Source organism: Marasmius oreades, chromosome 8, assembly GCF_018924745.1.
Source record: "Marasmius oreades isolate 03SP1 chromosome 8, whole genome shotgun sequence".
Classification (NCBI taxonomy): Eukaryota; Fungi; Basidiomycota; class Agaricomycetes; order Agaricales; family Marasmiaceae; genus Marasmius; species Marasmius oreades.
This window is the reverse complement of record NC_057330.1, coordinates 2116577-2360369: the sequence shown is the minus strand read 5'-3', so window position 1 is coordinate 2360369 and position 243793 is coordinate 2116577. Positions and strand designations below refer to the sequence as shown.

Below are 243793 nucleotides of genomic sequence, written 5' to 3'. Positions count from 1 at the left end.
GTCGGCTCCTTTGGGTCTAGCCCTTTCGGAAATTTCCACCCTGGTGGGGCTTGTCCCTCCAAGCCTCCCCCTTTAGCCCAGCATCTAGATTTCATGTGACCTTTCCTATGGCATATGTCACACACTGGTTTATTCATAGGAGATTTCACAGTGGATGCTAACATTGTGAGGGCCTTGACCTTAGCTGTGTCATTGTGGCGTTCATGGCAGTGTTCGTCTCGTTTGACCCAAACGGCTTCGAGATGGTTGATGGCATCAGTACTAGAGGTCCCACTAACGTTTGTAGTGACATCGTCCCAATTCTCTGGGAATGAGTCGAGAATAATAGACCAAAATTGTGTGTCAGTAATGGCTGCTCCGACATCTCAGGCATCCTTCCAGAGCTTGCGCATGGTCTTGATATGGTCCTCAAAGCTTTCCGTATCGTCCATTCTCTTGGTGTGTAGTCGTTTCTCTCAAGTTCTTGCCATATGAACTAGTGATGTGTGGGCTCGGGCTTGGCCTGAAGCCCAGGCTTGGGCTTGGCTTGAGAGGGCTTGGGCCTGTAAATTCTCAAGCCCGAGCCCTGAGCCCAAGCTCTGGGCACTAAGCCCACGGCTTGGGCCTGGGCCCAGGCTTACTGTACAAAATTTTAAAAGAAGTATGGCTGTAAAAATATCAAATTTTTAGTACATTCTATGAACCCAGAGCCACCTTCCTTTGTGTCTGTTGAACTTAGTGTCAGAATTTGGCAAAGAAAGCCATTTGGAAGTAATCGGCAACAGTGGGGGCCAGCAGCCAGCATATATTTACGGCAAATTTACGGTCATGTGAATTATTTATATTAAATTCAGAGCTGGCCATTAATACTTCGGTGTAATGGACCATTTTGGTAACCTGCCAGTCCCAAAAAAGATGTACATTGATTACATATTAGAAGCCCGGGCTCAGGCCCAAGGCTTGGGCTTTCCAAACTGCAAGCCTGAGCCTTGAGCCCTTCAAAGCCTTATCCCAGGCTCGGCTTGGCTCGGGCTGGCCTAGGGCCTGAGCCCAAGCCCGCACAACACTAATATGAACCATGCGTCCCGATGTTCGTCAATCCCTACTCCGACTGGATCGAGTGTGTTTAATATAATACCTGATGCAACATATCGATCTCTCGCATCCCATTCCTCAGGTGAAGGTTTCATGCTCCATAAAGGTGTGATAACAGGTTGTTGTTGGCCTAGTGCGTTCTCGGGGGCTGATTGTGTATCTGTGTCAGTGACGACAATGACGGGGGAAGTACTGGGTCTGGGCATTGGTCGTTGGATGTCGTTATGTAGGTATCCAAGGAGGCCTTTTGCTCTGACTTGAAGCAAAACTTCTTGTTTGAATGCTGGCCAGTTCTTCCGGCCATCGAGTCGTTTCTCTTCTGTAAAGTTAGGTATGGCGAGGGCATTCATTGACATTTCGGGGTTCAGGATTCGGGGTTGGGGGTTTGCTGAGTATTGTTGTTGGCTATTCACAAGGCAGGTCTCATAATCTGTTACGAAAAGAGCTCAGCGTATATAACGACGACTAGTGTATTGTAATACCTGTTACGAAAAGAGCTAAATAGTATAAAGTAAGTAAACTGAAAAGATAGTGAAATGTGGGGCTCACCTCAGCGTATATAACGATGACTGAGGTGGCCCCTGAAACGACATGCTGTATATAAGGTAAGAGAAATAGGGGTGTGTAGGCCATAGGCCTGGCCCGTGCTACTGGTGCTACGGATATTCTCAACAGCATGTAGTCCTCCAACAGCATTTACTTGAGCGACTTCGGGAGAGCACTGCCATGATTGAAAGATGGGCTGCTCGTATTTGACATCGAAGGGTACGGGGGTATCTACATTTGGGAATTGGATTCGTTTTGGAACTATCTCGGAGGAAGTGGTGGGGAAGAATCAGAGCTCTCCATATCAAGACAATAGTTTACAGTTCCGAGTTGAATCCGAGTCATGATCTCCTGTCCTCATGTATCATTTCTTGTAACGGCGGTAGTGCATAACAATAGTAAGCCCGCTCGTATTATTATTTGAAGACCATAGTCAGGTTCTCCAGAGCAGCGTTCTTTACATCCACGGAGACGTCTACAAGCCAGAAATGTCGAGAGGACTGTATACTCTTGAGTCTTGAGTAGGCCTTCAGCAATGGCTTCAGTGAGTAGCTGAGTCTACCGCCTGGCATACATTGACGCCGACACAGAATATGTTCACTAGTGTGAATATCTGACGTTATCGTTTACTTCCTATCAAGCACTTCCAGGAACTCGTCCAGTCCAAATGACCTGGAGTCAAGTTTGCAAAGGTCGCCATAACCCTGATCTACCTCATCCCACCAGGTTTCTCGTCTGTCGGGGAGTACATTTACGCACCAGACATGTGCGCTTTGCGTTCTTTGCCTTTCATTCCATGATATCTTGGTGTGCTTGGGTACTTCAAAGAGAATATCCTATACTGGACCAGATGGCAATTTGACTCGTTGAGAGACGAGAGAGACAAGATTTTTTGTTCCACGTGACATATACAAGCAGCTCGTACGGATTCAATTTTCTTCCATCTTGTATCCTCACTGATTCACTCTTCAACACTTGATTCTACAATTTCACCACTCGTGAATATGAACACAGACCTCACCACGAGCGTGTTATAATTGGCACAAATCCATCTAATGTTACCTGCCACATGGCGGTGTGCGAAGCCATCTGTTCTCATCCAATTTCCCACCCCATCTTTACATATAGGACCAACAATAGAGAGCTGGTAGGCAGGACTTTCATGCAGGTTGTCTGCGAACAAAATGTCTCGCTAGGGCGAGAGAGCAGTATACAGAAGCGATCGGTTACAACAACCAGAGCAGGCTTGAGTAAGCGGGATCTTGAAGGGGAAGGGTCATTGTGAGTAGCCTTCATTATTCATCGTATTCAAAGAGGCTGATCAGTGAACACAAAGCTGGCCACAGAACTCAAACCTGATTCTTGGAAACCCGAATCAGTTGTTAGTACATCTCGCCGGGCAGGGTCATGCAGCAGAAAAGGTTGCCAACTCGTTTTGCGCGGAAGATGCACCATCTGTAATGGACATGCTTCAATTTGTGCGTTCCTTGTGTCTTTGATCTAGCAGAGAGCTCAAGGTCGACTTGACCAGCATCTGGATGAAGAAAGCAGCCGTCAAGATCCCTACCTGCGAAAAACCTGCATCCAATGCCTATTACATCTCAACAAGCGACATGGTACACTTCCTACATCAATGTGGCTTTCCAAGGTTGCCAAAGAAGGGTCACATCCAGTATCTGGTGGAGGTTTTGCTGTGAGGATCGATTTGAGGGTCACGCCTGAACCGAGACTCAGACAATTCCCTGTTTCAGGATATATGGAAGGGACACATGGAAGACACGCAAACAGCAGTCTGTCTCAAGGTGTTACGAGTGTTTACTGCTACGTATAATGAGAAAAAGCTTCTGAAGGTCTGTTACCCATCGTTTCCCGTCCTGGGTTGTTTACTTACTTTGTCCAGCAATTCAGTAACGAAGTTCTCCTCTGGCGGCAACCTAGACACCCAAATATACTTCAATTTCTTGGAAACCGAAGAATTTTTCCGGCCTAGCTACTGCATTGTTTCTCCATGGATGGCGAATGGTGATGCCGTGACGTACTCTTTGGTTTACAGGAGTACTTTGGATGAGAAAATCAAGATGGTACGTCAATTGTACTCTATTCAAATCTGTCAATGAATCTTTATACTCAGATGTCTGAAATAAGTGAGGGTATACGGTACCTTCACGAACACCATCCGCCTATCGTACACAGCGACATCAAAGGTGTACGTGATTCACCCATCGTAACAATCTTCGCTTTGAACCTTTTCTCGATGTCAGTTGAATATCCTCGTATCTGATGATGGGGAATGCTGCCTTGCCGACTTCGGGCTCGCTACGATCGAAAATGAATCCTTAGAGGGGCAGGTTCATTTGAGCATGAGCCAAGTGGTGGTTCATGGTTCTGTACCATGGCTTGCACCCAAGTTGATGAACCCAAGTCATATCGGCGTACCTAGCCGGACTGCGAGGGATATCTATGCACTCGGCTGTACAATTTTTGAGGTATGTTTTATTCAAGAGACTCCTACTTGGTCTGATGCACGTACAGCTTCTCACAGGCAATGCACCGTTCTTTGAGAAGAAGATGGATATTCAAGTTATGACAGAGGTTCTGAAGGGGTCGAGACCGGGTCAACCATCCGATTGTCCAGATTGGCTGTGGGCGGTTGTGGAGAGTTGTTGGAGGGAAGAATTTGAACTGCGCCCAGCTGCTGCTGAGGTGGCCAGTCGGTTTGTTTGGATGTCACGCCAACGCGAGCCGTCTGGGGATGTTTCCGTGTCAACAGGAATGTCCAGAGACTCCAAAGTATACGGCCCGACTGGACAATCTGGGTCCGGAGACCATGTCGACGAGAGATGTCTCCGGTTGACCACGGCCGGGTTGCCCGTTTTGTCCATTCCATATGCAGAAACGATGTGGACATCCATTCAGGTTTCTCACAAGGACGTGCCAGGAAGGCACTCTGCGACTGCTCAGCCCGATTACATGACACAGCGTAGCAACTCTCAAAGTCCGACCTCCTGGGCATCTTCAAGCCGCTTATCGACTTCTCCTACAGGTCCTGAGCAACAGGCGGCAATAGTATTCTCAGATTCGAGAGAAGAAGCCAAAGTAGGCAAATTCTTATTACACCGTCTGTTTCAGTGAAGTACTCAATGCTTGCGAATCACTAGTTGCCGCCAAGGATAACGCGATTCAAGGACTCGGTAAAAATGACCCTTTCACGAACACGAAATGGCCTCGTTCGAAGACTACCATGGAGGTTGTTTAGTAAACGTTTACCTCACCAAGATGACTATGCCATTGGCTACTGTCCCACCATCGGTACGATTGGAGAGGTAGAATCATTCGATTCTAGTAGGTTGGGTGATAATGACCCTTATCGTCGCGATCCTCAACTTCAATGTGCCTACGAGAGGGAGGATATGTGGGATGATGTCTCTCTTCAAGATGCCTGGAAAAACTTTCAAGCGAGAGTCTTTAGCCTATCCATGTAGCGTGATCCCAATGTTACAGCTATTTGTGTGAACAGTGCTGTGAAGCGTCGGGCGACCGGATCTTATTATTACTGATAGCTTGTTGTAACCTACTGTACTTGACTCCAAACACTCATGAGCCACGAAACTCTCCAAAACTCACAAAACTCACATTTAGCGGCATGCACCATCGGTCATCAATATCACTTTTTTTTTGTTTCTATAGTTTACCGTGATACAAGTAGTCTAGTACTAAGACGCACAGGCACATTCTGCGCCAGTTGACTTCTGTTCGAGTTCTGGATGGTGCCTGTTATGGCACTGTCAATGTTTTGTGTAGCTTGTGTGTGGAGGTTTTCTGTTCTAAGTGCTCTTTTGTCGTGTTTCGTGCCTTTCGTTCAGGGCATCTGCTATCTCTTCGCACCGAGGTGCTTGAATTTCATAAACCATATCTCAAACCATAAACCATATATCCATAACCGTACGTCCATATCTTTTTGTGGGGGATAGTTGTGGCAGTTCGACGTTAACCGCCGTCATCCCATACCATGTCTTCTTCATCTCCCCACTCGACTTCTTCTAGTATCGGTGTTTCTTCGTCCTGTCTGGGCTTTCCCGAGAATGTGAAAGCTCCTAATTCCTCGAGGAACTTTGTTAGACTGTGAATTCCTTTTTCGTGCTCAGAATTTCTGCAAGTGAGATATCTCGCAATACTTCGTGTAGGGCATCGCGGTGGCCTTCGTATAGTTCGCATTCCCTGATGATATGTTCCCTAGTTTGTAATGGTACGCCACACTGGCAGTCAACACTCTTATCTTTGTGGAATCGTTTCCGGTACTCGCCTGTGAACGCGTGTCCTGTCCGACACTGTACGAGTCTCCCGAAAATCTCACGTTGTGTCGTTTGGAACCGTTTTGTTTTTTTTTTTTTTTTTTTTTTTTTTTTTTGTGGAGCGTTTCGGGGTGGATGTCGGTCGACACATTCACGAAGCTCTCCAGATTCCAGGGGAATCGGAGACCCCAGGCTCGTGAATATTTGTGTCAACTGGTTGAACAGAACCGACACAGCCAGGACCTTCATCTTATGCATGAGGGGCGAGGACAGAGACCTCACACATGTTATATGGGATATTGTAGCCACCTGGAGGAACGCGTTACCACATACACCTTTTTTCAGTGCTTTCGTGTGGGGCTCAGATAGATACCTCCGGGATCCGAAGAACCCTTCATCAGTACTACCCGTTACCCACTAAACCCCCAGTCTCCATAGCCCCTTCGGCGCGGAGATCATCCCAATTCTCCAAGCCTCTCCAAGTGCTTTGGACAGAGGCTGTAGATAGGGATTTCTTCTCATATCTCTTTCGGTTTGTAAGGAGAATAGGGCTGTTCAATTCTAAATTTTCAAACGTTGCAAACCATGTAATTCAAACTCCGCCCCATCGTCAGTTTGATCGGGCACCCTGGCCTGTAAGCGCCCAGTCTTTTTCTGCCCACATCGTCCCCGCCGTCTCGTTCGACGTCCAGCCTCACAGTGCAGCTGTCACTCATAAGGACCAAAATTTGGTATGCCTATTTTATCATATGTTCTCTATGATTTCTGAACTTTTCCCCCATTCAATTTCCCTCTAGCTTCATCAACACCTGTTCCTTTATATCCAACTTCTTTTTCTGCTATCTCATGCCAACTGTGACCATAACTCAACGCGTGAATGCTCTTCTCACGGATGCACAACATCTTCTTGTGGCGGCCGATATCCTTGAAGAGGAATCTGACGAAGATGTGGAGGACTTGGAGGACAACGAAGAAGTGGCAGTTTTGTTACGGGCACTTGGTGCAAGATGGTTGGAGATGGCATGTAGACTTCGTGGTGATGGTAGAAGGGGTCCATATTTCCAGTTTCCAAAGTAAAAAGACTTTTTTGAGTGCTTGCTGCAACTTCCTGACCGCCAGTTCCACTCTGTTTTCCGGTATCGTACTAGTTATACTTTTTTCTTATCTCACTTTGATTTTTGATTACAGAGCCAGCCGTGATATGTTCGACACTCTTGTCAAGCTTCTCGCTCCGAACCCATTGTTCCAGTTGAAGGGCCGAAAACCTCAGCACCATCTCAAGCACCAACTTGGCACATTCCTAATACGTTACGGTCAACTGGCTTCACCAATACAAGGTACGGCACTGAAGGTCGGAATCGGTACAGGCACCGTTGTTTTATTGTAAGGGGTCTCTTACTGCCTAAGGCCTCAGACGTGAACTAGACAGGGCTTTATAATTGCTCCTGGGCTGTCTACGACAAGGCTATAAGGCTAGGTAAGAGTAAGGTTAAGAAAAAGAAAGGAAACGACGAGAGGAGGATTATATAGCTACTATGTGGCAGTCAGGTGTGCGTGAGAATATACTAAAATAGAAAATGGCGTGTTACATCCTCCCCCACAAGAACGGAGCATAGCGGAGAATTCATAAGGAAGATAGAGGAAGTCATAAAATGATTTACGTGCAGAAGTCAAGGACTTGTAATGAGACCCATTGAACCGTTTGTCTAGCCAACGCGGTGACAGAGTCGACTGGTTCAAGTCTTGACCCAACCCTTAGCAATCAATGAACCGTTTGTCCGGATCTAATTAGACCCTTGAGTGGACTGGTCCGAAGGCTGAACCGTTTGTCCGGATCTAATTAGACCCTTGAGTGGACTGGTCCGAAGGCTGAACAGGTGCACCGTCAATGGACATAGCAGCAACACCAGTAATAGTGGAATCCGGGCCAGGGTTGGTGTCTTGACGAATGATGGGCATGGTGTAATCGTTCAGAAATAAAGAGTCCGATGAGTCCTTGACCTTGCGAAGTACAGCACATCGGCGGCGGTATTCTCGGATATGATCAAGCTTCCAATGAGGAGGAAGAATATACGTGGCTGTTGATGGCATCGGAATTGGGAAGAACATGAGGCGATGTTGTGCCAAAATGAATATGTATGCATATTTTCGGCGAAGCTTCTCTTGAAAGTAAGTCAAATGCCAGATATCGAGGCAATATTTCATTGCCCAAAACACATAGGAGTCAATCTCAACAGGGGTAATACCACACCTGGCGAGAAGGGCGGCAAGAGTTACCAGGTCCCGAACATCAGTTTTAGTGCAACGCACAATGTTATGGTTAGGGGCGACTGTCAGATGGTTCTTGGCGATTATGTCACGATATAGACCAATGTTAGCAACCAAAGTGACAATGAGTAGGCGATACCGGGATACAGTTTCATTTGTATCTCGATCACTGCCCACTTTAGGTGGTGACAAGGCTAAGTGGAAACGATATGCAGTGACACTGGGCAGGTATACAAAGCCTGAGTCGCTCATAAGGATACCATAGTGTCTCGTATGAGAATAGTGTACGAAAGCACCTTGTGCAAATTCCTGATCGGACGCGTTGGCATTAGGGTCAGAGCCTACAGCGGGGACCTCGGTCGGTGTTTGTGTCCACAATTCTGGACTATCATCAGGCCGATAGAACTGAATTGGTTTGATGTAGACCGAAAATTGGGTCCAGTTAGGATGAATGGGCACAGATAGACAGTTAAGAGCGACGCCAGCGAGAGACGCGACACTCTGTGGAGATTTGGAGTGAATATAATTAAGGAGCTCCGCTAGACTCCGGATATAGCAAAGTCGGAGTGTGGTGAACCAGTTACCAGGTGTTTGAGATTCGTTGACAAGCTGGGACAATTCATCTGATGTCATGGGGAAAATTTGAGCGCCACTTGCATTACCAGTGACAAAGATCACGTTGGGGACGGTATTGCGTTTGTGGTGTTCGATAATATCGGGTGTTGCATCAAGGGCACCATTACGTAGGTTCCAGTGTACGGTGGCAAGATGTAGCGGGAAACCCAGTAGAAAATTCGAGTGCTCGATCAGCGTAAGGTCCACGTAGGGGTCAGGTCGGGCCTTAATGTCGATGGTGTCGAAGCCAATGAGGGGGACAACAGTGGAAAAGTGGGATGAGTTTGTGCGTGGTGTAGGTGTAACTCGTTTAGCAGGAGGCGGAGCCTGGTCAATGTCCATACGATCCTGTGAGTCAGTGGTTTTGCGCTTCATGCCAACGGATTTAATGTTTCCCGGGCGTCTGCTGCTATCGTTAAGTTCCTTCTCAAGCTCTGCGATGCGTGCGTTAAGTGCATCGATGGTACTCTGAAGGGGGCGTTGGAAGTGAGCAGATAGGTCTTCGTATGCCTTGATATAGGATGGGGTTCGGAGTCCGGCATCGAGGCATAGATGCTGGAAGTGGTTGGAACATTTGGATCCATCACCGTGTTCGTGGGTGATGGTTCCAAGGTGAGCATGGGCAACCCATTTGTTTTCTGTAGGTGCATTGAATTTTTTAGTACGGTCCTCCCCCTCAAAAGACGAGGGTATGGTACTCGTACCTTGACCCAAGTTTCCAACCGAGGCGTCAATGTTGCTTCGAGTGGAAGGTGAGTCGTTCATGTTGTAACGTATGAATTGGAACGGTAGAGTAGGTAGATTAGCTTAGAGGACTTCGGACGTAGTCCACCACTGTTAGGGTGTAATTTTTATATATGGATTAATGGTCTAGAAGGTTCGCCAGTTATTGTGACGGCCGCTAGACGACGGTGTAGCCTATTGGGTGTAACTGTATATAGGGTACAACAGTTAAACCTTATTCCCACAAGTTCCACGGGGCAGATCCTGCCAACGAGACACACCATACAACAGGTAGTACTCATCAAGGGCCTTCAATTTAGACACAGTGGAGTATGGTTCCCAGGTAATGTCCCCTAGGCTCCAGTGAACTTCGAATAAACACTTATTCTTTTCCCATTTATGTTTCTTTATTGAGTCCACAAACTCCTCGACGTCGTCGGGTGCACCAAAGTCGTAAGGCTCAACTTTGGAGCGATTCGGGAACAAATAATCATCGTTTGGATGATGAGGTTTCAAGAGACTGACATGGAACCTGTCATGAAGTCGGTTTCCATGCAATTCCTGGGGTAGGTCCAACTGATATGTTGAACTATCAGGGATAGCTGCCAAAATAGTGTATGGACCCACAAATTTAGGTAATAGTTTAGATGCTCTACCACGAGGCAGCCGTAAATTCTTGGTAGAGAGGTATACACGGTCACCCTCCTTCAATTTCGGATCAGAGGTACGCCATTTATTTGCATTATGAGTTTGGAATACACGCGACTCAATAATAGCATCATGTGCATCAAATAAATTTTGCATAGCCTGGATCCCGTATGCACGAATTCCAGGGAGCAAGTTTGTCTCGGGACGCACGTCGAATAACATTGAGGGTATGTACCCATAGTTAAGTTCGAATGGTGCATACCCAGTCGAATTACTAATACTAGAATTTATAGCAAATTCAACAATTGGGGCCTTAACAAACCAGTCGTGTTGGTCTGGGCGTACCGAAGAGCGAAAGATCTGTGTGACTGAGCGATTTGCTCGTTCAGTCGCCCCATCCGTCTGCGGGTGGAACGATGTGGACATCAATAACCGTGCACCGAGGATCCGGTGAATTTCCTTCCACCAAATAGAGGTGAATTTGGGGTCATGGTCAGAGACGATTGACGATGGTAAGCCGTGCAATCGTACAATCTCTTGTATGTATTTAAGCGAAAGATCAGTAGCTGTGTTGCTCGTGTGGCATGGAATAAGGTGTACCATGCCAGTGAGACGACATATCACTACCCATAGGTAATTATAACCTTTGATTTCTGGGAAGGGGCCAATGAAGTCCATTCCGATAGATTGCCATGGGCGAGTGGGAATCGGCAGTGGGTGTAGTTTCCCTGCCGGTGCCTGGTTGCTTGTCTTAGAGTGGTTACAAGGTTCACAAGACCGGCAAAATTTCTCCGTCATTGAGTAAATTCCCGGCCACCAGTACCACCGCCATATGTAATCGGCAGTACATTGGGGTCCGAAATGGCCAACAATGTTATGTCCAGTCTCGAGTATAAGAGTGCATAGAGACTTTTGGTTGTTTGATGGGTGTTTAGGTACACACAAAACATGTTCGCCGGCCAAATTGGCGGTCCAGATTAATCCTGAGTCCTTGTTTACTCGGAATTTCGGATGATCAGTAGGTTTTTTTAATATCTTCTTGAATATCGGGTCTAATTTGTAATAGGATTTTAACTCGTCCATGAAGGACGGATCAGCGTCAAAGTCCGTTCGCAAATTCGGACCTTTGGCGCGTGAATCCATAATAGTAGGATTTATTTTGGCTGGAACACTGTATTCTGGTAGATTGGGTTCACGGGCTTTCTCAAGTTCTTCAGCCTCGAGGTCCCGGGGCTCCTGTGAATCACGGACTTCACGGGAAGCCTTAAATTGTTCCAACATTTCAGTAACTTCTTCCTTCCGACCAATTGGTAGGTCTTCACAGAGCTTATCAAGGCATATATCTGCACTAACATAGTCGTTGGGTGCATGTTTTTCACCGTGTGTATCTGACTCATAATATCGAGACAGAATGTCGGCAACTTTATTAGTAACACCTTTGACATATGTGATGTCAAAGTCAAAGCGTGATAGGTATTCCATCCAGCGCATTTGACGGCTGGATAATCGTTTCTGAGTCTTGAAAAACTCGAGGGCTTGATGGTCAGTGACCACGTGGATTTTGTTTTTATATCCTATTAACTTATCTTCCCATTTTAATAGGGCCTCGAGTATTGCGAGTGTTTCAGTCTCAAATACTCGGTAATTACGTTGGGTGTCCGTGAATTTCTTGGACATAAATCCGGCAGGTTGGCACATTTGCCAGGTAGGTCCCTGGCCGTAAACTGCACCTACTCCTGATACTGAGGCATTGCAGATGACCCATACTGAGGCATTGCAGATGACCCATACTGGTTCATCGCTATTCGGGTCAATTGGCTTCAATACCGGCAGCTGACAGCATAAATCCTTTATATGTTGAAAACAGATGTCATGAATAGGTCTCCAGAAGAACGGTTGATTGTTCTTTGACATTTCGGACATTGGCGTAGTCCAAGCGGATACATCAGGTAAAAAGTGCTGTAAGTAATTCACAAGGCCTAGAAACTTTTGGACATCGTTATAATTTCTAGGTGTTCGCCAGTTGCAGATCCGTTCGGCTTTATCAGAATCAGTGTGTAGACCATGGTCATCAATCCGGTGGCCTAAGCAGTCCAGTACGTCGGCGTAGAGTTCGACCTTACTGGCCTTTAGGTAAAGGTGTTGTTCCTTGAGTTTCTCGAAGACTAACCCAAGGTGTCTTTCATGTTCCTCAATGGAATCACTGAATACAAAGATGTCGTCAAGGTATACGTGCATAAAGACGCCAATATACTCTCGGAATATGTGGTTCATAAGCCTCTGGAACGTGGACGGTGCGTTGGTATCGCCTTGTTGCATGACCCAACTCACAAAGGTTCCATAGGGTGTCGAGAATGCAGATTTTTCGACATCCTCATCTACGATCCGAACCTGTTCATAAGCATCAGAAAGGTCGATTTTAGAGCGGTATTTCGCTCCAGCGACTTGCATCCTAACCCGGTCTTGATCAGGTAAGGGTGTTACGTCTTTTATAGTGTTGTCATTACGTTCACGGCAATCGACAGTGGTGCGTAATTTACCATCTGTCTTCGGAATGCACAACATCGGAGCTGCCTGCGCGACTGGTTTAGGTTCCCACCAGCCAGCACGAATATAACGATAAATTTTTTCAGAAAGTAATCCACATAGGGAGTCTGGACACCGAGGCATGTAATGTCGATACCGTTTATTTGGGTCAATTACTGGTATTGTATGGTTGACATCCCGTAATGGGGGCAGATACTCAGGTACACCATTCATGATATTAGCATACATGTCTAACCACTGCTGATGGAGTCTCGGAATATCCGCCGCAGTGAGTTTGGTCGATGACTCAACTTCATTTTCGTCTATAGAGTTGAGTTGTTCGAGAACCAGTCTGGTTTTTGGTTTCTCAAAATTTCGGTCTCGAAATTGAGTCCGTTTGAATTCTTGGACTAACTCGTCTATAGGAATAGGATCTCGTTGGGAAACGGCGCTATCAATCATTGAGTATAGGTCATCAGCATCGAGATTATCATTAGGACTTAATAAAATTGGTAAGTGGCAGTTTAATGTTTGTTTTTGAGTTTGATCTTCATAATCAATAGCAGATTCTACAGTGGCTTTAGTCCATGAAGGTTCTGCTATTTTAGATGTCTGAGAATGACCTTCATATAGTCATTTCTCTCTGGCTGTCTTATTTGGATTGTTCTTGGTGAGTTTGTCTTTTAATTTTGACAATTCAACACCTGGTTTTTTCGGTCTAGACTTCACCTCAATTTCTTTGTTGTCATTGAGGTGAATATTGTCCGACTGAGCACGTTTTGATGCTCGACGAATCAATTCAGCCGATTCCTCCCCCTCAGTAAGAGTAGGAACTACTGAATTATTTATTTTTACAGTGTTGTCCTTGAAGTCCAGCACTATTCCGTGGCGGCGCATGAATACAGTGCCTACCACAGCATCATAAGCGATCAACATTCGCTATGTCAAAGTAGTCCCTGTCTTTTATGGAATTCTGGGCTGACAAAAACGAATATTTCGTCACACAACCATAGGTGACACGGGATCTACTCCCTTTGGTACCGAGCTGGAAAGTAACAGGATTCTCCAGTCGGAATATTTTGATTTTAGCTGCCCGTGTAAAGTCAGGGCTAATAACATCAGCGGTACTACCACTATCGAATAGAGTAAACGCTTTAACACCGTTCAACTCAATCCATGCAGCCAGGCAGCGTTTATCAGCTGTTGTACGCTTTGGGCGTTTTCCGACGTTTGGGGAGCGTGTTGGAATTGGCTTAACAGTAGCTATAGGACTACTGCCATCTTTCACGTTAATTGATCGAAAGTATTCACCAAAATCAAGAGTTAGGTGAGTCTCATCATTTTCCGAGACACAAGACTGATATTGAGACTCGCTATCCGAATTATGCTCCCAGGCTCCCGCAAAACGTTCACCCGGGATTACATTAGAATAGTCATCATTTTCTGAGTCAGCATCATTCGGATCATTGTACATAAAACCTGTACGTTCATCCGCTTCATTTTCAGATGAATATTGGGACCCACCATATGAATCCGGTGAATGTCCCGATTTTTCGGATTTGTTATCAGAATCGGGGGACCCATCATCATATCGGGCCCATATTTTTTCATCACTATCATCACTATCATTGTGCGACACATTTTCCTCAGACTCGCTGAGTTCTTGTTCTGCCAGTCTGAAGAGGCGTACATTGCCATCCTCATCAGTCATTTTAAAGACTTGTCCTTTGGCATTGGACTGGTCCTTAGACTGTGAGTTTGGTTTGTATGAGGTTGAAAAGTTTGGCTTAATAAAAGGCTTGTTGTCTTTTCTGTCGAACTTTGGCTTATTTTGTTCATTATATTTATCCCGTCTAGGCAACAATTCGGGTTTATCGTTCCTAGGTGGGGAGTGAGGTTTAACATAATAACGTCGACCATCCACCCTTTGCAAGCGCTTGGGTGATTGGTTCCATTTGTTATTCTTTTCAGAATGTTGGCGGTGTATGCGGGAACGGGACCGAGAGCGCTTCCTTTGGTTGCGTTCCAGCTTGCGCCTAGCTTCGTGGTAGTAATCACGAGCCTTTTCACCTTGCTCTAGTGCAATGGCAGTTTCCATAATCTCGGATAAACTAGAACGTTCAGCCGTGACTTTGTGGATCGTAGTCATTACATCTGTAATACTTTCAGGAAGAAGTAATACCAGACGTTTCCGGAAGTTATAGGCATCCGGAGGTGTAGGTAACCGTTGAGCAAATTTCTTGAGGGTGTTGAATAATCCTTCAACACCTCGAGATCTAGAGTAATAAACAGCTTCATACTGATCAGCTACTTTACTTAGGGAGGCTTCATGTATGAATCGTCGGTATAGTCCAGCAATAATTTGAAGAAATGTCCAGCGACCATTTAAAGGTTCACTTTTCTCAGCTCGATCAGGGACCCGTTCAACAATGTCAGTCAACCATTGTTGAGCGGAGTCCTTCAAGAACATGGATACTGCATTTGTCCGTTGAATATCCATGGAGGTGAGTACGTAGGAATTTTTGGTATGACTCCAACGTACTTCCTTTCCACACAAATCAGCAATGTTCAGCCAACGGACAATACCACGGACAAATTGATCAAATTTGGTAAGATCATCGCCGTGATATGTACCGGGCTTTGGCAATGACTGAATGAGGGTTTTTTGAATACCTCCATTCCCTTTGATAGGGTCACAGTGAAGGTTTGTTACTATCAAGTCTTCCAACGGTTTAAAGGCAGCCTTTAGCATTTCTTCTTCAGACTGTGGTGTTGGGTCATATACCCACTCTCGTTTTTGAGTGAGAGTTGGGTCGGCAGATGTGTACCATACCTTTTCGTATCGGCGGTTACCATCTGACTCACTGTCTTTCCCCGAATCCTCTGAGTCACTAGGATTCGGGTCATCTGGGTCACTAGGAGGACCTTTGTTACCTCCAGGGCCCCTATGATTGTTGTTACGATGAGGTAAATCCCTCCTTGGACGATCAGATCTGTTATCATTGTGGTTTCCACCAGGTCCACCATGACCCCCGGGTGATCCATCACCACTAGAAGGACCACCCCCGAGACCACCGTCAGGGACGCTAGGTGGGTTATTACGATTGGTGGGTCTGTCGGGACCAGCATTACCACTATTTGGTTCAGTTGCCCTGAGCCCAATAGGGTTGTGTTGTGGTGGGCGACGAATAGTACTGGGGTCATCCTTTGAGAATGGTTCTGGGTACATCATTCGGAGTTTATTAATCTCTGAGTCCTCAATTGGATAGGCAGGCTGGTATAAATCAGGGCGACGAATATGATAGACTCTATTATTATGTTCATCGATATGTACATCTTGATCCTCTATAAATGAGGTACTGTAAGACATAAGGTCATGCTGACGTAGAGTCTGCAGGACGTAACGCCGACAAAGCTCAGAAAAATAACCACGGACCCGAGATTCAATCTCTCGGGAGGTATGGGACTGAATGGTGGGCAAACGATGAGAACCCATCTGTGACCACCCATTCATGTATGAGGACTGACCGTCAGTATGCGAGACAGAGTCACTAGGAGCCAGTCCATCATCAGAAGTAGGGACTGATCCCAGGCGTAAGGTACGAAGGGGTTCTTTACCCCGTCGCATAGTGGTACGGTTTGTTTCAGCAAAAATTTCGCTAGCAGTTACAGAGGGTTCCCCATTGAAGAGGCTGCCGGTGCCTTGCGACGATGGAGTACGACGAGTCTCAGCTCTCGCTGTATGGTCAGATAATCTCTCCCTAGATGAAGGACTCGACGAACCTGATTTATCTTCAGGTATCATCCGAGTTGTACTAGGAGTATTGGAAGGGGTATGAGAGCCGGGAGATTCGCTTCGATTGGTACCAGAGATAGGTTTCGGGATACCACTTGCAGAATTGGACCTCCAAGACGAAGTAGGGTGTTGAATACTTGAAACAGTTTGCGTTGCCATAAGTCTAGTGTAAAGATTCGAGACAGGCGACAGAGTGTTTAAGTGATAGGGTAATTCTCCGAAGGTGAGCGAAGTCTTGACAGAGAATTGTCGGGTATGTTTTGGCGGAAAAGTCTTCTGAGAGCGTTTCCGAGGCGTAGTGAAAGTCGAGGAAAGGGTAGATGCGAGAGTGAGGGTTTTTTCAAGGTGGAGAAAGATTTTTCGGGTGCGAGAGGAGCGAGTAGAGAGACAAGAGCAATATACTGCAGTTCAAAAAATGTGTAAGGGGTCTCTTACTGCCTAAGGCCTCAGACATGAACTAGACAGGGCTTTATAATTGCTCCTGGGCTGTCTACGACAAGGCTATAAGGCTAGGTAAGAGTAAGGTTAAGAAAAAGAAAGGAAACGACGAGAGGAGGATTATATAGCTACTACGTGGCAGTCAGGTGTGCGTGAGAATATACTAAAATAGGAAATGGCGTGTTACATTTATACTGCAGGCGCGTAACACGAGCAATCAGAGAGTTACGTTCGAAGTTCGGTGGCTGGGTTGAGTGAGGAGGAGGTTTATTACCTGCTGCTGCAAGTAGATCAAGTGGATTCTTCTAGGTGTCAATTAGTCTTATTTATATCACATTATAAACGGGGGAATACTATAGTGATATAGAGACTTAAAGACTTATAGATTATGTTTTCTAAGGAGCGCAATTGGGGACCAGCCGGAACGATGAAAATGGGCTTGTATGAGGCACCTGATTGGACGGGCGGAGTTTGAATTGCAGGATTTGCAACATTTGAAAATTTAGAATTGAACAGCCCTAATGTCGGTCTTTTGCCTGGTTTTCATCGTATATAGCCATTTATTCACAATTTCTTGTTTTGAGAATGACCCTGATTCGTTTATCACTCTCTGGTTCCTTAATTTCCAGATGAGGTGCGCCGATTCTGAAATCAGTATTTGGAAGATTCTCGAGTCGCCTGAATTAAAGGTGGCCTCTTCCATCTCATTACTCATTCCGTCGTTGAACATTGGTATTCCACACGCTAGGATTGTCCCCATACCGATTTTCGGCCATGTTGTTGGTTTATGCTTTGGCTCAAGCCTGTTTGCTATGGCAAAGTGCCCTTCCTTCACTTCCTTTCTCCATTCTCTGACCCAACTCCTTAGTGTATTGGCTTTTGCTCTGCGTAGTGCGTTTGATCGGGATACTGCCACCAGGGCTGAGGAGGTAGGCAGTGTTGCCTCTTTTGCCAGTTCATCTGCCCTGTCGTTTCCTTGAATGTCTTGGTGTCCTGGACACCACTCAATGGAGACATGGTTCGCTTTTCGTCTGTCCAAGAATCCCGTGATGTCCTTGTAGAAGTCCTTGGCATATAACTGTCCAGCTTGTGCTCGTAAGAAGATGGATTGTGTGGCTGCGCTGTTGTCTGCAAAGAAGAGGATGTTGGTTATCCACGGCCTACTGGTACATAAGTCAATTGCCATTTTTGCACCCATGCTGAGAGCTGCCATTTTGCCATCGTAAACTTCCGCTCTTCTCCCTAGTCCCCATCAATAGCGTTTGATAGCTGTTCATGATCAACATGGCAGTGCGAGCAGCAACTACTGGCACCATCTCAGACTCTATAGAAAAGGCTTAGAGAGAAAGTCACCACTCAGGTCATCAATGGATGTTCTCTGCGCACAAAGGACATCGTTGGAGCAGGACAACAGCACGCGAACGCGTTTGATTTCTGCGCCACCACCAGTTCCTCGTCAACTAGAGGAGTGTAGTCAAGAATTCGAAGGGAAATTGTAAGTGTCTTTCAGTGCTGTACACGCTTGCCTATAAATCTCTTTACAACAAGGTCGTCGCCGAATCCGAGTCTGACCTTCGGTAATTTGAATGAACTATTGGGACATCTGGCCGGGCAGGGATATGCAGCAGAAAAGGTCGCGGAGTCGTTATGCGCAGAAGATGCACCCTCTGTAATGGACATGATTCAAGTGGTGCGTTTCCCGTGCCATCTTCAACTCTTCTCAGCCGGCTTAGAATTTATTCGTATAGCATCTGGATGAAGAAACCAGCCATAACGACCGCTACCTACGAAAAAGCTGTATTCAATGCCTATTACATCTCAACAAGCGACATGGTACACTTCCTACTTCGATCCACCTTTCCAAGGTTGCCAAAGATGGGTTGCATCCGGTATCTGGCGGAGGATTTGCCGTGAGGATCGATTCGAAGATCAAGTCTACACCAAGGCTCAAAAAATCCCCTTTTTCAGGATATATGGAAGGGCCGCCTAGAAGACACGCGAACAGTTTGTCTCAAGGTGCTACGAGTGTATACTGCGACCTATGATGAGAAGAGGCTTCTAAAGGTCTGTCAGCTGTCTTTTTCTGTCCCGAAGCTTTCACTGACCTTGTACAGCAATTAAGTAAAGAGGTCCTCCTCTGGCGGCAACTTAGACACCCAAACATCCTTCAATTTCTCGGAATCACCAAAGAACTTTTCCGGCCTAGCTATTGCATCGTTTCCCCATGGATGGCGAATGGTGATGTGATTTCATATTCTCGGGCTCGCAAGAGCACGCTGGATGACAAGGTCAAGATGGTACGAGATCGAATTCACGTCCAACCGTTCCACAACCGAACCTTTACTTTTGTAGATGCGTGAGATAAGTGAGGGTATTCAATATCTCCATGAACACCATCCACCTATCGTACACAGCGACATCAAAGGCGTAGGTGATCCAGCTATCATTGCATCTCCTCCAGTCTGAACCCCTTCTCAATGTAGTTGAACATTCTTGTATCAGATCACGGAAGCTGTTGCCTCGCCGACTTCGGACTCGCTACGATCGAAAATGAATCGTCAGATGGGCATGTTCATCTGAACACCAGTGAAGCAGTAGTTCGCGGTTCGTTGCCATGGCTCGCACCTGAACTGATGAACCCGCAACATATCAGCATCCCTAGTCGAACTGCTAGGGACATCTATGCATTTGGGTGTACGATTTTTGAGGTTCGTCCACTTAAGAAACCTTACTACGTGTGTTGATACGCGTGCGATGCGTAGCTTCTCACCGGAAAGGGGCCGTTTTCAGAGAAGAAGATGGATGTTCAAATCATCATGGCGGTTTTGAACGGCTCGAGGCCAGCTAGACCATTCAATTGTCCAGACTGGCTCTGGGCCATCGTGGAGAGTTGTTGGAAGGAAAATTTTCAAGTGCGCCCGACTGCTACTGAGGTGGCGTGTCGACTAACTGAATCCACAACCCAACGTGAGCCAAAGAGTGACTCTGCGATTTCTCGGCATACTATACACATTGACGATGCGTATGTCATCTTCAACCCTTTCGCTCTTCCTCAAGCCCTCTAACATGTATCTTCTTCCAATCAGATTGACTGTACTACCTCCTTCATGGACCGTTTCGCTCGCGAAGGCTGGTTTTACAGAAGAAGAGATTGCCGCTATCTATAAACGTCCTCGTGTTCAACAGACGGAGATTTCGGCTTCTCCTCCCCCACCTAATCCCTCTTCCGTCAAACGGACTTCATATTCGCACTCTACTTCTACCCCGTTCAACGACACGGACCCTTCTGTCCGTTATGGTTACTCTATTGCTTCTACCCCATCCCCCCCTTCTATCCATCATCCCCATCTGCCCGACGAAGCCACGGATCGGAAGCACAAGGGATCCGGAACACCAGAGGCTGAAGTCGGAGCCCTTGAGGACATCTCTAAGGGCAAAACTACTTCTCTTCGCACCACCTCTGTAAACGATTCCTCAAACTCGGGGAGCGACAACATCACGACAGATGCTTTCGATAGATATAACAATGCATCTGAATTTCCCACTTCTCCCCTTGATCAACCAGAACTATTCACACAACTTTCTCCACGAGAGGCAAATCAAACAGGCAATTCGCTACATCACGCAGATCTCAAGACCGGTTCCTCTTCACTAGCATCTCGGCAGAAGCGCTCGGGTTCACCGTCTGTGGAACACGAGCATGAGGTCCGGGTGAAAAGGGGAAGGGGGGGTTTCTGGCGGAAACCGGCACGCTCTACTATTGGCCCTATTCCGATGCCTATAAGTGTTCCGACGCAGACATCAGGTGTCTCTAACAGTATAACTAAAGTACGTGATGCTTTCAACCTCATTTGTGTCGTGAATTCTGTGTGGTACTGATGGGTGATTGATCTATAGACTCCTTCACCCTCAATCCGTGCTTCAACGTTGCTTCTTTCTTCAGCGCCTCCCACAGGTCTTTTTATTCCTTGCGTCTCCAGTCCTTCCTGCTCGACCTCAACAGCTCCCCGCGATGCTGCAACCTCTGAAGGGTTCAGTCACAGAATGATGACCATGTGTGCTGGTATGAAATGGCCCACGGCTGATGAAGAAAGGGCGCTTGACAAAGATTTCCAAGCTGCCAGAGAGACCAATGTTCCATTACATGTCCCTTATGTTCATGATACCCATAGGATGTGGGATGATGTTTCTCTTCGAGATGCCTGGCAAAGGTTCCGAGCGAGGGTTGGGATCCATTAGCCCTGTAGTGTCAACCCTTCATATACCACCTGTCTGTATTTACAGCCAAATCCAGTTCACTGTGGTCTTTACATTTACTGAACTGGTCAAGGAACCTCAGGAAGAAGGAAGCGAGAACTGAGGCTTGGGGTTTGGGGTCTACAGCTAACATGTGCTCTTCTTTGACTTACTTTCGACCGCCAGCGAGTCCAAGTCTCAACCACTCGATTAGCTGGATGTCGACGTGGTTATAATACACCGACGAGAAGAAATCCTGTCTTGATCCATGCAAGAAAAGCATGCCTTGTGTGCGAGTAACGTCACGGACTGGTGGTGCGTGAATTTGCGAGATGGCTTTTCTGGCTAGAGTCATAGTTTTCCCATCTTGAATATTAATTTAGGTATTGACGGGGGGAAACAGCCAATCTGTTCGCTCGGAACTCAGGACGAATCAATGTATCGCGGAAGTAATGGACTCAAGTCGATGTTGAAGGTTTGAATCAACTTGGGGACTGATGAATGGTCAGAGTCAGAGCCTCATGACCTGTGGACCGACTCGGATTTCCATGACGTCTGGCGGGCCCAGTCCATGGAGAGACCTCGCGAGCAACTTAACCCTTCTCCGATGTCGATTTCATGATCTTGAACTGTGTATTCCGAACCTATCGTAGAAAACGGATAATCGGTTTCAAATATCGCACCATCAAAAGAATGATAGGCGTACTCTTTGGAAGTAAGTGCTCAAACTTACTCTCCTTCTGGAAAGCTTCTGGAGAAAATTGTCGGATTGCAAGGAATGAGTTCGTGTCAATTACAAGGCGGTTGTAAGGGGGTGGGTGAAGAGAGCACGGTTTTATCGTTATCGATGAGATCGTCATACCCCCGGCAACAGAGCATGCTAGTTACAGCGGGCTTCAAGTTCTTGTCGACGGAATCAGCGGTACGACATCCGTTTTCTTTCAACACCCCTCGTAGATAGTCAGTTCTGTGGTTGACTGGTCCGTGCAATGACGAGCTAACAATATTAATCGTGTTTGGTATATCTGGAAATTGGTATCTCCAGCTGAATATATGTATCAACTCAAAAGGATATATACATGACATTCGTTGCTCATCCAAATATCGGTCGGTCCCATTGCGTCCGACGAACCCGATACAGTATGCCTCCTGGGGATTTTGTGATCCATCAACCTAGGGTCGCATAAACTCAGTGACCTCTGCAACAAGCTTTCGTCCACCCCACCTCCAACGCTCTCCAAAGCCCAGTAACTTGAATCTATTTTTTCCGTTCATCGCTCTATACCACTTAATCCTGCAGACGTTACAGCTATGTCTGCGCGATCGAGCCCTACTCCCACATAGAAACTTCATCCTCAGACACCTCCTTTTCATACCAGTGCCGCTCACCCCACCTCGCATCCTCACTATCATAAAAGGCATCATTTTTCCTCTTCCTGGTCCTAGCTTCGTAAAGGTCCTCCACTAAGTGTTTCCTCGTCTTGTTTAACTTGAGTTTTTCCGGCATTTCATGCTCCAAATTGGCTGCACGATTGAAACGGTCTAGAATCCAGTTATGGTCTTCCAGGTACTTGGTGTGCTTGGTGTACTGCCACGCAGCATACGCCTGTCGTAATATTTTCCAGCCTTCTCCCTCTGTATTAGCCAATTCCTGCTCAAGCCGCCTAATGTCGTTCAGGTCTATCTTGACCTCAACCACTGGTTCTATTTCATAGCGAACTCGCAGCACCTCCTCCAGGTCAGCCAAAAAAGTATGAAGTACCTTATTGGGAACCGCCAGAAGTCGCATGCTTTGGACAATCAACGCCCAACTCTTGGACTTGCCACCTTCTGGGGGATGGTGGGAATCAACGCCCACTTCGACTTCCTCGACTTCCTCGTACACTTTTTGGATGTGATTCGCCAAATGAGATGAAGTCATGGAGTGCTGAGTGTACTCCAAAATCTGTAATGAGAGGACGTGAAAGAAGGATTCGAGGTCGTCCGCAAGCACATGTAGTGTTGGTTTTTTTGCCATAAGTAGCTTTGCGGATATGAATTGTCATGTGCCCTTGATTTGGATAATGAAAGAAAGCGACGAAAAAAAGCTGAACACTCACATTCCTCTCAATTTGACAAGGGGGTGGATCATCGAGGGACTTGGCTAGGTCCCAATCAATGAGAACCCCTTTTCCATCCCACAACATGATGATGTTCCCGTAACTGACGTCGCGATGCAAGATTTTTGCCTTCTCATACGCATCCTTGTGAGCTATGGGGCTGTTTGAGAACAAACGGAATGGATACGAAGGATGACAACGCACCAATAATAGCGTCCCGCATCACACATATCATGTCTCCGACGGTTTCGCATCTTCGGAGGCTCTTCCCACACTCCTCGAAAACCAGACGACAATGGCGGAGACTTTCCAGCCGATTGTTACGCTGCTTAGCATGGTCCTGAGTTTTCGTGTTCTGCATGTTTTGCGATCCTCTGTGACGGACGTCCCCGGCTGCGACGAGCCTCAAGATGTTGCGTACTCCGGCATCCCTCAATTTTGAGTATACAGTGGCCTCCTCCAAGACACCTTCTGCAGCGACCCCCCACGTATCCTTCATGAATTGGACATCTTTACTTTGGGGGTTGTACACTTTGTAACAGCGAGTGCATCGTCCAGTCAGATATCCGGTCTTCCTGGTACAAGGTCTGGACCCAATAAATCTCGCAGTGTTGCCTGTGGTATTGTCGTAGATCTCAAAGACGTATAGCGGCTCGGTGTTGGGGATTTCAAGCATTTCTCGTGCCACCTGTTTTAAACTCTGAATCAGCTTGTCGTCAAAATTATCGAGCCTGTACACAGAAGTGTCGATGCCGCGAACTTCTGCATTCGCGTAGTTGTACCTGTGGAGGAATGTTGCCAACCATGGCGTCCTCGTATAGCTGAATTTGGAAGTGACAACAGCACCCGCTCTATCCCACCGAACGAGTCGAGCGTAGGTACCGACGACCAGGACAGAGAAGCAATGGGTACGGTGTTGGTCAGCGAGTTGCGCAATCGCGTACATTGTGATTTGTCCACGAGTGTCTCGCCCTTGAGTTGAAGTCACTTCAAATGGCCGACCATCTTCGTCCGCGAAGGCATCGTCTCCAGGTTTGATCTTGACCTCGACGATGATTTCCACTTCTTCAAGGTTGACTGCCGCTAGTTTCTGATTCTCAGCTGGTTCTTCAGGAGCAGCGGAGCTTGAGTCTCGGTGATACCTTGAAATGTCGGGTTTGATCTCCACATACCCTGCGTATGCAGGATCGCAATGGGTATCACAGAATTTTAATGCAGGACAGTACGCTTGAAAAGCTTTCACCTGTGTTAGGTATTCGTAAACCTTGGTCAGCTTAAGTTGCATAGACGAAAGTAAGATCTCACAAGGTCTGGGTACATGTCCACTTCACGATCACGAGATCCCGCCAAATTTAACGCTACCTCTGCTGATTCCAACGATTCAAAAGCCGGGATATCTTGGGGTGCGGGCAGACTTCAAGAAATGTTCCGGCTCCATTCGAACGAACTTTCTCGCGTTTTCATGCTGGGCTTGGCAGTAGTGATTATCGTGCTCGTAATGCAAGGAGGTGCAAGGAGCACGACTAGATGCAGAGGATTTGCAACGTGAGAGCATTGGAAGACATGTATAATGTATTGGTGGCGTTGTGCCGATCGGATTAGGAAAAGGCAGCTGGAACACGGGTCAATTTATCGCGTACTTCCTGACAGTTGAACCTTGCGTGAATCTTTAGCACGTGACCGATATACAGTATGTCAAGAGATTCCGTCGTTGTATCTGCTTTAACAGGGTCTTCTCCCATTCAAACCTACACGCATGGGAATCCACCTAACGACATGCTGATTTCCGACCTATAATACATAGAAAATAGAGAGAAAGGTTTATCCTATGGCTGTTATTGACGTTGCCGAGGTGGATTGTCAGCGAATTCCGACGGCGACAGAGAGAACGCATATTCCGTCAAGTTAATCCTCGTACTTGACGGTAGCTTGGTGGAAGTTCCGATGGCCCAACCGACAGCTGGACCCGACTCTGGTTTTGAAGGGAATCAATCTGCGCTTGTATGTGTCGAATCTCACGCAACGCAGGCGGAGAGTCAGAATCATTGTAAGCGAGTCCATCAATGTTCCTGCGCTTTTGGGTTTGTAAACTGCGCAACTGCTCCCTCGTCTCCTTAATTTGATTCATTTCGGGCGGCGGGTTGCCCGGATAAGGCTTTGGTATTTGGTCGTGAGGGTGAGATGATCGCCTTTTTCTGCGAAGGATAAGGAGCAAGGTGACGGCCACAATGCAGAGAAGGCCAACTCCACCGACAACGGCGCCGACGATAACTCCAACACTGATCCTCTTCTTCAACTCGACCACGGTGGTATTGCTAGGACTCGGACTGGGGCTGATGTTGGTACTGTTGGGGTCATCGGAAATTTCGGTGCTGGAAAATTGAGAGCTCCTTAGTTCTTGAAGAACACAAGATAAACTATTGCCAAACATACGTATATCTCGCATAATCAAAGCTGATATACACTTGGTGGTCCAGTATACCTGTTGCTATGTCCAACGTATGCTGTTTGTTGGCCAAAGCAGTCGCTCTGTATGCTTCATAATTGTAGTCGAATCCCCTCTCAGAGGTTGGTTCATGTACAAATTGATAACTGAGAGTTCCATCCAAAGTGAAGTTGCATTCCGTGATTCTGGTATTATTTTTGCCGATATCGTTCGTCTGTATGAAGTACACCGAAATGGCAGTTCCTATAGATAGAAAAGAGCGTCATATTATAAAGCACAAATGCGACGCGGAGGGAAGTGCAAGACATACCTTCAAATTGTAGTGTCAACCCCATGGCTGTCATATTCGTTCGGTAGGTAGCAGCCGTCCACGTCTTATTCTGAATTTTGTTCTCATCGTCAGGCACTATCTCACACCCCTGTTCAGAGTTGCAGTTACGCCTCCAGACCCAGCTGTCGTGAGGGTAATAGACTGGTAAATACCCAGTCGCCTCATCGCCGTAGGTATCATCGATGATCCGAGAGACGGTCTTTGCGTGAGCGAGAGCGAGGAGATGGTATGAAAAGAAAGAGAAGATAAGGACGATTCCTAGTGAAGTTCGGAAAGGTGGCGAATATGGCATTTAGGATTTGAAGTTTCTAGACGTTGGAAACCCATTTTATGAAATGCTAAGGCTGTTATACCCCTTGATCCACCCGCGAAACCAGTGATGATCTGATCTGATCCGAGAGTTTGTGTTCGTTGAGTCGTTTTCAGGAACTCCAGTGACGAACAAGAACAGTTTTGGGTTACTATAACTATTGCCAACTAGCACAACAGGATGATGATGAACAGAAAGCAAACATGGATCCCGACTCGCTGCAGCCGAGTCTGTGCAGAAAGGTGCGTATTCTTCACGATGGTAGAGGCGATGCAATCGCAATTTGCTGTGTCCTGAACATTGTCCACCGCCTCATAAGACTTACCGAATCCTGGAATCACAGGAAACTGCGGCCTAAGGGTTAAGGACGCATTTGCAAGTCTTGAAGGCATTTTAAGTGGAACGTTTACTGCACTCGAAGAAAATCGAAACGAACGAGAACGACCGGTGTCACCTCTCGTGTCTTGGCAGGCAACCGGCGCGACCGCACTCGTGGAAAGGCACCGCAAGTTCTCTTCAGTAACACGATAGCAATATCAACTCTTTCGACTATTCCCTTTGAGAAATGGCACAATCACGGTTGTTGCCAAATCTACTGGTCTTCGAAAACGGAGGGATGAATGGATGGGGGCAACTTTCACCACGATTTCAATGGAATCCAATTTTTGCTCTGATGCTCCATCCTGCCCGTCACGCGTAGATATGGCATACTGAAGAGTAGAGATGACAATGCCATCCACTATGGCATCTACTTTCGGTTAGCCTAGGTAGCCCACCCCACTCAATGGGGAACCAACATGACAAGAGCTAGAGTAGGTGGTGAACAAATGGGAAGGCAAGTTCGCGAGCAAAGGGAGTGAGCTCCTGTGGTCGTAGGTATTGATGGTGATGAAGAAGGGAGGATGGTGCTGGGGGAAATTTTCAAGTGCAAAGCTTGATGATGGGGGTTGGAAACAGAACGACAACAGCAGCGTGGCATTTCGGGTCTCGAGACAGAGTTTCAGGTCGTCGAAGAACGGGAAAAGACGCTTCACAGATCGAGGCCATTCATGGGCTGGTCGTGGGGCAGAGAAGCGCTGCGTTTGAGGTTGAGCTCGAGCCCGACCCCCGCCAGTCGCCACTAGTCAACTTCGATAACGAGTCTATTCACTGCTGTATTACCGCAAGTAAACCCCGAGGCACCTAGAGGAGGTATAGTCCCATCTGGGTCGAAGTCAGATTAGCAATCGTCACGGTACGAATGCAGGTGGCAACAGTCCCAGTCAAGGTTCGCATGAGAATCACAACAGACTAGGCCGTGAACGACACCATCAAGCCTCCAACACCACATCTGAGTCTGGTATGATTATTTATAATCATACGACACGCCTGGAAGTGTGAGGAGTGACTCTTAATAGGATCTGTTCAAGGAGCCAGCATTACCTGTCGGCAGTATTTCATCTAGCTATTGCATAAATGCTCTCAGACGGTCATTTCGACCTAACATTGGCAATTCTCTCACCGATATAATCCGGTCTCACAAACACGTTGAGTCTGTGGAGCAGGAGAAGCAACACTTGATTGATCTTCAATGGGGAACATCAAGATGTCAAAGTTTTACGGCGCGTTTTTCGCGAAAAACGCTGGTGGGACACGTGATATATTCATCATTTGATACAGTGTCCTGCCCTTCTTCCCTTCTAGTTTGACCGCCTCGTAGTCTGCGCTGCTCGCTTTTTGCCCCACTGCTGCAATCAGTAAACGTCTCAAGATCTCGACAATCATACAACTGTCAACAAATGATTCGTCAACAGAGTCTTTGAGGCGCTTGCTTGTTTCGGTATGGTGATTGATTGGAGCGTAATATTAGAAGTAAGAGCAGTGGGAGAGACTGTCGAACATCTTTTCAGCTTACACGGCATGGGATCTTCCCAACGACGTACAGAAATAGAAAGAACATGGTGCTATGGCTAGGGAAAGTAACCCGAATCGGGTGAGTATAAACTTCTATCTACCTATCCTAGGTTGTTGATGTATATCATTAGCGTATTCCGACAGCGACGGATCCTCATAGCTAGTAAATATATTGTAGCTTGGTGGAGGCTCCGACGGCTGAACCCGGCTCTGAGTTTGAAGGGAATTAAGTTGTGCTTGCATCTGCCCCATCTGCTCACCGAATCCACCAACATTAACGTTGTCACGCTTTCGGGTTCGCAACGGCTTCCTCATCTCCTCAATTTGATTCATTTCCGGTGGCTGGTTGAGTGGATAAGGCTCTGGTATTGTGTCGTGAGGCCGAGACGGAGAGCGCGTCTTTCTTCGAAGGATAAGGAGCGAGGTGAAGACCTCAATGCAAAGAAGGCCGACTCCACCAACAACGGCCCCAACAATAACTCCAACGCTAGCGCTGGTCTTCTTCTTCGACTCGGCCGCGGTGGTACTGTTAGGGTCATCGGGAATTTCAGTCCTGAAAAATAGTCTTCCTTGGAGAACACAAGAGAAAAGATGACCGAAACATACGTATATCTCGCATAATCAAAGCTGATATATGCTTCGTGGCCCAGTTCACCTGTCGTTATTTCCAACATATGATGTTTATTGTCCAAAGCGATCGCTCTGTATGCTTCATAATTGTAGTTGAACCCTTTCTCAGAGGTATTTTACTCATGCTCGTTCGGTAGGTAGCAGCCGTCCACGTCCCGTTCCGAAGCATAGTCTCATCAGGCGCGATCCCACACCCTTGTGCAGCGTTGCAGTTGGGTTGCCAGACCGTCCCGCCTTGAGGGCTATACACCGGCAGGTACCCAGTCGCCTCGTCGCCGTGGGTATCATCAATGATCCGAGAGACAGTCTTTGCATGAGCGAGAAGACGGTATGGAGAGTTTAAGAAGACGAGGAAAAGGGATATTAATGGAGTTCGGAGGTGAGGAGAATATGGCATTTAGAATTTGTAGTTTCTGGACTCGAGAGATTCAAGAAAACTTCATAATATATGAGATGAGCTTGAACCCATTTAACAACCAATTAAACCTTCTTGATCAAGGACGATGGTAGGTAACCTAAAATAAAGATATTGGCGCAACGAAATAATGTGAATAAAGACACGCACAGAAAGATACATAGATAAAAATCTTCAACCACAGTTGACTCCAGCTACAGTCAATATATTCGTCTTTGCTAGGTCTGGGAACGTTCTCTTCCTCCCCCCTCTTATGTGTGTCCATGAACTCGCAAGAAACGGTGCCCTACGGGCTGGAGACGCGTTTGAAAATTGCTAGTGTTGAAGCTTGAAGTTTGAAGGTTTGAAGGCGTTCTATCGGGAACCCAAACTTCCACTTGAAGGTTATCGCATTCGAAAACATCGAAACGAAGATGACCAGTGTCCGCGGACGCTGTTGGCAAGCAACGCGATAGATCCCGCACTGTAAGTTCTATTCAACACCACGATAGCGACAACCGTTCGACGAACTCGAGTCGCGACGTTGAAGGAAGAAAAAGGGACGGATTGATTACATACGCAGTAGCTACGTGCTACGCTTGTCCCGAGATTGGGTCGAAACCACAGATTTCAAGTTTTCTTTCACGATTCCTTTTTTTTTTGAGAATTACATAGCGACGGACAATCATGCACATGCCTTAGAGCGATTGAAAAAAAAATGACGATTCTTTCAGCAAGTACAACTTCAATACTCTTCATCCGAATCCCCATAATCCGAAAAATCGTCTTCTACCATCCCACCGTTACCACCCAACGGTTTCTGTTGGATATCGTTCGGGTCTCTCTCCTCGTCACTATCGTCTTCTCCCGCACCAACATCATTACTACCACTAGCGCTCGGGATTGCTCGGGAAGGCAGCTTGGGAAGAGGCAAAGCCTGTAATACCTCGTGTTCTTCGTCGATAGACGTACCATGAATCATTTTGTTGAAAATTTCAATGAGTATTCTTAATCAATGGGAGTGAGTGATCGCATCGGATAACTAGAAAGCACAGCAAAAAAAAAACGACTGACTCTGCATCCAGCCCAGCACTCCATCCGCCTCTACCCCCATCGAAATCCCCGCCGCCCGAGATCGACAGCCCCATCTTCATAGCCATGATCCTTGTATTTAGGCTCTCGTCCTTTGGCCTAAGCTTCGTTTTCAAAAGTCTCTCGTAGATGCCTTTGATATCGACCATATATATTTGGTTTGGGCGTCTTTGAGGCTGAGAATGAGAGGCGTAGTCTCGTTCCCGTCCGCGATAGTGTGACCTTGAAGGAGATCGTGATCGAGGTCTTCGATACTGGCCATTTGAAGAAGGCTGGCAGAAAGCGGAAAAGAACGAAGGGTCGAGAACACATTTAAAAAAAGAACGAAAGCGACAAATACAACTTGACCCACCTCGCCTGCACCAAACGCAAATAGCTCCTTCAAACCGCGTTTCCATCCGAGTTCACCTACATCTATACCAAAGACAATGTTCAACACGTCTTTCGTCCGTTCTTCGTCATTCAGCAGTAGAATAGCCGAATTCTCTGCAACTGATTGGCTAAAACAGCCCTTGAGCCGTTCTCTGAGTGCCGAGATCTCTAGCGTTTGTACTTGAGTAGGATTTCCTGGATAATCCTGTCGTCGACTTAGCAAAAAGCAGTATGAGGCACTGAAAGTAAAGCCGAGCCAACTCACGACTTCAGGCCGGTGTGGCCGCAGCTTCAAAGTTGGGTTTTGTCCATTCTTGATCCGCACCGTATCTTCCCTTGCGGGGATTAGAGCTCGTTCTGCATGCGACACACGCGCGTATGCGATGCCGACATCTAAAATAGTGTCCCTGGCGACTTTTGACCAGTCGCTGTCCCATGGAGTAAAAGAGAACGCAATGATTTTCGTCGAGGATAAAATTGGTATCGAAGATGAGGGTATCTTGAGTTCTGTACAGTTGAGTCCATCAAATAATATCCTTTTATACAATCTGCCAGTCAAGAGTTGTTTAAAAGGAGTAGGAAAGTAGACAATGAAACGCACCGTCCATATTCGTACAGACACCTGCAAAACCCATCCTCTAAATCCTTCCGAGAATTCCCTTGCTTCGCCAGCTTTTCCATTTTCTTTTGAAGGTCGCGCTTTGCACTGTCACCTTTGAACACGATGGGTGACAATACTTTGTAATCGACCTCTGGGTTTGTGATTTCCGAGCCTCGTCTGAGGTTGATTCGTCGTTGGTCGTTGGAGGTGACATGAGCAAGTAGGTGAGTCGTGCCGTACTCATCGAGTGCTGAGATGCGAAAACAATTAGGAGTTAATTGATCAGTTTGCCTGTCCAGTGCTCACCTTGAATCAGCTCGAGCTCGTCGTTCGCATTTCGATGAAGGGTTTTGCATATCGATTCTGCGAGTTTATAGGGCAAGGGAAGACCACGATTGCGAACGTTTGGGCCGGCTACCTCATGGTAAGATTGAAAGAGCATTATCTGTCCGCCATGAGGCAGTCCTCTTGCTTCTTTAAATTTATTCCCCGGACTCCGCTTTGTCAAGGAAGAGATGAAACGTGACAAAGCGAAATGAAATGATGCGGCGCGGGGCTGAAATGAAATGAAAACATGAAACAAACGTGAAACGAACTGACTCGCATCATTTTATGAAAGATTTGTGTTGGTAACTTTAATCTCTATCGCGTAGCCGTACTATGGGATGGCCTTATCTAGTGTAAGTTCAAGGTTCAAGATCAGGAGAATCCTTATATTATGGGAGAAGTGTCGCGATTATCTTGAAAAAATGATCTATGCGACAGGACCGGGGTAAATTAAAGCGGAGATTGAAATTTGCCATGTGCACGAGTCCCCTGTCTGAGGTACAGTAGACGACCAACCCCACGTGGCATCCGTCACGCGTCACCGTTTCACCAAATCGGGTAATCGGGGTGCCCACTCAATGCCCTTTCATCTTTCTACTTCACTACACATTGTTTTTCACTAAAGTTCTTCTGGAGAATCATGCTAAATAGTACTATATAGCTGCTTCCAAAGTGGTATGACATTGCAATTTAATCTCAAGTCTCTGATATACTTTTAATGAATTTAGCCATGGTTTCTAAGGCTTATGAAAGTTTACCAGTGCCCCAATTCCTCGAAATCCTCCAAATAGTCATTGGAGATCTCCAAGACACATTCATCTCTTCTCTGAACCACTTCTCCAGGTCCTCCAAGGTTGGCATGATGTGTAAGGTGTGCTTTTGTTGTGGCTGGCATCAGAAATCACCATGCTGGGCTAAAAACTGTATCAGGAGGCCAAGATCAGAACCTTTAATTGATTTTTTTGACACAACTTACTGTTCTGACTCAACTCTATAGATCTCCAGAAGCAAATTTAACATTTTGTATCTGGTCGACGAACAATAGTGGTGGAAGAGGTAAAAGTACGGGACTTGGATATAAAAGGGTCGTCACACTTGATCACGTGGATTGGTGAATTATTAATGTCGTCTACCTTACCATAGTACTTTTTATGTTTCTGTTGATTCCTACTGTGACTGACATCTATATTCAGCTGTTATTAGGTAATTTCTATGTTCCCACACTCCTTTTTTATAATAATTGTCATCTCTCACTGTTCAGTTCTGTTTCTGTGGCCCTTCCCCTTCCCTTCTTGAACTGTACCAACTTGGTAGGTTTTCCCACAGGTTGCAGGTTTTTCTGTGCATGGGACAGGGGTGGAATGGGGTCAGCCACCTGTACAAAGTCCTGTACCAGTTCTACCTGCTATTCATGCCATCCAACATGTACTGATTTGGTGCAGAATACATTTATACTTTTTCAGGTCAAAACCTGTAACTCACACCTGTGACATAGAATAGAGCAGGGCCATACCCACAGATAGGAAAGTTAGGTTGGTGGGATGGAGCTGGAATGGGGTCAGCCACCCTGTACAAGTCCATCCCTACTATACTTTTTCCTATGGGTAATAACAGGCTTGCAGAATGGGTTATACCTCTGACACAAGATATAGTGGTTTTTCCACAGGTTCACAGAACAGGTCACACCTGTGACATGGATAGGGACACAAACTTTTCCCCCATGGGTGATTCTTGCTGTTCCCTACCTGCAGACCCCCTATAAGCTGAAGGCTGAGTGCAAGTCAAGCAGGTGTATAAATATGCAAAAACTCGGCACAAAGGGCCGGGTCATAAGCTTGTGTCTGTTATTATCGAATTGCCGTGGCATACCCGGGCCCGGGAACCCATTGAATACCGGTATAGAACACCGTAACCCACCGTACCACCGTACCTGCCGCAATGATACGGGCACCAGATGAAGAATGAATTTTATGAAGTCCTTGACCTCCCATCCGGATAAATTGGGACAGAGTTATGCCAGTCTCTGGGCCACTTCTAAAACAGGGGGGCCGCGAGGGGGGCCGCGAGATCTGTGGCGGATAATTAACCATTGCCACAGTCCTACTCCTGCCCCTTCAAGCCACTTACATGGGGCTCTATAGTGCAAGTTGAAACAAGAGTCAAGGTGTCTATCATGAAGTCGTCTCCTCTTCCTCCTCCTTTTTTGACTCATTCGCGTCTGCTTCACACCCTTCCGCCTTCATATCGTTCAGAGTCAACTCAGGCTCGTTCTGCTCCCAACTTCTCTCACACGACCCAATCGCCATCGCTGGATCCGGGTCGGGAGCGTAGAGATTTTGGATATAAGAATTCGCCAAAGGATCATCGAGAATGACTGTGAATGGACGGACACACGATTTGACCTAAAAACACTTTCACAGAAAACCGATACCTCTTTAAGCTTTCCTAGGAATCCCACGAACTTGTCTCGTTCGCTTGCTTCTGACCACCTTTTCGGACAACTCCTCGTACACCGACCACCTGATCGACACCTTGATGGCTAATGATCAATATGTACTGTAGGTGCTGGATAGAGCGTGATACCGCCATTCATCGCGACAGTTACAGCATTGAAGAGTTCGACAGTGCGTTGAGGAGGCGACTACAGGAAGGCCATAAAGCATGTAACAGTTGTGACTATGGCTCAAGGGTCAAAAAACAGAAATTTCCGAGTATATCGAACCGCTACGTCTCTGGTAATCTATACGATTGTCACTAATTGTTGAGGTGCTGCTACCCACTTTTCTCTACACCCAGGCCAGGCCTTGAACTCCCCGACCCGTCGATAAACGGTCCGAACGGTGCTACCGCAATGGTTGTCAGTGGTATCCGGTACTAATACGAGCCCTCGAACACTTGGTTTGTCTTGCAGTACAGCGACAACCGCTTTGTTCAAGGTGTCTTTGGACAAGTCCCCCACACTATCTTCAGTCATACTCGCACACGGCACCACAAACCTGAGAGGCTCCTCTTCTTGAAGCTCGAAACGGCCAATCAGATCCCAATCCCAAATTACCGTCCTGACTATTGCTCGGATAGTCAAGCTACCACCCCTTACTTCACCGTAGGGATGGGACATGTCTACCGATACCACTTGACATGACTCTACAGTGCAAACATAACTTCTGTTGGACGACTTGACCCCATGTCCATCAGGATCTACATCAATCTCTCCGTCAACAGCTGCCCAGCTCCAAGAAGGCGCTCTGTACATTTCTGGTCTTGGAGCAGACCTCACTGTCTTCCACAACAAGCACCTAGGGAGCTGATATAGCCAAAGGCCTGCCTTGTAACCACCGGTCGGCCAGCAGCGGTCAAACTGCTCAGCGACACCAGCAATGGCGACTAGCCGATCCTTTGGACTGGTGAGGTAACACCTCGTATAATCAGCGAGAACGCCGCGCCAGGACCTCCACATCTCAGATTCCTCAAGGTCTCCTTGAACGACTCTCGCATCGGCCGCAAATACAAAGTCAGATAACCTTCGGTTGACCTCGCCCGCAAATGGGCGATACTCTGCAGAGTTTGTACCGCTGCCAAACGGTCGAGGTGACACAAAATGCGGCGTTCCGTCAACATTGATGTGTACGGTTTGGCATCGGTATTGAAGGGTGTGAGTGCAATAGACCAGGCTGCGCGGGGATAAAACTCGCTCTTCTACACACCAGGCACGCTCGTATGTCGCCTCGTCGGGGGCATTCCCATCTGTGCACAAAGTTATCGTTCCCATGATGCCATCGGGACAGAGGAAGGGAACCGTAGCTCGAGATTCGGGACGGGGATAGACGTCCCTTATGTGGAGGAAACCAGCACTGACGCGTCTCGCACATGCTGCCACAATGGTAACGTATGCGTTGTGGTAGATCCGACGCATGTTGGGGATTTCACGACGCTTGTCTTCCTTCGAGTCCTGTATAATACAGAATGAATCAACCCATAGAAAACGCAAGCCCAGTTTATGCGTGACCGTGATCGCGTCGCGAATCGTCCTTGGTATAAGCTGCAAGTCGATGGCCTTCACATATGCTTCGAGATTGTTGGAAGTCGTCATGTTTGGTTGTTCTTCACCCCAGACGTAACTGAGTGCGGCATAATACTCCTTCTCCGTCCCAGTGCTAATGAAAAGTCGCGGCTGGCTGGGGTCGGTACAATCCAGAAGTCGTGTCGGGAGATTTGCAGGCTTAGGATGTTGGCAGCGTTCGTGTTTCGAACAATTCTCAACGCATTTTAGTACCTGCGTGTAAGTAGAGGTTTGATCGATCTCCCGAAGGATATCATGACCAGTGATGAAACGAGCAGCATGATCGTCTATCCATGAAGTGAACAGCTTGTGGAATTATTGCAACTAAATGAGCTTACTATCTTCAGTGTATACCAGTAATTCAGAGCCAAACCGACGAGTGCCCGTGCTAGAGTCGACAAAGATAGCAACAGTGATCTTAACGCGTAGAGATTGGGGAAACTGATCCACATCCTGGTAATCGTCGACACGTTGAAGATATACGGAGAGATTTTGTGCTGGATCTGCCTTGGAGTCTCCCCATTGCTACTTACTTGGATGTCAAGAAGAATACTTTAATCAAAGATAGCACATACCTTTTCAAATGCCTTTTGGGCTTCTCTCACTAATCGATAGACAAAGCTGCACCAGTTGCAGGTGTCTTTGAGCTGCTGCACCTGTTCCCATGGAGGCACCCATTCCCTACGACTTTGAAGGGCATCGAAGGAGAAAGGATTATTCCGACAGTATTCGCAAAGGCGTCGGTGCATATCTCTCGAAGAATCATCAACATGAGGGTCAGGGCAAGACTCCCCCGTGCCGGCGGTCGGCGGTCAGGATCCGACCTAGGACCGGCTCCGGCATCTGGCGTTTCCGGACTTACAATGAGACCCTCACCTGCCAGGTTGCTCAATATTCTCGTTCCCGTCAAAAGGTATATCTCGCCGACAACTCAGTATCTATACTCTCTTACGAACAAACTCATAGGGCCGTTGACTATGCGGTCAAAATTCGCGTCAACGCCCAACAGACTGGTGTCGACCTGAACGTGAAACATTCCATGGTATGTCGCAGCAAACGCTACTAGAGGATCTAACTAAACTCGACCAGAACCCTTTTGATGAGATTGGTAGGCAACGTCTCGGTCTTTCAGAAGCAAACCCCCTTCTCACTCACGACCTTTTTGATCCTTGATTCACCTCAAAAAATCGCAGCTGTCGAAGAAGCCGTCCGACTACGAGAACGTTTCAAGGATGAAATCAAGACCATCAAAGCAATTACTATAGGTCCTTCTAAATCAGCAGAAACACTTCGGACAGCACTCGCTATGGGTGCAGATTCTGCCATCCACGTCGAAATTCCTGAAAACGCCCCTGCACCGGAACCACTCGGAGTCGCTAAAACTCTTCGAGCGATCATTGAAAAGCAGAAAGATAGTGGAGGAATTGACATCGTTATTCTTGGGAAACAGTCTATCGATGATGACTTGGGTCAGACAGGGCAGATGTTGGCTGGCTTGATGGGATGGTCTCAGGCTACTTACGCGAGTAAAGTGGATTTGGACATCCCGAAGAGGGAGGCAACGGTAGTGAGAGAGATTGACGGCGGTTCTGAAGAGATAAGGTGCAAGCTGCCGCTGGTGGTCACCACGGATCTTCGATTAAACGGTGCGTTTCCCATCGTTTGACCCCGAGACTTCGTCTCCCGCTAATTCACGCGTTTTTAGAGCCCCGATACGCCTCTCTGCCAAACATCATGAAGGCAAAGAAGAAGCCGTTTGAAAAACTCAAGCCAGAAGATCTCGGCGTGGACCTTACACCGCAGATGGAGACTGTTAAGGTTACTGAACCACTGAAACGAGTAGGTGGTGTCAAGGTTGCAAACGTAGACGAATTGGTGGCCAAACTCAAAGAGGCAGGGTTCACCGCAGTCAAGAATTAGATTTACACATCCTCATTGTAATTGTACGCTCATCACGACACATATTATATTCACAACTCGCGTGCCTCTATTTCAGACCTGTCTCGAAACCCTTTCAAACGATGTATTATACAACCTCGCCTTCCCTGCTGCAACGGTCGTCTCTAATTTATGGGTTTGTACGAGATGTGCAGCACACGATGCAGAAAATGAGGAGTGTCGAGATGCCATGATTATTGAAGGCGAACAAGAATGTCCATAGAGTCCGTGGAGAGTAATATTAAGAGAACGGCAAGTACAAGTAGAGTGTCCAGAACAGATTGACATAAAAATTGTCCATCGATCGCGCATATAGCCGGCAAGATACTGTCCAAGAGTTTACAGATTACAGATCAGGCAAGAGAAACAGTCCATGAACCGATAGACGTGTTGAGGCAAGAATTTAGAAATGATTGGTCCGGGGAAGCTGTGAGAAATTAACCCTCGCCCTAGACGCAAAACATCAATTTTGGTGGAGGTGGTTGAGAAACATACTTAGCTGCTTACCTTCCGATGGCCAATCAAACTTGGTGACGAGCCGGTAGATGGCTTGTTCACTGCCCTGAGCGCAGCTCAACATCGGTTTGAAAAAAGGTGTACTTGCCAGAACTGCGGATTCCGTGGGGTTATACCGCAGATCTAAAAAAGATGTAAGCAACTTGCCAGTGAGAATGATAGAAACGTAGTCCAGAGAGAAGATAAATCTCGTGAAAAGGGGTGATAAAAAACGTACCGTCCGATGGCCAATACAAAGCTGATAATCAGCTACGAGCCAACTACCAAATAGTTGTCAAGCTGCAAAGGTGGCCAGCCAAGTACAACTTGACAACTAGTCGGCAGGTGGCTCTAAGTGAACCAAAAGTGAACTATATCAGCCGAAGAGTGGGCGACCAGAGATGATGAAACGTCAAAACCTAGAAGAAATCAGGTCCAGGTTGGTCAGTGGAGGTACAGAGACAGAAGGGAGAAGACAGGCATCCCAATAACCAGACCACACACCCTGATGTTAACGACAAGCCACTGGCGGACTAGTTGTCGAGCTACAAAGTCACGGTGGCCAGCCGGATTCGCATCTCGACAATCAATCCGCCATCGATTTGTAGTCGGTACCAGGGGTGTGACTGGCATATCGCAACGCCGGCATCGAAGGAAGAGGTAGTACTTATCTTCTGGGGGCATGAGCGAGCCGAGGAGGGGCAATGTGTGCGGCGAAGTTGAAGAGTCTGACAAGCAAATAATCAGCGCTCCGGCAAACAGAAAGCTGAGAAATAAATAATGGTACTGGGGTCTCTTCGAGTCGCAGGAGACGGCGTCGTCGCCCAACTTGAAGGTAGGGAAATCCGTGGGGGCAATACAGCAGATCTACAAAGATGCAAGTAAATTATAAGCGACAGTGCAGAAATAGTCGATGGTGCATGCATGCATAAAGTATACTAGTCCAATAGTCACCGGTATCAACCAAACGCAATGGTACGACATCGCCCTACACAAATGATAAATTTAGTGAGAAGTGATGATGAACTTAACGTACCTTCCGATGGCCCAACCGAACCTAGCAATCGGCGGCTACGAGCCACATACCGAATAATTGTCAAGCTGTAAAGGTGGCCAGCCAAGTACAACTTGCCAACTAGTCGGCAGGTGACTCATCGGCTAGAGTTGCATCTTGACATTCCACCAGTGGTTTGTGGTCAGCTACCAGGGTCTGACTGAGTTATTACAACGCCGGCGAGTCGAAGGAAGAGGTACTTACCTTCTGGCCAACGCGTAACAGAGTGTCGACGAGGGCATTGTGTATGACGAATAAGAGCACTTTGGATGTGATCCTCAACACTCAAACTTGCCTTGTCGAGGCTTAGGATGGTAGTTGACGAGATAGAGGTATGGGTGGTACGTTGGCGTTGAATGCTGAAGAAAAGCTCAGTATGGGAGAAGATCCGAAGTTGGGAAGATGGAGGTCAGCGTCAAGTCCGGTATGGTGCTGGCAGAAGAACGTCAGTTAAGTGCGACATGTGAGACGTTCGTGAGTTAGCGGCAGGGCGTTGGATAATTCTAATCCGTCGACGATAAACTGTGATGGGAACTGGTATGTTGGTACAAGCGTCGGCAGACATCCGAACCTTATTACGCAAAAGATAAATTTCGTGGGAAGCCACGGTGATAAGAAAACTTACCTTCCGATAGCCGAACCAAACCTACTAATAATTGGCTACGAGCCACCGGCCGCATAGTTGTCAAGCTGCAAAGGTGGCCAGCCAAATACAACTTGGCAACTAGTCGGCAGGTGATTCTCCAGCCAGATTTGCGCCTCGACATTCCACCAGTGTTTTGTGGTCAGCCACCAGGATGTGTGACTGAGTTATCATAACGCCGGCATCGAAGGAAGAGGTACTTACCTTCTGTCCAACGCATAATTTGAGAGCCGACGACGGGCATTACGTGACGAAGAAGAGTCTGAAAAGCAAATAATAAGCACTCAGACGAAGAGAAAGCAGAAAAATAAGGAATGCTCCCGGGAGAACGTGTCGACGTCCAAGGTAGGGAAATCTGTGGGGCTACACGGCAGATCTACAAAGATGTAAGCGGTGAGAGCGACAGGGATATAGTTCAGAGTCTAGAAAATAGTGCATGCATATGCAAAGGCATAGTCGCCAAAATCAAATAAAGACAATAGTACGAGCGTCGGCAGACATCCGAACCCTACACAAAAAATAAATTTCGTGTGAAGTGATGATAAAAAAACTTACCTTCCGATGGCCAAACCACACCTAATAATTGGCTACGAGCCACCAACCGCACAGTTGTCAAGCTGCAAAGGTGGCCAGCCAAATACAACTTGACAACTTATTGGCAGGTGGCTCGTGAGTCAGATTTGCGCCTCGGCGTTCCGCCAATGGTTTATGGTCAGCTACGGTCAGCTACCTGGGTGTGCGACTGAGTTATCACAATGCCGGCATCAAAGGAAGCGGTACATACCTTCTGTCCAACGCATACTATAAGCGAGCCGACGAGGGGCATTGTGTGTGACATAGAAGAGTCCTAAAAGCAAATAATAAGCGCTCGGGTGAAGAGAAAGCTAAGAAATAAAGAATGCTCCTGAGGGACTCGCGGGAGAAGGTGTCGACGTCCAAGATAGGAAAATCTGTGGGGCTGTACCGCAGATCTACAAAGATGTAAGCAAGGTGAGAGCGACAGTAATGCAGTCCACAGATGGTGATAGTGTATGCATACGCAGAAGAAATATTCACTGAAATCAAGTAAAAGCAATGGTACGAGCATCGGGGAACATCCGAACGCTATACAAAAAGATAAATTTCATGGACATTGTCACAGTGGTGATGAAAAAACTTACCTTCCGATGGTCAAACCAGACCTAATAATCAGTTACGAGCCATCTACCAAACAGTTGTCAAGCTGCAAAGGTGGCCAGCCGAGTACAACTTGGCAACTAGTCGGCAGGTGGCTCGAAAAAATGGCTGATTTCCGGAACTTAAACTTCTAGCCAAAGGAGGAGTGAGCGACCACGGATGATGAAACGTCGAAACCTAGAGGTAATCGAGTCCAGATTGGTCAGTGGAGGTACAGAGACGGAGAGAGAAGACAAACATTCCAATACCCAGACCACACCCCTGATAGCTGACCACAAGCCAAACGGTGGAATGATTGTCGAGGTGCAAATCGGCCCAGATTTGCACCTCGACATTCATCTCACCATCTGTTTGTAGTTAGCTATCAGGGGATGTGGCTGGAATATCGCAACGCCGGCATCGAAGGGAGAGGTACTTATCTTCTCAAGGGAGTCGATGAGGAATGTGTGCAACGAAGAAGATTCTGATAAACGAACAATCAGCACTCAAGCGAAGAAAAAGTCGAAAGATAAAGAATGCCCCGAGGAACTCTCATGGGAGAAGGCGTCGTGGTCGTATGTACTTCGGTGGGGCTATACCGCAGATCTGCAAAGATATAAGTAAGTCAATCGCAGAGCAAACTAGTCCAATAGTCGCCATAATCAACCGGAGGCAACCATCGGCGGACATGAAAACGTACCTTCAGATAGCCAAACCAAACCAATAATCAGCTACGAGCCACCGACCGCATAGTTGTCAAATTGCAAAGGTGGCCAACCAAATACAACTAGGCAACTAGTCGGCAGATGGCTCGCCAACCAGGTTGACCTCAGGTTCCTGCCGTGGTTTGTGGTCAGTTGCCAGGTCTGTGGCTGGGATATCACAACGCCACGAAGAGGTACTTGCCTTCTGGCCAAGCTATAAGCGAGTCGACGACGGGAAATGTGTGCGACGAAGAAGACTCTGACAATCAATCCATCAACACTCGGCGAAGGGAAAGTTGAATGCTCCGGAGGGACCCTCGTGGGAGAAGGCGTCGTCCAAAATAGGAGCTTAAAACTGGGGAGGGGTGTCAAAAATGACTCCGTGGCGTCTCGATCGCTTGTCAGTAGGCGCTGATAGTTGACTTTCGATGGAATGGAGGATGAAGGGGGGAGGGCTGTCGTATATTACGCCATACCGCTTCATTTTTTTATCCGACTTTGATGGTACGTCCTCCGTCACGTTGATCTCCTTTGAGTCTCGGATGACCTGCAACCGTTTTGTCAGTAATGGTGAAAGTCGAAAAGATAGGGGAACTTACATTATCGACGTAACTGAAAAGGAGCTCTAGATGCGCCTCCTCGTCAATAGTCTGCCGATAGGGGTAAGCTGGTGCTCGGGCTCAAAACAACAACGCGAGCTTACCTCGTCGTCGGCAGATCTTGGGACGTATTCCATCTCAGCTCGTTGGCCTTCAGGGAGTCTATCAAATGTAACAGTGGTCAGCACGGCATTCTGAGCGACGGGTCCAGAATTGAGACGAGGTTTCCTGCTCCTCTTCTTCCTAGACGTCTCGAATTCCATCCCAGCGGTCTTAACCTCCTGATGGAAGGTCTTCCACAACTCCATCTTTGAACAATATTCATGGGCCAAAGCCAGTCTGAGGTAACGACTATGAGCGACAAGGTGAGACAAAACAACGACGAGGCTTACTTTGACCGCTCAGGGTAGAACATAGGATGCCTACGAACGAATGGAGTAGTCCATTGTATGCCTGAAATAGGAAGGTTAGAGAAATAAGAGGGTATAATAGGGCTGGTGGGCGCAGACATGGTTCAAATGTAGAACAGATGATGGGGGTAGACAGTTGAGCCTGAAGAAAATAGGGTGTAGCTTGTACACAGGTTATATATCCCCAAGAGCTGCCAAATCACGTGCAATTACTGACACGCCCCTAAAAAGTATCTTCCAGCAGAGGGAATCGCAAAGAAAACGGTGGAAGAGACGCGACGCGTCTGTTGAAGGTGTAGGTGCCAGTGGAAGAGCTTCGCGGATGTAAGCGGCCGAAGATCAAAATGCGATGACCTTACCCATTTGGAATCATCGCCGAGAAATGAGACAGGACATCATGGTGTCTTACATGTGAGGAAGAAGTTTATCGTCGAACACCTCGTTCATAACGTTGCCAATTCTTTCCTACGTATGAATAATGTTTGGAACAAAATTAGAAATAGATCAAAACTCCAGGGTATCGTGAGCGCCATGAAATAAGAGGTGCATAATGAGTTAGAGCCGCTGCACAAACGGTCTTGAACTGACGACACCCAGGCTGGTCGCTGGGATGACCCAACTCAATGACTCAGGACTTGCTATGTTTCTTTTGCTTCTCCTTGTCCTTGTCCTTGTCTTTCGATTTCGTAAGGACACTCCGCCCTTCTTTACTTTTATGATGTTTACCATCCTTCTCCTTGTGACTGTGGTGCTTCTTAGTTGGCGGCATTTGTATGAGAAATATAGGCGTTCCACTTTGGTAGCCTGCAAGAAAAAGTATGAGTGGATTGCGCCTTAGATATCAAGTGAAGCATTAGCTTACCTCCTGCAGCAGGTATGGTGGGGTATCGACTACGGGGCTCGTGTTCCAGATCAAGAAACGGACCTGTCGAAGACGAGGATGCTCCAGGGGACATAGGATTCGGAATAAATCGCGGTAGATTGAATCGGTCAGTCACTGGAGGTCCTCCTCTAGGCACTCGTTGTCTGTCCGCCGGCGTAGCACTACCGACTGTGGCAGACGCTAAGCAGTCAAAGTCAGATTGTTTTAAATAAATTGAGCAAGCATTAGCCACTCACTCGACCACGACCGACGAAACGTGTGTTTGGCGGTGTCCGGTGTAATTGGTGAAACGGGTGCGAAATTTCGAGGGCTCAGAGACTCCTCGGACGGCGTCCTGCTCGAGCCGTTTTTAAGAATACCTTTGAGAGGTTTTCCGGTAGTCCCGTCGAGGGAATGTCGACTTGAAGTACGGTGGAGCATCGGCGGCGGCCTTGACTCGCCTTCGAATGGTACTGGTTCGTATTGGGTAGGGGAGGTATTGATAGACTGTCGACTGAATGTACGATGGAGGCTCGTCGTCGCTATCGGCCTATCGGAGAAATATGTAGCAGGATGCTGAGGAGGTTGTTGAGAGCTATTGGCAACTGATAATGACGGTCGCGTCTGGTATGCATTCATGGACTGGTGGCTAGTATCTGGATAGTTGTGGAAGGGTATTGAGTTCGTCTGAGATGATGAACTGGTGTTCGAATAGTTGTAAACGGGTGGTTGCGCCCCCGGAGGTGATACGGACTGGAAAGTTGGGCTTGAATCTTGATGAGCATAGATGGGAATAATGTTCCGAGAAAGGTGTTGTTGGGTGTGATTCGAACGTCCTGACCCGCTCACAGAGGGATTTGTTTGATTGTATGGATTCTCGTGGATAGACATGTCCGAAAATCCCCGTGAGACTGATGCCACAGCATCACCAGGCTCTTGGTGAGAGAATGCGACACCGGACCCTGCATTCCACGTAGTATTCCTGCCGCTGCCAATCTGGTTGACGTTCGGTTGAGGATATGTTTTGTTACGCGTCTGAGGATGATGTCCAGGCGGAACCATTGATTGAGCCGTGTTAACTGATAATTCAAGATGAACGGGTCCGTTGTAAGTTTTCAGCATTAGTTCAAACAAACTCCAGCTTACCTGAGGGAAAACCACTGAAAGAATGTCGAACTGGAATTTCAGCAATAAGATAAGCGCAGAAAACGCTGGGAAGGGGAATCACTTACCAGGTGCTCTCGGTCTGTTGGCTGGTGCAACTGACAATCAGTGTCTTCAGCGAAAGTCATAGGGATACTCCGCTCGGAGGCGTTACGTGGACAATGGACTTACGGCTGGACAAAGGGGGTGAGCGCTTCGCCCGCTTCTTTAGATAGACGGGCGTCATTAAGGATCAATCTGTCGGTTTCTAGACGTGACATACCGAAATGCCTTGCTTCAAGCGAGGCAACCATTCGAGGAGATTGTTATATTCTCTCGACACCTTACGCCAAAGTTCGAACTCCGGGGACGCTGTTCCGGGATCAGACATGTTTGACATGTTCAGGTCCTGAAGATACCTGTTGGAGCTATATACACGGTGTCCAAAGTTAGGACTCGGTGCGTGGAAATTATAATATTGAGGTATACGTACGCTTCGAAATTGTCCATAGTCTCCTCCCAGAAGTCTTCCCATCGATCCTCAATCTGTTCCAGGTCCCGATCCTGTAGTAGCTGCAGGAAAACGGTACATTCCCGTTGTATGGTCTCTGCACGCATGCGCCTGAATTCGTTCCTTGAATGTGTTCCAGAAAGAGCAGTCGCGATTAGGACACTAAGGATCTCAATAGTTGAGTTGATGTCATTCTCAAGCGTATCGCTGGTGTTCATCTTGAAGAGCAGAGGGTATGAGAACGCAAAACATGGAATGAAGCTAGAAGGCTCACGTTGTTATTACTAACTAGGTGCAAAGACCAGAGGGCGGCCGTGAAGGAGGTTGGTTGAAACGTTGCCTGTCATGAGTATGTGTTGATTTATAGTATTTCCGGCGTTAACCTTCTGTCTGAAGAATTGTCCAGTTCCACCCGTTTGAGGGGGGATAAGACAAGACGGGATGAAACACATGACGTGGGTCACAATTCTGTTTAAGATAGCGGACTGTTCAGCCATCAATACGTGCACTCTGGAACGACCGATGGATCTCAAACTCGTGATGTACATATCTCTGTGACGCCGGAGAGCAAGGGGCGCTGGGAAAGTCATAAAGAGTTCATGAGGGTCAGCCGGTGCAGCGTAGCCACGTTGTGGAACCATTTTGCCTTATAACGGTTGGTGGCCTTGCAAAGCAGACATGAGGATGGGAGCCAATTTTTTGGCTCTGCCTCTGTGGTACGTGAAGCCTGCGCGAACACGGAGCACCTGGATCATGTAACTCGCGGCCTTGTTCGATGTGCTCGAATGCGCCATAGAGTTTGACGGGAATGATCAAATGGACCAGCAAACAATCGAAACAACGGCACTCGTCGATTATAGGGTCTTGAATATATAGCTTCGGGTCGCAGTGAGTTCATGAATCTAGGTGGCGGGATGATGATCAGGAATTTTGACGGATCCCGCGTAAAGATCCCGACGTTAATATGCAATTTGAACAAACGAAGCTCGACATGGGTTGACACGAGGGGATCTGAACCATTTCGAGGAGCATCTGTGTACATCCTAGTATTGAGAAAGCTTACGCACTCGGTAACATACGGCGCTTCCGACCATTTCAACGCCGTTAGCTGGAAGCCTCATGTATTGGAGATTTGAATGAAGGGGCTTAAGGCGTGACCAACAATCTAACCCTGTAGGAGTGCTTGGGTAGTCTAGAACCATCAAACCATACAAAATGCTACAGTCAACGAGGTCACTTAGGAACATGCTTCACCTTAATCAATCTTTCGAAGTTGAGCATAGGGAGAGGCGGTGTGAGCCACATTAATCAATAAACCTCAACGGTTCGAACTCCACAGATTCCGAGGTCACCTTGATCTGCAATCCCCATTCGAATTCCTGAGACAGAGCGATCAGGCTCGGGTATGTAATCCGAGCGAGACTCACAACGTGGGGAGAAGCCTCGGGTGTATTCACAGAAGTTCTTGCGCAAATACGATCGCTGTTGGTGGAGTGGGACAATATGCGGGCTTCTCGAAACTGTCCTAAAGCTTCTAATTTGTGTACATTGGATGCTTAAGTTAGAATGCTCAATACATATTCAGCACCACTGCAACATGTTAGTGGCATGTCAGTGTTAGAATAACCATGGCCCCACTGACAAGAAAGTGATCAACGTCCCAGGTTCAAAATAAAGTTCGGGGTTGACTTGCCTCTACTCGGCGGTGGTATCTGTAAGCAGCTCTGATGTATCAGATTCAACGCCTTAACTGCATCCCTTCTCTCTATGACACACGAAATATTGATTTCACTAGCACCCTGGCTGATCATCTCAATATTGACGTTCCCTTGACCGAGAGTCGTGAACATGCGTCCAGCAACGCCGACAAGATGACGCATTTGCTTGCCAACCAACGACAGGATCGCCATGTTCGAATGCACGGTGACCTGAGAAAATCACAAACACATGAGACTTTGGCCCACAAACAATAGGACTTGACGTACCATTCCACTTTTCTTCAACTCCGAAACAAGTCGAGCAAGTATTTTTGGGGCTACCGAATCCTCGATAGCCATACTGACATGCACTTCACTCGTGCTAATCAAATCCACCACTACCCCAAATCTATCCAGCGTTTCAAAAATGCCGGCGAAGAACCCATGAGATACGCTTTTCCTGTTCGAGTTGATATTGATGACGAGAATGTTTTCCTTGATAGTAACGGCTGTAGGAAGCTTTTTCAATTCGTCTTGCAGGAAAAGTGATATCATCGCTGCGTCATGTAAAACTTTGGATGAAATAGGTTCTGGGACGCCATTGGCGAGAGCCCCAGCTTCTTGAGATGCGTCCACCACGTCAGGGTCAGGATATATAACAGTACCTGCTCCCGGGGGGTTTTCAACATTCTTGATACGGATAGGTATTTTGCGGCGAATAACCTTTCATCATAATTTGATCGGTGAGTTGACGCAACACCAGTATCAAGGAAAAGCATACCTGTTCCATGGTGAATGGGTGTACGACTTCGCTCCCGTAATAAGTTAGTTCTGCGGCTTCGTCCGGGGTGATGATAGGCAGGACTCGAGCAGTGGGAACCTTACGTGGATCGGCTGTGAAGATGCCGTCCACTTCTTTCCATATCTGCAATTCAGCGGCTTGCAGACCAACGGCGAGCAGTGCTGATAATAAGTCTGTATACCCACGACCGACTTGAGTGAGAAGTGAGCCGGGAACGGGTCCAAAGAAGCCTGAGGTTTGTCAGCAGTACATCGAAAATAAAGGGTGAATCTAAAAGCTCGCCAGTTACTACAGGAACTCGTCGACCACACTGCCTGACTCGCTCTCCGACAGCAGCTGCGACACGATCATAGAAACCTTGTCCCAATTGCGTGTCGGTTTCGTCACATTCAGGAACGATGTCTTCTAAAGAGACGTATTCGGCATCGATACCCTACAGCGTCTCTTAACGTAGTTCGAGATGCGAGTGAAGGGGCGTACCTGGTCCCGTAGCACAGCTGTCATGAGCTTGCAAGCCAATCGTTCTCCCACGCCGATAATACTGTCTTTCGATCGAGGCGAAATTTCATCGATAACTTGTGAGGCAAAAAGAAAGCTCCGCAGCCAATCACAGTCCCTATCGACCTCCTCTTCCAGTTCTTTACGAATGTCTTCGTCCTCGATAGATTCTTTGGCAGCCTTGTAATGTTCTTCTCGGATGAGATCAACGGTAACGTTAAAGGTCACCGTCGTTTGGCCGGCACTGGGAACAGTCAAAGGGGATAGCGACAAAGGATTTGTTTCATGACCGGACGAAGACCTGCTCCGCGGTGAACTGGGAAGCGATGGAGATGAAGGCATCTCCTTAACTTGCCCGAACAGACCAAGCCCATGAGGTGTGGATGCACCTGGTGCAGCAGATTTCGGACCTCTTGGTGGACGTTTCAGAGCTTCTGAGGCTGCTCTCAGGAGCAAGTTGGTCGTCCCAAGTGTTTTCGTTGATCCCGAACGTGCAGAGCATACTATTGCGACCTTGTTCGAATCAATATAGTTCCTACGAAATTGTCATGATTTAGAAAGACTTAAAAAATGCATGAATACGTACGAAACAACGTCTCTAGCTATGCGCACTGGGTACTTCCCAACACTCGTTCCCCCAAATTTTTGCACGAGCCATCTAGACCCGGGATCGATACTGTTCTGATGCAAGTTGGGAGGCGTTTTTGGAGGAGAAGAGGGCGGAGTAGACGCTGAAGAATGGGTATCACTCGACATTACTGTGATGCTCTTAGCAAGGACTTGATGAAGAAGTTTGAGTATTGCGTGCTATGTACATGGGGAGAGGGGGAAAGTAATGGAAATCGCTTAAATTTCTTGACTCATCGCCTGTGCCCGCGTTTTTTCCGAAAGCATTTCATATCAGACAGCAACCACCATCCACAGCAAATTTATTCTTCCCAGTTATCACTCTCAATTGCGTGTAATACGCAAAGCAGGCGTTAGCAGTATCTAGTTACGCTCTCAATCACCGAACACAACTCAGGCCGTCTTCAATGGGTTCCAGATCGGACCATCCTGAGCTCTCCTACCACTGTACTACAGACCGCCAACAGACCGCAGGACTTTCTCTCGCTTCGCAATGTTAGCAAAACAGTCGGTCCTCGAGCCTAGGACCTATCGGTATCCCTATCCAGTTAGATCCATCTACGCTCGAGATAGATCCAGAGTGGCCAATTCAATGGATCAAGGAGTATACAGAGGTTGCTGAGTCCTTGCAGGAAGCACAACCAGGTTGATTTGGGACTCTTGGCTCCACAGAATTTGAGGCGATTGTGGGCAAGATCAACGCGAAGGATCTCCTTCTCTGTCTCGTTATTGGAAGCACGAGACGTTGACGCTACGAAATGTTGGGGAAATAAAGGAAGGGGATTAACACCGTACGACGGTGGAAGTTGCGAAATTTTCGAGTGTACTAGCTCTTTCGTAGAGCTATGTAAAGTTGGATTATAGGGGCTTCGTTCAAGGTACGCTAACCCTTCGTAAACTAGTGAGGCTGATTTTCTAAAAGCACTTTTGCCGTTTATCTTACCTTACCATCTACAAAGAATAGGGCTACACCGACAATTTCAGTCTGACTTTCGTGTAAGTTACGATATTAGATGAGGATTCTGCGGCGATCTAATTCTGTATGTGTCCTACGAGCTGTAGCAAGGCTGTACGAGATCTATTCAAATCAGCATTGCACCAAGCTCATCATATCATTCCGTTCGCGAACCGGGACTCGGGTATCAGTTGTCAATGCCAACTACTGCCTTCATCAAGCCCCGCTACTACCGACAACTTATAGTCCGTACGTGTGGCACTTGCCAGAATCGACTACTGGAGGTGTCGAGGAACCGGTACCCTCATGGTGAACGTTTATGCGGTGTTCCTTGTACCGATGAAATCATCTCCAACGCTCTTTATTGAATGATGAAGTTCATTCAAGTGCACAGCTCACTTTGCACCTTGCTGAGCACTGTCCTTTCTTTGAAATTTAGGAGACTGAGGAATCATTGATTTTCCAGAGAAAGTAGGGATGGCATCTTTAGTCTTTGGTCTTTCGGGATAATAATACCAGCAACATATTGAGCATTATTATTGAATGGCAATTATGTATGTGATGAACAAGAACAATCGGACCTGGCACCCTGTTCCGATTGTTCAGTGCCTATGGAAAGCGGTGCCTATTCTGGCGCGTGACAGTCACGTCTGAGGTAACTCCAGTCCTTACCGTCACCATCGACGGCGGAGTCAACAGCTTCCATTCCCTTTGCTCACCCTACGAACCCCTTTAATCTCTAAATTTTCTTTCTCATATCGACGCTGGACGTGCTCTTTCAGCGAATCCTGTCATAATGGGCCAAACCTCGTCCACGACTCGTGCCGTCGAAAAGAGGAACTCTCACCCGGAAAGAGGCAACAGTCAAGAATCTGGCTCTTCGCCTATACCATCTACCAGAAGAAGACAGCCTACAAAAAGGCGATCCGCCGTTCGCAGAAGTATCGCTAATTTTGTTAAACCTGCATCCCGGGACAATAGCCCTGCTGGCACGAGTGGAATTACTGCCGGGAAACGGAGGTCATGGTTAAAGTCGAGGAGATGGTCAAAGGCCCCTGCGGAACACGTAGTTCAGCCAGAAGTAGAGGAAATGGTAGCCGGGCAATCCGAAGCCGCAGCAGGTAGTGCAACTAGCGGTGCACTGATTCCTGCCATAGGCCCCAAAGAGACGGATACGACGACCGCGGCCACATCTCTGGCTATACCAATACCTTCACCTCTCGAAGTGCAACAGCATCAGGAACAAAATTCCTCTGTCTCAAACTCGACTGAGCCGCTACAGCATTCTGATTCGATAACACCAGGTGCAGGTGACCCTTCATCGATATCTCAAAATAGAGAAGTCATGGAATCTTCTAACGCTGAACATCGTTCTGACTCGGGGCTAACTGAAAGCCAATCATCTTCCACTGCAAACACCGACTCACCCCAGAATCGTGCTTATGAGGATGTATCGCTTTTGGCTAGCCCGGCTGACTCAGAATCCGCCCGGGAAATTCCACATACAGAAGAGAGATTTCTTACGCCTCAAGAATTTGTAAACGAACCCGAGAGCACCCATTCCTTACAGCCATTACCATCTTCTCCTCAAGTCCCCCGCGCCCACACTCCCACTCCCACTCCCACTCCCACTGCCAACCCCAATTCACTTCCCCAAAATCGACCATTTCCACCTCCCGGTACACTGGTCGTGGTGCAAGGTGTTGTCCATACCACAGATGTACCTCGACCAATCTCGACCTCTCCATCCTTTTCACCACTTTCGAACTCCTTCCCATCAAACTCAGATCATGATCATGATCCACAACAAACACAATCTCAGTCAGGATCCCAACTTCAGTCACGTTCAAGTGAGTTCGGCCTCGGATCTCGAATTCGAAGGTCTGTTTCAAGTGCCTCGCGGCCCAGGTCCGAAATCGGATCCTCTGCACGGAATAGACTCTCCGCTTTGTTTAGCGGCTCTAGACCTGGAGCTATTGTTAGTGGGAGTCCCTCTTCGCCGACGAGCACTATGGAATTGGACGAAGCGACATCGACGGATACACCTACTACATCGTCTTCCGCGGACGCATCCGTATCAAGAGTAGCCGCTGACACTTCTGACACCGATCCTAGTGTTGACGTAAGTTCTTCGTCCGCTAGTTCTTCTGCTGTTGGGAGCTCGGAACGGGCAGATCCCGAGTCTGATACCACTACTGTTGTGTCACAACCTTCAGAGGGTGTATCTGGTTCGAACGCGGGTCAGCAGACCTCACGAACAGATCAATCTCAACCTTCTTCGCCATCATCGGGAATGATTTCATCTAGTAGTATCGATGTTCTGGGTACGCTGTTGAGGTGTGTATATATTCATACAACCCCTTGTTTTGGCACCGTGAAACTCACATCATTGTATCTCATTCAGTGTCGCGGCGGCGGCTACAGCAGCATCTTTGCTCACAGGTTCATCCGACCCAATACTTACACCGCCAATCTCATCTCCTGATGCACCTCGAGCAACATCACCCTCCGGTACTGGCTTTGGAGCAGATCCCTTCAACGGTGCCGTTGGAAGTTTAGGTAGTTTGAGCGGCTTCGGTACAGGCAGTCCTGGCATTGGTGCCAGCGGACCAGCTGATCGAATGCGGCAAGCTTGGGGAAACATAAGAGAAAGGTTGGGGTTGAGGTCTAATTCATCGTCTGTGTCTTTAGGAAGCGACCTTTCTGCTGACCCTAGTGGTGATTTTATTGGTGGCCGAGATGAAGATGTTCCCTTGCTGTCCGATATCGATGGTCGACGCTCAGAAGTTGAAAACGCTACGCAACGGCCAGAGCCGCGAGCGCCCCGAGATAGGATGTTAGCAGAGATGGCTCGGGCGTTCCAGTTGGGCCTTGGGTTGAATGGACCTCCGATTGGGGGAGAACATACCAATGGACCTGGATCCAGAACGGAGACTTCCCTTGGAGATCCTGACCCAGTTGGGTTCGGAGTAGGACGAACAGGGATCGGTGAGTTGCCTCCTGAAGGTAGCTTCGAAAGGTTCTTGGTGGACTTGCAAACGGATCTGAGGGCCGCTCTAGGAGGTGGGCCTCAGCAGCAGCAGCAGCAAGGACCTGATGAGCAGGAGCAAGGACCTGAGAATGATGAACAAGCGGTTATTCGCAGACAAGGGAATAGGGAGAATGATATTGATGAGCTATTTAGGCTAATCGCGGAGGCAGAAGCCGAGGTCAGGCAACGACAACGAATGATAGCGGAGAGACAGGCCGCGCTTCGTGCGTTGGTGTCGGGAGCCTCAGCTGCGCTAGCGGAAAACGCTTCGAACAATACGCAATCATCATCGTCATCCCCACCGTCAGCAGCAGATCGTCGTGCAGGAGTGGAGACATTCCCAGACAGTGACGAGGAGACCTGTGCCTCGTTACCGATGCTTGAAGATGTCACAGATGATTCTGATTCCGAAGACGAGGCTCCTGTAAGAACTCCAGTGGCCAGCACGAGTGGCAGTCGCGAGACGGAGAGAACTGAAGCAAGTCTGTCCCGATTGTCGTCTATGTTTGATCACCAACCTTCGAGTGCACGGGGTGTCAATAGTATAAGTGAGGCCCTCAATCGAAGAAGGGCCATGGGAATTGGACGAACGCCTCCTACTTTGCATGTTGCAGAGACTGCAGGTCCCGCCGTCTTACCCCCACTCGAACCTCCCAGGGAAGTGTCCATCCCTTTACCAATGCCATCTGAACAGGCCTCAACTTCGAATACAATACAACTACCAAACTCGCCAAGGGTTGAGGTATCGTTACCCGAACCTGATCTCACCTCGTTAACATCCGCGAATGATGTAGCGTCCGGTACAAATGCCGCTGGAGATACCACAAGAGCTGCTCCAACAACCTTACCTACTTCTGAACCCTCAAATAACACCACGCGTTCCCAGGCTGGTAGTCGAAATGCGATCGATGATGGGACTGGACGAATCAATTGGTGGAGATTGTATCGGTTCCCACCGATTGCTACTCCTCCGCCCAGAGTGACTGGACAAGCACGGGGAACCAATACAGCAACACCGATGCATGTTCCTACGTCATCAAATCCTTCTCCTTCCCCTCTCCAAGACTCGGCCTCTCTTCAACCCAATGTGACTTCAGTCGCTCAATCGTCGACCTCGTCACCCACAGTTCCTGTCACTTCCTCTGATTCCCCACAGCCCTCAACACCTGAGAATGGAAATCAACCTCAGCAAGCTGCTTCGAACACCGTTGTTCCAGTCATTGTTGTCGGTTTACAGTCCGTCAATCTAGCTTTTTTCGGTCCCAGTGCTGGACCGCAACAGCACGTCGGCAATGATACGCAGGCTACCACCGCCACCGCTCCGCCTCTTCCTGTTCCTACCCAAAATGAGGAAGAGGTGCTGTCCGGACCTGGTGGAGAGCAAGACGACCCCACTAGGGAGAACCGCCAAAGACGATGGCAATCTCGTGCTGCTGAAGCTCTTCGAACCTTGAGACATGGACGAAATACCTCCCCGAGACCTCCAAGTGGACTGCTCCCAGATATGTTGGATGGTCCCGGATCTAGGACGTTCTTGATATACGTCATTGGCGGTATGTTTTTTCGGTGCTCTTCGATAACTATGGCTGACTTGTGTGGTTCAGGATATTATCCTCCAGACCATAACATCGTCACTGGCGACCCTGATACTCTCGATTCCTTTGAGGCACTTCTGTACGTTTCTTTGGTTACTCTTTCTTCGATATCTTTAAACAATTGCCACCCTCCAGAGACCTCGCAGACCTTCTAGGTCAAGTGAGGCCACCAACAGCTTCCAAAGAAGATATCGAACGGTCGGGATTGGAAGTGATCAAAGCACCTCAAGTACCAAAATATGAGCAGGAAGGAAAGATTTCATCTAATTGTACTGAACGGGTAAGTGAATCTGTCCGTGCCGAGTAATCGCTTCACCTCAATCTGTGTCTCCTAGTGTCTGATCTGTCTGGACGAGTACCAAGCAGAGGATGACGTCCGCGTCTTGACATGCAAACACGCTTTCCACATGAACTGTGTTGACAAGTGGTTGCAGGAAGGCAAAAACAATTGCCCAGCTTGTCGTGGCACAGGTGTTGTTACTAGCCCATAGCACCGCATCACCCAAACTTTCGTACTATCAACCTCAACTCCCAAGGACTGACTGGAACAAACTGTCGTTTTACCTAGACGTCTTCAGCCGCGATATAATTTTTTCCCAACACTTTACTCTAACCTACGAACTCTGCAATTTCACATCTGTCCATCTGATGCACTGCACTTTCCTTCTCTTTCTTTTTCTTACAGTATTTCTGAGCTATCTTGTCGTTCCGTTTCCGTGTTCCCCATACTGCGCTTTCCATCATGTCTGCTGTACCGTACGTTGAGTTATCTACGAGAACGAGTAAAGTTACTATTTCTCTCTTCTTCATCCCATTCGGCACGTCACACCTTTAAGCACACATATCCGGGGTAAGGGTGTCACCCCTCGAGAGTCGAAACTGTTGCACATGTTCATTTCCTCCTGCAGGCTATCATATCCATCCTCATCCATGTTGTCTTCAGACCATATAAACCCGCTCCGTTCCCGCTCCTTCCAAAGTAATGCTATATCGTGAACAAGCCTCGCTGTGCGTTGAATGAAATTCCACGAAAAAACACAAAGTTTTCGAGAATACCAATGTGTCTTGTTCACTTTGAAGTGTAACGGCGCAGTAGGTTCCGGATCCGTTCTAGTTCCTGATACTCCGAACAAACGCAAACCTGAACAGTCCAATACATTCCCACAATCAATGGCCGTTGGAATATAATCTTGTATTCGACTAAGCGTGAAGCGTACGGTATACACAAGTACAAATTACCGTGAATCGATTGTGGGGGAATGGGAGAGAAGGAAAGGAAAACATCACCCGCACTGGTCAATACATATCTATGTCCCGGTCATCCTCATTGTGGCTATCGTCAGGCTCCACATCAGCCAGTGTACCATCTATTTAGAGGCTTCTGTTACAGGACATCTACGTTCGTAGATTTCCCTTCCAGCTGCTCAATGTCGCATCCATAGCCTGTGTCTTTCATATACCGTTGCCAAGCTGGGCTAAGAATGTCAAATAGGTTTTCCTCCTCTTCACCAATGTCGTTTCCCTCTTTTTCAACAAACACATCTTCTCATCACTCTGGAACACCTCATTGTCAATCTAAGTTTCTCTTCATCACGTTTCCGCCGCCGTATGCTGTTTTCTGAATCACCTGGAGCATCCAACACCCAGCTTTCTTCTAGTATGTACATTATGCGTTCCTTTGTATCTGTGTTGATGTGTCGGTAGACCATGACATTTACGAGGGTTTGCAAGTGAAAAAAGTGTGTATTATAGAGTGGAAGAGAGCTACATTGAATTTACAGAGTTTTCGGCCTTTCTTTGACTTTTCTTGAATTGTTTGAGTTTTTCGCACACGCAAATGACGCGCCGCAAGGTTTTTGAGAACGACTGTATGGCAGGAAAATAGTGTGCTCGGAAATTTGAAGCCAAACTGTAAGTGTTTTTCAGTGTACATTCTCGTCTATTATAAATCTCTTTACAACAAGATCGTCGCCGATTCCGAGTCAAACCTTCGGTAATTTGAATGAACTATTGGGACATCTAGCCAGGCATGGATATGCAGCAGAAAAAGTCGTGGCTTCGTTAATCGCAGAAGATGCACTTGTAATGGACATGATTCCATCTGGAAAATCCAGATTTATTAATTAGTATGAATTAGTACTAATTAATAATAATCGATACTAATTGGCACTAATTCAATTAGTATGAATTCGCTAGGTTATCAAATTAATTCGTACTAATTAGTATGAATTCATACTAATTCATACTAATTAGTAGGCATTAGTAGGTAAATAAATTGTACATACTTCTGTATAGTGTACTATTTTATTACTATACTATATACTACATAGTGTAGTGTTTTATTAGTATACTATACTGTGATATTTTGAAGTAGAACCTAACTAATTTTACTTACTTACTTACATTTATTAGTATTAGAACTACACTTGTCCGAAATTTTTCAAGTCCGAAATTTTTTCTAAGTCCACTATGCATATAAATACAAATATAATAGATATACTTATATATATCCTATTAAAGAGTTACAATAAGGTTATAGTAGTAACGGTGCTTATACTTATAATTTTCCTTAGACCGGGATTGAACCTGGTGCTAGCAGTTATGATTGTGTTACACCGGCGGGTACCCCATATAAGCGGTAACTTGTATTTCATCAGTTCCTGGTCAATTTAGATGATTCTGGGGTGGTTTTGGGGGTTTTTCTACCCCCTGAATTCGATTTTGAGCTTATCTAATTGTTCCCATCACTCCTTGAAGAGATGGTGCTTGTACTGTGTTGCAAAACAGTGTATATTATGTATTTTAATGAGAACTGATTCAATCCATGTTCATCTGGGATGTTTTCTAGGGTTCTTTGACCCTCTGAATCTGATTCTGGCCTTAGTTATTTTTTCCCACCACTCCCTGAATTGATATCATTGTTTGGCCAGAATTTTAACCATTTCAGCACTGTATAACCATGGTTGATGATAAAAATATTGGAGGTGGGTAGAACTATGTATTTTTGGGTGCTGAACTCGAATTTCCAATCAGCTTGATGATAGGATGTCTCCCTACTGCACTATAAATAAATAAAATTTATTCCAAAATATCGGAAATAATATCCATTTATTTCAATGAAAACTGATCCATTTTGTGTAATCCTGGGCTGGTTTCTAGGGTTTCCTGACCCTCTGAATTTGACTATGAGGTTAGCTAAGCTCTCCCACCCCTCCCAGAATTGATACTCTGGTGTGATTCAATTTCTGATCAATCCAGCACTGTCTGAGTAAGGTAGGTGATAGAAATGGGTGAGATGGGTGGTAGTATGTGTTTTTGGGTGCAGAATCCAAATCCACAATCAGATTGATGATAGGATGTTTCCCTGTGACAATATAAATGAAAATATTTTATGCCCAAATATTGGAAATAATAGATATTCAATAAAGAAGGCAAATCAAATATCGAATCACAGGGAATTTGGGGGAATGTTCTGGATATATGTAACAGCCTGCCTACCAATTTTTGGACCTTAGAAGTGACAGCTGACCCCCCTAGGCAAAAAAATGCTAAAAAAGCGAAAAATAATAGTTTGGCCTAGTAGTACCATCAGAATGGACTTCAAGTACTGTTTTAGACCAGTGTTCTGCTTTCTTTGTAAATGTCTTCAGTGATAGAAACTCTTACTACACTGTCTTCTAATATAAATCTAATTTACCCCTGCAATTCTGTGTAATAACCTATGCAAACCTTTTGCCCCAATTGCCCCAATTAGTGATTAGTATATAAAGTGTGGTTTTCTCTACCATTTTGGGTGATTATTTATGGAAAAACTCATATAACTTTTTGCCCAATTAGTGCCAATTAGTGTCAATTAGTGATTAGTATCAATTAATAGAAATTAGTTTTGGATTAGTATCAATTAGTTTTGGATTAGTACAGATTATTACTAATTATTACTAATTACTACTAATATATAAAGTATGATTTTCTGGGTGATTACTTATGGAAAAACTCATATAACTTTTTGCCCAATTAGTGCCAATTAGTGCCAATTAGTGTCAATTAGTGATTAGTATGAATTAATAGAAATTAGTTTTGGATTAGTACAGATTATTACTAATTATTACTAATTAGTACTAATTAGTAAAGTAGGTTTTCTCTGATGTCAAGTTGTGCGTTTTCCCTATCTTCGACTCTTCTCAACCAGCTCAGAATTTATTTGTATAGCATCTGGATGAAGACACCACAAAACCCAGCCATAACGACCTCTACCTACGAAAAGCCTGTATTCAATACCTACTACATCTCAACAAGCGATATGGTACACTTCCTACTTCAATCCACCTTTCTAAGGTTTCCAAAGACGGGTTGCATCCAGTATCCGGTGGAGGTTTTGCTGTGAGGATCGATTTGAAGGCCAAGTCTACACCGAGACTCAGACAATTCCCTGTTTCAGGGCATATAGAAGGGACGCCTGGAAGACTCGCAAGCAGTCTGTCTCAAGGTGCTACGAGTGTATGCTGCGACATATGATGAGAAGAGGCTTCTGAAGGTCTGCTCTGTTATTCTGCTCCGAAGCTTTCACTGACCTCGTACAGCAATTAAGTAACGAAGTTCTCCTTTGGCGGCAACATAAACACCCAAACGTCCTTCAATTTCCGGAATTACCAAAGAACTTTTCCAGCCTGGCTACTGCATCGTTTCCCCATGGATGGCGAATGGTGGTGTGGTGACATACTCTGGTTCACAGGAGTACTTTGGATGAGAAACTCAAGGTGGTACTCTATTCGAGTCCGTTAATGAATCCATATTCTCAGTGTCCGTAACATGTATGCCACGCACACCACTATGAAGACCACCACGCATTGAAGAAGCCGACCAACGCCAACCAGTACTAGTAGCAATACTGTTTAGTGTTGCAGTGAATTACCGACGTCAATCCCATCGGTCAACCGTATTGATGATGCTGGTGGAAGGACAACAGCCCGAAGCTTTGACCCATGCTCACCACGTCGCTGGACACAAACGGCGTCCCTCTTTGACAGAGGAATATAGTAGCCCTTCTGTCGAATTGACCACGCAGTCCTGCTCCGCTTCTGCCGCGTCAGACCTTTCTATCTATCGTCCCATTCACCAAACGAGGCCACAGATCAGAAGCACAAGGGATCCGGATGGGCTGAACTCAGAGTCCTTGAGGACATCTCTAAGGGCAAGATTGCATCTCCTCGCACTGCTTCTGTGAACCATTCGTCATACTCAGGGAGCAACAACTCAACGGATACTTTCGATAGAGATGACAATGTATCTGAATTTGAATTTCCCACTTCTCCCCTTGATCGATCCGATCTATTCACACAACTTTCCGCACGAGAGGCATATCAACCAGGCGGTTCGTTACACCATTCAATGGAAGCAATGGTTCCGTCACCTCCCGCCGTCTCAAAACCCACTCCACGTATACTTCCTCCCTAGAAAGTAATAAAGGCGACCACCGAGTATCGCTCACAGGCTCCCCCAGGTATTATCATTCAAAAAGGGCTATTTTTTCTATGTTATAAAGGATATTGACGACCAGGGATCTTGGTATGAAGCGCCCAATTTTGTTTCCGGGGCACGGGGACTTGTTCCGAAGGCGTTGTTTGTAGAATTCAACAAATCATCTGCGTGCGTTCCACTTCGTACAGGTTTACAGCTGCGATTGACTTTCTCGACTTTCTCGACTTTCTCAGCACTAGGAACCCACAAGCTATTCCTTTTGGCCTGAATGCTCGTGCTACTCTACCAATTCAACCACAGCAAGCTGCTATCTCACTGCAGTCAAAGGTACCAAGTCTTCCATGCGACAGTACTCCACGATTTTGATGCTGAGTGCGTGAACGAGTTGGAGGCCAAACGGCTGATGCTATCACTGTCTAATCATGAATGGTTCGTCGCAAAGCCTATTGGACGGCTCGGACGACTTGGCCTAATCCCCGTTTCCTTTGTTGAACTTCACGACCCAACAACTGGCGAAGCCATTCAAGATGTTGAAAGTCTGATGGATACTGTCATCGACCCTGAAGTCGGAAAAACGGGGAAGTCGGAAAAGTGTAATATAGTGAGTGCTAGACTAGATTTTTGAGCAAATATACTATCAAAAAAGAAGGAGCGGGGTCTTATATGCATGCCTGACAATTTTCATGACGGGGGATGGGTTCTTCACTGAGTTGTGGCAGTAGCACAATGAGGGGTCAGTTTTCCGACCAAAAATCGAAGCGTGAGAATATTTCCTAATCAGGAGATCGGCCACTGCAGCACAAGTACTCATCAACCTCTCGCCGTTCTTGGTATGTTATGACCACAACATACTTCTCCATCTCACAGACACCCAGGACCACACCTATAACTATCTCACAAGTCCCTGGAGTCAGGTTTATATAATACACTCAGTTTTTTTTCTATCATTCTGACCCTAGATTGCAGTGACTACTTCAAGTTCAGCTGGACATGCCATGGGCAGGGCTCTCAGCACAGTTATATATACCTATCAGGCTACCAGAATCTATTATCCTTGGATTTTTATGATTTTTTTTGAGTCTACACAGCCCATACCTGCAAATATCCCAGATTTTTATGTTTTACACCCAGAAATTGTTTCTAGAGGGGAGGAAACATTCCTGTCAGATGTCAGATTATCTTCATTTGCTCCCCTTAGGACCCAACAATGAATTGTAATAGATTTTGGTGCCACCAGTGCACTCTGACTGTACCTAAATGAGGAAAAACTACCAAATTAAGGTCATCCTCCCACAAGGACAGCCTCTATCAATGCATCTTGCAACAAGAGCATTTAAAATGAATTTATAGGTCCCAGGTGCTCAAACAAACCTCTTATATATGAGATATTGACGATTCTTGGACGATTCATCAATGTGTATGATTGTGTCACATGTAATCGCGTTGCCGGCCCGCGATTTCCGACTTCGCCGTGGGCCACGTTTTCGACACCCCCTCATTAAAAAATTCATATCTCAACAGCATTACACCCTACCCTCACGAAAATTGGCAGGCACATACCTCAAAAGGTTTTTTATGCAACTGTACTTTATTTACAGGTTCTGGTATGCATTTTCTTAATTATATAAATATTTCTCCTTGGATTGCCGACTTCGGGGGCAATGACAGTAGAGGCGACCTTCCCAGAGTAGAGGAGTGGAAGCGGGTGATGATGAGTTATAAGGGGAACAGCATAACCTTAGAAGTGCTGGATGCCCCAGGCTCCTCTTCACAAGCATCTCGGAAGAGTCGTTCAGTGTCACCCTCTGTGGAATATGAGCATGAACCCCGGGTGAACAGGGCTAGTATGGTATTTCGATTACTCTTCTGTCCCTCATGTGTCCGTCAGTACAACTAAAGTACACGATACTTTTGACCTCATTTTGTGTCGTGAATTCTGTGTGGTATTGATGGATGATCAATGGTTAATCTATAGCCGGGTGTTCATTTGAACAGTGCATGTAGGAACTTCCCACCCCAAGCAGCAACGATACCACAGTGGATGCAAGATCCTGTGATACATCTTGTAGAGGAACCGAAGGTTTGCGAGCTGCCAGAGAGATGAACGTGCCGTGTTTGGATGATAATCGATAATGCCCCTTACGTTCGTGGTAATAGGATGTGGGATGATGCTTCTGTCAGAGCGAGGGTTGGGATCCATTACTAATTAGCCCTAGTATGTAGCGTGAACGCTTCTTGTACCAACTATCTACCTGTCTATATCTACAGCCAATTCGAGTTCATCGCTGTCTTTACCAGAAGAATACATGCTCTTCTTCGGCTTAATTTCGACCGCCAGAGCCCGGTGGCAACAAGTGAACTTCCACTGGCTGCATAGTAGCTTGCCATCGATGTGGCTACAAAACACCAACACTGGATGTAGTACTACGGGATACTCTGCAAGGAAGGCGGAGACAGTGCACACATCTGGGGTCCAGAACCAACTTGAAGGAATGGCAGTTTCTCCTTGATGATATTGCAGACAGGCTCTGAGCCTCTTCTCGTCTCATAAAGAAGGATAGAAGAAACAGGAACACAAACTCCCCTGCTACGTAGAGTGATCAGAGACGTACGGACCGATAGGAAGGTAGCGCACACTGGTGGCAGGCATGCCAGTGGTGAGAATACCGCTTTGAATGCTCGATGATTGTGAGATAGATCTTCACCCTGTACCCTTATCCAATACCATCACGATCGCCGAATAAAAGATTAACCCCCCCGCATTCATTCATCGTTTTCCCATAGAGCTCACTTGCGTCTTGGCCTGAACAACGCTACAACCTACCGAGGCCAGAAACTGAGCCTTTCCGAGTCTTGACATATTGCATTTATTCATGGGACTTGGTGGCTGCAACTGCGATCAAGTGATCGTTTTGTGGCAGCAAGAGGTGCCAGAAGGTTTCCACTGTTGACGATGGGGATGATACGGAGGAAGACTTTGCTCGCCATGAAACTCCGGTACACCGCCAATAACTGAATAGATAGCCGACATATGTGCTACTTTATATAATCACCATCTGTCTCCAGATATGTTCACGATATGTAGAGTCACATGACAATGCCCTAATTACTTAGCACAAATGTTTCTAGTGGTCCTCCTGCCCTACTCTTGCATACATTGACCTTTGGTAGGTAAAATATCTCATTTGGACCCATTTCCATCGTGGGAGGAACAAGGGACGCCAGAATTCCCTTTGCTGGATTGTGTTACGGCATGGTTACGGCATGGTCAATATATGTTCACGATATATTGAGTTTATGGGATATATATAAAGTAGCACATGTACGACATGGGCCAGTTTTGGTGGTGTAGTCAAAATCACGTGACAGATTAAGGGTAGGTCTTTGCGCGATGCTCAGGCGCGCTTGTCTGTTTGTACTCCCAGCTTCACACCACCACCTTTCCTGCTAATTTTGAGTCTTCTCGGTGTCTACACCTTTATCTGGAAAATGTCCTCGGACGTAGGATCCTCGCCACCGCCTGTTTTCGACGCAATGTCAGAACCTCCAAATAGTACTGCTCCGTCGAGCCCACCCGCCGACAACGTTGTAGGCCTCGACCAGGAAGAGGGTAATGTGAGTTATAACGTTCGATTGTTACGTGGATTATTTTGTCTCACCAAATACTCAAGTCCTCGCCGCTGTTTGGATTAGACGATGTGAGTAGAATTTCAACTTGTCTTACTTCTGGCCATAAGTGTACTCAACTTCAATAGGATGTGGAAAAGCGTTATGCGCGGCTAAATTGTGTATTGGAGAAATCGAAGACCTACTCGAATATACTGAAGGAAGCCATGGAAAGTCAACGCGCACAGCGTGCTCAGGCGTCAAATCAGGACACGATTTCATCCCCTAAACCAACCCCCAAATCCAAAGGCACGAGATCAAGGAAAACAAGGAAACGTGTTATTGTAGAAGATAGCGATGAGGAAGAAGGCGAACATGTTGCGAAGCGCTCAAAAGCGTCGCACCAGGTTTCAGAAGCTCCTCCCACCGCTGAAGGAACAACAATATTCACTCAACCTGATTCGATTACTGGTGCTACACTGAAGGATTACCAGCTGGAAGGATTGCAGTGGATGGTATCCTTACACCAAAGTGGAGTCTCTGGTATACTAGGTGCAATTTTTTAAAACATGTTTCTTTTCAATATGCACACGACTGACAGCGTTCTTTAGCTGACGAAATGGGACTTGGAAAGGTATACTTTTACTTTTTTTTTTTACGCTCATACCACCGGTAATCAATGGAATGTGTAGACTCTCCAAACCATAGCGTTTACAGCCTATCTCCGCGAAATAAACCCTCATCCCGACCCCATTCTCATCGTATGCCCGTTGAGTGTACTCCACAGCTGGAACGAAGAGTACAGAAAATTCGCTCCTAGCGTATGTCGTTCTTTTGAGGTTTATTCCAAACTCATCTTCAACATCCATATTTTCTGTTAGATCCCTGTGTTGATGTATCATGGGACTCCCGAAGAGCGTGCTGAGTCTCGCAAAACCCGTATGAGACGTCTACCTCCGAAACACAGACCAGTCAAAGACCAAATACCACCGTCCGCAGTCACAAGAACTAAAGGTAAAGGTAAAGGTCAGACCTCACGCAAACAGGGAGGAAATCGCCGAACTGGGCGAGGTAAGGGCAAGAGAAAAGGAAGAGAGTTCGAAGAAGAATCGATAGTTGATGAAGAAGACGAGAAAGCGGTTCTAGAAGCATACAGGAACTTTCCCATTGTGGTCACTACGTATGAAATGATCATTCGGGATCGTGCTCATCTAGCGGATCATAATTGGGGATACATCGTTGTGGACGAGGGACATCGGCTCAAGAACCTTGATTGTAGATTGATGCAAGAGATTAAGAAGTATCAGTCCGCTTGCCGGATGATCTTGACAGGCACTCCGTTGCATGTAAAGTCACAAATCCTTCGTATCGTCTTTCAAGGAAGTTACTGACTGCATTTCATAGAACAATCTTGCTGAACTATGGGCCTTGATGAACTTTGTACTTCCCGACATCTTCGACGATCTCAATTCATTTCAGGACTGGTACGGTTGGGATCCCAAGATTCAAGTAATTAACCCCAATTCTCATATTTCCTTTTTTACACAGGTTCAATCTCCCTGAAATGCGCTTGACATTGGGCACCAAACGAACCGACGAACTCGTCTATTCTCTCCATGCGATTTTGAAACCCTTCATTCTTCGACGTCTCAAAGCTGACGTTGAATCGAACCTCCCTCCAAAGAAGGAGTACGTTTTGTATGCTCCTCTTAGTGTTGCTCAGCGAGATGCGTATGATAAGGTGCTTGATGGGACGCTTCGTTCTTACCTGATGAAGGGGGCTCAGGAAAAGGCCTCTGCACCTCCCGAGGAAAAGATGGCAGTCGACAACGATGCACCTCGAAGGTTGAGGAAACGAAATATTTCACAAGCGAAACGAGCCTATGCAGTTGACGGGGACGATGATGAATACTTTGAGAAGTTGGCAAAGGGGGAGCTGGACTCAGTAGTTGACAGGAGCCTTGACACAAAGTCCGAGTCGTATCAGCAACAGGTTGTTCGTAAGTTTTTCGCGGTAGTTCTCCTGGGTTGACTTGCTCTAACAAGATCACAGGCAAGAAAGTCAACAACATGAAATTGCAAAACACCGTGATGCAGCTCCGCAAAGTATGCTCACACCCGTTCCTTTTCGACTGGCCTGTCGATGCAAAGTCCAGTCAACCCATTTTGAACGATGAGCTCGTCGCAGCCAGTGGGAAAATGATGGTGCTAGACCGGCTGTTGAGCGAATTGTTCCGTCGGAAACACAAGGTTTTGCTGTTTAGTCAATTTACTACGATGCTTGATATCATAGAGGTGTGTGTTCAAATTCTCAGACACGTCTTCTACTCCTTTGCTCATATTTTCACGAATTGAAGGACTGGGCTGTCGAACTGAAGGGCTGGAGAATATGCCGTATAGATGGTTCGACGTCAGTTATAGACCGTAGGAATCAGATGGACGAGTTCCAGAATGGCGGCGACAATCCCGATGCTCCTCAGCTATTCTTGTTGAGCACAAGAGCTGGTGGTCTAGGCATTACTCTGACTGCGGCAGATACTGTTGTGTTCTACGACCAGGATTGGGTGAGGTTTCATATATATATCCTCCGTGATGTTCTTGTAACGCTTACAACTCATCTTAGAACCCTCAAATGGACGCCCAAGCACAAGACCGAGCCCACCGAATCGGTCAAACCAAACCCGTCTTGATCTTCCGACTCGTGAGCGCACACACTATCGAGACGAAAATCATGCAACGAGCGACAGAGAAACGACAATTAGAAGCCCTCGTCATCGCCAAGGGTAAATTCAAAATGCCTACTGCCGCTCCCACGCGGGGCAAAGAAACGATGGCGGAGATGGCTGCGGCGTTACTTCGACTCGAGGGCGAAAAGATTGATGTCGTACCCAACACGTCGGAGGGGAAAGCGAATGTGATTAGCAACCAGGACTTGGATATGTTGTTGGATCGGAGTCCTGAGGTGTTCGTTGACAGAGTCAAAGGGTGGACGTCGGCTGTCAGTGGAGAAATTGTTAATGACGACTCTGAGGCGGGTCCGAAGGCTGCGTTTGCGGTCTATGAAGCTCCTACGGACCAAGGCAACGATGCGTTAGCGAGGATGTTGGGCGAGAGTGATGATGATTGAAGATGTACGGCTGTCATACATGACATCCTGGCGGGGGTTACTTGGAGAGTCTGGTTTTGATATTACACGTAATCTACTAGTAGTATTCCATAGTCCATACACTGTACAGCAGTCGACTCCATAGGAGAGGCTAGTTTTCGGAAGATGATACGTAGGGCGGCAGTGTACAGAGTTCAGAGCGAGTTGACATAAGAATTAGGAGACCTATGTTAAAACCTCGCAACACAGGCTCCGGGAGCAAGTAGGGGAAACAATTTAAGCACAAGTGGACTTTTTACCTTTGTATTGCAATGACATCAGGTATAACTTAAATACTAATGGCAGCAGGCAGTGTATGGGCATCATGGACACAGTGAGCTTCCGTGACCTCGAATCCCTCAAGCACTCACTGACGTCGAAGGGAGGAAATTTCATATATTGAAGACTTGATTACGACTTTGCTTGTGCCCAGTACATATCATGCTATCTGCTTAGAAGAATGACTACGGACTACAAGTGTTTGCGTCTCTGAGATTAAAGTGAGGTTGTAACAACTTGTTCAAATATCTCGTCGAGCTTGTACCGGCGGCATGCGACATGGAAGCGGACGTATCCTCTCTTGAAACTCTACCAATTGTCCAAAGCCAGCTGATCACCAGCCAGCCCTCTCAAGACGCCCTTGTCTGCCCCAGCGACGTCGTCGGCTAGGCGTTGGATAGCCTCATACTTGGTGATCGAAGATTCCATCGCGAGCATGCTAGCAAAGTTCTCCTCCCCCGCGGTTTCCTCTTTGTAGAACGAAAGCACTTCGCTGTACAATGGTAATGATTAGTCGGATGAAATAGAAATCAAATGGGACCATACTCCATGCAATCGATAAAAACTCGGATTTGGGGTAGGTATTGAATATACGCTTCGACGTCGACTTCCGTCGGGAATACGAACATCGCATACGACGTGGAGATACCAGACATGTTTCGACCGTAAGTCGCGAAAGGGGTGAGTCCAAGGTCTAGAAAGGGGCTGTGGATAAGAACAAGCACACGCGTTCGAGATAGACCTTGGACAACTCACGGCCATTTTGTGGATTTTCATGTCCATCATCAAAGAAGTTATGAAATCCATTGTCGCTGTGATGATTAAGTTGGACTGTATGCGACCGAATAACTTGGGAGTATCCAGAAGGGTCTTGGCCAGAACATCGAGTATGGGATCGTCCTGTGAAACCCCCATGACAAGACGTTCGTTGAAACCCTCCATTTTTTGAAATAATTACAGAACTTCCGAGCTGGTGCTTGGCCTAGCCACAGGCCCTGGCGTGGGTGGAAACCTCCTCTTCCTAGACGTTTCTAATTCTATCGGAACGCTCTCAACTTCCTGACGGAAGGTTTTGTCTCCCATCACTCGAACAATACTCATTCCAGCCTGAGTTGATGACGATGTATGGATGAGTGACAGTGGTGAGACCAAAAACGACGAGACTTACTTTGCCTGCTCAAGCGCTCAAGATTATACGGACGGATGGAGCGGTCCATTGGATGCCTTAGGCAGGAAGGTGAGAAAGAATGGGCTAGTGGGCATAGACAGGACGAAAGTATAAAAGGAAAGGTCGAGCTCAAGAGTTACTGTGCTAAGCCTGGAGAGAACAGGTCTAGCTTGTACAGTTTATATACCCTCGGAAGAGATGCGAGGCGTTCGTTGGATTAAGCGTTTAAACCCCTCCATACCTTAATTTATTTTTACTCTTCATGTCTTCTCATAGATTCGGAGGTACGTCGTCGTCGTGCATGATTCCACCAGTAGGTGGTGGAACTTTAAAACCCATGTCTATGGACCAATGAATCGTCGATGCAGGATTCTGAAAAGTATCTGGTGGCCGCCCTTCCTTTCATCATCATGTGGTGAGAAAGGAGCACGTTTGATTGTAACGTCATAGTATGTTGTTTGCGATCATTGGGGGTACATTCAAATTGGAGAATTAATGACTGTAATCATACCTAGTTTTCGTATGAAAAACTTAGTCCTCATCAACGACATTTACTTCAAAAACCAACACTTACTTCTTGTAAAATGATTCAGAATCAGTGGGATTGACCTGGAAACGATCGAGATGAGGCCATCAAAGACAAGATATAGGACCACGAACCTGTTTCCTAGCTCCTCTGAGGACAGGTCTCTTTCCCTCTTTTTCTTCCTTGATTCTATGCGATCTGTCCTCCGCGAGCCATGTGAGCGCAACAGAATGAAGTAAGGATCCTGTCTTGAGAAGTTGGCCGTCCGGTGGCATCAAGGAAGCTTCTAGAGGCCAAGGGGTTGGGTTCAACGCGAATGCGCCATCCCGCATATGCGCCACATGGGTAGGAAAATCATCAAGTCCTAAGTAAGAAAACATGAGGAACATGGCGATGGCTGGCTCAAGAAATGAGTGCGTACCGTCAAAGATATGTGTCGCATCTGTGGGAGGACAATTAGTGTTTACCGCTTACGAAGAGGGGAGATGCTGACAGATGATTGTTGCACCGCGAGATTCAGACTCCTCTCGGAGGAATTTCAAAAGTTCACTGCGAACGAGAACGTCGAGGTCGACTGTTACCTGTCATTTTTTGTTTCAATGTGACCTGCTGTGAATCGCCGGCATCTTCTTCTAACTGACCTCGTCGAGTAGAAGTAAATCCCATTGACCCATGAGACCCATTACGAGTTGAACGCGTCTTCGTTCCCCGTCCGATATAGCATGCATGTGCCTATCGATTATGGGATTGTGAATATCAGACCAAACTTCCGACTTAACGCAATCATTGACACACACCAGTCTAGATTCACGTCAAGAACGTTCAACAAATGATCTCTTCGCTCCTTGTGTCTATATCCCCCTACACTGTCGAGGAAATTGGAAACGACGATATCCCCTCTGACACGAGCATTCATCGCCCTGGATTTACGATGATATCGATCTCTAAGTGCTGGAATATTGATTTTCAAACGGACCATTCGGTTCCAAGGTATGTGACGCCCTAAGAAAGGACTGGTTTGTAACTCAGTTGACCTTGATACATACAACTTACCTCTGGAAGATCTCTAAAAACATCTCGACCAAAAATCGTCATATCTCCTTTCTGAATCATACGTTTTCCGGACAAAAGCGTTAGCAAAGTACTCTTTCCAGCACCATTCCCACCAATCAAGAGCGTTCGCGACCCTTTTAGGAGATTGAAGTTGACGTCGAGAAGGGTAGGTTCCGGGGTAACTGGAAGACGTGTTCCGGGAAGAATGTGGTGGAAAGTGAGGTTTCGGATATTGACAGCGATGTCTGGAGTGCTCATCGACATCGCTTGCAAAGAGTTAAGTCGTGAAAGATTGACACAGCCACACCGGAGCGAACCTCGGACAGAATGGATCAAATAATTTTGAATCTACGAGATAATTTATTTAATCATAGACCGGTTTATAACAACGGATGCTCCATAAGCACCCTCGTAGCGACTTGTAGAGCTTCCTTCCTGTATGTATCCTGTGTAATTACCAATCTCTGCAGAGCATCATCCTGGAAGGTCAACATATTAGGCGTCGCTGTGGTGTACTTTGGCCAATCAATCCCAGTGTTTCCATTAGGATCCAGATTCGCAGCAAAGCGTATGAGGTAGTCGGCCATATCACCACCTCCGTAGACGTTCAAAAGGTCTGTTCCGTGGCCCTAAAGCGGTCGTTCAAAGTGTCAACGGAGGAGAGAATGTGCCAGTGAAAAAGGAAGCTTACAGATCCAATGAACGCAGTGGATTTCAGGCGCTTACTCACTGGAATTGGGATGCTTCAATCAAATCAAGGGTGACACAAGAACGGAAGATAACTCACCGAATGACCATGTGTCTTGTTTTCCGCCGAGCGACTGGACGAGGAACCGACGGGGAGCTTGGAAAACTAAATCGCCTTGAATTGATGCGAGGCGTTTGAATTGGGGTGTTAGGGCGTTGAAATATCCGGTGTCGTAGGGAGAGCCTTCAGTGACATTTGCTGAATACACTCGCATGAGGTTGTCAATTTCTGCTTCAGGGACGTCGGAGGGTAGGAGAACGGTTCTCAGATATTCCCGGACTGCATCGTCAGTGCTGCGTTGGATTGAAATGAGTCGAAAGAATTAACTGAAACGGAAGAAACACGTACGTCACGTTCAAACTTGTAAAGGAGAACAAGGTTCCTTCGTCGTCACAATTACCTGGATGCAGTCAGCACTGGAATTTTGACCGGAAGATAAGCGTCCAGGTCGTACCAGACACAAATGGAATATTCGCAACTTTGCCTTGTTGCACTAGATGTGCTGGGACATCGGTGATGAAGTCACCATCAACCCGTGGCAACCACGTCAGATGGAGGGACTAGTAGAACCTGAGATTCTGCAGGCGAGAAGGGGAAGGTATAACACCATACCTGATAACTGAAAATCGGGGGAGTATTGTTAATTGCATCCGACAGATTTTGGTACGGAACAGTTCGCAAGCATGCAAGTGTGTCAACTGCTTCTGAACAGCCTGTCTCAGACACGACCTGGTTGTAATCTAGAACATATCAGGTCTGGCTGATTTTAAGTACGGGAGGAAGTACGTACAGACTTGACCATGAGATATGTCTCCCACTGAAATGGGAGCCCCAGACTGCAAGAACGCAGCGCGGAAAAGATCCTCGGTGTCACCACCGTTGGTGACCATCTGAAGTGCTGCAGAGATGGCTCCAGAGGATTGACCCCAACTAAGAAGGATGAGAATAAGCGAATCACGATGAGAGTGGACATATCCAAACCTACATTGTGACCTTCGTAGGGTCTCCACCAAATGCACCGATATATCTTTGCACCCATCGCAATGCTTCTCTTTCTGCAAAACAATGAGTTTAATGACACAAAAACGCTGAATGAGAAACTCACGATCACGAAGGCCAAGGTTGCCAACACCCGCAGCTTTGATTTCTTGACTGGCCATAAAGCCGAAGCCTAGTTTGGATGTCAGTAAACTGTTGCAGAGCGAAAAGGGAGTTGAGATGCACCATTCGAACGATAATCCATGGAGACATGAATAACCGGCTGGCCCAGGTTGATAGACTTCTCGACTACGGTACTGCCGTCCAATCTGGTCACCTTCCATATAAGCGGTTGAAGTTGGTTAGAAGAGAATAGAAATTTACTGAGTGGAGAATCCAGCCTGGAATCCGCCTAAAGATGAAATCTTTCAGTAAACCTTACAGAGAGATATTAGACGAGTGTCAGTACCGCCAAAGATCCACTGTGGAAAGCGCCGAACAAACGTCAGAGGGAATCTTAGTTCTGAGGATGCACAAACCTACCACAACGACAGGAAGTTTGGACTCGGGAGTCGCGTTCACAGGTTTAAGCACATTGAGATTGAGACCTGTCTTATGGAACGGTCAGAAAGTGTAGATGTGGACGCTTTTACGGGATTTTACAGTCTTCAGACTCGGGAACGTTAGCCGCTTCAAGTTTCCCGGTAACAAAGTCATAGACCTTTTCATCAACCCCGTTGGGTTTACTAGGAAGCTCAGATTTTTGCTGTGGGCAGACGGGTTTTATGGAGGTGGCATTGATCGATCCAGTGTAAGGTGTTACGGGCTCTGGTGCACGGAATCGTCGATCTCCAGTTCTAATAGATACGTGAGGTCTGAGGGTAGGAAAATTCGACGGTTGTGTTGTAACTCACGGAGGCTGAGCATACGGTATGCTGAAGAACTTCGACACTTGTCCTTCAGTTATCCCGGTTACAGTTGCCGAGTCCAGGGAAACAGTTGGATTGGCGAGAGGGATGGCGAGGGCTATACTAGCCTGAACGGCGACGACCAAGGAGTAGAAGAACATCCTCGACTTGAAGTGATGAAGTATATTGTCTCCGTCCTTTTTAAGGAGCAGTAACTCCGATTTTCTTGGAGTTCCAAACTACGATTGACTTCTTTGTATGGGCATGAGCATACCGTACCAGTCAGGATGCGACGTGCTCTCATGGTTTTTTTCTCTCCGGCGTTGAATCTGACAGATGGAACGGTTCTAATCAATGATTCACCGTAATAGTTTCATTCTGCTTCTGACGTTGCCTAAAGTCCGAACAAGCAGAAACCGAACAAGATGGACATATACATTCCGTACAAGGCATTGATAGTCTTGTGAATCCAAACAACTTGAGAGACTTCGGCTTAAAACTGCTTTAGGTGGGAACCTTCCAGGTCGCGATCAATGGAAAGGGGGTGCATCCTTGTGAGCTTTAGGAATGATTCCAATTGATGAGCAGAGGCCCTTACGTTTTAGCCGTTCCGCATAGAAAGACTTGTCACCAGCTGCTCTCGTGTCTTGATTTGCCCGAACATGATACCTGCCAGAGTCAAGTATATGGCCGTCTCGTCACCAGTAGCGTACTCATAATCTAGAAGGGAGTCATACAGGTTGCCGCTCATTCTACAGGTTTAGTTTCTCCAAGGCACCTGAAGCGAAAGACCTATGTAAAATTGGGCCCATATTGCAGTAAGAATAAATACCTGAGCTGCGGTGAGCGGATCGACGTCCAACAGTAGTGCCCAACGATTCAACGCCTTCCATCGGGTCCGAAACGATAGTTCAACGAGAGGTATAGACTCGTCTGTCGTATTTCGGTAGTCTGTTTTCCCTGTTTACAAGGTGAATGATGGCGTAATAATTACGCCCATATCTTCGGAGCCCTTTTGACCTTAACTCTTCGTGCCGAGGGTATGCCGGTTTTGCATGGGTGTACTGCAGATGCCGTCGAAGCATGAGTCGGCATCGAGGTTCCAACGGAGCGAGAGTGGTGACTAAGCTCATCGCTCCTGCCTTGTCACAGTACTCCACGTTCGACGCTCGCTCAGCGTTCGAACCTTTCACTCGTTTTTACACCCACCAACCCACCTCACATAACAATAAACTTTACATCTCGTTTTCTTCTTGAATGCACAGAAACTACCAATACCCACATAGTTTACATCCCAGTTGATTCAGAACTAGTCAATCGAATTATTTCTTGTCAAGTTGTATTTCCACAGCCAACAACATATTAACAAGTGAAGAAACAGCTACTATTGCGAGAGAGTAAATAATCGTCGGAAAATCCCGCCCACCCAGCAGCGTGATCTTCCTGCGTTCCTGGCCAAGCTAACGCTTGCCCTCAGCCCAACCTACAGCTCCCTCGTACATAGCTCAGACCACGAAAGACGACGTTGGACCCACAAATGCGACGTTTGAGTCACCGACAGATAGTTCGAGCCTTGAGTAAATTGTCATCGATGAACAAACAAGCCTCACTAATACTGCCACTGGTCTACTGAGTATCAGGACGAATCGTTTTCAAAATTTGCCAGTGGCAGCGGTACGACAAAACGGAGACGAATTGCTCACCCATGAGGCTCTCAGAATAGGCTAATACACTATTCTATACGCATTTCTTGTTGAGATTGAAGAGGTAACGGAAAGACAGGATCGTCTGGAAAATTGTCTTGCTCGCCATTTGACACAGCCACGCAGATGATGACCGAGATTTACTCCCACGTTATGTTACTGTACGTGAGAGCGGCCGTGACTGATCCGCTGTAAGTACTATCATTGTGCCTGAGTTTAAAAGTGGGTAGGTGTTTAAAAATCCACTTTCCCCCTTTCCTCTCGCTTTCCTCGCAGTTCTTGTGATCTCGGACTTAAGCGGAATACATTCCTAGGCTATTTTTCGATAGATCTATGTAGTTGCTAGCTTTTTACTTTAGTTTTTTCATCTTGGAAAATGATGATATTTCAGGTGGAGTACATAAAATCATTGCCAACAAGGTCATTTCCTGGGCGCAGGACACAGATTTCTTCCCGGTACTAAGTATATCTTTTCCCTATGATAATACAAGCTGAATGCACTATTTTGGAGCTATACCGCCCATGTATAGATGTGGAGGAAAGCATTCAAAACAAGATCGACTGAGGCGTGACAAAACCGCAATCAGTCGGAGTTACAATTCAGTGCCGACCGCTGCCAAACGACATCGCGTCGCGTGTCCTATCGTACCTGGCCGTGCGGCCGCTTTTCGCCAATGTGACATTGCGTGACTGATATTTTCAAACACCTACCTTTTCAGAGCCCTCTCTCCGGCACCTCTCTCCCTCCCTGTCCACTCAATAAAATCACTATAAATTTGGGATTTAGCTATTACAGATAGTACTCATCTGCTGTACCAGAGCCGAGAGGGAAATAATTATAGGAAGTATGAGTCCGATGCTCATCTTTAAAAATTTTTAAACTCAGGCACAATGATAGTAGAGCGAGCTTCAGCGTGGGCAAAAAGACGTCGATGAGGAATAATAAATATACAGTTTTGAGTTGAGTCTGAAACCGACAAGTCTTGCGGAATCAACACCCACAATGTCGTTGTTACGAACCCAAAATCCAAGTTCCAGTTCAAGGAAAGGCTCTTACTCTGCTCTAAGCACTCACAATTACCTCAGTGATTCAGACGACAATAGTGCCACCCCACGAGGAGCCTCACCCTCTCACCAAGACCCCGAGCTCGGCACAAGTTCTTCGCCGGACAGCAAAAGGTCGCTTAGATTTTCAATCCCGTCATCGCCGCCTCGACCCGGTATGTCGCATCTATTGGACAAGCAGTCACCAGCGCCGGCGCAAGTTCAGAAGAAGGGAGACTTTGTTGAGTCGCCTATAGAAGAAGAGCCACAGGAGCGGCATGAACAAGAACACAGTGACCAGGATGAGTCGGAATCGGACAGAAGTGCCAATGAGAGTAGGTCGGACACTAGGCAAACCAAGTCATGGAGGTTTAGGCCTAGCTTGGTATTGGAGAACTCTGGCAGCGTTGCGAGGGATCATCTAGCTTCTGAAAGGACATTTTTGGCGTATGTGAGGACGAGCTTGGCAATTGCTTCTACTGGTGTTGGTGCGTTTTTCACTGGTCTTTCTTGCACCTGTTTATTTGACGGGATCGTTGTACTTGGTAGCACTGGTTCAGTTGTTCACCATCGCCTCCAAAGCCGTTTCGAATCATCCTACCCAATTAACGTTTTCGCCAGCCACAAAGCGTGTTCAGGTGTGGGCAAGACCGCTTGGAGTTGTCACTGTAGGTTTGGGGATCGCTGTCTTATCCATAGGTGCGTAATGTGGAAGTTTTCTTTTCGTGCTCAATGCATAACCGCATCCCTATTGCAGGCGTCGTGCGGTATTTCACTGTCCAAAACGCTTTGGTTAAAGGAAAGTTTCCTGTTGCGCGTTTCCTGTTGGGGGGTATCGCTTTCGTACTTGGGGTTTTGGTTTTAATCGTGTTTGGTGTGTTAGTCTCGGGAGCTGGACCGCGAGGTTGAACAGTGCATACATACTGACTTATGGCTTTGCCCCTCGAGAGTGGATGACATTTCATAGACTTGACCTTCCCTTGCCCTTTACTCATATAAGGGATGACTTTTTATATTTGTATAATAGCGCAACCTTTTATGTAAGATGTCGGGTATAATGTAACAATAGGTATGGCTTCGATTCATTGATATTCACTGTTAAGACTCGATGAATATATCTTACAGTGAATAGGAATTTCGCAAGTGTGGGCTTTTTGTCAATAAGTAATAACGAAAGTATACCTCACGCTAGTCGTTCAGCCGACATCGGATCCTGATGTCCGTTTCCTTTTGGTCGACGGCCCTGATGTCGAAGGAAAGATATAGTGGAGATTTGATTACGACTCTACTCTTGTGCCCTTTACAATGATATCACTATCTTTGAAGAATGATTATGGGCTACAAGTCTTCAACTCCTCCTTCGGTCTCCTTGACAGTGAGGCCGTAAGGGAGTTCAAATAGCTCGTCGAGCTTGTACCGGGGGGATGAGGTATGGAAGCGGACGTATCCTCTCTTGAAACTCTGCCAACCGTCCAAGGCCAGCTTATTACCCGCCAACCTTGTCGAGATGTCCTTCTCGGCTTCAGCGACATCGTCAGCTATGCGTTGGATGGCCTCATACTTCGTGATCGAAGATTCCTTCGCGAGCATACTCACCAAGTTTTCCTCCTCTCCCGCGACTTCCTCTTTGTAGAACGAAAGTACGTCACTGAAAAATGGTAATAATCAGTAGGATGAAGTGAAGTGAAGTTCAGATGGATTCGTACTTCATATAATTGATATACATTCCGATTTGAGGAGTACATTGAATATACGTTGCGGGGTCGATTCCTTTCGGGAATATGAACATCGCAAACGCTATGGAAACACCAGACATGTCCCGATAGTAAGCCGCGAAACTGGGTGAGTCGAAGCTCTAGAGAGGGACGAAGGTTAGAACCAATACATGCATTCGAGCTAAAGGATAAATCTTGGACGACTCACTTCCATCTTTTTAATTTTCACCTCCATTATCAAAGAAGTCATGAAATCCAAAGTGGATGTCACGATCAAGTTGGACTGTATGGGGCTATAATATTTGGATGTATTCAAAAGGGCTTTGGCCAGACCATCGAGGATGAGATCATCCTGTGAGACCCCCTTGAGAAATGATTCATTGAAACTTTCCATTCGTTGATGGTGGTGAGAGAAGATATCGTCGAGCGCCGTAGCAAAAGACGTATGAACAGCAATCTGCACTCGGTGGTGCCTCGGAAGATGGGCATAGGACGTGAAAGCAATGACGACCCCGACGGAGAGGTATTTCTCGAACCAGGGATAACGAGGCGATGGTAGATGGTATTCGGACGCCATGATCTTCTTGCATTCGTCGTAGAGGTCCTGGTCAAAAGAAAGTTTGTCGAGTGTGACGTCGCATTTCCCAAGAAGCTCATGAACCATGCGCTGGAGGGAAGACTTCGCAGTGAAAGATAATGATTCCGTCTAAAGGGAGGACCAGTCTACACGTCGGCTTTCGACGATGGTTCTTTGACTCACTGTTTTGTTTTCGCCTTGTGTATCGTTCATGTTGAGAAGGTGTGAAAGCAGACTGTAGTAGTCCAATGAGCTTGGTGCTGTAGTAGGTCCACTTCAACATGCAGTTTATATAGCCTTGGGACAATCAGCTTTCAAGGCTCAACCTACGTCGGATCATGGATTTGCGCGAACATATCTTGTGCCGGCTTGTTGATGGCACAGAGGAAAACGACCAAGCGTTTGAGAAATCAAAGGAATCGAAATGGTCCGGATAATTTCCTCTCTTTTCGGACCCACAATTTCGTGTTGAATGTATTTTTGGCTATGCTATCCCTTGTGATTGTTCATGATCGCCCATCTGATGCTTTGGCCTTCCTTGTGCTCTTTGTTCCTTTCCGAGGAGCAAAAACCGATCAACGGTCGCGTCGAACCCTTTTTGAAAGGCATTAATATTGAGCAGCTCAATGCCGGTCCTTCCCCGTCGCCCTTCAAGTGAATTTCAACGACGGGTAAAAAAGCCTTCTGTGAACACGGTACCAAACAGGGAGCTTCCAAGCGAATTTTATCGTGTCTACATCCGGTCTTTTCACTTGCAACAGGTGCTAGGCGGGCAGTATCAATATTAATGTACGCCAAGATGAATTTGCAACAGACCGTTTCGCCAACTTGTTAGCTGTAAACAGCTCTGATAACCCTGACCAGTAGTCGAGTACGTTCAGACACAATGTTCGGAACAGTGAGACTCGCCGGGATGTCGGCATCGAAGTCCAAGGCTGATCAAGAGCTGGTAATAACACACAGGACGCTAGAAAAAAGCTAAATGCGAAACATTCCACGTCTCAACCACAGATCTAGATATTTGCAAACTCAAAATGAAGGAACATGTAATTTCCGTCTTTCCATTAGGGTCCAAAGTCCCAGTGAAGCGCATGAAAGTCCGCCGTATCGTCACCTTCGTAGACGTTCAGGAGGTCTGTTCCGCTGATCAGAACGTCGTTCGAAGAATGGATCAGTAAGGGATAAGAAGACTTACTTACAGATTCAACGACTGGGAAAGTCCGCAAAGGCGTTTGCTCATTGGAGCCGATAGTTTCAAGTCAAATCGGCGGACGCAAGGAACGAGAAAACGTTTTATTTTGAAATTTACAGAAGACCACATCTTGTTTTCCATCGAGTCACTGTAGGATGATCAAAGTCCCGGTGTTGGAGGGGGAACCCTTGAGTTGTTTCGCTAATGTCTGCATCGGGGACGTGATCGAATACCGGATGTCATCGTCAGTGCTGTGTACGACTGAAGTTGGTCGAAAGGATGAATTGGAGAAGGGACAGTACATACGTAATATTCAGACTGAAAACTTCGAACTTCTCGCAAACATGCAAGTGTGTCGGCAGATTCCGAACAACCTATGTCCGACAAGATCAAGACTTCTGATATGTGGATGCTCTCGAGAACAGGGCAGTTGCGTACAGATTTGAAATGAGATATGTCTCCTACTCCGGAAATCGTCGCCCCAGGTTGCATGAACGAAAAAGACCTTCGTTATGATTGCCATTGTTGCCATTGAAGTACTACAGGTGTGTCTTTCGCGAATTCACTCCAACAGAGAATGAGAATAAGCACCTGATGATAATGGATATAGCTGACTTACATTGTTACATTCGTAGGATCGCCCCGGCCAAATGTACCGACGTATCTTTGCAACCACCTTACAGCTTTTCTTTCCAAAGAGCGCTGAGTTCGATGGCGCCAGATGGTACAAAAGCGTTAGATGGAAAACTCGGTTCCTTACGCCAATATCTTTGGCTTTTTGACTGGCCAAGAAGCCTTGCCTAGTCTGTCAGTTGATCATAGAACACTAGCAAATCCGACCGCACGATACTCCAGTGAAAGATGGATGGCCGCCGGCTCATACAGGTCACGAAACGCTTGAGAGACGTCAATGTCGTTTCTGGCTCCTTCAACATGAAACGGGAAAGTCCGAGGGTCTTATCCATCTGTGTCATAATGAATCGATTCAGGATATCCGGAGGAAGAGGCGAGGGGAAAGTTACTGTCAAAGATCCACTGTGGAAAGTGAAAAAGCGGAATGTCAGAGGAGATCTTATCACAAGAACAAGTATTCTGGAGTTAGGTGTCGCGTCCCCAGATTTCAGTACGTTGATATTGAGGCCTGCCAGATGTCAGGGAGTCAACAAGTATAGCTGAGAGGTTTTACGGGAATCTTACAGCCTTCACTATCCAGAAAATGGAATGAGTCCTGATGTCACATCTATAACTTTTTTTGATAAGGTCCTCGGGAAAGTAAATATGAGGATTTTGTTTATCCAAAGAATGAGCCGTAGTCTCGCAGTCTGAGTAAGAAGTAAAGTAATCCACGTTGAGAGCATCAAGGTAATTACTGTAAACGTGCATTCTTGGGATGGATGGAGGTCACAAATGTCACAGACACGTGATGTTCCCACTTGTGCAACCTTAATTCTACAGCGGATGTTCCAACAGGATTTTCGTAGCGACTTCCATCGCTTCCTTCCTGTATGTGTCCTGTGTAATTACCAAACTCGGCAGACCATCCTGGAAGGTCAACATATTTGGCGATTCCGTGGTATACTTGGGCCAGGGAATCCCAGTACTTCCGTTAGGATCTAAAATTGCAGCGAAGCGTATGAGATAGTCGGCCATGTCACCACCTCCGAAGACGTTCTGGATGTCTGTTCCGTGTGTCTGAAGGTCGCTCGAGCAGTTAGCAGGTGATAAAAGATGATATAAAAGTAGGCAACATACGGCTCCAACGAATGGCAAGTATTTCAGGCGCTTACTCACTAGAATCGAATGTATCAAGTCAAACCAATGGCCACAAGGAATGACAGGAAGTTTGAATCACATACGGAATGACCACATATCTTGTTTTCCACTGACCGATTGGAGCAGGAATCGGCGAGGACCTTGAAAAACTGCATCGCCTTGTACCGACGAGAGACGTTTGAACTGAGGTGTTAGGGCATTAAAAGGTCCGGTGTCGTAGGGAGAACCCTGAGTGATATCTGCTGGATACACCCGCATGAGCTCGTCAAGGTCTGAATCAGGGACGTCCGGGGGTAGGAGAACAGTTTTCAGATATTCCCGGACTGCATCGTCAGTGCTATGTGGGTTGAAAATATGACTCGGAAAAATGAACTGAGGAGGGGAAAAAGACGTACGTCACGTTGAGACTAGTCAGGGAGAAGGCAGTTCCCTCGTCATCACAATTACCTGGATACAGTCAGTCTGGAAGGATATGTGCTCAGGTGCGACTTACCAGACACAAACGGAACATCAGCAACTTTGCCTTGCTGTGCAAGCCGTTGTGGAGAATCACCGAGGAAGTCTCCATCTACTCGCGGTAACCACGCCAAATGGAGGGACTAAGTGAATTTTGAGGGACTGATAATGACAGTGAGAAGGTAGAGGAACAAATACTTGGTAACTGAAAATTCCGGGGGTGTCGGAGATCGCGTCATACAGTTTCTCGTACGGAACTTGGCGCAAGCAAGCAAGCGTGTCAGGGGACCCCGAACAACCTGTTGTCGATACAAGCTGGTCATAATCTAGGACTTGATGAGATGTGGTTTGCTTGTAAGGCAAGAACACTACGTACAGACTTGACCATGAGATATGTCTCCCACTGGAATCGTCGCCCCAGACTGCATGAACGCGGCGCGGAAAAGCCCCTCGGTCTCACCACCGTTAGCGACCATTTGCAGCCCCACAGAGATGGCTCCGGCAGATTCACCCCAGCTAAGAAGAACGGGGATAAGTACTCTAAAGACAATAGCCAACACAGCTGACTTACATTGTGACTTTCGTAGGGTCGCCACCAAAGGCACCGATATACTTTTGGACCCATCGCAAGGCTTCTCTTTCTGTAGAGCAGTGAGTCATCATGCCCGCTCGTGAAAAGAGGCTGAACGAGAAACTCACGATCACGAAGACCAAGGTTCGCTACGCCGGCTTCCTTTACCTCCTTACTGGCCAGGAAGCCGAATCCTAACCTAGAACATCAATTAATTGCATAACAAAAATGGACTTGAACGCACCATTGACACGATAATCCATTGAGACAAAGATAAGTGAATCATTCAGGTCGATTGAACGCTCGACAATGCCATGGCCCCCCTCTCTGATGTACTGTGGCGTAAGCAGACATAGGCTAGAAGAAAATGAGAAGGTACCCGTTGGCTGATCCAGCCTCGAATCCACCTGATAAAGGATTGATTCAGTACGTCCAACAGAAAGGAATGAGAGGAACTGTCATCACCTCCAAAGATCCACTGTGGCAAGCGAGAGTACGTGTATCAGGGGAAACGAATTTGGAGATGAGCAAACCTACCACCAAGACCGGAAGTTTGGAGTCGGTAGTCGCGTTAACAGGTTTCAGCACATTGATATTGAGGCCTGTCCCGAATTCATATATGTGTGAACGGAGGGTATTTTACGGGAATCTCACAGTCTTCACTATCGGGAGTGGTATTCGTCTCATAGGTCTTGATGAGATAATCGATGACCTCTTTAAGAAGCCCGTCAGAAACATAAGGAACTTTATCTCGTTGTTGTGGACAGGCTGGTTTTGCGGAGGTGGCATCGACAGATCCGGTGTAGGATGACAGCAGCTCTGGTGGACGGAATCGGCGGTCTCCGGTTCTGAAGAAAACATTAAGACCGTGAATATGATGTATCACTGCACGTAAAATTTGCGTCGAAACTCACGGAGGCTGAGCATATGGTATACCAAGAAACCTAGACACACGTCCTTCAGTTACTCCAGTCACAGTTGCTGAGTCCAGGGAAACAGTTGGACCGGCGAGAGGGACGGCGAAGACAACGCTGACCTGAACGGCGAAGAGAAGAGGAGCGAAGAACTTCATCAGCTTATGGCAGAAGCATGCTTTCGTTGCTTTTAAAGGCACAAGCTCGGCATTTTCAGTTGGAAATCCCGAGTACAATCAACTATTTTTCTCGACGGGCACGGGAAAAACATTTTTGAAAATGATGAACTGTGTCTTGTCATTGTCAGTTTGAATCGTAGTGAGACTCATGGTCGATAGCTTCATTTTGCCTGACACGGTGCCAATAGAGTTGAACGGGATTTCCGATATTGCGGCAGCAGGTGAAATGACGAACGAGCTCGAATCGTATCTGTAGGCACTCTGACTGAACTCGAACTGTTGTATTGTCGTCGACATGGGCGAGAGATGAGAGGAATGCTTAAGTTGGGCAAAGACCTTGACATGTCGTGATCATAGACAGATGGGAATTTGAGAGGAAGGAAACGGGCGCTTGGTGTTACTCATCTGTGTGTAAGCCGCTAACAGTTTGGCTTTCACAACCATCGCTATATCGAAGAAATGAATTTGCGGTACATCAGTGTTGAGATTCAAATATTCATCAATCAATGTGTCTGTTTATTGTTCGCCATGCGGATTGATAGATATCGTGGTATATTCAAGTTGGTGTCACCGTTTCAAAAGCTACAATTTACAATTCACGCCGGGCGCAATTTCCAGTTGCACTATGTAGGAACACGTAGGACTTACGCACCCACAACTGCCACTATTACACCCTTCTCGTGGCCCAACCATCTCGCACGTATCTCGGCTTTAGTGTCTGGCAACACACTCACACTAAGGACTCTATTCTCTCCTGGAACCAAATCAACCCCGTTATCGCTCCAATTAACTTTCGAATAGGTATCACTATCCTTCAGATCAGGTTCCACCTCAAAGAAAACACCTTTGACAGGTCTCTTCACCTCCACCTTCAGTTGATTTTTCCCGTAAACGACTGTCAACCCAGGATCCTGAGGCAACTCTAGATACCGGTAAGGCTGTGGCCAATCGGTCTCTCTCGCTATTTCCTTTCCCCCAGCCAACAATCTAGCGAGCACGATAACGTTACAGCCCGAGTGATTTCCGGGAACAATGAAGCCTTTGAGTACCTCCGTCGTCTGATTTGGTTTGACCTCTTGAACGGTATGACGCTCCTGGTGTTTCCAAGACGGGTCTCCCAGATCGAAAAACGTCAACATGAGTTCCACTTCCCCTTGAAGAGGAGAAGGAAGGGAAGAAGAAACCCAAACATCTATCGTCGCAGAAACGGTTTGGTATGCTCCGTATTCATAAAACTGTTTGGGCCGGTCATTGGCTCGGTTTTTATGCACCTAAAGAAAGAGGCGCTAAGCTGGTGATCACAGCGAGAGACGCAAACCTCAAACTTACAGTTCGATAAATTCCCAGTGCTACAGGTGCACCGGCGCGTTTAATAGCGTAGTATACCGGTTTGGGTCGGAGCTATGCACAAACGTTAGATGAGAAAAGGGTTGGTATGAAAGTAAAGAAAGGGAACAAACGAAATAATCAACCAAGGCCCAACTCGTTCCTGGCCAACAATCATTTAATTGCCAGACTAACACCCCTCCGCAATACTCTTTCCCTTTTCCCCTCCACTCTCGACGCCAAGTGGAATAAGCGTAGCCGATAGCGCACGATTGCATAAGTTGCGTGCGATAGGAGTATCTGGCATCAACTAGCGTTTGGGGGGGCGAAAAGAGAGAAGAAATCAAGAAAACTTACATCTCGAGATCCTCCGTTATCCGGAAATTGTCATTCATGGCAATAGCAAATCGCCTCTCAAACACGCCCGCTTTGGTATGTTGAGCCACGAGCTTTGATTGTGGATGCCAATTTCTCTTCCTCGAATCCTCTGTTTCTCCCTGGAAGTAGTATTCGATTGTTTTAATACTCGGAAGGCCTGGCATTCCAAATTCCCTGCAATCCGGAAACCCGTTAATTGAAAGCAAAGAAGCAGAAGAGAGGTGGATGGACGTACGAAACGAATCTCCCTCCAAGTACATCATAGCTCTGCCAGGGATGTTCTTTTCCTCCCCATACATTCCATTGATGTACATCCCCAATAGTGGGATCTGCTGTGTCCCAGCCTACCCCACCATATGGACTTCCAGGATGGTAAGGTATCGGGGGATCGGTCAGCGATTTAACGATAGAAGGCAATATGTCTTCGTAGAACAATGTTGCTGGGAGGCTTGGTACGTCTAAGGGAAAGAAAGCGGTCAATCAAATAGTGGCGGTACAAACGAGCATCGAGGAATTATGATTATACGCACCACCCCACTGCAATACCATTTGATAATCCTCGTTATTCCCGCACCATAACGTCATACACGGGTGATTCCTCAACCTTTTCACATTATCCTCCGCCTCTTTCTTCACGCTCTCTACAAACTCTGGGAACTGAGCCCCCGGATAGACACCACAGGCGAATTGGAAATCGTGCCAGAGGAGAAGGCCAAATTCTAACGAGACGATTTAACACAAGCTGGACAATGAAGAACGGAAGAAGGTAATTACCATCGCAGGCATCGACCAGCGCCTCGTCCTCATAGACTCCTCCACCCCAAACCCGAACCATGTTTTGACCCCCATCCCTTGCTAACTTCATCCAGTCACGATACCGATCTTTACTGACCGTCGTAAGGAAATTATCCGCTGGGATCCAGTTACTTCCAACAGCGAAGATGGGAGTGTTATTTACGCGGAAGAAGAAGGTGGAACCCTGACCGTATTGGTCTGGTTCACTCAGAGGACGTTGGATAAGCTCAACAGTGCGGAAGCCGATACGCTTTGTTAGAGTTGAGAGTAGGTTGTCCTGAAATGAAAGGTAAGGGACTCGATAAAGAACGATAGAAAGACACGATGCGTACGGTATCATCAAGCATATCGACTTTCAACTCATACAATGCCTGATCCCCGTATCCGACAGGCCACCACAGAGAGATCTCTTCCGTAGTGAACTCCCATTTTACCGCATCTCTCACTTCTTCGGTGGTAAGCGAAAGAGGTGCCACTTCTTCCCGGATAATTGAGCTGTTGCCCCACCTTGACAGAGTAACTCTGGCCTTCTTGGCAAGTGATTTCGTGCCTTTAATCGTGAGATCTAGGTCAAGGGATCTCTGAGACGTCGCAAGATTAACCGAGGTACGGGCATACAAGTCGGAGAGCTGAGCGTCGTAGGTGTTGAGCTCGATAGTACGATATGGACCCGTCGTGTGAAGTTCGGGGCCCCAATCCCATCTATGGAAGTGAATTTGACATTAGGGTAAAAGAGACGGATAATGGACAACGAACCTCCAGTCATACTGCGCTTTCCTCACATAGACTCTACTCGGATCGCCTAAATTCGTAGATCCTCCTCTGACCCTCCCAAACTTGCCTTCGAGCTCTTTTGCGAGTAGTTTCGCGGATTTGAAATGGAAAAATAAGGTGTTATCTCCCTCTTCCCCCGTCAAAGATACTGGAACGGTATGGATCTGGAACTGGTTGTTCGATGAGAGGATCAGGTTTCCGTTGAGGTACACGTCGACAATGGCGTCTAGTCCGTGGAATACAAGTTCTGTGTGAGCTTTTGGAGATGAAGGAGTAGGAAACTTCGTTGAGTAAAGCCATTCGACGTCGGCAATCCACTGAACCTTGTGTTCATTGAAACCCAGGTAAGGATCTGGTATGAGATTTGCTTTGAGAAGCTCTACGTGAACTTCGGATGGAAATGTTTGGGCTTTCTGCCATGAAGGTTCTGCGAGTTCATCGAGGACGCTGGAGATAGTTTTGTTGCGCTGTTTCCAGTACCAGGGGAAGGCATCGAGAGTTATCGTTGCAAACATGGGTGCCAGAAGTAAGGAGGGTGAGCCAAATGACCAACAAATGAAGGGTCCACCGGACCGGCTACAGTACCCGCGCGTCCTGGCAAATTGTAAATAGGGGATGAATAGAAAGGAAATAATCGTAATTCCGTTAAGTACGATACAAACACTAGGACACTACCATACGTCAATGAAGGTGTTAAACAGGCGTGCTTGCGACACACCTATTACAGAGCAGATCCGACCTCCTTACTGCCTTCACCCAGACAGCCAAGTCTACCATCCACCAGCGCCACCACCACCTTGAGGGCTTCCAGGAGTCGGGCTGGGTATCGTCTGAGGCATAACTGTGCTCCGGGGTGCTCCTCCAACTGAATCTGCTTCCTTCCTATACTCGACCTTTTCAACCCGAACTTCACCTTCAACAAGTTGGTAGACATATGTCACCACAACAGGTCCTTGGATGTCCATTAATGCGAAAGACGGAGTTGGATCGCTGTAGTTGTTGGCGGTGAGCATTTCTCGCCACGAGAAGGTAATTTCGACAACATTTACCCATTGTAAAGTCCTGTCCAAGCCCCTGTTGCTGAGCCTGGATTGACGAAGAATTTGTTATCGTATTCGATAGCTTGTACGCTGTGGACAGGATGTCAGTCTTGGGTGAGGCCGCAAGATACTTGGCGAAGGGCTCACTTGTGCGTATGCCCACTAACCAACACGTCTACGTCCATCTGTCTCGCTATAGCACTAAGTCCATCCAAGTCTCCAATTGGCACACACTGGTGCCCATGTATAATTCCAATACTGATTGGTTGATGAGTAACGTTCACTGACAACGGGAAATTCGAGCTCTAAATGGTTCGTGCTACCCATACATCAGCTTGTGTTCCACACGAAAAGAATATGAACGACTCGCACCTCATCGTAATCTCCTTTAACTACATGCACGTCGGGTGATATTGTCCGTAGATATTCGTAGGTTTCCTTGTCGCATACGTTGCCTGTGCAAAGGATTTGCTGAATTTTTCCTGGGACCAGAAGTTTCTTGAACTTTACGGGGAGGTCGTGAACTCTATGTGGTATGTGAAGGTCACCGATGAGAAGAACCAAGACCATAGCAAGGGGGGACCGCGGGAGTGGTTGCAGTGCAAGGAAGAGTTGTTGAGCGCGTCGCGTAGCTTACTCAAGCTTTATCCTTTACCACCACCAACACCACCAGACAGCCTCTTTACGACCTTTTAGGCCTAGCTGCAAGCCACTTATGTCGAGACTTGTAAAAGACGTCGCATCCTTCAAGTCAGTCCTCCAGAGACAAGATTATACCTCATGGCACTCCCAACCGCCTCCACTAGCCTCAACAAGCCAAGGAGCAGACCAATCCTCAAATGAAGCCGAGTCCTCACCGTCTGGAGCCAAGAAGAAGAGGCCCAAAAGCAGTGTGTTTGGATTTCATCTTTCTTTTCAATGCTAGTGGATTGGACATCATGTTCCGCTAGACATTGTGTATTCGCAGCCTGCCGATACTGGTTCGGGCAAGGAAATGAGTACACAACTGGTCTATGCCGTTGACCATTTGAAGGCAGGTATTTCTGCGTCATGATAGTTGGAACGCTGTATCGAATTACCCGACTTTTTTATGGACAGTCTACACATAACCCGATGCGTCTGCAAGATATCGCAATATATACAGATACAGACGTTGATACCAACCCTATACTGCAGGAAAAGTTTCGGAATCATGATCGAGTTCATTGGGATCCCAAGACGGACCTGTACTCCTACAAGGTACGAGTTACCCTCTTGTTGAAGCATCACTTACCGTTTCCCAGCACGAATTCAATTTCCGCAATAAAGCTTCTCTACTCACCGAAATCGAGCGGCAGACGAAAAAAGGTGGCGGTATACCTGTTCGGGCACTCAAAGAGTCATGGAAGGAAGCACCACAGGCGATAGAGGAGTTGGAGCAAGAGGGTGATGTTTTGGTGACTCGGACGCAGAAAGACGGGCAGCTGAAGATGGTATTTTGGAATGAGCTTAAGCCGTCTGAAGAGAAAGGCGGATTACCGGTCGAAAAAGGTCTAGCACATTATCTTCGTTTCACTCGTCACTCACGGGTATTCTTCTAGAATTCAATGACCTCTGGCATGGACTCAAAGTACCGAATGAAGTTGATCTACTCAAACAGCTACAAAATGGTTCGTGTTACGGATCCCAATCCCTCGGTTTTTACTAATGTCCATCCGCAGAGGGCCTTCAAGCAACCACCGCAGCTCAAGGCCCTACAACCAAGGCACCAACTGGTAAGAAGAAAGGGAAGAAGGGAGGTGCACCTCGGCAACGGCAGGTCCGCATCACTAACACGCATCTGAAAGGCGAGATCGACCTTTCGAAGGATTATTCTGGACCGGGGAAGTGACCGCGTTATTAGCATCTTAGATCTTTCCATACATGTACCTTCTAGATCTGTAGTGTAATATATCACTCATGACTTCAGATGCGGCATTGTTCGGCGTGGTGTGACTCGGCGATGACCTGGCGCGATCTTGGCGCCATCCTCGCACTTTGCTAGCACTCTTCGCAGGTAAGTTCGCTCTTGACCAGCATTTATCACCCACTGAACAGAGTCTGAACGTCAGTTATCGTCTCGGAATCCTGTTAGGCTACATAACAAACAGCTTACTTTTCCTCTGTTTCGTCCTGATGATAGGCCGGTTACGAGCACTTCTCTTCCCGCAACCAATTGATCCTTTGGCCTTTCGATATCAAATGTCTACCGGTGCGTCAATGGTTTGGAACCGGAAACATGAAGCTCATGGAAAATAAAAGCATCGGGTGTTGAACCAGAAATCGCAACCTTCGCCGCTGGTTGTTTTTGGGGTGTTGAGCATATTTTCTTGAAGCATTATCCTCCTGCGGAAGAGAAGGGTGTCTTGAAAACCTCCGTGGGGTATACTGGAGGAAAAGAGAGCTCCACGAATCCTGATTATAGAAATGTCTGTTCGGGATCGACGGGTCATGCTGAAGCGTTAAGGATTGAGTTTGATCCTAGCATTGTTTCGTATGGAGAACTCGTTGGTGCGTCATTTATTTACTTTCGTTATCGATTAGTTCGACTGGCTGACAGGCTTTCGGTCTTGTAGAATTCTTCTACCGGACTCATGACCCTACGACTGCCAACAGACAAGGACCTGATACTGGAACTCGTGCGTTCTCTTGATTATTGCCAAGTTTAGCCTATGATTTACCAGGGAATAATAGAATACCGTTCCGCCATTTTCACTCACACCCCCGACCAAGTACAAATTGCGAAGAAGATTACTGCTAAAGTTCAAGAGAAGCATTTCACGCCGAAAGGACAGAAGATTGTTACAGACATTGTCGAAGCTGGGCCATGGTGGGATGCTGAAGAGTATCATCAGTTGTATTTGTTCAAAAATCCGTCTGGGTACCAATGCCCGACTCATCGCTTGCATTGGTGAAAATGGGCTCCTGGAAATGTGGATAGATCTTGTATTGGAATCGTTACATTTATGATTATTTGAACTTTATTGACGAAAAATGTACATGGATAATCATATAGGAATTCTGATGATTCTTCCCAGAACCAAAATCTCTTTCTTGAAGAGAGAACGCCATCAGATGTGTATCCAGCCCGTCCCTATTAAAGTAACAAGGTAATGGTGCCGAACGAGCGATATCAAAGCAACCCCCGCGAAGGGGAGGCTCATTGAACTGCACCTGCAATTATCGTCATAGGCATTTTTGATTGTGGAAGAATCGAAGAAAATAAAAAGTTGCGTGCAGGGCTTATAAAAGGTACTTTGTCTCACGGTCACGTGCACCCCTCAAATCAGTGTCAATATTAATATCGTTGCCGACTTTCCGCCTATATCTCCTGTCATCTCTCATTGATCATGAGTTGCGACTGCGGATTATTTTTCGTCGAGGTAATCTATCTGCTGCCCCTTCCAAGTGCTCCTAATCTCAGTACAGACCTTGTTACGCGTCGTCATGGCAGGGAGCAATGGCCAAGTCAATTCAGATGTCTGTACGGCCAGGTTATAAGGAACATGAACAATACCCACGCCAATTCAAATCCGTGCATCACAGCCTCCTTTGATGAACGAGGTTGCTGTGAAACGCCGCACTGACCAAGGAACCACGGGCTTTTAGTTTTTCTTGCTTGAACCATTATCATGATTATACTCAATCAGGAAGCCGGCACCGATAAAAGTCTTCCTCCACCTCCCCCAGAGTCGAAGGAAGAAGAAGCTGCAAGGGCGCGGAAGGCTGAAAGAGAACGGACAACGCTGAGAAGAGGGCAGTCGAGTCGATCCTATATGGAACCGCCACCGCCCTCGTATGAAGCGGTCGAAAGCGTAGCACTTGAATCTCAGTCAGCCTTCACACCCACTTCATCCAGTTTTGCTCGACCATCCCCTTCGCGATCTCCACCATCTCCTGGTCCTCAATTTCCGCAATTCGGAACATCTAGTCACGGACTGCCTCTTCCACCTGCTCGTAGGACGCTCGCACATTCTTCATCATACTCCAACTTGCGACCTCATCTGAATGCCAATCGTTCGGGTACATCCCTCAACCGCCCTTCATCAGCATATCTTAGCACACCTACGCTGGTCCCTCGTTCTCTTGATTTCTTTCCGACCGTTTCGCCTATCCCTCTGGCTTCCTATTCTACTACAACGCTCAGCACTGTCCCCTATGCTTCCACGCTATCTGTGAACACCATTTCACCTGACATTCCGACTACCACTTCTTCATCACCTTCCAATTCGCCACCAATACCGGTTCCGACATTCACACCGTCAGCCAAAAAGTCGTTCTTTTCTACGCAAGCCGGAAATAAAAAACGTAACGCAAAGGAAGCGAAATTATTCGTTCTATCCCAGATCACCACACTCCTTCAGAACCAGACTACACCGCAATACAATGTTGATGCTCATAAAAGCATACTCAGGAGTTGCGCTGACGCGTGTTCGACGCACAAATTGTACTTGCCAGCTATCCTTCAAGAAAAGTTTGTTGAAGATCATACACCGTTTTATTGGTCGATCGTTCAAAGACCGTTTTCAACTTCGTCGAAGATACCTGATCTCTTACAGGCGTTGTTGATATTCGGTTCTCCGTTGGCAGAAGAGACGAGAATGGATGTGGGAAGGGCGTGTTTGATGGTTAACGACCCCAAGTTGCACCAGGCATTGAGGGTGAACAGGTATTTCATGGTCCGTAAATTTGGTCATCCCGTTTTGTTCCCCAGATCTGATGGAATCCTATATACATTTAGGGTTCAGGAACTGCGGAGGGTGCATTAAGTCCGCAGCCTATATATAAGGATCGGGTAGTCATCGAAGATAAAGGTGGTGGCACAAGCGGAGGTAACGGAGAATTTGCTGCTACGTTGGAGATAGAAAAATACAAGGAAAGGCCGGTGATCCATGTCGAGTTTATCGCACAACGTGGGTGTTACCAGACTGACCAAGGATTTCGATTTTCTAATACATATGACCTTGTATAGGTCGATTATGGCGTCTCTCCATCCGTAAACCTTCAAATACGAAAAAATGGAAGCTCGCGATATCTCTACTAGAACAAAGTCCGGCTACATATGTTGATTCCCGGTTCATCCTGCAGTCTGTGAACGAACCACCTGCACCCTCACGTTCGAATTCGTTTCCGTCAGGTCCACCACAACCAGTATCACCCTCGCGGACCGTTTCAGACGTGGACGACGCCATGTCAGTTTCTACAGGTTCAGGTTCAGGTTCAGGTTCGAGTTCGTCTGGGTCTACCATGGTACCGCCTTCATACGGATACGGTGTGCCGAGTGCATTTGTTGCTGCTGCTTATTCGGGTTATTCGCCTGAAAAAATAGAGATGGCGCAGAACCACCACCAACGTTCGAGGTCCATGGCGTCCCCGAGTATGAACGCGTTGTCGTTTTATCCAGATGTTGTGAAGGGGAGTACGAGTGCGATTAGAGATAGGCAGGAGAGCTTCCATTCTCTTCCGAATGTCAGTCCTCGGAAGGCGTCGACGTCGACGTTAATGTCGTCTTCGAACTGGAGTGTGGATGACGAAAATCTTCGTAATGGGAGTGGGAGTGGGAGTGGTGGTGACGGGCCTGAAGGCGAAGGAGATGAGTTCTTGATTTCTACGCACGATTTACCACCTCTTCCTGCGAACTCGGTCTTGAAGGAAGTGAGATTGAAGTCGAATTCCATGATCTCGCCGGGAAAGAAGGAGATTGAGGTTGAGGTTGAGATCGATACTGGTATTGATAAAAGTCAGGACGGGAGAGAAAAGACTATGAGAGCGCGGTTTGAGGCGAGGTTGGCGAAACCAGAGAGTGAGTGCGTGATTTGTTGATACGTTATGTCCGCGTTCGTTGGGATACTTGTGTTTATGACTTAACATATTTTGTATCTTCATGGACCTGCATTCACGGACACGCTACATAAGCATCCCGTCATCTACTTGATCGAGTGCAATCTAATGTACTTCCTCATGAATTTGATGGATAATTACAGTTCGAAGAAATTCTGTAAGTTAAACTGTCTGTTGGTTGGCTGGAATCTAAGTAACGCCGGGGTTGTAAAGAGATCCACAGATATCGTTGCTAGGATAAATTTACTGTCGCCTTCAGACATTCTTTTTCTCCTGAGCTTTGTGCTGAGTAGCCCCCGACTTCTTCCACCACTGTAGTCGAGAAAAAAATAATAGAGTACCGTCAATAGGAGGTGGCGAGTGTATTAGGAGGCTGCTGACCTGGGCAGTACGTTGTACTCCTTCTTCAAGAGAAACTTGGGGTTCGTAATTCAGAATCTTACGTGCCTAGGTTGGAATGAATATCACAGACACCGTAGAGAGAGAAAAGAGAAAGAGACACACCTTCTCAATATTGAACCACTGAACATTGGTCACAGACGCAATACTGAACCGGGTGAAGGTGGTTTGTTGCCCCGTTATCTTCGCCCAAATCTCTGCTATGACCGCCATGACCATAGCAATAGAACGTGGAATCACTACAACCTTCTTGGTACCATCATCCCCAAGTGCTTTGAACACCATTCGAGCAAAGTTCCAATGCGTCATCGGGGTCCCGTTCGTAATGAAGAAAACTTGACCAGTGACAGTATCTGGTTCTGTGAGCAATTTGTCTGCAGCGAGTACATGGGCGTGGGCGACGTTTCCTACGTAGGCGTAGTCGACAAGACTGGTGTTGGAACCGATTTGGACATTTTGTTGGCCTTTTTCTAAGACTTCGGCCATTCTCCAGAACATTTGTTTATCTCTTTCACTGAAATCGACACGGTCAATTGGGAAAGAGAGGGGCTGGAAGAGTTGGGCTTACCCGAAGATTCCACAAGGTCGCAAGACGACGACACGCATGCCATCGACACCGTTTTCGTCGAGAGAAATAAGCTCAGCTGCAGCTTTTGTGTGGTGATACGCGTCGTAGCCGTGTTTTGGAATAGATACTTGATCCTCCGAAACACCATCCAACTCGGCTCCAGTCCATATTACGCCCATGGAGGATGTGTATATGACGTTTTTAACGGACGCTGCACGACAACTAGAGAAAACGGTACGTGTCCCCTCTACATTGACGCGATAGTAAACGGCAGGTGGTAGCCCGTGTAGGGGTGATGCAGTGTGGAAGACCAGATTTGGCTGGAACTATTTCGAATGAAATCACAGTACGGATGAGGAAATGGTCAAGGAAAAAGCAGAATCTGAACGTACTTCCTTCATGACCTCCGTCAATTTGGCCTCGTTGACAATATCGCCCACATAGTACGTGACTGCGTCAATTGTTTCTTCGGGAAGCGGCTTCACGATGTCATAGACCGCAATCGATATCGGTTGTTTATAATCGACTCGACGGGCTCTAAGAGCTTCGATGATGTGAGAGCCTAAGAAACCACTACCACCAATGACGAGAAAGCGCATCCCGGCAGCACTGCGAAACAAGGGGTGGGCAGTTGTAGCGCACTATTTACCTTAGCTTATTTGCCTGTTCCCGGTTTAGACCTTAGCTAAATCCAGTGTGAGTCTGAGTTTCTTTCCATCATACTTCTGTTCTACGTAGATGCACCGATGAACAGCGCTGAATGTAATCAACACAGTTGTAATGGAACATTCTGTCAATGAATGATACTGCCAGGGCGTGCCGGGCGGGATGGAAAAAAGTAACCGGGCAGATGGTGGTTACAAACTTGGTACATTTTTGAGACAGACACTGATCATTGCTCTTCGTACACATGTTCCAATGATCATCAAGACTAGGTTGTATAGATATCATAGGGACAGGACAGATAATTTAAAAAATTGTACACATACTTGACAGATTCTACTATTGGCAGAATACATACTAGACGATGTGAGTGAAACAAATGATTCCATAAAGCCACGTTTAGTACTCCTCCATAGGTTGAGAGATACGTTCGCCGAAGGCCATTGGTTCCAGGCTTCGTCCATCAAGATTGATATTGAGATCCGTCTGCCTGCTGAGATTCCCTAATGTGACGTTTGGTTTCAAAATAATTTTCCGCAAGTTGAGAACGATGCGGGACGTGATAATGACCGATAGTGACTTTGAAGGAGCCACAAGCAATGAGCGTAGCGTCGGAGTCACGGACGTGTATAAAACGAGGGTCATGATATTTGTACTATATCGAAACGGTTAATTTAAACCTGGCAGCCTCGGCCGTCACTCACCAAGAAAGTACTGCCGTGTAAATCAGCCCATCTCGCAATATTACGCTGGTAATTCTTCGGTTTCCCTCCTTAACTGTTAGAATACACATTAGCCGGAATGTATTGGAAGGAAGAATTGGGACTCACAATAGGTGATTGCGCGATAACTTGTAAGGAGGAAGAGAGAAACGTCGAGAATCATAGACCCCGCGAATTGAATCAGGCCTGCGGTGTAAGGAGCTGATTCGAAACTGAAAGAGCACGGTAAATCCGGGATCGGGAACGCGTTCACGACTAACCCTTCATGTCAGACCTGTCATGAAGATAATAAATGGGGGGAAGACTAACATCGTATGTCTCTTGTTGCTAGGCCGAGCGAAGTAAACATAACAATATTGCAACCCTAAAGAACACAGCGTCGAGTGAGCAACGGTGTAAAAAAAAACATAGTGCGGGGAATCGTACAACAACTAAAGATGTAATCAACCATTTGTAGAAGAGTGGGGCTGCCTGTCCACGATACAACGCGTATGTGCGTAGCCCTAAGAAGACTGTTTCCACGAGTATTTCAGAGGACCGCTACCAGCAATATGAGGGACGGCCTTACCTGTAGTGGGAATGAACAACCCATACGCCACCCATTCGTCGATGTAGAACCAAATCTTGCAAAACTAGCGTAATCGATCAGGGATCGTTCGGTACCATGAAGACCATCTCGAACTCGTACCGATATTGGAGGACCACGCCAAAGATAAACTAAACGGTTGTCAGAAAACACCATAGGAAATTTACGAGAATCTTCCTTACATGCCAAGGTAATCCCCTGTTCCACGATGTTTCCATATCTCATGATAATGTACATCGCGGGGCCGGTGTTAAGCTTGGTTTTCTGTGAATTGACGTTAAGCTTCTACTTGGTTCGAGGTGATTAGTATAGCTTACCCAGATGAACTCGTACTATTGGAAGTGGGTAGGATGGGTTAGCGGCGACGTGGTTGACGGTCATGCGACTAACCTCACTATAGTCAAGAAACACGGTGATTATTGGCAATATAGAAGAGAAAGGACGTGGACGACTTACACCGGAAATGTTAAGACCACATCATAAAGGAGGAGCACGAAGCTCGACACTATCGAGCGTTCCTGTCAGTTAAATCCGGATGAATGAGAACGGAAGCTTGTCACCAAGGAAATACTAGGAGTGAGGACGTCCACGATTAGACGCGTTCAGACACAGGCCAAGTAGGAGACACATACATTGATAATCTGAACGTTGGTTAAAGCTTGGATGAACTGCTCAAGCAGTTTCTGTACAGCTGCGGGATCAGGTGCTGCCGTTGAGCTCGTTGGGTCCATGGCGTAGTTAGTTTAGGAGTAGGATGATTCTGAAGTGTCTGGGACTCTGTCTTAAGGAACCCCATTCGTAAAAATTTGACGTTAGCTTTTAAAAATGGCAATATCCTGAAAGAGAACGACCGGGACCGGAAAAACCTGAAAGTACTGCCTACGACTTACCATCATCGGCCACTGTCAAACACCTGACGACGTCTAGCCTTCCTTGACTGATGCAGGTATCATCAAAGTTGCCATCATCTCCAAAGCTAGTAGTTGAACGAAAACTTGGAAAGCATACATACCCCGAACATCCCGCTGTCGCGTCTATCTGATTCGATCTGTACGTACTCGGGCGCCCTATCCAGTAACCAGGGCAGGGTATAGAAAAAAGATGATCAGAAGGATGTTGAACTCAGGGCCCTGGAGAAGGAGTAGAACTAAGAACAGCCTCCGAGCGCGACTCCAGCAGTTTCACAAAATCCTGGAATAGCAGGGAGGATGATGAGCGGTCGCCATCACACTAAATTAGGGTGTTGAACTTACAGAGACATAGAAATAGATAGATAAGACGGCATACCGCCTAGAGCAAACAACGGTGATACGTGGAGAGCAGATGATGCTCTGGCAATATAATAAGTTACCGGTCACAAGTCACATCGTGACTGGTTTTTTGGATTAAGCTCGTATCTCCGAGCTACCTCCGAAGCTGGAAAAAGCGGCGTCGAGGGAATAGAAATGATGCAAAACCCAGTGGTAGCGCGTCTAGTGCAAAGGTACTACATAAGGATCATATTCGCATCGTTCCTTCTACTGATCAGCCCCTCGCTGGTCCCAGAAGATGCTCATGGAACTTCGTGGTGATAACTGATTTGATTTGAGGGTTTACTATTTCTTAGGGGTCAATGGTTAGTTATTGGGTTGTTGGACAGATCCTTCGATGTCTGATTGTCGATTGTTCTAGGTTTTATGTCGCAGGCCAGAACCCGAAAATCAAATCATTTGCCAACGTGTTGATGTCAAAATGTACAATCAAGTTCTATTATTGCAAACTGGTATCTACGGTACTCTCTAGTCTACTCCACTATTCCAATCCAGTGCAGAGCTGAACAAATAGCTCGGGACTCGCTCAGTGCTTTGAATACAGAACATCATTCTACGATTTTAATTTGCCTTCATTTGTCCATGAGCAATGACGCTGTTTCCTCTGAACGAAACGTAATCGAACATTGAAACGGTGCAGGTCGACTGAAACGATGCTCATGAATTGGTCTTCTTTCCAGAAAAAAAAAGAAAAGAAGCTCACGAAAAGAGCCCACGATTGAGGTACTCCTCCCTAACATTGACATCTTTTCCATCTGATGCTTTGGCCTTGCTAATTTTGTATACCGAAAGGATAGATGCAACAGTAAGCCAGATGGTAGACTCTGCGAATAGACGACCTGGGCACGATCTGTACATGTAGAACTTCGGTAAGTGGACATGAACCAAGCTCAGAAAAACTACTGACCGTCTCCCAAACCCCCAAACGACATCCCCGCTGGTATTATGAGCGTCCAAGGTACCATCGTCGTTCAGAAAACGTTCAGGATAAAATTTGTCGGCGTCCTCAAAGTCATCTTGATCGCGCGCCATCGCCCTACATGCACAGGAATCAGGAGTCCGTCACACTGAATGGACCGCAAAAACTTACCATATGTTCGCGATGAAAGTAGTTCCTGTACCAAGCACAATCAGAATTGTACTGGGGTATTCGCGAGGACCGTCCAACGTACCTTTGAGGATCTTTTGCCCTTGGTACTCGTCTGTTTCAGAAGCGGTATGGAAGGCTTTACGGGGGGTCGTTGGAAATTGTGATCTGAATTTGTTTGTGGATAACTGAACTCACCTAATGGTACGGGTGTATGCCACCTGACAGCCTCTTTACATATCGCTGTAATGTAAGGCAGTAGCTCACGGTCGTTAAAGCTGGGAAGACGACCACGCCCGATAACATGATCGATTTCCTCGTGGGCCCTGTCTTGAACGGTCGGGTTCATGACCAACGCTAAAAATACGGTCTGAAGCACCGAAGTAGTCTGCCAAATGGTCAGTATCCGTCGACCGCTCAGAGAAATGTGGGATCTTACCGTGTGGAAGCCACCTGTGACTGCTGTTGCTGCGATATCCATGATATTATCTTTTGAGAGGGCGTTGGGAGAAGCACGATTCGACTCGCTCTCCTGAAGCATATTCATAGCCCACGACGACTGTGAGTTCTGACGGGAGGGTCAACTCCATGTCCAAGGGAACGAACATATCATGTCTCACCTCGGGCTCTTGGTTTTCAATCATTTTGAGGGGCAATTCCCTCAACTCGGTCACTAACGATAATTGTTTAGTGGCGACTTTCATGAACCCGGTCCCAGGGAACCAGGAAGGTAGACGGGCCACTAAGACAGTGAGTTGGTTTGCTTTTCTAGTGTAGGGGGAAAATAATCTGCTTACAAAAGGGAAAGGCGAAAAGAACTTGTGCGTCGAAAAACGAGGACTCGGATAGTCCTTCAATCGCAGGAATTGCAATATCACGAATGAAAGATCGATGGCCTTCATGATCTGTGAATCCGTAGGTGTGCTGCAAGATTACCGAACCCGTATAACTACATAATCGGAGTCAATAAGCAAAAGCAGACCACCTCGACAAGAGACTTACTATAAAAGGTGGTCTAAGAAGGCATCCGGTGTCTGGCTAAGGTCGAGGAGAAGTTGATCGCGTCGCTGACTGACGATGTGTTGAGCATTGTTTAAGGCAGATCGGCCTACTCCGCGACGCATCTCCTCACGATACTGGCGCCTCCGACGGTCATGGTATCCGATGAAGGCAAGGTTGAACGTCCATCCCATGAGGTCTAACATTTTCATTGAGGGCCGGTCGGAATAAACCTGTCCACGCTTGATGAACAGTTCTTGGCAAGATTGGAGCTTGTTGACGACAACAAGGGAGGAACTGAATATATTGATGTGGGTGAGTGCTCCTAGTAGACAGTTCAAGTAATCAGTAACGGAGCAGGCGGCTTAAGCAAAGTCCACCGACCATAAATTTTTCCCCATCGTTGATAGATTAACCAAGGAGCGTGGATGTCAAGATACAAAAGATGACCGATAAAAGGGAGAGGACGAGGACCGGGTGGTCGTTTGGTTTTCAAGTTATCCTTGAATGAAAATCGCAGGACCCATATGACTATCGCTACCAGAGCAAAGATAGAGAGGCAAGCGATTTTTGCAGGGGCTGAGCTTAGATACATAAGTGGGTAGTAGTGTTAGGGAGTGGATGTACATTCTTTCTTGAATAAGTAGTACTAGCATCGCCCGAACTCGAGCGCTGGAAACCAAATGTGAGATTCGTCCTGAGGAAATCCAAAAGATCATTTCCTTGATGATTGACATTGGTATAAGGCGTGGGCAGCATCGGCTTGGAGTCGTCGCACCCAATAATCCATCTGAATGGGGTAGAAACAAATGAACACCAACTAGTTATCGGGATCAAGATCGTACCTGTGTGCCAATGGAGAGATAATTCCGACGGAGACTAGGGATTATCAGCGCACGTCGGTATTTGACTGGCAGATGCAGCAGAAACCGATGGCGTTGATACGTCATGTCCTCCGAAAGATTAAGTCTGTTGCCAAAGAGTTTCATAGCACAGAAGCTGATCAACTTTTCCTGAGTTAACTCCCAATTTTGTGAAGCAGACATGATGGGATTCCGATTTAGCTCTCTCTTCTTCAGCGATGGAAGGTAAGTCGCGTTGGACATAGAGAAGGGTGCGAACTTCCATTGTGGTGGCGAGTCGGCCTCGCGCTTGTTGGATTGACATGCGACGGAGGCTTCTCACTCCTAGAAATGAGAATGGGCGCCAGTGCGAAGTACAAGTGTGTTAAGTTGGTGGTGCCAGGGATCATTGCTACGAGGTCGGCATGTACAAACTTGAAAAAATTTTCATTCACTATGGTCTGGAGCAGATCTCCGTTCTGGCGGTCCACGATCGTGCTTCATAGGACTGTTTTATGTCTTGTATTAGTATGCTGTCCAGCGAAGAAAACTGGTACGCATGATGAGAATGCTGCGATGATCAAGATCGCGCAGCTGTTACTAAACTACCTCAGTGCTCCTCGTGCCTAATATCGCAGAACGCCTCATCGAGTCCATCGTACCGGAAGGCTCAAAACTGCGGGAGCCTGTCACAGACTGCCACGGTTAAACGAAGTCTCCGAAAATAAAAATGACACTCACCGCCTCTGATCTACCGTATCAGGCTCCACAGACCTGGAAGTGAGTTGATTGCGTATAGATCGTGCAGTAAAGATTGGTTGCCGTCGAAGGTGAGAAAACGAACTGGAAATTGGACTCACAGTCTCACGTGACATGACTCTCGAACTTCGAATTGCCTCGCGATCGGAAGCGATCTGCCCTATTTCACATACCTCGTGGAGCTGTGGGATTGTTGATCTCACATCCTTCGGTGTTTCTATTGTTATAATTCCTGTTCCCGTCAGTGTTTTGCTATATTGATACCAACTGTCAGGCTCATGATTTTGATGAAAGGAAGAAGCTTCGTGTAGCTGACTTCCATTTGGCGCTGGGAAACTCACCTCCTTTAAACTTACTCAACCGTAACATGGTCTGATCCAGTGTCACACTAGACGTTACTTTGTACCCTCATCCTAATCGCCTCTCGACGACAACGAAATGTTCGAGGTATTGCAAGCCCAAGATACCATCTGGTCATTGACGTATGCTCTTTGCCTCGCGGTGGGGATCTCTCGCGTTTCCATTCTGTTACAGTCGTACCAGGCGCGAAGAGCATTGGTATGTGGCATGTCTTCCGCACTTTCACACTCCCGGGAGCTCACAGACTCTCTAGAGCCATATACCGAACGTGGGTCATGGAGGGATCTTCACGTCATACATTACATTCATGCAATACATGAAAAATGCGCGCTCAGTCCTGTGGAAAGGCTTTGATCAAGTAGGCTTCCCAACTTGTCTCTACTGACACTACCACTGACGGAGGCTTCCATCCATAGTACAAAGAAACAGGCCTTTTCAAGATCCCACAAGCCGACAGATGGATTGTCATCGCGACTGGTGATAGTGTTGAAGATATTCGCGCAGCTCCGGACACGAGTTTATCTCTTGAAGCTGCTATGATAGATGTATGAATATCGTTTCCTGGACGCAAGATCTCAGCTCAACTTCACCCCTCTCCTTTATCTCTAGCTCTTGCAGTCGGATTACACCCTAGGAAAGGAGATTCGAATGGACATGTATCACCTAGGTATCTTTCGTGGCATTTTAACCAAAAAACTTCCGGTGACTTGCACTGCGATGAACGACGAAATTCCGCTCTGCTTCAAGGACATGATAGACTCTCAACTATCCTCTGGTATGAATACGAACGTCTTCTTCGATCAAAGCGCTGACGCAGTTGAGTTAGACAACGATTGGGCTTCCATACCCGCGAATGATGTTTTCACCAAATTCATCTGTCGTGTCATGAACCGGACTTTTGTTGGAGCTCCTCTTTGTAAGTTATCTTTTTGAAACACACCGCGAATGTTAACTTATTATCTTGGATACAGGCAGAGACGAGGACTATACCAACATCAATATATATTTTGCTCACCACGTTATGTTTGGGTCGACCATCATCAACATATTTCCAGATTTCTTGAAACCGTGAGTTTTCTTGATCGCCTGTCTATTGTTGAGAAGGCATCTTTCCTATCACTACAGGATCGTTGGAGCGCTCTTTAATAAAATATCCGGTCTCCAAAAACGGATAGTTGCTCATGTCGGACCCCTTATCCGTGAGCGACGTGCAGTTGAGGCGGCGGGCAAAGAAAAACCTGTCGGTACTTCGTTTTTGTATTTGGTTTTCTCACTTATAAAAAGTCCGTAGGACGATATGTTGAGCTGGTTGATGGACGCTGCCCCGGCGGGCCATCAGTCGGTCGAGTCGCTTTCACTACGTCTTCTGAATGTGAACTTTATGGCGTTGCACACCACCGCTATGGTGAGTGTCCGGGAAATATGTCACGAAACCCAAATCATGACTTTTCGCTCTATGTAGACCTTCACCCACGCCGTATTTCACCTCGCTTCCAAAACAGAATACATTGGATTACTGCGTACCGAGCTTGAACAAGAATTGGGAACCAACGATCCACAAAGGTGGGACAAGGAAAAGATTGAGCGATGCTGGAAACTCGATTCGTTCTTGAAAGAAAGTCAACGTCTTAACGGACTCGGTGCTTGTACGCTTTCTTTCCTGATTTATCCTTAGTTGACGAGCGCTGATTTGTGCGTAAGTTTCTTTGCCACGGAAGTCTCTTACTCCCTATAGATTCTCGAATGGATGTGAGATTCCTGCGGGAACGACTATCGCGGCATCTCCGGTCATTGCTCATCTAGATCCAACCATCTACGACGACCCAAGCACTTTTGATGGTCTTCGATTCTATAAACTTCGAGAAAGTGCGGTCACACAGTCGGGGATGGATACTCCTGATGAGATCAAGTATCGATTGACAAGCACTGGTGCAGGATATCTTGGCTACGGCGGCGGCCGCCATGCATGGTCAGAGAATGTTTATTGCGGTCCTTTCAACCCACACTCACGTTCGCTCGTTTCAAAGTCCCGGTCGATTCTTTGCAGCATTGGAGATCAAGTTGATATTCGCCTATTTGATCCTTAATTACGATGTTCGTACTGAGGTAGAAGGGGTTCGGCCGGACGACTTGTGGTTTGGACCAGTTTGTACCCCTTCCCGCTCTGGAAAAGTTCTTTTTAGACGTAGAGTCACGGTTTAGAATTAGCCGACAAGATTTATTTTTACAGAGTGTTCTTGCTAATTTGTGTCTTATGGATGCATACAGTGTTTTGCGTGGGCGGTGTTCCTTAGAATGAGGTGTATACTTCCGAGTTCAAAACCGAAATTACCATTACTTCGTGAATCTGTAAGCCGGCCGAGCTGTAAGTCCAAGCATTTGCCGCGCGATTGAGATGTACCCTCCACCTCCACTGATTGTTGGGACTGCGGGAGCATTGCTTCTGGCTTTATTTGACCAGCTTGGGTCATTTAGCCTGACGTATTGAATTGGGTGGCTAGCCGCTTCAATTTGAAAATGCTATACGCCCAGGGCGCGCCGCCCGGTGATAGAAAAAGAAACCGAGCGGAAGAAAACAACACCGATCATTCATCATATTCATATTCCAATGATCATCAGGTCTCAACAATTCATATTCGCGAGCAATCATGAGGAAATTGAAATCCTTCCCAGGAACCCGACGGACATGCGTAGGATGTGCCTAAAATATAGAAACCTTTAAAATTGTGTACATACTTGACAAATTCTATTGGTAGCGTAGACGAGGTGAGTGGAGGCTCTGACTGAATCCACATAGCCCTGTCAGATCAGCATCTTTGACTTCTGTATGCTTAGTACTCCTCCACACCTTGAGAGACACGCCGCTCGCCGAAGGCGATTGGTTCCAGGCTTCGGATTCCATCAAGGTTGAGATCCGTCTGCCTGCTGAGATTCCCTAAGGTGATGCCTGGTTTCAAAACAATTTTCCGCAAGTTGAGAACGATGCGGGACGTGATAATGACCGCTAATGACTTTGTAGGTGCCACGAGCAATGCGCGAAGCGTCGGAGTCATGGACGTGTATAAAATGATCGTCATGACATTTGTACTATTATCGAAAAAACGGTTAATCTAAACCCTGGCAGTAGCCCTAGCTGGTCACTCACCAGCAAAGCACTGCCGTGTAAAATAGCCCATCTCGTAATATTACGCTGGTAATTCTTCGGTTTCCCTCCTTAACTGTGAGAATACACATTAGCCGGAATGTATTGGAAGTAAGGGCTGGGACTCACAATAGGTGATTGCGCGATAACCTGTAAGGAGGAAGAGAGAAATGTTGAAAATCACAGACCCCACGAATTGAATTAGGCCTGCGGTGTAAGGACTCGATTTGAAACTGAATGAGCACGGTAAGTTCGGGAAAGGGAAGGTGTTCGCGACTAATCCTTCATGTCAGACAGGCTGGCATGAAGATAACAAACGGGAGGAAGACTAACATCGTATGTCTCTTGTTACTAGGCCGAGCGAAATGAACAGTACGATGGTGTGAGCCTAGAGAACACAATACCGAGTGAGCTACGGAGTGAAAAAAAAAGTACAGAGTAATCGTACAATGACTAAAGACGCAATAAGCCATTTGTAGAAGAGTGGGGCTGCCTGTCCACGATACAACGCGTATGTGCGCAGTCCTAAGAAGACTGTTTTCAAAGAAATTTCAGAGGATTTTTACCAGTAATATGAGGGACGTCCTTACTTTTAGTGGGAATGAACAGCCCATACGCCACCCATTCGTCGATGTAAAACCAGGTCTTGCAAAACTTACGTGACCGGTCAAGGACTGTTCGGTACTATGAAGAGTTAATTTGAAGTCGTACCGATATCGGAGGACCACGCCAAAGATAGACTAAACGGATGTTAGAAAACGCCGTAGGAACTTTACGAGAATCTTCCTTACATGCCAAGGTAATCCCCTGTTCCATGATGTTTCCATACCTCATGATGATATACATCGCCGAGCCGATGGTAAGCTTGGTTTTCTGCAAATTGCCGTAAGCGTCCTCAATTGTATTCGATGTGATTAGTATAGTTTACCCAGATGAAGTCGTACTATTTCAAGTGGGTAGGATGAGTTACCAGTGACGTGTTGAAGGGGCATGCGACTAACCTCACTACAAGCCAAGGACAAACTGTGATTATTGGACTTATAGGAGAGGGACGTGAACGACTTACATCGGAAATGTCAAGACAACATCATAAAGAAGGAGCATAAAGCTCGACACTGTAATGGATTGTTGTCAGTTAGTACTAGTACCGCAGAAATAATGAATGGAAGCTTGTCACCAAGGAAATACTGACGTCCACAATTAGACGCGTTCAGACACAAGCCAAGTAGGAGACACATACATTGATAATCTGAACGTTGGTTAAAGCTTGGATGAATTGCTCAACCAGTTTCTGGACAGTTGCGGGGTCAGGTGCTGCCGTTGAGCTCGTTGGGTCCATGGCGTAATTGGGAGTAGGAAGGATGGTTCTGAAGAGTTTTTGACTCTGTTGTAAAGAACCCCATCGATAAAAATTTCCACGTTAGCCCGAGAAAGATGACCGGTCCCGGAAAGACCTGTCTAAAGTAGCCGTCCTTGACTAGTGACTGATGTATCATCAAAGTTGCGATCATCAGCCGTTCCAAAGTTGGTGAAACGAAAGGGAAGCATACCTACCACGAACATTCCAATGTCGTGTCTATCTGAGATTTGACCTGTACGTGCTTGGACGCTGTGGTAGTCAGAAAGAACTAAGTTGGACTCGTGCGATAGAGTCAGACTCACAGACACGATAGGCCTGTAAAAACGGAGTTTGAATTTGGCTAAGGGTTATCATCGTCATACCTTCCCAATATGGCAGTCGCCATATTTGGAGACAGTGCAAACGCGCAGGCAACGCAGCGCATCTCGCGTTTGCTTCGATTTCCCGGATGTATCCTGGAAATTCAGATGAAGTCGACTGCACTATACAGTTTTCAGAGTAATTTTAGTCCCTCTGCTCTTCTTTTGACACTATTTAGTTCATTTTTTCCCAACTCACTTCTGATTTGGTCGTTGAATGGGAGTCATCGGTTCACACAAGGGGTAGACTGGCCATGGGAGTTTGAGGTGACCTGGAATCTTAATTGCATCAACGGAGCTATAGAGAGGCTACAATGATCAAAAGAAACATAATAATCGTATGGATAATTACTTACTGCCAACCTCTACAAGCGCTCTCCCAATATGGCAGTCACCTTATTGGGAACGGATAAAGTCGGACCGTGCGTTTTCCCTCCCTCCGTTTTACCGGTCTCCAAACGAGGAACGGCCAGCTTTGAGGCTGCGGCTGGGCGACTACGTCTTTTGAAGTGGCATTGCACACCACCGTTACGGTGAGTGTTCAGATCTGTCATGAAACCCAAATTATAACTTTTTGCTCTTTGTAGACCTTCACCCACGCAGTATTTCACCTCGCTTCCAAAAGCAATGCCTGCGTACCAAGCTTGAAGCTTGAAGCCTTGAATAAGATGGGGAACACATGGGACAGGGAAAAGATCGAGTGATGTTCGTTCTTGAAGGAAAGTCAACATCTAAACAGACACGCTTTCTTTTCTATTTACCCATAGTTGACGGGCGCTGATCTGTGTGCACTGTGCAAGTTTCCTTGCCATGGAAGTCTCTTGCTCTATAGATTCTCGAATGGATGCGAGATTCTTGCAGGAACAACTATCGCAGCATCTCCGGTCACCGATCACTTCCATCCATCCATCTACGACGATCCGAGCACCTTTGATGGCTTTTCGGTTATATAACTCCGAGAGAGTGCGATTACACCATGTACAGTCGGGGTTGGATGCTCCTGATGAAATCAAGTATCGATTGACAAGCACTGATGCGGGATGGCTTGATTACGGTGGCGGTCGCCATGCATGGTGAGAGAATGTTTATTGCGGTTCCTCCTATTCGCTCGTTTCAAAGTCCTGGTCGATTCTTTGCAGCATTGGAGATAACATACAGAGATGGAAAGGGTTCGACCAGAGACCTATTGTTTGTGCCCCCTCCCGCTCTGGAAAAGTTCTATTCACGATCTTTAGAATGTTCGTTGAAAATGCTCAGCTAGCCCACATGTACAGCAGGCCTGTACCTCATGTGGCCTGCATTCCTGCTCAGAACGATCGCTATTCAAAAGCGGCTGGAATCCACTAAATATTAAATAGTTAACTGTCAAGCCGTAAAATCGCAAGTTAGATAATTGTGTCTTTACTATTGACGCTTTATAGTGTGCAAAACAACAGTCCGCGAACAGCAGGCTTTCAAAGAAAACATGAGCGGGCCAGTTCGCAATGCGACAGATTTTCCTTAATAGGTAACCATAGATGACGAACCAACGCCTACCAGCGCCTACTCGCTGTGTCATCGACTTCCACGTCCACGGTATCGGGAACATGCAAGATGTCCTTCCAAATCTTGAAATAGGGTGTTTCCGATGTGTTTTCTCGTTATCTAGGCACCGTTTATCATGTTCGAAACTTGGGAGCCTACTGATTCGTTTCTACACTTCTGTCACGGTCATATCAGGAGACGAGAGATCACTTCAAGGATAATCATCCGAAATCTCCTGGTTAAACAAATCATGGCCGAAAAAGTTGTGCGGGAGGCGAGTCTAACTCAGAGATTTCAGGACGCGATCTAATTGTTCGGCAGCTACATGAAGAATTTATCTGCTACCCGCTCACATGACGTTGGCATGACTTGCCGACCCTTTCGAATCGAGGATTAGTGCATAGCGAAGGCGCCACCATTATTCATTTGGACCTAGTTGGACCGTCTAGTTCGTCTACCCTGCAACAGACTCCCGTCTACGGCAACGGTGGATGATCTATGCGAAGAGGAACCAGAATCTATGGTGCTGTGTGATACTTCACAACGGGATTCAGCCTTATCGTGTTTTTATTCTTGTTTCGGGGTTTCCGTCAACTATCGAGACAGTTCGAGACGGAGGATCCTGCGGGTAAGTTTCCATGCTTGTCAAACATACGAGCAGCTCCGATGCGATCTCTCACAGCTAATGAATTCACTGTCAACACTTTCCCCAATGAGCTGAAGACGGCCTGACACAGCACTTATTCTGTCAACCTCCTCAATCACCCCACGTTACAGTACTTAAACCCCGACGGTTGACTAGTGCCGTTTGCTCATAACGATACAGTCGCACTATGGTCAGGATATCCCCCATTGCTCTCTTCCAGCTGCTCTTAGTGTCAACCTCGCTCGGAAATTCCTGCATTCGCCGTGGACGAGGCTCTATCATCCTCGAAGAGCATTGGGTATCGACAGAAGAAAGCAAGTCTATCACGTAGGTCCCAAACGACCTCCGAAACGGTCCTCTTACTCATCCCTGCTCCTCACAGTTCAGCCACCATTCCGTATGGTGCGTCCCTCTATTTCACATTTTTTTAGATCCTGGTTTTCTTATGCTTTCATAGGACAAACAATCGAAGAGTTTCAATTGAACATAGCTGACATTCACAATCAACGTCTTCAAACGATGGATGATAATCACATTGACTATGTCTGTTTTCACCATAATCACCTCTGCGCATATAACTCACAAGCCGATGTTCCTAGATGGTTCTATCCTATGGAAGTCCTGGTATTCAAGGTATATCCGATCCTGAGAAGGCTTTAGCGACTGCGACCGAGATCAACAACCGAATGGCTGGCCTCATATCAAACAATACACAACGATTTGGTGTCTTTGCTGCCTTACCGATGCACAATGCCTCACTCGCTTCGCAAGAACTCCGTCGCGCTGTGACTGAACTAGGTTTCGTCGGAGCAATGATACATGATTACCAGCAATCTGGTCCCGACAACGGTATGTCAACGCTGTGCCGTGTACCGTCTATGTAGTCCTGACCATGTATTGCATCACTAGGAACTTTGTACTATGATCGCGCAGGATATGACGAATTCTGGAAGACAGTGTCAGAACTCGACATTCCGGTTTATTTTCATCCACGCCTGAACACTCCAGCCCTTTCGGGTCCTATATACAAGGATGCACCATGGTTGAGAGGCGCCATTCAGGAGTTTGCTGTCACCCTTTCGAATCATATCCTTCGACTTTGTGTGAATGGAGTTTTCGAGTGAGTTTTTGCCGTCTCGAACTGCCTTGATGTTATCCTAAACCTCTTGGAAACCCAATAGTCGTTTTCCGGATGTTAAAATCATCGTAGGGCACATGGGAGAACGCTTGTCTTCTGATTTATATCGCATAGAAAGAAGTCAGTCGAGTTTTCGCTCGTCGTCTCGTCGTCTCGTCCCGGGTTTTCTGACTTTTTCTTCCGCAGCGCTACGAGCTCAGTTAACTCCTGGACTTCCTATGCAGCAAAAGCTTTCCTGGTACTGGCAAAGGAATATCTACGAAACAACTTCCGGAGATTTCACCACACCGCTCTTCCGTTTCCACCGACAGCAATTGGGAATCTCACGGATGTTGTTTTCGGTCGATTATCCATTTGAGCCGATCGGTGAGGCTAGCGAATGGCTTGAGAGCTTGTCGGAAATATTGAGTGTGGGCGAGTTGTATGCGTTGAGGAGGGGGAATGCTATGAAGCTGCTTAAATTGAAGGAGTGTTAGGGTGAAATAGGCTTGTGCTGTGACTCTCGCGCGTTATAATGCCATGAATGCTGATCTCGTTAGCTATTCAAAGCCAGACTTTTTCTGTTTGAGAGCTGGAACACAACTTCAACGACATCGTTTGACCAACATCATCCTCGATTTCTCGTTGGTCATCCATCTTGAAGAGCTTCTCACAACATTGGATTTCCGAACAGACCAAAAGCTATGTAGGTACCGAGACGAGAAGAATAAACGATCGATATGTGGTCTATCGAGGACGGAACGATGCGCTGCGGCCACTTTTCTTATCGTGTGGTACTAATGTTCTTACTTTGAGTCTTGACGGCCTCTGGGACTCACGCCATTCTCTTCGGCTCGGGGCTCGTAGGAAAGAGCAGTGAAGGTCGCCCCCCTCGAGTACTACATAATGCTCCATGTACTCTACTAACTCTCTTTCCGGGACTGACCCCTCTTTCATTGATGGGAGGTTCCTTTTTCAAGGACGAAAAATGTAGGAAGGAACGATGCATGTCCCGATACAAACCTCTAGAGTTATTATGGTATATGCGAGTTTACTTAAGCTCTGAAATCCGTGGGGTTATACCGCAGATCTACAAAGATGTAAGCAAGGTGAGGGCGGCAGAAAATGGTCCATAGATAGTCCATAGTAGTACACGCATACGCAAGGAAAAATAGTCCGTTGAGAGCGGCAGAAATATAGTCCATAGATAGTCCATAGTACACGCATAGTATAAGGCAAGATAGTCCAATAGTCACCCGAATCAACCAAAAGTAACGGTACGAGCATCGACAGACATCGCCCTGCGCAAAAGATAAATTTTGTGGAAAGCGGTGATAAGAAGTGGTGATGAAAACCGTACCTTCCGATGGCCAGACCAAGCCTAATGATCAGCTACGAGCCATCTACCGAATAGTTGTCAAGCTGCAAAGGTGGCCAGCCAAAAACAACGTGACAACTAGTCGGCAGGTGGCTCGAAGTTCACTACATCCGTCGACTCAGGAAGGGGTACCAACTGGCAGAACTTAAACCCCTAGCCAAAGCGGAAGTGGGCGACCAGGGATGATGGAGCGTCGAAACCTGGAAGTAATTTGGATCTGGGTTTTGTCAGTAGAGGTACAGCTGAGACAGAGAGAACACAAACATTTCAATAGCCGGGCGAAACCCCAGTGGTAGCTGACCACAAGCCACTGACGGAACGTCGAGCTGCAAAGTGGCCAGCCAGATTTGCACCTCGACATTCCGCCACTGACTGCCAGTGATTTGTGGTCAGCATCACAAGTTACAACGCCGGCGGCATCGGAGGAAGATGAGCTTACCTTCTGGTCAAGGTATGAGCTAGTCGACGAGGGGCAATGTGTGCAACGAAGAGTCTGACAAGCAAACAATATCAATCAGCACTCGGGCGAAGAAACTTGAAGCTGAGAAAAAAAGAATGCTCCCGGGAGACTCCCGCAGGAGAAGGTGTCGGAGTCGTCCAAGATAGAAAAACTCGTCGGGCTATATCGCAGAACTACAAAAATGCAAGCAAATTGTAAGTGACAGAAATATGAATATGTTCAGAGATAGTCGATACTGCACGCATACGCAAAGCGGGTTAGTCCGAGTCTGGCAATATTTACCAGACTCGACCAAAAGCAACCATCGGCACATCGCCCTAAATAAAAGATAAGTTTCGAGCGAAGTGACGGTGATGAAAAACGTAGTACCTTCAGATGGCCAAGCCAAACCTAGTAATCGACAACGAGCCATCTACCAAATAGTTGTCAAGCTGCAAAGGTGGCCAGCCGAGTACAACTTTCCAACTAGTCGGCAAGTGGCTCGAAGTTCACGACATCAGTCGAAGAAATGGTTAATTACCGGAACTTAAACTTCTAGCCAAAGGTGGAGTGGGCGATGGAACGTCGAAACCTAGGGTCCAGATTGGTCAGTGAAGGTACAGAGACGGAGAGAAGACAAACATACCAATACCCAGACCACACCCTGATAGCTGACCACAAGCCAATGGTGAGATCATTGTCGAGGTACAAATCGGCCCAGATCTGCACCTCGACAATCATTCCACCATCAATTTGCCATAGTCAGCTATCAGGGAATGTGGCCGAGATATCGCAACGCAAGCATCGAAGGGAGAGGTACTTATCTTCTCAAGGCATAAGGGAGTCGACGAGGAATGTGTGCAATAAAGAAGAGTCTGACAAATGAACAGTCAGCGCTCAGGCGAAGAGAAAGCCGAGAAATGAAGAATGCCCCAAGGAACTCTCGTGGGAGATAGCGTCGTCATCGTAGGGACTACTGTGGAGCTCTACCCAGATCTGCAAAGAAATAAGTAAGTCATACACAAAGCAAACTGGTCCAACCGTCGCCAGAATCAACCAGAAGCAACCATCCTAGGCGTTGTCCCATGCAAAAAAATAGGTTTCGTGAGAAGTGGTGTTGAAAACGTACCTTCCGAATCCCGATAGCCAAATCAAACCTAGTAATCGGCTACTAGCCGATTCAACTTGCCACCGACCACATAGTTGCCAAACTGCAAAGGTGGCCAGCCAAATACAACCTGACAACTAGTTGACAAGTGGCTCGCGAGTCAGATTTGCCTCAACATTCCGCTCATGGTTTATGGTCAGCTGCCAGAGTGTACGACTGAGTTATCACAATGCCGACATTAAAGGAAGAGGTACTTACCTTCTGTCCAACGCATGATAAGCGAGCCGACAAGGGGTATTGTATGCCAGTGTGACGAAGAAGAGTCTGAAAAGCAAATAATGAGCAGTCGGGCGAAGAGAAAGCTGAAAGTAAAGAATGCTCCTGAGGGACTCGCCGGAGAAGGTGTCGACATCCAAGGGAAATCCGTGGGGTATACCGCAGATCTGCCAAGATGTAAACAAGGTGAGAGCGACGGTAATGTAGTCCAGAGATGGTGATAGACGCAAAGAAATAGTCACCGAAATCAAGTAAAAGCAATGGTACGAGCATCGGGGGACATCCGAATTCTACACAAAAAGATAAATTTCATGGGAAGTGGTGTAACAAAACTTACCTTCCGATGGCCAAACCGGACGTAATAATCAGTTACGAGCCATCTACCGAATAGTTGTCAAGCTGCAAAGGTGGCCAGCCGAGTACGACTTGGCAGCTAGTCGGCAGGTGGCTCGAAGTTCACTACATCAGTCGAAGAAATGGTTAATTACCGGAACTTAAACTTCTAGCCAAAGGTGGAGTGGGCGATGGAACGTCGAAATCTAGGGTCCAGATTGGTCAGTGAAGGTACAGAGACGGAGAGAGAAGACAAACATTCCAATACCCAGACCACATCCCCTGATAGCTGACCACAAGCCAATGGTGAGATCATTGTCGAGGTACAAATCGGCCCAGATCTGCACCTCGACAATCATTCCACCATCAATTTGCCATAGTCAGCTATCAGGGAATGTGGCCGAGATATCGCAACGCAAGCATCGAAGGGAGAGGTACTTATCTTCTCAAGGCATAAGGGAGTCGACGAGGAATGTGTGCAATAAAGAAGAGTCTGACAAACGAACAATCAGCACCCGAGCAAAGCCGAAAAATAAAGAATGCCCCGAGGAACTCTGGTAGAAGTCTCATGGTCATAGGGACTTCTGTGGTGCTATATCACAGATCTACAAAGAAATAAGCGAGTCATAAATTAAATTTCGTGAGAAGCGATGATGAACACGTACCTTCCAATAGCCAAACCAAATCTAGTAATCAGCTACAAGCCACCGACCGCATAATTGTCAAGCTGCAAAGGTGGCCAGCCAAGTACAACTTGCCAACTAGTCGGTAGGTGGCTCGCAAGATTTGCGCCTCGACATTCCGCTCGCGGTTTATGGTCAGCTACCGGGGTGTGCGACTGAGTTATCGCAGCGCCGACATCAAAGGAAGGGGTACATACCTTCTGTCCAACGCATAATTAGAGAGCCGGCGATAGGCATTGTGCATGACGAAGAAGAGTCTGAAAAGCAAATAATAAGCACTCGGGCGAAGACAAAGGTGAAAAATAAAGAATGCTCCTGAGGGACTCGCAAGAGAAGGCGTCGACGTCCAACTTGATAGGAAAATTCGTGGGGGTATACCGCAGATCTACAAAGATGTAAGCAAGGTGAGAGCGACAGTAATGTAGTCCAGAGATGGTGTTAGTGCATGTATACGCAAAGAAATAGTCATCTAAATCAAGTAAAAGCAATGGTACGAGTATCGGGGGACATCCGAACCCTGCACAAAAAAATAAACTTCATGGGAAGTGGTGATGAAAAAACTCACCTTCCGATGGCCAAACCAGACGTAATAATCAGTTACGAGCCATCTACCGAATAGTTGTCAAGCGGCAAAGGTGGCCAGCCGAGTACAACTTGCCAACTAGTCGGCAGGTGGCTCGAGGTGAACTACATCAGTCGAAGAAATCCTTAATCACCGGAGCGGGGGGGAGTGGGCGATCACGGATGATGGAACGTCAAAACCTAGAAGGTTGGTCAGTGAAGGTACAGAGACGGAGAGAGAAGACAAACGCTCCAATACCCAGACCACATCCACTGATAGATGACCACAAGCCAATGGTGAGATGATTGTCGAGGTACAAATCGGCCCAGATCTGCACCTCGACAATCATTCCACCATCAATCTGTAGTCAGCTATCAGGGGATGTGGCTGAGATATCGCAACGCAGGCATCGAGGGGGGAGGTACTTATCTTCTCAAGGCATAAGGGAGTCGACGAGGAATGTGTGCAATGAAGAAGAGTCTGAAAAACGAACAATCAGCGCTCTGGCAAAGAGAAAGCCGAAAAATAAAGAATGCCCCGAAGAACTCTCGTGGGAGACGGCGTCATAGTCATAGGGTCTTCTGTGGTGCTATACTGCAAATCTGCAAAGAAATAAGTAAGTCATAAATTAAATTTCGCATGAAGCGATGACGAAATCCGATAGCCAAACCAAACCTAATAATCGGCTATGAGCCACCGACCGCACAGTTGTCAAGCTGTAAAGGTGGCCAGCCAAATACAACTTGCCAACTAGTCGGCAGGTGGCTTGCCAGCCAGATTTGTACTTCGACATTCCTGCAGTAATTTGTGGTCAGTTGCTGGGATAGCACAACGGCACAAAGACGTACTTGCCTTTTGGCCAAACTATAAGCGAGTCGACAGCGGGCAATGTGTGCGACAAAGACTCTGACAATCAATCAATCGACACTCGCGCGAAGGGAAAGTTGAGAATGCTCCCGAAGGGCCCCTTGTGGGAGAAGGCGTCGTCCAAGATAGGAGCTTAAAACTGGGGAGGGGTGTCAAAAATGACTCCGTGGCGTCTCGATCGCTTGTCAGTAGGCGCTGTTAGTTGATTTTCGATGGAATGGAGGACGAATGGGGGAGGGCTGTCGTATATGACGCCCTGCCGCATCATTTTTTTGTCCGACTTTGATGGTACGTCCTCCGTCGCATCGATCACCTTTGAGTCCTTTGAATCTCGGATGACCTGCGGCCAATTTGTTAGTCCTAGTGAAAGGCGAGAAGATAGGGGAGCTTACGATATAATTGAAAAGGTGCTCTAGTTGCGTCTCGTCTTCGTCAGTCTGCCGATAGGGGTAAGTTGGTGTTCGAGCTCAACAGCGACAACGCAAGCTTACCTCGTCGTCAGTAAATCCTGGAGCGTATCCCATCTCAGCTCGTTGGCCTTCATGGAGTCTATCAGGTGTAACAGTGGTCAGTACGGCATTCTGAGCGACAGGTCCAGAATTAAGACGAGGTTTCCTGTTCCTCTTCCTCCTAGACGTCTCGAATTCCATCCCAGCAGTCTTAACCTCCTGATGGAAGGTCTTCCACATCTCCATCTTTGAACAATATTCATGAGCCAAAGCCAGTCTGAGGTAACGACGATGAGTGACAAGGTTGAGAGGAAACGACGACGAGACTTACTTTGACCGCTCAGGGTTGAACATAGGATGTCTACGAACGAATGGAGTAGTCCATTGTATACCTGAAACGGGAAGGTTAGAGAAATAAGAGGGTATAATAGGGCTGGTAGGCGCAGACATGGTTCAAATGTAGAACAGATGATGGGGGTAGACAGTTAAGCCTGGAGAAAATAGGGTGTAGCTTGTACACAGGTTATATACGCCCAGGAGCTGCCAAATCACGCGCAAATACTGACACGCCCCTAACAAAGCATCTTCCAGCAGAGGGAATCGCAAAGAAAAACGGTGGAAGAGACGCGACGATTGTTGAAGGTGTAGTAGGATGGAAGTAGGATGGATGGAACAAGAGTTCACGGATGTAAGCGGCCAGAGATCAAAATTTGATCGCTCCTGACCCATATGGAATGCATCGCCAAGAAATCGAGCGTAGTATTGTTACCGCAGTCTGACTGTCACTACAAGCCAGGCCTACCTTCTTTTCCAACAGCTGAGCTCTGAACTCACTGTATGAAACTCGTCTCAATCAGAGAGAAAAACAAAGAACAGTTTTCGTGCATGCACCTACGTTCAAATTACATACATCGTACTTTGTTCTTAGAACAATCAAGACGGTAATCCTCCATACCCTTCCCCATGATCCAGCCAATCCAATGCCTGTTTTGCAAGGTCCAACACCACCTTATCTGCGTCCGAAGAATGAGAATATGAATGTAAATGCACCGGTGTCGCCGGTGAAGTCGAAGGAACCGAAGAGTGAGAATGTCCGAGACTTCCTCTGTGATGAACTCCAATGCCGACCCCAACAACGCCTCCTTGACTTTCACATATCCTCTTCAATGTGCCCACCACGCCGGCATCGATCATCTCTTGTCGACATTTTACACTACTGATCACGATCGGTACTCCAACTTCGCCTATAGAACCTACAACCCCAGCACAACCTTTAGCCAGAGCTAGGACAACACCTATAGCCGGCTTCCTCGCATCTCGACCTTCAAAACCCCGACCGCTCTCTGCTATTACGTCCCTGACGGCTCTGAGTATCGGAGGATGGTTCAGAATCAATGCTTGTTGGAGAGGAGAACCGTTAGCTAGATTAGCCAGTGTGTATGTGGCTTGGAGAGTAACTTCGGGGAGGGAAGTAGGAGGTGCCGATAGAATTCGTGTCAGAATTGCAACGATGGGATGCGGCTGCGGTTGCGATGAGGTAGCGTGAGTCGAATCAGAGAGTTCTGGAGACAATAGTGAAGGGAAGGGCGTTCTAGACGGAGAAACGGATGTTGAAACAGGTATCGATAGACCGGTCGTTTTCGTTGAATCAAAAGAGATTTCCGCAAGATCGAGTTTTCCAAACTCTTCAAATATCATGTCTATCCCATTTTCGTCTTCCGAAAGATTCCTGACAATATTGATGGCCTGTTCTTGGACAGCAGCGGTGTCTTGTTGCGCCTTCCTTGTCTGATCCTCAGCCTCAGCCTCAGCCTCGGTCTCTGTATCATCACTGAACTCCTCCGAGCGCAGGTTGACATCAATATCCATAAAGCCCATAATCCCCCCGCTGACACTCTCCCGTCTAGTCTTCCCTCTCGGCGATTTTCGTCGCCGTCCTCTATGTCGTCCGTGACTTTCAAGTTTTCCGCTAGCCATTAGTTGAGCCAAATTTTTCCACCCCAATTGAGTCATCACATCGGTCTTAACTTGATCGCTCGATTTCCTCACAAGATTCTTGATTGCCCACAAGGCAATAGGACGAAGACTCGTGTCTACCAAGCCTTCCGACATTCCTCCCTCATCTCCATTACCCGGGCGATGTGTTTCGACGCCTCGGATGAACTCGACTAGTCTCCCGATCAAACCTCTGTTAACATAATCGGAACGAAGAGGGCTGAATTCGCACACGCCATTACAGACAGCTTTCAGTGCAGACCCAATAACTCTTCGATCCTCTTGTTTGTCCATGACACGTTCAAGGATGAGAGTACCTAACAAGCCAGTTCAACAAGATAATCAAAGACAGAATATCAGCTGTTGTTCCTCACCTAGACCGCTATCGACGACGCTCGTCCTGAGGACAGCAACGGAACGGGTCAAGGCTCGAATTAGCTCCGCTGTGGCGTATCGCACCCCAGTGTGCGGCGATAAAAGTGTCCATCTCAGTAATGGAAGAAGCTGTTTGTGTTGCTTCGTTGGTTGACTTGGTTCAAGCACACACGCATTAACTAAGGCCGGATGTAAAGTAACATCCCCCAGGTCCAGTTCTGTTAGAGACATCCGAATGTCATGTGCTAGTAATGCAAGTGCGGTAAGAGCGATTAACGCCGCTTCTCTCAACGCGGACAATGTTGGAGGTTCATCGGTCAGATCTTCGGGTATATCAGATGACGATGACGGGGATGAGCCTTTCGTGTCGTTGGATATGCTCGATCGTGTTTGTGGTTCTCTAACCGGAACGACGGTTAATGAGGATAAGAGCCCCGCCAAGTTCAACAAACAGCCTCGGGAGAAGGCGAGCTTGCATAACGCAACATCGTCTATCACAAGGTGGTAAAGGATATAGCAGGATTTGAGTTGTTGTTGAGGCGATATGGCGGGTATTGTCGAAGGTGGAGAGATGAATCGGTTGACAACGCTGATGATGGTGCTCGCGGTAGCATCGGAGGATAGCGGACAAGCACGGATTATATGGGTAGCACTACGTGAAGGAAATCTTCAGTTTTATGAAGTAGAGTCGTCGAAAGGCCGCTACACACCATAGACATCCCGCCAGCTGAACATCCGCGATCCTTGATCTTGCAAATGCATTGATTACAGACGTTAGAATTTCGGTTTCCGTGAGCGCCGAAGCTACCGGTGGATTATCCTTTGCCAACGCTGCAAGCGCCAATAATGCTGCTTCTTGTACCTATGAAAAAACACAGTGAGAAGTTCCATCGAACAAAAGACACCAAGTCCCCAATGCCACCTTGTGTGCACGACTCTCCAATAAACCGACCAGACTTCTAGCCACCCATCCACCCTGTCTTCCTGGTGCGTTAACCCCATGTGCAGACGCCTTCTCCCATCCCCTCTTTGATTTGGTCTCCTTCATTCTATCCTCCGGCGGTATCCACTCCGTCACACTCGTTCGATGTTGTACGACTCTCAATGACTGAGCCAATAGCTGAGCAATTGAAACAGCAATGTCTATGTGCGGTTGGGCGAGTAAAGGAAGTATAATGTCCAATGAGTTGACCCGGAAGATAACGTCGAGTGTAGCTTGAGCTTCATTTCGTATTGCCGACGCATCCGGTCGTAGACCCCATAACGATGGTCCAACGATGTCGGCGGTCGAAACTGTCAATGATCTGAGAGCACGAACGAGCGCTGACTGGAGAGTTGAAATTGACTTCCGCTGCGGAGTGGTCGTAAGGGTCGTGGTCGTTTCCTTTAACGCTCGGAGCAATGCTCCCAGTGCATCGACACGGAGAAGACTGGCAAGAGCGTCGTCCGAACCGAGAGAAATAGAGCTGACAATATGTGCTGCTTCAATTTGAACATCAATGGAAGGATTTGAAAGGCATTTGACTAGTCTGCCTGCGGGTCAAAAACGTTTTTGATGATGAGTTTAGCGACGTACGCCTGCAGAAACCCTGGGTCTTGTGAGAGTTGAGCTTTTACGGATAGATTTCCGATGACTTTGTTCTTGTAGCCTTTTAATCTTTCCACTGTATCTATGGTCACCGCCGTCATGGATGCGGAAGAGGGGAAAGCGAGAGTGATGAGTGAAAGTATCGTGAGATTTTTTGTTGGTCGTCGCGATTCTTCGCGATTGACGGTCCGCAGTGACTAATTCCAACTACATCGAAGAAATTTCGCGGCACTAGTAGAAACTACACCAGTTTGAAATCTGAGAGAAATTCTAGCTAGGAAGGTGGTATAAGGAGCTCAAGTCAAGGAACAAAGGCCAGTCGTATAATTCGGGCACGGCACAATTTGATATTCTCTTCACCATGTAAGTAACAAGCACAATCAATTTCAAGTCACGCAGCAATAAACACAGAATGATAATAAAAAAGGACTATCGTGTACTGATTCACCCTACATATATACATATACCGTATTCTTATTCTTCGACTCAACCCTTAGGGCCTCGTCTGCGCCGTCAACCCAACCAAAACTTCAATCAACCTCAACACCTCCTCCTTCGCAGCATCTGCATTCTTATCGATCGTAATCGCCTCCGTTAACGCAGGGAAAGTCGTAGCACCGTACCCAAGCCATTTCCCGGGCGCAACACCCAAATGCCTGTACCACTCCCGGTCTTTACTAATCCCATCCGGGTGAAGGAATCCTCGTTCGAATCCGAAAACCTTCTTATTCACTTTAACTAGTCGTCTTGCGGCTCTGAGAAAGTCCAACCATGGGTTCTTAGGGAACGGTAACCGGGAAAGTCTCGCAAAGGAATCTCCATCCTCGAGGGGTAGAGATAAAAAGTCCTTCCAGTCGTCGATGTGGTCGTAAACAGTTTCGGATTCGTTGGGACCAAAAATGGAGTGATACCAAGCCGAAAGACGCCCAGTCACTCCTCCACAACGATGCGAGTGGGAGCGGGAACTTGCTGGTCTAGGGAATGAAGGCAATCTATCAAGAGCTTTCCTGAAATTCTCCTCAGCAGCTACTTTCTCCTCGTCCAATTCCAGACTCGCATCTTGAAGCCGTTCAATTTGATCGCGGAGAAGGGAGAGGTGTGGTGTGATGTCGTCGTCCTCGCCGTCACCGAAAATGTCAGCAGCGAGGTCTTCAACTCTGTAAGATAAATGCTGTCAAGGGCTGAGAAAGATGAGACAAGGTGGGGGTACTTTACTTGTCCAGATAGTCATCCAACTCAAACGCGTACTGGGTTGTGTTGAGGGGAATGATGACTGTATCTGTGAGTCGCATGACCGTCAATCCCAAGTGTCGTGCGACAGCGACCTAGGGAGACTCAATGAGAATACACTGCTGGACGTCGTCCGTGGATCTACTTACATGTTTGTTATATCCCGGATCCGCATATTCCTCCTGCCATCGAACAGTATCATAAATCGAGTGATCGTGCCAGACTGCGTCGTAAGGTGTTGGTGCGAAGTTTTGATCCATACTGGCAATCTGAGGGAGAGAAAAAGTCGAACAACAAAGGATAAACGTCAGGTTAACGACCGGACTCACACCAAGCCTCTGCAAAAACACTGTAAAATCACTTCCACTTCCCAAAGGGCCCACACCGGTCGACAAACTAGCTTCCTCTTCTACCTTTTTCTCATAATCCTGAATGTATTCCGGATCAGCCCACGCCGACGTACTCTGAGTCCCGTTCAAACCAGAGAAGGGCCCCTTATCGTCACGCGCATCCCAAAGGGTTTTCCCTTCTTCAGTTGGATGAGGAATGTCTAGGGCCGCTCGTTTGATGAGATGAGCAAGCGAAGGTGACCCCAACGCAGTCCATCTCGAGCCTGCGGAAGATACGTCGACGTTCACGTACGTGATCGCGTGTTCCGAGAGCCAGTCGGCGAAGTCTTCGCCGTACTCTGTGCTACCGATCAAACCATGCTGTGGAATTGTGAGAATGTTTAGTGGGATTAAACGGACTACGCCTATTACATACCTCCTCCGCATCCCAACTTGCAATCAAGATCGTTCGAAGCGGTTTCCATCCTTGCCTTAGCAGTTCCCCAAACCCTCGTACGATCTCGTGGAGAGATGCGGTTCCGCTGATAGGGTCACCAGCGCCTAGTACCCAAGCTAGTCGGAGGTTGATAATTAGCCTGCAAAGAAGGTATTAATTCGAGAAACCATACCATCTCGATGATTGCCCACGATACCCACCTCATCCTTAATATGACCAGGAATAGCCGCCATCGTATTCCATATGGGAGTGATGTTATAGTCAACTGTTCATGCTTCCGTCAGAAAAAAACAAACAAACGAAAGCTGAGAATGAAGGCTGCATACCATGGTTGACCATTCTAACTTTCGAGATCGAACTCTTCCCACTTAGCTTCTTCTTTCTAATGTCAGAATCCTGTGTATATATTTCCCCGACCTCCTCCAAAATTCGTTGAGCATTATGCCACGAAATCGGAAGACTGGGAATCTTCACGAGGTTCACAGGCTCCTGTCGTTCGGCGCGTTCATAAGCGGGGTACCCTGGTGTGGTTGGATCTCCGGGGTGTTTTGTGAAATACAGGACGCTTCCACGTTGAATGGAAGTAGGGTTTCGAGCTGGTCCTCGTGGGTAAGGCTCGTACCCGTTTTCGACGGTGACGTAGCCGTCATCGCGGATGTCGGAATAGATGAGAACACCGGCTGCGCCTAGTTCTTCTGCACCTTTAACCTGGAAATCGTTTGGGTTACGACGACGCTCACTGAAATTTACAGCAGGGAAACGAAACCTTGAGTCCACGGGCTGTGTCACCGTAACGTACTAAAACGATTTTGCCAGTGAGGTTGGTACCTGCTTCGACGAGTTCATCGTAATCCTGAAGTGGTGTGCTGGTGAAGTCTCATTCGAAAAGAAAGTTATGGTGATGCTTGCCTCTTTGGTTCCGTAATTCGCGTATATAATCTGGAGACAAATGCATGAAACAAAAACTGAAGGTATGTAAGAATTTGGGGGCGCACTCACCTGGCCTTCAGCTTCTCCGTGGCTACTGAATCCGTGCCAGGCAGGTACGAAATCCCGATAGGCGTGTGCGTCTTCGTCTAATGGATCACCATCCTCGTTCAGATCGGCGCTCCACATCGAGTTTCCTTTGGTATCCAGTAGTTCCAGGCTCCTGCCAAGCGGTGCGTCGAGAATCGGGTAATAGACATCGATCCATGCGGTGGGTCCATGAGGGCGCAGTAGTTCAGTGAGCCCGATGGTAGCTGCGCGGGACTTTGGGGTTCCTGCGGGGAAGATGGGTGGCTTTCGGGGTGGTTTGATGCCTAGTTCGGTTTGGAAGAAGGAAAGCATCTTTTGCGCGTCTTCGTAATCTTGGGGTGAGCCTGCAACGTGTGGATGACTGGCAAAGGTCTTTGCGGCAGCATGAGCACTTTTACCGTTTGGAACCGAGCTGAAAAGAACTGAATTGACGATCATTGAGAGGGCTTTAGCATGGCTAGTACGGCTTACAGGAAGAGTTTCTCTCTTTCATGCACGTCTAATGGAGGTGGTTTGACATGTAGTACATCCCTATGAACCGTCGCGACTCGGCTCCAGATGTGGGTGAGGGAGTATAATCCATATAATGTAGTGGAAAGACAGATAAAGGAAACGATGCGCCGCTTGAAGTTGCTGGATTGTACTGGTTGAGCTGTCGGTAAGGATTGTTTCTCAGGATCTGGTGCTTTCTTCGACATGGTGCACGGGTGGAGAAGGTTGTTAACGAATAATAGAATTTGTGTTTGTGGGGGCGCCTAATACTGCCTTTCCTGTTACCGACACCTGGTCCTTAGAAGAGGTTAACTTACAACCCATACACGACGACGGGAGAACGGATTTCATATGCTGGAGAATCGGGACGGGAGAAACTGGGTCAATGTTTCGATTATTATGCATGTTTACTCTTGGTTTCTTCAAGCACTCTTCGATCTCTTACACACTGTTATTTTTGATCGTCTTTGCCCAAACTACATGTTCGTGCGAGATGTATTCCCAGCTTCCCGTTTTACATTCGATCTAATGTGGTGTTGGTAGATGTCTGGACACCGGCCAGCGCGGATTAATTGGGGTTCTTGTCATTTCATATTATCGCGTTATAGACTGCCATCAGAGTCGGAATCCGGATGATAAGGCACTGTCTCGTTGAAGAACTTTTGTCGGACAATATCAACAATATAGCTCAAAACCATGCATATCACCACAGTGATCATCCTCTTCGTGAATCAACTTGTTCAACCTCGCCCAGATTCTGGTGAGTTCCAGTTGCTGGTATGGCGACCACTGATACTGATCTCTTTGTTGTTATCACGATACAGTTATCTACGGTCCGTCCTAAGTTATTGTACATTCCCGTAAATCAAGATATAAAGACGACGATTTCGTTGGAGCTACGAACGGTCTACCCCGAAGGAATGATCTGTAGGATCAGTTGGTTTACCCTGTTCAGTTTCGCTCACTGAACTTAGTGGCAAGTCCTCCGGGGTCGGGTGTCGGGCGCGCACAGGCGGTTTTCACGGTTATTTGCACTTCACCTCCTCAAGGGCGGGACTTACAAATGACCTTGGACGGCATCAGATTCAAGAACTCCAACTCTGTCAGATCCGTATTATGCAAAAGGCGTCATATCCGCCATACGTATAAGTTATCAGACGGATGTCATTAAGTGCAGCTAATGATTCGTATACAACAAGAAAAACGTAGCGGGACATCACAAGAAAAAAGACAATATTTATGTATATGAAGCATCTCGAAAGCAAAACATCTAAATTATCATTAATCCGTTTTTTTCTCCGCCTTCTCCTCCTCCGATTCTACACCCCAACACCCCCACCCCCTTCCTTTCCAAATGCATCACCCCACCCTCATGTCATTTTAAGTTCTACTCCCTCTGCTCGGGTGCCTCGCCAAAGTCTGCGAAACGTTGTGAGCTTGGTGACTGCTGAACCTCGTCAACTCTTCTGGCTTAATAGATACCCGTCCTCCAAGACCAACTCTCCTAGCCGCCCTCCTGAGGAAGCCAACACGATTCGAATACAAAGACTCGTGAATCGACGCAACACGTGATTGAGTTCTCGTAATCGGGACGCCATCTTCATTCTTAGGAGTGGAACGAACTGCTCTTTCATGACGGTTGCGAAGGTACTTGATGATAGTCGCTTTCATGGCAAACTTGATCCAATCGAGTGGCCAGAACCAAATAATGTTCTAAGAGAGCCATCAGATTGATATTATGAATGCAGGAAGAAAAAAGTGGTAACATACCCAAACCCAAACGATACCGATCCATCCTCCAGAGATACCTCTAACTTTTGTGAATCCCCAGTCTCCGTAGGCAGCGATGATACTTGAGATTAACTGTGCGACACAGAACGCCAACATCAAAGCAAGCGATGGTCTCTCCATAAAGAAGAATCCGTGTGAACGGGTGACGAAGATGAGAGCTTGGGAGATGATAGCGACTTGGAGGTAGATAATCATATGTAACTGTGGGTCGTTGGGATTGATAGGGAAGGGAGTTTCGAGGGAGACGCCAAACTTGTCTTGGAAGAAGGTAGTTTCCATGATGATGATAACGAGAGCGATGCTGTGAAAAGGAAGCGGGACAAGTTAGTTTTCGAAGGAGGGAAACACGTAAGGAAAAACTCACGTAGACATCGTCAAGTAGATTCCATAGGCAACCGCATACGCAAAGATCTCTGCAAGATCCCAACTATCTGGTGTATTCGATGGTAACACCCTGTCCACCGAAAGTGTCATGATCGTCCCATCATTCAACAACGCGATAATCAGAATCATGAAAGGCGGGAAGTCAAAGTTGTACGCGAACGTAAGCAAAGCGAAGCAGACGACGATACGAATCGTAACCGCACACGCGTAAATCGAGTAGTTCCTCATTCGCTGGAAAATGATTCGGGACCCACGAATAGCATGAACGATTGTTGAAAGACCTGGTTCCGTCAACACAATATCAGCTGCACCACGAGCGGCATCTGTAGCACCTTCCACAGCAATACCGACGTTGGCACGAGACAAGGCAGGCGCGTCATTGGCACCATCACCCGTCATGGCGCAGAGATGTCCAAGACCCTGTAACCTCTTCACGATCTCATACTTGTGTTCAGGGAACACACCCGCAAATCCATCAGCATCAAGAATCATCTCATCCAAAGAAGCGTGTTTACTGCCAGGTGCAGGTCCGTCTTTAAGAACCTTGGCCGGGTACATGTGATCACCAAGACCAAGACGGCGGCCAGTCTCCTTTGCGATGGCAAGCTGGTCACCGGTAACCATTTTGACTTTGACACCGAGGGCGATGGCATCGTCGATGGTCTTCTTTGTATCCTCGCGAGGAGGATCAAAGATGGCCAATAATCCAATAAGTTCGAATCCGTTACCCTCAGCCTCGTGATCATCACCTTCGAGTTCCTCATACGCGACAGCGAGTGCTCTCAATCCTCTCGATGCATACTCTTCTACATCAGCTTCTAGGCGGTTCTCCAAATCATCCGTCTTGTTCCGTTTGCAGAGCTCGATGATGATACCCGTCATACCCTTGGTGACACGTTTAAGTTTTCCAGTCGATTCCTCACGATAGGTAATCTCTGTACGCTTATCAACCGGGTTGAAAGGCTTGAAATCAACCAATTTGATCCCAGCACGAGCCCTCGAGGTGTCTCCGATGGCAGAAACGACAGAAGCATCGATAGCGTCCTGGTTCTCTGTACGGGAAGCGTAGGCAGCGAGGAGCATGACATCGTCCGCAGAGAAAGGACCATAGGTCTTGATAGTGGCTTTGTCGATGGTGAGTTTGTTCGTAGTGAGTGTACCGGTTTTGTCAGAACACAAGATAGTGACACCTGCCAACTCTTCGATAGCCGTGATCCTAGTAACGATTGCTTTGTGCTTCGCGAGCTGCTGAGCACCAACGGCAAGTGTGACGGAGAGGACGGTGGGCATGGCAATAGGGATACCACCGATCAAAATGACAAGGATGTTGTCCAAGCCTCGACGGTAGGTGTAGTGGAATTTGGGGTAGAGGATGACGATTTCGAGCACGATGAAGAGACCGATAGCGATCAAACAGAAAGATCCAATCTGAGCTAGAATCTTCTGCAAGTGACCGGTAGTGTCGTCATCCTGACCGACGAGAGAGGCGGCACGACCGAAGAAGGTATTGGCACCAGTGGAAATAACGACACCTTCAGCTTCACCTTGTTTGCAAGTGGAGCCACTGGAAGATTTGTTAGATGTGAAATCCGTTGATGAGCTGGAAACATCGGAAACTCACGAGAAACATTCGTCCCCGGTTTTCTTGGCCTGAGGGAGAGATTCACCAGTAAGGGCAGCTTGATCAATGGAAACGTTGATTGCCTCGGTAAGTCGACAATCGGCAGGAACGATGTCACCAATCTTGAATGAAACCATGTCACCGGGGACTAACTCCGCAGACTCGATCTCGGACCACTGGCCGTCACGCTTGACCTTGGCCTTGGGAGCAAGAGAGTCCATGAGGGCTTTGACGGCATTACCGGCGTTATGTTCCTCGTAGAAACCAATAGCGGAGTTAACGAAGAGAAGAAGGATGATTCCGACGAAATCAGGCCAATCGGGAGCTCTGTGTTCACCGTTTGAAAGAACAATAGCAACAAGAGAAGCTGCTTCCATGACCCATGAAAGAGGATTCCACATGAATCCCAGGAACTGTTCGAGAAGTAAACTACTTGAGTGTCGATGCCAAGAATTTTTTTTTACCAGTGACGAACCTGTAAGAAAGGATTCTGTTCCTCAGATTCGAGCTTGTTGGGTCCAAAGAGCTCAAGACGATGTGCTGCTTCATCCTTGGTTAGACCGTTTTCATCGCATTGCAACAGCTTGAAAACGTCTTCTACGACAATAGTCTCCAAGTCGACCTTTTCTTTGTCGTACAGGTCCTCAGCGCGAAGTTGAATCTACAGGCGGGTCAATGACGAACAAAGTGAAAAAAAAGGTCATATTGAGAAACGAACAGTGGACATGTCGACTTTGGCATGAGAAGGCCCCTCATTTTCGTGTTCAAAATCCCTGTACTCTCTCTTCCTTCTTTCTGGCTCATCAGTGCCATTACCATTGCCATTGCTAGCTGGTGGTGTTTCAGAGGGACCGGGTTCCTTCTCGGGGTTGGACGCCATAGTTCAATCGAGTAACAAAAGGCTGCCGCCTATAAAAGTAACCGTGTTGAAGGGAGGAAGAATTCTCAAGTGACAGTGAGAACCCGAGAAGTGATATAGGGAGAATGAGAGGGATTGGAAACCGGGGCAACATCAGTGGACGGCCGTGTGTTTATATATGTCACCAACCTCGCTATTTTTATTCTGGGGCTGGGAATTTCGGAAGGATTCGACCCCAGGCCTGTCCGTCGCCGATGGCAGGACAAAGATCAAATCATTCGATTGTATTCAGCACCGAGCACTGGCTTTAATCCCTCCATTTTCCCTCCATAAAGCATGTGTCGTGCGCCGATGGATTGAAAAAGCGGAAGGAACCGGGTGATTCTGGTGTGTGTTTCATGACACTAGATATGAAGTAAACAGTGATGAGACGAGTGAACAGTCTATCCTTTTCTGTGTGGTTGGCGAGGAAAACGGAGAGCATGAGCGCGTTGGACAGGATGGATGACCAACCATATCCGATGCCGCTACCAGTGTTCGACTTCCATCTCGCCTGGATATTCTGTACGTTCTCTGCAGCTTACGAGCCATCGCCAGGAGATTTATTACGAGAAAACGTACTGTACATTGTTGTCGACGAGTTCCCGCGTTCCCGTACTACATATATGTATAACTATCATCAACCAATCAAGCGTGGCCGAGAAAGATCAATCTCGCAAAGCTCCTCACTAGTACCAGTGGTCGGCCGTGGTGGGGTCTACGAACCGACGGAACTCCTCCCCAGCTATTGCATTGAAAGGTATTGCATATAGTGTACATACACGGGTTCTACAAAACCTGTTTTTTACTTCACGAGTTCACGGTAGACCTCGGTTTGAATTTGAATTTTGTCAATGGTTTATCGAGAACTAATGCACCCTGGTCTAATCGAGCGTACTTAGTTCGGACGTGCCTCGAGAAGTCACAATCGAAAGAATGCATGGAAGAAACCGTCGCACACATAAGCAGAAAGCTCGTCGCAGCAGTTCGTGTTTCAGGTGAGGTTGGCAAAGTCTTGAGCCAGCCAGTAAAGTATCTCGCAAAGGAGAACGTTCGTCGGGAAGAATTTTCGTCTGGTCAGAAGGATGTCACACGGAGCGGACATAATAGAACACACCATCCTTCATCCTGCAAGTGGCCTTGCACGCTGACACGACTTTCACAAAGTATATCGGTCTCGACTCTCTTCGGTGACAAACAAGGTTGATCTTCCATCGATATAAGGAATTCCGGTCCAATGGCCATTGAGGTCGAACATACCAAACCCAAGAAAATGCGGAAGTTTGAATTTGCTCGAACAAAGCCTCATCAACCCGCGTCCGACTGCCAGCGCTTGGGAGTCGAGCTTGCCACCGGTGATAGTAATGATGATTTTCGTTGATGCGGAAATAAACCGCCGTGAGCAACCTCGCAAGTCTTGTTTTAGGATAACTCCCCGCTGTTCAGGTAAGGATATCCGCAGCTCGACGTCGTGGCACCTTCTTGGCTCGGTAGTACCGGCGGTCCCCATCCATGGCCGTGTGATCTATGGGAGCGCTAGCGCTGATGATGCCATGGGATGCAAGGAATAAGTCGGCGTCGGTGACAGATGTCAATCCGACCTTTCCCTTCAAGGGGGTTGTGTTTTCCTTATGCTCTTATGTGGTCAGCTTCTCTTTTATGGACAGCTTCATACCGCGGTACGGGACTCGGAACGAAGATCATGGTATCCAACCTGTGCGATGGACGTATTACTCTCGAATAAGCAGGGCTCTGTATGGGTGTAGACGATATCGCGAGTTGACGTGAGCCATGACTTGGTAACGGAACACAATGATGAGAAGTGATAACAATACAGACATTACCACTCACTATGATTTACTTCTGTTGACGTTCTGCGTTGACGTCGTTCCATATTACATTCCCGGGTTCCCTGGTTACCCGCATCTTGCTGCCAATCAAACATTGTAGACACCAAGTATGCGAGGATAGAAAGTGTAAGAGCCCAATCACAGAGGGAGTGATCGTGAACTTACCAGTATTGCAACTCTATAGGAATTATATACCCAACTTAATGCACTAGGCTCGACTTGGCGCGAAAAGTTCAGAATCGAAGTGGCGTAATACTCCAGCAGGCGCCACCTCTTATTCTTGACTTTGATGGCATCTTCTGAGCAGCGACAGAGCTCTCCTTCTCATCATCAAGGCAAGCTTGCCCCATCAACCCTGAACACCTCACTTGGGTCGATCTCCGTCGAGATTGGGGTAAAGAGTAGTCGAGTTCATCCGAGGCGTCGAAACACGTCGTCCGGGTAGTGGAGATGAGGGAAAAATGTCGCAAGGGCTTGGTAGACACGAGTCTTCGTCCTATTACCTGGGTGGAAAAGTTTGGCTCAACTAATGGCTAGCGGAAAACTTGAAAGTCACGGACAACATAGAGGACGACGACGAAAATCGGCGAGAGGGAAGACTAGACGGGAGAGTGTCAGCGGGGGCATTATGGGCTCTATGGATGTTGATGTCAACCTGCGCTCGGAGGAGTTCAGTGATGATACAGAGACCGAGGCTGAGGCTGAGGCTGAGGATCAGACAAGGAAGGCGCAACAAGACACCGCTGCTGTCCAAGAACAGGCCATCAATATTGTCAGGAATCTTTCGGAAGACGAAAATGGAATAGACATGATATTTGAAGAGTTTGGAAAACTCGATCTTGCGGACATCTCTTTTGATTCAACGAAAACGACCGGTCTATCGATACCTATTTCAACATCCGTTTCTCCGTCTAGGATGCCCTTCCCTTCACTATTGTCTCCAGAACTCTCTGATTCGACTCACGCTACCTCATCGCAACCGCAGCCGCATCCCATCGTTGCAATTCTGACACGAATTCTATCGGCACCTCCTACTTCCCTCCCCGAAGTTACTCTCCAAGCCACATACACACTGGCTAATCTAGCTAACGGTTCTCCTCTCCAACAAGCATTGATTCTGAACCATCCTCCGATACTCAGAGCCGTCAGGGACGTAATAGCAGAGAGCGGTCGGGGTTTTGAAGGTCGAGATGCGAGGAAGCCGGCTATAGGTGTTGTCCTAGCTCTGGCTAAAGGTTGTGCTGGGGTCGTAGGTTCTATAGGCGAAGTTGGAGTACCGATCGTGATCAGTAGTGTAAAATGTCGACAAGAGATGATCGATGCCGGCGTGGTGGGCACATTGAAGAGGATATGTGAAAGTCAAGGAGGCGTTGTTGGGGTCGGCATTGGAGTTCATCACAGAGGAAGTCTCGGACATTCTCACTCTTCGGTTCCCTCGACTTCACCGGCGACACCGGTGCATTTACATTCATATTCTCATTCTTCGGACGCAGATAAGGTGGTGTTGGACCTTGCAAAACAGGCTTTGGATTGGCTGGATCATGGGGAAGGGTATGGAGGATTACCGTCTTGATTGTTCTAAGAACAAAGTACGATGTATGTAATTTGAACGTAGGTGCATGCACGAAAACTGTTCTTTGTTTTTCTCTCTGATTGAGACGAGTTTCATACAGTGAGTTCAGAGCTCAGCTGTTGGAAAAGAAGGTAGGCCTGGCTTGTAGTGACAGTCAGACTGCGGTAACAATACTACGCTCGATTTCTTGGCGATGCATTCCATATGGGTCAGGAGCGATCAAATTTTGATCTCTGGCCGCTTACATCCGTGAACTCTTGTTCCATCCATCCTACTTCCATCCTACTACACCTTCAACAATCGTCGCGTCTCTTCCACCGTTTTTCTTTGCGATTCCCTCTGCTGGAAGATGCTTTGTTAGGGGCGTGTCAGTATTTGCGCGTGATTTGGCAGCTCCTGGGCGTATATAACCTGTGTACAAGCTACACCCTATTTTCTCCAGGCTTAACTGTCTACCCCCATCATCTGTTCTACATTTGAACCATGTCTGCGCCTACCAGCCCTATTATACCCTCTTATTTCTCTAACCTTCCCGTTTCAGGTATACAATGGACTACTCCATTCGTTCGTAGACATCCTATGTTCAACCCTGAGCGGTCAAAGTAAGTCTCGTCGTCGTTTCCTCTAAACCTTCAAGTCACTCATCATCGTTACCTCAGACTGGCTTTGGCTCATGAATATTGCTCAAAGATGGAGATGTGGAAGACCTTCCATCAGGAGGTTAAGAGTGCCGGGATGGAATTCGAGACGTCTAGGAGGAAGAGGAGCAGGAAACCTCGTCTTAATTCTGGACCTGTCGCTCAGAATGCCGTACTGACCACTGTTACACTTGATAGACTCCATGAAGGCCAACGAGCTGAGATGGGATATGCTCCAGGATCTACTGACGACGAGGTAAGCTTGCGTTGTCGCTGTTGAGCTCGAGCACCAACTTACCCCTATCGGCAGACTGACGAAGACGAGACGCAACTAGAGCACCTTTTCAATTATATCGTAAGCTCCCCTATCTTCTCGCTTTTCACTATCACTGACAAATTTGCTGCAGGTCATCCGAGACTCAAAGGACCCAAAGGTGATCGATGCGACGGAGGACGTACCATCAAAGTCGGACAAAAAAATGAAGCGGCAGGGCGTCATATACGACAGCCCTCCCCCATTCGTCCTCCACTCCATTGAAAATCAACTAACAGCGCCCACTGACAAGCGATCGAGACGCCACGGAGTCATTTTTGACACCCCTCCCCAGTTCTAAGCTCCTATCTTGGACGACGCCTTCTCCCACGAGGGGTCCTTCGGGAGCATTCTCAACTTTCCCTTCGCCCGAGTTTCGATTGATTGATTGTCAGAGTCTTCTTTGTCGCACACATTGCCCGTTGTCGACTCGCTCATAGCTTGGCCAGAAGGCAAGTACCTCTTTGCGGCGTTGTGATATCCCAGCCACAGACCTGGCAACTGACCACAAACGACTGCAGGAGTGTCGATGTACAAATCTGGCTGGCAAGCCACCTGCCGACTAGTTGGCAAGTTGTATTTGGCTGGCCACCTTCACAACTTGACAACTATGCGGTCGGTGGCTCATAGCCGATTATTAGGTTTGGTTTGGCTATCGGAAGGTACGTTTTCGTCATCGCTTCTCACGAGATTTAATTTATGACTTACTTATTTCTTTGCAGATCTGCAGTATAGCACCACAGAAGACCCTATGACTATGGCGCCGTCTCCCACGAGAGTTCTTCGGGGCATTCTCTATTTTTCGGCTTTCTCTTTGCCAGAGCGCTGATTGTTCGTTTTTCAGACTCTTCTTCGTTGCACACATTCTTCGTCGACTCCCTTATGCCTTGAGAAGATAAGTACCTCTCCCTTCGATGCCTGCGTTGCGATATCTCAGCCACATCCCCTGATAGCTGACTACAGATTGATGGTGGAATGATTGTCGAGGTGCAGATCTGGGCCGATTTGTACCTCGACAATCATCTCACCATTGGCTTGTGGTCAGCTATCAGGGGATGTGGTCTGGGTATTGGAGCGTTTGTCTTCTCTCTCCGTCTCTGTACCTTCACTGACCAACCTTCTAGGTTTTGACGTTCCATCATCCGTGATTGCCCACTCCTCCTCGTTCCGGTAATTAACGATTTCTTCGACTGATGTGGTTCACTTCGAGCCACCTGCCGACTAGTTGGCAAGTTGTACTCGGCTGGCCACCTTTGCAGCTTGACAACTATTCGGTAGAAGGCTCGTAACTGATTATTAGGTCTGGTATCACCACTTCCCATGAAATTTATCCCCCGATGCCCGTAGCATTGCTTTAATTGATCGGTGACTATTTCTTTGCGTATACATGCACTATCACCATCTCTGGACTACATCACTGTCGCTCTCACCTTGCTTACATCTTTGTAGATCTGGTATAGCCCCACGGATTTTCCTATCTTGGACATCCACTCGGAAATCTTCTCCTTCGAGTCCCTCAGGAACATTCTTTATTTTTCAACTTTCTCTTCGCCCCAATGCTTATTATTTGCTTTTCACACTCTGCTTCGCCACACACAATACCCCTCGTCGGCTCCCTTATCATGCGTTCGACAGAAGGCAAGTACCTCTTCCTTTGATACCGGCGTTGTGATAACTCAGTCGCACACCCTGGTAGCTGACCATAAACCATTGGCGGAATGCCGTGGCGCAAATCTGACTCGCGGGCCACGTGCCAACTAGTTGGCACGTTGTACTTGGCTGGCCACCTTTGCAACTTGACAACTATGCGGTCAGTGGCTCGTAGTCGATTACTAGGTTCGCTTTGGCTATCGGAAGGTAAGTTTTTTTATCACTACTTCCCACGAAATTTATCTTTTGTGTAGGGTTCGGATGTCTGGTCTGCTGACGCGAGTCGTACCATTGCTCTTACTGAATTTTGGTGATTATCTCTTTGCGTATGCATGCACTATCGACATCTCTGGACTGTATCCCTGTCGCTCTCACCTTTGGTAGATCTGCGTTATCTTGGACGACGATTTCTTCCGATGCGAGAGTCCCTCAGGAGCACTCGAGTCTTCGTTTTGCAGTTTTCCTTTCGCCCGAGTGCTTGTTCTTTACTTTTTCAGACTCTTCTTCGTCACGCACAATGCCTATCGCCGGCTCTCTAATTATGCGTTGGACAGAAGTTAAGTGCCTCCTCCTACGATGCCGGCGTCGTGATAACCCAGTCACACATTCTGGTAGCTGACCTCAAACCGCTGGCGGAATGTCGAGGCGCAAATCTGGCTGGCGTACCACCTACCGACTAGTTGGCAAGTTGTACTTGGCTGGCCACCTTTGCAGCTTGAACAACTATGCGGTCGGTGGCTCGTAGCCGATTACTAGGTTTGATTTGTCTATCGGAAGGTACGTTTTCACGTAGGACGATGCCTGCCGATGGTTGCGTCTGTTTGATTCTGGCGACGATTGGATTAGTTTGCTTTGCGTACGACTTGCTTACATATTTGCAGAAGTCACGACACTTCTCCCACAAGAGTTCTTCGGGGGCTTTTTTTTCTCAGCTTTCTCTTTGTCCGAGCGCTGATTGTTCGTTTGTCAGACCCTTCTTCGTTGCACATATTCTTCATCGAATCCCTGAGAAGATAAGTACCTCTCCCTTCGATGCCTGCGTTGCGATATCTTCAGCCACATCCCCTGATAGCTGACTACAGATTGATGATGGCATGAATATCGAGGTGCAGATCTGGGCCGATTTGCATCTCGACAATCATTCCACCATTGGCTTGTGGACAATTATCAGGGGATGTGGTCTGGGTATTGGAACATTTGTCTTCTTTCTCCGTCTCTGTACCTTCATTGACCAGCCTTCTAGGTTTTGACGTTCCATCATCCGTGGTCGCCCACTCACCCTTTGGCTAGAAGTTTAAGTTCCGGTAATCAACCATTTCTTCGACTGATTCGTGAACTTCGGGCCACCTGCCGACTAGCTTCCAAGTTGTACTCGGCTGGCCACCTTTGCAGCTTGACAACTATTCGGTAGATGGCTCGTAACTGATTATTAGGTCTGGTTTGGCCATCGGAAGGTAAGCTTTTTTATAACCACTTCCCATGAAATTTATCCCCCGATGCCCGTAGCATTGCTTTTACTTGATCGGTGACTATTTCTTTGCGTATACATGCACTATCACCATTTCTGGGCTACATTACTGTCGCTCTCACCTTGCTTACGTCTTTGTAGATCTGCCGTTTAGCCCCCCGGATTTTCCTATCTTGGACGCCGACACCTTCTCCTGCGAGTCCCTCAGGAGCATTCTTTATTTTTGAGCTTTCTCTTCGCCCGAGTGCTTATTATTTGCTTTTCAGACTCTTCTTCGTCACACACAATGCCCCTCGTCGGCTTGCTTATATTATGCGTTGGACAGAAGGTATGTACCCCTTCCTTTGATGTCGGCACTGCGATAACTCAGTCGCACACCCGGGTAGCTGACCATAAACCGCGAGCGGAATGTCGAGGCGCAAATCTTGCGAGCCACCTACCAACTAGTTGGCAAGTTGTACTTGGCTGGCCACCTTTGCAGCTTGACAACTATGCGGCTGGGGGCTCGTAGCCAATTATTAGGTTTGATTCGGCCATCGGAAGGTAAGTTTTTTTATCACCACTTCCCACGAAATTTATCTTTTGTAGGTTCGGATGTCTGCCGATGCTCGCACCATTGTTTTTTACTCAATTTTGGTGACTATTTATTTGTGTAGCATGCATTAACGACCATCTCTGGACCATATTTTTGTCACTTACGGCTTGCTTACATCTTTGCAGATCTGCGCCGGTATAGCCCCACAGAAAGCCCTACGACGATGACGCCTTCTCCCACGAGAGAGAGTTCCTCAGGAGTATTCTTTCTTTATTTCTCAACTTTCTCTTCGTCTGAATGTTGGTTGTTTGCCTATCAGACACTCTTCGTCGCACACCGTACCCCTCGTCGACTCGCTTATTATGCCTTGGCCAGATGGCAACTACCTCTTCCTTCGATGCGGGCGTTGCGATATCCCAGTCACACACCCTGGTAGCTGCAGCGTGCGTGGTCTGGCTACTTAAACCTTTGTGTTCTCTCTCCGTCTCTGTACCTCTACTGACAAACCCGGGTAGTAAACCCAGATCCCAATTACTTCTCGGTTTCGACGCTCCATCATCCTGGTCGCCCACTTCTGCTTTGGCTGGACATTTATTATTTAAGTTCCGGTAAATAGACAGAAGTAGTGAACTTCGAGCCACCTACCGACTAGTTGCCAAGTTGTATTTGGCTGGCCACCTTTGCAGCTTGACAAACATTCGGTAGATGGCTCGTTGCCCCATTACTAGGTTTGGATCGGCCATCTGAAGGTACTACGTTTTTCATCGTCGTCACTTCCCACAAAGCTTATCTTTTATTTGTTTAGGGCGATGTGCCGATGGTTGCTTTTGGTCGATTCTGGTAACTATTGGACTCAGTCTAGCCTTGCGTATGCGTGCAGTATCGACTATCTCTGAACCATATTTCTGTCACTTACAATTTGCTTGCGTTTTTGTAGTTTTGCGAGATAGCCTGACTCGGACGAATCTTCCGATCTTGAACAACGACACCTTCTCCCGCGAGAGTCTCTCGGGAGCATTCTTTTTTTCTCAGGTTCAAGTTCCTTCGCCCGAGTGCTGATTGTTTGCTTGTCAGACTCTTCGTTGCACACATTACCCCTCGTCAACTAGCTTATACCTTGGCCAGAAGCAGCTAAGTCCCTCTTCCTTTGATGCCGCCGGCGTTGTGATAACTCAGTCGCACACCCTGGTAGCTGACCATAACCATTAGCGAAATGTCGAGGCACAAATCTGGCTGGCGAACTACCTGCCGACTAGTTGTAACGTTGTACTTGGCTGGCCACCTTTGCAGCTTGACAACTATTCGGTAGGTGGCTCGTAGCTGATCATTAGGCTTGGTTTGGTCATCGTAAGGTATGGTTTTCATCACCACTTCTTATCACCGCTTTCCACAAATTTTATCTTTTGCGCAGGGCGATGTCTGCAGATGCTCTTACCGTTACTTTTGGTTGATTCTGGAGACTATTGGACTATTTTGCCTTGCGCATGCGTGTACTTTGGACTATCTATGGACTATATTTCTGCCGCTCTCAGGGAATCCAGGTCATTATCAAACTTGGCAATATCGAGTTACGTCCTGAGGATGGTAAGCTGAAGGGCAGAAGGCGGGACATGGCACATCGAGGGTCAACTTAACAAACATACTTGTGCCAGCGCGATTTCAAATTACTGCTGCCAGGAAAACGTCAAGAATTCGCGTTTAGCACAACAGGGGATGATTTGGATGAACTTGAAAAAGCTTATGGACAGGACGATTACGAGGGTGTGGCAAGAAAACACTTTTCTACAAGAAATGGGGGAACGTGCTTACCAGAGAAGGGTCCACTCCTTGCGTTTCCGAATGCTGGGTACGACCCTTGAAACTCGTCGACCCCACGAAATCGGGACATTTCCCGCTTTCCAGGCTGCTCCCGCCACCACCACACCAAAACTGTAAACACGAATAGCCATGGAAGCAAGCCTAGCATGTCGTCCTTTGAAGAGTTTGCGGAGGTTGCGAAAGATGGGAATGAGAGGAGTAGAAGGGAATTCTGGATGAGATTGAGAGGATTTCTTTGCTTTCGAGTTGAACGAGTGTTAGGGACGACGCGAATTCGAGTGAGGAAAAGGGCACTGGCAGTGCCGTCGAGATTGGTGTTGTTGGTAGTACGGTTGAAAACAGTCGTGTTCACGAAGATTCGGATGGATGAGGACCCCCCAGAATTAACTCAGTCTCGACCACGACTTCTTTTGTGCACGAGACCGGAATCACAGACGCGCGAAGACTGTTGCGAGACATCCGCCTGTTCCTATCCATCCACGTCCTTCAATTCCTTCAGGATCTCATGTTTTTGGTTGTTCCCATCTACGTGTTTTATCGACTGCGACTCAATGCACCACCCCAACAGTGGGTCGGTGGGTCGAAGTGATTTGCCAGGATTCCACCACGAGGTTGGGCAAGTTGCCTGCGGAGCCGATGAATAAAGTGATAGATACGGTGGATGAATGTCCTCTCTCAATTGAGGAGGCTAAGGAAGTGGGATAGGATTGATGCGAGAGAGAACAGGACTGGGTGACAAGGTCAATGTACTATCAATAGCGGGGCTTTCCTTTCCGGAGCATATTGCAGGTTCTATCGTTGTTCCCAATTCTTCGCAATGACCCTGGAGCGCGTTGTACTCGAATAGTGATGGCTGTGTGTATTAGTAAGCCTGAGGTCGCCTGGTACTCGGAGTCCCAAACGCCATTGCAACCGGCAATCTTCTTCCCAAGCAGAATCGGGCCGGTTAACCCCAGCCTCAGCAGGAGTGTTCTCCCACTTTCTCAACTTGCAGGCCGTCAACGAACGTGCGGATTCAAAGGGACAAACCTTGAGAAAGTCTTGTTAAACACCCTGGAGCAAATTTCCGATCTTTCTTCGTCTAGCATGGTCACCCAAGTCGTTTGACTATCAATTTGGTTGGTACTTGGAGGATGTTCTCTTGGTAAGTCACCATCGATCGAACGATCTGACACTTTACGCGACGGATTTTGGCAGTACTAATAACCTCAATGTTCTCACCCCGAATATCCTAAACCGCTCCGGTACGACGCAGGTCGATTCGAACTTGGATCAGCCACTCGGCGTTGGTGTTCTATGGTACTTAAACACGTCAAAAAATCAAGTGAATTTTTTGTGCGGATTTTTTCCCCGCAGAGTCAAAACATTGTCACGCAGTTGGAGACATTCGTCGCAAAGTCAGCTTTGTGAGATTTTGTGCGGATTTTTTCCCCGCAGAGTCAAAATGGTGTCGTACAGTTGGGGATGTTCGTCGCAAAGTCGGCTTTGTGAGATCCGCACAATCACAATTTCCGATTTCAATCGCACAATCGAAAAAAATCTCACCGCACAGTCCAGATTGTGCGTTTTCTCCGCAAAGTTGCGATTATTTTCGTCGCACATTGAAATTCATATTTTGACGGTCCGGCTATTATTACCCGGTCAAGCCGGTCAGCTTTTCTGCTTCGGCACTCTCCTCGGCAGTCACGAGTAGCAGTGACGTACCCAGAACAACGTGTCTGGCAGACCGACGATCGGCGAGCGGCAGACCACTACGTGCTGTAAATAGCTGACAACAACACTGGTCCTAACACATTTCTTCATCCCCTTCATTGTATTGTACATTGTACTGATTATCTTTGGTTATCTTCTTTGTTTACCAGTTGTTTATTTGTTTACCTACAGCTTTAGTTTATTTGGTTACCTTGGGTTACATTCTTTTAGTAGATCGTCGCTTGTTCTCATACTTTAGTCTATCTTGAAATACCAGTGGTCATCTCAGTTCTCTCAAGTAGTTCTTTCTTTCTTGTGTGTGGTCAGCATTTCATGATGCTGCCCCCACAGTAGTGATAAAGATCAAGGATAGTAAGATATAATGGCCATGAAGTTTAATATGAGCTTTTCACACATTCCAACCAAGCAACCTGCTTTGGAATAAGACTAGATGAAGGATAAGCACATTGTTTCACTGGGGTCTTCACCCAGCTTAACCTCCCTATAATCAACCCCCCTTCTGAGTCCTTACTTATTTCTGCCTTAATTTTATCAGTACCAGTCCCTTTTACATATACCCCAGTCACAATCTTCCTCAAGCCTGTCACACTGCATTGAGGAACACTTGTTAATATTTGGCTGATTTATGTCAGGAGATAGTAGAATAATCAGTAAGTACTCAAATTATTGCTATTCATTAGAAGACATTAACTGACAGCACCCAGAAATTACAAGCCTATACCTGAGGCAAGATTAATTTTTGAAGCAATCAGTCACAGGGAGATATGTGAGTGTGGAGGAAAATTGCTACTAAATATTCTAACTATGGTATTCTGTAGAAGGTAACTGTTTCTCTCTCCCTCTTCTCTTTCTTTCTTGTTTCTTTCAAAGGGTGTATCTATAAGTATGTAAGGCTAAGTAAGAATACAGCAATTGTCAGTATGTAGCTTGAAAATACCATTATCGTGTACCCCAAAGAGAATTTTACCTGTACTTGAATATCCTCTCTCTCGGAAACTCAGGTGAGTGTTATGTCATCACAGAAAACTTGACCAGGTAATAATAGCCGGCAAATAGCCGGATCGTCAAAACCTGAATTTCAATGTGCGACGAAAATAATCGCAACTTTGCGGAGAAAACGCACAATCTGGACTGTGCGGTGAGATATTTTTCGATTGTGCGATTGAAATCGGAAATTGTGATTGTGCGCATCTCACAAAGTTGACTTTGCGACAAATATCCCCAACTGCGCGATACCATTTTGACTCTGCGGGGAAAAAATCCGCACAAAAAATTCACTTGATTTTTTGACGCGTTTAAGTACCATAGTGTTCAAATGGTGCGCTCGAATTCGCCAGTTCTAAAAACGACTGACGAACTACGCCAGGTTTCGGCTTCTCGTCAAAGATGCCGGCGTACTATGTATGGACTGGCATTTCCTGAGACTAATGTTGTGGCACTCCAACACATTGTGCAGCTGGCTACCAGTGCGCATCGGACGTCACTTGTAAATCAGTCGACAGGGCTTATTGAAGATCTCCGAGAATAAATTCAAAACGTTTTCCATTGACCCGGCACCACGCAGAATCATATGGGTGTACCCGGCAGATATTACTCCAGGTTCACCTATAACACCGGAACTTTGATCCTCCTCCAGTCGCTCAGTGGAGGACAAGGTATGTGGTAAGTGTTCAAACAAAACCTCTTGTCGTTCCTGTCGGTGGCCGATTTGACTCGAAGCATTCCACTCCAGTGCGTAAATGCCTGAAAAATCGTCCCGATCGTTGGATCTGTAATTCTAGTAACACCTCGGAAACTTCGATTTATCCCTTACTGAGCCATTGACCTGCCCACTTCTCGAACGACCTTCAGACACACGGAACAGACCCTCTGAACATTTGCAGAGGTGCGATATGGCCCACTATCTCGCACGTTTCGCTGCGACCATGGACTGTAATGGAAAGACAGGGATTTGCACGGCCCGAGTATACCACAGCCTCCCTCGATAGATTGACTTCAGAGGATGGCCTTTTGAGCCTACAAATCACACAGGGCACGTACAGAAATGAAACGAAGCAAGTCTCTGCGAATAGTGTTCGCTGTAAGAAAACACCTTGCTATGTAACATGGTCCTGGACTCCGGAAAAGCGTAAGGCCATCCAGGACAGCCGCAATACACAGTACGTGTTCTATCAAGTCGTGTGTGTTTTGACCTTGAACTTGTAAAGGTATTGGTTAGACCTCATGTGGAATTTGCTACGTCCGTGGACTTCGACTGAAGCGATACCGACTCTCTCGGTGTGACTCAGTTGTGTGGGAACTCAACTTATCTGAGTTCCTCACAGCTACAGGGCTTTGCTTAGTTCCGCGAACATGCGATTATCGTGTACAGGGTTTGGCATAATTCCGTAACGTGGGTTGAAGTCGGTGTATATCTCAATCAGAATACCACCTGTAACCCCCAGGCGCCCATTACCCGAAGGCGCTTGGTACACGCGAAATGGTCGGTTGCAAATTTTAGCCTCTGACAGATGCTTTCGGATGTTCCTACCGACAAGTGAGCTTATGGCTTCAATAAATTTTCTCGAAATAACCCTTGCGGTACAGGTTCACGAAGGCTTTGATCTGAAATCGTCGTTGAGATTCAAGGAGAAGAAGCGTTTTCACGGACGACCCGGAGATTGATTCATATTCTCACGCCTTTCAAGGTTCGACATCGAAGTTGATCGGTTTTTCCTCGGAAACGAACACTTCCACGTTTTCCGGGCAAAGCGAAGAGGGTCGTCTTCAGGGGACGAGATGACCGGATCAAAAAAGGACAAAGAGAGCACTGCCAAAGTACAAGGTCAGAGATAATTGCTAAATCCAACTCTCCTAACGGTCCCTGAGGCTATATAACCTGCACATTAAAGCAGACATACTGCAGTTCCAAGCTCATCCAACCACTATTGTCTGCTTTCACATCTACAGCTCAACATGAACAGTTCACAAGGCAAAAACAAAACAGTGGGTCAAAGAACCGTTGTCGAGAGCCGACGTGTAGACTGATCCTCCCTTTTAGACATCTTTATCTTACACTGCAAGGTCTTTCATCCAGCGCATGGTCACTGAGCTTCTCGAGAAATGCGGCATTACACTCGACCAATTACCATTTGACCAGGACCTCTACGACGAATGCAAGGAGATCATGGCGTCCGAATACCATATACCATCGTCTCTCTATCCCTGGTTTGAGAGATACTTATCCGTAGGGGTCATCATTGCCTCTACATCCTACTCCCATCTTCCAAAGAGCCACCGAGTGTATGTTGCCGTTTATACGGCTTCTGCTACGGCACTGGACGATATCTTCTCTCAACACCATCAACAAATGGAAGCTTTTAATGAACGTTTTGTCATGGGGGTTTCACAGGACGATCCCATCCTGGATGCTCTGGCTAAAACCCTTATGAGTACATCCGATCTTTATGGTCGCATACAGTCCAACTTGATCGTGACATCCACGTTGGATTTCATAACTTCTTTGATGATGGACATGGAAATTAAACAAATGACAGTGAGTTGTTCAAGACTTGTCTCGAAACGCGTGTGGTTGTTCTAACTCTTCACCGCCTAGAACTTGAACTCGCCCAGTTTCGCGGCTTTCTGTCGGGATATGTCTGGTATCTCTAAATCATATGCGATGTTCATATTCCCGCAGGAAGTCAGCCTCGCAGCGTATGTCCAATGTTTACCTCAACTCGGAAATTTTATCAATGGCATGAAGTGCGAATCCCATTTAAACTTCTCTTCATCCTACTAATCATTACCATTGTACAGTGACGTACTTTCGTTTTACAAAGAGGAAATCGCGGGAGAGGAGGAGAACTTTGCGAGTATGCTCGCGAAGGAATCCTCGATCACGAAGTATGAGGCTATCCAACGCATAGCTGACGATGTCGCCGAGGCCGATAAGAACATCTCGAAAGGGTTGGCTGGTAATCGGTTGGCCTTGGATAGTTGGAAGAGTTTCAAGAGAGGATACGTCCGCTTCCATACCTCGTGCTGCCGGTACAAGCTCGACGAGCTATTTAAGCCACTGCCAGTCGTTACGACCTCACTTCCAAGGAGAGCCAGAGGAGTTGATGATTTATAGGCCATGATCATTCAGATAAGTAGTGATATGTACAGTATACGAGAACATATATCAGTAGAGTCGTAATCAAGTCCCCACTGTTTGATCTTTCCTCCTGGTGCCCGGAGTCAACCAGATGGGTCGGTCGATGAGTCATTTGACAAAAGCCCACGAGAAGATACTCGAGTTGCCGATCTCTGACTCACAGTGGATGTCTTGAATGCCTTCAAGCCATATGGCAGGCTCGCGGGCCACACCGAACACGATTAAAACGAAACTTGAAAACTACGAAAGCAAGCTCCTCTTTGAACAGGCAGCGTGCGGACGGGAAAGATATTCCCTTTTACCAGTAGTAGTAAAATAATGGTAACATCCAAAACCTACAACGGACCAAGGAGTCCCGAATCTCTCCTTCCTTTCCGCAACCGGCGGCGGGACACTCGCTGAACGAAGTCTGGCGGCAAGACAAGTTTGACAGGGGGATATACAAAGCGAGCCGAGTCACTCTAGGGGGTCACCTTGAACGATTTACTTTTGGGACATGCCGTGGGCCATAGTCACTTATGGGCAGTGAGGTCTGTGTTTATTGGATCTCACATCAGTTCGAAAATGACATATATATACTAACAAGCGGTTCGGCTAGCATTTGAAAGCATCAGCAAGAAATGGATGTTCTGGAGTTCTTTAGCGGTGGCTCGCTGTTTATAATCGAAGCGAAGACAGGCCCTTATGAAGTCCGCCGCCTTCTTGATCTCTTCCTCCGACAAGCCCTCGATCTTGTAGACTGCCAAGGCATCTTCAAGACGGGTTGGAATGAGTTCTTGAACCCGCAACAAGTTGCCTGAAGGTATAATGTTCAGATCGACAGCCCACGCATTCAAGTGAGTTTCAAGAAGGCATACCATCATCGTCAAAATATTGTTTCCTGCGATTCGCACGTTCAAGCATTGAGCGCGGAAAACGTTCGCCAGTCACCTCCATCATCTTAGCGAGGTGGTCGTCTTCAAAGGTCCATGTTTCCCTTCCTCAGGTTGGAATAACCAACGGCCGACTAGGAGCTCAGATGTCTGAGGGAGGTTACTGAGGATAAACGAGGAAGGGGAAAAAATAAACGCGAACACTAACGAGACAGCCGACAGCCCAGATATCGATGCCTGGTCCAAAATCTGAATGAAGAATGATTTCAGGCGCGCGTAAAGGTAGAGCACCGAAGCAGTTAGTCGTGGGCTGCTCCCCAGCCCGCTGAGCTGAATGAAGGTGGTGAGCAGAAAACGATAGGGGATCCAAGAGGTCCAATAACCTACCATGACCAAAATCTATGAGGTAGACTATAAACTTCTCGGCTTCGAAAGCACTGGTTTCCCAGGTATATTGATGCGGAATGGGTTGCTCCTTGACAATCGGATAGCGCTTACCCTCGAGCTCAAAGTCGCCTAGCGTTTCCGGTGGATGTGTTTCAAGATAAGCCTCAAGAGCTTTGTTATCAGAGTATAGAAAGTTCCCAAAAAGCAAGTTGCTGAGCTTGAGATCTACCCTTACGTGAGTAGAGAAAACATACCATTCGTGAGCCCAACACTTACCAGTGTGCACTATCAGTCGATCATGGAGCTGTTCCAAGGCCTCGACTAACATGGATAGGATATTCCTCGTCATGTGAAGTGGCAGAGACTTTGTGGGCGATGAGCGACGCAGGCCTGAGACGGAAGTACTGTAAAGGGGCTGGACAATGCAGAGGTGGAGGCCGCGGGGACTGCGCTCAACAAAGTGATCAAACATCATCGTTAGTGATTCCCGGTCAGAGCCTATGTCTGTGAGCTCTTTCAAGAATTCTAGTTCCCTCGAAACGCCGGTTTCGTGCATCTGGGTCGCTTCAACCGTAAGAATCTTTGTAGCGAGGTAAGTTTCATAGGGTCTAAAATGGCAGTTAGATTCAAGTCTATCGATGATGCGAAGTGTCATACTGGCTGCTCTGAGAGTCACGAACCAGCCAGGTGGTCGCAGAGACGCCTTCGCCTAGTTTGCGCAAGATCGTGTAACGTTGGTCTTTGAGCGTAAGATTAGGATACGCAGGGAAATGGTCGGAAGCTTGACTGGCGATTGCTGTAGACATGGAGGAACGAGTCAATAGTGAAGAATTATAGGGGCGACTTTTTTTTTGTACTTACCTTGTCACGGCGTGACGATCACGACCGTTTGAAGTTAGGAAGACCTTGACGACGTCTGACTCATGACGTTATCCGGAATGAAAGCAATCTAGCAGGTAATGCAAACATTCAGAAAGAAAGTTGTTCGTGGCCATGACTCAAGTACATGGCCCGATAAAATTATAAACCGCTCACCTGCACTGCCACACTAGCGACTGTCTCACTAAAGTGAACGTAAGCGCTCGAGTAGCAGTGCAACTCCACTAGCCCTCGGTGAGTGAATCTGAATGTAACGAATCGCTTTGCGCGAAACAGGCTGGAAGGTGGACAGACAGATTGGACGTCGGCGATTGCGAAGGAAGAGATTCAAGGCAAGCCATGCGTATCCATAAGCACCAAGGTCATTTAGACTGATCATGAAGATTAAAGAGTATCAGTACACGCCATAGATAGAAGTCCAGTCCTAACTAAGTGTCATCTCACGCAGCTGGGGCCAAGGAGTCCCAACCTTCCCTTTTATTTCCGCCACTGATGGCGGGACGCCCTCTAAACTCGATAAGAGCCCTTTCCAGATAAAATCTCGTGGATTACCCGCAGATTCCGTATATTTGGAAAGGAGAAGTTCGTCGGTGGGATCTACAAAATGACAGTTAGGGGGCTGGATCACTTGCATTGAAGAGCAACGACTTACTTCCCAACACACTACCATCCTTCATCCATACTTCAAACGCTGCTGCTGCTTCGGGCAACGTAAAACCCTTCGGCAATTGAAGCGATCTCAATCCCTTCGCGTATTCCACAAAAACCTTGTTCCTCTTCTCCAAAGGCCCAGAGATACCCGACTTGACACCCTCTCCCCTGGATTTTGAACTCCCACACAAGTCCCACAAATCCGGCCCAAGTTTCAATGCATCCCTCAATTCTACTGATGTTCTGTATTCGGGGTCGCTGGCGGTAATGGCACCAACGACTGCACCTCGATAAAACGTCCTTTTACCTGAAGCATACTCGAGGAGGAGACGGGGAACCGAGAGATGGTAGGGTCGTATACGGCTAAAGTGCGGGTCCCGATACTCAGACATCGGAGTATAGATACACTGGAAATCGTCTACTGCAAGAAGGACGGGATTTCTGTGGGGTGACCGGTACCAGTAAGAGGGGTGTTAGGATCCATGTCGGACTGCGCGTACCTCTTTTGCTTTCCGAGTTCTAACAAAAGTCTCTCAAGTATGACGGGAGCTAGTACACCCTGTGCGGTCGTCCCAAGGCCTTCCTTCACTCCAACTTCAGCCAATCCGGCTAAAGTCGTGCCCGAGGGGATCTCCCGCTTTTCCAAAGCCAAAGATCCGGTCATTCTCATTTCCGAAAGGATCTTTTCGTTGACCGCTAGGGTGCGACGAAGAGTCTCGTGAGCAAAGTGGGGTTGGAGGTAAGTTTGCGTTCTGATGTCGTAGGTATATGTACTTGTGGAATTTATTGTCTGCCTGGCTGGGTTCGGGAAATAGGTAAACGCATGTTTAGGCATATAAAGTCAATAGCCTCACCTCTAGGAATGTAAATCACGACCCAATCCTTGGCCAACGTATATCTAACCGCTTGTAATAACAACGAGCTTTTACCGCATCCGGGCCTTCCTGTTAAAACAATACGAGTGCGTTCACTTGAAGTTTCTGAGGCTTCATCCAATATGCGGGCAGCACTGACAGTGACGTCCCGGATGATAGAAGCTCGTTGAGAGAGTAGACGATGCTGTGAGTACAGGAGTCTTGTAAGGACCAGAAAAACTGACGGAACTGGAAAGTTGGTCATCACCTCAAGTAGAAGATTCTTGGGAGTCCCGAACCATTTGATAGGGTCATTGTTTAATGGAGCGTATTGGACCGCCTTTCCGATGTTTGGTTCGGTAATTAGGTTCTGCAAAAATAGGACCGTCAGATCCACATGCGACTCTTCGAAAAGTAAAGGACTCACCGGAGAGAAAGTAGGAAGATCGAGCGGTGGTAACTTTCCAAACTGAAAGATATCGAGAGACAGCGAAGCTGGGTTCATGGAACGAAACGTCTGCAAGAATTAAACTTCAGCAAGTACGAATGGGCTTAAAACTAGCAGTACACACTCCGACCCGGCTTTTCCGACTGAAGGCTTTCGGGTTCTTCGAGACCTTGCCTCCTCTGTTCTTGAATGCATTGGTCTCTACAGCAGAGAAAACGTCAGTTCTGGGACATTGAGGCAGAAAGAAACTACACACGACGAGAGGCTGGGGTGGCAGGTTTGGCGTAGTGGCGTTCAGATTTACACTTTTGAGATGGAAGAGGGAGAATAGTAGCCCGGACGGGATATGAACGCGTAGATGCGCGAACCAGCATCACCTCTGAGTCTGGCACTGGCAGTGGGGAAAAATGGCTGACCTTCAGATAACTAGGTCATGTGACTATAATTCCCGATTCAGATTATCAGTACATGTTGCCGTCTTTTTCTAAAGACTCTCTCAGTTCAAGTTGCCCTCTTGATTTTGTCAACTGCCCTTCATCATGTCGACCAGTGGGCTAAAAGCCATCGCGCCTGTTCCCACGGCGACTGATTTTCTTGATATCATCTTGTCCAGGACTCAACGCAAGACACCGACGGTAAGAGGATCATGAAAAAAGATACGGAATAGTCGTGCTGAAGGAATGGACGAAGGTCATCCACAAAAACTTTAAAATCAGTCGGATACGAAACTTTTATATGCGAAAAGTAAAGTTCACTCAAGACTCGTTCGATGAAAAGCTTGGGGCGATATTACAGGAATTTCCAATCCTTGATGTACGTCCTAGAATTTTTTGAACACTCGATCTCTTGAATGTCATGGTTTTTTTTCTAGGACCTCCATCCCTTCCTTTCTTCCCTTATGAATGTACTATACGACAAGAACCATTACAAGCTCGCTCTCGGTCAGCTCAGAACTGCCAGACATCTAATTGATCACGTCGCAAAAGACTACGTTCGATTACTCAAATTTGGAGACAGTCTCTACCGGTGCAAACAACTAAAACGGGCCGCTCTTGGTCGGTGAGTTGTAACATGATATACAACAAATCCGAGGAGTGACATTTTTTTCCACTTCAGAATGGCGACTATAATGCGCCGACAAAAAGATCCTCTTGCATACCTTGAACAGGTCCGACAACATATATCACGTCTGCCTGCCATAGATCCAAACACCAGAACACTCCTTATATGTGGATACCCTAATGTTGGAAAGTCTTCGTTCATTAATAAGGTGACTCGCGCCGATGTCGATGTACAACCGTACGCTTTTACGACAAAGTCCCTCTTCGTGGGGCATTTGGACTACAAATATCTCCGATGGCAAGTGATCGATACACCTGGAATCCTGGATCATCCATTGGAAGAGATGAATACGATTGAAATGCAGAGCATCACTGCATTGGCGCATTTGAAAAGCTGTGTGTTGTATTTCATGGATCTGAGCGAACAGTGTGGATACACGGTTGAAGCTCAGGTAAGGAAGGTTCCCAATTTCCTGACGCCACCTCTAACTGTTTTTTGTGCTAGTGTAAACTATTCCACTCCATCAAACCCCTCTTCGGCGGCAAGCCCACCCTGCTCGTAATCAACAAAGTCGATGTCACCCGGCTAGAGGACCTCGCCCCCGAACCTCGGGCATTGGTACAAGAGATCATCGATTCGGAAAATGTGCAATGTATTCAAGTGTCGTGTTACTCCGAAGAAGGAGTAATGGAGCTCAAAAACAAAGCGTGTGACGCTCTCCTTGCCGCGCGTGTTGACAGCAAGCTCAAGGGTAGCAAAATCAACACTGTCATCAACCGGATACATGTCGCTCAGCCCAAGGCTAGAGACGGTGTCGTCCGGGCGCCGTTTATTCCTGATGCTATCAAGGAAAGGAAGAAGTACGACAAGGAGGATCCTGAAAGGAGAAAATTACTGAAAGATACTGAGGCAGAGGAGGGTGGCGCAGGAGTGTTTAACATCAACCTCAAACGTGAGTGTTTAATGTCTGCTTATTAAAGGAAACAACCTATCACAGTTCACAGAGGACTACATGCTCAAGGATCCTGAATGGAAAATGGATATCATACCAGAGATCATGGACGGAAAAAACATTGCCGACTTTATTGATCCTGATATCGCCGAGAAACTTGAAGCACTTGAGCGGGAGGAGGAACGGTTAGAAGGTGACGGGTTCTACGATAGCGATGAAGATATTGTGAGCCACTTTCCATACATATCAAACATCTCCTTGACTGATATTCTTTCTTCCAGCCTGATTCCGACGAGGAACGGGAAGCCGGAGCGGCCGAAATTGCCCTTCGGCGTAAAATCAGATCGCAAGCTATGAAGAAAGCACAAAAGAACACAGCCCGGTTACCTCGAACTGCTGGTCTCCGTACGCTTACTGAACTCACAACTGAACTCACCGCGGCTGGTTTGGATCCGAGTAGAATACAAGAACGTGCTGAATTGTTGGCAAAGGTACAAGGTCAGAAGAGGAAGCGGGCGATGGAGGAGGAAGAAATGGATGTTGATTTAGATGGCGAGGAAGGAGGGGAAGAGGATGAAGGGTGGATGGACGTTGACGGTGAGGTCCCACCGACGCTGAAGAGGGCGAAAGGCAACTCTGGTGCTGTGGTCGCAGTTACTTCAAAGAGGGAACCAAGGTCAAATCGCCAATTTGCTGGTTTACGGGATCAAGCGGTAGGTGTTTTTTTTTTCACGCGGAGACCGCGATCAGCTAAAGACAAACCCGTTCTGTAGCAAGCCACGAAAGCTGTCAAGTTACGAAATTTTGGACAACGGCCTCGCAACATGCTCGCCAAAGCAGGCGAGAGCGACCGTGCTATCAAGGTCAAGATGGTCAGTGGTTTTCCGTTCTCCGATATTTCTAACCCTGGTTGCTGAGATCTGTGCCTTCTAGCCCAAACATCTGTTTTCAGGAAAGCGCAAAGGAGGCAAGACTCAAAGACGGTGAATGCCCGGAATATTACTTTATGCACTTTTCAGATGGCTTCACTGTTGTATTTACTGTTCTCGTCTACCGGTACCCGTAGTTGTGTTTGGAATACATATGAGGAAGTCCCGTGACTTGAAAAAGTTTTTCTGTACGAAATTCCTGACTCGATCAAGCAGATCGATGAAGGACTAATTTTACGCGTTTTCTCTTCAAGATTCCCTTCCTTTTACGTTCCATCCGACTGTCAAGTCATTGTACATCAGTTTCCATCCTTCTTCCATATCGCCGAATGTCCCAGACCATAGAACTCGCGCAGGTATGGGTTTGCACTTCGTTCATTGTTCACCCCGAAATGATATTTGCTAGACTGGAAAACGGGATCACTTGAAAAAGCTAGAGAAGAAGTATCAAGGACGGTGGGCCGCTGAACGTCTGTTTGAAGTTGCTGCACCGTCTCCAGAAGAACTCAAGGGGCTTTCCAAGGCGGAAATCAAGGAAAATTTTCCTAAATGGTTTGGAAACTTTCCCTATCCCTACATGAATGGGAGTCTCCATCTGGGACACGCGTTCACAATCTCTAAAATCGAGTTCACTGCTGGCTACCAGCGGATGCTGGGTAAAAGAGTCCTCTTCCCCCACGGATTCCACGTTACCGGTATGCCAATCAAGGTGCGTTATACGCTTACCTCTCGAAGTTTCTTTGGAGCTAAGAAGTTGTGTTCCAGGCATCGGCAGACAAAATTATCAGAGAAATGGAACTCTTCGGTCCTGATTTCGAGGACTACGAAGCCGTCCAAGCGGAAATTGTCGCCAAGGCAGAGGCAGAGGAGAACGCTGTTGATGATGTAGCTTCAGCAGACAAATCCAAAGCCAAGAAGGGAAAGCTCGTCGCGAAGTCGACCGGTCATACTTATCAATTCCAGATAATGGAATCCATCGGCGTACCGCGGAGCGATATCAAAAAGTTTGCTGACCCGCTTCATTGGTTGGACTACTTCCCTCCCATTGCGATTGTGACTATTCTCTCATTGCCGAAAGTATCGCGTAACTGTCTAAAATTTTCACTTGTAACAGGCCGACCATACCTCATTTGGATCCCGTATTGACTGGCGCCGGAAATTTCTCACAACGAATGCAAATCCCTATTATGACTCCTTCGTACGATGGCAGACCAACAAGCTCTATAACCTCAAAAAAATCAAATTCGGTGAACGGTACACGATCTACAGTCCCAAAGATGGTCAACCCTGTATGGATCACGATCGACAGGATGGTGAGGGTGTCGGACCCCAAGAATACACCGCCATCAAAGCAGATGTCCTCGAGTGGAGTTCAGCCGCAAAAGCTGAGATTGAAGGAAAAGTAGGCAATCGAAAGGTCTATTTCGTTGCAGCTACCCTTAGGCCAGAAACCATGTACGTGGGCGTATCATTTTCCCGTCTAGTCGCGTTTTATCTCACGACAGGCGCTAGGTATGGTCAAACCAACTGTTTTGTCGGAACCGCTATCAAGTATGGTGTGTTCGGTATCAATGACAAAGAGGCCTATGTGTGCACCTACAGAGCTGCACGAAATATGGCCTTCCAGGGAATTACCAGCGTTCGAGGAGAAATCAATCAACTTTTGACAATTGACGGGACTAAACTTGTCGGCACGAAGATCAAACCTCCTTTTGCAATTCATCCCGAAGTCTATGTTCTTCCTATGGATAATGTTCTGGCTACGAAGGTCGGTATGATACATTTCGGTGATGTCTCTTGTACGACTCATTGACAAATCTCGCAGGGAACTGGTGTCGTTACTTCCGTCCCCTCCGACTCGCCCGACGATTTCCAAACCCTCACTGACCTGAGAAAGAAGCCCGAGTTCTACAAGATTGATTCTGCCTGGGTCGCTTATGACCCAGTTCCCGTTCTCTCAACGCCAACTTACGGTGAAATGACTGCACCTGCTGTCGTTAAGCAACTGAAAATCCAATCGCAGAAGGATACGAAGCAGTTGGCTGAAGCCAAAGAGATTGCATATAAGGAGGGTTTCTATAACGGTATCATGCTTGTTGGCGAATTCAAGGGAGAGTCCGTCCAAGATGCGAAGCCAAAGGTTCGGAGTAGTATGATCGAACAAGGCGTTGCTTTTGCCTACGCGGAACCGGAAGGTTTGGTCATCTCCCGAAGTGCTGATGAGTGTGTGGTCGCTCTCATGGATCAATGGTACTTGGACTATGGTGAGCCAACCTGGAGGGCTGAAGTAGAGAGGTCAGACAAGTTTCTCATTTAAAGTCGCGACTTTTCCCTCATTTGTCCTTGAACGCAGGCACTTGAAGAGTATGGAGCTCTATGGAAACGAGACTCGAAACGCCTTTGAGAAAACGCTTGCGTGGTTGAACAAGTGGGCATGCGCAAGGACTTATGGACTTGGTTCAAAACTACCTTGGGATCCCCATTTCCTTGTGGAGTCTTTGAGTGATTCTACGATTTACATGGCGTATTACACCGTGGCTCAACTACTTCATGGTACGTATTCCCACTTATTCATATTGTCCTTTTGGAGATGGAGGCCGACTCCCTTATAGAAAACAGTATCGATGGTTCCAACCCCGGGCCTTTGGGAATCACGCCAGACCAAATGACTGACGAAGTCTGGGAATATGTCTTCGCGACTGGACCTTGGCCAGCTTCTGCGCCATTACCTAAGGAAAAAGCAGATGCCTTGAAGCACGAGTTCGAGTACTTCTACCCTTTCGATATTCGTTCTTCAGGTAAAGACCTTATCAACAATCACTTGACATTTGCGTTGTACAATCACATCGCGCTCTTCCCCGAGGACAAGTGGCCGATCAGTATGCGTACGAACGGGCATCTCTTGTTGAATGGTGCGAAAATGTCCAAGAGTACCGGTAACTCTCTGACCTTACGGGATGCGGTGGAAAAGTTTGGCGCCGATGCGACTAGGTTGGCTTTAGCTGACGCTGGAGATGGTATTGAAGATGCCAATTTCGATGAGAAGACGGCAAATGCCAACATTCTGCGTGTCCATACCCTTCTTGCGTGGTGCGAGGTGAGATTTCCTCATACATTAGTCCTTTCGCAGACCAAACCTGTCTTTATTTTTCTTTATTTAGGACATGCTCAAAGACCATAGTCTACGCAACGGCCCTCGAAACTCTTACCATGATAAAGTCTTTGAGCATGAGGTTAATGAATTGATCAACATCACCAAAGGTCATTACGATTCGTAAGTACTCTAACCGCGCAAAAAGTGGTGACCGTAACTTATCCACCCCTAGACTGAACTTCAAGGACGCTCTCAAATACGGTTTCTACGAATTACAAAGTGCTCGGGATTGGTACCGAGAGGTTACCTCCGATATTGGAATGCATGCAGACCTTGTGACATACTGGATAAGAACGGCGGCGTTATTGGTCTCACCTATTGCACCTCACTTTGCGGAGCATATCTGGACAGAATTGTTGAAAGAACCGCAATCGATTCAACTAGCTCGCTGGCCTGTCCCATCTCAGTCTGTGGATACCACCGTCCTCGAAACCGGACAGTACATGCGTGGTACTATCAAGATGATTCGTGATTCCGAGGCACATCTCTTGAAGATGCTTAGCAAGAACAAAGGCAAAGGCAAGAAAGACGGAGACGCACCCTTCGATCCCAAGAAACCGAAAGCTGTTCGTATTTACGTCGCCACTAAATTCCCGGAGTGGCAGGATGTATGTGTTCAGGTGGTGAAAGAGTGTTATGATGAAGCCTCAGACAAGGTTGACGATGTCAAAGTCCGAACTCTGTTGACGGAGAAGGGTTTGATCAAGGATAAACATGCTATGCCTTTCATACAGCTGTTCAAGGTATGATATTTTCGTTTCTTTTCTAGCTGGATGACACATCTCAAATCTCAATTCGCTTGCTCAGAAACGTATGGCACAATTCGGTGCACAAACCGCTTTCCGTCGAGCGTTGCCGTTCTCGGAACGGGACATTTTGTCAGAGGTTTCGCTCTATTTGAAGAAATCATTGAATCTTGAAGATGCCGAAGTGATGTTGACTGACGAGGCTCGCGCCAAAAATGGGGAAGCGGGTTATACTAAGAGCATCATTGATACTTCAGAACCTGGTAATCCTGCTTTTGAATATCGCAATGTTTAGTTTAGAGAGGCTCGTGTACTTAGATATCTCGATTGATCTTTCAAAAGTCTGGTTTTCGTGAGCTTGAGGGTGGAAGTTTCCATTCGACGGCACTATGTGCAAGCAAAGAAGAAAAACATAGTATCAGTGAAAATTACAGACAATTATCGTACTTCGACCCTCATCCGTTCCGTCTTTCTTATCAAACGCACGGTCCTAGATACAATCTAGTACTACTACCGGTCGACTTCCCTATATGAGGAAAGTAGTCAGAACGCAGGCGTCGAAGGGACGAAAAGAAATCAACCCACCCAAACACGAGATCCTAGTGAGTGGGATGAAACCCATTAGAGACAGTGAAAAGTGAAAGCGAGAAGGGTCTCACCATAGTACCAATAATAGCCACTACATCCGCAATCATGTGCTGAATAATTCAGGTCAACGACCGACGACTACAACTTACATTGTCGATCACTTACATTTCTCATCATGAAATCAGCAGCAGCCAAGTGAGCGAACCCAGGAGCACGGATAGAACAGCGGTAAGGGCGGTTTGTGCCATCGGAAACGAGGTAAACACCCATCTCTCCTTTCGGCGCTTCGATTGCAGAGTAGGTTTCACCTTCGAACAGGGATGAGTTGAGAAGTTTGAAAAAAAGGATATAATGTTTGACACCCACCAGGTGGAACCGAGTACCCTTCACTGAAGATTTTGAAATGGTGTATAAGCGACTCCATGGATTCTTTCATTGAGGCACGAGGGGGCGGGACAAGTTTATGGTCGTCAACCTTGATGGCGCCAGGAGTGATTTTGTTCAGACACTGAGAGAACATAAGACATTGACAAATGTTAGCGGAAGGGAGATTGACGCACTTGAGAAATGATTCTTAACGATTCTCGCATCTCTTGCACACGACACATATACCGGTCATAACAGTCCCCAAATTGACCGACGGGGACGTCAAATTCGACCTATAGGTGGATGTCGATCACACTGAGCAGCTGAGCAGATGTCGATTTATCTCTCACCTGGTCGTACATATCATAAGGCGCCACCTTCCTTAAATCCCATTTGATCCCGCTCCCTCTCAACATGACGCCGCTAAAGCTGTAATTCAGAGCGTCGTCCTTGCTTACGACCCCTACACCGACTGTTCGTTCTTTCCATATTCTGTTCCCAGTTACAACCTCCTCAATTTCGTCGACACGTGAGCCGAATTGGGTTGCCCAATTGAAGATGTCATCCAGCAGCCCATGAGGGAGATCGAACGCGACACCACCGGGACGAACGTAGGCGGCATGCAGGCGGGCACCAGAGACGCGTTCGTAGAACTCCATGAGTTTTTCACGTTCTTCGAAACCCCAAAGGAAAGGTGTAAGAGCACCAACGTCCATGGCATGAGTCAGAACAGCCATGAGGTCTATATTTTCGCATTTAGACAATAAGTAACTCGAAAAAAGAGTGCTGGCGTACGGTTGAGGATACGGGTTATTTCACCGAAGAGGGTTCGAATCCATTTCGCGCGGTCGGGGACTTCGATATTGAGCAGCTTTTCGACGGCACGACTGTAGCATAATTCATTTGTCACTAAAAGAAGTGCCATTGTTAGGAAGCAAGATAGGAAAACACGAAAACCTGCCAACTCACTCATGGAGACATAATCCAAACGGTCAAAGTAGGGTAAAGCTTGCAGATAAGTCTTGTATTCTATCAGCTTCTCTGTGCCTCTATGTAAGAGGCCAACATGAGGATCAGCGCGAAGAATTTCCTCTCCGTTCAATTCGAGGATGAGACGAAGCACTCCATGTGCAGCCGGATGTTGAGGACCGAAATTGACCGTGAAATGACGCATCTTCGTGTCGTGCCGTGTACCGGTTTCTGCAAGGATTTCAGTTGTTGTCAAGCCATGAAGGTCTTCGACGGTGTGGTACTCGAAGACGTTTTTGGCGCCTCGGGTTTGAGCGGAATCGGCTGGTTCAGATGCTGAGGCATAGCGAGTGGTCGACGTAGAGAGAGAGCGAAATAGACATCTAGAGAGTTTCGAAGAGCGGGTTGCTGAGCGCAGCAGCATTGAGGCCATCCTTGGAGGACGGCGACGACGACGAGAACGACGAGGAGAGAATAGGAAATCTCTGAGAAACGTGATTGGTTCCCACGTGCCCCTCTTGTGGGCGCCTGAAGCCGTGTACTTGCGTACGTCTCTAGTACGTTGTAAGTACAACCTATATGTATATCCAGTCAACGTGCAAGTATTCGCCTCCTGCAGTATCAAAGAATACAATTCAAGTTGTGCACGACTCCTTACAACTAAACTACCCAATCACGACCACGCAGCTCGATGTGCGTTCAACGCTACCGGGGCACTGGGCTCCCCTTCCCGTCCTTCTCTGACCGGAGTGTTCGACATCACTGCGGGATGCTTCAAAGCCGTCATTGTCCCTCCATTCTGCGTCTTCCAGGTAGTAGTCAACGCCCGGATTTCTTCAGCAGAGGAGCTTTGCGGGAGCGGTGCACCATCCCCGAACGCATCCTGCGGTTTGATTCTGCCCAGAGAACGCACCCATTGTCCGACGGCTGCTAATGATACACGAACTTCCCATGATCCTCCTTCCTGTAATCGATAAAATGAGTCCTGTCCCATCTCGACTGAAAAGAAAATTTCTACGAACCGTTATCGTCCGACAAAGGGCGGCGGTGATCCCAAATGCAAGCAGATATCCGGAGGCAAAATCCAGTGCTTGTACAGGGAAGGGCTTACAGTCGTTCTCAAAAACCTTGCGCCGCGTCTTTTGCGCGTGTGAAAAATTAAAAAATTCAAAGAAATTCACAGAAATTCAAAAAACTCTGTAAATTCAGTGTAGCTCTATTCCACTCTATATGCATTCCTTTTTCAGTCGCAAACGCCCGGAAATGTCATGGTCTACCGTCACATCAACACAGATATGAAGAAACATGCATCGTACTACCTCCTAGAAGAAGGCTCTCGATGTCGTGTTGGATGCTCTGGGTGTTTCAGATGACAGTGTACAGCAGTGGAGATGGAGTAAAGAGAAACATAGGGCTGTCAGAGCACTCACACTACCTCAAGGACATCCAAGATTTCTCGAAACCGCTGTATCCGTCGAGTTGAATCAGCTGGTGTGCAAGACACCCTCAGTTTTCGCTTCACGAAATCTGGACTACCTGGCAATCATGCACGGCGGCCAGTCAATATCGATACCAACAATCCAACGAAAGCTTGTTGAGCTTGGACTCCATCAGAAGTACTTAGGAGAAATTGCCTTGCAGCATTATGAAGCTCTTCACACTGACAGTGCGTGGTTGGATCACATCATTCAAAACTACATGGCTGAACAGATTATATTTGTTGACAGTGAATCTTCGAAGTATGGTCGTCCAATTGCAGGGCAGTATGAGCACAACATAGGGAAATTCCAGAAGATTTCAACAGAGACGAGACGAGAGCGAAGGTCCTCAATCACTCCCTATTCTAAGGCTTCGGCTGTGTAGCTTCGTAGACTTCCCTTCCAGCTGCTTAATATCATACCCATAGCCTGTTTATGCTGTTGTCAAGCTGGTTGCAAGCTGGGCTAAGAAATTTCAATGTCAAACAGGTTTTTCCTCTTCAGTCTTCACTCATGCCATTTCCCTCTTTTTCAATAAACACATCTTCTCAATCACTCTGGAACCCCTTGTTGCCATCGACCTAAATCCTATTTTCCAGAATCCCAACCCAGAATTGATGTTTCCGAGGGGCTGTGGTTACCACGTTGTACCTCAGCGGAAGAGTGCCCCGTAAAAATAGCTTTTCCTTGCCGCCATCCTCTATAAAATCCTCAGGATGATATAGGAATGTCAGTCTATACTGATCATATGAATCTTAGTACCTTTTCACCAAGCTGAAGTGTCGTTGGGCCCGCACACCGTCGTCGCTGACATGGTCGGATTCAGTAGCGTTGTTCATTTCTTTGACTTATTTCCGGACTTGTTTCTGGACGTATGTTGTAGCACTTGATATTCTGATGCAGTCCCAGCAGTAAAAGATGTGAATTGAGACGTAGAGCGAATTAAAATAATTTACAGGCATTTTTTTGAATTTTTTTGAATTTTTTAATTTTTCGCACGCGCGAAAGACGCGGCGCAAGGTTTTTGAGAACGACTGTAGGTGATAGTGGAATATCCTCCGTTCCAGTATATTTGGCGTAAGCCTCTGCTTCAGCGATGTTGAGACCACTCGCAGTTTGAACCAAGGAGTCGAACTAACGGTATCTCGCGTTTCACTTCCCGCTCCGCAAAGTGAGGACAAACGAAAAACTCACCCCTCTCCTATCCTTCCATGGCCCCTCCCAACCCCAGGCACAGAGGTTCGCACAGATAACGCCTCGCCCGCGATTTTTGGTCAGCTGTACAATGTCTTGCACCCCAAACCCCTTATTCTCAAGTGCACCAGGCCTGTATGCCTGCAGAAAGACATCTGCTTCTCCGGCCAACTCTCTAAGCTTCTCTAAACCATCCTTACTAGTTAAATCGAGCTGCGTCGTCCTCTTCCCCCTAGACGTATCCGCATCCAATGCAGGTAGAGGGGGAAGGTTCGGAGAAGTAACAAGGAGAACATCAGCGCCGTGTGCAGCCAATATTCGACCTCCAACCGGACCTGCCAACACCCTGCTGAGATCCAATACCTTGATACCCTCCAATGGGTGCTTGAAGTCGCTCGTCATCCTCTCGGGAACCGGAACATCAGCTATTTTTCGAATATACAAGGGGGGCGTATTCAGTAAAGCCTTTGCCTGAGGTGTAGAATCCCATTCCTGGAACGATCGCATAGCGAAGGCACATATGCCTTTCTCCTGAGCCGCGTTTTCGAAATCGAGCGCGGTCCATTGGAGTAATGCCTCTTGGACTTGGTCTCTGGTAACTGCTGGAGTATCTTCAATCTTGAGAATGTCGAGCAGGCCTTTTCGATGGCTAAAAATTGGTCGAAAATTAATACAAGAATCGCGAAGGACGTCAACGACGCACTGAGGAAAATTGGTATGTAATCGTACGTATCCGTCTCCCTTTGTTCTGTAAATACCCATTATAGGATCAGATGGCGGACCAGGAGGCTTGCCATCGATGGTGTAGAATGCGTGGCTCTCTGCGTATTTTTCGGTGGGTCGGACGGTCGAGAATGAGTATACGTACGAAACTCCAATATTGCGTGTCGGGCATCAACAGTAACATCCTGCTCTACTCCCGTTCGGAGATAATGAAGATATGCAGCAGCAAGTGCTGAAAGGCCTACTGTTGTCTGTCGATAGAAATTTGAATGTTATTCATGATAGCCAGTTATTTGAGAACTGCAACACCTGAGCAGCATCGGCAATCTTGAAGGACGAGTTGACCGCTTTGTCAGGGTTCCCGAGAAGCTTCAGATGTTTTCCGAGATATTCTTCAGGGAGAACGAGTGAAGACCAAAGGTCAGAGGCTAATAGAGGTGAGTCCATGTGATTGTAACGCAATCAAAAGAGTTAACTCGGCTACGAAAACCCAACAGTACAATAATAGCGGCAGAGCAACCTACAAACCAACAATCCCCTCGCCTTTTACTAGGGGATTCCGTGGAGGTTGCTCAATCTTAAGCTGCGTTTCCAATCTTTGGGCTTATTCTCCTTGTGAGATTCGTTTCTTTCATTTTTCTCTGTTTATTTTTTTTTCTTGTCTGTTCCACGTGTTGTTGTGACTTGTTTGTACACTGAAGGCATGCCAGGACCAGGCACTCGTTATTTGTCTATGCTTGGCAGCCGGGACAGCCGGATTGGGCCGGACGGTGAAACAAAAGGACAATTGATGTGGCTGTGCTGATGTGCTGACATAAGACAATGAGCCAGTGCCCAATTAGGCAACTTGCCGCTTTTTCTTTTTGTTAGAGCAAAAGACAATAGCATGAGTGGCAGAAGACAAAAGAATGTCCTCCAAGCACAGAGGGCGAAGCCACTTTCGTTCCTTTCACTTCTACCTTCACGATTCCGTCTACGACGCCTTCTCAACGTCGTTCTAAACGAGTTCGACGACTTAAACGATGACACACGCGACACCCTCCACCATTACACAACTTTTCCATCTATTTCCCCGCCGACATGTCTTCATTTTGCTCCTACCTGCCATCTTTTCCTCAATCGTATCAGGTGGAGTTGCTCCCTTCATGACCATCGTCGTTGGTCAAGTCACCCAGTCTTTCTCGATCTTCCCATTACCCCCCGCGATACCTTCCCCAGAAGACAAGAGAAAACTCCTTCATGATGTTGGCATATCAGCGATATCACTCATTGGACTTGCCATCGGTAGTGTCGTACTGAGCTCAATAACCAGTGCGCTATGGATCAGCGTCGGAGAGCATAATGTTCTCGCGTTGAGACGGCGGCTATTCAAGTTCCTCTCGACGCGTCCATTGAGCTGGTACGACATCAACATAGGCCAGAACGGTCCAGCAGGTTTAGTGGCACAATTTACAAAGGATACTGACAACGTGCGGGGTGCCACTTCACTCGCCTCTGGCCTACTCATCCAGCACATCACCACGACAATCACTGCATTGGCTCTCGCGTTCAGCCGGTCACCATATCTTACCCTTCTCACCCTCAGCGCCATCCCCCTTCTTACATTGACCCAAGTCGTGTCCCAATTTCTTTGTTCTCGGACACTTGGTTTAGAACGGAACCATACCGCACAACTAGGCTCTCTACTTTCGACGACTCTCAACCTCCTTCCCACTGTCCAACTCTTCTCCCTGCAATCAGGTACTCTTACGCACCTCACACGACTCCTCTCAAACATCACCCAGAACGACAAGCGTCTCAACACAATTTGGGGCTTCTCTTCCGGAATCAGTCAGTTCCTTGCTATGGCCATGTTCGTACAATCCTTTTGGTTCGGGAGCAAGTTGATTAGAGAGGGGAAATTAGACGCCGGAGGTGTCAGCGCCGTGTTCTGGGCGTGTTTGATCGCTTCTAACAACTTGCAGATGTGCATGCCTCAACTGATTGCTGTGGGCAGAGGAAGGACTGCGATGGGAGGGTGCCTTGGACTGTTGTCTCAGGAACAAGAGGAGCTTGCAGAGGTTCATTCAGACAGAGAATCCGTTTCTACAGATTGTTCCTCCATCACCTTCGCTAAACGACCTTCCTTACCCAATCCCCATTCCATGCGCAAGATCCATCCCACTTCCGCACCCAAGGGTGAACTTACTCTCCACAATATAACCTTTTCATATCCCTCACAACAAATATCTCAATACGTCGTTCAAAACGTGGAGATGTTCCTTCCTTCGGGTGACATGACCTTCATTGTGGGTGGCAGTGGATCCGGAAAGTCAACGCTAGTGTCTTTGCTTGCTGGTCTGTATCACGTTCCGGAGGGCCAAGGTCAAGTTCTGTTGGATAACCAAGATATTCGATATCTGGATGAATCCTGGATCAGAGAACATATCGGTGTTGTATGGCAAGGTTGGTCTCTTTTATGACACGTACCCTTTTACGATATTTATCAATTGCTTCGCAGGCACGCCGCCCCTTCTTCCCAATGCTTCTATACATACCAACATTGCCATTGCTCTCTGTTCGTCATACACCAACGTTGCTTCACCCCGGACATTGGAAAGCGTCACCAGGGCTGAAGTCATCAACGCATGCCGAGCAGTGTTGTTACACGATTTCATCAGAGATTTGCCTGAAGGATACGACACCATCCTTGGCGTACCTTCTCCGTCAATCACTCAGGAAACTGATCGAAATTATACGCCTCAGGACCAGTCCTCCTCTGGTAAGCTCTTCAGACGTCGCTTTTTTACCTTCCAAAAGCTTACACTTGTTTTAGGTATTCATCTTTCTCCGGGACAGCTTCAGAGATTGTCTTTAGCCCGAGCGTATCTGAGAAATCCGCCTATCTTAATCTTGGACGAACCTACGAGTGCTCTAGATCCTGTCAGTCGAGAGTTGGTCATGGCTGCTGTACGCAGATGGCGTGGTGACAAGACCACAATTGTTGTCGGACACGAACTTGGAGGCGTAAGTGTCTTCCTCCGTTCTTGAAAGAAGGTTATTGACTGTCGCTTACAGGGAGCCGAAGGCGACTCTAACATTGGTGGAACGATCCTCCCTACCGATTTTGTCTATGTCATGAAAGACGGAGTGGTAGCAGAGTGTGGTTTCCGTGCTGACCTTGAGCGCATTGAGGGCGGCGAGTTCCAGCGTGTCGTTAGGATCCAACGAGGTGATAGTGCCTCTGAGGCCTCCTCCCAGGATGATGACATCGAGGATGATGACTCAGACGATCATTCACTTCCAACCTACAGAAAATCCCAATTTCTCGCGACGGAACATCGTCTACCCATTGGACGACTTACTCTTGCAGCATCGGGCGGTGTTGCACAGTGGATGTTGGACGTTGTCGGAGATCTCACTTCCGTTCCTTCTGCGAACAACCGATTGTCAGTGACAGTTGGTTCTGGGAGGAACACGATGGCGTTTCCCCGTCTTGCCCATCTTGACACGTCTGTCACGCGGACAGTCCCCACTCGCTTACGAAGAACTTCGAGTTTTGAGTTGTCCCCCATTGCTGCTTCCCCCACTACTCCCATCGACAGACGGAGGAGCCTTCAATTTACCCCGAGTTCGCCAACGTTCCCCACTATTCCCAAGAAGGTCGCCATTGAGGATGATACCGACTTTGATCAAGAAAAGGCGGCGTTGGAGTCCAGTGGACGCTGGGCCCAACAACGAAAAACTCGTCGCACTATTCATGACAACAAAAAGGCCGACAAGCTCGATATCCAGGTATCCATGCAAGAACAGCAGCCCGAAAACAAAGTTCAAGGCTTGGGTTTGTTTGCTTTGCTTTGGAGGATGTATCCCACCGTTCCTGTAAAACCGCTACTCTTCCTTGGGTTGTTATTTTCCCTCATTTCAGGTGCTATGACACCCATCTTGTCCTTCTATCTCTCAAAACTCCTCGTCCTCGTATCCTCTGGCACTATTGACAATGAGAAGCAGAAATTGATCAACTTTTCGGGTGGCATTGTTCTAGGCATCGTAGCCGCCAATGGCCTCATGTTCGGTCTGAAGTTCTACGTCATGGAACGACTTTCGTGTCGATGGATTAATTCTCTCCGATTGCGTGTCATGACAAGTCTTGTCAATAAGCCTCGTGCTTTCTTCCAATCTCCTGGACAAACTCACAACACGCCTATGCATCTGACACACACCCTCACTTCCTCCACCGACGATGCTCGGCTCTTACTCTCGACGGTGATCACACAGCTGCTCGTTGTCATTGCGATGTTTTCTGTCGGGATAATCTGGGCTTTAATTCGTGGCTGGGAGCTGACATTGGCCGGTGTAGCTGTCGCCCCGGTATTCGCTGGAGTCATGGCCCTTCAAGCAAAAGCCGTAGCAGAATGTGTGAGAAGGGCCCGGGAACAAAGTGAGAACGTTGAAGGCGGTGTTTGGGTGGTAAGTCTTTTCTCCGGCTTTCCCGTACGACAAAGGTCATTAATTTCGTTCTTTAGATTGTCACGAACCCGCACACACTTCACTCCTCATCTCTTCTGCCCTTCTTCGCTGAGCGTTTCAACACCCTCTGCAATAACGCACTCTCCTCTGGTGTCCGCAGAGCTTTCATTGAGGGATCTACGAATGGTATCGCATCAGGCTTGATTTACCTCGCCGAGGCTCTCCTTTTCTTCGTCGGTGCCGTTCTCGTCAGCAATGGTAGATACAGCTACTCACGGATGATGGACACTCTGACATTGGTGGTGTTCACTGTTAGCATCGGCAGTCAGTTGATGGCATTCACAAACCGGATCGCCAGGGGCGTGGACGGTGGCAAGAACGTTTTGGCCACGTTGGAGGCCGTGGAAGGCGACCTCCAGGACAATGAACCCAGATACAAGCTAAATACCCCTACTTCCCTCTTCTCGAAATCTCAAGACCTTCATATCCGTAACCTCACGTTCGCATATCCTTCGCAGCCTCAGTGCACCGTTTTCCGTGATGTTTCATTTTCTGTGCACCCGAACGAGTTGGTCGCCATCGTGGGACCATCCGGATGCGGGAAGAGCACACTTGGGCTCTTGTTAGAAAAGGAGTACGATGTGGATGCTGGGTGCATCACGATCGCCAGCAGGTCAGAGAAAGGAGAGTCGATAGACTCCAAGCACATCGATGCTGAGTACTGGCGAAAGCACCTGGCTGTTGTGGAGCAAGGGAACACTCTGTTCGACTTGAGCATCAAGGAGAATATCGCAATTGGATCGGGCGAGGAGGATTTTGAGTCCGAGGAAACACACTGGAGACGAGCGGCTCGCGACGCCTGCGTGGATGCTTTCATTCCCCACCTGGAACATAAATACGATACCAAAGTCGGAAAGTTGAGCGGCGGACAGAGTCAGAGAGTCATGATTGCTCGTGGTCTTGCTAAACTCTATGCTCAGCGAGACGAAAAATTGATGATACTGGATGAATGTACTTCTGCGCTGGACGCAGAGAATCAACAGTGTGTTATGGAAGCACTCGTTGATGCATGCCACTCTTCCTCTTCGACTCGCGGTATCCTGATTACTCACAGACTTCCTGCAATGCGTATGTGCGATCGTATTGTCTGCCTTGGTGAAGGTGGTCGTGGAGTTGTTGAGCAAGGAACTTTCCGGGAGCTGATGGAGCGCAAGGGGTGGTTTGCGCGATTGGCAAGTGGAGGAGAATGGCTTGATTAAAGTATCTCCCCCATCTATATCCTTCTTTTTATCTCTTGTTTATTCTTACCTTTCATATCGCTCCTCTCTCTCTCTCTCTCTCTCGACGCCCGTTTCCTTGATGATCTATATTATCCACACCACTCCCGGTCTTACTGCATTTCGACTTAACCCTATACTGCGGCAGGTCCGATTACGACAATCGAACCATTCTTATTCCAAGGAACGGCAATGGCGTCTTTTTTCTTATCCTCATTTCAATTGTACTTTTACCATCACGTTCTATCCGACCAATATTTGTAGCTCAATCTTAACGATTACTTCTTTTGCATGCTTATATACCGTACGATACAGAACGTACGTAGTGTAGATGACTTGAATGAAAATTGAACGATTTATAATTGACCCTGCTGGGATTGTTGGGAGCTGGCGCCGCCTATGTTCTCACACCTTGTCCTGATATTGATAAGTTCCTACTTTCCTAGGATGTCCATTCGTATCGATCGCTCACAATGTCCCCTCAAGCTGCTGCATATGGAACCTGGGTCTCCCCGATAACTGCCAAGTGTCATTACTCAGGTTTGGGCTCCGTGAACCATCATTTGTTGTAAGTTAGCATCGACTTGTAGACCGTTTCGGCAGGTATTGAAGGCATTCTCATCGATCCTGTTAGCTCGGATGTGTATTTCGCGCAAAAGCGTCCACAGGAAGGTGCAGTACTTTAAGCTTATGTTGTTTATGGGCAATCTTTGCTCAAGATAGTTTATTTCACAAGGTGGTCCGCCATCGTCAGGGCTATTGATTGTAAAGACCTACTTGGCCTGTCATGGGATGCGCGAACGCAAGTGCACGAGTATGGAGGAGCTGCAGCCTTCGTTCATGACTCTATGCTGTATTTCTCTAATTTCAATGACAAAAGAGTTTACAGATGTGAGCTCCTACCCCAGTTACGCCCGGTGCGTTCTGACTTTCTTTCACTACGCTGTTGTCATCTCATTTTGTGTCGACAGAGAACAAGGCTCATCGATTCGCGGACTTTACTGCCCATCCCAAATGCCCTGAGCTCATTGTTTCTATCCTGGAAGACCACACAGATCCTCATCCGATCCGCGTGAAGACTTGTCTTGCTCTTATTGATACCCTTCTACTGTTACAAGACTGTTGAGGATCGGCCGAATGTTGTTGGCTGCGGTCACTCCGGCATCGCCGTCCATCCCGAGATAGACATACAGATGAATCCCCTATAATGCATATGTCCGATAATGCATACTTTCCAAAAATGCATTGATTTTCGGCTTCACCGACTCGGTTTGCGGGTGAAATTGCATACCTTTCTGATTTCGCATAATGCATACATTTTTGGCTCAAAAACCGATCCTTATGGGCTAAATTCACCTCTAAAAATGCATACCCCCCTTAGTGTGTATAGTTACCATAGAGTAGATCATTCGTAAATTTGTCTCTACAGTACTATTTACACCCAACATGCCCCCAAAAATCAGAGTTTTGGATTACTTTCATCTTTTGGCCATAAAACACGTCCGGAGGCTTTCCAATCTCAGACTGCACAGAGACCACACATTATTTTGTTCAAAAATAGTCTTTTTCTACTAATAGAAGGTCTACAATACAGTTTGAGCTCTTTTGAACCCATTACAGTGACCCTGAAAGTGATATAAAAAATATTCTAGAAATGCATACTCTCTAAAAATGCATACGTTTTGGACCCAACCAAGGGGTATGCATTATAGGAGATTCATCTGTATTTCATATTCCGTATTTCCTTATATAGTACTAGTTATGTACGAATACCAGGAGCCTTTCTGTCTTTCCCCCCCGTCGTCTCCCTTTGTCGACGCCGTCCCTTCTACAAAGACTACTCGAAGGGGCCGACTTTTATGCGGCTCCTCGATCCAGTTCCAGCGGTGATTATTTAGTTTGGGAGCAATGGTTCGTCGTAGTGAAGCATCTCGTCGGGACTCCGGGTTTAATTGACCGTCTAGGTACCATCCAGACCTGCCATTCCAAAGCGCCGAAATCAAAGTTGCAAAGGTCGTTCTAACTGTTGATGGCAAAGGCCTCGCCGTCGAATCTCAGATTCACGTAGCTGGGCAGAAGGAGGCGGTCTCTGTTCAAGATCCAAACTGGGCCGCGAATGACTGCATAATCTTTACTTCTGATATCAGTGGTTATCAGAATCCCTGGGCGTACAAGTTCGAAAACGGCGATGTTGCTACCAGCCATGCCTCGCCCATTCTTCAAAGTCCAATCGAGGAAGAATGCGGGCTTCCTCGCTGGTGGCTCTCTCGACACGGTCTAAGTGGTCTCTCAGAATACCTCGTTTAATTCACGACAATACGGAAGGGGCGATCCGCTTTACATATGTGACCTTCGCAGCGCGAAATGCGCTGAGGTTCCTACTCCCTACGCATTAATCGAGTACATGCATGGAGATGGAAGAGGGAATATGGTCATGTTGGGACAACCTTCGGACGCGGGTGAACAACTCGTCTCACTGAGCCTTGAGCCCAGCAGAGAGCCCAATCTCACACCGCTCCTTCCAACAGACAAAGCCGATGACACTCTTATTGGACTACATATCTACCGGTGAATACCGTGCTCCAAAACTTGAGCCCGATAATCGCACTTGCCATATCACCTACCATGCACCAAGAATCCCAACTACTCCGGTGGTCTCCCCGATGGGAACCCACCTATCGTTGTGCATATTCATGGTGGCCCTTGTTATATGGAGACTGCTCAGTTTGGCTGGACCAAACAGTTTTATACTTCTTGTGGATGGGCATTGTACGTTCTATTTGACTTGTCCCAGCTGTTCGTACTCAAGAACGCTTTCCAGTGTTGATATAACTTGAAACTACGGCGGTTTAACTGGCTTCGGACGTGCTTTCCGAGAGACACTTGTTGGGAAGTAGGGTGTTCTGGAGATAAACGATGCCATCAGACGGTCCTGCAGTTAGATGCATTAGGACTAGCTGACACCAAACGAGCGGTCGTTTACGGGGGTTCGGCTGCTGGCTTTTCTGTGCTTCAGATTGCTACCAGTCTACCGAACTCTTTTGCAGCGGGCTCGCCTCGTTACGGGATTGGAGATATGAGAAAGCTCGATGAGGTGCTGCACAAGTTTGAGTACTACCTATGCGATCGCTTGATGGGGGGTAAATGGGAAGAGTGTCAGGACGTTTGGGTTAGGACGTTTGGGTAGAGCGAAGTCCTGTGTATCATGTTGACAAGGTGGAAATGTCGTTATTGGTGAGATTATTCTGCATGAATGTGGCTCAGCGTCCGTACCAAGCAAGGGTTTCGATAGATTTTCCAAGGAAAAGAAGACACCGTCATTCTAGCGGAGCAAATGATTGAGGTAGAAGAGAAGCTAAGGGCGAAAGAATGTAAAGTTGAGTTGGTGTTGTTCGATGGAGAGGGTCATCCTTTAGCTGCGGTGCGGGATTTTTCCGAGCCGAATTGAGTTTCCAATTTCCCCTTCAACCAGCATTGGAACATTTTGTCATTCGTTGTTGATGACCGGGTGATCATGAAGAATCGGTGTTTACTCGACTCTCAAACTCATTTATTTGCTTCTTCCTCGGCTTGAGGGTCATGGTACCAGCTACCGGATATTATTGGTCCGAACCCCGCAAGTCTTATCCTCTGAAGTGTGTCTTCCAAACGACTGATGGTCGTTCTTGAGCGGTAGCTACTGGCATAAACTGGGATAGCTGGCTCAGGATTCGTGTCACTTAAATACTGCATCTTGAAACGCCGAAATCAGCGACAGTAAATTGATTTGGATTGAAATTTGAAATTTGATTCAAAATAGACGTCCGGAATTGTGCCGTCGGCAAAATACCCTTCCCATTGACATGGGCGGGACTTTAGTTTCTCATTCACCACTCTAATCACGACTTCCATTCGCGGGTTACCAGTTCCCGCTGGAATGTCCCTTCCCAGCTGTTCTGAGCAGTCTGTACAACCGTCCGTGGTCTCGGCCGCCAACAACATCTCGGAACGCCTGGAGAAGGTTCATTCTGCGTCCTGGCAAGAATTGGAAGTTCAGGACGATGGCGACCAGTCAACCCCGATGGAATACAAGGTATATAAACAAAGGTTTATTGGCGTTCTGGGTGTGGTCAGTTTTGCGACTTTATTTGATAAATGCTCCCCCACACACTCATCAATGACAGGTCCTTTTGAATATCGTTGGGGGAATGGCATGGCCTTGGTTTGGACCAATATCGAACAACAGTACGTGGCCACATGCATCTCTGCGTATGATTTATCACTCTCATCTCCAATCTCCTCACAGTGGTCGACGACTGGGGCATTACGTTGACCGAAGTCAGTTGGCTTGGAAACATCACTGCTTGTCTATATCTCTCTGTTGCACTTATCATGCCCGGCCTTTTCGCCCGTTTCAGCATTCGACGATGTGTGCGTTTTTTTCTTTCTCGTTTCATGCGCACCAACGTCAAGTGTCCTCTCAGTGTGATCTCGGAGCCGTCTGCCTCATCATTGGGGCATGGGTACGATACTCTGGAACGGTCAATGGTCTATCGAGTTCTTCAGCATATGCATTGTTTTTTATTGGTCAGGTGTGTTGATACAGGTCGTACCCACAGTCTCGTTTCTGATCCACGAACTACAGGCCTTTGCTTCAATCTCCCAAACCATTTATCAGGTGTTAGCACCCATGTTTGTACCCACGTTCCTTTCACCATTCTCTTTTTGTTTGAAACCCTTGCATGCAGATATTCTGAGAAATGGTTCGACCTGAGGTCAAGAACGACTGCAACAATGATCTGTGCAATTGGTGAGTTTGTGTCCACAACTATCTCACATATATTCATTTTTCTTGTTCAGCCAATCCAATTGGCAGTGCCCTTGGTCAGCTAATTAGCCCGCTAGCAGGCACCACAAAGCAATCTGTCTGTCATGTTCATGTTCAATCCCTCGCCAAAGTTACCACTAACCGTCGCCCTACAGATTCTCGTCCTAGCCATCATCTCAACCGCGGTCACCCCTGCGGTCTTCCTCGTGCAATCTGAACCCCCTTTTCCTCCAAGTAAGGGCTTTCCGAGATCATTCTCAGCTGTGTCTTGATTTACATCGCTCCTATGTAGCATACGCGGCATCCCAGAAACCACCGCCATTCTCCGAGTTCTTGAAAGCTTTGTTTGGGCGTGCTAAGAATCCCCACATGACAGTACACGACCGTTTTGACTTTGGTATTATCTGTCTTGTTTTCGGCTTCTTAGTAGCAGCGTCAGTACCGCTCCTGAAGCCTACGTCCTGGGATTGACTCTTTTCTCAACAGAACCAACGCGTTTTCGATCTTGACGGGCTCGATCATGGTGATTGCATGTGTTTAAATGCTGCCAATATTGACTCACACCTTCGAAGCAACCTGCAGGCTACGACGACGACACCAGTGGGTTCATGGGGGTAGGTCTCGCTCAGGTCTCGCTTCGGCTGTTCCGCTCTGAATATGATTCGATTAGGCGACCCTTTTGTTGTCTGGTATTGTGGCTGCCCTCGTTATAAGTCCCTTAATGGATAGGGTCTTCACCAAGCACTTGGCCATAACCCTCAAGTTCTTCATCCCAGTTCTCGCGGGTGCCTGGTTTTCTCTTATTTGGGCAGGTAAGCACGCTGTATACCTCATTCTTCCTTCGTCGCCCAACCCAGAGCCCCCTCCAGTAAAACCAGGTAATACCGGTGGCCTTTTCGCCGTAATGGCCATCATAGGCGTCACATCAGTTACGATGTTGCCTGTCGGAATTGAGCTTGCATGTGATGTGACACAGAATGCCGAAGCAAGTTCATCCCTCTTGTGGTTCATGGGGAATGGATTCACCATAGTTTTTGTACTCGGTTGGTGTAACTCACTGTCATTTGTACTCGCAGCCTAAACGATGACTTTATTTTAGCGGAAGATGGGCTTCGTGCATCACCCGATGCTACGCCTCCCCTCAACATGCGCCGTGCTCTCATCTTCCAGGCAACGTTTGTCATTATTGCGGCGGTACTCACCGTGTGTATCCGTGGGAAGCAGAAAAGGAAAGAGCTTGATGAGAAGAAGGCTCAAGAAGCGACGACAGCGACTCGACAGGTCACCGCTCAGCCTCCAACCTCGACAACATCTGTATTATAGCCTGTAAAATCACTATAAACCACATGCGTAACAGCATGTCAAGCTCGTCTTGGGTCAAATGTAGCGCGACCTACATTTCGCCCAGAAATGTACCATGTACTGCGAGTTGATAGCGATGGGAAACGAGTGGGTATATTACTCCTAGTTCCTGACCGTGAGGCCCGTGGAGGTGTTTTAAGTTCATACTGGATAGCCGACATAATGTTTCTGAAACAGCCGGCATTCAGAGTCTAGACAAGGAAAGAACCTTAACTAGTGATGATTTATGCCTGTAGACCAAACGAAGAGGCAACAAAGAGGTGTTTTAATGTTCACTATGCATATGGGTCCGTACCTATCCAAGCTTGATCCAAGCGCTCAGAAAACTCCGGTTTGGGCGAATTGAGAAGCTTTTGGATCTTCAATTCGGATACGTTGGATCTCGGCCATTAAATTGAATACTACTCACCTCGGCTCACAAGGAGTGCTGAGCGCTGAAACCGCAAGAGAGTGCACGCATAGCCACCACGACGCAGCACGACGCGTCTTTCGTCAACGTCGACCTGTCCTGTATTTGGCTACCTCTAAATCTACTTGCTCTTTTCTTGCTGCATGCCAATGACTGTTGAGAGCACTTGGATTTTGAGAAGGCCACTAGTTCTGTCTTCCCACCCATTCGACAAGAAGTATCGAGGAACATCAATCCACCTCTAAAGACAAAAAACATAGCAAATCTTTAACTTACAGGGCCGTTGAGTAGGACTCAGACTCGGGGGACCTGGGTCTAGGTATCCCACACCAGTTTGACTTTGAAGAAACCGGATTTTGGAACTCAGGCAACGTGAACAGATACGCAAAATCAGGGAGGCAAGCGTACGAATCTCTTGGCGAGTATTCCTGCCGACGAACTGTCTAGTTTGACTAATTTGGACTGTTCAGGACCTAAGCAATTTGAACGCGAGCAGGACGACAGACGGAATACGGAACTGCACAGAAAAAAAAGCAAGAATTGCAGACGATGTCGTATACCTGGGGATGGCGAGTGTTGGTTAACCTGCTACTGCAGGTGGCTCTTTTACTAATTGTATCTGAGTCTAATTTGATGATAATGTTCCTTCCACAGCCATCGATGTAGTTTAGAGCGTTTTCATCATTCGATTGTCCACAAGCTCAGCCATCCTAACTCAATTCTGTCTTTCACTCTTGCGGTTCGGGTCCGTGTATAAGTGCCAGTAACGCTGGAATGCTCTGCATCGACGCTGATACCAAGTTGATCTGGGGAGACGTTGAATCTCACAGGTAAGATGATCTTGCTTCGAATAGTAAGAGGACCCATACCCTGACGTCTTACATCAATAAGTCCGAGACCACACCAACAACAAATGGAAGTGGGTTTTGGCGGATTGGAGAGGAACAATTGGGGTTGCATTGCATTGAGGCAGACGACGCATGATACACCGACTCGAAATCGATGGCGATGTTCTATGCATATCCATTACCCCATTCACAATGATAACCTTTGAATCGTCGCTTGCAAACCACCAGTGTGCAAACAACGGCGGCAGGGTATGGATCGCCCGGGTACGCTCATGATCAACCGTTCTGTTGTTTGAATGCTCCTTAACGTTTTCCTCACCTTGATCTTGTAGGTCCCCGAATTCAAATTGTCCAGCACTCAAAAGCCAAAACATGAGTCTGAGAAGAACACTGGACACGCCTCAGGTACGGAGTTCCCCCAAAGTTCTCCTCGACATACCTGGCACTTCTTTTTTACTGGATCGACCCGTTAACGTTGTATATACTAACATTTCCATCTCAAAGCCTCCAGGCTCCAGTACCAACTTGAATGTAGCCGTTAGCCTTCAACTGTGGCGTTCCGACACAACGTGAGCGAGTTGTATGAAATTACATGGAAGTCACTCATCTATCCGTATCGAACCTCTCGCTAAGATTCTTCTTTTGCTAAATCGTATCTTTTTTGTTACTCGGCTCGCTTGATCAAGTCGGCAGTCGATTGAATCAACCCAAGTCTTGAATCGAGAGGAATGTCGCGAAACACGAATGCTTTCAGATGCGGGCATATTTTTCTCGACGGTGGCACCGTTATCAAGCAGATCTCATTCCGTTGAGCCAGGAGAAAGGCTTCGGTTTTTCCTGATGAACCCGCACTACGGGTAACAGTTTGAGGTAGTATCGGTCTACTCCACTCCATTTATCAGCGACTCTGAGGTGTTTGGTCATTCGTCCATACGAGCCGTTTGTGGCATATTCGCTCCCATTTGCGACTACGCTTACCCACATTCGACTGGGGAACAAAAGAATACCCGTCGTAACTTCGGTACTTTGTACGACTGTACTATCGAAGTCGTGCGTAACAACAATATCTGTGAGGCCCATCCTCAAGATCTAGGAATATACAAGCTATCAAACCTCAAGCTCAAGCCTCACCTTCTAGCGTTGAAGGCCAGACTCAGATTTTACCTTACTAGTAAGTCAGAACCATTTCTTTACATAATCTGCTTCTCTTCCAACTCGCCTTGCGCACCTCACCGAGAGTTTCCATGAATGAGGCGTTTCTAGAAGCCTTTCGACATGTCCTATCCTTCATGGATCAATCGTAGCTTCCTAGTCGAAATGGACCCCGTGTCGGAATATAGGTGAGAGGACACGAAATCGCGTTCAATGCCGCCAATCATGCTCAAGCCACGCAAACGAGTCAAGCCTCGGCATGGAACACATATTGGCGATGCACCTTAGCACAATTCCAGCAGTCAAATTGATAACCACAGGGGTGTAGCTCGCTACTTCCAAAAATGCTTTCTCGCGCCCGTAAAAGGAACCCAACCGTAGTACTCGGGATCTCCGATTAAAAACAGTTGCCTATAAATCACGACGAGATTGAAGCATGTTCTCCATCTTCTGCAAGCTGATGATGTTCATCTTTCCTTTGCTCGTTGCCGTTCAGGCTAGCATCGCACTCGCTACCAGTCCAACTGTTTCCCTGGATTCGGCTACTGCAACTGGGGTAACTGAAGGACTTGTATCCTCGTTCTACGGTATACCGTATGCTCAGCCTCCGTGAGTTATGATATATCACTCCATACTCACATTCACCATCCTAATCTTTCTTTTAGAACTGGAGACCGACGATTCCGTGCACCAGTACCCATACCACCTTACACTGGATCTATCGATGCCACCTCCATAAAACCCGCTTGCCCACAACAAAAAAGTGATACTTTCAAACGTGAAGGGAATACAGAAGAGGTCAACACTTTTCTCGCCGAGAACTTCGAGCCGGTCAATGCTCCCGAAGCTGAAGACTGTAAGGGTGTTCTCGAACCAATGTCCGCGTTTGCTGATTCTGACACCGTCTGGCAGGCCTTCATATCAATGTACTGAAACCTATCGACGCGACTCCTGAGTCTAAACTTCCTGTCCTTGTGGTAGGTGTGATCATCTCCCTCAGACTATATATTCTTTGACGTTTGTTCGTCGCTTTTTACAGTGGTTTTTTGGCGGTACTACTATTTCTCTGATCTGTCTTTCCGAATTGTACTGAAAGGATTCTCCCTCAGGCGGATTCCAGACCGGATCGGCCATTAGGTACTTCCTCATTTTCTCCCGGCTAACTTTCTGCTTATATTAAAATCGACCAGCCGGTTAACGCCTGGTAATGTTATTGTCAAGCGTTCTCTCGAACTGAACCAGCCGGTTATCCATGTCTCGATGGACTATCGCTCGAACGGTGCGCCTGAATTAACTTTAACGTTCTGCAGTAACTGATCGATGTATTACTGCACTAGGCTTCGGCTTCATGGCGAGCAAAGAAGTCAAAGCCGCTGGCGTAGGGAACATTGGTCTTCGTGACCGTGGGTTGCTCGTTGTCGATCAAAGCAGTTGCCATTTAACTCACTGTTATGCAGAAAGAGAAGCCTTGCGATGGGTACAAAAATATATTGGTGCATTCGGTGGCGACCCTACCAAAGTTACAATGTAAGGCGGCTATGTCCACTATCATCGTGAAGCACTTATTCACATTCTTCTTAGTTGGGGTCAATCCTCAGGAGCCATCTCCGTAGCACTTCAAATGGTGACCAACAGTGGTAACACCGAGGGACTTTTCCGGGCTGCATTCATGCATTCTGGGGCGACGGTTCCAGTGGGAGACATTACTAATGGTCAAAACTGTACGCACTGCTCTTGCGTTCGACGTATTCACCTCTAATAAGTCTTAGATTACGACCAGATCGTGTCGGATACAGGTTGTTCAGGATCTGCTGATACACTTGCATGCTTGCGAAGAGTTTCGTACCAAAGTCTGATGGACGCGATCAACAAAACCCCCGGGATCTCCAGCTATCAGGTACTGTCGCTATACTAGGCACCTAGTCTGCAGGTTCTTACCATCTACTCGTTAGTCCCTTCGTTTGACGTGGTTGCCGCGGGTGGATGGCGACTTCCTCACCGATATCCCATCAAATCTGGTGCAACAAGGCAAAATTGCGAATATTCCATTTGTGTCTGGTAAAGTTACCTGAATATTCGTCTTCCGATAAGAACTCTAGGCTGACTGCAGACAGGTAATTGTGACGACGAAGGGACCTTCTTCTCCGGGTCTAGTCTGAATGTGACGTATGTGATTCCTGTCCTCTTCATTCTTTCGACTTGTTCCAATCCAATATAGCGATGACGCTCAATTCCGGGAATACCTAAAATTTCTCCTTCCCTCCGACATCCCTGACGCAGACATTGACGAAATCACGCGAGTGTATCCGTCCGACGTCACTCAAGGCTCCCCATATGACACTGGAACGTCCAATGCAAGGACGCCCCAATACAAACGCATTGCATCAGTACAGGGTGATATGGTGTTTCAAGGTCCTCGTCGATTCTTCGTCCAGTCGCTCAACGGAAGGCAAAATACGTGGTCATTCTGTAAGCTAATCCAAACCTCTTTTGGTATTATTGTTTGGTTAAACGCTTGATTTCCAGTGAGTAAGCGTCTGAAATTTATTCCGAACCTTGGATCCGTAGGTCTTCTTTTTAATTTGCATATCATCTGCTCCGTTGACCTTTTAAACAATGCCTTCAGTTCCATGGGTCAGACCTTCTGAGTGTCTACGGAGGTTACGATATGACTGACTACCTCGTCCGCTTTGCTACGAATCTGGATCCTAATGGAGACACTGGGATTTATTGGCCCAAGTATACTACAGCGGCTCCTAGTTTGTTAACGTTCAAGACTGGTATTCAGCCGCTAGAAATCACTCAGGACGCGTACCGGGAAGAAGCACTAAAAGTCGCTACGAGGGTGCTTATGGAGCATCCGATGTAAACCGGTCCGACTGATCTCACAACACTTCCGAAGTCGCAGTACGAGCGTGTACGTTCTAGTGACTATTTTTAGTTTGTTTTTGAGTACTTTGATAGTTATCCTGTCTCTTATCCAGTGATTGTCTAAATCTCGATCTGCGTCCAACATAAGCATTGCTTCAGGGAGAGGCTCATATTGAGTTTCATCCAGTTCATTTTGGGAAGTTATAGTGTGTGACTACGCGGTTCTGGATCAGACCAGGGGTATTTGACTTCGGTAAGATATCAGAAGCGATAGGTGAAGACGAGTATTGCGTATGGCATCAAAGAAAAGGCTACAGACGGGTTCAAATGCGAGGAAGCGTTCCTAAAGTGATTCGGGAAGGGCGGAAACCAGGCCTGCGAATGGAAGCCGGAGTCAATGATTAATGACGCCCGGCAAACTCACCAAGTAAAACCCTGGATTTTCCCTTTGCATTTCTTCCAGCTCCAAAAATCATGACCCCCCAACTGTGAAATATGACTCAACTCCTGCTGATCAAGAATTCCGCTCCATCGTTTCATGATCATCAAACCGTTTTGCCCACCAAAGCCGGTGACATAGCTTCGCCACACTCTTCGTCCCGTCTCTCGCTTTCCTGACCAAAACTCGAATGGGCACAAAAAGGCGTGTTGACTCTTATATATATCCATCCGGACCTTTTTTCCGCACTCGCACGAAAAGATCTGCTTTAGGGGCCTGTGGACGTGTTCTACTAAAGGGGGGACCTCTTGAACCCGTTCCTGGTCGGCCCTTACTTCGGGTGCGTTTTTTGGTTTACAAGCTGCGAATGGAACTGTTTCAGGAAATACTTAAGGAGGCAAATCAAGGAGGACATGTACATACCTCTAACAGTGGGTCCAAGTATAATTTCGCTCCGTTCAGCACTTGGCGCATGATCGTTTTTCGATACTTGCTGCATTGCGGGAAGTGAAAAAATGACACCATGTTGAACCTTGCAAGGATCATATGCCTCTTGATCCTCTTCTTCTTTGCTGTTTCCACTCCGTGGAATGTTTACAAGATGGCTCTTTGTGCTTTTGCAACCGACGTTGCTCCCTCTGACGAGGGACCGTTTTTACGACGGTGACTTTGTCGAGCTTCGTTTCGAGGAAGGACATGATAGGACGTGACCTGGAGTTGTAATGCGCGGGCCGATAGTCGAGAAGAGTTTTGAGGACTGTCAGCTTGATTCGCAGGGTGTACTAGAACACCGAGGACCAATATTAAATTGACGAAGACCGGAACCGTCGCGACTTACCTGGTTGCTCTTTCCAGAGAATTAGGATTCGAGTAAAGTATGTAGTTCGAAACTGATTTTGAAGCTAGTCGTCGTTCGGGACATAGTAAAACCGTCGCGGGAATGTCGGAAATCCCTTTTGGATATCCTTCAAACAATTCGATATACGTCGTCCCATCTTCACCTGTCTCGAAAGTCGTTCAAGTTCTTTGACAACACGATAAAAGTGTACTTTCGTCACGTTTCTTCTGTTGCTTCTGTCCGTTGTCATTCCAGATCGTGATGGTTAAAGGCCGTAACGGCTCGAAAGCCCAGACGATGTTGGATTTCGCAAGTCAAGTATGTATGAGTCCTGCAGGAGTGTAGAACTGACGTTGTCCTTGAGTTTTTTGACTACGTTGAGGGTTGGAGAGAGCATGCTGAGTTCGTGGAAGATCGATTATTTCAGTGGGGTTTGCGGTAATACTAACCGGTGTTTTTTTGGATTGCCCCCTCCGGAATATAATTGGAAATATATTTCCACCGTCACAGTACGTACATTGTGGGTCCACACAGTTGCTCGTTATAGTAGATCGTCTCGGTTCTTACCTCCACATACTCGAAAGCAGTAAATCCATCTGGGCAAGCGCTTATGCGTGTGACCAGACTTGTTGGAAATGAACTCACGGTGATACGCCCAAGAACGCCACCAAACCTTGCTCTTACCGGCGCACTATGCGAGAGCGTCTATCATCCGAGGGTTGCAAATGTCAAGCGCCGTATTACATTCACTTCGGGAAGTTCTGGTCCAGCATCCACCGCGGGTCCAAGTTTTCCCGAAATGTACAAGGAGAAGAAACCGATTAGCGCCAGGTTTGAGTCGCCGTCCATCACATGGATCGATCCAGGGTATCGTGGAACCGGATGATTGCTCAAATATAAGACCTGTATAGTTTCTGGGTTTGAGCCCTTTGATGCTGGGGCAAGATCACTGTTAGCCATATACACACGGTGTGTTCTTTCCTTACCTCACCGCAAATATATTCCAGCCGTCGCTGATTCGCCCTGTGCATCTTCCAATCAAGACTTCTGTATGCATTCATCCAGTCGAGTTTCGACTCCAAAAGCACCCAAGTTACGAAATATCGCGCTCCCTCCCGCAAGCCCTGCCATCACCCCCAATAACTCGACATACACAGGCCCCACCATCATCGCTAATCTGAAGATATCGACCTTATCCCCATCCCCCAATCATCAAACCGCACCGCATACTTCACCATCGAACCAGATGTCTCCGAATACCAGAATCCCATCAAACTCAAGTCCTCCGAAACCGTTTTCATCCATGTTTTTTGCTGATGTTTATTTCGTAAATCTAGCGCGCCCTCCAAAAAGCATCCTGAAGATTCCCATCCAGGGAACACAGCACACGCCCTCGCAAGCGTCGAGCACTAGCAGTTCATCGAGTCAAAGTCAGCAAATTTACGAATCTTTATCTTTGTCGTCCTCTTACTCATATTGAAAAGCAGAGCGGCCCTTGAAAGGTATTCTTAAAAACGCTCGTTCCATTAGGAGACAAGAAGGTGCGAAAATCCACTATATTTCACTGCTATATCGTTTTATATAACAACGTACTCTCGATTTGATTTTTTTACAACAGATCTCCCGAACACAACCCCGGTAGGGATGACTCAATCTCTGGCGCCACACGAGGTTCGGCCTTCAGATGTGGGAACGCCGGGGTCTGATGGTATGTCAATATCTGTACCTGTTGTCTGCGCCGGTATATGTTGACCACATCTATCTAGCGTATGGGATGACGCCAGCGGGTAAAGGTGAGCTATTCTCACTTTCAAGTCTCTTATCCCTCTGCATCGATGAATTATTGACGGCAATCCTTGTGTCTTAGGTGGCCTGAAGCCCGGCGTAATCTCATTGAACTGGATCCTGGTGCACCAAGATAGGGATAGAAAACGACCCGCGCAGTGTCGACACCTTCGGAAGGGTTTTGAAATGGCAATCCAGCCTGATCGCCTCCCGAGCCCGGGAGCTTGGGTGTACGACACCCTATTACATACCTACCTCAATCCCGCGCAATTTGTTGAACAATCGGCCTCGACACACTCTACCTTGCGCGATTTCCCACTGCACATCGTCACTGCTTGGAACCCTCAATGGGAGTGTACCGTGCGGCCGACTAGTAAAGGGATCCTATGCATCGACGTGTTCCGAACCATATTTAATATGTTGCAGACACCTCTGACCAATGACGAACTTCGGACGATGAACATGGCAGATTTAGAACATGCTCGTGTGGAGCGCCTGCTTAGGACGCCTCATGCGCCTCGAGGATACCTTCGTGTTGATTCACTCGGACAGCATCGGCATTTCAAGGGCTTGAGGCAGAAGGGCTCCGATTGGATTCTCGACGTTTTTGGCCCTATGGACTCTTAAAGCCCGTTGATTTCACGACGAAACGAACGTTCATTATTTATCTCATATTTTACACCCTCCTTTCATCTCTGTTGTACTTCTTATTGGAAAATGGTGAGTTTTCTGGCATTTTTTTTATTTAGAGGACTGAACAGCGTATCTCGTAGTATCACCCTGCGCTCAAATTCATCATACCATACCGACAGGTCACTCATACCACCCCCCTCACTTGTGTATTGTTGCTCGTTCTTGGTTTTGCTTTCGTTCTGTTGTCTATGCATATCATCGCACCCTCCTCGCAATTGTATTATCTCTCAACACATGCTCTGTCGTTTTTTCTCTATTTAGTGGAATTAGTGGTTTTTCGTCGTCCCTTTTTTCGGAGTTCGAAGTCTAGTGCACCGTCACATAATAATTTAGTTCCTCCACGCCTACATAATCCAACCCTTTTTTCATGATCTCTAGGTAGTGGACCCTGATAATCAAAGTTCACCCTACTCACCACCCTACTCATGATGCTCCATTCCCAATCAGAGTCTGTCCGAATCAGAACGCTCGGGAGCATTACATATCAGAAGCACCATTCTCGTCTACCGATCAATACAGGACAAAATTTAACTCACAGATTTTCTATTCATAAATTCTTCTTATCGATCCTTTCGGAACATGAGAGAACGTGAGCCACAGAGCTTCTATGGAAGGTGTAGAAAGCTTTGGGATATGTTAAATGAGTTGGAACCAAGCCCAAGCCTGTACTATGTATTGTGGTCATATACATATAGTCGTAATTACTAGTAAGTACTACTTCGTGAAAGATTGACGTCTGACTAAACCACGGAGGTACCTCGCTTGAACGAAAGAGAGAAGAAACCCGACTCAGTCAAGCTCATCCAAAGAGACCATTCTCTTGTAGAGTCTCTCCTCCGCGAGTTCCTGAAAGTCACGTAAACATTTGAGACTATAATGATAACGACGTGTCAAGAAGCCTCACCCTCACGACGACATCAGATTCGGGTTGGGTGCCATCCTCGACCTCCGAACCATCGGTCACCTAAGGAGACAAAGTCAGTGATGTATACAAAAAAACTTGGTAGAGTTATACTCGCAGTGGCGTCCTCATCTGCAGCTTCGGTGCCGTCTCCGGTCTCCGAGGCATCTGTTGAGCTCGCATCCAAAATTTGGGCGCCATCGGTCTCTGTGGCTTCTGCCGTGCTCTCGCCTTCAGTTCCAGTGCCATCTTGGGTCTCTGACCCAGCAGTTTCCTGGGGGGGGGGAGTTAATAAAGCAGAGCCGATCGAATTGACATTTACTCACGTCTCCTGTTGCACCTTCATCCCCTGTTTCGGTCTCCGTGCCCTGAGGAAGAAGTTAGTGACAAACCTCGACGAGTCAAGATAGTATATTTACAGCTTCAGTTGTATCGCCTTCCGTCGTCTCGCCTGTGCCACCCTCAACAGAGGTACCCTGAGTAAGGTGTTAGCAAATAGCATTCGACACAATGACACGATACCCACAGTTTCCGTTACGGTGCCGTCTTGGCCAGAGGTATCCTGATTGAAAAAAAATATATCGGTCATCTCGTCGTAACTCGTTAAACGAAAATCACTCACAATTTCTCCTGATGAAGACACGGTGCCCTCTCCACCAGCAGCAGATCCCTTCAAGACATGAAAAATGTCAGCAAGAACCGAAATTTGACTAGGTAAAAGCACTCAACCCCAGAGTTGTTGTTGATGATGGTGCCATCGATAGTTGTCCCCCCACCTGACGTTCCGGTTTCACCGCCTGAAGTTTCTGTGCCAGTGGTATCGATACCGGTACCAGTCCCAGAAGTTCCAGTTCCAGTATCTATCCCAGTGCCGGTCCCTGAAGTTCCGGTTCCAGTGGTATCTGTACCAGTGCCAGTTCCTGCAGCTCCTGTTCCAGTGTTATCGATCCCAGTGCCAGTCCCTGAAGTACCGGTTCCAGTGGCATCTGTACCGGTGCCAGTTCCGGCGGTTTCAGTCGCACCACCCGCTGTTTCAGTCGCAGTTCCCGACGCAGTTTGGGATGCAGCTTCGCTGCTACTAATTGCTGAAGTCGCAGTCGCAGTCGCAGTCGCAGATTGACTAGTTGACTTCCCCTTCCCCTTCGCCGTTGCCGACTTCTGAGAAGCTTTTCCGGTAGCGGAGGCACTAGCCGCTCCACCCTTCGACTTCGCCGTTGCCTTTGCCTTGTTCGACGCACTTTTAGTGACGGAGGCAGCTTTCCCTTTCGTCGTTGCTGCTTTCTGCAGGGTACTTTTTTTTTTAGTCAAAGTTTTCGGGAGGGATGTAACAGACGTAACTAACCGAATTATTCGCTGATTTCCCCGTCGCCTTTGCCGCTTTCGGCGCACTTTTAGTCGCAGCTTTCGTGACGGATGCAGCCTTGTTTCCTGCTCCATTGGTAGCCTTACCCTTCGCCGAAGCTTTGGCAGGGGAGGCTTTGGGAGGAGATTTTGCTGGAGGTTTTGCGGGAGGTTTCTTCGAGTCTTTAGCAGGGGATTTTGCGGGAGTTGCGGGGGGTTTCGGTGGGGCTTTGGTAGGGGGTTTTGGCGGTGCTTTGGCAGGAGCTTTAGTCGGTGCTTTAGCAGGGGACTTTGCGGGAGGTTTCGGCGGCGCTTTGGCAGGAGCTTTCGCCGCAGGCTTCTTCGCAGCCGGAGCTTTCTGTTGGACAGATATTGGCATCCTAGTCACATAATAAAAAGGGAACCACTCACGGTGGCTTTTTTGGCTGCTCTGCCGTATAGGTCGGTAGTAGTTAAGCCCCCCACGGATGGGGTGTTCTCACCCTGGAGACCAGTACCGGTCTGTAAAGACAGTCAATGGGGCTGAACACTGGGTGAAACAGTACGAGGAAGTACCTCATAAATGGGAAGAGACAATACAACATCGGTGATGGTCAACAAAGAAACGAAGATAGCAAGGGTCTTCATAGAACGCATGTCGGACAAGTGAAAGAGTGCAAATATAGAAGGCGAAAGTAAACAGATGGTAAAAGAACGAGAAGGGAAGGAATGGTAAAGTCAGAAACGAAGTGAGCAACCAGGCTGGGGAGTCGAGATTCGAGATACAGACCTTAAATACTAACAGCGGGGTGATGCTCACCGGGGGATAGCAAGTCCCGAGAGATCCGGGAATGATAGCGCGTAAGTGAAACGTTCCAATGATCATTAGCTGAAACGTCGTTGGAGCGCATCACGGCACCCACGATGATCCACAGACAGCTTCAGCACAGATGAGGTGGTGGTTTTGAATGGTACAATAACAGCATCTATTGGCAACGCCTTGGCAAGCAGGATCGGTATCAGAATCTTGCAATCGCCACGTTCATTCATCTAAACAATCGCGCACAAGGTGAGTGCAGAACATGTTGGAAGCAGTTACAAGAAGCGCGCACAGGGACAAGGATGCAATTCGACTTGAACCAGCAGCGGAAGAGCAACTCAAGCATGTTCGACGGAAGTTACATTAGAGCCAGAGAGTTCAGGTAGATAGGCCGTTTTCGCCTTTGGATGATGTGTTCAGGACCGACACACGTGCACTTTTTCGAAAACCGATGCATCTCCCATCATTGCTGCTGGGTTTCATCCCTTTTTTCCACATGCTAGATAGACGCCAGCAATTGGAATTGGTTGGATGGCCACAAGTGGTCAAGATCAAGTCAAGATGCGTCGTTTTGAGATGTATGAGTCTGTGACTCATCCGTGACCTCGGAAGAATCGTTCTGATTGGTATGCCACCAGTCCCAATCCTGTCTCAGCGGAAATCATGGAGGCTACGCTCTAGACTCGACCAGTCGTTCGGGAATGTGGTTGACGCTATCAGCGGAGTGTGAAATGAACACGATTCTGCTGAACTGTATCGGAGTTCGAAGTTAATGTCGCTGACTGCTAATTGGTTCAGTAAATAATTCCTGTTACTATTCTATTTAGGGATATGCAACATTTTCGAGTACCACTTCCACACACCACTTACCGTATCAAAAATTTGACTAGAGTATTTTAATAGTGCTCAAAACGTTAACCTGAATTTATGAGGATTTTAGGATAGCTGTAAGAAACCTCGGAGAGTGTCCGAGGGTGATTCGAGAAGTGCAAAGCGTTTTGTCACGTATCGTCACGTCCGGCAAGACTTCGGCAAGTAGCAAAACTCGCGCCAGGCCAGCTCACTGCCGTCTCGCTTACAGGTCGATTTGGGACCTCTGCTGTATCGTTTGGCTTATTCCACACTACCGTTCACTCCCCTGCCTCTGAAACCTTGTATTTAATGCTAGTGTTCTCGTTTACACTTAACTACGTATCTAAAATTTTGAGATATATTCCGGAATGTACTGTTCCTGGGCTGTCACGCTGTAATCACGACTATATTTTAAATTTCATTTCATATCCTTTGTCTTTCAGTGGCTACAACTGTACATACAAGCTCATGTGTAGTCTACGGATCCTACAAAAAATTGCCGAGCCCACAAATAAACGGGAAGACCAAGTTTTATCCAATTTTGCATATCCTTGTCATTTGCACATCGGAAACCAGAATAGTAACTGTTGTTCTTGCTCTCATACCCATTCTCATGTGCAATGGTAAACTACCTTGTTGATGCTCAATGTAACACCGAGCATCCTAGAAATTTGGATATGCTCCTGTCGTCGACCCAATACCTATTCGGCTCGCCTGTCGACCCTGGCAACAGTCAATCAACACTTGCCGATCACCGGGCCTGTCCAGCTTCTGCTGCCGAGGAGTCGGACTATGTATGTACTCAGGCCCAGACCTCAGGCCTCAGGACTGTGATGAGCAGATGGGAACATGCTGGCAGTCCAACCACAAGTGGTTCGACGACTTGCAGTCAGTTCTTGGTTTACTATACCTCGAGGAGTTGGGTTTTCCACCGCAAAACTCGAGCTTGAGACACTGGACTCGCCCGCAGGCACATCCAATCTTCTTAACGACCCGCCGAGTATACCACATCGCGGAAACCGAAAGTGTATTCCGCGAGTCGCGACCGAGAAAATCTTGCACTTACCAATGTATCTGCGAGGTAAAGTCGGCGAGCAATGTTCAGGTTGTACGAAGGAATGTGAGATCCAACGCAAGCCCAACCAGTGAGTTCTGTGACTCGGAAGTGGATCGAGGTCAGATTCCAGGACCATCGTACTTAGTTGCACTACCCTTACTGTCGGGATTTGTTTCTATGAACCAACAGTCCTCTTACAGTCCTGCAGGTCACAAAAAGACAGGTTTTCAACTATACATACTATCGTCGTGACCATACACCAGAGGTCCTTCCTCATCATCTCCAACCCACGAAGCGCCGCCACCCATCATGAATGACTGTGGATACCCTCCAGGAAAGCCAGCAGAGCCTCCTCCAGATCCAATGTTTTTCACAACCTGAGTCAAGAATCTCTTCGATTGAGCCGTTTGTTCTTCAAGAATTTGAAGCTGTGCTGTTTGGTTTTGTATTTCCGTGAGTACGGATGATAAGGTGTGGGAGCTTTGGCCCGCTACGGAAGGAAGGGTTAGTAAAAAGGAAATGGGGGGAAGAAGAGGGTATGTTTACCGGGAGGTTCTCCGAATTGTTCAAGCAGTTCTTCTAGTTCCACATCCGGGTCGTTATCGTGGAAGGTAACAATATCGTCCGCGGATATGGAGGCATTGATTGTCTTGGATTCTATCTGTAAGATTTGGTTAGCATCATGGACGGTAGCAAGCGGATGGAGCACGAACCATCTGCAGTAGAAGTGCCCTGACGCTTTGATCCCCTTGCTGCACAACCGGTGCAGGGTCGTTGTCTCTGATCCAACCCAAAGCTTTACCAATTTCACTCAGACCGAGCCTCACATAGCTTTCAGTCAGTTGTTTGACCTGCCACCTCCCTGATTCCGCCTCTGCCACGACTCTTAGAATCAACCCCCAGTTCTTATCGTGCTCGTAGAGAGTACGATCTCGAAGAGCAAGTGTGCGAATGGGATGAACCATTGGTACAGAGGAAGAGCTTGTCGGGTTCGTGGATGTGTTGGATATTGAGCCGATGTTCCCGGGGAAGGCTTGTACGAAAGCAGCGTACCCTCCCGAATTTCGTTCTTCTCTAGGAAGGACAGGTAGACCGGGTTGGAAAAGGGTTCCACTTGACTTCCATAACCTCGATAATGCAGGATGGGTATATTTAGGTAGTGGCTTGGGACCTCCGTATCGGATGCATTGTAGGAGTCTCAGCTTTTTGAGCGCTTCGAATTGGAGGGCAGAGGGCGGCGTGTTAGGCGATGCACAGGGTGCTGTTATGCAAGTTTCAAAATAGGAGAGCGCATGTGTGAGAAGGCGGAAATTAGGAGGTGGAGGAGGGATGGTCGATGGCTGAGATAGATCTGCTGAAGGGTTTAGTTCGGAGGAGAGGGGAAGAGCTGCCAGAGTTAACGCGATACCGGCCATGTAGTGATACATCAGGTTATCGTTATAGCTGAGGTCGGTCGTTGGAGACTCATTGGACTTGTATCCAGGGTAATGGGCTGTGTTGTAGATGTCGTCGATGGGATACTTGACCAGAAATGGTGCTACAGGACCAACGTGTCCGGTTTGCAGTGAGGTCAAGAGCAACTGATAGTGAATCGGAGTGAAGATGTTAGGTGTGGGAAGGAATCGTAGAACGAGGTTGAGTAGAGGAATGATAGCCCACTTGGGCTGCATTTCAACATTATTAGATCACGGAAAGGATGACTGAAAACATAATCTCGAGACGTACGTTGAGCAAATGAGCAGCATATTTGAGGATCCCATCGCCGAGCATGAACATACGTTCTGGTGCGTGCCTTGCCTGCTCAGGTATGAACTGACTGCAAAAATTTTCTACGACCTCCCAAGCTGGCAGCGGTACTGGTAACGCCACCTCAAACGACGGCACGTTCAATCGCGCTGATCTGCGCGTCAATCGCAGTCAATAAGAACTAGGAAGAGGTGAAATGAAGACTCACAGAATATAGAGCACTCCCAATGTATCGGTCCTCAGATCTAGAAGGTTCAACGGATCTGCACCTGAAGACAATGCTCCTCCTAAAGCGGCCTCACGAATATCGGGTCTCAACGCGCCCCGAAGAGTGGTGTGGAGAGTAGCAATACTGTTCGTCGTTGTGATTTGATTGACCAAGCTGTCGACTAGATTTTGATTATTTGTTTCCATCGTGGCGGTCGACATGTAAGGTAGTGGTGTGTTCTGTTTTGTGTACCAGTGGAGGACCGAAACTTGAGCTTGTGAGAACCAACTTCCCTTTCAGAGCCGTTACGATCACGTTCTTGGACGCGTCGGTCACATCACTTTCGAACTCCCTGCTCGTCCCCTTTGGAGTCAAGTCAACGTACAGCTTCTTCTCAGACGCTCAAATCTGCGTCTTGAACGCGGCATATTCTTGGCGCAAGATGCATATCAAGACATTGACAATTCAGGGCTTCAAATCTTGTATGGTTCCTCAGTCTGAATTTTGTGCTGTTTTCTGATACCCTTAAAGATCGCGACCAAGCTCAAATCGAATCTTTCTCTCCGAGGCATAATGTAGTGGTTGGCAGGAATGGTTCAGGGAAAAGTAACTTCTTTGCAGGTGAGTTTTACTTTCATCCATGCGATGCAGAGGATTGTGTTGATTTCGATGGTTCAGCAATACGATTCGTATTGTCCGATGCATACACATCAATGTCTCAGGAGGAACGACAATCTCTTCTTCACGAAGGAGTCTCTACAACCACGACGCTGTCAGCATATGGTATGTCGTGTTCGCGAGCTGGACTCTTCTTCATCTCACGGGTACTTGCAGTGGAAATCATCTTCGACAATTCCGACAATCGCTTCCTCACTGGAAACAACGAGGTCATCATTCGCCGCACGATTGGCTTGAAGAAAGATGAGTACAGTTTAGACAAGAAGAGTACGAGCAAAGCAGAAATCATGAGTTTACTGGAAAGTGCCGGCTTTAGTAAATCCAATCCTTACTATATCGTTCCACAAGGGCGTGTATGTGCTGTTCATTTATAATGGATTTTCAATTCACTGATCAGAACTCTAGATCACCGCCCTTACTAACGCGAAAGACCACGAACGACTTGCGCTCCTCAAAGAAGTTGCTGGGACGAAAGTGTACGAACAAAGAAGAACCGAATCTCTGAAAATAATGGCAGAAACGGAGGCTAAGCGAACAAAAATCAACGAGCTTTTGGACTACATAGAGTCTAGGTTAACAGAATTGGAAGAAGAGAAGGAAGAGTTGAAAGAATTTCAGGAGAAGGACAAGGAGAGGCGGTGTTTGGAATACGCACTGTATCAGCGTGAGCTGGGAGAGGTTGGAGAGGCCTTGGAGGAAATTGAGGAGGACAGAAGAACTGAGGTCCATGGGGCGAACATCCGAAGAGAGAAGTTCAACGAAAGGGAGAAGGAAATACAGGTGCGTGCCATCACCATCTCTCGTCATCGTATTCGCTTGGCTTATCCGAGTATTACATTCAGGATCTTGAAAAATCTATCTCGGAGACTCGACACGCTCTGGAGGCCTCAAATATCACTAAACAGGACACGCGCTTTGAACTCACCGAGATGATTCGTTCTCGGACTGCTCTTGAATGCGTGGTCAACGACCTCCGGAATGCTGGGTTACGTTCTAAAAACAAGCGCAAAGGACTCGAGCTCGAGCTCACGACGATTACGGAAACAATCACTTCTCGGGAAACCTCTCTGGACGCTCTTCTCCCTGACTGGGAGTCTGTCAGATCCCAAGAGAGTACAGAGAAGCGAAAACTCGATGAAGCTAGCGCCAAACTATCTGCGCTTTTCGCCAAACAAGGGCGTGTGACCAAGTTTCGTACAAAGGCGGAACGAGATACCTTTTTGAAGCAGGAGATTCGTTCCATGCAGTCGCATACGGGTGCACAAAACGAAGCTCTTGATATGACGAGAAGCGAACTTGAGAATGCAAAGACATCACGTTTGCAAATCGAAAGGGAGATCGCCGCTGTTCAGGGGAAGATCGAGGATGGGAGACAAAAAGTAGCAGAGTTGTCTCTACAGGCCAGCACGCTGCGAGAGAAGCATGCTGAATTAGTGGAGGAGAGGAAGGATAAGTGGAGGGAAGATACCAAATTAGAGAGCTTGGTTGGAAGAGCTGCTGAGGAGATGAGAAGTTCGGAGCGAATACTTGCCGGAATGATGGACAAGGTTAGTGCCTCCACAGCTCCCGTCCAACTCCTCAATAATCCTACCTTTAGGATACTGGCACCGGCCTCCGTGCGGTTGATAGAATTGCAGAACGTTATAAACTCAGAGGCGTTCATGGTCCTATGTACCGATTGTTCGAGGTCACAGATCCAAAATTCAACATTGCAGTAGAGTTGACTGCGGGAAATAGGTATATTTACGTTCACTTTCGGTCCAAGTACTCTTAATGACTCCCTCGCAGTCTGTTCCATGTTGTGGTGGATAACGACGAGACAGCTTCCAAGGTTCTTGAAGTCATGCTTAAGGAGAAGACTGGGCGTGTCACTTTCATGCCTCTCAACCGACTCAAACCCAAGAATCCTCCCGTACCAAACATGGCCGACGCCATTCCGTTACTTGAAAAGCTCCGTTTCGATGTTGCGCACGTTAAAGCCTTCCAGCAAGTCTTTGGAAAGACGTGTGTTTGCCGTGACTTGACGATCGCGGCTGCATACGTGAAAAGTCACGGTATCAACACTATCACTCTCGATGGTGACAAAGTTGACCGTAAGGGCGCACTTACGGGTGGTTATCATGACATTCGAAGGTCCAGGATCAATGCAATCAAGGATGTCACCGCATGGCGAGTCAGGTACGAGGAGGAGAGCAAGAAATCGAAAGATATCAAGGATGCCATCGTTCAGTTAGACCAGCGTATTACTCAACTATCCGGGCAAATGTCTGTTTTGACTGCTCAGCAGAATCAAATCCGAGAGGCGAGAGAACGATTGATGCACGAGGGAATGATGATGTCAAAGGAGAAGGATAAGCTCAATGAGCGTATCGAAACGCTGGAGAAGGATGTGCAGGAACTGGAAACTGAATTATCCGAGTTAGAGACGAAGATTTCAGGATATCAGAATGAGTTGAAAACTCCCCTTACTCAAGACCTTAGTGCTGAAGAAGAACAACTCATAGAAAACTTGGGAAAGGAGGTTGAGAAGAGACGTAAGGATATGGTACAGCTAGCAAAACGAAAGGCCGAGGTGTGTTATTGTGCACAGCTTCTTCTCGTGCCATGTCATTGACAATACACTAGGTCGAGGGCAAGAAGAACAGTATCGAAATCGAGCTAAACGAACGGCTGCGAAGACGTAGAGATGAAATCCGTCTCAAGCTTGACGCCCTAATTGAGCCCGAAGGAGATGATTCTACGAGTGCAGACGATATGGAGGCGAAAGCTAAGGAACTCGAACATCTTGTCCATTCGATCTCAACGTTGACCAGGAAGTCCCAAGGTAAAGTCGCATAATGATTCCTTTATGTTCTGAGGATCTGAATCACGATTCAAGCGATGGATAAGGAGAACGAACAACTTACAAACAAAATACAAGAACTACAGAAAAAGCTCGAAGAGGTTCAAAACCAGCAGACGGAGGATAGTCGCAACATCTCCCGACAACAGAAGACGACCGAACGATACCTTGCGAAAAGGCAAATGCTGATGGGCCGTAAGGAGGAATGCAGTCGTAATATTCGTGATCTAGGTGTCCTTCCTGAAGAAGCCTTTGAGCGGTATACCCATGAAAAGCTAGATAGGGTGAGCATAATATTTGATTGGTCCTGTGAATTTGATTCTAGTTTCACTTCCATCTCTAGCTCGTGAAAAAATTGCATACGGTGAATGAAGGCCTGAAAAAGTTTGCTCACGTCAACAAAAAGGCGTTTGAGCAGTATAACAATTTCACGAAACAGCGGGACCAACTTCTTCAAAGAAGAGAAGACCTTGAAAAATCCGCCAAGTCTATCGAAGAACTGGTGGAAGTCTTGGACCAGCGCAAGGACGAAGCAATTGAACGGACTTTCAAGCAAGTTGCTAGCAACTTCGAGGAAGTATTTGAGAAGCTTGTACCTGCTGGACGTGGCCGTCTGATCATTCAACGGAGGATAGATCAGGTATGGTGTTTGGGCTCGTTCTAAAGCACATTCTGACGATCTTTGTGCAGGACGAAGTTGACGAAGCAGAAGAAACTCAACAAAGCACGATTGACAACTATACCGGTATCGCAATCAAAGCGAGTTTGATTGATCAATTAGCCGACACGAGCACTCAATTCCTTTTTCTTAGGTCTCTTTCAACTCGAAAGTGGACGAGGGTTTGCGAATCCAACAACTATCTGGTGGGCAGAAGTCCCTCGTTGCGCTCGCGACGGGTAAGTCTTTCACGGTTACCATACCTCGTGCATGCCTCATTTCACTGTGTCTAGTGTTCGCCATCCAGAAATGCGACCCGGCGCCGTTTTACCTTTTTGATGAGGTATGGAAATCATGGACCTGGTTTGAGTGATTCTAATCGAGCTTTAGATCGATGCGAACTTGGACGCACAGTACCGAACTGCCGTTGCTGGTAAGATTTCTCGGCCTCGCATTGTATTTGGTGTACTGATATCCATGTCAGCCATGATCAAGGACCTCGCCTCGACTGCTCAGTTCATTGTTACGACTTTCCGACCCGAGATGTTGTTTACTGCTGACAAATTCTATGGTGTCCTGTTTAACAATCAGAAGGTTTCTTCCATTCGCCCCATCAAGCGAGAAGAGGCAATGGAATTCGTGGATCAGGTATGTGTCATCTTTTTTTTTTCTTTTCACGATTTTGACCTGAATACTTGTCGCTTACTTTGCAGGAGGCACAAGCCCGATAGACGGTGCAAAGAATTGCTTTATGTTATCTACCTCTATCCTTATTTTCGCTGTTGGACATCCCCCTCCGTCGATTTGTTGTAACATTAGTGCCGTGTATTACTTTGTCAGTTGTAATTCTCAAAGTGTTTACTATACTTCAAAGATTCCAGGAAGTACACAGTGAGCCTCCACCAAGTCAAAACAACATGCAAGTTGCTCAACAGTGCATCGGTCTTTCTCCACAAGATCTCTCCGTCTCCATTACTGGCGTATGATAGATCTAAACACTCATGCTCCAGACTCACAAATCACTGCTCTTCCGCAGAGTACTGTATTCATGAGGTTCTCCTTACGTTATTTCTTACCACGATGTACAGATTTTTATCGACGAATTTATCGAAACTCGCAACATTTGATACAGACTTGTACATATAAATAATAGACAAAACAGTTGGAGAAGGAAAACGAGAACTGGGCCGGCAATATAAAATGAAGCGACCATGCGTATTACGGTCGATTAAAGTGAGTTGGAGTGACTAGAGAATACATTTTCAATCTGTGTCCATGTTCGCTCCGTCCTGCTAGTACGATCTGTCTTCTCTTCTTGTTCTCGTCAATAAACATATACAAGGTGATAGTGTGGATGGTTGAAGGTGAAGGATGATTGACGATCTTCACCCGCAGAATCAATAGAGGCAACTTGAGGTTAGTCGTACAGATCGGAAAGAAAAATCGTGGTCGCCTCTCCGTTTCAGCGCACGGAACAAACTCGCCAAGCTCCCTGCTAGGGAAGCTTGAGAGAGGTTCACGATATTTCTGTCATGCCATTGTCCTTATACCACTGTCTTAACCACTTCTCCGCTTCTTCGTAATCTCTCTTTACGTGCCCCATCAAATCGGTGATCATCTCGAGTGCATCTTTGCTGGTGAGCACGCCTCCTGTACCGTCTGTTAAATGACCGTAATTTTGTATCTTTTCACATGACCCTTGTACAGCAGACACGCCGAGAGTAGCAGAAGATCCCTTGAGAAAGTGTCCCAACGATGAAAGTTTCTCGAGGTCTTTTACTTCTCTACGTCGAGTAGTTCATATGTGCACGTGAGAGAACGATGATTTAACCGCTCACAATGCCTGCTCCAGGTCGGTAAAAGTTTGCTTTGCCTGTGTAAAATATTCTTGGACCATTTCTTTAGAAAAGTCGTGCGTGTCATCTTCATCGAGGTCGAGAATTTGTCCGAATGCCTCCATATCGATGATCACTTGAGCTGAATCCTCGGAGTCCTAGATATTCCACGATGATGCGTTCAGATGGTTTATCTTGACAAATCAGACCGGTTAACGTACCTCCGCTCCCGGCACTACTTCTTTCGTAGATGCTGCAGATGATGGTTCAGGACGAGACGACGGACTCTTGTGTGTTTCATCGATGTCATTTGAGGGTCGTTTAGGCTCTGGAGATCGACGGCCTATATCAGAACGATCGCCCTTGGGAGAAACTGTAGGTGGAGGAGGTTCCGTTCGTGGAGTTATGGGCGTACGATCATTCGTTGCATGATTTGCCTTGACTGCACCTGTGACTGACATGGAAGGCCTAGAAAACAATGGGTAAGCTTGAAGATTAGCGATGGACTATAGGTGAGAACAACCGTCGTAAGAGATCGTGCGGGTGAGTATGTAGAAGGAAGGAGTGATGCGTCTTGATCTTGTGTTTGGCCTTGTATATTTCCAAGGCCCACTCGGGTTTATCCAGCTCCAGTTCTCAGGGGTGCGGGCCTCGTTTACAGTGGAAGACAGGTCTTTTTGTGTATTCGAATGGTCAAGACCAACCTGTTCATCTTCACAGTAAACAAACATCTGTTTTGTGTTTTATTGCCTTGACGAGAGGTAAATTTGACGTGTTGAATACTTGCATTTCTCTCCCACAAGGGAAATGACGCTTTCAAATCCGGCAGTGTCAGACCAGTGATTAAGAGAAATGATTATAACGAGTTGTATGTGCGAATGCACTCTAATAAATCATCGACGACATATCAGAACGAATGCGGTTGTAATCAAGTAATCCATCGATGGGTCCGATAGCGGCCATGGCAAACTAGAAACAGAGATATGGTGGGTTAGAGTTAGTTTGAGGTGCTGAAACACATTTACTTACGTCCTTATCCCAGAGGTATTTTGATGCGACCCGTTTGATGTCTTCAACGGAAACAGCATCCACCGCATTTTCTAACTGTTTGGGCGACATTCTGCTTCCAGTAGTGACAAGCTGCCTTCCGATGTCCTCTGCAACAGCCGTTGTTCCATCAAGGCTGAGCAAAAGACCAGCCTTGAGTTGGCTCTTAGCCCGTTCAACCTCTACCTCCGTCGGAGCAATGCTCATTCTTTGCCATTCCTTGAGCGTCATCTTTATGGCATCGTCTAGGTTTGAGAGATTTTCGGTGACAAGGTAGATGCCCCATAGACCACTGTCGGAATATGAAGTGGAGAAGGACATGAAAGAGTTGGCCAGGTTGTTAGACGAAATTATGTGGGAAAGGCGGGAAGAAAGGAGAGGTGAGGCTCCCAAGGAACGGTCCCAGTTACCAAAGATCGACTGCATGACCATCATGGGGAAGAAGTCGGGTGATGACCAACCAACACCCTCAACCGCTATGGCAATATTAGCGGTGTGAAGCTCGTCGTCTCTGATACGGACTTCGGAGCCGACGAAAGTGGGTTTCCGCGAGGCTGCGGTAGAGAGGCTTCCGAGAGGAAGGGGGTTGGCAGATACAGGGAGGGTGGAGAAGTGCCGTTCGGCGAGTTTGACGAGTTCTCCATGTTCAATACCACCGGTACCAACAAGAACCATACGGTCAGCAGTGTAGTTGGCTTTAATATACGATGCGAGGTCATCTCGTTGGATGGAGAGAATGTTGGCTTTCGGGCCTAAGATGGTGCGCCCTAAAGGCTGGTGTTGAAAAGCAACAGCGTGAAGGTGGTCAAAAACAACTTCCTCTAGCTGCTTGTCGACTTCTTGCTGCTCCCGAAGGATTACATCGCGCTCCCTCTCGATGGCAGAATTTTCGAGTTTAGAATTCTGGAGAATGTCGCTGATGATATCAACGGCAATGGGAACGTCCTTCTTGAAACTCTTCGCGTAGTAGACTGTTTGTTCACGAGAGGTGTATGCATTGAGATGTGCGCCAATATTTTCAACCTCGAGCTCGAGAGCGTGCTGAGTTCGTCGGTTGGTGCCTTTGAAAGCCATATGTTCCAGGAAATGAGCAGTACCGTTTGTTTTGTCCGTCTCCGCTCGCGAGCCTGCATCTATCCATACACCGACAGTTGCAGTCTGGGCATGCGGATGACTTTCGGTCGCCACAGTGAGCCCATTCGAAAGTGTTGAAATTTCTGTGAATGGTCCCGCCGGAATGTTGTGGGTCGTCGCGAACGACCGCAGAGCCCTCTAAGAAGTCGTCAATACTGAGTTTTTCTAAGCCAATATAAACGCACTGGGTGGCGAACAGCGGTTCTGAGGACGCGGCTGAGCATGGTGATTTGTGGTCAATGGCAAGAGCCCTAGAACCGTGAAATTCCGACTAGATGACCTAATCATTAGGTGAGCATACTTAGGAACGTGATCAAGTTGCCATTATCCGTTAACTTACATTTACATCACACGTCTTCAGGCAGTAAGTACTTGCTAGGATAGATCGCTAAATGGATGTACTTACCTGATAAACCAGATCGGCGATTGTAAATAACTAATAACTTGGTTTGCTCCAACTTCGATGACCGTCTCGACGCCTGCGAATCCTGAATCCATCCGCTCCGCTTCACCGTCGCCCGCACCGAGTGGTATACAAGGAGACCTTGAACTCGAACTGATGGGTTTAGCGAACGCGTTATACAACCTGGGAACGACCGTCATATTCGACTCAACCAAGGACGCTGCTGCACAAGGAAGGACCGTTAAACAGTTGGGACCTCGAGTGTGAGTGTTATTAGACTTCTTTGTATTAGCTTTGGCTTCAAGAAGTCGTCGCCAGAAATGATGTTATCCATCACCTCGCTAACATTGAAGAAATCGGGATGCAAACGCGCACGATGATTCCAATGCAGATACTATCTGATATCGATAACTGCAAAAACCCTATGAACGTTACGAAAGAACGGTTGGAACGAGCGGCTACAGAGAACCAGTTTATGAATGGGAAGATAGCTGCTTTGAGTGTGGGTCCCTCTTTTGATCCAATGAGTTTTGTGGACTCTCAACCTCCAACCTTACCCCAGAGCTACCGCACTTTACTCAATGCAGAGCTTTGCCAGCACTTTCCTGAGCTAAGGGAATATCTAGAACCAACGTCTTCGTCTAACTAGGGATCGAGCATTTTACTCTTCCAATCGGTGAACGGTACGATCTAAAGGGTTGCTCATCACACTGGCATCGCCTACTCCTCTGTGCGCAGCGAATGAGGACAAGTTCTCTCGGACAGGCAAAACGTAGGTTTATTAGATGATAGGGTTGTCGAGAAAGACGTCTGAATACTGAAGAAAAGCGATGGATGAGTTAACGGGATTCATCACTGTACTTGGGTACCATTTATCGATGCTGTCGTGTTCGGAACCATTAGTCTTGAGTTCGTGTTCCAGTCGAATTGCTAGGCGAATAAAATGATGAAGACCTATAGTGTGTTCCGACAGCTTCCTTCACACCCAAGTTTGCACTAAACAAACAGAACAAGCCTCCATCTCATGCAGAAGTCTTTTATGTATCTCGAACATTTCTACGAGAGAGCGATTGCGGACCGTGAACATGTTCAGGAAAGTCATATTCTCAGGCGTTGGAGTTGACCGGGGAAGTCTGCGAGGTCCAGTCCTTAAGCTTTCCGCTGTCACGGTCAAACTCTTTCTGATGCAATAATATTATTACCCGTTTGTCTAGATTACAGTCCTTGAGGTATGTAGATAGTTGATTGACTAATGTACAGGTGTCGATGCAGTAGTTGACCGTGTTCAATCTAGAACCCTTTGGAGACCCAATACTTCACCCATGCTCTAACATCTTCCCTTCCCACCGGAGGTGCATCTCGGAATGCCTTGCTCAACTTCCTTGCATTCTCTATCGTCAGTTCTTGTAAATCAACAGCCTCGACAGAATCGCCATTGTTGAGGCGGTTAGCTTCGTCAGCCACCGCTTGACCGCGGTAGAAGTGCAGAAGTTTGATTGCAGGCTGGAAAGTAAAGGCAGTCAGTCAGACGGGATAATCATAGGCTGAACACAAAAAAAAAAGACTAACAATCTTCTCAAATGCCTTCGCACCGGAGGAAGCACCTGCTTCTGCCTTCTTTTCCAGGATGGAGAACCACTCTTTGTAAGGAACGACTTTCAATTCGGATTTGGCGACGCCGAAGTCCTCTAGGGCTTCCTTAATTTCCTTCATGACCTCAGTCCATTTGACGGGACGGGGATGGACGATATTGACAGCGGGTTCGTGTCGATCAGCGAACGCAATGTCGAGGATGGTTGATGAGACTATATGTGAGGGTATCCATGATACGACCTGAAGGGAGTGTAGGTATTGGTGGTAAGGTGGAATGGTAGAAAAACGAAACTTACACCAGCGGCATCAGGAATGACACCCATTTCCAAGCTGGACTTGACGATGATAGGTACCCAATCAGTCTCTGACCATGCAGGAGACTCTTTTGATCCTGTAATTTGACCGATACGGAAAGACGTCGCTTCGATACCGCTGTTGTCGAGAATCTGCGATAATACACCTCAGAACGGATATTGAAGAACAGATGGAAGAATCCACATACCCTCTCGCAAACGTACTTGGCTTCTCCGTATCCTCCACCAACGGCATACTTCGCCTCCATCGTTTTCTCCGGGAACCCTTCTCCGCAACCTTTCCTGCCCTTCCATGCATGAGCAGCACTTATCGAGCCGGTAAACAAAAACCGCGCATTGTGGTTTAGACTCTTGACGTGGTCAATGAGACCCCTAAGGTCCTTCACAGACCCTTCGAACCCTTCCAAACCAAAATTAAAGTCCAACTTCCAAGCGTTGTGGATGACAACGTCGATATCACTCGGTAGTGGGTCTTGGTTCTGCGTGAGGTAGACGACTCGGTTGGTTTTGAGAACACCGGCATCGAGTCCCTTGTCGGCAAATTTCTCCTTTTGCTTCTCGGGCGCAGATGGAGAGCGGTTGAGAGCATATATTTTATTCACGCGAGTGGTGTCGCGGATCAGGTCGAAGAGGATGTGAGAGCCAAGAGAACCGGTGGATCCTGTGAGGAGTACAGTGTGTTGGCCCTCTCCTTTCTGTGACTTCATCGGGATGTCTCCGTCTTCAAGTCCGGCGGAGTACTTTTCAATCATCTCTTCCATCTTTCGTATGTGTTCTTCTTCCTCTGTCTCGATCGGCCCGTCTTGCGTACCACAAACGAACTGCGCCAACATGTTGACGGTATGATGGACGTAGATGGTGTTCTGGTTGACCTTGGCCACAACGGCTTCCTTGCCTTTGGTTGCTTTCAACGCACCTGCGATCCTCAAACGGAGAATAGTGGCACTGAGGGAGTCAAAGCCCCAATCGAAGAGGTCTTCGGTTGGTGAGAGGGGATTTGAGGAAGAAGTGATGTCGTGGGCTTGATCGACAATCCACGCTTCGACGGTGGGGATGTCCCAGGAAGACGGGGGCTCGATTGAACCGCTTCCTCCAGAGTTAGTTTCGATGGTTTCATACCTGCGAGCGAGTTAGTTGAAGGATTATAGTAAAAGACCGAGAGGGAGAGGCGTACAGAGTGTCGATTTCTCCCTCGTATTGCTTGATGCTCATCTTACGAATAACGGTGTCTTTTGGTGTACGCGCGAGTGGTAGTCTTTCTTCAGTCACGATGATCATTTCTTTGTAGATCCGGCTGAAGGCAGGGGCAATCGCGTTCGCTGCGTCGATGTGGGGCCTGAATTCAAGTCAAACACTCAGAATCTGAACTTAAGTTAAGGCGGGAAGGCATACCAAATTGCGTTTCGGAATTCTCCGAGACTCATTTCTTGGGAAAGAGCGGAGGCGGAAGGCTCAACAAGGATACCGGGCTGAGCTCTTCCATGTCCGAAAATGACGGCTCCTTTGATAAGAGGAGACTCCATGACGATCTTCTCCATAGGTCCGGGGACGGTTTTTTCACCAGACGAGTGGATCAGAACGTCGTCGACTCGCCCGACGAGTTTGAAGAGCCATCTTGCAGGAGAGGAGGAAGTCAGATTAAGGAAGGAGTTAAGGGGGGAAGATGATACTCACGGTTTAGTAGGATGTCTCTCCCAAACATCGCTAGTCGAGTACCCTTTAATCAAGCCTGTCTTCGTGTCCACCATAGGGATAGGTTTGATACCTTTAACCCAGAAATCGACTTCCTGCTTCTTTGCCTCCAGTACCCCATTCATCTCGTCCGTGAATTTCTTGGCCACGTCCTCCGGCAGGTTGGAGATGGCAGGCATGTGCGTTTCGGTATGTAACAACACAATTTCACCTCGATTGGCTCCTGCGTCTAGCCACCGCACTCCAACGCGGGATTCGTTGAACTCCATCCATTGCCACTCTTCCTCGTCGCCCGGTCGGGCACGTAAGTGGTTTACCTGACCAAATTCGGTACCACCGTAAATGGTGCGAAGCTTGACGCCCTCACGTACTAAGGCATCTCCGGATTCGACATCGAGAGGACCGCCAGTGAGAACGACGTATTCGAGCTTGGCTAGACGTTTCACGGATTGAGGTTCTTTGGACCAAATCTGAAGGAAGGTGGGGAAAATCATCGTAGCGTTCGTAGAAGTGCGTTCGAAGGCGTCTAAGGTGTTTTCGGGGGTAGGCATAGAGGGGAGGTCCCTGGTGGGGTCAACGACAGTAGGCTTGAGCAAGCTACCACTGAAGCCACCGAACATGGGATGAATGAGTTGAAGGATAAGTGCGAGAGCATGGAAGGCGGGGATGGCGAGACCTCCCAAGCGAATTTCGGTCTTCTTGCCTGTAGATAGCGAGACGTGGTCCCTGTGTTCGCGGAGAGGGGGAAGATTCGCGTATGACCAAACCCCGCGGTGGGTGAGGGGGATAGGCTTAGGGAAGCCTGTTGAGCCGGAGGAGTGAATATAGATGGCGGTTGAATGGAAGTCTGGCTTCTCGAGGGTTGGGTAGGGTGTAAAACCGGGGGTGCTGGGGGTCTCCTTTGCAAGATGGGGGAAAGTCTGTGAAAGGGAGGGGATTTCTTCAAAGGCGACTTGGTATGGTTCTCCTTCCTGGGACGCGATAAAAGAGCGTAAAGAGTCTATGAGGTCCTTGAGCGTGTGCTGCGTAACAAGGAGACGATGGCAACCAGTTTTTTGAAGAAGGTTAAGGATTGCCGCTGGGGAGTTTCTAGGAGATATGTCGAGAGGAACGAGGTTGGCCGTCATCATACCAATCGTGACAGCCTGATAGACGAGTGTGTCGCTTTGAGCAAGAAGGGCAACTACTTCGCCGTCCCTGGAATCGTGGGGATCGGGACGGATGGCCCAAGCAGCACGGTGAGCAGCACGACCGAACTCGGTGTAAGATATTTCGGCGCAGCCAGTGACGGGGACAGAGTCATCAGGATAGGCGTACATGGTCCTCGTCGGGTTGTGAGACCAGTGGAAGTGGACCAGGTCCGGGAAGTGGCACCAAGTGTCTAGGTCTGGGTGGACAGCCGGCGGTTGCAAGGAGAGGTTAGGAGGTTGGAAAGCCATGGTAGTCGCTAGCGTAGGGGCTTTCCACCAATCTATGGAGAGATCAGTTTGCCACGAAAACTGGAAGGGATATATAAGTGGGATTAACCGTATGAGAGAATGCCGTGCGTACATGGACCGCGTCCGGAACACACGAAATTTGGGATACGAACCTTCCTCTCCTCGGTATTGCGTGAAAAGGTCGTTGTTACTTTTCATTGCGTTCTAGTTCATCGTTATAGAGAGCAAATCACCAAGTTTACTCGGCCGGCCGCAGCAGAACCATCGAGAAAACGTCATGGTTAAGCCGAGGAGAAAGGTAAATCATATTTGATTCAATCGAACAACCTTATCCGAGGGGCGTAGTACCCAGAAGGTTCTTGGATATCCTTTCGCTTCTGCGGATCGTCCGAAGTCGTGAGTCCTTTTGCCCCTCTCTGTCGATGCACGACAAAAGGCGAGCCAAAAGGAAAGAGCTATATCATTCTTAAGCAGCGAGACATTCCAGTCCGAGGCTCATCATCGAGTCCGTGCTCATGACGGACACCGCTTGAAGCCTCCAAATTAGTCATGATCTGCGGGATAATAAGTGGCCCTCTGCAAGAAAATGTTAGCACGACCGCTGCACCGGCGAGTGAATCGCGCCGCTCACCATACGTATATTTGGAGGCTGAGCAAAGGCAAAAACAAGTTCTCAAGCCTAGTAGACACAAACTCAAGGTACCGGGTCCGGGCCCGCACTCGCATACTAGATTAAGTACCTCGAAAACGCGTTTTTTGAGGTTTTTTGCCGTCGTGGTTGTTGCTCGTAGGAGAGTTTGCGGAAGTCAGGTGACCCCTAACTTTTTTGCATTCCAACTTTCATCTTCCGTTGCCGGTTTCCTTCCTTTGCATGGAACACGAATTGTTACGTCCTCTAGTGCACGGTGTTTCAGAGGAAAGCTTGTCATCGTTGATCATCAAGCTCGGAAAAACTTCTGCCTACGGACCTGGATTGCCAAAGTCGGCGGAAGAGCTTAATGACCTACCCGAGGAGAAAGAATTGAAACCTGGCAGTGATGAAGAGGCGAGGATGGGTGTTTGTAAAATGCGAGTTCCAAGTTCTGAGGTGAGTGGTTCCCTAATATGGAAGATGCAGCACGCTGATGGCGATATGCAGCTGCTGGAGAAAATGAAACCGATCGCGATCAGTGAAATCTGGAACGAACATTGGATCACACTTGCACTGGCGGAAGTTAAGATCTTGAAGGAGACTCAGTCAGGAAGTTTTGGACGCGAGGCCCAATTGGCCTATACAAATCACATAATACTCAGAAAGCAATGTCAACGAGGTTGTCAAGGATTTGGTTCCACCCAAAATACTGCATCTCCTGGCAACAATCGTTATGTCGTCGCGGTATGAGGACTGGCCATCTCAGGATCTCTGTCGTGAATTTGTGGCCACGATATCCGACTCATTGGACTTCCGATTGTGTCCTGGGTAAAATTTTGTTGTCATTCTTCAGCGTTTTCTCACCAGTCTTAGTTGAACAGACAAACGGTGTCTGGTTTAAAGATAGTTTTGCAAGCGATCAGCGAACAGGATGAAACTCTGCATTATGTTTATGGCCCTATCAGTGACCTTTATGTGACGGGAGGGCCGAATGTACACCCGCTGGTGTTGTGGGGGGAGACTGATTCAAATTGCCAAGGCAGGGAGTTTACGAAAGGTGTCATCTCTGTATATGCATATGCGCGATCCTTGATCCAGCAAAACATCTTGAAAACGCCCACTCGTTTCCTCGCTCTCTGCGTATCGTACAACGCTTCGCAAGATCGCTTCGTATCAAAGTTCACCATCTTCGACGCGGTGAAGGTATTTGGGTCCATCTTGATATTTCCGCTCTGCTAATTACTCATCTAGATGCAGCGATCAGAGATGGAATTGAAACGTTATTCATTGTCAATGAAAACATCGCGGCTCGCAGGAGCAGTAGAGTTCGTAAAGTGTGTGCTGGGCTCCTTATGGCGAGGCGCGAGCTATCACTAGACATCAATCAAGCTTTTCGCACTGCCAAGGCGTTCAAAGGTATCAATGAACTATTGAAGCAGATACCAACGAAAAATGGTCGGTCGGGGAAGAAAAACGATGATGTTGACACCGGCGGTTACGGGGACCACAGTGGCGGGCAAAGTCACAGGAAACGTCGAGGCTCAGGAACAGGTTGTCCTCAGGAAGATGACAAACGCCCTCGCGGAGGTGATGGTGGTGTGCCACATAACAAGGGACAAGGAGTCGCCAAACAGGGTCATAAAAAGAATGTCCTCTGCCGAAAATATCGTTCGAGGTCCGTAGGATACTCGGATGCTGAGGAGCCTCACATATTCGAATGGAAAAGTGAATCCCGCTCCTCCCTTAAGGCGTTGTCTTTCGTCGGTACCACCATCCGACTACTACGGCCAATCGCAGAACGATATCGGAGATTGTCTCGAAAAGCCGGTGTGTAGTCATTCTTCCAAGAGGTGCGCTTTAGTATTGACTGCGGGCCTTGATAGGGAGAGGTGGTGTTTTTGGAAGATTGTGATCGAGGGGAACTCATAGCGGTGGCTAAGTTTGACGAACATGCGGGAGGTGAGAATCCTGAGAGAATTGCAAAGTTACAGCGGCGTAGCCAAGATTATTGCAGAGAAGGAGATACGAGGTCAACATCTCCTGGTCACTCAATACGCTGGACAAACCCTCAACCTCTACTGCTCGCTTGGAAGAGGTCCTCCAGCAATGGAAGTGGTGGTTGACTTGCTCAGCACCATGCACAATATCCATAATGCTGGCTTTGTGCATCTAGATATCAAGCCTGACAACATCGTGGTCCCGGTCAACGACTATGAATCATGATTCAGCGGTAACGATCTTGGACTTTGGAGTCGTAATTAGGGCTACAGAGATCCTTCATGAACCAACTGGCACAGATGGTTGGATGGCACCGGAGATGGAGGAGTTCAAGGGGACTGAGAAGATTGGCCTAAAGGCTGCAGACATATGGTCCATTGGGAAGGTCTTAATTTTGATGGCCCGTAGCCAGTGTTCCTTTGATGAAGAGCAGAGGAAGTTGGCCTTGATACTTGCGAGGAGGATGACGTCCCCAGATCCAGACAGTCGGCTATCTCTGGCCGAAGCACTCTGTTTCATGCCAGTAGTTTAGAATAGTCCATCAATGAAAGTTTTTGAGTTTGTGATATTCTCTGATCCTTTGCAATATTCTTTGAAATCATTACAATGCCCTGAGAGGATGACGATAAAGTCATTATTTTTGAATTCATTCTCCAAGTTGGTAATACTTAGTAGAAGACCACTGCACACCAACTAAACACAGATATTGAGATGCAGAATTCCTTGAGAAATGTAAATTGAATGGGTACCGAGAGACACATAGAGAGGCGCTTAAGCATGACTATGAGCATCATGAGCTAGTAGAGTAAACATTAAATGATCAAGTAGTAATAACGCTATAATTTAAGATCTATTCTAATCTAATCACCGTCTTTTGTGAACTCCTGCGTGCAGACCTCTCCTGAGGTGTCCACTTAATCTTGACTTCACTTCTCAACGCCTCCATATCTCTCGTCATTGTCCCGTGCGCCCTCCTCTTCGAACCCGCCAGTGTATTAGTGCTCAGGCCCCACTGTAACGCTTTCTCCACCCTAAATTTCAACTCCTCAACTGCCTCGGTGTCGAAGAAAGCCACTGGTTGCCGCAGCGACAACCAATTATACAGTCCCAAGGCGCGATGGAATGCTTCTAGCTTCTTTATTACTTCGTGCGGAACGGGTTTGGACTTTCCCTTTTTTACCAACACCCGCTCCATGTCTTTCTCCACATCGTTCAATGCGTCAAGGAACCATTCGCCGGGGACTTCCAGTAGTTCCTTGACGGATACGCTATAATCGACAAGGAAGTTCTTGATCAAGTTTTCGTAAAACAAGCGGCACTCGACGACCTTCCAGGGAATAGGAGCTAGTATCAGGAGCAACCGATCCGCGAATGATGGCCCTCGACTGGCCCATTCGTCCGTCTCGTCCGTCTCGCCCTGAATCGCAGGGGTCGCGGAATCGCAGAGTCGATCAAGAATACTAGCGACTGTTCCGTCCTTCCCAATTATGGGAGTGTCAGCATAGCGAATCCAACCAGGAGAAATTGTCGTGCTCTCTGCAGTTTCGTCGGATCCACCGCCTAAAATGCCAATATATCGGTGCGCCTCTATAATCAGATTCGTGTCCAATTTCGCGTGTGCAGGCAAAATCCGGCTGACCGCTTCGAGCGAATTGGAATTCGTAGAGAAGCGTGCTGAGTGAAGGGGTGGATTGGGGTACGACAGGGTCTCTCTGAGGATCTGCAAGTCCTGTGGTTGAAGGGTCGTCACGAAACCACCTTCGGTTTCCAGTCCAAATCGGCCAGCACGTCCTGCAATTTGCTTCGTTTGTGAAATGCTGAGGGGTCGCATTATCTCGCCATTGAACTTTTCCAGGGCGTCGAAAACGACGCGCCGTATTTTCCTATGCAACGGCGGCTGATTTCAGTGAGTCATTTCACACAAGGATGGAGCAACCCTACAAGTTTAGACCCATCCCAATCGCGTCGCTTCCGATAATAACGTCGTATCCAGTATCAGGATCATTGAATAGATCCGCTTGCCTGCTTCTGAGCTCAGGCGGAAGCTGGCCGTAGACAACTGCACATTTCATGCCCGTTTTCTCCTCAACCTTCTTTTTTATCCTGAAGATCCTTGTCCTTGAGAACGCAACGATACAATCTCCCTTTTGCACGTTCGAGTAATCGCTGTCAAGACTGTTCTCTTCGACTGTGAGAGGCGTTAATCGTTCATATCGATTGACGACCAGCTCGTCGTTGGTTCCTTTGAGGAGTTCTTGAACGATGGGGACCGCTGTTTCTTCTCCACATAAATGAACCTCCTTCGCTTGAACGCTGAGAAGAGCCTCTGTCCAAGCAAACCCTCTTGACTCATCCGCGACCATCTGAATCTCATCTATCACAGCAACTTCATGCTCTGCGGTCACGGCCATCATTTCCACCGTGCAGCTAAGAAGTGGAGCGTCTTCGCTGACAATCCTTCGCTCTTCCCCCGTTACCATATTACAAGTACGTGCATATTTCGGATTTCCGAGTGTTGAGGAACGGTTGACTGGAAGGTTGGATGATGATGGGGCAGAATGTGGTGTCTCGTCACTCTCCTCAATGCCCAAAGGTACGATCTTTCCCGTGTTCAGCCGCTCCCAGATTTCGTGAGCGAGTAAACGCAGCGGTCCAGCATAAATACCCCTCTCTGCTGCAGCTAACGCGCGCAAGGCATTATGAGTTTTGCCGCTATTGGTCGGCCCAACGTGCATGATGATTTTGCGAGACATCAGACGTGCTGAGGGATATCGGTCGGCAGGGAAGGGCATGGAAGTAGCTTGACGGAACAAGGTCATGGATTTTAACGTGCTCGATGAAACTCCGAGGGATGTAAGGTGAGTTTCACGAGTTGAGTATTTGGAAGATGGTAAGCGGGTGGTATCTGTAGCCCAGGCATAGAAAACGCTGGTCATGGTCATGTCGTAGTACTCTGATGGGGTATCCGTGGGTGAGATTTTGGCGAAGCGTACCATGGCATAGCGGTGAAAAGCTTCTGGCGTTATTTGTTCCCTTTTCTCTGCAAAGTGGCGGAACGCTCGTAGCAGTATTTGTGCCTCCTTCTCGGGTATCCCGAACTGAATGAGACGTTGTTGAACATGCGGAGACACTGCCCAAGGTGGGGCTTTGACTCGGAAGAATTGTACAATGCTTTGTGGATCATGTGGGTTCAGGTAGGAAGGTACCTCGTCCGGCCTGGGTGGTTTTGTCGATAAGAATGAAGAATTGTTGACTTTTGTCGATTTCGATGACGAGGGTGATGGGTGAGCTCGCCGCGATTCTGAGGTGTGCCAATGTCGAACTTTTTGACTGTCCTTCTGTTCCTGACCTCCAGACCTGAAACGTCGAGAAGTATATTGCAGAGCGAATTGCTGAGAGATGTCAGAAATCAAGATGAATTGACATCGTCTGCAAGTTTGAAGCATGAAGGAACACAAATAAGAAAAGGAGATTCGCACGCGACGCGAACTCATTTCTGGACCGTCACGGACGATGTCTTCCGTTCTTCCCTCTCGCCTTGCAAAGCTCAATCAACTACGATGCTCCATTTTCCAAACTGTATACAATCCAACGGGCATTCGCACAGGTGCCAAATACCTCCGTGCACGACTACGCGGTCCATCCATGGTCAAATACTACCCTCCAGTCCTTGACTTTGCGAAAGTTATGCGACAATATCCTGACCTGGAGCTGGTAGATGAAGACGAAGAGCAACGGTTACAGGACGTTGAAGATAAGAAAAAGAGAGGGAAAGGTGCTCCCAAGAAGGCGAAAACAAAAGGTGCGCCGGTTCGGTTGGTGGTCCTCTACGGTAGAATTAAGTTTTCTTTCAAAAGGCGAAGGACGAAGGCAACAGAGAAGAAAATAAGAAAGCTCTTCATTGCATCGTGTCATATGTCGGATACTCGACGTGTACCCCAAGTCGCTGCCGTCCTTCCCTGGTACTTCGTCGACATGATTCCGGGCAAGAGAGATCTTAGCTAAATAATCTACACATTAAGTATATTTAGATCTCATACGTCCATATCCCCTCATTCAAAGCACAGATTCTCGTGGCCATGATTGCGTACTGCAAACTTGGTCGCAGTCGGTGCGATGAACAGGGGGAGGTGTGACTGGTGAATTAATGAAGGCCAGGGGTATATCCTCTTTCTTCCTCGATTTCTTCCTCCTTTCGAAGAAAAAGCTCGTTGTGGGAGGTAGAAGAACATCATAGTCTAAAGCTTCTTGTTTGTGGCCTAGCTTCTTGAGGCTGATAGTTATTCGAGACATCATGGCAACCTGTACTAGGCAGTCAGAGAAGTCCAGTTGTCAGCCAGAAAACGCACAGTGACTCTGTAACAGGTAGTCAGCACATGTTGGAGACCGTGATTGAAAGCTTACAGTTGTTCCGTCCTGAAAGAGAAAAAAGGGAAAAAGTAAGGAATAGTCGCCATGTAAAGCTTTGGATAACAAGAGACGCACTGAGCCAAGATATTCTTGACGCCGTCCGAAGCACCGATAATCATGATCGTCAACACCAGAGTAATACAAAAGATGACACTGGTTGTCGATACATGGTGAGCCGAACGTGAGAGGTGGAAAAATAGTTCCTTGCTCACCTATAATACAACAAGCCGTCTTCCACGATCTTCTTTAAAACGGCACCGGCTTGCTTACGTCTAATGGAAGGAAGGGCGCGATTAATCGTCAACCCAAACACGATCGTATCGTACAGTAAGGGTATCCAGGCGGAAGAACTGGCGAGGTTACTTCTGTCAAGTTTAACATTGTATGTCAGTATAGGCAAGTCGAGCGTGAATGTTACTTGCATGGATGGATCGAATATCATAGTGCACGCTGCTCAAGAGATTATGAATCATATCATTAAACTGTTGTAGGCTCTCACCATGAGAGGTACGGCCAGACATTGGATTGTGGACGACAGCTGGAATACTTTTAGATTAGCCAGCTTTTATTCAATCACGAAACGAAAAACACACGTTGCCCTCTGCTTATTAGCCAAGCGTTCATTCCGGTTTCGAAGATGAGAATCACAATGAGCACAGATTGAATGATATTGTTGCCGGGGTACAACGCCCTCACCCTCCAGATCGCTAGTAAGCCGACTCGCCTTCAGCCTGGAATGACTCCTGGGGACTCACCGCAAAAACATCATCAACCCGACAACCTCAACGGCAAGGGCCACGGTAACACCTTCATAACGAATGAAATTCCGGCATCTAACACAACCCCTCTCAATTCCCAAACTGATGATCATGAGCGATTATGTGGAGACGCACCGCTGCGAGTGGACAAGGGTTTCCGACATTCTAACTTTAGCTTGTAAAACGAAAGTGAAGCGAACCGCCTTGTACGCACTTCGTAAGTCCAAATGGGTGAAAGATAAGCTAGGGATACGAAAGTTTCGATTCGGGAGTTTGCTATAACATGCAAGCTAGGACGTACCGAACAGATTAATTATGAACCCCAAGGGCGTAAAGTATCGGTTCTACGCCAAATGAGTAAGGAGCTTCCGGTGACGAAAGCACTCACGAAAAGAAATAAATAAACAACTTGTAGCATGTTAGACATGGTTCAGGTTAAGCAGCGCAATGCTCTCACTGGGCCCTTTCCGACCGCGCCAAACGTATTCGACCTAGTAGAGAAGTGATCAGCAATACTGAGACGCACACAAATTGGTCCGCGACATACCTCATCCGCAAATGTAATGATATGGTCCCAGACCAAGATCGTAAAGCTTACGAACCCGACATACTACATCTGGAATTGAGCAGGGAACAAGCGGTGCTACCGCGATACGTACATTTGTACGGACGCTGAATGAGTAGATCGTTGAGAATTCACGACTGGCAGTAAGGAGGGAAGGAAAACGTACGTGTCAGTTACATCGGTTGTCACGTCGGGTAAGCCCATCTTGTTGATCAGGAGCAGAAAGAACGGTGACTTTTAGCACCCAGGTTCTTGGACCTTTATATAACTGGTTACTCCACTGCATCAACATCCTTCCGGTGCAGTCGGCGATTTTGAATATGTCGTATTTGGGTGAAATACAGATACAGCGCTGCCCTACTTGAGTGGAGAATCACTGTCGCTGCCGTGGGGTCTAAGTTCAGCCTGAGATGGTTTACATCCGAGTGTTGGAATGTTCAGAGATGAATAGAACCAGTACACTAAGATCAGTTGAACGGTCGCTATCGGTAGCGTGAAAGCCTGGAAATCTTCAGTACTTCAGCCATGAACGACAGTTTGCTACGTAGTGGCTAGACAGCGACGTTGCAACCCGACCAATACGCGTAACGGGGAGGCCAATCTGCGGCCGAGGCGAGGTTGTTTGTTGCTGTTAGATTTCAACGGCGCACAAACTTTTCAGTCTACGAGTCCCGACACCAAGACCCGCACTACACTTCAAAACTCGGCCTTCCCTCCTCAAGGTGAGCTTGAATTTTCATCTCAAAACGTTGCTAGGGCACTTTTCGACCAGTATATAACCTTCCGGATGGTTGGGAGCACTGGAAATGGCTGGATGGAGACCGGATCGGTTGGATTGGCTTCCAAGACCAAACTGACTTGTTCTACAGACCTCTGCAATGGCCACGACGAAAACTACCAAGGGCAAAGCCCCACAGAGTGCGTGCCTACACACTTATGGCGGAGACGGGCTGACGTTCATATCAGACACCAAAGACGCAAAGGCCAAAGCAGCAAAGAAGGCAGCGTTGCAGGGTGCTCAATCTCACTCATCGCGCAAGGCGCGCCATTCAGTTTCCTTTCACCGACCCAAGACCCTACGCTTGCCTAGGAGCCCAAAGTACCCCAGGAAGAGCGTTCCTCATGCACCTCGGATGGATCAGTTTAGGACGATCGTTTCGTGAGTTGTTCTAGACTATCCATCTCATCCCTGACCAACTCTACAGACCTCTGAACACGGAGTCGGCCATGAAGAAGATTGAGGAGCACAACACCCTGGTGTTCATTGTTGACATCCAATCGAACAAGCGTCAGATTAAGGACGCCGTAAAGAAGCTGTATGATGTTAATGCCTTAAAGGTCAACACCCTGATCAGGTAAGTTACCCTACCCGCTCTTCCAAACGAGACCTCAATTAACCCTACGTGTCTTAGACCGGATGGGAAGAAAAAGGCATATGTTCGCTTAACACCTGACCACGATGCTCTTGACGTGGCGAACAAGGTATGATTACTGGTACAGCTCCGGTTGGCGCATGCTGATGTCTGTTCAGATTGGTTTCATCTAAGATAGGCTATCCTTGTTTGTTCGTACACTATGCTACCTTTGTATGTTCCATGTTTGATGCAAGCCATGCCTACTGAGCCGAATAAAAAGAACAATCCAAGTAACGATCCAAGTGAGTCTGAGGCGTGTACATAACTTCAACTTGGATTCCAAAGTATGTAGCTCGATGGAAGTAAAGTGCCATATCATATGAGGCAGTGCCGGATCAGGGTCAAACGGCTTTTTTTGTTGATTCCCACTCTCAGGCCCTGCAGTTGAGCCAGTCATTCCTTACATTTTCCCGTCTCTCTCGTCTCGCCTCCCAAGTTGAAGTTCAAGCTCACAAGCTTGTTCAGGCTTGCACTTGCCAGACCTCGTTCTCTCTGCTACCATTAGCACTCACACTCCTTCATCCCAGCAGTGTGCTCAAGCACTTGCATAGATAATTTGACATGCTCAAAAAATCCCAAAAATCGTTGCTTTCGTCCTCTATTTATTCTCTCGTTCTCGTTCTCTTCGTCGTTACGGCTAGCGCCGCCCGTTCTTCGAACGAAAATTCCCATGCACGTCGGTCTTTAGACAGGAAGAGGCAACCTGGTCTAGCAGGTTTTGGTGCGTAGCGTCGTCTCAAGTTTGCGGACGTGGCAACTAAATCTCTTTCACAGTCGATGGGAACTTGGTTCAGAGGGATGATGGTGCGTTTCCGGACGTCTTTCAATTTCGTTCAAAGCTGACTCCTTGATTTTTGCCCCCCTTTCATTCTTCTAGGGAGTCTGATTGACGAACTAGGTTCTCTTCTCGGCATCGACACTACATCTCTTTTAGGACCGACTTCTATCGTTCCGAGCAGTACCAGCAGCAGTGTGACTTCCAGCGCCCGATCAGACTCAACATCGTCGTCGTCGTCGTCGTCTATTTCTTCGTCATCTTCGGCGTCCTCATCTGTTACCAGCAGCAGCAGTCCGTCCTCAACCAGTTCCGGCGATATCCTCGATACATTGACCTCAATCATCCTTGGGAATCCCCCCAGTACCTCGGACACCAGTTCCTCAACAACGGCATCAGACACTATTGGCACAACCACCGGTACAGACACCAACCCAGGCACCCCCACACAAACGGATGTCACGACGTCGACCACTCCCGTAACGACGCCGCCTCCGACCGAGTCTGCCACCAGTACAACGTCGAGTGATGGAGGCATTCTCTCAAGCATCCTCTCCGGTTTGAGCAGTGTTGTGGACCCTCCAACGACCGTTGAAACAACTACCGAGTCGACATCCCCAACCTCCGAACCCACGACATCCGACTCTACAATCACAGACCCACCGTCGTCCTCCGCCACTCCTACCTCTAGTGACGGTGGTATACTGTCCACTCTGATTACAGACCTGAGCAGCGTTCTGGATCCACCGTCGTCATCTGCCACCCCTACCTCTAGCGACGGCGGTATCCTGTCCAGCATTTTGGACCCAACGTCGTCATCTGCCACCCCTACCTCTAGTGACGGCGGTATCCTGTCCACTGTGATCACGGATATCAGCAGCGTTCTGAACCCACCGACGTCGAGCTCAGCTTTCTCTTCGACTATCACTAATCCTCCTTCATCATCTATCAGTGATTCTGCTTCTTCGTCTTTACCCATTACTGATCCTCCTGCTTCATCGTCATCTTCAGGTTCCTCTTCCTCCTTTTCGGATAGCTCCATTCCCAGTGGTTCGAGTGGTCCTAGCAGTAATAGCTCAGCCCCGTCAAGCACCGTTTCTCCTTCCATCTCGTTCCCCAGCGGTAATGTCAGCATCTCTGCCACCACGACTTCAAGCAGTGTCAATACATCCTCGACCACCTCCCAGCCTCCTATATCCGTTGAATCCGATCTTTCCTTTGTTTTGACGCAGTCGCAGTTGGCATTCTCCTCTGTGCCCACCACCACGAGGACGCAATCCTTGTCAGATCCTGACCAAGCAACGACGACGCTGTCATCGACTACGCCTGCGGCCTCTGCAACTTTCACAGAAGCGCCTCTACCTCCCGATCTCCCTAGTAGAATTTACCCCTCGGACCCGGTTGCTTCTGGGACCAATGTGACTGGATATACTACATTTGTCATGTTGTTCGATCAACTACTCAGCTGGCCGTTTGTGGTTGACGATCCGTACTCAAGCTCCCAAATTTTCGCGCTTATGCCCGCGATAATCAACACCGCGCTTGGACTCACAGAAGGTAAATAGCTATTCTCTTGCTTGGTAGATTTGTGGATATTCACTCATCTGCCTCGTTTACTAGGCCGCCAGCAGCAAACTTCCTACTTACAAGCCTATAAGCGCATGGACTATCATGGACCACAGGATGCCTCCTCACTTGGCACTCAATACTGGGGTAAACTCCCTACCGAAGAAATTGCAAACCTGGCTGCGATGGTTCAGGCTCCCAAATCACCGTTCTACAATGCAGTTAATAACCAGGTAGCTAGGCAGCTTGCCGAACATGTAGACAAAGGTTTTTCCGTTGTAGCTCAACCTAATTCTAACGGTGGGGACGGAGGCAAGACGTCTGAAGGCTCCGAGAGCGGAAATACGTCCAGTGACCGTACCCGTCAAGATGCCATCATTGGTGTGGTCAGTGCACTGGGAGGTATTGCTATCTTGGTTCTGGCGTTCCTTGTGTACAGATGGTATCAGAGGAGGAAGGAACAACAACACCGCAGATTGAGTGACCCTCCCGGTTCGAGACCTATGGGAAGGGATTTCGACCAGGATAGTGTGGGCGGACAGAGGAGGAGAAGTTTCTACTTCGCGGAAGATTCGTTACGGGGTTTCCAGGATGCGCAACAATCTGATCAGGTGGATGCGTTCGGCTACCATGCTTCTCAAAGTGCTCCGGGCATGTCACAACGCAGGAATATTGTTCCTGGAGCCATTTCCCAACCAATTTTGAGGGAGAGTAGTATGAACTGGTGAAGGAATGGTGGTTCGTTGAGATAACTGGGGAGGTCGTATGTCTGGATTAGAGAGGAAGAGAGAGAGTTGGTTGTGTGATTTGGTTTGTTATTTGCTTTTGGAGTTGAGTTCTTTAATCTTTCCACCCCATTGTAATTTCATTCGACGATTGACCTCGCCGCCCCCCCTTTCCCGATTTCTTTCCTTAAACTCCCCGGGGTCGGGGCTGGCTCGGGACCTCCTACCACACGTCCATATATACCTTTTCTCTTCGTTTCCTTTCAGTTAGTGTTTCAGTACCCGGACCTAACCAGGAGGAGTGAACCTGGATCTTGATATTACTTATTTGCTATTTGTTTCTTGTTTCGTTTTCTTTCTCTTCTCTGGGCGGTCGGTAGAACTTTTCACTTGGTGTCTTAGACATCACCCTGTTACTAGTCTACTGGTCACTATGTGTGCGCTGCGCGGTTTGAAACCATCTATTCCGTCAGGTCATGTATGTTTTTCGCTCATGAATTATAATGTGCATGACATTGATGACTTTTTTTATTTGTTGAGTATACATATAAGTACTTACTGCCTTTATTTATTGCTGAAACTTTTAGGTTAGTTAGCCCTTCTAGAAATCTCAGGTGTATGATCCTTTGTTGGGTAGACTGATCAGTAAACAAACCAGGCCGGCTTGTCTGGCTTTTTCCGGCTTTTTTCCTGCCAAAAGTATGGGAAAGCCGACAAGCTGCAATCTATGTCCCTTCTGGGACAAGTTGGTGCAGGGTGTGGACTGTGTAGAAGGGACAATGTCAACAGGGAGACAACAGGAAAAAGAAGGAAAGGCTCCTATATTCATACATATACCATATGGACATGGTATTGCAGATAGAACCTACTACTAGTACCTAGATAAACACATTTTTAAACATTTTATACATAATATAATCAAAATGGGAACAGAATATGAGGATTAGAGCAAGTCCAAGCTGCTAGTCAAAGCTCGGATCCATTTGTGAGTTATCTGAAGTACAGAAAGTATGAAATTCCCTATAGGTGAGAGTCTTCAACATTCCGAAACCTGTAGGAACTGAAGGAGCTGTTGAAGTTAGTACTTTGTCCTCCAGCCTCACACAGCCACTTCAGCCACACAACTCTCCTTGACCCCTTTTTCATTTTATGCTTCTGGTTTCTATTTGTCTGTTCTGTATTTCACTTTATTTACTTATACTTTCCTTATATACTTTTACATACAGCCTGGGCTCCCTCAGCAGTCGTTTCATCGCACTGAGGTGAGCCCTAACATTATATATCCTTATTTATGATGTTCTAACTTTTTCGTAGCACTTATCACTACAACAGGTATCTAATATGATTAGCTGTCATTTCATCGCACTGAGGACTTATCGCTACAACAGATTATAAGACCTGGAGCTTTGTGATCTGTATAACAAGAACAACTGTGAATGAAACACATCAGAACTAGCTCAGCTGCCCTAGTGCCAACCTGATATAATGTCAGTCTCACATACACCATCAATCCCAGTCTTCATCGAAGAAAAACATTTAACCGGTCGCAAAAATTGGATCACGTTTGAATAGCAAGTCATTTTCCAAGTCGGTGCAAAGGGGTTAAGTGGGTATCTTGATGGTACCATTCCCAAACCTACTACGACAATTCCTACGATTACAGTTACACCTGCAAGCCTGCCTGCCCAATCTCCGCCTCCTGCTCCCCCTGCTCCTACCTCTTTATACAGTATGACACCATCTCTCGAAGAGTGGAAGGCCAGAGATAGTGTCAGGCCTGATTTGATTACCCCATTGAATTCCCCTTTTAATTTCTTCCTCTTATATGCTCATATTTTGGACCCATACTCATGGACCTATACTTCCTTTATAGTATCGTTACTATCTGCATAGCCTCCTTTTATACATACTTACTAAGTTTGGGAGGGTTTTCACGTATCTGTTGGGTTGTTTGGCATGGACCATAGTTCCAGTTTATAGTAATAAGTACAAACAAAGGCTTCCAGTAGTATATAAACAGGGGTGGTCCCCACAAAATACAGTTCATTCTCCTCCCTACTTCTCATCTCTCAGTCTTGGCCACCTTGGTTCAGTATAACCAAGAAGAATTGCACTGTGTAGGTGTTCAAAATCGCAAAACTTGAATCTACGGTCAAATTTTCAGGAACCTAAGGTACCTCTCCCCCAAACAAATGAGCAGTCAACTCCTGTTGACTAGATGTTGGATCCGGGAGTCCATTAGGACCATAAGGTAGAGAAAGTCGTCTACGGCTGGATAGTAGACCGCAAAAGGTATAAAAGGTTGACCATAGATAGCCAATTCTTCACTACCCAACTCAACCAGCCTCAGTAGAAACCAGTTCTCAACTCATACATTCTCATTTCATCTAAAACATGTCCACTTGTAGCGAATTCGTTCCCATCAAAATCTGGGTTGAACGTGCTGCTCCTATCATTGAATAAGTCAGCCAGTTGCGTCTCTACGCTAACAAGCTGTCCGCCGAGCTGTTCACCAAACAGCTTCTCGACATTATGGTACGTTCAGCACCACTCTTCTATCTCTGTTTCGTTGTAATGCTTCTGCTGTAGGTTCAGACCAAGCTCCAAAGCTACCAGTCTGCCAAAGACGGTGTCGTGTTTGATCTTTATCACAACATTGTCGAGATGGTCACCGCTGACAGCGATCAGTTCTCCCTTGATAAGAGTGTTGACTTCGCAAAGGCTAAGTCCTTCTACATCAAGATGTGCGCTGTGCACAACAAGGCTACTGCTATCAAGCGCAAGAATGTAAGCTCTTATGATATTGTTCTTTCTAAATTTTGATATTTACTTTGCTGTAGGGAGGTAGCTCTTCTTGTAATGAAGCTACTATTGAAATTTCTGACACTGAGGAAGCAATCACTAAAGTAAGCCCTCCAGTTCGTTCTAAAGCTATCTACAGCTCAATTATATTACCAGAATGATGACTTCAAGATGAAGGATGCCACCAAGGTAAAGACCCTATGAAAATTCGCATTTCCAAAAAGAAAGAGGTCCATAGATCGAAGCCAAGCCTGCTAGGAAGGCTTGTATCAATAAGGCTGGTGTAGACCTTACGCCCGAATCTGAGGGTGAGTGTCCACCATGGACCCGTCCTCTCTTTCTTCGTGGCCGTAGCACCACTTATGACAAATTGTTGGACAGAGGAGAAGAAATGCAGAGAGTCTACACATCTCTCTGTACTCAAGGTCATAGCCAGCATGCTGGCCCATTTTGGTATGGACTCCCTTTCTGCGTCTGACCTTGCTGCCATTCAGACCCTCCTCCATACAGAGGTCAATGCGTCAGCCTTTTTGATCCTTCACCAAGGAGCAGCGTACCGGGCGGTATCACGATATAAATTGGAAAAGACCTTAAAGATGCATCTTTGTACAATTTTGACACTTATGAGTTATAAATTATGGGATTAATAGGACTAGAGTGAGCCCACACTTCTGGTTAAAGCATAAGCCTCTACAAGAGACTTTATCTGTACAAACTGTACAAAATTAGGAAAGATGAGACTTCGCTGAAGTTCAGAAAACTGTACGAACTTCGGAAAGCAGCTGTTTAAAAACCTTTGTTCTTTTATTGGAAGGCCTCATCTTACTCCTGGAATGCTCATAGCAAACATAGGGATTTTATTATACACTTTATTGAAACTTCAACAAAGTCTGGTTGGACTGCTCGGATATATGGAATTCTCAGATATAGAAACAAGGATAAAGGAAGGAATATCCGATTCTCACAAACAGAAAACGGAAAGGATAGGAATTTCCCAGAAAACCAAGGAAACACAGACTTCAGCGAAGTGCACGTGGCTTTTGATTTCAAGAGAGAAACCTTGGAGACAGGGCCTAGAATCGGGGCTAGATCTTCTCCAAAAAGGAATAGAACAGGAACATGAAGAATGGATATGCCTGAAACAGGGACTCATTCTTTAGGAAAACAGGAAAATGTGGATATGTTGGGTACTTCAGCGAAGTCAAGTCCCTACATCACAACCAGGAAACAAGGAACAGATATTCAGTTTAATATTCTATTTGGCACTTCAGCACATAAAACTCTTGTATTATACCCGATTAAGCGAGTTTCTGTTTGACTGAAAGGGATTTCATTATTATTTACCAGTTTCATACACGTTTTGGTCTTTTAATATTATTTATTAGAAAAACCGTATATAAGGAGGGCAGGAAAGAGGGATTTTCCCCAGCAACCTACAAGTGGAGACGCGGTTCACCTACTAGGATTCGCTCAAGATTTGACCTTTGCCCCACTCTTCACTGAAGTTGGTGTTCTGTGTTTGGAAAAGATAGATTAGATTATTGCAATTGAATTTGGTATTGGCATATTGTCTTGGAATTGAACTCTGGATATTGAAGTCAATTTGGACTTATATTGAATTTGGATTGCTATTGTCTAGTTTGGATATTGAACTTGGAACCGAACTTCGGCGAAGACTTGTAAAAGCTTTGTTGAAAAGTCAGATATCGAATTTTGGGATTTGTGAATCCTATTGTCACTTGATTATAGTGAGAGAACCTTGATTTAAACTTCTATAAAACCGAAGACCCCCCATATTCTATCTTTCTTGGTGCCTCTTAGTGAAAACTAAAGCCTTAAGAATACCGACCTCCACCCCATACACTTGTGTGCACTCTTCTTGGTGTGGTTTTGGTTTGCGCACTTTGTGCTTGAGGTGTGTTTGCTAGCCATATTTAGTGGTGTTTCACAGCGTTATTAGCAGCCTACAAAAAACTCGTTGAGGCAAATCAGCTAGTCCTTTTCCGCCTCGCCCTTTCTGCCGAACAGTCAGCTACGTCGACTTCAGCACAGGAGAGGTCTACAAACCAGCCTACTGAGGCGGATGCAGGTGCTCCCATGGAGTCTATTCAGTAGTGTATCCTGCTATAGATCACTCTCTAACAAGGCTGGCTGTAGCGATAAACAGTGTCCGCTCCTTTCATATTACTGTCGTTTCTTATCATGTGCACTAGTTAGATTTTATTAGAATCTAACTGGATTTCTTGGTTCTATATTTTCAGTCAGATCTGAGAAAATCTAACTTTCTTCTTAGCAGACCTAGTAACTCTGACTGGATCATCCATCGGATCCTCAGATTCATTAGGTAGCTCAAATTCATTATCATTTTCTGCTGTAGCTGAGGCATTACCATTCAGCCTCAAGTTTTGAGCTCTGTCAAAGATGTAGTCCACTCCAAGTTCATACTCAGTTGGTTCATCTTCATTAGCCATGGCTTCTAACTCATCTTTAGATAGCTGAATTAGATCTTTTATTTCTGTAGGAAGGTCAATGTGGTATCGCACAGTGTGAGGTAGGATGCAAAAGGCTCCATATTTTCCCTGTAGCAACATTCCATCCATTTCTGCTAAGATATAAGAGCCACCTTTAGTATGTCGAATGACTACACAAGGCCCAAAGTATCTAGGGAACATTTTCCTATCCAAGTTCTTTTCAATAGCAGTATTCCGTACTGGAACCAAGTCTCCGGGTTCAAAGTTCAAGGGTTTTATAGTATGTATATATTTCTGTTTGTACTTGATCAAGCATCTACGCTTTTCTTCTGTAATTCTATCTCGCATAGCTGTTACATGTGTTCTATGTTTAGCTAGAGCTTGCGCTTGAAAGCCAATCAACTCTTCTCATGATAGAAACCTATTGGGTAGCTTTACTAGCCATGTAGATTCCACAATATCAAGCGGTAGTATAGGTTCTGCACCAGTAACAAAGAAGTAGGGGGAGCAACCTAGGTCTTTCCTAGTTGTTACTCTATCTGCCCACAAAATATGCTTCAAAAAACCAGTACCATTTCACAAGGTCTCCAGCTACAGCTTTCGAAAGCGCGCTCCATAGATTGAAATGTGCTCTCTCAATCTTTCCGTTAGCTTGAGAGTTGTATGGTGAAATCTTAATGCTACGGACACCATATTTGTCCATAAGCCACCTTGCCATAGCAATCATTTGTGGTGCATTATCCGTAACAACCTCCTCGGGACAACCCCATCTACTAATGCTATCATCAAAGAACCATTCTGCAAGTATTCTAGCTGTATCACTCTGAATAGCCCTTGCTTCAGACCATCTGGATAGTGTGCATTGTCCGTGAACAATCAGTTTGCAACTGTTGCTAGTGGGAGTCATACTCAAAACATCTACATGGATCACTTGGAACAGCGATGGAGTGGGAGTAACCACTGGTGGTATCCTCAACAGATTGAGCCTTCAGTCCTGGCATTCTTGACAGCTATGGACGAACCAATCTATGTCCTTATCCATATGCAGCCACCAAAATTGTTTCTCCATGATTGACGTAGTTGCAAACATTCCTTTATGTCCTAGATGATCATGACTCTCTACGAGCATCCACATCCTCTTATTGGGAACTACATACAACCTATGTTGCATAGAACCATCCGTAGATCGTTTGTACAGTCTTCCATCAGGGTCTAGAAAGAACTTTGATCCCAATGTAATGAAACTGTTCATTTCGTTTTTATGCAACTCGCATATAAAATCTGCTTTGGGGTCTAGAAGCCACTCTTCAATCTGAGGAACTTTCTCATCGAACCTTTTAATCTCATTTGTATATTCATGTATAGGCTTATATGGATGAGAATCATTCCAATTGTCATCTACGGTGGGTGGGACCACTGGTACTTGGTTCAAAAATGTTGAAACATAGTCTGGAGGTTTCCATAGTGCCCAATTTCTTATCCTATCTACAAAGTTTACTTCATCTACTGCTGGGTGGACTATAAGTCTTCTAAATAGCAAAAGACAGATGTAGCCAACTTTGGTTCTTTCTCAGCTAATGAAACCAAATAACCTGACTGTGGATCTATATCATCCTTGAATGTATCAATGTCAAAAGGTTCATCCTCGATTCCATCTCCCATTTGAAACTTTACTGGCTGACCATCATCGTCGACCAGAAATTCTTCCCATCCTTCTGGTCTAGGCGTAGATATTCCACCAGGAGGAGGTCTCAAAAGTCCATCTGGACCATGTACAAGTCCTTTAATATGAACTAGTTCAAAGTGATAGAGTCTGATCTCTTCTATCCATCGGTTAATGCTAGCATTCAGAACACTATCTGGATTGTTCAACATTCCTTTGATGTAGCTGGCATCTGTTTCTACGCTCAATGGTCTACATCCAAAAGTTTGATACTTTGATGCCCATAGCGCCATAAGTAACCTGTAGAGTTCTCTTTTCGGTTGTGAGAAGCATGCTTCTCTCTCGTTGAACATTATAGACCCAAAGTAGTTGTAGAACTTCATCTTTGGATTTTCAGGGTCTACTTGGTACAAGTAATAGCCTACACCTTGCCAAGATGAATCTACGGCTAAAGTGATACCTGTTGGATTCTTATAATCGATGGGCCGTAGCACTGGTGCTTCATGAATTCCATCCTGAACTTCTTGGACAGCTTCACAAGCTTCCTTGTTCATTTCAAACGGTACAAAAGCTCCAGTGAGTTTATTCAATGGTCTTGTCTTCTTAGTGTAGTCCTTAATGAACATGCACATTTGTCCTGCAATTCCCAGAAATGATCAAATATCAGTTTTGCTTCTGAAAATTTTCGGATCCCAAGAGAGAATAATCTCTGCAAACTTCTCTACAGGTTTTTCACTGTCGTAGGACACTCTATGACCTACTACCATTCCTTTAGCGCAACAAATAAAAGCTTTCAGACCTGAAAAGGTACCTCCTGCATACTTCATTCGCTGAACTATTCGATTCATGTTCTGTAAATGCTCCCAAACGAATCTATGGATGCCTGGATTTTCAAGGATCACGTCAGCCTCCGTCGGGCAACTCATATCTTGTACTAGGTCCTCATATAGGTACATCGTCAATGTACGGTCTAGTAACATGAGGAATTTCTTCCCATAGAATGTATGTTACATCCTCATGAAACAAAGGGACTGAATTAGTCCATCCCATAGGTAGTTTCACTGATCTATAGGGACCAAAGGGCATCTGGAACATAGTAAAGTCTCTTGATTCTTTGTTGATAAGTCTCTCATTGTAGCCAACCCAAATGTCTAACATTCCTATACATGCTCGTCTGGAAAAGCTACTAGCAATCTCAGCTGTTCCAGGTGGAATCCCAGAATGCTGAATTGTGACTGCATTCAATGGTTCTAACGAATGAACCAGCTGTAGACTCTTTCCATCTTTCTTTAGTACCATGAACCACTTAGATCGATACGATGATGTAGTAGGTTCGTACACTCCTGCTGCGATTTTGTCTTTCAAAATCTGGCAGACTTCTTCGTAAATCCCAGGTGGAATAGGGATATTGCACTCAATCCATGGCTTGTGAGGCAACACTGGGAACTTAATTGGCAGGAAGAAATCTGTACAAAATGTTCCACCTTCATCTGCACTCCAAGTGAATCCTTTCTCTTGGATTTTCATCAGATGGTGTACCAACTTCATTTCTTCAGGCCATAGAAAGCCTTCATTATGATTCTTTTCAATTATTTCCTTATGTTCTTCTGTATACCGTTCTCCTGGACTGAATTCAGGAGGGTGCGGCGATAGTACTGGCATTCCTTCAAGCGGTAACGGCACTAAGAACTACTACTAGGTGCAGCAAAACACACTCCAAGCATGAAGTGCGCAAAACCAAACCCAACACTAGCAATTAGCGTAGTTGATTTGTGGAGGTCGGTATCAATGGACACTCTCAGCAAGGTTCACTGAGAACTCTAAGATTTGACTTCAAGGGTGGGGCTTTATATGGTTCAAAACAAATTCAAATTCTGTGTTCACAAGTCAAAATGACAAAGGCTTTCTACGAAGTTCACTACTTCGAGGAGGTGTTCAATTCTTTCTAAGTTCAAATAGAACTATCAAATTCAATTCAAATTCGAGTCAAAGCGACTCTACAAGTTCAAAGTTTCCAAGTACCAAAGTGGCAACAAATTCAAATCAAATTCAAAGTTCAAATCTAATCTTTTCCAAATACAAACACCAACTTCGAAGAAGTGGGGCAAAGTATGAGCCAGAGTCCCCTAGTGAAAGCACTTAGGCTTCTGTCGTAGGTTACTGGGGAAATACTGCTGCTACCACCCTTCCTTATATACGCCTTTTCGAATAAATAATAATCAAACCTCAAAGATATGGTAAAAAGTCGCAAATATAAAGAAATCCCTTTCAGAGATACCAAAGTACCCTTAATCAGGTATAGTACATGTCAATTAGATATCAAACTGTCCAGAATATAGTATTCCTTATTCCTTTTCCTCATATTTTCTTTATTCCTGTTCTGAGTCGGATATCTTTGACATTTGCATGTGGATACATCCTGACCCCTTTTTGTTTCCAAGGCGAGTCCCCATGTGCTCCCTTGTTCTCTCTTGTTCTATCTGATCTGGAATAGTCCAAAACTGCTCGATCTACATTCCAGGGATCGTTCCTATGGTTCTTTCCTGGTAGAATGTCCTTTCTGACCGGACATCGTCGACATCCGCCCCTTTTCTTGTTTCCAGCTGTAAGTTACAGCCACCGGCATTGTTTCCGTTCCTTAAGTCCGAAGTGGACTTTAGATAGTTACATCCGTCCGATTGTTACTTCCAGATGTACTTCTAAGAGTTGTTTCCGTCTTTTCAACCAATATCGAAGAAATCAATAAATTAATAGTAAAATCAAGTGTCCCCATGTTTGCTACAGGTAATTGCGAGTGAGACGAGGCCTATCCAAATGAAAGAAGGTTTTTAAAGGCTGCTTCATCAGTTCCTACAGGTTTCGGAACATTGAAGACTCTCATCTATAGGGTGTTTCGTACTTTTCGTACTTCGGATAACCCGCAAATAGACCTGTGCTTTGACTAGCAGCTTGGGCTTGCTCTAATCCTCATATTATGTTCCCATTTTGATTATATTATATATAAAAATGTTAAAAATGCATTTATTTAGGTACTAGTAGATTATATCCGCGATAGCGGATCCCCAGTAATATTCCTAAGAACTCGGAATTCTTCTGGCATCTTAGCCAATTGTGGTCAGACTTCAAGCACTACTGGCTTGTATTTTCCATAGACTGACTGAACTGTATGTTTTCCAAGTGCCATAGCACCTTGGGAAACATAGTTCTCATGCTCTATAGACTGCGAGCTACTCAAGAATGTGCTGTATGAATTTGTAGGAGAGTTTTCTCTTGGAAGCTTTCCTTCTAAATTGCGTAGAGCAAGCCCCATCTCTTGTACACATGCATCAAGTTTGATAACGTAGGCATTTAGAGAGTCCGTAGACGATAGAATCTCATCTATTGGGGTTTTGCCCATATAGAGGTCCTTAGGAAAGTTGTCTATAGTCCCATAGAGTTGCAACCATCTTTCCTTATAAAAAGCTAGTTCATTGAACAAAGTCTTTCCACGTTTCTCAGGGTCCTTAGCTAACATATCCAAATCCAAAGCTATACATTTGTTGGTTTGGTAGTGATTCTTGTACATCCTCTGATGATAGTCTACTAGCATAGATGCTTCATTTAGCATTGTATCAAATGCATTTTTATTTTCAACTGCACCCCCTACAAAACTTTGTAGTCGGAGCAATGGGGGTATCAATTTATTTGGATTTTCTCCAATTTTCGACGCATCAGTGAGATCCTTGAAATCTGTACTAAGCAAATCAACAAGTTCACATAGACTATGGGTATCTTGAGCCTTCAATAGTAAAGCTCTGCCTGTAGAAGGGACGGTGTCGACAGAGGGAGACAATGGGGGGAAAAGAAGGAAAGGCTCCTATATTCATACATATCTGGTACTAAATAAGGGAATACGGAATATGAAATAAGGCTACCTCGGGATGGATGGGGATGCTGGAGCGACCGCAGCCACAACTATCAGCCGATCCTCAACACTGCCGTCTACAGCGACCTCACTAAGCTCATCTATCTTATCTTGTTGAGAAGGGTCAGATCAATGTGCCAATTTTTGGCTGTTGAAGCCTTCGAGGGTTGAACCTCTTCTAATATTACAAAGCAACCGTTCTTGTTCTGTAGATTCATCGTGTATGGAATCTAGGGAGTTTGAAACTGGTGCTGATGAATATAAAGAAAGAAAACTGTCCGTAGCACAAGGAGAAATAGAAGCACTGTTTTTGTGTTTTGTATCTTCTGTGTGTTTTTGGTCTTTTTCATTTATATCAATGTTTTTCATCACTCTCGAATCAGACTGACTAGTAGTCCTTTCAGTATTTGAAGCTTCTATGAAGGCTCCAGCCAGGTCCATAGGAGAGAATTTTGTATTTATCAAATTTTTATATTTTTCAATTCATGGAACACCATGAGCATCTACGGATATTTGTAGAGCCACCTCTCCTTGATCCTCTATCAATTCCTCAAGGTGGACTGAAAATTTGAAGATTCAGTCCCTCGTTGTTCTCTTTCTTTCTGCACTTCCTCTGAACTCTGTGTCCGTAGGGTTGGTTCCTGCTTAGGTTTTATCTTAATGCCTTCCCCTCTCATGTATGTAGGGATGATACTTTGAATTGCTTTGTTTGGGCATGAAACCATAACCCACTGGTCTCCATCCTTGAAGTTTTGCACCTTTGATTCCATTAGAACATCGAAAAGTCTATCCAAGAGAATCTGAAAGGGAGCTTTCTCCACTACATGAAGCTGCAAGTATACTGTTACTTCACCAAACTTGAAAGGTACATTTCTGCACACTCCTAGTGTTGGTTTCAGTTGTCCATTCGCAGACTGCATGTGAATCACTGAATTCGGATCCCATTGCAAGCCTAATCCTTGAACAACCCATGGGTCAATCGCAATTATTTGTGATCCCCCATCAATCATTGCTTCTACTCTTTCCGTAGAACTGTTAACCTCAGGAAATACACATCTGAGTCCCTCGGATAATCCAGCTACTATTACGACCTTCTGTTTTTCTTCAGGATCTAACTCAGTGTGATAAACTTCTACCACATCATGGTGAACTACTGAGCCGGCTTCCAATCCGTCCTCTTCCTCTTCTAAGATTTCGAACAAATCTACGGTCTCAATATTATCTACTTTCACAAACTCTCCTTCTTTATCAAAAGGTTCCTCAGCCACCATAGAGTCTTTTATCAGATAGTCTAACGTTTGAAGGAACACTTTATAGTTCTTTGTTTGAACGTGCTTATTCCTAACTCGCCATAGCAATGCCTTTCAGAACTCTCCTGAAGCAGTGAGCTTGTTTAAGCAAACACTAGCCGGATTGGCCATCATTTGGTCAATCAGGTCTTGAATCACCCATTGCTTATATCTTTTCATTTCAACATTTTGAAGATTTTCTGTAGGCGCTTTCTTAATGTTTTCGGACTGAACCTTCTTAGATTTTGAAGCACTCTTGTTTTCAGGAATTACACTTCGGGGCAATACAGAATCCCTTTGTTGAGGAGCGTACCTAATCGTATGGTGGCGCACACCTACAACCTCGATCGTCAATCAGTATCCATACCATTTATCTCTCTGTTCAAATACTTTACATTCTTCATGGTCCGATACCTTCCGAATTGCAAATACCTTTCCTTTATTATACTTTTGTACCCATTCAACACCCTCAGCCATTCTACTACGTCTGAGGGTGAGTTATTATTTCTTCCTTTGCTTGATAGTTACTTACCATGTATTAACCTGTAGGTCTAGTTGTTGTACTCATTGCATATTCTACAGGTATAATAAACAGCTGTTCTACTACGTCTGAGGGTCTAGTTGTTGTACTCATTACATATTCTACATGCTTGGTTGTGGGATGTGTTCTACGGGCTGAATTCTATTGAATGCCCTTGGTGGCGGAGTAGAAGGACGTCTTTCGACCTGCGATGGAGGTCCTTCTTCATCTGATTCTGCTTCATCTTCTTCTTCAGAGTCCTCTTCTTCAAAAGGCTTTCTCTGGGGTATCACATATGGTTGTTTTCTTAAGAATGACGGCGTAGATATTACTACTTGGGGTTTTGGTGGTATTTTAATTTTTTTGGGGTCCTCCGGTCTCCTCTGGGTATCTCGAGATCTATCTCTCTTATCTGAGGAGTCCATCATTGGACCTTTTAGTTTTTTGAGCTGTCGCCTGACTGGCGACGAGTCTCTACCTCCAAAGCAGCAATTCTCTGTAACAAAACTTCTATCGTAGGCACAGATTGACGGTCTGGGAGATCATCATCGAGGTCCAAGTCTCCTTGTAAGAAGAAACTGGTCTTTTCAGCACCTGGCCATCCCTTCTCTCTAGTGATAGCTCTAATTCTGTCTGCTCGCGATTCTTTCTTCACTGGATCAGGTGGTGGGAGGTTATTCCCATCATACATCTCCAGTCTATTTGTATGTTCATTCTTAACTATCCACTTCTTCTGGGATAGCTCTTGCGCTTGCCTGCATTCTCTCCAGAAATGCCTGGGTTCATCACAAATAATGCAATTTTTGTCTGTAGGTGCCCTATATGGCTGCCCTGCAGCCGTAGAGTTGGATGCAATCTGGTTTGAAGGCCTAGATCCACCACTGCTCTGTCCCTGGCTTCCATTATGGTATGCCATAGCTTGCATATTCTTGTAGAAGTTGGGCTGACTGAAGTCAGGCATCTTCTTAGAAAGCTCAGACACTGCCTGCACAAAGTCGTTCATTCGAGTATTCTGTGCGTCTACGGAAGCCAAAAGTTTCATTGTCAACTTGTCAGAAGCTATTTCCTTCTTGTACAAAGACAATGGAGCTATTGTAGGCTTGATTTTTGCACAAGTGATCAAGGGGGTTTCTACGGGAGCCACCGCTTTCACTCCTAACGTATAGCTAACAGGATCTAAGCCCTGAGGTGCGTAGCAATCTCCTACTAACTCATTACTGATGGTCAAAGCCATATCCCTAACTTGGGAGAAAGCAAAAGGGTCTAGCCACCCACCCACTATCTACTTCTATGGGCTTTTCTGCCTGCAGGTTTCGAACGTAGTGAGGGTCCCGTAGCCTCTTTCTAATCTCTCGCCAGAATGTCGGGTCTAGACATTCCGCAAACTTCTGTACTTTCTCTCGATTTGACAAACTTCCTGCAAGTTTGTCTGCTTCAAACTCAAACTCCATATTAAACGAAGTAAGCTTTTGTAGCTGTTCTTCTCCTATACCAGAGAACCTAGCCTTCAACAGATCTAAATTCTCCAGTGCTCCTATTTCTAAATCCCTAATCGACGGGAACGAATCAAACATCTCTTTTTCAAATGCAGCCCAACTATAGCCTCTTGTAGATGGCAAATGATGTGCCAGGAGTCGAGAGGTCTCGAACTCCATCTGAATCATAGCTAGAATGATAAAAGATTCATCTAACTTCCAGCCCTTGACTTTCCCATATTGCAGGATAGCTGCCATCCATTCCCGTAGATTTCCAGGATCTAGACGGTTGAATGTGGGGAGCCTTCATTTCGACGTATCCTTGTCTAATTCTTTCAAAGCACCTTTAGAGAACTCCGTCCAGGACTTCTTTATCGGTCTTTCTTCATCTGGCACCCCTGCCGCTACTGGGTCATTCGATATATGGGACATACTTGTTAACAGTCTCTCAAGAAATAGACTCGGGTTTAGTTCAAAAGAATAAAACTCTTCTTCCCGTAGGTCGAAGTCTGAATTGTATTCAGAGGGTAGAGATGATAACGGTGAAGAAAACGGTTCAATGTCTTCAGTTAAAATCTCTGGGGTTTCGTATGTGGTTTCTAACGCTTGGTTTCTAGGACCTTGTGTAGACCTCGTATCTTGGAAAGCTTCTCTCGGACTTCTGTCAAAAGAGAAACCGGGGTTTCTTAAATTGTTTGGAATAACTTGGGTAGCTTCTCTTCCTTGCATAGAATTGCGCATAGATCGAGAAGACTGACCAGCTCTCAGTACTTGAGCTGGGGTACTAGATGCTAAAGCCGTAAGACTATGTGTCTGTAAGACTTGTTTGCCAGCCGCTAGTGAAGTGCGAGTATTACATCGCTGTGAACTAATCTTTCTGAGAGAAGTTCTTTTGGTTTTTGCTGTTTTTGTAGTTCTCGCCGTAGGGCTAAAACTACCGGAATTTCACAATATTTCGTTCGATACTGAATGTAATCTTATTTCCACCCCCTGCGGTGGTCACCAGATAAATGGGCGAAGTATACCACTCAAGAGTCAACCTAATATCAGAGCTACAGGAGTAGCACCAACACCAAATCAACCCAAAAACTAGTAAACCTCCGTGTAAAGTCTATCAATAACTCCACACACCAGGAAAGATTGCAAGGGTGGACTGCTTGGCAAAGGTTACGCACAAGATCACAGTCTCAGTATCGTATGAAGGTCTTATGAAATCAATGTGTAACTGCAAGTGTAAAACACCACAGCTACGGGAATTCTAGGGTTTGTAGGGGCTCTGTTTATTGTCCAGTGGACTAAGTGGGACTATGAATTTCGTCTATGGTAAGACTAATTCGAACAATTGGAGACTATTGCCCTCGACGGACACAAAAACTAAGTCCTCGGTGGACACGAACACTAAGACCCTCGACAGATCACGAAACAGTAATCAAGACCTCGGTGGCCTACAGACAGATAGTTCTCAAGTTTGACCTCGACGGTCTCATATGTTCAAATCAAATCTTATCATTTCACTGCACAAAGACAGGGCAAATCTCTCTATTGGTGTCAAGAGCAGTTACTCATGGGCAACTTGCTCAGGACTTTCCTATGCATGGGTAGTACTTTTTTTTACCTACGGATACATGGACTGCTTTTATACTACTTCTACGCTAGCTTTGTAATCCTATCTCTACTTGTTTCATCTCTTAAAATAATGCACTGTAGCCATGAATCCATGCAAAATCTTATCACTAGGGACCGCTACATGTGCAGAATCTTGTCTACGGAGCTTTTCCGTATTTGAATCATATGTTTTGGACCAGTCTGGACCGTTCTTCATTCTTGTTTCAGCATGTAGAATGGACCTACATAGGTGTACCATGTGGTATTTCCTGCCTATGGACCTTATCCTGCATTGCGATGTTATCAAATCATATGAACTTTGTGTGTCCAAGTAGTTCCAGCATATGGATCCAGAGTTCCGAATCGCCATAGCACATGAACAGCATGGACTCCGAGATCCGATGTTCATTCCTGCCTGGTTCCTAGGTACTCTATCTGTGATCTGGGATCTGTATCATGTCTTTTTGTCTTTTCCTCAGATCAGGACTCGATCTATGGTCATATCAAATTTCTTCTAGTCTGTGTGGTCCTATGTCCGATTTCTTGTCAACTAAATCCCCCGTAGAAGTAGGTACTCCTAGTATGAAGGTCTTTTGACTCCGTTAAGTTCTGCTACGAACGGTTCTGTGAAGACTACAAGTCTTCTAATAGTACAATCCCTTGATATGCCAGTGCATAGTAGAATGTAGAGAGTAGAACTTGGTGAATTACTGCTTAAGTCCTCTGCTCATAGTGTTCTACAGGTTTCGAACGGTCATACAGTTTTCTGACACGATCTCTAACTGGTCTAGCTGCGCCTACAGCACATTCTACTAGTGGCACTAGCTTTAACTAGCAATTCAGGCTCACTCTAGTTCTTAATACGATAAATATCGCTCTGTAGCACTGTTTAAAGTGCAAAAAGAACCTTGTAGCATAGTCAACCAAGTCGCATTAGCGCAGCCTCGAAATTATGTTTGGGCTAAGAGAGAATGTTAGTATTGAATAGAAAAGAAAAGGAATTGAAGCGCACGATGTTATAAGTCGCCCAAGTGGCAATCTCATTGGCAGAAAGGACCCAAGAAGCTTCATGATGTTGCAAGTGTGCTATCTTTGAAGCTGCAGAATGAATTGTGCCAACAGCAGGAGGAAAGTGTCAATGAAAAAGGATAGCTTGCAATTTTCCAAAGCCAAGTGTTCCTTGATTGCGAAATGCATCAGAAATGAAACAGAAAACAATAGAAATTAGAACAACATGTACCAGCTCTGTTCCGCAATGCTTGAGAGCACAGAGGAGTCCGTCATGTGAAAGGACTTCTGTTGGAGGAAATGTAACCACATCGCCAAAAGTATGATGGATTGTGAACATTGCTTCATTGAAGGACGAGATTGCTGAGAGCTGCCAAAGAAAGGCCCGAAAGTGAAGAAGAGGAAGACATGGTAGAATAAAGGAGAAATGGAAGTTGAAAAATGAACCCTTGAACCTTGAAAATATAAAAAGAGGGATCAGCAAACCCCGAAATGACTTAGAAATATTTTGAACATACCTCTTGCAGAAGTTGTGGAGTGGGAAAGTTCTAAATAAGGAAACCTTAGCTACAGATCTCAAAAACGAGTTGATGGCTAACTCGCTAGTGTAGAATCAATTCAATTTGATGTCGATACCACTTCTAAGCGAGATATATGAAGGAACTGATTGATGTGGGGACTTAGAGTCCTCAGTAATAACACTTGGAATGCCCTACTAATGGGACTGGAAAACACACCTCAAGCACGAAGTGCACAAACCAACTACATCAAAAGAGTGTTCTTAGAGTATGGGGTGGAGGTTGGTATTCTAAGGCTTTAGTTTGCACTAAGAGGCACTAAGAAAGAGAGAATATAGGGATATTCGGTCTTTAAGGTTCAATCAAGGTTCTATTCCTTCTTATCAACTGACAAGACAAAACACTAATCCAATATTTCAACAATAAGGATTCAACAAAGCTTTTCTCAAGACTTTGCGAAGTTCAAGTTCAAGTTCAAATTTTGATCAAGTCCAAATGCAATTCCAATTCAATATAAGTCCAAAATTGACTTCAAAATCCAAGTTCAATTCCAATACAATCCAATCAGATCCAAATTGCAATAGGTCCAAATCAATCCAATCCAAACACAGAACACCAAACTTCGATGAAGTGAGGGGCAAAGGTAAAATCCTTGAGCTAGGCCTAGTAGGTGAACTGCATCTCTGCTCATAGGCTGGGGGAAATTTCCTGCTACCCTTCCTCCTTATATACACTTTTTGAAATAAAAATAATAAAAGTCCAAGATATGTAGTAAACTTGAGAATAATAATAAAATCCCTTTCAGTCAAACAGAAACTCGCCTAATCAGGTATAATGCCAGAGATTGTGCCAGAAACCATGAATAAAAATAATAAGCCAAGAGTCCCCTGTCTGTATCCATGTTACGCTGACAGAGCCTAGACTTCCCAAGGTCTCCGAGTTGCCCACATATCCTTGGAAACTTGTCCTCTATGTCACCATCATCCTGTTGTCCTCTAAATAAGGAAAAGAACTGGTCACTGTCCATGACATATCTCCTGTGTTCCTGTCCCCAGTAACAACCATCATGTCAACCTCATGAGGTCTGGGTTTCCCTTGTTTCAGAACGTTGTAATCCTGTTCCTTTCCTGTGACTTCATGGGAACCGGATATCTCTATCCTAAATCCACATGTAGATCCTTTATCCAATATATCCTTCATTATTTTCTTTAAGTCCGAGTTGTCCAACAATACTTTGTGAAGTCAAAGTAAAGTGTTCAATAAATTCCCTATGTTTACCCCAAGCATTCCACAATTAAGACAAGGCCTTCTATTCAAAATACAAAGGTTTTTAAGAGGCTGCTTCTTGAAGTTTCTACTGTTTTCAAAACCTCGCAAAGTCTGTTGTCTTTCCGATTCCATACTTTTCGTACTGCTAAAGTCTCACGTAGAGGCTTGTGCTTTGACTAGTAGTTCGGGCTCACTCTAGTCCTACATTCCCTTATTTTATAACTCAAATGTTAATAAAATGATTAAAAATATGCATGTTAAGGTTAAATCCGATTTTCTGTGCAATATCTCCCCCCAACGAAAAGAAAGGACTGTCCCCAGTCCATTATTGGTCTCCTGGAGTCAATCCGCAATGAAATCGCCTTATTTCACAATGTTTTCTTGTTGGAATGGACTTTTTCAACGATATTGATCTATGTTTTCTGTGGGTTTTAGGCCCTGCATACCCATCTATCCTTTTCCAGTCAATCTTATCACTAAGATCTTTTCGCAACTCAAAAGATCTGGGCCATCAAGGGTCCCAGTTCTATGAATAGCAAAATCACTTCCAAATTTGGAAGTTCCCACCCCACTACTCCCATGAGAGGTAAGTCAAATATTTTCTAAGTTAATTCAGATATTCCCAAACCCCCTTTTGTGACTTACACCATTCTTCCTTTTCTCTTCCATCCTCTCAATGCATCAATGTTCTCCACTCTTCCTCATCATGTCCACCTGCGACGGCCTCAGTGAATTCATCAACGAAGACCTCAGCACGTTCAACAACGTGCCTTATCGTTAATGCGACTTAGTTGACTATGCTACACGGTTCTTTTTGCACTTTAAACAGTGCTACAGAGCGATATTTATCGTATTAAGAACTAGAGTGAGCCTGAATTGCTAGTTAAAGCTAGTGCCACTAGTAGAATGTGCTGTAGGCGCAGCTAGACCAGTTAGAGATCGTGTCAGAAAACTGTATGACCGTTCGAAACCTGTAGAACACTATGAGCAGAGGACTTAAGCAGTAATTCACCAAGTTCTACTCTCTACATTCTACTATGCACTGGCATATCAAGGGATTGTACTATTAGAAGACTTGTAGTCTTCACAGAACCGTTCGTAGCAGAACTTAACGGAGTCAAAAGACCTTCATACTAGGAGTACCTACTTCTACGGGGGATTTAGTTGACAAGAAATCGGACATAGGACCACACAGACTAGGAGAAATTTGATATGACCATAGATCGAGTCCTGATCTGAGGAAAAGACAAAAAGACATGATACAGATCCCAGATCACAGATAGAGTACCTAGGAACCAGGCAGGAATGAACATCGGATCTCGGAGTCCATGCTGTTCATGTGCTATGGCGATTCGGAACTCTGGATCCATATGCTGGAACTACTTGGACACACAAAGTTCATATGATTTGATAACATCGCAATGCAGGATAAGGTCCATAGGCAGGAAATACCACATGGTACACCTATGTAGGTCCATTCTACATGCTGAAACAAGAATGAAGAACGGTCCAGACTGGTCCAAAACATATGATTCAAATACGGAAAAGCTCCGTAGACAAGATTCTGCACATGTAGCGGTCCCTAGTGATAAGATTTTGCATGGATTCATGGCTACAGTGCATTATTTTAAGAGATGAAACAAGTAGAGATAGGATTACAAAGCTAGCGTAGAAGTAGTATAAAAGCAGTCCATGTATCCGTAGGTAAAAAAAAGTACTACCCATGCATAGGAAAGTCCTGAGCAAGTTGCCCATGAGTAACTGCTCTTGACACCAATAGAGAGATTTGCCCTGTCTTTGTGCAGTGAAATGATAAGATTTGATTTGAACATATGAGACCGTCGAGGTCAAACTTGAGAACTATCTGTCTGTAGGCCACCGAGGTCTTGATTACTGTTTCGTGATCTGTCGAGGGTCTTAGTGTTCGTGTCCACCGAGGACTTAGTTTTTGTGTCCGTCGAGGGCAATAGTCTCCAATTGTTCGAATTAGTCTTACCATAGACGAAATTCATAGTCCCACTTAGTCCACTGGACAATAAACAGAGCCCCTACAAACCCTAGAATTCCCGTAGCTGTGGTGTTTTACACTTGCAGTTACACATTGATTTCATAAGACCTTCATACGATACTGAGACTGTGATCTTGTGCGTAACCTTTGCCAAGCAGTCCACCCTTGCAATCTTTCCTGGTGTGTGGAGTTATTGATAGACTTTACACGGAGGTTTACTAGTTTTTGGGTTGATTTGGTGTTGGTGCTACTCCTGTAGCTCTGATATTAGGTTGACTCTTGAGTGGTATACTTCGCCCATTTATCTGGTGACCACCGCAGGGGGTGGAAATAAGATTACATTCAGTATCGAACGAAATATTGTGAAATTCCGGTAGTTTTAGCCCTACGGCGAGAACTACAAAAACAGCAAAAACCAAAAGAACTTCTCTCAGAAAGATTAGTTCACAGCGATGTAATACTCGCACTTCACTAGCGGCTGGCAAACAAGTCTTACAGACACATAGTCTTACGGCTTTAGCATCTAGTACCCCAGCTCAAGTACTGAGAGCTGGTCAGTCTTCTCGATCTATGCGCAATTCTATGCAAGGAAGAGAAGCTACCCAAGTTATTCCAAACAATTTAAGAAACCCCGGTTTCTCTTTTGACAGAAGTCCGAGAGAAGCTTTCCAAGATACGAGGTCTACACAAGGTCCTAGAAACCAAGCGTTAGAAACCACATACGAAACCCCAGAGATTTTAACTGAAGACATTGAACCGTTTTCTTCACCGTTATCATCTCTACCCTCTGAATACAATTCAGACTTCGACCTACGGGAAGAAGAGTTTTATTCTTTTGAACTAAACCCGAGTCTATTTCTTGAGAGACTGTTAACAAGTATGTCCCATATATCGAATGACCCAGTAGCGGCAGGGGTGCCAGATGAAGAAAGACCGATAAAGAAGTCCTGGACGGAGTTCTCTAAAGGTGCTTTGAAAGAATTAGACAAGGATACGTCGAAATGAAGGCTCCCCACATTCAACCGTCTAGATCCTGGAAATCTACGGGAATGGATGGCAGCTATCCTGCAATATGGGAAAGTCAAGGGCTGGAAGTTAGATGAATCTTTTATCATTCTAGCTATGATTCAGATGGAGTTCGAGACCTCTCGACTCCTGGCACATCATTTGCCATCTACAAGAGGCTATAGTTGGGCTGCATTTGAAAAAGAGATGTTTGATTCGTTCCCGTCGATTAGGGATTTAGAAATAGGAGCACTGGAGAATTTAGATCTGTTGAAGGCTAGGTTCTCTGGTATAGGAGAAGAACAGCTACAAAAGCTTACTTCGTTTAATATGGAGTTTGAGTTTGAAGCAGACAAACTTGCAGGAAGTTTGTCAAATCGAGAGAAAGTACAGAAGTTTGCGGAATGTCTAGACCCGACATTCTGGCGAGAGATTAGAAAGAGGCTACGGGACCCTCACTACGTTCGAAACCTGCAGGCAGAAAAGCCCATAGAAGTAGATAGTGGGTGGGTGGCTAGACCCTTTTGCTTTCTCCCAAGTTAGGGATATGGCTTTGACCATCAGTAATGAGTTAGTAGGAGATTGCTACGCACCTCAGGGCTTAGATCCTGTTAGCTATACGTTAGGAGTGAAAGCGGTGGCTCCCGTAGAAACCCCCTTGATCACTTGTGCAAAAATCAAGCCTACAATAGCTCCATTGTCTTTGTACAAGAAGGAAATAGCTTCTGACAAGTTGACAATGAAACTTTTGGCTTCCGTAGACGCACAGAATACTCGAATGAACGACTTTGTGCAGGCAGTGTCTGAGCTTTCTAAGAAGATGCCTGACTTCAGTCAGCCCAACTTCTACAAGAATATGCAAGCTATGGCATACCATAATGGAAGCCAGGGACAGAGCAGTGGTGGATCTAGGCCTTCAAACCAGATTGCATCCAACTCTACGGCTGCAGGGCAGCCATATAGGGCACCTACAGACAAAAATTGCATTATTTGTGATGAACCCAGGCATTTCTGGAGAGAATGCAGGCAAGCGCAAGAGCTATCCCAGAAGAAGTGGATAGTTAAGAATGAACATACAAATAGACTGGAGATGTATGATGGGAATAACCTCCCACCACCTGATCCAGTGAAGAAAGAATCGCGAGCAGACAGAATTAGAGCTATCACTAGAGAGAAGGGATGGCCAGGTGCTGAAAAGACCAGTTTCTTCTTACAAGGAGACTTGGACCTCGATGATGATCTCCCAGACCGTCAATCTGTGCCTACGATAGAAGTTTTGTTACAGAGAATTGCTGCTTTGGAGGTAGAGACTCGTCGCCAGTCAGGCGACAGCTCAAAAAACTAAAAGGTCCAATGATGGACTCCTCAGATAAGAGAGATAGATCTCGAGATACCCAGAGGAGACCGGAGGACCCCAAAAAAATTAAAATACCACCAAAACCCCAAGTAGTAATATCTACGCCGTCATTCTTAAGAAAACAACCATATGTGATACCCCAGAGAAAGCCTTTTGAAGAAGAGGACTCTGAAGAAGAAGATGAAGCAGAATCAGATGAAGAAGGACCTCCATCGCAGGTCGAAAGACGTCCTTCTACTCCGCCACCAAGGGCATTCAATAGAATTCAGCCCATAGAACGTGTCCCACAACCAAGGGATTTGGTATTGCCCCAAAGTGTAATTCCTGAAGACAGGGGTACTTCAAAATCTAAGAAGGTTCAGTCCGAAAACGTGAAGAAAGCGTCTACGGAAAATCTTCAAAATGTTGAAACAAAAAGATATAAGCAACGGGTGATTCAAGACCTGATTGACCAAATGATGGCCAATCTGGCTAGTGTTTGCTTGAACAAGCTCACAGCTTCAGAAGAGTTCCAAAAGGCATTGCTACAGCGAGTGAGGAATAAGCATGTTCGAACGAAGAACTATAAAGTGTTCCTTCAAACGTTAGACTATCTGATAAAAGACTCTACGGTGGCTGAGGAACCTTTTGATGAAGAAGGAGAGTTTGTGAAAGTAGATAATATTGAGACCGTAGATTCGTTCGAAACCTTGGAAGAGGAAGAAGACGGATTGGAAGCGGGTTCAGTAGTTCACCAAGATGTTGTGGAAGTTTATCGCACCGAGTTAGATTCTGAAGAAAAACAGAAGGTTGTGATAGTAGCTGGATTGTCCGAGGGGCTCAGATGTGTATTTCCTGAGGTTAACGGTTCTACGGAAAGAGTAGAAGCGGTGATCGATGGTGGATCGCAAATAATCGCGATTGACGCATGGGTTGCTCAAGGATTAGGCTTGCAATGGGATCCGAATTCAGTGATTCACATGCAGTCTGCCAACGGACAACTGAAACCAACACTGGGAGTGTGCAGAAATGTACCTTTCAAGTTTGGTGAAGTAACAGTATACTTGCAGCTTCATGTAGTGGAGAAAGCTCCCTTTCAGATTCTCTTGGGTAGACCTTTTGATGTCCTAACGGAATCAAAAGTGCAAAACTTCAAGGATGGAGACCAGTGGGTTACAGTTTCATGCCCAAACAAGGGAATTCAAAGTTTCATCCCTACATACATGAGAGGGGAAGGTATTAAGATAAAACCTAAGCGGAAACCAACCCTACGGACGCAGAGTTCAGAGGAAGCGCAGAAAGAAAGAGAACAACGAGGGACTGAATCTTCAAATTTTCAGCCCACCTTGATGAATTGATAGAGGATCAAGGAGAGGTGGCTCTACAAATATCCGTAGATGCTCATGGTGTTCCATGAATTGAAAAATATAAAAATTTGATAAATACAAAATTCTCTCATACAGAGCTGGCTGGAGCCTTCATAGAAGCTTCAGATACTGAAAGGATTGCTAGTCAGTCTGATTCGAGAGTGACGAAAAACATTGATATAAATGAAAAAGACCAAAAACACACAGAAGATACAAAACACAAAAACAGTGCTTCTATTTCTCCTTGTGCTACGGACAGTTTTCTTTCTTTATATTCATCAGCACCAGTTTCAAACTCCCTAGATTCCATACACGGTGAATCTACAGAACAAGAACGGTTGCTTTATACTACTAGAAGAGGTTCAACCCTCGAAGGCTTCAACAGCCAAAAATTGGCACATCGATCGGACTCTTCTCAACAAGATAAGATAGATGAGCTTAGTGAGATCGCCGTAGACGGCAGAGCTTTACTCTTGAAGGCTCAAGATACCCATAGTCTATGTGAACTTGTTGATTCGCTTAGTACAAATTTCAAGGATCTCGCTGATGCGTTGAAAATCGAAGAAAATCCAAATAGATTGATACCCCCATTGCTCCGACTACAAAGTTTTGTAGGGGGTGCAGTTGAAAATAAAAATGCATTTGATACAATGCTAAATGAAGCATCTATGCTAGTAGACTATCATCAGAGGATGTACAAGAATCACTACCAAACCAACAAATGTATAGCTTTGGATTTGGATATGTTAGCTAAGGACCCTGAGAAACGTGGAAAGACTTTGTTCAATGAACTAGCTTTTTATAAGGAAAGATGGTTGCAACTCTATGGGACTATAGACAACTTTCCTAAGGACCTCTATATGGGCAAAACCCCAATAGATGAGATTCTATCGTCTACGGACTCTCTAAATGCCTACGTTATCAAACTTGATGCATGTGTACAAGAGATGGGGCTTGCTCTACGCAATTTAGAAGGAAAGCTTCCAAGAGAAAACTCTCCTACAAATTCATACAGCACATTCTTGAGTAGCTCGCAGTCTATAGAGCATGAGAACTATGTTTCCCAAGGTGCTATGGCACTTGGAAAACATACAGTTCAGTCAGTCTATGGAAAATACAAGCCAGTAGTGCTTGAAGTCTGACCACAATTGGCTAAGATGCCAGAAGAATTCTGAGTTCTTAGGAATATTACTGGGGATCCGCTTGAAGGGATGCCAGTACTATCGCCGCACCCTCCTGAATTTAGTCCAGGAGAACAGTATACAGACGAACGTAAGGAAATCATAGAAAAGAATCATAATGAAGGCTTTCTATAGCCTGAAGAAATGAAGTTAGTACACCATCTAATGAAAATTCAAGAGAAAGGATTCGCTTGGAGTGCAGATGAAGGTGGAACATTTTGTACAGATTTCTTCCCGCCGATTAAGTTTCCAGTGTTGCCTCGCAAGCCCTGGGTTGAGCGTAATATCCCTATTCCACCTGGGATTTACGAAGAAGTCTGCCAGATTTTGAAAGACAAAATCGCAGCAGGAGTGTACGAACCTACTACGTCGTCGTATCGATCAAAGTGGTTCATGGTACTAAAGAAAGATGGAAAGAGTCTACAGTTGGTTCATTCATTAGAACCATTGAATGCAGTCACGATTCAGCATTCTGGGATTCCACCTGGAACAGCTGAGATTGCTAGTAGCTTTTCCGGAAGAGCATGTATAGGAATGTTAAACATTTGGGTTGGATATGATGAAAGGCTTATTGACGAGGAATCGAGAGACTTTACTACATTCCAAACACCCTTTGGTCCCTATAGATTAGTGAAACTACCTATGGGATGGACTAATTCGGTCCCTTTGTTTCATGAGGATGTAACGTACATCCTACGGGAAGAAATTCCTCATGTTACTAGACCATACATTGACAACGTACCTATATGAGGACCTAGTACTAGATATGAGTTGCCCGACGGAGGCTGACATGATCCTTGAAAATCCAGGCATCCATAGATTCGTTTGGGAGCATTTACAGAACATGAATCGAATAGTTCAGCGAATGAAGTATGCAGGAGGTACCTTCTCAGGTCCGAAAGCTTTCATTTGTTGCGCTGAAGGAATGGTAGTAGGTCATAGAGTGTCCTACGACAGTGAAAAACCTGTAGAGAAGTTTGCAGAGATTATTCTCTCTTGGGATCCGAAAATTTTCAGAAGCAAAACTGATATTTGATCATTTCTGGGGATTGCAGGACAAATGCGCATGTTCATTAAGGACCACGCTAAGAAGACAAGACCATTGAATAAGCTCACTGGAGCTTTTGTACCGTTTGAAATGAACGAGGAAGCTTGTGAAGCTGTCCGAGAGGTTCCAGATGGAATCCGTGACGCACCCGCGCTACGGCCCATCGACTATAAGAATCTGACGGGTATCACTTTAGCTGTAGACTTGTCATGGCAAGGTGTAGGCTATTACTTGTACCAAGTAGACCCTGAAAATCCAAAGATGAAGTTCTACAACTACTTTGGGTCTATAATGTTCAACGAGAGAGAAGCATGCTTCTCACAACCGAAAAGAGAACTCTACAGGTTACTTATGGCGCTATGGGCATCAAAGTATCAAACTTTTGGATGTAGACCATTGAGCGTAGAAACAGATGCCAGCTACATCAAAGGAATGTTGAACAATCCAGATAGTGTTCTGAATGCTAGCATTAACCGATGGATAGAAGAGATCAGACTCTATCACTTTGAACTAGTTCATATTAAAGGACTTGTACATGGTCCAGATGGACTTTCGAGGCCTCCTCCTGGTGGGATATCTATGCCTAGACCAGAAGGATAGGAAGAATTGCTGGTCGACGATGATGGTCAGCCAGTAAAGTTTCGAATGGGAGATGGAATTGAGGATGAACCTTTTGACATTGATACGTTCAAGGATGATATAGATCCGCGGTCAGGTTATTTGGTTTCATTAGCTGAGAAAGAACCAAAGTTGGCTACATCTGTCTTTTGCTATTTAGAAGACTTACGGTCCGCCGTAGAAGAAGCAAACTTTGTAGATAAGATAAGAAATTGGGCGCTACGGAAACCTCCAGACTATGTTTCAACATTTCTGAAGCAAGTACCAGTGGTCCCACCTGCTGTAGATGACAATTGGAATGATTCTCATCCATATAAGCCTATACATGAATATACGAATGAGATTAAAAAGTTCGATGAGAAAGTTCCGCAAATTGAAGAGTGGCTTCTAGATCACAAAGCAGATTTTGTACGCGAGTTGCCTAAAAATGAAATGAACAGTTTCATTACATTGGGATCAAAATTCTTTCTAGACCCCGATGGGAGACTGTACAAACAATCTACGGATGGTTCTACGCAACATAGGTTGTATGTAGTTCCTGATAAGAGGATGTGGATGCTCGTAGCAAGTCACGATCATCTGGGACATAAAGGAATGTTTGCGACTAAGTCGATCATGGAGAAACGATTTTGGTGGCTGCATATGGATAAGGACATAGATTGGTTCGTCCATAGCTGTCAAGAATGCCAGGATCGAAGGCTCGATCTGTTGAGGATACCTCCAGTGGTTACTCCCACTCCGTCGCTGTTCCAAGTGATCCATGTAGATGTTTTAAGTATGACTCCCGCTAGTAACAGTTGTAAACTGATTGTTCACGGACGATGCGCGCTATCGAGATGGTCTGAAGCAAGGGCTGTTCAAAGTGATACAGCCAGAATACTCGCAGAGTGGTTCTTTGATGATATCATTAGTAGATGGGGTTGTCCCGAGGAGGTTGTTACGGATAATGCACCACAAATGATTGCTATGGCAAGGTGGCTTATGGACAAATACGGTGTCAGTAGCATTAAGATTTCACCGTACAATTCTCAAGCAAACAGAAAGATTGAGAGAGCGCATTTCGATCTACGGAGCACGCTTTCGAAAGCTGTAGCTGGAGACCTTGTGAAATGGTACTGGTTTTTGAAGCATATTTTGTGGGTGGATAGAGTAACAACTAGGAAAGACCTAGGTTGCTCACCCTACTTCTTTGTTACCAGTGCAGAACCTATACTACCACTTGATATTGTGGAATCTACGTGGCTAGTAAAGCTACCCAATAGGTGTCTATCCTGAGAAGAGTTGATTGGCTTTCAAGCGCAAGCTCTGGCTAAACACAGAACGCATGTAACAGCTATGCAAGATAGAATTACAGAAGAAAAGTGTAGATGCTTGATCAAGTACAAACCGGAATATATGCACACTATAAAACCCTTAAACTTTGAACCCGGAGACTTGGTTCAAGTATGGAATACCGCTATTGAAAAGAACTTGGATAGGAAAATGTTCCCTAGATACTTTGGGCCTTGTGTAGTCATTCGACATACTAAAGGTGGCTCTTATATCTTAGCAGAAATGGATGGAACGTTGCTATGAGGAAAATATGGAGCCTTTTGCATCCTACCTCACGCTGCGCGATACCACATTAACCTGCCTACGGAAATAAAAGATTTAATTCAGCTATCTAAAGATGAGTTAGAAGCCATGGCTAACGAAGATGAACCAACTGAGTACGAACTTGGAGTGGATTACATCTTTGACAAAGCTCAAAACCTGAGGCTGAATGGTAATGCCTCGGCTACGGCAGAAAATGATAATGAAATTGAGCTACCTAGCGAATCTGAGGATCCAATGGACGATCCAGTCAGAGTTACTCGGTCCACTAAGAAGAAAGTTAGATTTTCTCAGATCTGACTGAACATATAAAACCGAAAAATCCAGTTAGATTCTAATAAAATCTAACTAGTGCACATGATACAAAATGACAGTAATATGAAAGGAGTGGACACCGTTTATCGCTACAGCCAGCCATTGTTTAAAGAATGATCTACAGAAAGATACACTACTGAATAGACTCCATGGGAGCACCTGCATACGCCTCAGTAGGCTGGTTTGTAGACCTCTCCTGTGCTGAAGTCGACGTAGCTGACTGTTCGACGGAAAGGGCGAGGCGGGAAAGGACTAGCTGATTTGCCTCGACGAGTTTTTCATAGGCTGCCCGGTACGCTGCTCCTTGGTGAAGGATCGAAAAGGCCGATGCATTGACCTCCGTACGGAGGAGGGTCTGAATGGCGGCAAGGTCGGACGCAGAAAGGGAGTCCATACCAAAATGGGCCAGCATGCTGGCTATGACCTTGAGTACAGAGAGATGTGTAGACTCTCTGCATTTCTTCTCCTCTGTCCAACAAGTTGTCATAAGTGATGCTACCGCCGCGAATAAAGAGAGGACGGTCCCAAGGTGGACACTCACCCTCGGATTCAGGCGTAAGGTCTACGCCTGCCTTATCGATACGAGCCTTCTTAGCAGGCTTTGCTTCGATCTACGGAAAGATTAGAAATGATTTATATGAAACGAATAACGCGATCTATGGACCTCTTTCTTCTTGGAAATGCGAATTTTCATAGGGTCTTTACCTTTGGTGGCATCCTTCATCTTGAAGTTGTCATTCTGGTAATAGGATTGAGCCATAGATAGGTTTAGAATGAACTGGAGGGCTTACTTTAGTGTTTGCTTCTTCAGTATCAGAGATTTCGATAGTAGCTTCATTGCGAGAAGAGCTAGCTCCCTACGGCGAAGTCAATATCAAAATTTAGAAAGATTAATAAAATAAGAGCCATTCTTGCGCTTGATAGCAGATGCCTTGTTGCACACAGCGCACATCTCAATGTAGAAGGATTTGGCCTTTGCGAAGTCAACGCTCTTATCGAGAGAGAACTGTTCGATGTCGGCGGTGACCATCGTGACGACGTTGCAATAAAGATCGAATGCGACATTGTCTTTAGCAGACTGGTAGCTTTGGAGCTTGGTCTGAACCTACGGCAGAAGCATTACAATGAAACAGAGATGAAAGAGCGGTGCTGAATGTACCACAACGTCAAGAAGCTGTTTGGTGAACAGCTCGGCGGACAGC

The 243793-nt window shown here is 46.7% G+C and overlaps 75 protein-coding genes across 79 annotated transcripts; 33 read left to right on the top strand and 42 right to left on the bottom strand.

Annotated features, from left to right (window-relative positions):
- Positions 1-1016: 1016 nt before the first annotated feature.
- On the bottom strand, positions 1017-1430 carry E1B28_012699 (uncharacterized protein; the record flags this gene model as incomplete). Its single annotated transcript, XM_043157834.1, has 1 exon — positions 1017-1430. One exon carries the CDS (start codon positions 1428-1430, stop codon positions 1017-1019), a length of 414 nt encoding a protein of 137 aa, XP_043005202.1.
- A 1352-nt stretch (positions 1431-2782) lies between these two features.
- On the top strand, positions 2783-5102 carry E1B28_012698 (uncharacterized protein; the record flags this gene model as incomplete). Its single annotated transcript, XM_043157833.1, has 9 exons — positions 2783-2901; positions 2957-3098; positions 3152-3313; positions 3372-3470; positions 3537-3701; positions 3752-3826; positions 3882-4106; positions 4153-4716; positions 4779-5102. The coding sequence occupies 9 exons, from the start codon at positions 2783-2785 to the stop codon at positions 5100-5102; spliced, it is 1875 nt and encodes a 624-aa protein (XP_043005201.1).
- A 12422-nt stretch (positions 5103-17524) lies between these two features.
- On the top strand, positions 17525-22030 carry E1B28_012697 (uncharacterized protein). The gene is made up of 13 exons (XM_043157832.1): positions 17525-17615; positions 17675-17741; positions 17795-18421; positions 18475-18616; positions 18675-18836; positions 18895-18990; positions 19041-19223; positions 19279-19353; positions 19410-19634; positions 19689-19948; positions 20013-20754; positions 20824-21477; positions 21546-22030. The coding sequence occupies exons 3-12, from the start codon at positions 18294-18296 to the stop codon at positions 21163-21165; spliced, it is 2355 nt and encodes a 784-aa protein (XP_043005200.1). The 5' UTR covers positions 17525-17615; positions 17675-17741; positions 17795-18293; the 3' UTR covers positions 21166-21477; positions 21546-22030.
- A 462-nt stretch (positions 22031-22492) lies between these two features.
- E1B28_012696 (uncharacterized protein) lies at positions 22493-23179 on the bottom strand (the record flags this gene model as incomplete). The annotated part of the gene is made up of 1 exon (XM_043157831.1): positions 22493-23179. The coding sequence occupies one exon, from the start codon at positions 23177-23179 to the stop codon at positions 22493-22495; it is 687 nt and encodes a 228-aa protein (XP_043005199.1).
- Positions 23180-23203: 24 nt separating this feature from the next.
- E1B28_012695 (uncharacterized protein) lies at positions 23204-24581 on the bottom strand (the record flags this gene model as incomplete). The annotated part of the gene is made up of 4 exons (XM_043157830.1): positions 23204-23212; positions 23262-23413; positions 23466-24504; positions 24567-24581. 4 exons carry the CDS (start codon positions 24579-24581, stop codon positions 23204-23206), a joined length of 1215 nt encoding a protein of 404 aa, XP_043005198.1.
- A 580-nt stretch (positions 24582-25161) lies between these two features.
- Positions 25162-27601, bottom strand: E1B28_012694 (uncharacterized protein; the record flags this gene model as incomplete). Its single annotated transcript, XM_043157829.1, has 3 exons — positions 26018-27601; positions 25695-25950; positions 25162-25633 (listed from the first exon to the last, which is right to left on the bottom strand). The coding sequence occupies exons 1-3, from the start codon at positions 26328-26330 to the stop codon at positions 25162-25164; spliced, it is 1041 nt and encodes a 346-aa protein (XP_043005197.1). The 5' UTR covers positions 26331-27601.
- Positions 27602-28334: 733 nt separating this feature from the next.
- Positions 28335-28991, bottom strand: E1B28_012693 (uncharacterized protein; the record flags this gene model as incomplete). The annotated part of the gene is made up of 2 exons (XM_043157828.1): positions 28848-28991; positions 28335-28794 (listed from the first exon to the last, which is right to left on the bottom strand). The coding sequence occupies exons 1-2, from the start codon at positions 28913-28915 to the stop codon at positions 28335-28337; spliced, it is 528 nt and encodes a 175-aa protein (XP_043005196.1). The 5' UTR covers positions 28916-28991.
- A 922-nt stretch (positions 28992-29913) lies between these two features.
- E1B28_012692 (uncharacterized protein) lies at positions 29914-31902 on the bottom strand. The gene is made up of 6 exons (XM_043157827.1): positions 31637-31902; positions 31331-31580; positions 30995-31277; positions 30710-30934; positions 30340-30629; positions 29914-30272 (listed from the first exon to the last, which is right to left on the bottom strand). The coding sequence occupies exons 1-6, from the start codon at positions 31770-31772 to the stop codon at positions 30011-30013; spliced, it is 1446 nt and encodes a 481-aa protein (XP_043005195.1). The 5' UTR covers positions 31773-31902; the 3' UTR covers positions 29914-30010.
- A 2364-nt stretch (positions 31903-34266) lies between these two features.
- E1B28_012691 (uncharacterized protein) lies at positions 34267-36512 on the bottom strand. Its single transcript, XM_043157826.1, has 3 exons — positions 36293-36512; positions 36056-36242; positions 34267-36004 (listed from the first exon to the last, which is right to left on the bottom strand). Exons 1-3 carry the CDS (start codon positions 36464-36466, stop codon positions 34398-34400), a joined length of 1968 nt encoding a protein of 655 aa, XP_043005194.1. The 5' UTR covers positions 36467-36512; the 3' UTR covers positions 34267-34397.
- Positions 36513-36579: 67 nt separating this feature from the next.
- E1B28_012690 (uncharacterized protein) lies at positions 36580-37758 on the top strand. Its single transcript, XM_043157825.1, has 5 exons — positions 36580-36630; positions 36684-36759; positions 36807-36825; positions 36911-37363; positions 37423-37758. The coding sequence occupies exons 1-5, from the start codon at positions 36581-36583 to the stop codon at positions 37635-37637; spliced, it is 813 nt and encodes a 270-aa protein (XP_043005193.1). The 5' UTR covers position 36580; the 3' UTR covers positions 37638-37758.
- A 4297-nt stretch (positions 37759-42055) lies between these two features.
- On the bottom strand, positions 42056-42816 carry E1B28_012689 (uncharacterized protein; the record flags this gene model as incomplete). The annotated part of the gene is made up of 4 exons (XM_043157824.1): positions 42056-42253; positions 42306-42356; positions 42410-42644; positions 42698-42816. 4 exons carry the CDS (start codon positions 42814-42816, stop codon positions 42056-42058), a joined length of 603 nt encoding a protein of 200 aa, XP_043005192.1.
- Positions 42817-43343: 527 nt separating this feature from the next.
- Positions 43344-44639, bottom strand: E1B28_012688 (uncharacterized protein; the record flags this gene model as incomplete). Its single annotated transcript, XM_043157823.1, has 3 exons — positions 43344-43519; positions 43578-43778; positions 43835-44639. 3 exons carry the CDS (start codon positions 44637-44639, stop codon positions 43344-43346), a joined length of 1182 nt encoding a protein of 393 aa, XP_043005191.1.
- Positions 44640-44865: 226 nt separating this feature from the next.
- E1B28_012687 (uncharacterized protein) lies at positions 44866-45449 on the bottom strand (the record flags this gene model as incomplete). The annotated part of the gene is made up of 3 exons (XM_043157822.1): positions 44866-44946; positions 45004-45148; positions 45214-45449. The coding sequence occupies 3 exons, from the start codon at positions 45447-45449 to the stop codon at positions 44866-44868; spliced, it is 462 nt and encodes a 153-aa protein (XP_043005190.1).
- Positions 45450-46695: 1246 nt separating this feature from the next.
- On the bottom strand, positions 46696-49061 carry E1B28_012686 (uncharacterized protein). Its single transcript, XM_043157821.1, has 7 exons — positions 48815-49061; positions 48211-48763; positions 48013-48163; positions 47710-47960; positions 47217-47651; positions 46925-47159; positions 46696-46868 (listed from the first exon to the last, which is right to left on the bottom strand). The coding sequence occupies exons 1-7, from the start codon at positions 48982-48984 to the stop codon at positions 46849-46851; spliced, it is 1815 nt and encodes a 604-aa protein (XP_043005189.1). The 5' UTR covers positions 48985-49061; the 3' UTR covers positions 46696-46848.
- A 51-nt stretch (positions 49062-49112) lies between these two features.
- Positions 49113-55466, top strand: E1B28_012685 (uncharacterized protein). Its single transcript, XM_043157820.1, has 7 exons — positions 49113-49733; positions 49815-49851; positions 49918-52147; positions 52215-54394; positions 54446-54515; positions 54572-54716; positions 54772-55466. Exons 3-7 carry the CDS (start codon positions 50607-50609, stop codon positions 54925-54927), a joined length of 4092 nt encoding a protein of 1363 aa, XP_043005188.1. The 5' UTR covers positions 49113-49733; positions 49815-49851; positions 49918-50606; the 3' UTR covers positions 54928-55466.
- Positions 55467-63332: 7866 nt separating this feature from the next.
- Positions 63333-66885, top strand: E1B28_012684 (uncharacterized protein). The gene is made up of 11 exons (XM_043157819.1): positions 63333-63529; positions 63586-63612; positions 63670-64072; positions 64132-64154; positions 64213-64341; positions 64402-64866; positions 64925-65004; positions 65069-65520; positions 65574-65815; positions 65878-66084; positions 66144-66885. The coding sequence occupies exons 1-11, from the start codon at positions 63404-63406 to the stop codon at positions 66645-66647; spliced, it is 2658 nt and encodes an 885-aa protein (XP_043005187.1). The 5' UTR covers positions 63333-63403; the 3' UTR covers positions 66648-66885.
- Positions 66886-67253: 368 nt separating this feature from the next.
- Positions 67254-67886, bottom strand: E1B28_012683 (uncharacterized protein; the record flags this gene model as incomplete). The annotated part of the gene is made up of 3 exons (XM_043157818.1): positions 67254-67437; positions 67491-67638; positions 67697-67886. The coding sequence occupies 3 exons, from the start codon at positions 67884-67886 to the stop codon at positions 67254-67256; spliced, it is 522 nt and encodes a 173-aa protein (XP_043005186.1).
- A 613-nt stretch (positions 67887-68499) lies between these two features.
- Positions 68500-69993, bottom strand: E1B28_012682 (uncharacterized protein). Of its 2 annotated transcripts, XM_043157816.1 has the most exons (9): positions 69692-69993; positions 69615-69640; positions 69436-69558; positions 69280-69370; positions 69132-69219; positions 69060-69080; positions 68773-69002; positions 68687-68721; positions 68500-68623 (listed from the first exon to the last, which is right to left on the bottom strand). In XM_043157816.1, exons 1-9 carry the CDS (start codon positions 69953-69955, stop codon positions 68605-68607), a joined length of 897 nt encoding a protein of 298 aa, XP_043005184.1. In that variant the 5' UTR covers positions 69956-69993; the 3' UTR covers positions 68500-68604. The 2 variants fall into 2 exon arrangements, with proteins under 2 accessions (XP_043005184.1, XP_043005185.1); XM_043157817.1 differs by having other exon boundaries at positions 69436-69640.
- A 78-nt stretch (positions 69994-70071) lies between these two features.
- On the bottom strand, positions 70072-72486 carry E1B28_012681 (uncharacterized protein; the record flags this gene model as incomplete). Its single annotated transcript, XM_043157815.1, has 15 exons — positions 70072-70320; positions 70383-70420; positions 70479-70732; positions 70788-70839; positions 70894-70999; positions 71052-71179; positions 71230-71369; positions 71425-71494; positions 71545-71610; positions 71664-71746; positions 71802-71829; positions 71887-71899; positions 71961-72025; positions 72081-72274; positions 72332-72486. 15 exons carry the CDS (start codon positions 72484-72486, stop codon positions 70072-70074), a joined length of 1641 nt encoding a protein of 546 aa, XP_043005183.1.
- A 2503-nt stretch (positions 72487-74989) lies between these two features.
- Positions 74990-76180, top strand: E1B28_012680 (uncharacterized protein). The gene is made up of 3 exons (XM_043157814.1): positions 74990-75560; positions 75622-75771; positions 75830-76180. Exons 1-3 carry the CDS (start codon positions 75032-75034, stop codon positions 75979-75981), a joined length of 831 nt encoding a protein of 276 aa, XP_043005182.1. The 5' UTR covers positions 74990-75031; the 3' UTR covers positions 75982-76180.
- A 230-nt stretch (positions 76181-76410) lies between these two features.
- E1B28_012679 (uncharacterized protein) lies at positions 76411-77817 on the bottom strand (the record flags this gene model as incomplete). 2 transcript variants are annotated; one of them, XM_043157813.1, is made up of 5 exons in its annotated part: positions 77695-77817; positions 77548-77638; positions 76996-77493; positions 76779-76927; positions 76411-76720 (listed from the first exon to the last, which is right to left on the bottom strand). In XM_043157813.1, the coding sequence occupies exons 1-5, from the start codon at positions 77718-77720 to the stop codon at positions 76411-76413; spliced, it is 1074 nt and encodes a 357-aa protein (XP_043005181.1). In that variant the 5' UTR covers positions 77721-77817. The 2 variants fall into 2 exon arrangements, with proteins under 2 accessions (XP_043005181.1, XP_043005180.1); XM_043157812.1 differs by having other exon boundaries at positions 77548-77817.
- A 2188-nt stretch (positions 77818-80005) lies between these two features.
- E1B28_012678 (uncharacterized protein) lies at positions 80006-82428 on the bottom strand (the record flags this gene model as incomplete). Its single annotated transcript, XM_043157811.1, has 15 exons — positions 80006-80248; positions 80309-80346; positions 80413-80666; positions 80725-80776; positions 80823-80928; positions 80984-81111; positions 81162-81301; positions 81357-81426; positions 81485-81550; positions 81601-81683; positions 81736-81763; positions 81822-81834; positions 81894-81958; positions 82011-82204; positions 82271-82428. The coding sequence occupies 15 exons, from the start codon at positions 82426-82428 to the stop codon at positions 80006-80008; spliced, it is 1638 nt and encodes a 545-aa protein (XP_043005179.1).
- Positions 82429-83093: 665 nt separating this feature from the next.
- E1B28_012677 (uncharacterized protein) lies at positions 83094-86237 on the bottom strand (the record flags this gene model as incomplete). Its single annotated transcript, XM_043157810.1, has 9 exons — positions 83094-83720; positions 83779-83850; positions 83910-84075; positions 84133-84327; positions 84389-84611; positions 84684-84872; positions 84928-85225; positions 85281-85650; positions 85705-86237. The coding sequence occupies 9 exons, from the start codon at positions 86235-86237 to the stop codon at positions 83094-83096; spliced, it is 2673 nt and encodes an 890-aa protein (XP_043005178.1).
- Positions 86238-86333: 96 nt separating this feature from the next.
- On the bottom strand, positions 86334-87388 carry VPS29 (Vacuolar protein sorting-associated protein 29). Its single transcript, XM_043157809.1, has 4 exons — positions 87135-87388; positions 86910-87067; positions 86772-86852; positions 86334-86712 (listed from the first exon to the last, which is right to left on the bottom strand). The coding sequence occupies exons 1-4, from the start codon at positions 87330-87332 to the stop codon at positions 86493-86495; spliced, it is 657 nt and encodes a 218-aa protein (XP_043005177.1). The 5' UTR covers positions 87333-87388; the 3' UTR covers positions 86334-86492.
- Positions 87389-87410: 22 nt separating this feature from the next.
- On the top strand, positions 87411-88711 carry E1B28_012675 (uncharacterized protein). Its single transcript, XM_043157808.1, has 5 exons — positions 87411-87795; positions 87861-88001; positions 88046-88292; positions 88343-88411; positions 88463-88711. The coding sequence occupies exons 1-5, from the start codon at positions 87757-87759 to the stop codon at positions 88630-88632; spliced, it is 666 nt and encodes a 221-aa protein (XP_043005176.1). The 5' UTR covers positions 87411-87756; the 3' UTR covers positions 88633-88711.
- Positions 88712-88982: 271 nt separating this feature from the next.
- E1B28_012674 (uncharacterized protein) lies at positions 88983-89695 on the top strand (the record flags this gene model as incomplete). The annotated part of the gene is made up of 4 exons (XM_043157807.1): positions 88983-88992; positions 89043-89291; positions 89357-89419; positions 89475-89695. 4 exons carry the CDS (start codon positions 88983-88985, stop codon positions 89693-89695), a joined length of 543 nt encoding a protein of 180 aa, XP_043005175.1.
- Positions 89696-90108: 413 nt separating this feature from the next.
- On the top strand, positions 90109-92714 carry E1B28_012673 (uncharacterized protein). The gene is made up of 4 exons (XM_043157806.1): positions 90109-90163; positions 90210-91459; positions 91522-91693; positions 91753-92714. Exons 2-4 carry the CDS (start codon positions 90413-90415, stop codon positions 92601-92603), a joined length of 2070 nt encoding a protein of 689 aa, XP_043005174.1. The 5' UTR covers positions 90109-90163; positions 90210-90412; the 3' UTR covers positions 92604-92714.
- Positions 92715-94283, bottom strand: E1B28_012672 (uncharacterized protein). Its single transcript, XM_043157805.1, has 5 exons — positions 93981-94283; positions 93589-93914; positions 93126-93534; positions 93003-93068; positions 92715-92933 (listed from the first exon to the last, which is right to left on the bottom strand). Exons 1-5 carry the CDS (start codon positions 94185-94187, stop codon positions 92877-92879), a joined length of 1065 nt encoding a protein of 354 aa, XP_043005173.1. The 5' UTR covers positions 94188-94283; the 3' UTR covers positions 92715-92876.
- A 236-nt stretch (positions 94284-94519) lies between these two features.
- On the bottom strand, positions 94520-96065 carry E1B28_012671 (uncharacterized protein). Its single transcript, XM_043157804.1, has 10 exons — positions 96012-96065; positions 95877-95891; positions 95742-95823; positions 95662-95690; positions 95542-95605; positions 95400-95485; positions 95283-95337; positions 95082-95228; positions 94956-95028; positions 94520-94906 (listed from the first exon to the last, which is right to left on the bottom strand). Exons 3-10 carry the CDS (start codon positions 95794-95796, stop codon positions 94651-94653), a joined length of 765 nt encoding a protein of 254 aa, XP_043005172.1. The 5' UTR covers positions 95797-95823; positions 95877-95891; positions 96012-96065; the 3' UTR covers positions 94520-94650.
- A 1376-nt stretch (positions 96066-97441) lies between these two features.
- Positions 97442-99550, bottom strand: E1B28_012670 (uncharacterized protein; the record flags this gene model as incomplete). Its single annotated transcript, XM_043157803.1, has 11 exons — positions 97442-97514; positions 97573-97719; positions 97777-97905; positions 97960-97984; positions 98042-98095; positions 98155-98344; positions 98396-98524; positions 98577-98698; positions 98754-98905; positions 98959-99280; positions 99340-99550. The coding sequence occupies 11 exons, from the start codon at positions 99548-99550 to the stop codon at positions 97442-97444; spliced, it is 1554 nt and encodes a 517-aa protein (XP_043005171.1).
- Positions 99551-99670: 120 nt separating this feature from the next.
- On the bottom strand, positions 99671-100061 carry E1B28_012669 (uncharacterized protein; the record flags this gene model as incomplete). Its single annotated transcript, XM_043157802.1, has 2 exons — positions 99671-99745; positions 99801-100061. 2 exons carry the CDS (start codon positions 100059-100061, stop codon positions 99671-99673), a joined length of 336 nt encoding a protein of 111 aa, XP_043005170.1.
- A 647-nt stretch (positions 100062-100708) lies between these two features.
- E1B28_012668 (uncharacterized protein) lies at positions 100709-103199 on the top strand. Its single transcript, XM_043157801.1, has 12 exons — positions 100709-100796; positions 100851-101114; positions 101170-101274; positions 101333-101461; positions 101526-101691; positions 101743-101832; positions 101888-101984; positions 102042-102156; positions 102208-102321; positions 102379-102562; positions 102618-102885; positions 102944-103199. Exons 2-12 carry the CDS (start codon positions 100995-100997, stop codon positions 103116-103118), a joined length of 1563 nt encoding a protein of 520 aa, XP_043005169.1. The 5' UTR covers positions 100709-100796; positions 100851-100994; the 3' UTR covers positions 103119-103199.
- Positions 103200-103747: 548 nt separating this feature from the next.
- Positions 103748-104904, bottom strand: E1B28_012667 (uncharacterized protein; the record flags this gene model as incomplete). Its single annotated transcript, XM_043157800.1, has 8 exons — positions 103748-104003; positions 104062-104134; positions 104188-104334; positions 104392-104446; positions 104507-104592; positions 104649-104712; positions 104770-104798; positions 104850-104904. The coding sequence occupies 8 exons, from the start codon at positions 104902-104904 to the stop codon at positions 103748-103750; spliced, it is 765 nt and encodes a 254-aa protein (XP_043005168.1).
- A 1257-nt stretch (positions 104905-106161) lies between these two features.
- E1B28_012666 (uncharacterized protein) lies at positions 106162-106425 on the top strand (the record flags this gene model as incomplete). The annotated part of the gene is made up of 2 exons (XM_043157799.1): positions 106162-106310; positions 106365-106425. 2 exons carry the CDS (start codon positions 106162-106164, stop codon positions 106423-106425), a joined length of 210 nt encoding a protein of 69 aa, XP_043005167.1.
- A 162-nt stretch (positions 106426-106587) lies between these two features.
- E1B28_012665 (uncharacterized protein) lies at positions 106588-107124 on the top strand (the record flags this gene model as incomplete). Its single annotated transcript, XM_043157798.1, has 2 exons — positions 106588-106850; positions 106917-107124. The coding sequence occupies 2 exons, from the start codon at positions 106588-106590 to the stop codon at positions 107122-107124; spliced, it is 471 nt and encodes a 156-aa protein (XP_043005166.1).
- Positions 107125-107333: 209 nt separating this feature from the next.
- E1B28_012664 (uncharacterized protein) lies at positions 107334-109635 on the top strand. Its single transcript, XM_043157797.1, has 9 exons — positions 107334-107575; positions 107623-107929; positions 107984-108274; positions 108330-108349; positions 108405-108490; positions 108547-108796; positions 108857-109067; positions 109129-109205; positions 109272-109635. The coding sequence occupies exons 3-9, from the start codon at positions 108135-108137 to the stop codon at positions 109559-109561; spliced, it is 1074 nt and encodes a 357-aa protein (XP_043005165.1). The 5' UTR covers positions 107334-107575; positions 107623-107929; positions 107984-108134; the 3' UTR covers positions 109562-109635.
- A 5208-nt stretch (positions 109636-114843) lies between these two features.
- Positions 114844-115609, bottom strand: E1B28_012663 (uncharacterized protein; the record flags this gene model as incomplete). The annotated part of the gene is made up of 4 exons (XM_043157796.1): positions 114844-115050; positions 115103-115147; positions 115202-115436; positions 115491-115609. 4 exons carry the CDS (start codon positions 115607-115609, stop codon positions 114844-114846), a joined length of 606 nt encoding a protein of 201 aa, XP_043005164.1.
- Positions 115610-116019: 410 nt separating this feature from the next.
- E1B28_012662 (uncharacterized protein) lies at positions 116020-119288 on the bottom strand. 2 transcript variants are annotated; one of them, XM_043157794.1, is made up of 5 exons: positions 119106-119288; positions 118452-119058; positions 118240-118391; positions 117529-118181; positions 116020-117471 (listed from the first exon to the last, which is right to left on the bottom strand). In XM_043157794.1, the coding sequence occupies exons 1-5, from the start codon at positions 119216-119218 to the stop codon at positions 116093-116095; spliced, it is 2904 nt and encodes a 967-aa protein (XP_043005162.1). In that variant the 5' UTR covers positions 119219-119288; the 3' UTR covers positions 116020-116092. The 2 variants fall into 2 exon arrangements, with proteins under 2 accessions (XP_043005162.1, XP_043005163.1); XM_043157795.1 differs by having other exon boundaries at positions 118452-119053; positions 119106-119263.
- Positions 119289-119509: 221 nt separating this feature from the next.
- On the bottom strand, positions 119510-123002 carry E1B28_012661 (uncharacterized protein). Its single transcript, XM_043157793.1, has 12 exons — positions 122960-123002; positions 122622-122911; positions 122133-122562; positions 122043-122072; positions 121900-121986; positions 121460-121841; positions 121306-121398; positions 121113-121249; positions 120677-121057; positions 120497-120616; positions 120333-120442; positions 119510-120274 (listed from the first exon to the last, which is right to left on the bottom strand). Exons 2-12 carry the CDS (start codon positions 122846-122848, stop codon positions 119611-119613), a joined length of 2661 nt encoding a protein of 886 aa, XP_043005161.1. The 5' UTR covers positions 122849-122911; positions 122960-123002; the 3' UTR covers positions 119510-119610.
- A 730-nt stretch (positions 123003-123732) lies between these two features.
- E1B28_012660 (uncharacterized protein) lies at positions 123733-127440 on the bottom strand. The gene is made up of 6 exons (XM_043157792.1): positions 127157-127440; positions 126914-127099; positions 126439-126851; positions 124798-126381; positions 124413-124734; positions 123733-124355 (listed from the first exon to the last, which is right to left on the bottom strand). The coding sequence occupies exons 1-6, from the start codon at positions 127316-127318 to the stop codon at positions 124023-124025; spliced, it is 3000 nt and encodes a 999-aa protein (XP_043005160.1). The 5' UTR covers positions 127319-127440; the 3' UTR covers positions 123733-124022.
- Positions 127441-129715: 2275 nt separating this feature from the next.
- Positions 129716-130759, top strand: E1B28_012659 (uncharacterized protein; the record flags this gene model as incomplete). Its single annotated transcript, XM_043157791.1, has 1 exon — positions 129716-130759. One exon carries the CDS (start codon positions 129716-129718, stop codon positions 130757-130759), a length of 1044 nt encoding a protein of 347 aa, XP_043005159.1.
- Positions 130760-131242: 483 nt separating this feature from the next.
- Positions 131243-132011, top strand: E1B28_012658 (uncharacterized protein; the record flags this gene model as incomplete). The annotated part of the gene is made up of 4 exons (XM_043157790.1): positions 131243-131361; positions 131419-131653; positions 131708-131752; positions 131805-132011. The coding sequence occupies 4 exons, from the start codon at positions 131243-131245 to the stop codon at positions 132009-132011; spliced, it is 606 nt and encodes a 201-aa protein (XP_043005158.1).
- Positions 132012-136071: 4060 nt separating this feature from the next.
- E1B28_012657 (uncharacterized protein) lies at positions 136072-138030 on the top strand. Its single transcript, XM_043157789.1, has 3 exons — positions 136072-136112; positions 136169-136715; positions 136775-138030. Exon 3 carries the CDS (start codon positions 137328-137330, stop codon positions 137823-137825), a length of 498 nt encoding a protein of 165 aa, XP_043005157.1. The 5' UTR covers positions 136072-136112; positions 136169-136715; positions 136775-137327; the 3' UTR covers positions 137826-138030.
- A 3599-nt stretch (positions 138031-141629) lies between these two features.
- E1B28_012656 (uncharacterized protein) lies at positions 141630-143085 on the top strand. Its single transcript, XM_043157788.1, has 5 exons — positions 141630-141718; positions 141786-141879; positions 141935-142429; positions 142490-142638; positions 142693-143085. Exons 2-5 carry the CDS (start codon positions 141850-141852, stop codon positions 143006-143008), a joined length of 990 nt encoding a protein of 329 aa, XP_043005156.1. The 5' UTR covers positions 141630-141718; positions 141786-141849; the 3' UTR covers positions 143009-143085.
- A 525-nt stretch (positions 143086-143610) lies between these two features.
- On the bottom strand, positions 143611-143935 carry E1B28_012655 (uncharacterized protein; the record flags this gene model as incomplete). The annotated part of the gene is made up of 2 exons (XM_043157787.1): positions 143611-143828; positions 143890-143935. 2 exons carry the CDS (start codon positions 143933-143935, stop codon positions 143611-143613), a joined length of 264 nt encoding a protein of 87 aa, XP_043005155.1.
- Positions 143936-143967: 32 nt separating this feature from the next.
- On the bottom strand, positions 143968-145097 carry E1B28_012654 (uncharacterized protein; the record flags this gene model as incomplete). The annotated part of the gene is made up of 5 exons (XM_043157786.1): positions 143968-144054; positions 144113-144234; positions 144292-144516; positions 144568-144899; positions 144949-145097. 5 exons carry the CDS (start codon positions 145095-145097, stop codon positions 143968-143970), a joined length of 915 nt encoding a protein of 304 aa, XP_043005154.1.
- A 376-nt stretch (positions 145098-145473) lies between these two features.
- E1B28_012653 (uncharacterized protein) lies at positions 145474-147543 on the bottom strand. Its single transcript, XM_043157785.1, has 8 exons — positions 147380-147543; positions 147248-147324; positions 147103-147192; positions 146944-147045; positions 146676-146880; positions 146322-146619; positions 145823-146262; positions 145474-145767 (listed from the first exon to the last, which is right to left on the bottom strand). The coding sequence occupies exons 1-8, from the start codon at positions 147495-147497 to the stop codon at positions 145595-145597; spliced, it is 1503 nt and encodes a 500-aa protein (XP_043005153.1). The 5' UTR covers positions 147498-147543; the 3' UTR covers positions 145474-145594.
- A 119-nt stretch (positions 147544-147662) lies between these two features.
- E1B28_012652 (uncharacterized protein) lies at positions 147663-150124 on the top strand (the record flags this gene model as incomplete). Its single annotated transcript, XM_043157784.1, has 9 exons — positions 147663-147758; positions 147814-147936; positions 147995-148182; positions 148240-148636; positions 148690-149137; positions 149190-149362; positions 149419-149850; positions 149911-150009; positions 150071-150124. The coding sequence occupies 9 exons, from the start codon at positions 147663-147665 to the stop codon at positions 150122-150124; spliced, it is 2010 nt and encodes a 669-aa protein (XP_043005152.1).
- A 271-nt stretch (positions 150125-150395) lies between these two features.
- Positions 150396-154261, top strand: E1B28_012651 (uncharacterized protein; the record flags this gene model as incomplete). The annotated part of the gene is made up of 11 exons (XM_043157783.1): positions 150396-150422; positions 150473-150775; positions 150832-151119; positions 151181-151521; positions 151579-151834; positions 151892-152361; positions 152420-152619; positions 152679-153163; positions 153228-153340; positions 153393-153963; positions 154028-154261. The coding sequence occupies 11 exons, from the start codon at positions 150396-150398 to the stop codon at positions 154259-154261; spliced, it is 3288 nt and encodes a 1095-aa protein (XP_043005151.1).
- A 46-nt stretch (positions 154262-154307) lies between these two features.
- On the bottom strand, positions 154308-156389 carry NUO49 (NADH:ubiquinone oxidoreductase 49kD subunit). The gene is made up of 9 exons (XM_043157782.1): positions 155890-156389; positions 155716-155829; positions 155271-155662; positions 155115-155213; positions 154921-155062; positions 154720-154862; positions 154626-154664; positions 154552-154565; positions 154308-154492 (listed from the first exon to the last, which is right to left on the bottom strand). Exons 1-9 carry the CDS (start codon positions 156320-156322, stop codon positions 154477-154479), a joined length of 1392 nt encoding a protein of 463 aa, XP_043005150.1. The 5' UTR covers positions 156323-156389; the 3' UTR covers positions 154308-154476.
- Positions 156390-156562: 173 nt separating this feature from the next.
- On the bottom strand, positions 156563-156883 carry E1B28_012649 (uncharacterized protein; the record flags this gene model as incomplete). The annotated part of the gene is made up of 1 exon (XM_043157781.1): positions 156563-156883. The coding sequence occupies one exon, from the start codon at positions 156881-156883 to the stop codon at positions 156563-156565; it is 321 nt and encodes a 106-aa protein (XP_043005149.1).
- A 1047-nt stretch (positions 156884-157930) lies between these two features.
- Positions 157931-159770, bottom strand: E1B28_012648 (uncharacterized protein). 2 transcript variants are annotated; one of them, XM_043157779.1, is made up of 5 exons: positions 159594-159770; positions 159430-159535; positions 159265-159382; positions 158562-159210; positions 158271-158501 (listed from the first exon to the last, which is right to left on the bottom strand). In XM_043157779.1, the coding sequence occupies exons 1-5, from the start codon at positions 159729-159731 to the stop codon at positions 158310-158312; spliced, it is 1203 nt and encodes a 400-aa protein (XP_043005147.1). In that variant the 5' UTR covers positions 159732-159770; the 3' UTR covers positions 158271-158309. The 2 variants fall into 2 exon arrangements, with proteins under 2 accessions (XP_043005148.1, XP_043005147.1); XM_043157780.1 differs by adding an exon at positions 157931-158107 and having other exon boundaries at positions 158165-158501; positions 159265-159770.
- A 370-nt stretch (positions 159771-160140) lies between these two features.
- Positions 160141-165376, top strand: E1B28_012647 (uncharacterized protein). Its single transcript, XM_043157778.1, has 5 exons — positions 160141-161729; positions 161785-162045; positions 162100-162290; positions 162342-163733; positions 163790-165376. The coding sequence occupies exons 1-5, from the start codon at positions 160307-160309 to the stop codon at positions 164990-164992; spliced, it is 4470 nt and encodes a 1489-aa protein (XP_043005146.1). The 5' UTR covers positions 160141-160306; the 3' UTR covers positions 164993-165376.
- Positions 165377-165483: 107 nt separating this feature from the next.
- Positions 165484-166033, top strand: E1B28_012646 (uncharacterized protein; the record flags this gene model as incomplete). The annotated part of the gene is made up of 4 exons (XM_043157777.1): positions 165484-165578; positions 165645-165682; positions 165747-165927; positions 165982-166033. 4 exons carry the CDS (start codon positions 165484-165486, stop codon positions 166031-166033), a joined length of 366 nt encoding a protein of 121 aa, XP_043005145.1.
- Positions 166034-166147: 114 nt separating this feature from the next.
- On the top strand, positions 166148-168556 carry E1B28_012645 (uncharacterized protein; the record flags this gene model as incomplete). The annotated part of the gene is made up of 5 exons (XM_043157776.1): positions 166148-166162; positions 166770-166921; positions 166975-167779; positions 167832-168244; positions 168303-168556. The coding sequence occupies 3 exons, from the start codon at positions 166148-166150 to the stop codon at positions 167315-167317; spliced, it is 510 nt and encodes a 169-aa protein (XP_043005144.1). The 3' UTR covers positions 167318-167779; positions 167832-168244; positions 168303-168556.
- Positions 168557-168856: 300 nt separating this feature from the next.
- Positions 168857-171279, top strand: E1B28_012644 (uncharacterized protein). Its single transcript, XM_043157775.1, has 14 exons — positions 168857-169118; positions 169174-169234; positions 169296-169420; positions 169474-169581; positions 169635-169681; positions 169738-169799; positions 169850-169914; positions 169973-170051; positions 170110-170251; positions 170304-170340; positions 170390-170431; positions 170488-170629; positions 170687-170860; positions 170917-171279. The coding sequence occupies exons 1-14, from the start codon at positions 168927-168929 to the stop codon at positions 171138-171140; spliced, it is 1500 nt and encodes a 499-aa protein (XP_043005143.1). The 5' UTR covers positions 168857-168926; the 3' UTR covers positions 171141-171279.
- Positions 171280-171657: 378 nt separating this feature from the next.
- E1B28_012643 (uncharacterized protein) lies at positions 171658-176457 on the top strand (the record flags this gene model as incomplete). The annotated part of the gene is made up of 22 exons (XM_043157774.1): positions 171658-172006; positions 172059-172185; positions 172243-172418; positions 172480-172700; positions 172769-172841; positions 172941-173005; positions 173070-173607; positions 173674-174197; positions 174254-174444; positions 174501-174565; positions 174628-174640; positions 174698-174725; positions 174779-174867; positions 174926-174991; positions 175046-175115; positions 175170-175309; positions 175358-175485; positions 175541-175646; positions 175703-175754; positions 175807-176057; positions 176115-176152; positions 176215-176457. The coding sequence occupies exons 8-22, from the start codon at positions 174025-174027 to the stop codon at positions 176455-176457; spliced, it is 1653 nt and encodes a 550-aa protein (XP_043005142.1). The 5' UTR covers positions 171658-172006; positions 172059-172185; positions 172243-172418; positions 172480-172700; positions 172769-172841; positions 172941-173005; positions 173070-173607; positions 173674-174024.
- A 422-nt stretch (positions 176458-176879) lies between these two features.
- E1B28_012642 (uncharacterized protein) lies at positions 176880-177397 on the bottom strand (the record flags this gene model as incomplete). The annotated part of the gene is made up of 2 exons (XM_043157773.1): positions 176880-177259; positions 177322-177397. The coding sequence occupies 2 exons, from the start codon at positions 177395-177397 to the stop codon at positions 176880-176882; spliced, it is 456 nt and encodes a 151-aa protein (XP_043005141.1).
- An 896-nt stretch (positions 177398-178293) lies between these two features.
- Positions 178294-180632, top strand: E1B28_012641 (uncharacterized protein). Its single transcript, XM_043157772.1, has 7 exons — positions 178294-178705; positions 178780-179166; positions 179224-179277; positions 179355-179444; positions 179503-179529; positions 179604-180241; positions 180295-180632. The coding sequence occupies exons 2-6, from the start codon at positions 178788-178790 to the stop codon at positions 180146-180148; spliced, it is 1095 nt and encodes a 364-aa protein (XP_043005140.1). The 5' UTR covers positions 178294-178705; positions 178780-178787; the 3' UTR covers positions 180149-180241; positions 180295-180632.
- A 175-nt stretch (positions 180633-180807) lies between these two features.
- Positions 180808-183199, bottom strand: E1B28_012640 (uncharacterized protein). Its single transcript, XM_043157771.1, has 11 exons — positions 183012-183199; positions 182868-182957; positions 182458-182814; positions 181845-182396; positions 181738-181785; positions 181642-181677; positions 181535-181591; positions 181442-181483; positions 181234-181389; positions 181119-181178; positions 180808-181060 (listed from the first exon to the last, which is right to left on the bottom strand). Exons 1-11 carry the CDS (start codon positions 183090-183092, stop codon positions 181004-181006), a joined length of 1536 nt encoding a protein of 511 aa, XP_043005139.1. The 5' UTR covers positions 183093-183199; the 3' UTR covers positions 180808-181003.
- Positions 183200-185243: 2044 nt separating this feature from the next.
- Positions 185244-187374, bottom strand: E1B28_012639 (uncharacterized protein). The gene is made up of 5 exons (XM_043157770.1): positions 187119-187374; positions 186890-187064; positions 185878-186828; positions 185711-185825; positions 185244-185654 (listed from the first exon to the last, which is right to left on the bottom strand). The coding sequence occupies exons 1-5, from the start codon at positions 187337-187339 to the stop codon at positions 185392-185394; spliced, it is 1725 nt and encodes a 574-aa protein (XP_043005138.1). The 5' UTR covers positions 187340-187374; the 3' UTR covers positions 185244-185391.
- A 92-nt stretch (positions 187375-187466) lies between these two features.
- Positions 187467-192169, top strand: E1B28_012638 (uncharacterized protein). Its single transcript, XM_043157769.1, has 18 exons — positions 187467-187600; positions 187650-187739; positions 187797-187901; positions 187953-188039; positions 188094-188149; positions 188202-188576; positions 188639-189343; positions 189394-189533; positions 189585-190368; positions 190422-190620; positions 190675-190922; positions 190982-191278; positions 191329-191397; positions 191451-191535; positions 191590-191639; positions 191687-191729; positions 191781-191944; positions 192010-192169. Exons 1-18 carry the CDS (start codon positions 187561-187563, stop codon positions 192025-192027), a joined length of 3555 nt encoding a protein of 1184 aa, XP_043005137.1. The 5' UTR covers positions 187467-187560; the 3' UTR covers positions 192028-192169.
- A 643-nt stretch (positions 192170-192812) lies between these two features.
- On the bottom strand, positions 192813-193592 carry E1B28_012637 (uncharacterized protein; the record flags this gene model as incomplete). The annotated part of the gene is made up of 3 exons (XM_043157768.1): positions 192813-193080; positions 193135-193289; positions 193353-193592. The coding sequence occupies 3 exons, from the start codon at positions 193590-193592 to the stop codon at positions 192813-192815; spliced, it is 663 nt and encodes a 220-aa protein (XP_043005136.1).
- A 424-nt stretch (positions 193593-194016) lies between these two features.
- E1B28_012636 (uncharacterized protein) lies at positions 194017-195536 on the bottom strand (the record flags this gene model as incomplete). Its single annotated transcript, XM_043157767.1, has 3 exons — positions 194017-194100; positions 194161-195450; positions 195498-195536. 3 exons carry the CDS (start codon positions 195534-195536, stop codon positions 194017-194019), a joined length of 1413 nt encoding a protein of 470 aa, XP_043005135.1.
- Positions 195537-195629: 93 nt separating this feature from the next.
- Positions 195630-196670, top strand: E1B28_012635 (uncharacterized protein). The gene is made up of 4 exons (XM_043157766.1): positions 195630-195676; positions 195731-195978; positions 196034-196217; positions 196278-196670. The coding sequence occupies exons 2-4, from the start codon at positions 195776-195778 to the stop codon at positions 196362-196364; spliced, it is 474 nt and encodes a 157-aa protein (XP_043005134.1). The 5' UTR covers positions 195630-195676; positions 195731-195775; the 3' UTR covers positions 196365-196670.
- A 278-nt stretch (positions 196671-196948) lies between these two features.
- On the bottom strand, positions 196949-201219 carry E1B28_012634 (putative NRPS-like protein biosynthetic cluster). Its single transcript, XM_043157765.1, has 8 exons — positions 200906-201219; positions 199297-200813; positions 199015-199236; positions 198797-198958; positions 197811-198741; positions 197605-197754; positions 197285-197548; positions 196949-197218 (listed from the first exon to the last, which is right to left on the bottom strand). Exons 2-8 carry the CDS (start codon positions 200751-200753, stop codon positions 197006-197008), a joined length of 3399 nt encoding a protein of 1132 aa, XP_043005133.1. The 5' UTR covers positions 200754-200813; positions 200906-201219; the 3' UTR covers positions 196949-197005.
- Positions 201220-201624: 405 nt separating this feature from the next.
- Positions 201625-202134, top strand: E1B28_012633 (uncharacterized protein; the record flags this gene model as incomplete). Its single annotated transcript, XM_043157764.1, has 2 exons — positions 201625-201840; positions 201892-202134. The coding sequence occupies 2 exons, from the start codon at positions 201625-201627 to the stop codon at positions 202132-202134; spliced, it is 459 nt and encodes a 152-aa protein (XP_043005132.1).
- Positions 202135-202736: 602 nt separating this feature from the next.
- On the top strand, positions 202737-203296 carry E1B28_012632 (uncharacterized protein; the record flags this gene model as incomplete). The annotated part of the gene is made up of 2 exons (XM_043157763.1): positions 202737-203211; positions 203268-203296. The coding sequence occupies 2 exons, from the start codon at positions 202737-202739 to the stop codon at positions 203294-203296; spliced, it is 504 nt and encodes a 167-aa protein (XP_043005131.1).
- Positions 203297-203596: 300 nt separating this feature from the next.
- E1B28_012631 (uncharacterized protein) lies at positions 203597-203914 on the top strand (the record flags this gene model as incomplete). The annotated part of the gene is made up of 1 exon (XM_043157762.1): positions 203597-203914. One exon carries the CDS (start codon positions 203597-203599, stop codon positions 203912-203914), a length of 318 nt encoding a protein of 105 aa, XP_043005130.1.
- Positions 203915-204102: 188 nt separating this feature from the next.
- On the bottom strand, positions 204103-206851 carry E1B28_012630 (uncharacterized protein). Its single transcript, XM_043157761.1, has 2 exons — positions 205324-206851; positions 204103-205265 (listed from the first exon to the last, which is right to left on the bottom strand). Exons 1-2 carry the CDS (start codon positions 206826-206828, stop codon positions 204233-204235), a joined length of 2538 nt encoding a protein of 845 aa, XP_043005129.1. The 5' UTR covers positions 206829-206851; the 3' UTR covers positions 204103-204232.
- A 44-nt stretch (positions 206852-206895) lies between these two features.
- Positions 206896-207271, top strand: E1B28_012629 (uncharacterized protein; the record flags this gene model as incomplete). Its single annotated transcript, XM_043157760.1, has 2 exons — positions 206896-207184; positions 207240-207271. The coding sequence occupies 2 exons, from the start codon at positions 206896-206898 to the stop codon at positions 207269-207271; spliced, it is 321 nt and encodes a 106-aa protein (XP_043005128.1).
- A 167-nt stretch (positions 207272-207438) lies between these two features.
- On the bottom strand, positions 207439-208234 carry E1B28_012628 (uncharacterized protein; the record flags this gene model as incomplete). Its single annotated transcript, XM_043157759.1, has 5 exons — positions 207439-207684; positions 207732-207738; positions 207787-207798; positions 207868-207945; positions 208005-208234. 5 exons carry the CDS (start codon positions 208232-208234, stop codon positions 207439-207441), a joined length of 573 nt encoding a protein of 190 aa, XP_043005127.1.
- Positions 208235-208969: 735 nt separating this feature from the next.
- On the bottom strand, positions 208970-209319 carry E1B28_012627 (uncharacterized protein; the record flags this gene model as incomplete). Its single annotated transcript, XM_043157758.1, has 4 exons — positions 208970-209041; positions 209098-209160; positions 209210-209222; positions 209282-209319. The coding sequence occupies 4 exons, from the start codon at positions 209317-209319 to the stop codon at positions 208970-208972; spliced, it is 186 nt and encodes a 61-aa protein (XP_043005126.1).
- Positions 209320-209765: 446 nt separating this feature from the next.
- On the top strand, positions 209766-210761 carry 60S_2 (60s acidic ribosomal protein P2). Its single transcript, XM_043157757.1, has 5 exons — positions 209766-210033; positions 210082-210274; positions 210321-210470; positions 210528-210597; positions 210647-210761. Exons 1-5 carry the CDS (start codon positions 209994-209996, stop codon positions 210659-210661), a joined length of 468 nt encoding a protein of 155 aa, XP_043005125.1. The 5' UTR covers positions 209766-209993; the 3' UTR covers positions 210662-210761.
- Positions 210762-211091: 330 nt separating this feature from the next.
- E1B28_012625 (uncharacterized protein) lies at positions 211092-213599 on the top strand (the record flags this gene model as incomplete). Its single annotated transcript, XM_043157756.1, has 4 exons — positions 211092-211251; positions 211305-211334; positions 211408-212862; positions 212926-213599. 4 exons carry the CDS (start codon positions 211092-211094, stop codon positions 213597-213599), a joined length of 2319 nt encoding a protein of 772 aa, XP_043005124.1.
- Between the last annotated feature and the right edge of the window lie 30194 nt (positions 213600-243793).

Excerpts from the sequence above, each read along its gene's own strand:
- E1B28_012697 (XM_043157832.1), top strand. The coding sequence starts at position 18,294 with ATGGATGTTCTCTGCGCACAAAGGACATCGTTGGAGCAGGACAACAGC. Across the intron at positions 18,991-19,040 it reads ATGAGAAGAGGCTTCTAAAG|CAATTAAGTAAAGAGGTCCT; the intron begins GTCTGTCAGCTG and ends GACCTTGTACAG. Across the intron at positions 19,635-19,688 it reads TTGGGTGTACGATTTTTGAG|CTTCTCACCGGAAAGGGGCC; the intron begins GTTCGTCCACTT and ends TGCGATGCGTAG.
- E1B28_012692 (XM_043157827.1), bottom strand. The coding sequence starts at position 31,772 with ATGCTCTTTCAATCTTACCATGAGGTAGCCGGCCCAAACGTTCGCAAT. Across the intron at positions 31,278-31,330 it reads TGTCTGTACGAATATGGACG|ATTGTATAAAAGGATATTAT; the intron begins GTGCGTTTCATT and ends CTTGACTGGCAG. Across the intron at positions 30,935-30,994 it reads GGCCACACCGGCCTGAAGTC|GATTATCCAGGAAATCCTAC; the intron begins GTGAGTTGGCTC and ends AGTCGACGACAG.
- E1B28_012691 (XM_043157826.1), bottom strand. The coding sequence starts at position 36,466 with ATGCACCGACGCCTTTGCGAATACTGTCGGAATAATCCTTTCTCCTTC. Across the intron at positions 36,243-36,292 it reads CCCAAAAGGCATTTGAAAAG|CAATGGGGAGACTCCAAGGC; the intron begins GTATGTGCTATC and ends CCAAGTAAGTAG. Across the intron at positions 36,005-36,055 it reads ACTGGTATACACTGAAGATA|ACGATCATGCTGCTCGTTTC; the intron begins GTAAGCTCATTT and ends CTTCATGGATAG.
- E1B28_012690 (XM_043157825.1), top strand. The coding sequence starts at position 36,581 with ATGAGACCCTCACCTGCCAGGTTGCTCAATATTCTCGTTCCCGTCAAA. Across the intron at positions 36,631-36,683 it reads ATTCTCGTTCCCGTCAAAAG|GGCCGTTGACTATGCGGTCA; the intron begins GTATATCTCGCC and ends ACAAACTCATAG. Across the intron at positions 37,364-37,422 it reads CACGGATCTTCGATTAAACG|AGCCCCGATACGCCTCTCTG; the intron begins GTGCGTTTCCCA and ends ACGCGTTTTTAG.
- E1B28_012686 (XM_043157821.1), bottom strand. The coding sequence starts at position 48,984 with ATGTCGAGTGATACCCATTCTTCAGCGTCTACTCCGCCCTCTTCTCCT. Across the intron at positions 48,164-48,210 it reads CAGCTGTGCTACGGGACCAG|GGTATCGATGCCGAATACGT; the intron begins GTACGCCCCTTC and ends GAGACGCTGTAG. Across the intron at positions 47,961-48,012 it reads ACGAGTTCCTGTAGTAACTG|GCTTCTTTGGACCCGTTCCC; the intron begins GCGAGCTTTTAG and ends GACAAACCTCAG.
- E1B28_012685 (XM_043157820.1), top strand. The coding sequence starts at position 50,607 with ATGGGCCAAACCTCGTCCACGACTCGTGCCGTCGAAAAGAGGAACTCT. Across the intron at positions 52,148-52,214 it reads GTTCTGGGTACGCTGTTGAG|TGTCGCGGCGGCGGCTACAG; the intron begins GTGTGTATATAT and ends TATCTCATTCAG. Across the intron at positions 54,395-54,445 it reads CTTGATATACGTCATTGGCG|GATATTATCCTCCAGACCAT; the intron begins GTATGTTTTTTC and ends TGTGTGGTTCAG.
- E1B28_012684 (XM_043157819.1), top strand. The coding sequence starts at position 63,404 with ATGTCCTCGGACGTAGGATCCTCGCCACCGCCTGTTTTCGACGCAATG. Across the intron at positions 63,530-63,585 it reads TCGACCAGGAAGAGGGTAAT|TCCTCGCCGCTGTTTGGATT; the intron begins GTGAGTTATAAC and ends CAAATACTCAAG. Across the intron at positions 65,521-65,573 it reads GTATCAGCAACAGGTTGTTC|GCAAGAAAGTCAACAACATG; the intron begins GTAAGTTTTTCG and ends ACAAGATCACAG.
- E1B28_012682 (XM_043157816.1), bottom strand. The coding sequence starts at position 69,955 with ATGTCGATGAGCACTCCAGACATCGCTGTCAATATCCGAAACCTCACT. Across the intron at positions 69,081-69,131 it reads TCGCGGTGCAACAATCATCT|ATGCGACACATATCTTTGAC; the intron begins GTCAGCATCTCC and ends GTCCTCCCACAG. Across the intron at positions 68,722-68,772 it reads TCAGAGGAGCTAGGAAACAG|GTCAATCCCACTGATTCTGA; the intron begins GTTCGTGGTCCT and ends GATCGTTTCCAG.
- E1B28_012680 (XM_043157814.1), top strand. The coding sequence starts at position 75,032 with ATGTCGTTGTTACGAACCCAAAATCCAAGTTCCAGTTCAAGGAAAGGC. Across the intron at positions 75,561-75,621 it reads AATTGCTTCTACTGGTGTTG|CACTGGTTCAGTTGTTCACC; the intron begins GTGCGTTTTTCA and ends TGTACTTGGTAG. Across the intron at positions 75,772-75,829 it reads GATCGCTGTCTTATCCATAG|GCGTCGTGCGGTATTTCACT; the intron begins GTGCGTAATGTG and ends TCCCTATTGCAG.
- VPS29 (XM_043157809.1), bottom strand. The coding sequence starts at position 87,332 with ATGGTCTTGGTTCTTCTCATCGGTGACCTTCACATACCACATAGAGTT. Across the intron at positions 87,068-87,134 it reads TTAAAGGAGATTACGATGAG|AGCTCGAATTTCCCGTTGTC; the intron begins GTGCGAGTCGTT and ends CGAACCATTTAG. Across the intron at positions 86,713-86,771 it reads TGGACAGGACTTTACAATGG|CGATCCAACTCCGTCTTTCG; the intron begins GTAAATGTTGTC and ends CAACAACTACAG.
- E1B28_012675 (XM_043157808.1), top strand. The coding sequence starts at position 87,757 with ATGAGTACACAACTGGTCTATGCCGTTGACCATTTGAAG. Across the intron at positions 88,002-88,045 it reads CGGACCTGTACTCCTACAAG|CACGAATTCAATTTCCGCAA; the intron begins GTACGAGTTACC and ends ACCGTTTCCCAG. Across the intron at positions 88,412-88,462 it reads ACTCAAACAGCTACAAAATG|AGGGCCTTCAAGCAACCACC; the intron begins GTTCGTGTTACG and ends GTCCATCCGCAG.
- E1B28_012673 (XM_043157806.1), top strand. The coding sequence starts at position 90,413 with ATGATTATACTCAATCAGGAAGCCGGCACCGATAAAAGTCTTCCTCCA. Across the intron at positions 91,460-91,521 it reads GGGTGAACAGGTATTTCATG|GGTTCAGGAACTGCGGAGGG; the intron begins GTCCGTAAATTT and ends ATATACATTTAG. Across the intron at positions 91,694-91,752 it reads TGTCGAGTTTATCGCACAAC|GTCGATTATGGCGTCTCTCC; the intron begins GTGGGTGTTACC and ends GACCTTGTATAG.
- E1B28_012672 (XM_043157805.1), bottom strand. The coding sequence starts at position 94,187 with ATGCGCTTTCTCGTCATTGGTGGTAGTGGTTTCTTAGGCTCTCACATC. Across the intron at positions 93,535-93,588 it reads CGACCTTGTGGAATCTTCGG|TGAAAGAGATAAACAAATGT; the intron begins GTAAGCCCAACT and ends TGTCGATTTCAG. Across the intron at positions 92,934-93,002 it reads GAGTACAACGTACTGCCCAG|TGGTGGAAGAAGTCGGGGGC; the intron begins GTCAGCAGCCTC and ends TCTCGACTACAG.
- E1B28_012671 (XM_043157804.1), bottom strand. The coding sequence starts at position 95,796 with ATGTACATTATCATGAGATATGGAAACATCGTGGAACAGGGGATTACC. Across the intron at positions 95,486-95,541 it reads GTTGTTCATTCCCACTACAG|TCTTCTTAGGGCTACGCACA; the intron begins GTAAGGCCGTCC and ends TCGTGGAAACAG. Across the intron at positions 95,229-95,282 it reads AGCAACAAGAGACATACGAT|TCGTGAACGCGTTCCCGATC; the intron begins GTTAGTCTTCCC and ends ATGAAGGGTTAG.
- E1B28_012668 (XM_043157801.1), top strand. The coding sequence starts at position 100,995 with ATGTTCGAGGTATTGCAAGCCCAAGATACCATCTGGTCATTGACGTAT. Across the intron at positions 102,322-102,378 it reads CGTTGCACACCACCGCTATG|ACCTTCACCCACGCCGTATT; the intron begins GTGAGTGTCCGG and ends CGCTCTATGTAG. Across the intron at positions 102,563-102,617 it reads TCTTAACGGACTCGGTGCTT|TTTCTTTGCCACGGAAGTCT; the intron begins GTACGCTTTCTT and ends TTTGTGCGTAAG.
- E1B28_012664 (XM_043157797.1), top strand. The coding sequence starts at position 108,135 with ATGGTCAGGATATCCCCCATTGCTCTCTTCCAGCTGCTCTTAGTGTCA. Across the intron at positions 108,275-108,329 it reads GAAGAAAGCAAGTCTATCAC|TTCAGCCACCATTCCGTATG; the intron begins GTAGGTCCCAAA and ends TGCTCCTCACAG. Across the intron at positions 109,068-109,128 it reads TGTGTGAATGGAGTTTTCGA|TCGTTTTCCGGATGTTAAAA; the intron begins GTGAGTTTTTGC and ends GAAACCCAATAG.
- E1B28_012662 (XM_043157794.1), bottom strand. The coding sequence starts at position 119,218 with ATGACGGCGGTGACCATAGATACAGTGGAAAGATTAAAAGGCTACAAG. Across the intron at positions 119,059-119,105 it reads GACCCAGGGTTTCTGCAGGC|ACTAGTCAAATGCCTTTCAA; the intron begins GTACGTCGCTAA and ends ACCCGCAGGCAG. Across the intron at positions 117,472-117,528 it reads CGTCGTCGATAGCGGTCTAG|GTACTCTCATCCTTGAACGT; the intron begins GTGAGGAACAAC and ends CTGGCTTGTTAG.
- E1B28_012661 (XM_043157793.1), bottom strand. The coding sequence starts at position 122,848 with ATGTCGAAGAAAGCACCAGATCCTGAGAAACAATCCTTACCGACAGCT. Across the intron at positions 122,073-122,132 it reads ACGGAGAAGCTGAAGGCCAG|ATTATATACGCGAATTACGG; the intron begins GTGAGTGCGCCC and ends ATTTGTCTCCAG. Across the intron at positions 120,617-120,676 it reads TGTTTTTGCAGAGGCTTGGT|ATTGCCAGTATGGATCAAAA; the intron begins GTGAGTCCGGTC and ends TCTCTCCCTCAG.
- E1B28_012660 (XM_043157792.1), bottom strand. The coding sequence starts at position 127,318 with ATGGCGTCCAACCCCGAGAAGGAACCCGGTCCCTCTGAAACACCACCA. Across the intron at positions 126,852-126,913 it reads AACAGAATCCTTTCTTACAG|TTCCTGGGATTCATGTGGAA; the intron begins GTTCGTCACTGG and ends CTTCTCGAACAG. Across the intron at positions 124,356-124,412 it reads TCGGTATCGTTTGGGTTTGG|AACATTATTTGGTTCTGGCC; the intron begins GTATGTTACCAC and ends TGGCTCTCTTAG.
- E1B28_012657 (XM_043157789.1), top strand. The coding sequence starts at position 137,328 with ATGTCGTCCTTTGAAGAGTTTGCGGAGGTTGCGAAAGATGGGAATGAG.
- E1B28_012656 (XM_043157788.1), top strand. The coding sequence starts at position 141,850 with ATGAACAGTTCACAAGGCAAAAACAAAACA. Across the intron at positions 142,430-142,489 it reads TGGAAATTAAACAAATGACA|AACTTGAACTCGCCCAGTTT; the intron begins GTGAGTTGTTCA and ends TTCACCGCCTAG. Across the intron at positions 142,639-142,692 it reads AATTTTATCAATGGCATGAA|TGACGTACTTTCGTTTTACA; the intron begins GTGCGAATCCCA and ends ACCATTGTACAG.
- E1B28_012653 (XM_043157785.1), bottom strand. The coding sequence starts at position 147,497 with ATGCTGGTTCGCGCATCTACGCGTTCATATCCCGTCCGGGCTACTATT. Across the intron at positions 147,325-147,379 it reads TGCCACCCCAGCCTCTCGTC|AGACCAATGCATTCAAGAAC; the intron begins GTGTGTAGTTTC and ends TCTCTGCTGTAG. Across the intron at positions 147,193-147,247 it reads GTCGGAAAAGCCGGGTCGGA|ACGTTTCGTTCCATGAACCC; the intron begins GTGTGTACTGCT and ends TAATTCTTGCAG.
- NUO49 (XM_043157782.1), bottom strand. The coding sequence starts at position 156,322 with ATGGCCTCAATGCTGCTGCGCTCAGCAACCCGCTCTTCGAAACTCTCT. Across the intron at positions 155,663-155,715 it reads AATAACCCGTATCCTCAACC|ACCTCATGGCTGTTCTGACT; the intron begins GTACGCCAGCAC and ends GCGAAAATATAG. Across the intron at positions 154,863-154,920 it reads AGGGTACTCGGTTCCACCTG|GTGAAACCTACTCTGCAATC; the intron begins GTGGGTGTCAAA and ends CCCTGTTCGAAG.
- E1B28_012648 (XM_043157779.1), bottom strand. The coding sequence starts at position 159,731 with ATGGACTCACCTCTATTAGCCTCTGACCTTTGGTCTTCACTCGTTCTC. Across the intron at positions 159,383-159,429 it reads ACACGCAATATTGGAGTTTC|AGAGCCACGCATTCTACACC; the intron begins GTACGTATACTC and ends AAAAATACGCAG. Across the intron at positions 158,502-158,561 it reads CATGGAAGGATAGGAGAGGG|TTCGACTCCTTGGTTCAAAC; the intron begins GTGAGTTTTTCG and ends AGATACCGTTAG.
- E1B28_012647 (XM_043157778.1), top strand. The coding sequence starts at position 160,307 with ATGACACACGCGACACCCTCCACCATTACACAACTTTTCCATCTATTT. Across the intron at positions 162,291-162,341 it reads TCGGACACGAACTTGGAGGC|GGAGCCGAAGGCGACTCTAA; the intron begins GTAAGTGTCTTC and ends TGTCGCTTACAG. Across the intron at positions 163,734-163,789 it reads TTGAAGGCGGTGTTTGGGTG|ATTGTCACGAACCCGCACAC; the intron begins GTAAGTCTTTTC and ends TTCGTTCTTTAG.
- E1B28_012644 (XM_043157775.1), top strand. The coding sequence starts at position 168,927 with ATGTCCCTTCCCAGCTGTTCTGAGCAGTCTGTACAACCGTCCGTGGTC. Across the intron at positions 169,235-169,295 it reads TGGACCAATATCGAACAACA|TGGTCGACGACTGGGGCATT; the intron begins GTACGTGGCCAC and ends ATCTCCTCACAG. Across the intron at positions 169,682-169,737 it reads TATCAGGTGTTAGCACCCAT|ATATTCTGAGAAATGGTTCG; the intron begins GTTTGTACCCAC and ends CCTTGCATGCAG.
- E1B28_012641 (XM_043157772.1), top strand. The coding sequence starts at position 178,788 with ATGCATTCATCCAGTCGAGTTTCGACTCCAAAAGCACCCAAGTTACGA. Across the intron at positions 179,167-179,223 it reads TAGCAGTTCATCGAGTCAAA|AGCGGCCCTTGAAAGGTATT; the intron begins GTCAGCAAATTT and ends ATTGAAAAGCAG. Across the intron at positions 179,445-179,502 it reads GGGAACGCCGGGGTCTGATG|CGTATGGGATGACGCCAGCG; the intron begins GTATGTCAATAT and ends ACATCTATCTAG.
- E1B28_012640 (XM_043157771.1), bottom strand. The coding sequence starts at position 183,092 with ATGCGTTCTATGAAGACCCTTGCTATCTTCGTTTCTTTGTTGACCATC. Across the intron at positions 181,678-181,737 it reads TGTCTTCATCAGGAGAAATT|GATACCTCTGGCCAAGACGG; the intron begins GTGAGTGATTTT and ends TTTTTCAATCAG. Across the intron at positions 181,484-181,534 it reads AAGGCGATACAACTGAAGCT|GGCACGGAGACCGAAACAGG; the intron begins GTAAATATACTA and ends CTTCTTCCTCAG.
- E1B28_012639 (XM_043157770.1), bottom strand. The coding sequence starts at position 187,339 with ATGTCGACCGCCACGATGGAAACAAATAATCAAAATCTAGTCGACAGC. Across the intron at positions 187,065-187,118 it reads TTGGGAGTGCTCTATATTCT|ATCAGCGCGATTGAACGTGC; the intron begins GTGAGTCTTCAT and ends ATTGACGCGCAG. Across the intron at positions 185,655-185,710 it reads ACAATTCGGAGAACCTCCCG|CGGGCCAAAGCTCCCACACC; the intron begins GTAAACATACCC and ends TTCCTTCCGTAG.
- E1B28_012638 (XM_043157769.1), top strand. The coding sequence starts at position 187,561 with ATGCATATCAAGACATTGACAATTCAGGGCTTCAAATCTT. Across the intron at positions 188,150-188,201 it reads ATATCGTTCCACAAGGGCGT|ATCACCGCCCTTACTAACGC; the intron begins GTATGTGCTGTT and ends TCAGAACTCTAG. Across the intron at positions 191,398-191,450 it reads ATACCGGTATCGCAATCAAA|GTCTCTTTCAACTCGAAAGT; the intron begins GCGAGTTTGATT and ends CCTTTTTCTTAG.
- E1B28_012635 (XM_043157766.1), top strand. The coding sequence starts at position 195,776 with ATGACCGTCTCGACGCCTGCGAATCCTGAATCCATCCGCTCCGCTTCA. Across the intron at positions 195,979-196,033 it reads AAACAGTTGGGACCTCGAGT|AAATGATGTTATCCATCACC; the intron begins GTGAGTGTTATT and ends AGTCGTCGCCAG. Across the intron at positions 196,218-196,277 it reads GGAAGATAGCTGCTTTGAGT|AGCTACCGCACTTTACTCAA; the intron begins GTGGGTCCCTCT and ends ACCTTACCCCAG.
- E1B28_012634 (XM_043157765.1), bottom strand. The coding sequence starts at position 200,753 with ATGGCTTTCCAACCTCCTAACCTCTCCTTGCAACCGCCGGCTGTCCAC. Across the intron at positions 198,959-199,014 it reads GAATTCCGAAACGCAATTTG|GCCCCACATCGACGCAGCGA; the intron begins GTATGCCTTCCC and ends ACTTGAATTCAG. Across the intron at positions 197,755-197,810 it reads CCAAGTACGTTTGCGAGAGG|ATTCTCGACAACAGCGGTAT; the intron begins GTATGTGGATTC and ends GTATTATCGCAG.
- E1B28_012630 (XM_043157761.1), bottom strand. The coding sequence starts at position 206,828 with ATGCTTCAAACTTGCAGACGATGTCAATTCATCTTGATTTCTGACATC. Across the intron at positions 205,266-205,323 it reads ATTGGGATGGGTCTAAACTT|GAAAATACGGCGCGTCGTTT; the intron begins GTAGGGTTGCTC and ends GCCGTTGCATAG.
- 60S_2 (XM_043157757.1), top strand. The coding sequence starts at position 209,994 with ATGGCCACGACGAAAACTACCAAGGGCAAAGCCCCACAGA. Across the intron at positions 210,275-210,320 it reads CAGTTTAGGACGATCGTTTC|ACCTCTGAACACGGAGTCGG; the intron begins GTGAGTTGTTCT and ends CCAACTCTACAG. Across the intron at positions 210,471-210,527 it reads AAGGTCAACACCCTGATCAG|ACCGGATGGGAAGAAAAAGG; the intron begins GTAAGTTACCCT and ends TACGTGTCTTAG.